Genomic DNA, 288,358 nt, shown 5'->3' with positions numbered 1-288,358 from the left:
ACCTTTTAAAATTTATGTTTTGGTTATATAAATATTGTTCCCTGCTGAGTCAAATGATAGTCAAATGTGCTGTTATTACTTTTCTTGCATTACTTGTTAAGTTTCAGAGAGTCAATATTTGCCTTTTTTTAAGTTAGTATATTATTTTGCTTATTGTATTATTTGTATATGGTTAATTTCTCCTAAAATTTTTAACAGAATTATAATACTTATCTCAATACTCTTCTCCCACATTGCCAAAATAAATCAAGTCAAACCAAAATGATTTTCTACCATAAATCCTTTGGGTCCTCTGCTTTCTTGTGAAATCTAATCTGGTTGCTGTTAGGCCTTTTACTGTTATCTTGGAGTTTTTGTTTGCCTTTCTCCTATGACAAAGTTGTGTCTTTCTGTTTCTTGGTTAACTTTTTCTACTGTAGTGGAATAATAGTACCAGTACTTTATCAAGAATAAGTCCATAGAAGATAATTCACTGAAAACTTGTATGTTTGAAAATGCCTTTATTTTCACATGAACAGAGAGTCATAGATTTGTAAGTTGAAATTATTTTCATCAAATGTCATGTGTTAAGTACTTAGTAGATTTTTCTAATCATTTGACTAATGTCCTTCAGTTCCGGGGATTTTCTTGTATTATATCTCTATTTTCTCTGTTTTTTGTTGTTGTTGTTGTTTTGTTTTGTTTTCTTTTCTTTTTAGAACTCTTCCATCATCTTGATGTTGGATGCCTTGAAAATTTGTCTAATTTTCTTTCACTTCCCAATGTTCATTGTCTTTTTATACTGCTTTCCTAAAGACTTACTCGATTTTATCTTTCAAACCTTTTATTATATCCTTAATCTTGTTTTTAATTCCAAGATCTCCTTTTTATTCCCTGATCTTTTTTTTTTTTTTTTTAATAACATCCTGTTCTTGTTTTATGGAAGCAATCACTTCTTTGTCTTGCTGGTATTATCGATTAGCTCCTGTTTTCTTGTTTTCTGAGTTGTCACTATTTCTTCATAGTTCACTATGTATTTGTTTGTTTGACCCTAGTATTACATTAATTAATTCTCTCCTCAAATGTCTAGAGATTATTAGTTCTTCACTCATCTTTAGCAGTGTGTTACCAAGAAGTTGATTGGGAGCTCTGCCTGAATGGAAAGAGTAAAATTTAGTGAAACTAGCCTGTTGTGGTGGTGGTGGTGGTGGTGGAGGTGGTTGGAAATCTCAACATCTGTGCAACCTAAATGTCAGGTTAGGTTTGTATCTGGAACCTCTGAATTCTGAGCCTCTGCTGGAACCTCTGAATCCTGAGCCTCTGAAATACTTCTCATTATCTTCCCCCATAGGCATTTGTGTTTCTACTCTGCATTCTGCTGAGTCCATTATTACCTGTCCACCTGCTTTCCACCTTCTAAAAATCTGCTGAAATCTTCACTGTTATTTCTTCTCCCTCACTCTCTGCCTTATGAGTCTATAAGTTTTATATGCCTGTCCTTATAGTTGAGGAGAGGTTGGTATTTACTACCTGTTTTTAGCTCATCATGTTTAACTGTGTGTATATATATCATTTCTTATTAAGTATTCAAGAGGGTCCAGAATTTACAGGAACATCCATATAATTTTCATCTCCAGAAAATATTAAACTAAAGAATCTTTACTATCTGTGAAGATGTTGAAGTCTTTATCACCAGGCAAATTCAGTGTACAGTGCTGTAACTAGTAGTAGCAACAACTCCATGTCCGCTTGCCCAGAAGCAGGTTTTCAATAGAGGAAAATAATTGCTAACCTACACCATCTTTTAAGTGCATAAATCACTTCAACATTTCCAAAGGACAACTTAGAAATATATAAGGAGAGAATTAGGGACGCCTGCATGGCTCAGCTATTGAGAATCTGCCTTTGGCTCAGGGTGTGATCCTGGTGTTCCAGGATTGAGTCCTGCAACAGGCTCCCTGCAGGGAACCTGTTCTCCCTCTGCCAATGTCTCTGCCTTCTATGTCTCTCATGAATAAATAAATAAAATAAAATAAAAAATAAAAAAGAAGAGATTTAGAAAAACATACCTTCTGATACTAATTACATTTACAGAAATGCATCTAGAAATATCTCAGCATATCTGCCTAGTCAAGGAACATTCAGCGGCAGGTCAAGTGAAAGCAGATCACAAGAAATATCCCAGAACACAACTGTTTAAAAGATGTCTTAGTTTCACTGAGCTGTACTATGATTTTTCTTTCTCTGTGACTATTTCTGTTTTCTTTTTCTTTTTTTTTTTTTAAGATTGTATTTATTTATTCATGAGAGACACAGAGAGAGAGAGAGAGAGAGAGAGAGAACAGGGACACAGGCAGAGGGAGAAGCAGGCTTCATGCAAGGAGCCCAATGTGGGATTCAAACCCAGGACTCCAGGATCACACTCTGGGACAAAGGCAATTGCTAAACCACTGAGCCACCCAGGGATCCTACTACCTCTGTTTTCTTATAGTCACATCAATACTTTCCCAAAATGACATTATCAATCTTGGATCTATGGGATCATTTAGTTTGATTCCTAAGAATACTCAGTTTCCTTGACTGAATTCTATTTCCTGGGAGACTGACTGGCCTGGTCAAGTGAGTTTTTCTAGTTAGTACCCAATAGGGAGTTAATTAGTACATTAAAAGTGCTTCTTCTCAGACTACTAGAGTTTGTCCAAATGTAGATAGTCTTGGCAACACTCATGGAGTGAGGAACCAAACAGAAAATCCTAGAAACCTCAAACTCAGGCTCTTTTTTTTTTTTTTTTTTAGTGTCTGGACTGGGGATGGAAGAGAAACATGTCAGCATTCAAAGACTTACTTTATGACCAGAGGGAGAAAAATAATGTATTTACCTTGCATTTTCACATAAATACATTTTATATTATGAGCAGGTCTGCTGGAGGTTTCATTTCACTCGGCCTGGATATAGCCACCACAATATATAAAATAAATAAGTGAGAAGAATATGTAGAATGAAGTACTCAACACTGATAAATGTAACAGATACTCAGCCTCCACATGGACAAGAAAAGTGAGTTGGAGAAACTGTAATATGTGGGAGAAACTGCTATTCAGTTGTAGATGACTATATTTTTGCAGAAATATTTATTTAGTTCTTTATTTTCTGTTTTTTAGAAGAGGTCAGAAGTCAGATTCTTATGTGACATTTCTGGATTTTGACATGTTGGCAAATTATCAAGATTTTTTTTTCAATGGGAACAATTTATAACCACTGGGATTCTGAGACTCTATGACTCCTCAGTTCCTCAGACTTTAGTTTTGAAGGATGTTTTCCTGCCCACAGCCTGAACAAAGCTGCATCAACACGAGGTTGATCCTGATTCTTTTTAGATTTTAGACTTCATGGTCAATACTTACTGCTGGATGATTATTTGCAAGATAAAGGGGTGGTGTGGATGACAGTGGGTAATGCATGCTACCTAGACAAGCTTACATCTGTCACCTCTACATTTTGGCTTCACTGCTTTAATCCCATTTGTTGGTCTCCCTTTTCCTCCACTGAAGAATAAGCTTCATGAATGCAGGAGATTTGCACATACAAACAACAACAACAAAAGATTTTTTTAAAACACTGTGTTAATTAAACAAATCAGGCCTTTTTACAGCTAATTTGTGAATCTATCTACACATACCCTAATATATATATACAAAAAGACAAACACCTTACACAATTGGTTACGGATTTTAATTATTCCCCCAGGCCAAAACCCGATACATCAAGAATGAGGAATTTAGTCTCATATGCCAATTTTCCACAAAATGACAGTATGTTATAATAGGAAAGAATACTGGGAACCTTCATTATTTTCTGCATGAGATAAAATTATCTCATCTTATTCAAAGTCTTATAGACAATAAATTATACATGTGTAATTATTTTTGGATTTCTTTGACAGGTTGTAAGATTCCTTAAATTCTAAGATATAAGTCATGGCTAGGTATCATGTCTCCACAGGTTTTTGAGGTAATTCTTATTTTAGTCCAGACAGTAATTTATCAAAAAGCTTTATTTAAATTCCTTTCATAAAACCAAACAAAATTTTTTCAATACACCATCTAGAAGGTTTTATGTAACTAAAACATTTAACAGTAGTGGGATTATTCTGTATTAGTAATATCAACTTTACTTTTTATGAACTATTGGGCAAGGCACCCACTTTTAACCACCCATTTCACTATGAAACTGGTAAAATGCTATATTTATTTCAGGGTGCATCTGCCCAGGTAATTTTCAAATTCCAATTCTGAATATTGTGGCCAGATTTTATTTTATTTCTTTATTTTATTTATTTATTTTTAGCTCTTTTGACTTCACACATTGAAATTTATGGTGCATTTCACAGTGCTCCCTGCTGTGGGCCTCATCAGGTCCTGGCTGCCAGGCCACTAGGAAACAAGAAATGAATGCTGGAAAGCCCTGTGGCTGTTCTTAACTAAAGAACTGCAAACATGACCAAAGTTCCCTGCAAATCCTCCTAGATTGTCAGAAGAAAAATGGCAACAAGCTGTAGCCATTCAATGAAGCAATATTTTCCTTATTACTTGTAAAGTCTTTTATTTAGCTTCAACAGTATCATTTTTGAAATGATTTTGTGACTGGGGGCAATACTTGGGTAGCCATCTGTTCTCTCAGATTAGCTGTCAGATGAGTAGAGTGTTTTTAGTCAATGTTTTCAAATTACTTTAAAATACCAACAAATTCAATATTTGTTCATGACACTAATGAGGAAAATTTTCATGTTTTCATCCCAAACAAAAAGTTGGAATTTCCAATCATGTTATGTTCTTTCCATCATCACTGGTGCAAATGGGTAGTTTCTGATGTCTTTTAAAAAAGAAAGAAAAGGAAAAAAGAAAATTGAAAGGTGGCCAAAATGTCAAGATGGATTTGGTATACCAGAGCTATCTTTGCACTTACCATTTTAAAAGTAAATCTTTAATTTGGGGATTTCTGCCTACCTACCATTACAAGCCCCTTCGGGGCAATGATCTATCAAGTTCTGACTGTCTCAAACTGTTTGTGCCCAATTCCACATCGATCAAGCACACTTGCTGCACCTTCAACCAGAGAGCCAAGAAACAATAATTTTCAATTAAGAAACCAGAAGAAGACTTGGGGATTTGATTTATGGTGCATGACTAATTATCAAATAGCCAGCCTAATGAAAATTAAGCTGCTGGTTACAACAAAGATTTAACTTCATTTTCTTGAAGAGATACTGATATGATCCAGAATGTAATTTATTGAAGTAGTATGATGCATTTTAAAAGTCATAGACATGTAAATGAGATAATTATCATTTTTAAACGACAAGACTAATTATTTATATTATGATGAATTTTATATTTAGAGTACATATACACCTGAAATAAAGGATTATCTTTGCTTACCACAATGATTTTCACTTCCTTCTTATGCTACTGGTAGATTTAAAAATGTTGCATACAGTGTAAGGATTGAAGAATCTTTTTCAAAAAAAAGAAAGTTAAAATTTAATAGCTTTCTTTTTTTGAAAATTCCTTGGTGAAAATTATTTAGAATCAGTAAATTAATGAAAATTTTAAAACCATGTAAAATATGGTCAAGTGGATGTATAAGATCATATGCATATTTTGTGTTAACTATAGGTTTTGCTTGTATTGTTAAAAACAGACTTACAAATACAAATGCCTAAAATCATAAATATGCTACAATGTAATTACATTAAATTATCATGTGTGATGTTCTTTGCCACTTTAACGTTGGCCTTATTTACAAGTAGTCAACTTTCCACACTATTTTTCCTCTACCACACCTCACACGTTTTCCTGTGCAACCATTACTGACTACCCAAACAATCACATTTATTTCTTGCCAATCTTCCTTCACTCACATTAGTATATTTATAAACTTCCTCAAAGTCCACATCTCCAAATTCTGCTATTTTTCAATCCAATCTTAGATGTCACATCCTCCATGACATGAGTAAAAATTGTCCCTTCATCTTTTCACCCCATCCTGAAAGGGTATCTTTCTTCTTTGAAATCCCATAGATTCTCATGGTCATCAATCAAATTAGTGGTTCTCAGTCCTGAGTGCTATGGTGAGGACATGTAACATTGTATTTCTGATTTGGGTGTTGAGTAATGGGTGTTTTCAGGTCATGAAAATGTATCAAGCTGCATACTTATGTGCAGTCTTCTAGATGCATACATTATAAGAAACATTTACAAATATCAATGCAGTGATTCCATCCCATACCAATTAACTCAGAATCTCTGAGGATGGAGGTTTGGGCATTGGTATTTTTTTTAAGTTCCCTACATGACTAACATTCAGCTAGCTGTTTAGAACCACTAACCTAGACAGTGTCTTAAGAAGTTTCTCTTCCTTTCCCAAGGAGTAGTTCCCACTGAGATAACCACAAATGAATGGGCAACCAAAACTGTAGGACTCCTAACAATATACATTTTACAAAAGTGTTTATGTTTGACCATTTCCCAGGTAATGTACTTATGCATTATAATCACTATATGTTTCAGAGTTGGAACTATTCTTGGAAATACTCATTTCTAAAATGTCATCATTTCAATGGGGTTGATATTATTGTAGTATTTCTAATTTTATACATCTTATTATGGCCTTATAGAAATAACATCCTCCCCTCTGACATGTGCTTCTTTTGATCAGGAATGGTTCACTTTTTTAAATAAATATTCATCATACTATTATTTCAACACTGGTCAACAATTTAAAAGAAAAGTGAGAGGGAGAAAGAATCAGGTAAGAAAAAGACTAGTTTTGTGTCTTTATGTTTAATTATGTCATTTAAGATGGTAAAGGTATGAAAAATAATTTTTTAACTGTATAAATCATGAGATTTCAATGATCAGAAAGTCCTTTTGAAATAGCTCATCTTTGGTAAAACTTATTTTTCAGCTATCCTCTATATTGCCCTTAAATTTATTCATACAGGTAGTATTAATATGTTTCTGTTGGAATAAAGCACTTAATGACAACCCTCCAATATGTTCACATTCCACCGTATGTCAAGATCTGTCTTTCTAAAGTAGGAATCAAATCCCACCTCTACCCTATTTCACAATCTTTACCATGGACCAATCTTCTTGGTACTCAAATTGAGATTTGGGGGCTGCAGCATGGCTGGGAGCCTATTCGGAAAGGTGAAATTTCAGGCCTCACCTCAGAACCATTGAGTCAAAATTTGCATTTTATTATTATTTTTTAAAGATTTTACTTATTAATTTGAGAGAGAGAGAGGCAGGAGAGAGGGAGAGAGAGTATGAGGGGGAGAAATGGCAGAGGGAGAGGGACAGTGAGAAGCAGATTCCACACTGATCAAGAGGCCTGACTCCAGGATCCTGGGATCTTGACCTGAGGCGAAGGCAGATGCTTTCAGACTGAGCCACTCAAGTGCCCTCATAATCTGCATCATAATAAGATTTCCAAAGTGCACACCCAAATTTAGAAGCACTTTTCTTAACCTTTATCTGTCTACCATCTTCTATCATCCTCTTCCAGCTAATCCTTCATATTCAATTTACTTCCCTAGCTATGCTGGCTGATTTAGAGTTCCTGGAAGAAACCAGCATTTTCTTGTATTTGCTTGTGTTGTTTACTCTGTCTGGGCTGTGTTCCCATTAGAATCACCTGGTAACTCATCTGGTGAATTCCTCAATTCAGCTTATTCTCCTCCTCTTTGAAGAAAGACCTGCCTAACTCTTCAAGTGCAGTTAGGGTCTTTTTCTTCTTATTTACAAGACTCCAATTTAAGAGTTATCAAACTATTATAAAGTGTCTGCCTTTCTTCTTTTCTTTAGACTGGACTCCTTTAGAGCAGGAATTGCATCGTGTTAAATCCTACAGTGCTATCTAACAATGTTTTAGACATGAAAAAATAAGTCAGTAAATGCTTTATGAGTGTTAGACAAAAGGCCTAGTTAAGGTCATTTTTGAGGACAAAGTGTCGCAAATGTTCCTTTTATAAAGGTGTACTTGAAAATCACACATTTAAAAGCACTTTATTGTAATTATTTGATTCTTCTATTTGTGGTGGAATAAGACTTACATAGATTTATAGAGTTAGGATGTCTTGGGATATAATCTAATCTTATATTCATTCTCAAAGAAGATGATCCAAGGTGATTAATTAATTTCTCCTATAACCAAAAAAAAAAAAAAAAAAGGATGTATATTTACAAATCTGTTTACCTCCTCTTTATCTTCTGGTATATGTTTGTACACAAAGGATGCTTAACAAATAATTTCTAAATAAGAGAATAAACTAATTAACACGTTTAGTATTTTTAATGACAGCCCTCACTGATATATTAAGTAAGATATAAAAAATATTTAGCACAATGTTGGTATAAAGTAAACGATCCATAAGATGTATCCTCTTTCTCTCAGCCTCTTTCCGGTTTAACTTAAATCTTTCATGCTGCCATTAAATCCTCATTTTCTGTGGTTAGTGCTTAAATAAATAAAGTTAAAAATCTGAAAATAATAGCTAAACTTCATTTTTGTTAAAAGGTAACAGAGCATCCAAAAAAAGAAAAATCCACTTGTTTTATTTCCTTTGTCAAACACTGATGAAAATACCAAAGCAGAGCTTGTTGTTGTTCTTTTATTTTTATGAATATAGAAAGAGAACTTTTATAATATAATATTAAATAATATATATCTGAAGAAGGAAACCCTAAGGTGGGTGCACAGCACATATGCATAAAATTTCAACTTGCTGTATCTTGTGTTCTATTTTTGCAGGAGTCCTTGATTCCTACAAGAGAATGGATGGCAAGAGTTAATGCTTTGGTGGGCTAATAGTGTAAGATATTTGATCAAAGTTTCCTTTCAGGATCAAACCAAACAATCCCAAAGAATCAAGTCCCTACATGGCTTGAATGAGTATCAATTGTACAACAAGGTAAAATGAGAACTGCCTGCCATATTGTTTTCATTATCTAGATTTCTAAAGACTGTCTTTGAGAAAAGCATGGAATATTTTATGGGTTTTCTGGTTCTAATGCTGTGCTTCTATTTAAACTTTTATGTCCTAAGTCAATTATTTCTCTTTGTTAATGCTTTCTTAATGAAACAATATGGATACCATCCAATAAGTCACAAATTGGGGAAAGCAAGACACAACTATCTGTGTTTGTAGTGTTTACGTGGATAATAGCCTTACTTGTAAAACCTAAAACATTTTTTTAAAAAGTTCTAAGCAAGAGTAAAGGTGAAATCAAGTCATTAGATTAAATAAACATTTCTTAAGACACAAAAAGCATGAAGTATTAAAAAAAGGATAAAGTGTATTTCATGAACATTGATTTAAAATTTAAAATTTCTGGGTGCCTGGGTGACTCAGTGGTTCAAAGTGTCTGCCTTTGGCTCAGTCACGATCCTGGAGTCCCAGAATTGAGTCACGCATCAGACTCCCCACGGGAAGCTTGTTTCTTCCTCTGCCTGTGTCTCTGCCTCTCTCTCCGTGTGTATCTCATGAATAAATAAATAAAATCTTTTTTTAAAAAATTTTAAAATTTCTGCCTTTTGAGGACACCTGGGTGGCTCAGTTGGTTAAGTGTCTGCCTTCAGCTCAGATGGTGATCCTGAGGTGCTGGGATCGAGCCTCATATTGGGCTCCCTGCTCAGCAAGAAGTCTGCTTCTCTGCCTTCCTCTGCCCCTCCCTCCACTCATGGTCCTTCTCTGTCTCTCTCAAATAAATAAATAAAATCTTAAAAAAGCCCACAAAACCCTTCTGCCTTTTGAAAGATGTTCTTATAAAAGGAAAAGATAAGCAATAGACTAGAAGATATATAGATACATTTGTGTGTATGTATGCTAAAAATCATTGAGACACCTAAAAAGAGAAAATTTTACTGTATGTAAATCTTATGTTAATAAACTTGACTTAAAAGGCTAATGATTAGTTGTTATATATTTGGAGCATATCTAGATGATGCTATCATAGCTACATATCACTTTTACAGATTAAGTTCTACATGAACTAGAGTGGTTATTTCTGTATTTCAGTAACTGATTTGGTTATTTTAATAAAAATAATAAAAAGAATCACAAAAACTTCTCTATGCACATTCTGTAATCCCAGAAGGAACTCAATATATATTTTAACATGCTATTGGATGGAAATCTTTCCTGAATTGCCACTAAAATTCTCAGGCTAAAAGAAAAATGGAAGCTCAGAAACTAAAGTGTATCACCAAGTACATTCCCAAAGAACTTTTTTTTTTAAGATTTTATGAATTTATTCATGAGAGACAGAGAGAGAGAGAGAGAGAGAGAGAGAGAGAGAGAGGCAGAGACACAGGCAGTGGGAGAAGCAGGCTCCATGCAGGGCACCCGACACGGGACTCGATCCTGGGTCTCCAGGATCACGCCCCGGGCCAAAGGAGGTGCTAAACTGCTGAGCCACCCAAGCTGCCTCCCACAGAACTTTCCAAGTGAAGACAGAATTCTTGGCCACTCCTACCATTACCACACCATAACAAAAATTAAAATAATAATGATAATAATAAAGTGAGAGGAATCAAGGAAAATCATTACAGTGATGGCACCTCTTCTCCTTTCACCTAGAGCCGGATGAGAAGAATTCTAAGAATAAAACTTAAAGATTCTCAGAGAAGTCCCACACCTCATTTCTCATTTGAATTTTTCTTTATAAGGCATACTAGCATGGCTGCCCTCAACACCTACTGGAGTAAAGAGAAAAGAAAATTGGACAGACATGGCAAAATAATTTGTACCCCACTGACTGACTTGGCAGGGCTGTGTGAGTTTCCCGTAGGTCAAATGGACTGTAGGAAACAACTGAATTGCACCATTTTGCCATTCCTTCTGGAGATGGCTTCTTCTAGAAGAGGAAAGCTCAGGAGCTAAAGACTGTGAGTGCACTGCCTTGAGAAGAAGTTGCATTGGTCAGTGAAGGAAGTGGTCACACCAGAGGAATCATTCAAGTTCAGAAACTGTGCAGTAGGGAGAACTTCCTGCATGGGATCCAAGTGAACTCATCCATAACCATCCAGAAGTCATCCAAAATTAGGAGAGGATAGTTAAGTAAAGAGCATTTTGCTTCTCTTTCTCTATCCCACCTTCCTACCACTGCACACAGGTGGGTTGAGGGCAGGGGTGCAGAGAAGAGCCCAGAAAGGGAAGCAGAATAGAAAAAAAAGTTAGATCTCCCTCATTGGCATACCTCCCTCGGGACAAGAGCTGTTCTACTGGTAGGAGAGAGTAAAGCCTGAAATAAATTTGAAATCTAAATTGTACTCTAGACTGTACTGGATCAAATTTTGAAAGTGACTGGAAAGCTATAAGTTCAAACTGAAGTATTGGTAAAAACCAGAAAAGTTAAACTCAAAAGTATGTTTAAAGGCCTTGATAGAAAAAAAGAAACATTCTGTTCAAATGAGGCATTCCACTGAGGAAAAATTAATTTATAATTTTCATCAAATAAGTACGTGTCCACATTGAAGAATGGATTTCAGTGGCTTGAAGTATAATCCCAAGGACAGTAATGGAGCACTCTTTAGAAAGGTCATGTCATAAATGATGGTGATGGCACAAAGAGCAATATTGTGCAAATTAATATGAACATCAACAGTTTTGAACCAAAAAATGATTCAGTAGTCTACAGTTAAGTGTAAAGAAGTTTCAAGAATACTTTAATCAATGTTTCGCTCTTTTCTGTTTATGAGTGCACAAAAAGGATACATGATATTTTTAAAACCATGAATAGATCTAAAAGAGTTCTTTACATAGTTCAAAAATTAGAACATAAACAATAATAAATCACAGTCATCATTTAATTAACCTAAGCATATATAATCGGTTGTCTTATAATTGATGGCATATTAGGTTTAATAAACTAGAGTAAATTCTGGGATGTGAACATAAATATTATATCCAATTTCTGAGTCCCATTCTTAAAAAAGAAACTGATAATCCTTCACTCTTGTTCCACTTTTCTATTCCTTTTCTACACTACTAGTGTGTGCTGCTGGTGAGCTCTGACCATGCAGATGGGAGTAATACCTCAAAGGATACCAGAATAATAATAAAGCAGAAATCTGGGTCCCCAGAGGATTCCATACAACAAAACCACCAACCTGGTCTAGGCATTTTTCTATCTCTAGACTGTTAGATAAAAAGGAAACAAATTTCTGTCACATTAAGTCAGGTATTTCTATCATATTAAAACCATCTATCTATTATAGCTACTGAATCTGTACACGGGTATTGCAATAAGCAGCAATTTAAACTAACATTTATTATATTTATTATTTTTAGACACCATATTAAATGTGATTTATTTATCCTGGGAACCCTAAAGGAAGGTATTATTATTTTCATCCCCATTTTTAGAGTTAAGAATATGGACACTTGCAGAGATTAAGTAACTGCCCAAAGTCATACATAAAATGGAAGAATTTTCCACCCACAAAAATGGACTCCAGAACCCTTGCCCTTCTTCACTGTGATATTACAGTTCCCAACTAACACACAGCTCCCTGAAGCACGTTATACTAGTGCAAAGTTTTGATATGATACATTCATACATTTGTAGCTCTATAGATCAATAGTTGCATCCAAATAATAAATAAATTATCATAATTTCAACTTAACATAACCATGATATTGAATGATTAATCCTAAGAAATAGCACAAAATATATGAACTAAGGCAGTATTATCTAAAATTAGCAAGAACAAGAACAACAACAAAAAACAATATCCAACATCAGGAAAATGGTTAAAGAAAATTAAGCAACACAAACTCAACAAAGTGTTTTTGAAACAAGCTGAAGTATAAGTATAAACATTATGCTGGTCTTTCAACATTTACAACAGAATGCTATGTGGAAAAAGCAGGTTACAAAGAAGGAGGAAAAAAAATCTAACATTTATTAAGCATTTACTATGTGCCAGACATTAAATATTTTTTATAAAACATTACTTTATTTAATCATTACCTTGACAATGAATGGAGAAGATGATTACCCTTTCCCTCACCCCATTTTCCAAATGAAGGAGCTTAGGTTAGGAGAATTTTTGCTACAGATCATGCAACTAGAAAGAAATTGTGTGGGAATTTTCACCAAGGTCCACAACATATTCTTTTCTATTATTCCATACTGCTTCTCAAAATGGAATGCATGTATCAATTAAACTACAGAATAATATGATCATTAATAAGACATGAACTTTAAAAACATGAAAAAATGACAACAATAAGCTGAGGTGATAGGGTTCTTTTCTCTTTTGGGTGGGGCATTTTTTTCTTAATGGCCAAAAATATACATGGTGTCCATAATTGCATACAGTGCATATTCTTACTTGAGCCTCTTCACTTTTTAAGTATGCATTGCTCTTACTTGACGTGTAGAGATATAACATTACTTTAAAGGTAGCACACCATAAAACTGGGCATGGCTTTTTGAGGGCAGTGGAAAATTGGTTCCTCAGTCATCTCTAGAAAAAAAGATCCAAGTGTGATAAAAAATGAATTTTGGAAGCCAACACAGTATAGCTTTTCAGTAAAACCGACTGCATCCCATATTTACTCATGATCTTTTCCATATCTGCTTCTTGCCCACTGTTACCTTCCTCAGGTAGAGCATCACCATCTATCAGTCATACAAGTCATCTGCGACACTTCCCTCTCTCCAACCCATACTCTCTACATCAATTCCTCTGAAATTTACATCTTGAGAGCCCCTAAATTCATCTATTTGTTTCTCCACCAAGATGTCTTCACTTCTCACCTGAACTATAACAAATAACCTAGTTGATCTTATTCCATCCACTCTTGACCTCTTCAAGTCTGTCCTCCATTCTGTCCTCCACTACAGCCGGAGTTATTTTAAGTGCTAACCTTATCATGTCAATGCATGCTTCAACTATCTAAATAGTTTCCTATCAATCTCAAAATAGAATTCAGGTCTACAAGGCCCTGAGGAATCCCTACTCCCCTCCCCCTTTCACTTCCTTTTAGCAGTCCAGCTTACTTCCCATTTCTCACCTGTGCTGTACTCCCTCAGAAAGTCTTGGCAGATGATGTTTCCTCAACCAAACATTTGCTTCTCTATCTTACTCCATCCTTTCCCAATGTTAACACCTACTTATTCTTTACATCTCATTCCAATTACCCTTTCTATGGGAAGCCATTTCTGATCCTACATAATGGCAGGTCTTCTTATTTTCCACTTGCATAGTGTAATATGCAATTCCTTCTAGAACTCAAAGAATAAACTTTTATATTTATTCATGTAATTATTTAATTAATATCTAACTCTTCTAGGAAATTGTAGCCCTGAATAAGGTAAGTCTCTTACCTATTTTTGCTCATGTTATACATCCAGAACCTAGCACTGGGCCTGATAAATGGCAGACATTCAATAAATACTTCTCATCAGTTGTCCCTAACAACCACAGCAGAACATGAAATTCTTTTGTCTTCAACCTCTTTGGCTCCAGAAACATAAGATCAAGGTCCTTTCTGCATAATACTGTAAGTCAGTGAAATTTGCTTTTCCATCCACTTGTTTCCCTTTCTGGCCCTTTCTTCCCCTCTGTTGTATCCTCTGCCCTCCATATGCCCAGTGTCTTTTTTTATTTCCAACTCCTTACAAGATTTTCAGTTGGTGGTCCCTGGTTGGGTCAGTCAGTAGTGCATGTGACTCTTAATTTTGGGGTCATAAGTTTGAGCCCCACATTGGGGATAGAGTTTGCTTTAAAAAAAAAAAGACTTTCATTTAATTAATTAACAAATACTGTAAGACCCTGATACACTCAAAACACTGTATTAAATATTAGGAATAGAGAAATGTATAATGGCAACTTCCATTAAGATATAAGAATGACATAAGAATTGGTGATAACTATTGCATACCTAACATGTTCCAATCATCGTTATTTTTGATATCCATAAAGGTGGACAAGATGTGAAGCATAGTACTTCCCATGAGTGAACAAGAAGTTAAAGGCCAAAGCTTCAGCAGCAAACCCATCTTATTCTTTACAGTTCCCCACTGCCTACTAATAACTTCATTTTGAGGTTACCCAACACAGAAAAAGAGGGAATAGAACAGAAACGTGTTAAAGGCCAGTTGTAGTTCAGGCCAGACTCTCTGCCCTGCTTAGAGGGAGACCACAAGAGAATCCGTCAGAAAGCATCTTGAAGGCATTTGATTAATGCCACTGTCTGAATTGTGTTTTTGAGGACTACAGATTGTCATGCAGTGTGTTAGTTTCCTACCTTGAGCTGACATTGTGGTATAAGAATAAAGCAAGCATTGGAATGACTCAGTGTTAAAGGGCTGCTGCGTCTCATTTCATGAATCCAATGACTGAGTTTTGTTTGCCTTTGCAGAGCCTTGATCATGACAGAGACGCAGCAGCAAAACTAGGGTCACCGGGAGAAGAGTCTTCTTCTAGTTCCACTGATTATCTCCAATGGATACTATAACTCTGAAAGGAGGTGACATTATGTCCATTATAGATAAGGAAACTGCCTCCCAGGTTATCCAACATATGAGCGATAATTCTAACTTTGTTCTCTCAGTCTTGAAAGCCCATGTCCTTTCCACTGTATGGTGTCATAGTGGGAAGCAGTAAGGAACATCTAAAATCTTCAGATCTAGGCCTGTAGATTTTAGGGGACAAGGAAGTGTTCCTCTGACAGGGTCTTTGGGGAAGGCAGCATGGGGCTCTGTACGAAGAATGTTCTTGAGCAAAGATGCCAGTTGCAGAAACAGCAAATTGAACAGCTTAACTGAACTAATAACTGTGTGCAGGAAAGAGGTGCTGAAAATTTATACTGGAGCTGAAATGTAACAGATTCCAGAAGATAGAACCAGAGTTATCATGCTTTGTCTCCTTCAGTTCAGATGGGACTTTCCTAATTAACCTATGTAGGAACACTCTACTAAAGCCTTGCCACTAAAATTTGACATTACAATATCCCATTGCTGGGCTACCTATACTCTGAATTTTGGCTATTTTAAATTACTACTGGTTTTCATTAACTTCTTTTCTACATGAAAATCAACTTTCCCATTATATTTTGAAAATTAATTACATCATAATAAAAAGTTCTGAGCAAAGGTTGCAATCTTCAGTGGCCAGGCCATTAATATATATGTGCGAAGGATACAGAGACAACTAAAAGAGAGTGGCAAACTAGAAAATACATTTCCCATCTAAGGCATTCAAACTCAAACTTTTGATAAACATGGCATTTACCTGTTTGGCTTACAAGCTACCTGGATGCAAAATCTATATTTATATAAATATAATAATATTTTCTAACATTACTAAGGGTATATTATGCATTATTCTAACGGCTTTACATTTATTAATTCATTTAAGCTCACAAAACCCTTATGAATTGGGGAAGTGTGAATCATTCTTACTTTACAGATGAAAACACTGAGGTGCAGAGATATTATGTTACTTACTCAAGGTCACTAAGATTAGAGCCAACATTTGAACCTAGACCCTCTCGCTTCAGTACATATGGTCTTAAGCACCACAGCATATCCTGGACCTTGTAGGATGCTGGTCATGACTATAAAATTTTAGGATCAAATGCTGAATGTTTTTGCAAGAGAACATTCTATAAAAGTAAACCTTATAGAAAGTTTCCTAACCCTGGTTTTAGATCATTAATGATCCATTACATGCATCTGGCAGTCCTGGTGGCAGAAATATATTTGGGGCAGGCATTACCAGTGTCCACCATGCAGTGTGTTCTCAGGTGACATTCTTGCTTAAACACTCCATCTGTTTAAAAAAAAAAAAAAGAAGAAGTATCCTCATAAGGCTGTATCTATCTCAAAGTCCTTGTTAGTATTAGCTGTGGAAAAAAATACGTGAAATATTTAGCACAGTCCTACCACATAGCAAAGGCCCAATAATGTTAACTATTGGTGATTACTATTGATATGAAACCTACTGCCCTTCACCTTCTTGAACTGCCATCTGAACTGCCTTTGCCTTTAGCAACTATTGAAAGTGACTTGCATTTAAAAAATCATAATTACATGAATTATATCTTTGTTGACAGCCCTTCTGTTAGTAGATTATGGTAATGCAGACTTGAAAACACATTCTAGATATGTTAGACACAACAACTGATTAAATGTTCTAGACCTCACAAATTGGCTTAGACATATTTATCAGATATTCTCTATCATCAAATGCAAAAAAAAACCTCTTCATTTATCTCATACATACAATACAGTAATCAACACATTCCTAGAAACCTTCTGTATAGAAAATGTTTTGGGGGCCTTCATCCTGACATGCTATTTTCCAGTAGGGATTTTATCAGGGTTTCGATAAATATTTCAGCCAGTCACAGGCCTTTAGAATTGTCTTGAAAGTATTCTTTGCAAAAAGGTATTTAGGTCCTTGAGGCCAAAAGGCTACAGTGTAACTTCTCTGTATTTGCATATATTCCTTATTCCTCCTAGTCAAGGGATAAATATTATCTTAAATGTTACCTTCCTTATGAAATAAATTAAAATGTGTTATAAATAAAAAATTAGGAAAATCTACACTTTAAATATGAAAGCATAATCACAGAAGGCTGATCTATTGTATGATTTTTTTTTCAATTTACAGTACTAAGTTTTGTATTAAAAAGATATGGAGATCTACTTTCACAACATAATTTGAAACACAGAGAAAAAAGTGTTACATGCTGAGCAATGAAATTGAATTTTTTTTTTTTTTTTGACTCTTGAAGGAGACCTATCCATTTCGTTCAGGTCTTCCATATTTTTAAGTTAAAAAAATAGAAATCTACAAAATATTTTGGTGAAATCTGTAGAACTCTGCAGGGGTCCAGGATGTAAAGTGACATTTCTTTCCTACATTGCATGAATAACTCATCTACCAGCCCCATATTCATTTAGTTCCAATGAAATAATAACAGAGAGACGTGTATAAAAGTAATTCTTTGCTGCAATCTCTCATGCTTGTTTAAGAATTATTAATAAAAACCTAGATATGTCAAGTATAGAAGACTAGAAATTTATACAGTTGTTTGGCTTGTGCTAAGCATTTAAAGGGACTTTATGTTGGGGAAAACTACTCTCTTACAGAACAGGTGGCCAGGAGAAGGCAACTTCATCAATGAAAAATTGGCCTGAATAGAAATTCTGGCCTTAAAAACACCCAAAAAACCCCCACACAATCAGTGTCATTGACAGATGTCATCAGAAACACTGTTGTTTGGGATATAATTCAATAAATAGTCAATAGAATTACACTACTGGAATATTTGTCCTATGTCCAATCAACAGAAATCCTTAGGAACTCAAACATGGAACATAAAACTTAAAAATGTACCAAGATATTCTTTTTCCATTGAGACTTTCTGTACCCTATTGTCTAAGATTATTCAAGAACTAGCTTTTTCCACAATGTTCTCTAATCACTTTGCATCTTTTTGGCTCTGTGAATCTGACCATCACCAGCAGACGCCCACTGTTTCACTGTGAGACTCCATTATTCTCTTATAAATACTTATATATGTGAACACCATGATTTTAATATCCAGGAAAAAGTTTAAGTTAAATTATATGGAAGGGCAAAGTTCTGGAAAAAGAGCAACCCTTACCACCATTTTTTAATGTTTTTTCTACAAGCTTAATGGATCCTCCTCAGGGCTTCAGTGATCCTTCTGCTTCCCCAGGCCCTCTTCTGGAGTACCCAATCTACCTCTTTTCTTCTACAGATCTTCCCTTGTTCTGGACCTTTATTACATCCCTTTCACATTCTGTTCTGATCAACATCCTTCAAAGTTACCCCTTGAACTATAACCATTTGGATATTTTTAATTCATTCACAAATCATTGATCTCATGTCTCCCACAACAAAGTGATTAGTCTTCATAAGTTATCTCACCAATAACATTTAAGGATAGTCAAGTTCATAACCCAAATAATAAGTTTCTAACGGTGAAACGTCAGATATTGATAAGAGTAAGAGAGCAAGATATATTGGAGCAAAAAGTCTTCTTGACTCTTGCAAATAATCAACTAGAGCTATAAAATCTAGCTATATTTATGACTGCCTTAAAGAAACTCAGCTTCAGGGACACCTGGGTGGCTCAGTGGTTAAGCATCTGCCTTCAGCTCAGGGCGTGATCCTAGTCCTGGGATCGAGTCCCACATCAGGCTCTCTGCATGGAGCCTGCTTCTCCCTCTGCCTCTCTTTCTGTGTGTCTCTCATGAATAAATAAATAAAATCTTAAAAAAAAAAGAAGAAGAAGAAACTCAGCTGTATTGAGGTATTACATACTATTAAATTTATTCATTTTGTGTAAAATCCAATGCTTTGAGTCAATTTACAGAGCTATACAACCATTACCCACAATCCAATATTCATGGCAAGATTATTCATAATAGCCAGAAGAGTGAGAACAAGTCAAATGCCCATCAACAAGCAAATGAACAAAGAAGCAAACAGCATCTGGCCTTTTTAATGAAATCACTGCAAGTTTCATGAAATCTTAAATCTGATGAATATTATTTATTTTTTTATTCTTGGATTTGGAAAAAAAAATAGTTTAAACTGCTTGCAATTCTCCTAATTCAGAGTGAAAAGTTTGTACTTTAAGAAAAAGAAAGTTGGAATGTTGAATGTCACTGAAAAGTAGATAATTTTACCATCTACATTTCTACCAGTTCCTTTTACAGAATGAATGTATTTCTGTATTATGTAAATAAGATGCTTTATTCTTTCAATAAGTACCATTTTGGTTGCCCAGAATAAGGCTTCAGAAAGTTGATTTCTTCCAGAGCCATGTCATAATGGTTCCAAAAATACACGACCCTTCTATTTGGTCATCCAATTATTTTCTAGGGAGAACTCTATTTATGCTTTGAAAATTTAAATGATTCATAGCTGGCAAAGAAAGAGATGATGGAAATAAATGTAGCTCTGGAAAATCATTTTGTGTGTCTTATAGGATCAAATTCTAATAAATTACCGTAACTTGAGTACTACTGGTCTCACTTTGGGAAAATCCTGTTCACCAAAATCTGACCAAATTCTGGCTAGAAAGAAAGCTTTTATTGGATGCAATCTGGGCCTTTCCATTAGAAAGAAATGAAGATTACAAAGACTGCAGTTGTTATATACGCCACTTCCTTCACATCCAAAAATATAGGTCAGAGAGCTTATATTAAGAAGGAAAAACCCCAGAAAACACTTCTACCTTGAAATGGAATGTCTTATGTTTCCTTTCTCCTGACTGAAAACCAGATGAATCAAAAACTGAGTTTAATGTTATTTATATTCTTCATTATTAATTTTAAATTTCAAAAATTCTCCTGTTTGTATATAGATGTTGTTTGTTATGTTTATCAAGATTAAGCAAAAGAAAGACTACACTAATTGGGAAATTACACTTACCCAGTTTAAAGCATGGTATCTAGTTTACCTCTCTAAAAGGTCTATTTGATTAAATATTTGTAGTAGAGACTCGACCAGTATTTGCAAAAATGGTTCTGTCCCTACCTAATGTTGATTAGTATTTCATTAGAAATTATATTACTAAAACTGTGATTTAAAGAAAATTTCATCTGTACTTTGCTAATATATACTATCTCCATATGAATATACCAAAAGAAAAATGTTTTTTAAAGATTTTATTTATTTACTCATTCATGAGAGACAGAGAAAGAAAGAGAGAGAGAGAGAGAAGAGAGAGAGAGGGAGAGATGGAGACACAGGCCACAGGCAGAGGGAGAAGCAGGCTCCATGCAGGGAGCCTGACATGGGGCTTGATCCCAGGTTTCCGGGATCAGGTCCTAGGCTGAAGGCTGCACTAAACCGCTGAGCTACCTGGGCTGCCCTTAACATTATGTCTATAAGGTGAAACAAACAAACAAACAAAAAATGTGGCTTCTCTCAAAATTTAATGCCTGGTAGTTAATCCATCCCCTTTGTCATTTATATCAAGAAATTGCCACAAATATGTCAGAATTCACTAATCACTTTTGGAGACCAAGTTGTTCAATCTCAGGTCCCAGTGTCTCCCAGGTCCATAATTTTATAGAAGTCAGAGTAAAGAGACCAGTAAGACTCCTGGAAGTCTCACCATCCCTGCATCATCCATTTGTAGAGAAGGTTTACAGATGCACCATGACTGGAGCTCAAGACACAGTTCATTTATCCTTCTCCTAGCAGCTGATTACATAGACGTATGTGACAATCAATATTCATGCCCTCCGCTCCTTCCTGAGGGAGAGACATGAATTTTCACTGGCTAATTTTCATTAGCCATCACTGTCTAATTTACCAGAGAGCATGAGGAATGAAATCAAAGATTGACCTAGACTATGACCAATTTATGTCAGACAAGCAAATTATGATAAAACTGTGCCTCTTGTTGAAAGAACAGAAGTATTTATTATTTGGAATGCTTTTAAATTGCATTGTTATATTTTTCAACATCACAGGATGATTCCTCTTAATAAATCTTTTCCTTGGTATGAGTTAATAGAAAATAAATGTCTTGGTCTCTGCCCTGGAACTCCGGAAGCCTTGTAATTTTCTACATGACAGGAGTGTCTTTTGTTCTTTTGTGGCAACTCTTGGTGAGCTTCTGGATGGTTCCTGGATAGGAGCTGGTCACCGGAAGGTCCAAGCCAAGATTAGGAACTTGGTATTTTCAGCCCTAACTCCCATTGTCTTGAGATGGGAGAGAACTGAAAATGGAGTTAATGATCAATCATGCCTACATGATGGGGCCTCCTTAAAATCCCAAAAGTAGAATGTTTGGAGAGCTTCCAGTTAGGGTGACATACCCCAACTCCATGGGAACAGGAGGAGCTTCTGTGCTTGGGACCCTTCCAGAATCTCCCCCCACCTGCCCCATCATGTATATTTTGTCTGGCTGTTCATCTATAATCTTTATGGTGTCCTTTAATCAACTGGTAAACATACGCAAGTGTTTTCTTGAGTTATGTAAGCCACTCTAGCAAATAAGTTTGAACCTGAGGAAAGAGTCATTGGAACCTCCTATCTATTTAACTGGTTGGTCAGAAGCACAGGGGACAACCTGGACTTGTGACTGGCTTCTAAATCTGAGGGGTCAGTCTTTGGGACTGAGCCCTTTCCCTATGAGATCTGATGCTAATCTCTGGGTACAGAGTGTCAGAACTGAGTTTAATTGTAGGATATCCAGCTGCTGTCTGAGACTTACTTGTTGTTGTGGGGAAAACCCACACTTCAGAAGGGAACTGTGCTGTGTGAGTGTGATAGTGGCATGAAAGTAAGGGAAACATATAGGAGAGAAAGATACAGAAGGTGGAAAACCGAGTTTTTCTTTTTTACTTAGTGTCTGTCAAAATAATATTCACCTGATTTTGGAGGCAAACGGTAGAGAACACTTTACCTTTAGATCTTTGAGTAACACTGTTCAAAAAATGCTGCAATATCATCAAAACCCTTTCAAAGTACTCTTGAATTAGCCCAATAATTGGTAGGAAAAAAAAGACAATCATGATATGAAAAAAAAAAGTGTTGCTGTAAATGTCTATTGGATGTTATTTCGATCTCTATGTTCCTAGTATATTCTGCTAATACTTTGGAATCATTTTATTTTTGGTAGCAATGTTAGGTGTTATAAGAGACAAACTCTCTGTTATATTAAATTGCCTGTGCTCATGTCCTTCACTTGGCCTCAAAATACAACATGTTCTTTCTCTAAAGAATAATAACTCAAAAGTTTTTCCAAATAATCACTTTTTAAGGATATTTTGGTAAACATAAATTCACATTAAAAAGTGTAGAGAAACAGAATTACAGAATTTTTACTGTAACATCCTATAACTTGTGTATATATTGTGTATAGGAATCAGTATTTCTGAAGAAGCTTGTTTTACCTTTTTTTGTGATCTTTATACCATTTTCCCTTTTCACACTAAAAGTTATTTTCATACAGTGGGAAATATGATTGTGATTCCCTATCATTTGGATGGTTCCTTAAATTATATTTCTCATAACAGTGTTAAGTTTTGGGGGGCACCAGGGTGGCTCAGTCAGTTAAGCGTCCAACTCTTATTTTTGGTTCAGATCATGATCTTGGGGTTGTGAGATCGAGCCCCAAGTCAAGCTCCCTGCTATCCACTCATTATTCACAGAAATACTTATTGAGCATCATTTGTGCATAAGAAACTATGCTGAATGTTGGACAGGACACAAAGATAAAACATTCTCCTTGCCTAAAAAAAAAAAAAAGCTTAAAATCTCTTAAGGGGTAAGTCAGTGCTCAGATAAATTCCAAACAAAGTGATTTGTGACATATATTGCCATGAGTGGGATAAATCAGAGCCTCAAGAGTTCAGAGGGGAACTATCATTGTTTCTGGAAGAGAATATTGAGGCTTACATTTGTCTCTGTAAGCTCCTATAAGGATGGGATTTATGTTCAAATTAACAGTATTATCTAACCAATTAAGTGATGAGAATATAAATGGAAAAAAATAAACTCAAAGATCACTTAAGTACAGATGCCTAGGGACGCCTGAGTATTTCAGTAGGTTAAGCATCTGCCTAAGTTTCAGGTCATGATCTCAGAGTTCCAGGATAAAGCCCCACGTTGGGCTCCCTGCTCAGTGAGGAGTTTGCCTCTCCCTCTCCCTCTGCCTCTGCCTCTCCTCCCGCTCATGCTCTCTCTCACTCTTTCTCAAATAAATAAATAAAATCTTAAAAAAAAAAAAAGAAATACAAATGCCTATTCAGTTTCCAAACTTCAAAGATCAGAGGTTTTATAATTTTCACTTATACTCAGTCCTAACATAGGCAAATATACACCAACAAAGTCCTCACAATGCCTGGCGGATTTCAATTCCTGGAACGTGAATCCACAACAGGAATTTCTGCACAAGTGGAAAACACCTGGGCAGTATCCTAAAACAGCCTTCTCGGGATCCCTGGGTGGCACAGCGGTTTGGCGCCTGCCTTTGGCCCAGGGCGCGATCCTGGAGACCCGGGATCGAATCCCACGTCGGGCTCCCGGTGCATGGAGCCTGCTTCTCCCTCTGCCTATGTCTCTGCCTCTCTCTCTCTCTCTGTGGGACTATCATTAAAAAAAAAAAGACAACAATGCCAATAAAAGGAAATTTAAAAATAAATAAATAAATAAATAAATAAATAAATAAATAAAACAGCCTTCTCCTCTGTGTTAGACTGTCCTTATTCCCAACTTATCTCTAGAGAACTCATTTTGTGTTTATTTAATTGCTGTTGTCATCTTCCCTAACCTGCTTTCTTAAATCCCCTTACATTCTATCCTAAAAATCAGTGACCAAACAGAATAGATTAAAATTCTACTAAGAGCTTCTGTGCCCACTAGAAATAAATGAGAATCATTATAAAACTGTTACTTATACTTTTGAAAACTGCATTTGCATTTCAACTCCTACAGGAATTCTCATATAAAGACAAAAATGTTTATTTATGCTATTTTTATAATATTAAAATGCTTTCCAATAAGTATGGAATGATAAGAAAGTAATTCAATTATTGTGCTACATGCATGTCTAAAAGAATGAGATAAATCTATATATGGTGACGTGGAAAGATCTTCAAGACTAGAGAAATATGTATATTTGGTGGAGCCATATGTTTCTGTACATATGAATAGAAAAGCTTGTATGACACTTATCAGCCATTTAACATTGCTTTTCTGCAGTGAGCAGAGTGGGATTGAGAGAAAGGGTAAATAAACAGTGCTTTATTTTTGCTTTAATATTTGTGTATTGTTTGACCATTATACATCAAGCATGTATTCATTGTGTCGTATTTCATAAACTCATATAAAGGACTTATTTTGGAAGAAGATTTTTAATTCACAAATATAAGTTACAATTTACTGTTTGCGGACTAAGAGACCATGTATATTCTCAACAGATTAAAACAGTAAAAAAAAATATTGGTAAAAAAAAATATTTTTTTAAAGATTTTTATTTATTTATTCATGAGAAACAGAGAGAGAGGCAGAGACACAGGCAGAGGGAGAAGCAGGCTCCCTGTGGGGAGACTGACATGGGACTTGGTCCCAGAACCCCAGGATCACGACTTGGGCCGAAGGCAGGTGCTTAACCGCTCAGCCACCCAGGCATCCCAGTAAAAAAAAAAAAAATATTCATTAATTTACAGAAAGCTTGAAAGAATTTCATAGCAAAATTGCCTTGTCACTCTAAAGCTTTCTAATTCTGTTTCTAAAGAAAAAATTCCAGTATGCATTGAGTTCAGGAATGCAGAATAGTGATTGAAGTGGAGTCAGGTTAATTGGAAAGATCTGGATTCATTTTAAAAAGGTAAGTACGTGTTAGAAAATTACTCCTTTAACAGTTTACAAATTCTTCTGAACATAAAAAAATTGATCAAAAGCTTATCTCATTGAGAAGCCAGGATGTAGGTGAAAGAGGTGTAGAAAAAGGAGAATGAAAAATAGTACCAAAGAAAATGACTGATATCTGGAGGTTTTAACACTTCTGGCAGTCTGATTTAGGTACAATCCTTAGTAGATTTTTTTTTTAAGATTTTATTTATTTATTCACGAGAGACACACACAGAGAGAGGCAGAGATATAGGCAGAGGGAGAAGCAGGCTCCATGCAGGGAGCCTAATGCGGGACTCAATCCCAGGACCCTGGGATCATGACCTGAGCCAAAGGCAGATGCTCAACTATGGAGCCACACGGGTGCCCCTCCTTAGTAGATACTAATTGACTTGAGCTGTTGAGTCAAAAGGGATAGAGAGGAGAGGTATTTATTCTTATTGAGGGGACGTCTTGACTGTAGAGATGCTAGTGGCACTAACACAATCCTCTTACTGGTGATTATAGTTTAGTAGTAGCATTTCAGACCCAACCCAAGAAAGCTAAGTACTGACTGGCACACAACAGCAAGCACCAGGCAAAATGGAAGATGAGGCAGGTTTCTAAAGAAATCATTCATAGTCAACAAGTTCATTGGTCACAGTAAAAATCCTGGAGAACCAAGGAAAGATTTTATGAACTGGCACTTACTTTGAGTAAGTTTGCTATCCCAGATGGAGATCAAAGGAGAAAAATTGATGGTGTCTGAGTTCCTTATTTCTTCAGATCTTCTACTCTCTTATGATCAAACACTGTCTATTGAGCAGTTATTTGATTATCATTTTTACTTTAATAAAGATATATTACTGAAAAGAACATGCATGTCTTTTTTATCAACTGATTTCTACATCTTATCCATCGGTTTGGAGGGTATAAATCACGAGGATATGGGACATAATATTGCACCACCATTACCTAAGGGTCATTGCCTTAACTTCTAGACAAGACTCTTAGAGAAGCAAACCTATCTCCAGGGTCAGCCAATCTTGAAGATCTATGTGCTCAGTCATCCATGTGACAGTCATATGGCTGCTATATAACCACTACCAATGCATGGCCTGAATGATTCCCAGCAATAAAGTAGTAAGCCCAGTATCGGGGTCATTCTCATCTTTTGTTTGGTGCCTTTGCAACCAGTATATGCTTCGCTCCATTCAATAGTGTTGCTGTTAACACACACACACATATCACTACTGATAAGGCTTTAGGGAAGTTAAGATTAGCCTCTACAAGAATGTGCAATGGGAAAAAGACAGTCTCTTCAACAAATGGTATTGGGAAATCTGGATAGTTACATGTAAAGGAAAACCACTTTCTTACATCATACACAAAAATAAACTCAAAATGAATTAAGGGCCTAAATGTAAGACCCGAAATCATTAAAATACTAGAAAGGAGCACAAGCAATAATTTCTCTGACATTGGCCATAGCAACATTTTTCTAGATATGTCTCCTGGGGCAAGGGAAACAAAAGCAAAAACTATTGAGGCTACATCAAAATAAAAAGCTCTGCACAGCAAAGGAAACAATCAACAAAACTAAAAGACAACCCATTGAATGGGAGAAGATATTTGCAAATGACATATCTAATAAGGGCTAGTATCCAAAATAAATAAAGAACTTACACAACTCAACACCAAAAGAGCAAATAATCCAGTTTAAAAATGGGCAGAAGATATAAACAGACATTTCTCCAAAGAAAGCATCCAGATGGCCAACAGTCATATGAAAAGATGGTCATCATCACTCATCATCAGGCAAATGCAAATCAAAACTACATTGAGATATCATCTCACACTTGTCAGAATGACTAAAATCAAAAACACAAGAAACACATATTAGTGAGGATTAGAGAAAAAGTAACCCTCTTGCACTGTTGGTGGGAATGCAAACTGGTGCAGACAGTTTGGAAAATAGTATGGAGGTTCCTCAAAAAATTTTTAAAAAGAGAACTACCCCATGATCCAGTAATTGTACTACTGAGAATTTATCCAAAGAATACAAAAACACTAATTTGAAAGGATATATATATATATATAATGGAATATTATCCATCTGTAAAAATGAGAATGAAATCTTGTCATCTGCAACATGAATGGAGCTAGAGAGTATAATGCTAAGCAAAAGTGAGTCAGAGAAAGACAAATACCATATGATTTTACTCATATGTGAAATTTAAGAAACAAAACAAAGGAACAAAGGAAAAAAGAGAGAGAAACCAAAAAACAGATTCTTAACTATAGAGAATAAACTGATGGGTACCAAAGGGGGGAAACAGGTGAAGGGGATTAAGAGTACACTTATCTTGATGAGTACTGAGTAATGTATAGAATGTTTGAATCACTATATTGTACACCTAAAACTAATATGACATTGTATGTGAACTATACTGGAATTAAAATTTTTAAACACTAAATTAAAAAAAAAGATTAGCCTCTAAAAACCTGAGAATACCCACACCTGCTTGTCTGGCTAATTCAATTAAATTTTTATCAACATTATGGCACGTGGTATGAGAGATAGGGTTTATAAAAAGTTTCTGCTATTTTATCACAATTTGGAATGGAAATTATACATAAGATCTATCACAGATATCCAATTCAACCCAATTTTGATCACTTAATGGCACGGTATGGCAGGGGAAAGGGAGCTGATGCAAGGCAAGGCTCTTGCTATTTTGTCACTATTTCAAATGGAAATTATACTCAAGATTCATCACAAATAACCAGATTTTTTAATAAAAATAAGGCGAGAGGATTTAAATGTAAATTTCTAAAGCTAACGTGGTTTTTCTTTAAGAAAGGTGAAAGAAAGCAGCTACCTGCTGCAATCAAATGACCCATAAATGAAGAGATCAGATAGCAGTACTATGAAATGAAACAAATCCCTTTGCAGTACTAAGGGAGAAGAAAATTAAAAGTTTGGTACTTCTTTTATGCGAACCTTTAGCGCACAAGCGATTGTGAACTATTATAAACACAAACCTGGAAGAAACAAACATATAAACCACCATGTAAAAGTACAGTTTGGGACTATGAATCAATCTATCTTTGAAATAATACGCACATAAATTCAGTTTAACAAATGTCATAGCCATACAAGGATTTTTTTTTGTTATTTTGAATATTTTTCTAGACTTGTAAAACAATTTTGCCTATGTTATAGGCATTATCTCCAAGGGGGGGGGGGGGACTTTTCCTGCTCCAACAATACCAGTTTGAATCTTCATTGAATAAAATATTACAGTATTTTTTAAAAGATTAGAAGCGAGAAGAACCACTCTCTCAGTCTCTCTTCAGTGAACTCCAGATTTTAAACCATGGCCACAAACCATATGAATCTGTAATTCACAAAAGAAGCTCATGAGGAAAAAAAAAAATTTTTAAGGCTGCTTCCACGCTAGTTCAGTGAGCCTGTTATCTAACAAAACTTCCAGAGAACATAGCCTGTTTCACAAAAGTTACAGTTGTAAAGATGATTTGTGGAAAATAGTCTTAACCTTTCCACTGTGCAAACAGACTCCAAAGTGCAGTAAGAATACCTCAAAACGTAGGATTAGGATGTAGTTATACAGAAAAGCTCCATGACATGCTTCTATTGCATAGAACATTTCAGCCAGACTTCAGAATGAGTAAGTTGCCAGGTTGTTTGTGTTTGCTTAAGAAAAAAACAAAAACAAAAACAACAGTTTAGGAAAATCATAACTTTTAAACTCATCTGTATGAAAAATAAAATTTTACCATCTGTTTTTCACTTAATTTACACTCAATCAAAAAAATTAAGTTTCCAGTCAGCAAAGGAGATGAGAATCTTTTAAAATAAATATATAAGACATTATATTTGCAACCTGGTGGAGGAAGAAAAGCGTTTCGATCAGCAAGTATGACCTGCCCTAACAGTTTTCTTTTCTTACACTTCAAAAGAATACAATGCATTATTTCTTCATATGAATTTAAAAAGAAAATCAAAAAAGAAAAAAGAAAAAAGGAAAAGAAAATCAACTCACTCTTAAATAGTCATTTGTCTTATTTTAGCCTTCGTTATCTGAATTGACAAGCAAAAATTTACGTACCCCAATTTGTACATATATTTTAAAAAAAGAGAAAAACTTCCATATTCCATCTGTAATGTGTAGTAAAATAAGAAAACAACAACAAAACCTTTAATGAATGATTAAGCACTGAATATCCACATAGCATCAGAAGAAATATCCTGACTTATACATGGCATAAAGTAGAAAAATTAATATGACACAGGGATAACACTTTTGTAAAAATATTTTTTCTGTTTCTTAAGATCCCATGTGATGTTGCAGTTGCTATAGTAACTGGATTTTTGTTCAGCGGGAAAATACTTAGGTACAGAATACTTACATTTACTCACCAAACACTCAGTGAAAATTGTACCAAATGGAAGTGATGTATTAATATTCCCCGGGGGATAAGCAGTTCTTGCCCCTTGATTTTAAAATTATCATCAAATAATTCTATCAAGCATGTTTTTTTCACATAAATATTATTGTTCGTAATAAACTTCATCATGTAATAAACAAAAATGGCTGAGCTAGAGAGAATTTTTAACTTCTCATTTTAGTAGTTTGTATGGAGAACGACATGCTAAAAAGATTAATTACTTTAATCAATTGCGAACCATTAAATAAAAACTGTACAAACATTTTTCAGTTTTAATTTCAGTTTTAAACACCCCATGGGCTGGTTTCTACCCTCCCCGATAACAAGTCTTACAAACCTCCTCAATGGCACATACATTGAGTAAATACCTCAACACACTACATTTGCCAACAAAGTTCTAAAATCAACTCTGTAAATGTCATGATCCTTAATGCCATTGTAGTATAAATGAAGAGCGCTCCTTGAGTCCATTTGGCCAGGCTCGTGAGCGTACTTTGTTTCCCCAAGAGAAGAAAGAAGAGTAGTAAACCATTTTTGCAGAATGTCATTCTCCCACAACAGTTTATGAAAGAAACATCTGTGACAAGAATCTCTAATGCTTTCCTCAAAGCCACAGCTGACAGTAAAAGAGCATTGCTAAAAGTGGCAAATCAATCCCATTCCGCCCTTCCCAGAGCATGACACCTAATTTGCTATGTATCACATGTATTTTCCTCACATGTGCTGAGACTGTGACATTGACGTGGTGGCTTTCATCCAAGCCTCAGCTGAATAAACACTTGGGCCATACAGTGGGCAAACTGGCATCCTTAAAAAGTCTTCTGTCCCGGGCAAGTTAACTTCACCTCAGGGAAGCATTTTTCTAAGTTTTCGTTTGAAATTTGGGTACATAGATGGAATCTCTGAACACTGTTTGGAAAACCTTAAATCACCTGATACACATAGAGCACATTCTGTGTTTTTCTGAACCGGTTTTCTGTAATGTAATTTTTATGTGACTACCTGAAAACATGCAAATCCAACAGACACAAACAAGTAACAGCACAGATTTCTTATCAAATTATTCCATTGCAGTATGTGTGTTTTTTTTAAAGTGTAAGACATAATCACATTATGTACATCTGAAACATGTACCATTGCTTTTTTTTTTAGTTAACATTTTACTGATGTATAAAATACATCCTGAAACATTCGTAGGTCTTAACTGTGCAGCTTGAAGCAAAGTGAACACAATTGTGATCAAGTGCAGGACCTTATCTGAACCTAAGAAGCCTTCATTATACCTCCCTGGAACATATACGATTGCCTTTAAATTTGACACTAGGATCTTTAACCAATAGGAAAACTCCATTTAAACGATATCAAGCAAATAATTAAAGTTCTGGTAAACAATATGGACAGCATCAAGGCCCCTGCAGTTAATGAGGATACCTTTTGTCTGTGGGGCTGCAGACAATTCCTTTTTTATCCTTCAACAATCAAGGAAATCACCAATTACCATTACCCCTAAATTATGCCAATTTTTTTAATCCATTGAAGTTTTAGAAAAATAGAGGGGTGATAAAAGAATACAGGGTGTATGCCATCTTTGCCTTGAGTTATTTTCATTATTCTATTCCTCTTTCTTTCAAAAAACTCTAATGTAAATTCCTTTTTTCAATTTGAATTATACTTAACAAGAGAGAATACATATACTATAATTTTCCCTGTCTCTCAGATTTCTCTTCAATATAATTCTCAAAGCAAAAAAAAAAAAGAAAAAAAGTTGCTTCTTAAAAATCTAAAATTAATGTAGAGCAAATGTCTTCCATCATCCTCATCCCACAGGGTCACTTAGGTGCTCTGTGGCAGCAAGGACCTGGTTTGGGCCCATGACCATATGAAGCAGTTCAAATCCCTCTTCAGTAGCCCTCCTCTCCATCACAGACTAGAATTTTAGTAGCCCAGCCAATACCTGAAGGTAAATTTTACAACTTACCTCAAGAGCTCAGTATGTTCACAGCTAAACACTCCCTAACTTGGTAAACCCCAAAAGCCCAAACCTCCTGGTCGTCGTTAGCCATGCCTTTTGTCCATTCTTACATACAAATGAGCAGCAAGTGTTTTCAATTCTACCTCCAAAATGTCTTTTAAATCTGTCCCTTTCTGCCCATTCCCATGCCACTGAAGCTCTTACTCTTTTCTGAACATGCCATTGCTCCTGTCATTTCATTTTTGGAATGATTTCTCCCTCTTTCGTCTTGTAAATGTGTCCTCAGACTTCAAAGCCCATCTTGAAATGGTTCCTCCCCCAGGTGCCATCCTTCCCCCCGCCCATGCCCAAGGCAGAACCAGTCCTTCCCTTTTTTTTTTTCATAGCATGTGTCACCTTGTATAATCACACCCTCCTTTATGTCCTCAAGTGGAACAGGAACACCTTGGGCTGAAACCAGGTTTCTTCATCTTTATATTTCCGGTGCTGAGTATATCACCTGGCATATTATGTGCACTAAACAAGCAAGGAAAGAATGAAAGAATAAAAGAACAAAATATAAAATATAATAATAAGATAACTAAAAATAAAATTTTAAAAAAGTAAAATATGCTCTGCCTGAAAAACATGGAACATTCAGCAGATTATTTGGAGCAAACCACAATCTGTCTGGGTTGACTTTCTTATTTCAAAATTGGACGGGATATAATGTGGATTTAAGAGAAGGGTCACTGCAAAAGTGAAGCTTAGTCTCACCAGCAGCATCCAAGAAATACCACAAATGCAGAGTCATCAGGGCTGGGAGCAACATGGGGCAAGGGATGGAAGATGAGATAATTACTAAAGAACAGCCAAAGCTCTGGAGTCAGTGTCCCACTCAGAAGACGCAATACAGTGTTTGCTCTCTCAAGAGATGAAGCATCTATTACACAGTAGAAAGGAACAACTCATAGCAGTTTTAAAAATGAAATACCCCTTTGAAAAATGAAAGAAGTGAATGAGTTGGATTAAATCATGTCTCATATTTGACAATTTGCTTTCATAAGAAAAAATCTTAGAAAATACTCATGCTTCACATATGCCACACTGTTTGTTTTATTGTTGACCTGGAGAGCTCTCTTTGTATTATAAGTGGCCCTAGAAAGTAATGTGATGATGCAATGTAGTGAAACTTTAACTTACTACCGTACACATGTGTCTTGGAACGTCCTATGTCAAGGTAATATGTCTAAAGATGCACATTAGACATGATGGTATAATTGTATTTGAATGATCTCATACAAATATGTTTGAAAGAGATTTGTTATCCATACAACAAAACAAACAAAAAATGTCAGAGTTAAAAGGTCAGAGAATTTTTGCGACTGTGTTCTGGAGCTCTTCTCCACCCAGGGCATTTAAAGTTTAAAAAGATCATAAGACTTCTGGGATGCCTGGGCAGCTCAATGGTTGAGTGTCTGCCTTTGGCCCAGGTCATGATCCCAGAGTCCCGGGATCGAGTCCTGCATCGGGCTCCCCACAGGGAGCCTGTTTCTCTCTCTGCCTATGTCTCTGCCTCTCTCTCTGTGTGTATCTCATGAATAAATAAATAAAATCTTTGAAAAAAAAAAAAACACACTCATCAATGCAAACCCAACCTGAGGTGTCTTTTCAGGACCACTTCTGAGATGCAGATGAATTTCTAGACCTGTTTCACAGAAACAGGATGCAGAATGACTAGTTTGCATTCAAGCAATATATTTATATTAAATTTAGGAGATTCATGGTTTCTAAATTCCACATATGTGTCCACATTTAAAAACCTCTAGTATAGGGGTGCCTGAGTGGCTCAGTCAACTAACCCTCTGATTCTTGGTTTCACTTCAAGTCATGTTCTCAGAGTCATGGAATTGAGCCCCAGCCAGAGCCCAAAGTTGGGCTCAACACTCAGAGGAGAGTCTGCTTAGGAATCTAGTGCTCTTTCTGCCCCTCCCCCTTCACTCACTCACTCACTCACTAACTCACTCACATGCTCACGCTCTGTCTCTCTCTCTCAAAAAATAAATAGATAAATAAAATTAAAACCCTAGTATAAAAAGAAAACCCTGTATAAATGACTTCAAAATAGCTTTCAGCAATTATTGCATGATTCTGTACATGAAATGAAATTTCAACCTCTGTTCAAAGAAGAAAGTGTTGCCTAGAAACCTTTTTCTTAAAGTTAAATATGCCCTATCTTCTCTGGAATGTTTCCTTTTATAAAAAATCAGAAAGGTGGGTGTTATACTATATGTTGGCAAATTGATTTAAAAAAATTTTTTTAAATAAATAAATAAAATAAAAATAAAAATGAGCAGAGTAGTAAAATAAAAAAAAATCTAGAAAGTGTTTGATCCTTGATGTCTTTCTAGCTCCAAGATTTAGTGACTTGTGAAGTATAACTCTAAGGACCTACCACAGAATCAGCATGTATAAAGCATTAAGTCAAAAGCTCCTGAACAGCAAAGACCACTTCTTGTTCATTCGACAAAAACTTATTGAGCATCTAATCTGGGTCAGGCATGTTCTAGATACTGAGAATACATTAAGTAATAGTAGTAAACAAAAGAGCCAAAAATCCCTCACAATATGTTGGAAGGTAGAGAAGAGGGAAGGTAAGCAATGAATAACATTACTAAAATGTATCATTTGTTAGATAATGATAGCAGCTAAGGAAAATAAAATAAAGCTGATAAGGGTGATATGAAATCACAAGAGCTAAGTGTAAACACCCAAAGGACAAGAACATACCATTTCTGCAAAGGTAGATGAAATAATTCAAGCTTTCTTGCTGATGACATCTAAAAGGGCAGAAATAAAATTTTAAAACGTGGTCTTAAAAACATCAGGTTAGAGAATGAAGAATTTTCAGGCCAAAATATAGGAGACCATGAGACCCCAGAGATGTAAGTCTAGGAAAGGAATTCTAGAATAAGATACAGTGATCTTGGGCCACACATTATTTCCATAAGTAATTAAAGATATTACAGGAAGATATGACAAGTACCTTAGCGGCAATAAATTTGAAGATGCCAATGGCATGAGATAAGTTCTAGAAAAGTTTGGAAAGAATCTGATTTGTTTAAGAAATCAAGTTTGTCCATAAAACAGACTCTTAACTACAGAGAACAAACTGAGGGTTGATGGTGGGAGGTGAGTGGAGGATGGACTAGATGGGGGAAGGGGATCAAGGAGGACACTTGCTGTGATGAGCACTGAGTGTTGTATGTAGGTGATGAATCACTAAATTCTGTGCTTGAAACTACTATTACACTATAAGTTAACTAACTGGAATTTAAATAAAAACTAAAAAAAGAAAAAAAATCAAATTTGTGACTATAATTTACCCACAAAGAAAATTCAGATCTAGATGGCTTTACTGTTAAATTCTATCATATATTCAAGGCAGAGGTAATTCTAAACTTATAAACCTCTTCCAAGAGTAGAAAAACACACTTCATAACTCATTTTATGAGCCTAGCAAAACCTAGACAAGGATAGCACAAGAAAGAAAAATTAAAGGCTATTTTCACTGATTTACATAACTGGAAAAGCCCTACGCAAACTATAAGCAAACTCAAACCAAAATTATGAAAAAAAATGATAATGTATCAGGAATGCACGGTTGATTTAACAGTATATATTCAATGTAATTTACCACATAAAAAGATGAAAGAATAACAATTATGCAATCATCTGAATAGATATAGAAAATACATTTGGTGAAATTTATATCATAAAGAAAAAAAGCAACTTTTAGGCGGCCAAAATAGAAGAAAAATTAGAAATACTGGAAAAGAATATCTATAAAAAACCTACAGCAAACATTAAGTGGTGAAACATTACAAATTTTCACTTTCAATTGGGGAACAAAAAAAAAATATCTACCACACTTCTATTCAACATTTTATTTAAAAACAAAACAAAACAAAACAAAAAAACATTTAATTTTAATTATGTCGTAACCAGTGCAGTATTACAAAAAAAAAAAAAGTACTGGTGTAAAAATTGAAAAGAAACAAATAAGACTATCATTGTTCTAAGATACTATGATTATTTACACAGAAGTCCAACAGAATTGATACAAAATTATTATAATTAAGAGATTTTGTAAATTTACTGAATAAAAAATTAATGCCTAAAATCAACACATTTGGGATCCCTGGGCGGCTCAGCGGTTTAGTGCGCCTACCTTTGGCCCAGAGCATGACCTTGGAGACCCGGGATCGAGTCCCACATTGGGTTCCCTGCATGGGGCCTGCTTCTCCCTCTGCCTGTGTCTCTGCCTCTCTCTCTGTGTCTCTCATGAATAAATAAATTAAAAATAAAATAAAATAAAATAAACGCATTTTAATATTTCAGCCACAAGTAGTTTAACTAGTGTTTTTATAGTATAAATAACACCCTACTTACAGGATTTAGGTAATTGCTCCTACTAAAATTCCTTCCTAAACAACAGCAATATCAGACTTCTGCACTAACAATAAATTAATAAAACTAGAAAACAATGATTTTTAAATCATGTATGCATAGTTTATACCTGATATGTGCAACAAATTAATATTACAGTTTTAAGTTGATGACCTACATATAATGCTTAGATCTATTATATTAAATATGTAATATTTAAAATACATTTAAAAAAATGGAAATCTGGGCACCCTGGGTGGCTAAGTCAATTGAGCATCCTGCCTTCAACTCAGGTCATGATATCAGAGTCCTAGGATGGGGCCCCATATAGGGCGCCCTCTCTCTCCTGTCCCCCCCCCCCCACCCGCCCCCTGCTCATGCTCTATCTCTCTCTCAAATGAATGAAATCTTTAAAAAAAAAAATGGAAATCCTTCTATTTGCAACAACATGCATGAACCTGGAGGGCATTTTGCTGAGTTTGAAATAAGCCAGACAGAGAAAGGAAAACTGCATGGTATCACTTATATGAGAATTAAAAAAAAAAAAAAAAAAAGTCAAACTCATAGAAACAGAGTAGAGTGATGGCTACCAGGGTTTGGGGGATAGAGGAAATGCAATGTTGGTCAAGGGTACAAAGGTTTAAGATGGGTAAGTTCTGAGGATCAAATGTATGGCTTGGTGACTACAGTTAATATTGTATTGTATACTTGAAATTGGCTAAGAGAGTAAATCTCAAGCTTTCTTGTTAAAAAAAAATAAGTAACTGGGGCAGCCCAGGTCGCTCTGGGCTTAGCACTGCCTTCAGCCCAGGGCGTGATTCTGGGGACCCGGGATCTAGTCCCACGTCGAGCTCCCTGCATGGAGCCTGCTTCTCCCTCTGCCTATGTCTCTGCCTCATTCTCTCTCTCTCTCTCTCTCTCTCTCTGTGTCTCTCATGAATAAATAAATAAAATCTTTAAAAAAAAAGAAGTAACTGTGTGAGGTGAAATAAGTGTTCAGTAACTTCCTAGAGATTATCATTTCACAGTGTATATAAATCATCATTATGTTGACTATTTTAGATATATTACAAGGTATTTGTCAATTATCCTCAATGAGGCTGGAAAAATAAAATATGTATTTTTCAGATTGAATAGAGTCTCTAAATAATGTTAATTCATGTAAGATAACTCACCTAAAATTTTTCTAAGGATGTCTATCTTTATATTGATTTCAACAATTTGAATTGCAAAACTGCAGTTCACAAAATGCAGAACCAGAATGCAAAATATGGAGTTTCCATTTTCTTAGAGACATTTAATGTGTAAATAAATGGTTGCATCAGCCTTAAATCTGAAAAGTTCTATAAAGCAAAAGAAGATGAGGTAACAGTTCAGCTAAAAAAAAAATAATAATAAAAGGAAAAGACACCATTTTAAGGGATAAAAAAATAGACATCAGAACACATGCATATTTACATTACATAATCCATATGCTATCTAATATACTTAAAATGGGTGCTCTCCATAGCAACCAGTAAATCAAATGATACATGAGATGACTGTGAAGTGTAACATTTGTCTTTCTTACAGTAAAATTGATTATATAGTGAACACAACAGATAATGAAATTCTATCATTTTAACCTAAATCTATGTAGCATAATAGATTTTTTAAATATGAATTTTCCAGGCAGTAGTTTATTGATATCAATATTATTTTTCTCTATATTTCTCCCCTTTTTTTTTAGCTTGCCACTTTTGCTGTGATGATTTAAAATGAAGGTTAGCAAAACTAGCATCAGTGAGATTTGAGTGTGTTAGACAGAATAACAGCCCCCAAAGATGTCCATGTCTAGTTCCTGGAGCCTGTGGAGGTGTTACCTTACACAGCCAAGAGGACTTTGCAGATATATTTAAGGATATAGACATTGAGATGGAGGGACTATCCTGGATTATTTTAGTGAACCCAATTTAATCATATGAATCCTTAAAAGCAGAAAATCTTTCCCAGGTGAGGTCAGAAAGAGATAAGATGACAGAAGAAGACTCAGAGTGATGATACATTGCCTTTCATGATGAAGAAAGGGAACACAAGTCAAGGGATGCATGTGGTTTCTAGAAACTGAAAAAACTAAGGAAATTGAGTCTCCATAAAAGAGGACAGACACACTGATACCTTGATTTTAGCCCAGCAAGACCCTTTAAGACTTCTGATCTACAGCATTATAAAATAGTAAGTTTTGTGTATTGTTTCAGCCACTAAGTTATGGCTTTGTTGTAGTTTGTTATATAACATCAGTGTGGGGATCCCTGGGTGGCGCAGCGGTTTGGCGCCTGCCTTTGGCCCAGGGCGCGATCCTGGAGACCCGGGATCGAATCCCACATCAGGCTCCCGGTGCATGGAGCCTGCTTCTCCCTCTGCCTATGTCTCTCTCTCTCTCTCTCTCTCTCTCTCTCTCTGTGACTATCATAAATAAATTTAAAAAAAAAAAAAAAAAAAGAAAGACATATAACATCAGTGTGGCTAATAAATTAGGTGTGACATTGGTGACTATGAAAGATAAAACCGGGTGTCCCTGGGTGGCTTAGTGGTTTAGCACCTGCCTTCGGCCCAGGGTGTGATCCGGGAGTCCCGGGATCGAGTCCCACGTCGGGCTCCCGGCATGGAGCCTGCTTCTCCCTCTGCCTGTGCCTCTGCCTCTCTCTCTATGTCTATCATAAATAAATGAATAAATCTTTAAAAAAAAAAAAAAGAAAGATAGAAACCAGTTAGAAGAAGAGAAAGGAAGAGTCCCACACTCCCTCACCCTTACTGCATAGAATGTAATTTGACATGACCAAGGAAAGCACATGTCTCTTCAAAATGGTGGTGGGCCCAATCATAGAATTAGTAGATTACCATCAGCATCCAAGAGCCCTGGGAATATTCAAAGGGATTCGTGAAACTTTGTGTCCTCTGACAGGATCTATTTTATGCCACACTGCGCTTCTCTCAACTGAATAAACTACACCGAATCATAATTAAATGTGAAAACAAGCCAAAGCCTGCATATCTTCCTTAAATGGACTACCAGCTCAGTTAAACAGAAAATTTATTTTTCCAAAGACATTTTTTTGGGTGTGAATTTGTATGTATATATTTGCATATATTTTTAATACTAGGAAAAACCTTTCCTCCAAAAAAATTTTTTTTTTCTGAAGGGCCTTACCCAGAATGGCTATGAGAAGAAGGAAGGCATGGGAGATAAGCGGTTTCACATTCATTATCTCATTTTTGCATGAAGTGAGTTGTAAGTAAAGACATTTGCTTTTCTAAAGCAAAGCATGCAGTAAGTGTTTAACAGATTTTATGGATAATACTGGACAAAACTCTTTTTTTTCTCAGAATTATATAAGCATGACTTGCATTCTGAAACATCATTTTAAACAGGAGCACGCAAGTGCTAGTTTAACAAAATATGTTCTCTGTAAACTGATGGAATTGTGTCTTCAAAACAAATAATAATGTGTTTATTTATACAATTTTTATATTTCCCTTTACAATAAAAGGAATCCTATTTGGTTTCCTTTGTTGGTTTTCAACACTTTGTAGATACATACTATTCCATCCCAATAATTATCAAAGTGTGGCCCAAGCACCCCTGGAGTCCCTAAGATCCTTTTAGGGGTCAAAGAAATCCTCCTTTTCCCACTGACATATCCATGTGAAACCAGATTTTCTTCAAGTACTTCGCCTAAACAAAATACCTCAACAGACTGAATGCAAAAGCAGACTTGACAACCTATTTCTTCAGTTTTGACAGACATAAAAGAATTTGCAAAAAGGTAAAACAATGACACCATTCCCACTAATTATTTTTAAAATTTTGGGTAATATAGTTATCTCCAAGAGTGTTGTTTATTTCCATAATTTCCATATGTAATAGTTTATTAATATTATTTTAAAATAAATTGATACCATATGATTTCACTCCTATGTGGAATTAAAAAAAAAAAAAAACCTAAAAAAATAAATAAATAAAAAGCAGAATCAGAGAACAAGCTTATGGTTGCCAGAGGGAAGGGTACTGGCAAAATGGGTGAAGGGACAAGGGAAATACAGCTTTCCAGTTATGAAATGAATGTCATGGGAATAAAAGGGATGGGGCAGGGAATATAATCAATGATATTATAATAATATTGTATGCTGATAGGTGGTAGTCACACTTGCAGTGAGTATATATGACACATGGAGAAGTTAAATCACTGTGTTGTACACCTTAATGTACATGGCATGTCAATTATACTCAAATAAAAATAAATAAATAATAAATAAATAAATGAAATGAAATGAATCAATATGAAAATATGTCTTAAACTTCTCAGTGTTAATTTCTAGTATGATAAGCATTGATATGTAGGATCTACAGAAACAAAAAATTCTGGAGTCCTCAATTATTTTCACGAGTATAAAGGGGTTCTGAATCCAAAAGCTTGAAAGCTACTACTTCACTTGAATAGTCCTTATTCTTACAATCTTGCCTTCATTTCCTTTTTTTTTTTAATTTTATTTATTTATGATAGTCACAGAGAGAGAGAGAGAGAGGCAGAGACACAGGCAGAGGGAGAAGCAGGCTCCATGCACTGGGAGCCCGATGTGGGATTCGATCCCGGGTCTCCAGGATCGCGCCCTGGGCCAAAGGCAGGCGCTAAACTGCTGCACCACCCAGGGATCCCTCTTGCCTTCATTTCCATTGCCATTCTTACCTTCAGTACTCCAAGGTACACACTCTGCGATTCCACTCAGTTCCCTGTCTTTCCAGACCTAACTAATTCTCTTTAATCATTTATAACCTATGGCCCTTGTCATCAAAGAAGTAGAGTCTGGTTGGGGAAAATAAACATTGTTCCAAATAACTGACATGAAAAGAAGATAATAAGTATCTCAAGAAACATGCAAAGAATGTGTTTGTGGTAGAGATGGAGAGCTATCTATACAATGTCTATGCTCCTCTTCCTCTTGAATCAGACTCCAGTTTTACACTGGCTCACAGTGTTCTCAGCCATCCTTGGAGTTAGGTATGGCTTTGTTACTAAGTTCACTTGCAGCTGCTGTGGCCATTGGACATTCTGAGGAATGAAAGCCAAAGTCATTGAGTAAAAGGCCTTGGCAAACTCTTGATAGGGGCACATTCCTTTTGTCATTTCCTTTCTGTTTTCTGCTGCCTGAAACTGGAGCCAAATGGTTAGTGCTCCAAAACACACTCTAGATAATGAGAGAATCTAAGATGGATTCTAGGAAGGACCAGAAAAATCAAAGGAATCTGAGTTGTTGATGATTGTGGTATCATAAAAAATAACTATCTATTTTGCTTGGGCTATGGCAGAGGGAAGGGAGATTTCCATTATATAGGGTTGAATCTGATCCTAAATGATATGATGCTCTTGAAAATTCAGAAAAAAATATGGACTGCTCCACTGGGAGTTTTTGGTAGCATTTGAGCCAAATCTTGAAGAATGAACAGGATTTTATCATGTGGTCAGTGCCAGAGAAATCCACGAAGAAGAAGATTTCAAAGGAGTTATTTTCACAGTAGAACACATTTAACAGAAAGAAACACAGCAGCTCCTTCCTTTGACTTTGCATACCCCCTTCTCAATTAAAAGGCAATGCCTTTTTTTTTTCGTCTCCCCTAAGACCTAGTTCAAAATCAGCTCCCTCATAATGGCCTTCCCTCTCAACACTCACTTGTACTCCTACAGCACCAAATGTCCACTCATAAATGGCAATCTTGCACCATTTGCTCTTCAAAAAATTTTTTTCATGGCTTGTCTCATAATATAGTTAATAGGTTTTCTGATGTCAGAGAGTGAGCTTTAAATCCCTAATTACTTTCATAGTCTTGGCACATCTTACAAGTCAATCATGAAAATGAATAATTTTCAACCCTCCTCAAAATATCTTAATAGAATGGTCTGGCTTGGCTTGTATGCTGAGCATTTGGTTAGACAGATAAATACATAAGTAGCAATTCTATAGGGTCTAATAGCTTACAAAAGTTTTCATATCCATTGTTTTACATTATTTCATAATAACTTTTTGAAATGGATATTATCCATGCACTTTTTTAATTCAACAAAATATATTTTGCTTTTACTGTTACCCGGGGCTTAAGGTCTACTGGGGAAATAGTACTAAGTATGTATATAATTACAATACAATGGAGAGTTACTAATAGAGAAGCCAGGAGAAGACACCAGGAGACTTAGGGACAGAAGAGGTAGCAGCTTTCTGTTGGGGTGGATGTGGGAACTCCAAAGAGCAAGTGGTAGTTGAATCAAGCTGTAAAAAAGTACTTGGAAAGTCACAAAGAAAGGGCACTACAGACACACCAAAGCATGTGTAAAGCACACAGACCTGAGACAACATGGCTCATTTGAGGAATAGCAAATAATTTAGTGTAGCTGAAGGGCAGAGGAAGTGTGGAGGGAGTTTAAAGTGAGAGGGGAGAGCTAGCCAGAGGCTGAAAATGAAAGGCATTGTGTACCAGCTGGATGGAGCATTTCTGTTGCATCTTGCAGGCAGAAGAGGTGCTAAAGAATTGGAGGCAAGGGAGCTCACCCATAGGATTCACAGTTTGGGAAGTTAATTCTGAATGCAGTGTCACAAATTATCCAGGTAAACGACAATAAAAAATTCATGAGAAGTTATGACACATAACAGAGCAAAGTAGTGTTGAGTTTCCAAGCACAGACGCATGTGATTCTGCAGCTGATTTTGCACATTAAAAATTGTACTGAGGTGTTAGCAAAACAATTAAATGCAGCAATGTACATAAGAATTTTCAAGATTTCAGAACTGTATTCCTGCCTCTCAAAAAAGAAAGAGAGAGGGAGAGACTCTGATTCACAAAACGCCCATATCTACTAACAAATCATGTATGTTTCCTGGTCTTTCATATTTTTAGATTGACTTGTTTATTTGTCTTTAACACCCCTTCTTTAAAAGCGAGAATCAACTATTTACAATCTTCACTTACAAGCTGACAAAAAAGTGAAAAATTATATTTTTCTTCCTCAATTGCTCTCTTCATATTTCTTCTTTCAAAATATAAAAATGACACTTGTATCAATTTCAAATGCCATCAATAGTGCTTACTTTAGGCAGCAACAACATTAATCAAATAGAAAAGAATATCTTACTTTTTTTAATCCATAAGTATTCAAAGGTATTTTACAACTTTTTACCCATAAAAGTAGCTTACTGCATCATGAGAATTTATACAAGACTGGATAAAATGAATTAACTGTCTAAGTAAACCAGTGAGGCAAGGTAGAGCTTAGGTATTTTCTTTGCCAACAACTGTTTCTATACTAACACACTAATGTACTTTTTGGGAAAATGCCAAAGATGATACTATAGACCTTTTTTTTCCTCTGCCCATATGTTTCTCAAAAAATAAAAAAAGTTACACTATTAACATGTAGAATAAGTCTCTTTGCCTCACAGAAATGAAGACAAGTCCATATAGTTGTGATACTATGAGTTTTTGAGAAACTTGAGGATGATTTTTAGCCAATTGTGACTTGGGGAAGTTACTTGACCCCATGAAGCCTGTTGTGTAACAGCAAAGTGAGGATAATATATACTAAGGACTAAATAATATATTCTATATTAAGTGTTTAGCAGTGCCTGCCATAGACTGAGTATTCAATAGAATTATTATTATTATTATTATTATTATTATTTTTATTTGTTATAGAAATGCTTTACTTGTTTTTCTTCTGTCTGCTGAAAAAAGAGGACTTTCCTGGGGGGAGAAATTCCACTTACCACAAAACTGCTGTCAATCCATCATTTCTTTTATCAATATTGTTTTTAAAGGCATGCTATGTCATAGTAGTGAAGAAATCTACTACCCTAAAATCCCAGCACTGGTTTTTGTGCAAATTTGTAACTTTAAGCTCCAAAGTCAGTTTAGGGTGAACTTAGATTGTAAATACCCACTGGATTATAAGCAAATCATCTCTCACAGACACACACAAAAAGATTCTATACTCTAAGCTTTGGGGAAAAAACATGGAAAATAGAAGAGAATATTAAAAAAAACAAGAATTTAGGGAAAAATTCTATAAAGAAATGATATTTCTAAATATGTATGCACTTAATTATATAACCTCAAAAAAAGACAAATATTGAGTCCCAACAGAAGGAACTAATCTGTATTTATAGTGGGAGATTGTGATATAGCTCTCTTAGTTGTTGATAGAATAAACAGAAAAAATAAGTAAGGCCATAGATTTTAAAATATAATTAACAAAATGGACCTATGGACATTATACCCTACAATTATATCATGCATATTTTTTCAAGTACACATTTGGAAAATTGACTACATGTACTGTACCATAAAGTACATGTCAACAAATAAAGGATTCAAATCACAGAGAAAATTGGAAAGGAACATGAGGTAAATTCTGGGATTTCAACATTGTTTTATAGCTTACCCTGGGTGATAGCAACATGAACAATTACTTTATAATTTTTTGTTAAGCTATATAGCTATGTTTTATTCACTTTTTTGTATGTCATTAACATTTCACAGTATTTTGAAGTACATCTGAACCATATAAAATATGCTATCTGACCTCAATGCATTTATATAAAAAATCAATCAGAAACCTGTAACTAGAAAATTTCCCATATCTGAAATTAAAGAATATATTCTAAACATCACATGAGCCAAATAAACATCATAAAAGAAGTTAGAAAATATGTTGAACTGTGTAGCCACAAGTGTTATATAGCAAAACTCACAGGATGAATCTGAAGGAGTACGCAAAATGTTCAAAGAAATGCATATGATAAAAAAGAGAAATGTTGAAAGTTAATGAACTTAATAACACCTATGTAAAATGGTTACAAAAACTATCAAAAGATAAAATCAAAGAAATATGAAGAAGGAAATGAAGATAAATGTAAAAATTGATAAAATGTTTTTAAAGCATGAAATAGAGGGGCATCTGGGTGCCTCAGTTGGTTAAGTGTTCCACTTTTGATTTTGGCTCAAGTCATGATCTCAGGGTTGTAAAATCAAGCCCTATGTAGGCTCCACGTTCAGTGGAGAATCTGCTTGAGATTCTTTCCCTCTGCCCCCCCCTTATTTCAAACAAAAAAATAATTTTTTTTAAATAAAATGAAATGAGGAGGATCTCTGGGTGGCTCAGCGGTTTGGCTCCTGCCTTTGGCCCAGGGCACGATCTTGGAGTCCTAGGATCGAGTCCTGCATCGGGCTCCCAGCATGGAGCCTGCTTCTCCCTTTACCTGTGTCTCTGCCTCTCTCTCTCTCCCTGTCCTGTGTCTATAATAAATAAATAAATAAATAAATAAATCTATCTTTAAAAAATAAATAAATAAATAAATAAATAAATAAATAAATAAATAAATGAAATAAAATGAACACAAAATAGAGAAGACCAAGAAAACTAAAGTTATATGTTTGAAGAGACAAATCCTGTGGTAAAACTGATCAAGAGAGAGTGAGGGAGAGAAGGAGGGAGGGAGAGGGAAAGAACATGAGGAATGAATAGGACAAATCACTGCAGACATGAAACTGATAAAAAGGAGATAATGGAACAAATTTATAAATTCCTAGAAAAAGTGTATTTTTTTAAGGATTTTATTTATTTATTCATGAGAGAGAGAGAGGCAGAGACACAGGCAGAGGCAGAGATGCAGGCTCCACACCTGGAGCCCGAGGCGGACTCGATCCGGGACTCTAGAATCGTGCCCTGGCCAAAAACAGGCGCTAAACTGCTGAGCCACCCAGGGATCCCCACAAAAGTGTGTCTTTGAGATGCCTGAGTGGTTCAGTTAGTTAAGCATCTGACTCTTGGTTTTGGCTCAGGTTGGGATCTCAGGGTGGTGAGATGAAGGCCTGTGTTAGGCTCCACGCTCAGCACTGAGTCTGCTTAGGATTCTTTCCCCCTCCTTCTCCCTCATCCTCTGCTCGTCTTTGCTCACATATGCTCTCTCTCTCTCTCTAAAATGAATAAGTAAATAAAATCTTTTTTTTAAAGTGCATCTTTAACAAAATATGACTCAAGAAGAAGTGGAAAACCTAAATAATCTTCTAAAAATTGAAGTAAGTGTAAAACTCTTCCCAAAAGGAAAACTACAGACCCAGATGGCATTATGAATGAGTTTATCAATCAATCACTGAAGAAACAACTCTATACTGTTATGAACATAACTGTGCATACCTCCTCCCAAATTTCATATGTTGAAGCCCTACCCTTCCCCAATATGATGATGGAGACCTTGAGAGGTTTAGATTTAGATGAGGTTATGAGTGGGACCCTAAGGATGAGAGTATATGTTCTGAATTATGATGTCTTTGTTCACCAAAGAAGCTCTCTCTCCCTTCCCGTACCCTCACTCGCTCTCTCTCCCTCTTTCTCTCTCTTGAGGACACAGTGAGAAGACAGCCATCTACAAGCCAGGAAGAGAATTCTCACTGTAATACAAACATACTGCAACTTGATCTCAGATACACAACCTTAAGAATTGTGAGAAAATACATTTCTGTTGCTTAAGCCACAAGTCTATGGTGTTTTGTTTTGTTTTTTTTTATGGCAGCTTGAGCAGACTAAGATGAAGACTTGCACAATTTTTTTCAGAGAATAGAGGAAAATGTTATACTCTTATAATCAATTTAATATCAAATCTGAAGGATGGCATGAGAAAGGAAAAATTAAAAGTCAGTTTCAAGTCTTACTTTGAATACAAAATGTTTTTTTAAAAGAAAGGTATCAAAACTGGCTAAAATTCATGCCCCTTAATGGCCAAATAATTTGACTTGCTATTTGCTTAAATGAAGCCATTTAAATGAGCATCAACGATTACTGAAATGATGTTAAAAAAGATTACCAAGCCAAATCCATTACTATACAAAGAGGATAATATATCATTGCCGACTGTATTTTATCCCATTAAGAAATGTTGGCTTAACATTTTAAAAAATCAGTAAATGTAATTCACCGCTATATCAAGTTTAAAAATGGAGTAAACAAAAAAATAATAAAATAATAAAAAATAAAAATAGAGTAAACATGTTATTAGCTCAATAAATGCAGAGAAAGCACTGATAAAATTAAGAATCCATTGATGATAAGAATTTGTACTACACCTGATAAGGGTACTTAAAACACCTACAGCAAACATTATATTAAATGATAAAGCTTTGAAACCTTTCTCTTCAGTTGAAGAAAAAGGTAAAAATGTCTGCTGTCAGAATATCTATTTAATATTATAAAGGAGAGCTTAGCCCAGAGTACAGCAAGGGAAGAAAATAGTGAGGTTCAGTCCTGAAAGGAAAGAAATCAAATTGTCATTATTAACAGATGACAAAATTAAATGTATAGAGAATCCGAAATATTCTATAGGTTAATTATTGAGTTAATTAAAGAGTTTAGAAATATTGTTAGATTTAAATCAATATACAGAAATCAATTTAATTTTTATATAATAGCAATATATAGAGATAAATAAAATACATAAACATTTTATTTAAAACAGAATAAAAATACCAAGTATCTAGAATTAAATCACATAAAAGTTGTATAAATCACATAAAAGTTCCCTCTATAGGGAAAATTACAAAAATATATACATATTAAACTTTTGAGATACAATAAAGAAATTTTAAATAGAATGATATACCATAAAATGTCCTTTTTAATAATGATGAAAATAGTCTAACATATATATATGAAACACTTCATTAAAAGTTGCTCAAAATTGGATATCCATATTGGAAAAAAAAATAAAATTGAACCCATGAGCCACACTATACATGAAAATAAGTCCTAAGTGGTTTAAAAAGTTGAACAACAAAATTAAAAGATATTTAAAGGATAATATAAGAGAATACCTTTATGACCTCAAGGTAGGAAATAATTTCTTAAAACACATAACGCCTTAGCTATAAAGGATAAAATTAATAAATTTGACTTCATTAAAATGAGTTTTTCATCCTTACCAAAAACATCAAGACAAACCCAGTTAAGAAATGGACAGGAGACACGAATAGAGACTTTTCTAAAGAAGATATCCAGATGGCTTACAGACACATGAAAAGATGCTCAACATCAACTATCATCAGGGAAATACACATCAAAACCATGATGAGATACCACCTCTCACATGTCAGAATGGCAAAAATTAACAACCTAAGAAACAGCAGGTGTTGGCAAGGATGCAGAGAAAGGGGAACCCTCTGGCACTGTTGGTGGGAATGCAAACTGGTGCAGCCACTCTGGAGAATGCTTTGGAGATTCCTCAAAAAGTTAAAAATAGAACTGCCCTAGGATCCAGCAATTGCACTACTAGGTACATACCCAAGGATAAAAAAAATACAGTTTTGAAGGGGTTACATGCACCCTGATGATTATAGAAGCATAACAACAATAGCCAAATTATGGAGAGAGCCCAAATGTCCATTGACTGATGAATGGATAAGAAGACATGGTGCATATTATAGTGGAATATTACTGAGCCATAAAAAAGAATGAAATCTTGCCATTTGCAATAATGTGGATGGAGCTAGATTGTATTATGCTGAATGAAATAATCCAGTCAGAGAAAGACAAATACCCTATGATCTCACTCATATGTGGAATTTAAGAAAGAAAACAAATGAACATATGGTAAGAGGAAAAAGAAAAAAGAGAGAGCGAAGGAAACAAGCCATAAGAAACTCTTAACAATACAGAACAAACTGAAAGTTGATGGAAGGAGGTGGGTGGGGAATGATCTAGATGAATGATGAGTATGAAATAGGGCACTGGTTGTGATGAGCACTGGGTGTTGTATGTAAGTGATGAATCACCGAGTTCTACTCCAGAAACCAATATTGCATTGTATGTTAACTAAAATTTAAATATATTTTTAAAAACCCACAAAAACAAAAACCTCAAGACAGTGAAAAAACATTCAGAGTGGGAGAGGATATTTGCAACAATTAAGAGAAAAATGTTTAGAATTCTACATATCAATACAGAAAAAAACCACAATTCTTTTAAAGGAGTAAGAGGCAACAGGTACTCCTCAGAAGAAAAAAGTCCTGGGACGCCTGGGTGGCTCAGTGGTTGAGTGTCTGCCTCTGGCTCAGGGCATGATTCTGGAGTCCTGGGATCAAGTCTCACATCGGGCTCCCTGCGAGGAGTCTGCCTCTCCCTCTGCCTGTGTCTCTGCCTCTCTCTCTGTGTCTCTCATGAATAAATAAATAAAAATTTTTTAAAAAAGAAAAAAGTTCTGATATACAATAAAAATATGCAAAGGAGCGCAATCACATTAAAAGTTTTGGAAATGTCAGTTAAAACTTCAATGAGATACAACTACATGCTCTCTCCTCGCTCTCAAATAAATAAATAAATAAATAAAATCTTTAAAAAAATCTTTAACACTAAAAGAATTTTCAGTATCTGGGAACATTCATATACTATGATGGGAGTTTAAAATAGTATATCAAATCAAAAATCAGTTTACTATATCTACTCAAGTTTAAGATACTATATCATATGAGCTAGAAATTTTTATTCCTCTACTCTACTTATTAGGGAAACTAAAGTCATCATGTATCAAAAGCATATGCAAGAATGTTCACATTAGCAATATTCTTAATAGCTAAATACTAGAAATAAAGATTCCTCAACAGTATAATGGGTAAGAAAAATGCATTATGAAATACCATATAGCAATAAAAATAAATGAACTAGAGCAGTTCACCATACCATGAATGAATTCATAAACATAATATTGAGCAAAAGAAGCAAAATACAAGGGTTCTATTTATTTTGACAGAGGTTATAGTTATATATTTGCTCAATAATTATTCATTAAATATATGTAACTATTGAATGCACTTTTCTGAAATCATGTTACATTTTGTCATAAAAATATTAAAAGAAAGAAGAAAAGGGAAAGAAAAAAAGAGAAAGTCAAGAAATCAGATCCAATATGTGCAACACAGCATAAAGCTTATAAGGTACATAGAAAAATATTCCAGTACCCTTATAAAGGTATTTACAGTTCAAAATGCAATTTTAGGAGCTAGATACACTTACAAATATTTGGTTTTCAATATTTATTATAGATAAATATTTAGTTTCCTTTTTCCATTCAAGGTTTTCTTTTTAAGATTTTATTTATTTATTTGAGGTGGAGGGAGAGCACAGAGGGAGAGTGAGAGGGGGAAGCAAGCAGACTCCCCACTGAGTAGAGAGCCCAATATTGGGACTCAATGCCAGGAACGTGAAATCATAATGAGAGCTGAAGGTAGACACTTAACCAACTGAGCCACCCACGCGTCCCTTTTTGCCATTCAAGTTGATGTAAAATCTAAAGCGTATTGGATGAATCCCTGAAACAACCAAATATAAATATTTATGGATTCAAATAAATGTTGAGCACTTAATATTGTGTGATGAATTGTACCATATTCTGGCGATACAGAGAGGCAAAGCATGAGCCCTGTCTTTAAGAACTTTACAGTCTATTAGGGGAAATGGGCAAGAAAAATGATAACAATAATAATATATTTTAAAAGGCAGATGTTTGGGGATAATAATTCAAAAGATTGCTGGATGGAAAAGATGCCTGGTAAATGCCTAGTTCTTGAAGACTTAACTTTTCAATATTGCAAATTATATGTGAGGGAGAGAGAGAATAAGAAATTCTCCATATTCCTATGTTAATATTATTTTATGCATGTAACATACATATCTCAGTAACTATAAGGCAGTTATTATTTTATACGCAAAAAAAAACCTTAGTTCAGAGAGATAATTATACTATCTAGCTCAAGGTAATATAGCCAGTTAATGGTGAACATAAGAGTTAAACACAAATTTGTGTGACACCAAAGTTTACATACATGCATATAAGTCAGAAAATGAAACTGTGTAACTAATAGCTCATTAATTTTTATTCTAATAGGACTAGATAACAACTGACAAAGAAATTGGTATATACACACACAATAACAATTTCACAAGGAAAAACACCCGAGAAGAAATTACATGATGGAATATTTACAATTAAAAGGAGTAAAAAAATTAAAAAATAAAAAAATAAAAGGAGTATGAGATGGGGCACCTGGGTGGCTCACTTGGTTGAGTAACCAACTCTTGATCTAAACCCAGGTCTTGATTTCATAGTTGTTAGTATAAGCCCCATGTTGGTCTCCATACTGGGCATGGAGCCTAGCCCCACCAACCCCCACCCCTCCAAAAATATGGGACTTCTACTTCAGTTAATGGTAGAGTAATTTGGAATCACTGTGCCACTAAAAATAAATAAAAAACTAGAATTTCATATCTTATAAATATTTTAAAACTTTAACATCTTTTAAAAGTACTAAAGAACAAACAATATTTTGTAAGTAATATTCAAAAAGGTAATTCTGGCCTTGGGATTGTTCTCACCTTATAAAATTCTTGCCAATCCTGAAGAGGTAGGAAATCAGCTGAGCTTCTCTTTTGGTGACACTTAGGACAAGAGACAATATTGAGAGTCCAAGATTCACAATGGTGAACATTTTGACAAACTAACTTTCACTTAGATGGGGGGGGACTCAGAGAGCTGCATTCTAGGAGTCACATTTGAAGTAAGCCAGTTCTAAATGGAGAGCTTCCCATCTTCAAGTTGTTTCTGCATCACAGAATATATCAAACTCCAAATTTGGATTGAAGTGGTCATGAATGGCTAGTGCTTCCATGTGCCAGAAAAAGGCAAAGAACATCCTCTTTGGAGGAAGACATCAACCACAAACATATACTACAAATACAGGCATACTTTCAGAGATATTTTGGGTTTGGTTCCAGACCATTGCAATAAAGCAAATATTGCAACACAGTGAATCAATTTTTTGATTACCCAATGCATATCAAAGTTATATTTATGTTATAATCTATCAAGTGTGCAATGATATTATGTCCAGAAAAATCAACATAATACCTTATTAAAAAATATTTTACTGCTAAGCAAAGGCTAACCATCATCTGAATTTTCAGCAAGTTGTAATCACTGATCACAGATCACCATAACAAATAAAATAATAACTGAAGAGTTTGAAATAATGAAAGGCTTAAAAGAAAAAATTATGATAATTATCAAAATGTGACAGAGAGATGTGAAATGAACAAATGCTATTGGGAAATTGGTGTCAATGGACTTAATAAAAAGTTACCACAAACCTTCAATTTGTAAAAACAACAAAAATGCAATACATGCAAAGCACAATAAAGTAAAGCACAATGAAACAGTATGACTGTAGTTTTTCAAACACAATGACCAACATAAAATTGAAGATAATTAGACACATCTGAAGACATAAAAGCATATGGTATTTGGCAAGCATAACTACTATCCTTGTCATTTCTAAAACTAAAAGAATTCAATGGAAAAAAGCACACGGGTAGATCGTAAATCTTGCTGGTAGCTTGACTGTCAAAGAAAATCATGAAGAATATCTTCCAAGGCCTTCAGACAGATTTTCATCTTCTGTCAATTCAGCTTAATTAACCTTGTGTTAATTCAATTCATTCAAATTACATGTCAATTAATGAACAGAGTTTTTAACAAATCATTGATTTTTTTTTTTTTTTTGGCTAGTTAACTAACAAATGCCAATCAGAATAAGCACTGATATATAGTCTTTAAGTTCTTAAATTTCTTATATCATTTCACTCATATGACAATTAACTTCCTTCCAACTCAAAAGTCTGTTTATATTGGCCTGTTGCTTTAGTCTTATTATGAAAGCCTCTATGTCACCCTATCTTCATGCAAAACTAGTAGTCAGTCTTTTCACCAAGGATCTACACTAAGCAGTTCAACCTTTTTGGATAGAAGTGCTATGGTATAATTAGAATAAGATATATATGAACACAGAAATAATTAGTAAAAACCCCAAGTGGAAAGAACTTGGAGAATAATTTTAGCAACAAAATATGATACATTTTCCATATAGTGCAGAAATAATAAAATGTAGATTTACTCAGTAGTTTCATTACCTCATATGTAACCATTTACTTTGAATTGATTCATTTTTTATTTTGAAGTAGAATTTCTCTTCAATGGAGTTGCCATTCAAAAAAACGACATAAGATCTAGAGTTTACTAATTATTATTTTTCAAAAAAATTTAACACTAATTATTTGTCTAACATAGATAAATACAGAACCATTTGTTTACTCATGAAACTTTTATTGTCTGCAACATAGGAGTGAATCTCTCCATATTGTATGATACCTACTGTAATGCTGCATTGTTGGTTTCATTTATAAATAACATGAATTTGTTTAAGAAAAATTTCTGAAAAATTGTGATTCTACTTTCTGCTGTTTTTATTTATTTATTTTTTTACAAGATAGTGAGTGTTTAATTTGGTGGTTTGCAAAGATGTAACAGCTTAAAGATCCTGAGCTCAAAAACAGGAAAAACCCATCACAATTTCCATATTGTTGCAAGGTATACATAGTATTATGAGCCTTGTTATTAAAACTAGACTTTTATTGGGCCAGTTGATCAGGAACAAGTCCTATTTATAACTTTCTTTAGCATATAACCATCCTTCAAGGCTAAATTCAATACTTTAACAATGTGAAATATTTATCCTTTTATTTATCAAAACTAAATTCTCAAGATAAAAGAAAGAATAAGCAAATTAGATAATAAAATATAGTACCTTACTTTCATTATGAGAACCTTTCCTAGAGATATTGTGGTAATGAAAAGAATAATGAATCAATATTACATTAGGAAATTAGACAAAATAATAAACTAAATTTTTTAAAAGGTCTGGTTGTAGTCTACTAGTGCCCCATAATACAATAGAATACTATCTATGTTTAAATCATTACCTAAACAAATGCCACATAAGTCATAAATTTTTCAATCTCCCTTCTGTATCATTTGGGAGATGAAATTAAATTTTTAAACCCCATAGAAATTTTACAAATAAAATAGCTTACCTCATCATCTCCATGGACACACTGGGGTTGGTGAGGGTGATGAAAGCACATGAACAAGTATCTTAATTTTGGTGAAATTTACTTTCATCTAATACAGAAAATAAAGTTTATATAGCTCCAATATTTAAGAAGGATTTGTTTCACAAAATTAAAATTTGGGTGTGTTTTGTGGATTTTTAAACATGTGCTCATTGTCCAGTTCAAACAGAAAAGTATAACAAAGAATATTAAACAGTACCTGGAATCCCATTACCAAGGAAGAGTTACCAAAAATTTTTGAGAACATGATTCTAACATCTCTCAATACTTACAAATATAATTTGTAACAGGCTTAATCTAAATGCTACATTTTAATATACATAATTTGCTCAAAAACATTTTATAGAGAGCTTCTCTTATATGAATACACCATAATCTATTTGACCAACATTATTATTTAAGCTATTTGCCAGCAATTATAATATTTATATTCCTATATTTAAATCATCTTTGTACACTTGTCCAGTCACTTCCTGAGAATAAATTTCACCAACTAAATTTATTGGATCAAAAGCTGAACAAAAATTCACCCTTTAACAAAAGTTAAATTTTGATATAGTTTGTCAAAGAAGTTGTTGTAATTTATATGTTCTGCAGCTCTGAAGAGTACTTATTTTGCATTACTTTTGCTAATACTAGATTTTTAAAATATCTATCTTAAATGGGTTTTTTTTCCTAAACTAGCAGTCAAAATTTTTTATTACTTTGTTTTCTTTTATAGAAAGGTTGAACATCTTTTCATATTGCCCATCTGCCTGTCTTCTCCCGAAGTCTTAAAATGAATCCTTAATGCAAACTTTGCCTAGGCAATTCTGAAATTTAATTTTAAAAAGTCCTATAGAAGTGGTACACAAGGGGAATCCCTAGCTGGCTCAGGGGTTTGGCGCCTGCCTTCAGGCCCAGAGTGTGATCCTGGAGTCCCAGGATCGAGTCCCATGTCAGGCTCCTTGCATGGAACCTGCTTCTCCCTGTGCCTGTGTCTCTGCCTCTCTTTCTCTCTCTCTCTCTCTCTCTCTCTCTTTCTGTCTCTCATGAATAAATGAATAAGATCCTTAAAAGAAATGATAAAAAACGAAGTGGTACACAAATCTTGTCTTAATAGAACAGCACAGCTAACAAAGCAGTAAAACATACGCCTAACCATAGTTTCACCTGATTACCCTATAAACTCTGTTTTGAATCAGTTACTTACAAATTAGCTTATTTTATTCGCACTTCTTCACCACTAACTTGACAGGCAATTTTTAAAGAGAAGAAATGTGTGACTCTATTTTCAACTTTTTTTAAGTATTTCACAATCGAAGGCATCCCCCTCAGTATTTCTATAAAGGTTTTTGACTACATTTTCCTTTACAATGCCATAGAGCTATTGCTTGTCTATGCTTCCCACTTCATGAGTAATATTAATAGCCAAATTGTCACTTGCCGAGTCCCTAAAGCCAGAGTTACATCTTTTCATCTACCTCAAGCTGGAGTCAGACACCAAGAAGAGATCTATTATTTCCAGGCCATCTGGGTGATCTTTAGCACCGCCCACCCTCACTTAGCAATGTGCACTCCTTAGGGATGCTAATGAACCTATTTCCTCCATAGGGCAAATGTTCTCTTGCTTCAAGATCTGAAGTGACACTGTACCAGCCACACTTCAGACAAGGTCCTGATACTTCCTGGATATCTCCTACCTAGCCAATAGCTAGAATTTTTATATCTGTTAAAGGGTAGTCACTATTCATAGTTAGGGTTTTTGAACTACAAACATGCATTTTAGTTTCAACCACTTAAAAATAATTCTGCCCCCTTGATGGGATGAGCACAGGGTGTTACACTATATGTTGGCAAATTGAATTTAAATGAAATACTTAAAAAGTAATAATAAAACTCTGCCTCATCTGAGGAAGGGAACAAAGAGAGAGCATCCTCACTGAGGCAGAGCTCTGCACAACGTCAGTCACTGTGTCTCTCTCTTTCTAACCCCAGACAGAAGAAGCAAGACTCAGCTTCTCCATATTTCCAAAGATATTGCTTCTGGAAAGCCCTGAGAAAATCGGAATTCACAGAAGAAAATCCCATTCGCCTGCCATTGTTGTTTGTGTCATTACCTTAAGGCTCTAGCCCTGGGCTTAATTGCCTCCTGGGGTTCCTTTGTTATAGGGGGAAAGAAACCATGTAGAATAGTCTACTCTCTTTCCAAAATCCCATTTTAACTGGAACATGCTGGTTTTAACAGACATCTTTTTTTTCTGAAACACAGTAAATATCTATTCCAAAGTTTGCCTCCCATTCACTTCCCCTGTGAAAAGTGAGATAAAAAGATTCACTACATCATATGCATTCTGTCAAAATTTTATTTTTAAAGTACAGTTTCTATTCTCCAAGTCTCTAATTTTTTTTCATTTTTTTCTACTTATTTATATTGAGGTAAACTATCTGTCTTGGTTGCATTTATTTTCAACCTGAAATTCAATTTCATTACAATTAAGGAATGTATAATTTGAAATTTTATTCTATTTTTTTTTTCTCATAGCCAGGAAATGGAAATTCTATGTGGAAAAAAGTTGGAAAATAAAGTTGTGAATAACTACTCTAACCTCACGTCAGAAATAAACATTTAAAAATTAATTACTTAACTGAAATAAAATTTAAAAATCCATTAACTTGAGTTCTTCATTGAATTCTCTATCTACTTCATGAGAAATGTTGCTCTAGAGAAGAGGGAAAAGAATCGTTTCTTCATAATATGAAGACAGGCCTAATTTCTGAGTTCTTCTAAGAACATGAATGTTCATTTTGACTTCATAGAATGCTATACTGTGTCTGTTTATTCATGTGGCTTAGTTTAATTGCTAATTCAGTGTTGTTTCTTAGGTACTTAAAATTCAGTAATGAAGACTCACATAATGAAGTATTATGTAGACTAATTAATGAGTATATAATGCCACATAAAGTTATTGCAAATGCCAACTGTTATCATCATACATGTCAGACTTAATTTTGCCTCTGAATCCACTGAAGCAGAGTACCTAATTCTATATTCACTACTTCATTTAGTAGCAATGGCCCACAACTCTAGACTAGCTTCTCAGCATAGGAACCTTCTTGTTAGCAGAAAATTAGAGACACAAGCTGGAATTTGAAAAAGGAAAATCATATATTTAATTTAAATAATAGTTCTCTCATTTACTAGCTCTCCGTTCTTGCCTAACCCCTTTGAAACTGAGTGTCACAAGTTTTAAAATGAGAATAGTAATATTCTCCTATTCAACAAATATTGCCTAAATATATGTCATGTTCCAACAACAGTGGACACAACACAACCCATGCCTCAAGAGTGTGTTAAGTGTCATGATAAAGACATGGACCAGCTTTTACAGAAGCATTTTAAAGGGTCAACCCGTAACCCTGTGGAGAAACAAAGAGATTTATGAAGAAACAGGGATTTATAGAGAAACTGATATGATGCCTAGGATATACTGGATACTAAGAAATAGTCGTTCATCCTTTTCTTAAAAAAGAGCTATGTAATGTTACCTAGAAAAATGACACTACATATCAAATATTGAATGTGTCTAAATTCAGATGGTAGGGTAGCCATTATAGTGATTCCTTAAAGGAGAGATTCACCTTCTTTATCATTGATAACTCTTTTATGCCTCTTTAATTTAGAACAAGAGAAAAATTTTCAAACTGTTTAAAATGGTTACCTCTCAGGTATAGGAACAGTGAAGAATTTAATTTCACACTTTACACATTTAATATTCTTGGCTTTTCTGGTAACAGCTATGGTATCGTTATACTATTGTAAAAATTATGCTAAAATAAAAATAGTATAAAATTTACCATCTTAATCATTTTTAAATGTACAGTTCAATAGTGTTAAGTATATTCACATTGCTGTACGCTCTATTTCCAGATCACTTTTCATTTGCAAAACTGAGACTCTACTCAATAAACAACTCCCCGTATGCCCCTCTGCCATTTATTTTCTATTCTATTTCTATGAGTTTGACTACTCCAGAAATCTTATATAAGCAAAATCACACAGTATATGTCTTTTTGTAACTGGCTTTTTTTACTTAGCATAATGTCCTAAAACTTCAACCACATAACACGTGTCAGAATTCTCTTTCATCTTAAAAAAAAAAAAAAAAAAAAAAAAAGGAGGATTTTCTTCCATCTTTTTTAATAGGGATAACTTTTTCTTTCATTTTTAGCTTTTTAATAAAAAATGTATATACTTAAGATGTACATGATGATTTGATATACATGTATATACAGCAAAGTGATTACTATAGTCAACCTAATTAACGTATCTTCTCCTCAGTTACTTTTTTGTGTGTGTGATCAGGGTACCCAAAATCTCCTCTCAGCAAATTTCCTAAAGCCAGAGTTATTATGATTAACTATAACTATTATTAACTATAGTCATCATGCTATACATTAGATCTCTAGGGTTATTTATTCATCCTATATAACTGTGTATCCTTTGACCAATCTCCAATTCCCCAAACTTCCCACCACTAATAATCACCATTCTATTCTCTGCACCTATGTATTTGACTTTTTTAGATTCCACATATCAACAAAACCATGCATTTTTTTTCTTTCTGTGTCTGGCTTATTTCACTAAGAACAATATTCTCCAGGTTCATGCATGTTGTTGCAAAAAACAGAATCTCCTTTTTCAAGGCTAAATAGTATTCATTTATATATATATGTATGTGTGTGTATAATTTTATATATGTGCACATATATATAAATTTATATGTGAGTATATATGTATATACATTTCTTTATCAATTCATCTGTTGAAAGACTTCAGTTATTTCTATTTCTATATATTGGCTCTTAGGACTAATGCTACAAGAAAACATGGGAGCACAGATATCTCTTCAAGGTACTGATTTCATTTCCATTGGGCGTATACACAGAAGAGGAGGTACTGGATCATATGATAGTTCTACTTTTAGTTTTCTGATGGACCTCTATACTTTTTAACAATAGCTGCACCTATGTACACTCCCACCAACAATGTGCAAGGGTTCTCTTTTCTCCACACCCATGCCAACACTTATTATCTCTTGTCTTTTTGATAACAGTCATCCCAATGGATGTGAGGTAATATTTCATTGTGGTTTTGTGTTTATTTGATGATTAGTGATGATGAGCACCTTCTCATATCTCTGTTGGCCAATTATATGTCTTCTTTGGAAGAATTTCCTTTCTTTTAAAGGTTGAATCATATTCCACTTATTTATTATAAGTATGTAATAATAATCAATAATATCATAAGACCTAGCAATTCTGCTTCTAAGTATTTCCCCGAGGGAAAAAAAATGTATATATCCTTAAAACACCATTATAGGAATGTTAAGAAGAATTAAAAATAATAAAATTGGGCTAGAAAGAGAGATAGGATTGGCATGTGCTACTTTTCATCTATCATAATGGAAAGACAATTGATGTCTTAAGTTGGTAAATAAAGAAATTAGAGGTATCTGCATATTATTTGGTACTCACGGAGCTGAATAACAGAAGAATCTAAACAGAAGCACTTAAAAATGTTGCCTCTGGAAATTGAAGGCAGAAAAGGGTGGGACAGAAGACAGGTATTTTTTTTTTTGATTGTGTGTTCTTTATTATTTGAATATTTTTTTATTCAGCCAATATATTACCTTGATTAAGAATGTTAAAATCAAAAAAAAAAAAAAAAAACAAAAAAAAAAAAAAAAAAAAAAAAAAAAAAAAAAAAAAAAAAGAATGTTAAAATCAAGAAAATTTAATATATTTCCCAAAATTAATATCTAATTATATAACTTTTCCAAACTGAATCTCATCAGTAGACCAAATTTGAAAAAATATATATGTGTACATATATATAAATTTATATGTGTGTGTATACGTATATATACATTTCTTAAGTAATCCTTATACCCAACACAGGGCTTGGCCTCACAATCCTGAGATCAATAGTCACAGACTCCACTGGCAGAGCCAACCAGGCACCCCAAGGATATATTTTTTAAATGATAAATAAAATTATATACAGTGAGTTTTCAGCTGCACCTGAGATATAAATTAGAAGTCATAATTATTTATGAGTGTGCCTATGTACTTAACTTGTACTAGGCACCATACAGTGGAGCAATTGCAGAGTCAGAGGTAATCCCTTCAAGAAGCTCACTTTTTGGAAAAAAGAATATTTTAGGCAAATATAAGAATACTTGCTGAGCAACATTCTCAACCAAGGTGACTAATGTCAAGGAAGAACAAACTTCCTCTTAACCTGGAAGGATAAGTGAGGCAAGTTTCTTTCCCCAACAAAACAAGCCAAGACCAGAAGAGAAGGAAAATGGGTTCCAGGTGAGAATGCTCTAAGGGAGTTTTATATGACACAAAGGAAAGCAGAACACATTTATTTTCCTTTCCTCCCAGCTGTTCTAATGGCAAAAAGTGCTGCTGTCCTACCCATATACATCTGCTTGCAGACTGGCATCTGCAGATGATTGCCTCCAGGTGTTTGCCTGAAGGAAGATCCTGAAAGTCAATGCAAGCTGGAAGCCTGGCCTCCAGGAGCAGATGCTGGACTGCAGGTTTCTGCAGACTTCTGCAGATATATTTTGAGAAATAAAGTTGAGATCAAGTTCTGATCTCAGGGATGGCATAAATGAAGAATTTGAGAGATTACGTATAAGACATTTTTTATTTACAGCTTTAGTACTTTTTTTAAAAATAAAGCTTCTGTGTGATTCATGGATAAAAACCTTGGGTTCTATTTCTCCTCTAACAGAAAACAGTCTGCCACTTATGCCAGACATTTTCTATTTGCCATGACAAACTGGTCTAGATACTACGAACTGAGATTCCAAAGGGGCAAAATCCACATAAAATGAAGCAACTGTGGCGAACTCGAAGACTGTGGTTAGTGATAAGGAGCACTACAATGTATTTTCCATTAGAGACTTGCTCTTTTAGTTTAAAAAGAAGAAACATACTATCAAAAACTAAGAAAAAGAATCCAAATGGCATATTCACAAAAGTCTGAGTCAGCTTACTTCTTAAAAACTATTTCTTCAAAGACTACTCTTAAAATGGCATGGGTTAAGCTGGTGAGAATAAAGCTAATACATTATTAAATTTTCTACCAAATAGAGATGAATGATATTTATTTGTGCATCCTGGTTGTCCCCATGAGGATATTTTCTACTGCCTTTCTATTGTGTCACATGTTCTAGTAGAGTTAATTAATCAAAAATCACAGTAGTGGTCAAATTCTTACTTTTTTTCAGAATATTAATTATAAGTCTGTATACTCATTGCCACACACTGCTTTTAAAAAAATATAGCGAACTATCACAAAAGAATAAAGATGTGTTTCTGCTTTTATACTTATTCCTTAATGAGCTTTAGAAAGGTTTGATATTAAGGTCCAGATATTATTTATTCCTTCATTTATTTATTTGCTACTTGTTGCATATGAATTTTGCTAGTAGTAGCAGGAAAGAAAATTCAAAACAAAACAGATACTGATCTTGACCTCAGAAATCTTAGGATCTGAGTAGGAACAATAATAAAATAATATAAATAAATAAAATTTATAACCACAATGTAAGCAAGAGTACAAATAAGAGAGGTTCTGATTCTGATGAAGCACTAAGGGATAGAGAACTAGAGATGTTACCTCTAGCTAGAAGAAGCCACATATTTCATAGAGAAAGAAGCATTCAGATTGGGTCTTGCAGATGGGTAGGATTTCAGGAGATGAATGTGACAGAAAATAACATAATAGGCAGAAGGAAAAGCTTGATATGTGTTTCTATGCTTTACTTTGCTTTTTTTTTTTTTTTTTTTTTTTTTTTGCAAAATACCCAAAATAAGCAGAAAGAGTAGGGTAAAACTATTATGTAATTAACCACTGGTAAAAAGAAATTCACATAAATGTCCTTTTATTTTTTTTTGAGCTTTTATATTTGAGTTTATTCTTCATTTAACTTTTAAAACACTACTATAGTTGAATATTAAAACAAAAACAATAGCAAGTAGTGAGCTATGATTATAGTCCTTCACTCATCCACTACTGCATATAAAATGCCAGCAGCAGTGTTATTCACCGGCCCCGTTAAGAGGTCTGACACTGAACACCATCCCTAGGATGATGTTCATCATCCTCATATGCTTCCCCATTGTAATGGAGCCCTCTCTCCTGATTGGGATCAAAGTCCACAAGTTCTACCTGGTCCATTTCATCAGTCTCTTCTACTTCCTTCCTCTCAGGTAGGAGTTTTTCCAGCAAAGAAAGTTTTTCAGGAGAGAAAAAGCCGTTCTCGGGGAAGTTTACCTTAAATTCGATGATTAGGCGACCCTTCTCATATGGTCTACGATACATTGGCATGCCTTCATTTAGCACACACTTGATATCCCCATGCTTGACAATCTGACCTGGATGAGAGGTGATGACGATGGTTCGGTTGTCAAGAGTAGATACTGGCTTTTGAAAGCCACACAGGGCTTCAACCAGCTATATATCCATACACATGAAAAGATCTTCTCCTCATCGAGTAAAAACATCATGGTCCTTCTGATCTAAAACAATGATAATATCTCCTGGTTCCAGTCCTGGTTCTTGGTCTCCCTCACCATGGAATGTTATCTTCTGGCCATCTTTCATGCCTTTGTCAATATGCACTTCTAGAATCTTCGAACTATCTTCCTTCCGTTGCAGCTTTTACATCTATCTTTAGGACTGATCTGTTCCCCATGGCCCTGACACTCCATGCACACAGATTGAATTTGCCGAACTATTCCAGGTCCTATCTGATGAATTCTTATTTGCATTCCAGTACCTCGGCAATTGGGAACATTCGACTGCTCCTTTCTTACCACCTCGGCCTTCACATTTATCGCAAATCACATTCTTTTGCAGAGCTAGTTTTCTTGTTGCGCCATTATAGAGATCTTCTAAGGTTACTGAGAGCTGATGTACAACATTTTTACCTCTCCGTTCTCTCTGCATCCTGCCTCCTCCTCCAAAAAACATATCAAAGATGTCCATGGGGGAGCCAAAACCACCACCAGCTCCACCTTCTTTAATTGCCTGTTCTCCTCCTTTGTCATATAATTCCCTTTTCTTTGCATCAGAGAGCACTTCATAAGCTTGAGAAATCTGTTTAAACTTCTCTCCTTCATTTGGATTCTTATCAGGGTAGTACTTCAAGGCCAGTTTTCTGTAAGCCTTTTTCAATTCCTCCTGGGTGGCATTGGGTTTGACCCCCAAAACATCATAGTAAGTGGTTTCTTTCACCATTTTCTACAGCCGGTGAGAGGGCCGAAGCCGGTGTGGGGGAACGGGAAGGAGCGCGTTGCTGGGCGCAGCTCGGGCAGCCGCCGCTCCTTCGCGTCTCACCGAGCGTTCTGGAAAGTTCCGCCATAAATGTCCTTTAAATGTCCAATTTGGTTCATTAAAAATGTGCAATATAAAAATAAATAAATAAAAAGAAAAATGTGCAATACGCTTATATGCAGCATTAGATTAGAGCTAACACAGTAAGACAAGAAGAAAGAAGTGTAAGAATTTTTACACTTGTTAGTCATTATTCATGTGTGATAATGATTTTCTAACAAGAAAATGCAAGAGTAGCTACAGACCAACATACACAAATGAATGATATACGTTACAGTAGCAAAAACTATCAGTAGATATAACAGGAGTTGGAGTAGTGCTAATAAATCAAGTATAGTAAGTACTATATTCTAGACATGTATTACCTCAATCACTCTTCACAACAACCCTACCGAAGTAGTGCTGCTAATTCTTCCCAAATTAGAGGTAAGTAAATTGAGACACACCTAATATGTGGTAGAGCTAGGATTTAAACTCAAGCTCTTGGATCCAGAATCCAGACTTCGTAACCCCTATCTATTCTACACTAGGAAAAAATCCCATTAAGAATACCAGTATAATCAATAAAGTTGTTAGAAATAAATCTATCAAGATGAGGCTACAAAAAATCATCAAATTTTAAGTAAGGACATAAAGAAGTCTTTAAAAACTGGAGTGATATATAATGTTCAGAGTTAAAAGACTCAATAGCAAGATGCAATTTTCTCCATTATTGATTTATAGATTCAATGCAAATCCGATTAAAATACTAACAAGTTTTAATTTAATAGGTTTATCCTAATATTCATATGAAAGAGAAAATGGCCAAGAATGGCCAATACAAAAAGGTAGAACTTGCTCCAGTACATATTGAGACATAATATAATAATACATTAATTAAAATGATGTGGCTTTGTATACAATCAATAGATAGTGAAATGGGACTGAGAAGCCAGACACAACCCCACACATATATGGGAATTTGGCATGTGACATTACAGTGCGATAAATAAAGCATATTCTCCTCAAGAAAAGGGCCAGGGACATTGGTTATTCATATAGGATAAAGTAAAATAAGATCTCGAAAGCACTCGATACACCAAAATAAATTACAGACAGAAAAGACTTAAATGCACACGTTGCATGAAAAAAGAAAATATGTCAAAAATTTTATGACCTGTATGACCTCTCATGATATGCAAAGTTTAAGTAAAATAAAAATATATCAGAAAAAATTAATAAATGTGTCTGCTTTAAAATTAAAATACCTGTACAGCAAAGGCACTATAAACATGTATAGAGAAATCAAATAAGAAGAGGATATAGACAATATATATAACTCTGGGGTTCTTTGGTTGAAAAATAGACAAAGGATATGAATAAGCAGTTCACTGAAGAAAAACTTCACAAGGCAGATAAACCTATATTACTTTGCTCAGTCTTACTAGAAATCAGAGAAATGCAAATATAAATTAAAAGTACAGTGAGATAGTATTTAATACACTTTAAATTTAGATGTAGATTCAGATGCAAATTTAAAACCAGATACAGGATACATAGAGTACAGTATATTTATGTAAATGTTAAGCATGAAAACAATACACTCTTTTAGATTATATCTTGAAATGTATTTGAAAATATGAAAAGGAAGTGTACATACCAATATCAGGACAGTGATTGCCTATGGAGGCAAAGGAGATTGGAGAAAATAAAGGAAGTTTACTTATATTGACTTATTTCAAGATTTTGTTTTTAAATAATCTCTACGTCTGACACAGGGCTCGAACTCACAACCTGAGATCAAGAGTTGCATGCCTCACTGACTGAACTAACCAGGCATCCCAAAAATTTTAAGTACTTTTAAAAGGGTACTTGGGTGGCTCAGGCGGTTAAGCATCTGCCTTCGACTCAGGTCCTGGTTCCAAGGTCCTGGAATGGAGCCCTACATCAGACTCCCTGCTTAGTAGGGAGTCTGCGTCTGTCTCTTCCCTCCACCTCTCCTCTGTGACTCTCCCCTCTGCTTGTGTTCTGGCATACTTTCTCTCTTTCAAATAAATCAATAAAATCTTCTTTAAAAATCAAGGATTTTTAAAAATGATTTGAAGCAAATGGCAAACTGTCCACCTCTCTTACATGCACAGGTTGGCTACATGCATGTTCGTTACACTATTTCCATACTGTTCTGTAGCTTTGAAAACACAATATTTTTTAAACTTCAGTGATGATTTTCTAAAACCACTGTATTTCAGTTTTTTTCATATAGTCTAATGAATGTACTGGCTACTTCAGATGAGTCAGTCCAGGGAACATAAAGAATGAAAAACAATCTCTACCCTCAAGAATTCACAGTGTGGTTAGAGAGTTATACATGTGAAGAAAAAAAAGACAATTAGGCAGCAGGAAGTTCCCACAGGTAATAAAAACAGGAGTTAGCTTAATTTATATTACCTATATCTTTTCTCTACTTGTCTTTAAATGACTTAATGGAACCATATTTATCTGTTATCTCTCTCCTCCACCTAACTCCATAATTCTAAATACTCTCTGCCTCTTTTTGTATCTACAGGCTAATTGCTGACTCTTTTTGAAAGTCTGATACCATTGGGCACAATGTCCACATTATTTTTCTGCACTCACATTTTTGTTCGACTGGGCCAAACCAGACTCACTAGGAGCAAGACAGATGATTTGCAAAATAGTGAGTCATTTCCATGTGTATGAGCAATAAGGGATTACTTTTTATAATTCAACAGTAGTCTCATTCTCCAACTAAAATGATAAATGATAGCCACCATACTTCAAAGCAGCACTTCAGTTATTCATTGGCCATTCCCTTTTAAAGTAAGCTCAAAATGGAGACAAATATTTTTAAAGACAACCTAATGTGCATTTGTAGAATACATCGAATTATACTGGAGAAGGGGGCAAATAAATTATTAGAAGAATTTTGCAAAAATATTTTACTTTTCCAAGTGTGAGTGGGTGTTTGTAAGCATAATGAATTCCAGAGAAAATTTCTAGAAAGAAAGAAAAAAGAAAGAAAGACGAGAGAAAGAAAAGTAGAAAGAAAAGAAAGAAAAACTAAAAAGAGAGAATTCATGACAGCTGAACTAAGAACACTGAACATTTAGAAATAGATGTGGACATTTCTTACAAAAGTTTGGGGTCTAAATAAATAGATCTCTTGCATTATGGCTTTTGAGATTGCTTCTCAGAAACTGAAGTTATTTTTGGAAATCATGGTACTGTGGAACAGGATATATACGGTGTTTTGTTGTTGTTGTTGACAGTATCTAATAACCAAAATATGCTTCAATACGGAGTAAGTCTATTGCCTTGAATTTTAAGATACGTTTCTAAGAGTTTGGGCTCCAAGAAACTACATATTGATGTTTCTAGAGTGCAAAATAGATCTAGGAATTTAAAACTACTGTACAATGCAAATCATATACTAAGTTCACTAAACCACAGCTTTCACAAATTATTAGAATTTCTAAGAAAAAAATCTGAGGATATATTTTAAATGTTAACACTGGCTAGAATTTGTACCAGGCTTTTGGTAAGAAGTTACCATTACTAAAAAAAAATAAAATTAAAAAAATTTAAAAAAAAGAAGTTACCATTACTAAAATTTCTCTGTAACTACATTTATGGCAATACGAGAGGTATTCCAAAAGCTGAGATAGAAAGGTAGTTAAGTGATAAACTTAGAAACTGATTCCTGGTGTTTGACCTCTCAAATTAGAAGAGACCATGAAATATTGAAAAAAATACATAATACTCCCATATTCACAAAGAAGTGAACACTGTTAGGACCCCTTCCCTCCCTCACTTCTTGTTGCAGTGTGTCACAAAACAACAAACAATCCATCATGTTCCTCAAAGACAAAAAAATCAAGACACTGCCTCAATTTTTATTTGTCTTCTGCCTATGTGAAACATGATTTCTCTACTTTTTTTTCTTCCTGGATCTCCGCTTTTTGACCAAAAAAGAAAAAAAACCTACTTGGGAAAATGGTAAAATCTATAAAAGAAAATGTATGCTCGTTAAATAAATACTAAGGAAAAAAAGATAATATAATTTCTACATGAAAAAATTCCTAACATTTCACATTCCAGGTAAATTTCATAAAATTTTTCACAAAGAACCAATTTTACACAATAGTTAAATTTTTCAAAAGATTTTGTTTTACAACTATAGAATCTTTTTTGGATTTTTAATCATGTGACTATGGGATTTGATGTAATGCAATGTTTCTCAACGTTGACACTCTTGAATCTTTGGGCTGTATGGTTTTTTGTTGCCTTGGGGTCCACTCTTTTTTGTTTTTTTATTTTTTTTTTATTTATTTATTCATGAGAGACACACAGAGAGAGAGAGGCAGAGACACAGGCAGAGGGAGAAGAAGTCCCGACATGGGACTCAATCCTGGGTCTCCAGGATCACTCCCTGGGCTGAAGACAGTGCTAAACCGCTGAGCCACCCGGGATGCCCATGGGGTCCACTCTTTTTTGCCAAGCAACCTAAAATCCAGGAAGGAAAAAAATAGATAGAAAGGAATACCTAGTGAGTTTATGTAAGAGTACAACAGGAAGGCAAGTGGGTGATCCTGTTGAGTAGATCCCTAGCTACTTCCCCTTGATGCTAGTAGCATCTCCCATTCCTCCACACACACCACCCTCCATTGTAAGAAGTGATATATGTCTCCCAACATTGCCAAATGTCCACTGAGGAGCAAAACCACCCCTAGTTGAGAATCTCTGAAGCAATGCTTTGTCAAGGATAGGGAAGTAACAAATATTTATTGTGTGCCTATCGTATATAAAGCTGTGAATAATGAGCTATTAAATTGTGAAAAATGTTGTGTTTGCTTTTAAAGAATTTATGATGCAGTTACAAAATTTATTCACATTACCATCTAAAGAGTAGAAGATTATAAATACAGAGTCAAAACTACATATGTAATATATATGCATATATAGACATATATGTATAAAAATACCACATATATACATACATGTATATAGTTGACCAACATATTATTGAGTTGAGCCCAGTTCTGCAAGTTAATTTTTTTTTCAGTTCTGCAAATTTAAAAGTGAAAGGAACTGCAATGGAGGAATCAAGAAGGGCTTTATGGAATAGTTCAATTTCAGCTGCATCTTCAAGATGGGTTTGGAGATAAAACACTGGGTATAAAACTTTTGGCCCATCTCTGTAAAGGAATGGGTAAGGTGATTCTAGAAAGAAGGATTGTTTAGAAATAATTGGAGAGGCACCTGTGTAGCTCAGCTGGTTAAGTATCCGACTCTTGATTTTGGCTCAGGTCATGATCTCAGGGTTGTGAGGTTGAGCCCCATGTTGGGGTATGGAGTCTGCTTGAGACTCTCTCTCTTTCCTCTCCCTCTGCCCATACCCACCTCTAAAAATTAAATAACTGGATAAAAATAATTGGAAAAATGATTGTCTTTCCATTTTTAAAAAGAATTCATGCTTAATTCATTTGGGAAATAAGAAATATTTCTCAAAATGACTGACATTTATTTATCTTTCAAATTTTAATCATACAGTGTTTAAAGAGTCTGAGATAATTTGTGATTTAAAAATTTTAAGCTGTAGAGTTTTGGACTTAGCAGAAAGCAGTCTAACAAATCAGTATGTTGGCTAGGTATCAACATAGAATATAGTGTAGTCTCTGATAGTTTGGTTTTTATTTCACATAGGTAGAACTCAAAACACAGATCAAACTTTTTAAAAAATATTTTTTTAATTAAAAAAATTTTTTATTTATTTATGATAGTCACACAGAGAGAGAGAGAGAGAGAGAGAGAGAAGCAGAGACATAGGCAGGCTATGCATCGGGAGCCCGATGAGAAGCAGGCTCCATGCATCGGGAGCCCTGATGTGGGATTCGATCCCGGGTCTCCAGGATCGCGCCCCAGGCCAAAGGCAGGTGCCAAACCGCTGCACCACCCAGGGATCCCTAAAAAATATTTTTAAGTAAGCTCTACACCTGATTATGGGGCTGGAATTCATGAACCCAAGATCAACAGTCACATGCTTTACCAACTGAACCATCCAGGTGCCCCTACACACATCAATTCTTTTCTTTTTCTTTTTTTCTTTCTTTTTTTTTTTTGTAGATGAATTTAGAAATAAGCATTAAAAAAACAGAAAGGTTAGGATAATATTATCTAGTAAATTTTGTCAAGTTTTAATAAATTTTAATAGATTTACCCCTTCTATTTGCATCTTCTACCCTTTCCCTTTATTGCATTTTCAACGAACTTCAAAATATGCTACAATTTTTCTTTTAAATTTGCAGATATACTAAAGCAGGCTTTGTTTTGTCTAGAATAGTTAGGTAACTCAAAAAGTTTATATTTAAAAGAAAAGACTGAGATTACTAATAACATCTTCATCTGTTTTAAAGGACCAACAGACAAAATGGAAAAAATAGTATATTTGAATTTAAATCTTATATAGTTGGATTCACATATATAAAATGATGCATTATAGACTATAAATATTGGGAACATTCTTATCATCTCATTCTCTCAATTTTAATAGGGCAGAAACAACTGCAGAAAGGGGGCAAATTATGTCTGTCCTTGCTAAATGCAAAATATCTATTAAAGAGTTGGCAGTAAGCAATAATTTTGATCAATTTACATAATAAATTCAGAGGGAGATTGGAACATGCTGACAAGCATTATCCCAATCTTATAAAATTGGATTTATGGTTCTATGTTTATTTTTTATTTGAGAATAGTTTTCCTCAAAAGCTAGGGGATAGTACAATAACCTTAGCAAGTCCAGTTCATATCTGTGACTTCAAATACTAGTTACATGGAATGTTTGACAAAAATTTATTCAAAAACACAACTAACATTTTATAATAGGCTGTAGAATGAAGGAGTGGATTGAACGCATTACCATACATTTTTCAATAACTAAGAATTTGCCATTATTGCCAATGAAATTTTAAACTTCAGAATAAGTGACTATAATTGCATAGATACAATTATTAATTGTATCTAATAATTGTATCCATGCAATTATTATAGTACTAATTATTTATTCAGAGAATTTTATATTAATTTCGCTGTCTCCTAGTTTGTTTTTAATGAGCAAAACAATCTCTCCAAGATTAAGAGAGTTTTGGGTATTTGATACCACACTCATTGATTCTCAGTTATTATTTTCTAATTATAACTGGAAATTCCAAACAATTGTGCTAGACATGTATAAAATGTTTCATGTAAAATGCTGTCTTACTGTTGCATCTTTATTCAACATCAACTTCCAGATGGGAACTATTTTTCATGGTTCATAAAGCCAAATCCAGCTGCTACATTTGGACCTACATAAGGAATCCACATTTTATTGCCTTCTCAGTGCGTATAAAACAATTGCTGTTGTTTCTTTAGCCGTGGTGCAACTCACTCTTCTCAGTGCAAATGAGATATCTGAAAAGAACTTTTAATGTCTTTATAGTTGATTACTTAGCAGTGCTATGCGTAATAGGATCCTAGTTTTACAACATTTTCTAGATATCTAAGCTAGCTTAAACAAAAACAATCTTCAATGGTAACCATAGATTGAGCGAATTACCAAAAGTGTTCATACAATTTCCTATTAAAACCCACAATGGTTATTAAATACTTCTGTAATCTTAGCTTTATTAAGAGACAGGAAGGGCACAGTTTCCTTTCCCTCCTCACTCAGCTAATCTGGTTCTTTGATGGTCATGCGTTTGGAATAACCATGGGGTTTCCACCAGAGCGTAGTCTTCTCACAGCTAAATGGAATTAACCCCGTCAAGCCTAAAAATAAAAAGAAAGAAAGAAAGAAGAAAGAAAGAAAGAAGAAAGAAAGAAAGAAAGAAAGAAAGAAAGAAGAAAGAAAGAAAGAAAGAAAGAAAGAAAGAAGACACAGAGAGAAAGGAAGAAAGAGAAAAAGAAAGAAAGAGAAAAGTATTCATTTCATTGTTAGAATAGAAATACATTTGGAACTTTATTATGAGTGAGTGGCAGTTGTATTAAAATACAGTGAATCTGTGCTCAGGACATTTTTGGTAGGGCCACCAATGACAAAGAAACATCAATTTCAGATAATGAATTCCTCAGTGTGCAAAATTACCCATGCTATGCTTACTATCTATAGATGTCAAATGTTTGGTACCTTCTCAATTATGTTCATTAAATACTTTTTAGATTCTGAATTAACATCCGCTACTCTTTTTAGCCAAAAGACCTAAAATCCCAGAAAGAAAAAAAAAAAGATGGAAAAGTGAGTTAATGTAAGAGTATGACAGGGAGGCAAGTTTTCTATGAATTGGGAAGCACAGACTATAGTAAACCGCTGGATAATCCCCATCCTGCTGAGCGGTTGCCCCAGAGGTCTGATACAGCGCCAAAGCCTCTTTCGCATACTGAAACAAAGCTTATTTCAAGCCGAATTCGGCTCCTCACGCCACCATACTGCTCCCTGACAACCTCCAGTTGCACTGCCTCTGTATTTTTGTTTCCTGCTGTTTATATTTACTTGTTCCCAAAGCCACAATAACTACAAAAACAAATACTTGTCATGCAATGCTTTGTATCGATGCAGGTAAAGTGCTCTGCTCCTTTTTTTACTTGTACATAGCTTGTGCAAATAGGTTTTTAATATATTCTGAGATTAATTTGGTAATTATAAACCAGTTTAGAAACACTCGTTAAACAACAGGTCATACAGTCACCATTTCTATTCCAGAATAATTCTGTTTTGACCCTTGAGCAAAGATGAGCAAATGTGTATTCAAAAAGAAATGTATTTGAATCGTCCACTTCCTTTGCCTTGTCAGGCACCAATTGATATTCTGTTTGGATTTTTACTGCAATCTTTTTGACCTTTGGCAAGGGATTGTGCTGACTTATCTGATTTAAATGTTTGCAACAAGCTTTTAAGTTATTTTTTTTTTAAATTGGGCTAAATAGAATGTAGGTGATTTCAGGAAGCTATTTCTATTTTTAAGTCAATTCTATTCATTCTTCATAAAAATAGGATTATACCCATTGTGGCTGCATAAATACATAGCCTGTAGAAGTGTTTGTAGTTTCTCTAGTACAAGAATGTCACTGAAATCCTCTAATGTAATCCGACAGAGGTAACAGAGTACCTTTTTATAAAAGGAAAACAAATAAAGAAGATTAACTTAAATGTAATCATATGTAAAATTCAAAAATGAGAAAGCGGACTTTAAGCTTTTTATTATTTAAAGTTAATATAAGCACTAAGGATAACTGGGTGGTGAATGTATTACATATTATTTTAAAACTCTGTATTCAAAAGAAACTTTGGAAAGCAAAACGAAAATAATATTCCTTCTATTAAGTAAGGTATAGATTCCTTTAGGGTTCATCTACCTACTTTTAATTAGATAGATTTTTTTTAAACTAGAAAACATATATTGTGAATTAAGCAGAGAATATCACGTCACAATGTTAGTTCAAGACTACCACACAGGTACAAGCTTTGAGAATCTATCTAGTTACTGGATACACATGCCTCTTTTTTCTTTTTAGATATTTCTCCTTTCTTTTTTTCTCCTTTATTTAGGGTATCTCTCAAATCCAGTATAGGTTGACATAAATTTAAAAATGTACGATGTTCCTTTCTAGAAGTGAATGTTCAGTCCCGGAGACCCAAGATAAAAAGAAACATACATGATAATTAAAACAATATCGTAATGCACATTTTTAGACTCGATTGTGCTAGGAAACCACAAGTTTAAGTTCAGATTCTCTCTTTTCTAACCTAGCATGGACAGCTTCATTTCTAGTATTATAAGAGAGTCCCAAACGCCAATATGAAAAGTGGAAACTATTGAGAGACAAGTTGTGAATTTCTCTTGGGTGTGAATTTTTAGCCCAAAAGAATGTGAAAATATAAATAGGCAGGGTACTATATTGTCATCCCATTTCATTAGGTATATAGCTTTAACCAACATATTTGGCCACTACTTATTTTATTTACATGACTAATGTTTGTTAATTCTGGAAAGATTACAACAACCAGGAGATCTTTATTAAGTCACAGTTTTAGTAATTCCTTCTTAAATGTTTTAAGGCACAAAGTGAATGTTTTACTAATTTCAAGTGGAAATGGCAATCAGGGCAAAAGAATGAAAAATAAGTCAGCTAATAGACTAAAAGTGATCTCAGGGGCAACTGGGTGGCTCACTTGGTTGACCGGTTGAGTGTCTGACTCTTGATTTCACCTCAGGTCGTGATCTCATGGGTCCTGAGATCTAGCCCTCCCCCCAGGGAGGAGTGATCCTTGGGGAGTCTGCTTGAGATTCTCTCTCTCCCTCTCCCCCTCCTGTGCCCCCTCCCGTGTGTGCATGTGCACATGCACTCTCTCTCTCTCTCTCATAAATAAAATAAATCTTAAAAAAAGTGAACCCACACTTAGAAAAATGACAGAAAACTTGTTAAAGAATTATTATGCCTCTAGAACATATTTGCAGTTGTACTATATTATTCACATGAACATTTACAACAATGCTCTTCCATTTTCTGTACTCCTCTTTTAGTACCAAAGGGGGAAAATACTGTGGGCCGGGAGTAGACCAATTGTTCTCAAGCAGGGTCAATTTTGCCCCCCAGAAGACGTTTGGCAATGTATGGAGACACTTTTGGTCATCACCAAGAGGGGATGAGGTGCTACTGGCATCTGGTAGAAGCTGCTAAACATCCTATGGTATGCAGGACGATCCTCCACAATATGGAATTATCCTGTCCAAACGTCAATAACATCAAGGCTGAAGACTAAAACAAAACAAACAAAAACAAGACAAAACAAAAGGATGCTCAATTGAGATTTTCTTTTCCTATTGTTTATCCCTCCTTCCTGGAGCAAAATTAATAAAATACATAATAAAACAATTGTCATCATAATCACCTTCCTGGTTTTATTGATGTCTTTAATTTTCCCTTTAAAATAATTTTTCAAAGTTCCAAAGCTGTTCTCGCAGATATAGATTTTTTTTGGAGTGTTGTCTTTTTCTCCTGGTACTTTAAATCTCAGGTGCTACTTTTTTCGTCCCTCCTCAGGATCAGACCCTCTAGAAGCAAAACCAGAATTTTTCTGGGCCTAGCCCATGGAATAATCTGTACTTTCAAAACAAGAGAAGGAAAAAAGAGAAGCCAGGAGCCACAGTCCCTTATCCCTAGAAACTGGTAAAGTAGCTTTACAAGGATGTCCCCAATGGAATTGAGCAAGTAAGATGAAAATGTGGTAGAAAATTCTAAACTGCCTATGAACTTCGTTTTCTCTCATTTAAAAATGAAGACAGGAAACACAATAATCTTCCAGCCTCACATTTCCCAAAATATATTCCTTAACAATAGCTCTCTCAGAAAAAGGACTCAGTGGTCAAATAATATTAGCAAACATACTACTGCCATCCTTGGAGGTCCTCAGTACACATTAATATACTAAAGATTCTGAGCAGCAGTTCAATAAAATCTTTATTTTGGAGTTATAATTAATCTAGTGTTTCTGAAAGTTGACCAGAGTAATATTTTCATTGTGGTAGGTTTTATTACCTACTTTGCACCTGTTAACATTTGGGAAGCACTACCCAGGTTTTCTAATGTAGAATAAAATCGTTCCCTTTCATCTCATCTTAAAGAGCATATATGCTTGCATATTTATGTACGTCATAAAACGCAATCTTTTTAAGATAGTAAAGAATAATTCTGAATGTTCAAAAGCTACCTAGCTAATGCTGCATGCACTAATTACTAAAGATGTTCAAGAAGTTAAAAATCCATCAGGTAATACAAAACACTCTCCAGTTAAAAACATTCTTTCCAGCCAAAGCCAGATAGACTTTCAAAAGCCACCTCATTTTGTGCTCACATTAGCCTGTTCAAAGAACATACAAACCTAAATGACCAAAATTCTTTTTTCAGTTAATATTTCTGTCAATGAAGTGATTTTATCGCTGGACGGCATGTAGACTTTAAATATTGCATATTCATAAACAATATGTGTTTACTCTTTTCATTCTTGAAAAATTAATCTCATTTCTCTATCATTCTTAAAGTCTATATTACATGTATCAATCTGATCTGCTTCTGAGTGAAAATAAGAGTTAGTAGAGTAATAACAACAAAGAGCATGGAAATGCATCCAGAACTGCCCCACCTGCTTTACATGTAGTCTTTCCCTCCCAACAACCCCAAGCAGTGAGCACAATTATTATTCCCATTTGAGAGCCAAGACTCAAGCTAACGGCACAATATTAACTATGATGATAGATATCAGTGGAATAAGCATTTTACATTTAGCAAACCCTTTACAAACATCATCCCCTTTGTTTCTTATAAAAGCCATATCTGGAAGGTAGGTATTACTCCTCTAGTTTTCCATATGTAGAAATGGAGGAAAATAAGTAACTCGCCCAAGATCACAAAGCCAGAAGATGAATCCAGAAGGAACACTATCCGGGCCGTTTCTGTAAGTGATGCTGCTGCGGCCTTGCGGGTCTTCTGGGAAGCTCTTCAGGCTGCTCCCAGCACTCTTGGGGGGCAGCTGGGAAGCACTCGCTAAGCTCCGAGCTGCTCGTCCTTTGTGGTTTAGCTTGGCTAAGACATGAGAAGAGACAGTTGAGAATAACAATTATTTGGATGCCTGGAAATACACAGCAGGTAAAACTGACCTGTACAAATAATATATTTATTAAGTAGAATAAGGTCCTCCCGCATTTCTAGCTGCAGTTTCCTTGCATAAATTAACTTTGCTTAACCTTCTTCCAGTGTTCACTGCTATTTAGCAATGTGTCATTTCTGTGCAGCTGTAATAATAATAGCAGTAGTAAAAAGAATAATGAGGGGAAAGGAAAATAAGGAAATAGATATAAAAATGTTAAATATTTTCCATTGATTTTATATTAAAACAACAATAATATTTGCCTGCTTAATTTCTGGAAGATGTCTTTTCAATAATTAGCTTCCTGGACCTGGTACAGGCTGCAATAAAAAGAAATAGATAGCTTTGTTTCTTTTTTTTATAGTTTTAGCATTTTGTATAAGAAGCATTGCAAAATGCTGAAGGAGCTCTAATGGATTTTATTTTTCTTACCTTAGACTAATTTCTCATAGAAAGTTATACCGGAAAAATATAACATATATTGGTTTACTTCTTGAGCTGCCTCCTCCTATAAGTAATATTTTGTTGCCTTAAATATTATACCTACTTATATAACTTAGAAAATAAGATGCTTATTTCTAAACCTGAACAGAGTAAACTGATTCAAAACGCAAAATTTTGGGATCCCTGGGTAGCTCAATAGCTTAGTGCCTGCCTTCGGCCCAGGGTGTGATCCTGGAGTCCTGGGATCGAGTCCCACATCAGGCTCCCTGCATGGAGCCTGCTTCTCCCTCTGCCTGTCTCTCTCTCTCTCTCTCTCTCTCTTCTCTTTGTGTGTCTCTCATGAATAAATAAATAAAATCTTAAAAAAAAACCACAAAATTTTCCTATCTCTATATAAACTGGTCAAGAATATTTTAAATTCCAGCACCTACTTGCATTCTGAACTCCACCTGCCAATGTGCTCAACTCCTTGCATATGTATTTATCATAACTGTTGTATAAATTGTTCTTATCATTGATAAAATGAGAAAATCCTCAGTAGTCTCTCAACTTTGGCTGAATTATTTTCTGAGGTAACAGTAACAAGACTAATAGAAACCATTTAGCTAATGTTTACTTTGTGCTAGGCACTTGGTTAATTTCATTCAATTCTCACAATTCCATTAGAAAATGTATTATCATGATTATTATTAATATCATTATTACTATTAATGAAGAAGCTGAGGCTCTGGTCATGCAGCCAGCAGAGATGGAACCAGGAAGGATAGCCAAGCATCTCAACCTCAGAGCTAGAGTTTTTAACCACTATGTCATTACACCCAGGAAGCACCAAGCAAGGCCTTGACCTTGGCATTTTCTTCATTTACATTTTCCTCTTCATGCTGTCAGAGCAGATCAGTTTGCCAAGGAAGTTTTAGAACTCACCAGACTTCCTGGAAGAACTTCAGACTAAAGATGCCTCGAGACCATGCCATATCAAACCTAGCTCCCCAGAGTCATTCCAGTTTAAAGCTACATCCTAGAGCTTCCCAGGAGCTGTCTTATGGGGGAAGGAAACCATTAGTCAGTCACCTGAACATCTGTAACATTGAACAGCTATTTCAAGAGCCAAAGATTTGCCCAGTACGTTTTAGGCCCTCTCTTGGGAACAGAAGGTCACCCCACTGGTTTATAAAGTTGAAAACAAGCTCTTAGTCAAGTGATGGATGTAGCATCATTGCACAAGATGTTTCCTGAGTAATGTCATCCTGTTCTTGGATACCTTAAAATAAATTCTGGGACTCAGGCTAGCAAGCAATCTGAATAATGACGATATGCATGCTGAACAGCAAAAGTTTTTGAGGTGAGTTGAATATATATCCTAAGGTCATAAACTGGAAACTTTCTTCATGGAAATGGAGGGAAGGAAGGAAGGAAGGAAGGAAGGAAGGAAGGAAGGAAGGAAGGAAGGAAGGAAGGAAGGAAGGAAGGAAGGGAGGGAAGGAGGGAGGAAGGGGGAGGGAAAAGAGGGAGGAAAGAAATAGTCATTTGAAAAACTTTAAAAACTCAAGTCTCATGATCCTACTATAGAGTCAGCTTGTATTTTTGCTATTTCTCACACAAGTTGGAAATTTTGTCTAGTCCTGACACATTCCTGGGGTGCATAATATGTAAATGTGACCCATGAGATGAAGTGCACTACCAGATAATAAATGTGACTTGTTTTTTTTTTAAGATGACATTTTCGTGATTTATGTGAATCTGTTTTAACGCATTTATAGAAGCTTTGTAAATCTAATTTAGATACATGAACTGAATTTTTACTTTTATATGATGCCACTATTAGAAAAGTATATTTTTCTCATAACTAAATAAAATGTGTACGAGAGTGTAAAATAAAGGTGTGTGTTTTCTACACACAGTTTCTATTCTTTTATATGCTATAAAACTCTGTAAGCTTGTGTGTTGGCCCATATTCAACATACACGAAGGTGTATGTCTGAAATATATGTAATTAAATGTTTGTATGTTAAATTAAAATTTCTAAATAAAATAGAAGGGGTATTATTTAATCAAATTTAATTATCATAGTTTTAGAAAGTAAAATATACCTCTCTGGAGTATCCTTTACATGATAGGTAAAGGATGATTTTTTTAAATCATTTTTTTAATTAATTAACATGGCCTAAATTCATTTTTTCTTACATCATGTTTAAGTGTCAGAAAATATCTGGTCACTAAGTTGAACATGATCTCAGAAACTTAAAATTACTGCCTCTTTCTCCCCTTTCCATGTACTAAGAATCAGGATGCCTATTATGACACAAACAGAGTTTTCATAAATGGGGCTTTTAATTCTTGTTGAGAAAATACAGCTATTATTCTAAAAAAATTTAATACCTGATTTTATACTTTAAATCCTCATTAATAAAAAAGTAAGTTATTTTTAGAGGCTAACAATTTATTTGTTTTTAAAGTTAAATATCAAACATCTAAGAAAACCCCCTAGGTAGACCTAAACAGTGTGAGTCCGGGAGAGAAATATGAAAGGCACGCAGCAAAGCGAGTTCACAAGGGGCCTAAGAGGCCAGAGTCAGGAGTGTGGATTTTTATTCTAAATACAGGCAGAGGCCATAGAATGGTCTCCATTTTTTTAAGTCATGTTTATTGAGATATAATTTACCTCATGTATATATAATTTGGGGTAGTAGCTCCTCATAGACTCTAGTACCCATGTACAATTCTCAGAGTCCAAGGGAGGCACTTTATGAGGATGAGTTTATTCCCTTAATTTTCTCTAAAGGACACTTAACGCATTCTATGGAATTGGGTCTCCCAATTATATACATATAAAAACATGTATATGTATATGTATATAATTATTATAAGCAACAAATATAATTATTACATATAATAAATTTTATTACATCCATATATGTGATGGTTATATAACATCGTTACAAATGTAATGAAATTCACCCTTTTCATGTACATAACAGTCTGATGATTATAGACAAATATGTAAAGTTGTATAACTACCACAACCAAGAAATAGAGGTCCCTCCTATCCTCTACCCCCTAGCAACCACTGATCCCATCACATCTTTGTCCCCATAGTTCTTCCAGGATGTCATTTAATGGAATCATGTAGCCTTTTGTGTCTTGCTTCTTTCACTTAGCATAATGCCTTTGAGATGCATCCACGTTGTTATGTGTATCAGTTGTTCATTATTGCTGAAAGAATTCCATTGTATGAATGCACTATTTGTTTATCCATTCACTGGTTGATGAACATTTGGGTTGTTTCCAGTTTGGGCCATTATGAATAAAGCTATAGAAGCTTTTAAAGGAGTGACATGATCTGACAAAAACTTATAAAAAAAAATCTTTCTGGCTCCTGTACAAAGAATACATTTTAGTAGGAGGCCAGAGGCAGGAAAGCAGCACAGTAGTCCAGGTGACAGAAGAAGGTACTGGCTCAAGTGGAGATATAGAGAAATCAATAGAATCACAATACTTACTTTGAAAGCACAGTGTAGAACATTTGCAATAATGAAAGAGTGGGAAAAATCAAAGATGTCTCCATAGATTTTGTCCGGAGCAACTAGATTATTGTGCACCTCTTATTTTCCAATTACCTACCTCCCTATCACTTTATCACCTAACAACTCCGTGGGTATCAGATGGTGAAATTAAATTTGGGACATTAAAATTTGAAAACAAAATTTTCTATGAAGTCAACTATCTATCATCCAGTCCATAAAAAGAGATCTTTTGTGATAGACATGTAACTTCTAGAATCTTGTACTGAGTCTCTACACTATCTTTCAACAAAACATTTATTTTCTCTTCAGAGTTACAAATGCAATTCTAAGATAGGATCAAATAGTTTGGGGGATTTTAAAGCCTTGTCACGCTCCCATTTTTGGTCTCAATATTAATTTTTTTAAGATTTTATCTAAATGGGGGATCCCTGGGTGGCGCAGCGGTTTGGCGCCTGCCTTTGGCCCAGGGCGCGATCCTGGAGACCCGGGATCGAATCCCACGTCGGGCTCCCGGTGCATGGAGCCTGCTTCTCCCTCTGCCTGTGTCTCTGCCTCTCTCTCTCTCTCTCTGTGTGTGACTATCATAAATAAATAAAAATAAAAATAAATAAAAAAAAAAGATTTTATCTAAATGTATTTGAGAGTTAGAGCGAAAGAGAGCAAGCATGGGGGAGAGGGAGAAGCAGACTCCTCACTGAGCAGGGAGCCCAACGTAGGGCTCCATCCAAGGTCCCTGGGATCATGACCTGAGCCAAAGGCAGATGCTTAACCGGCTGAGCCACACAGACACCTGGTTTCAATATTAACTGAAGAAAAATATTAGAACTGTGAGAGCCTTGCTTACACTGGGATGCCTGAGGAATCACGTCATCTTGAGAGAGATGATTCCCAAGGTAACTCCAATTCCATAAAATGAACTAAGTGTCCCCATAGAAAGACTAAGAGATAAAACACATCCTTATAAAGTGCCTCCCTTTAACTCTGAGAATTGCACACTTGTACTGCGCAGTCTATGAGGAGCTTCTGCCTAAAATCTTCTAATTAATAGTTTATGGACTGGATTATTTTTACCCTGTACTCAGGGTACAAGGTAAGTTGGAAGTTGAATGCATTAAACAGAGAAACACTTTTGGTTTTTCTAATATCTGATACACATAACGAGGCAAAAGTAAGATTGTTTTCTCAAGTCACCTACATTTATATATATAGATCAGCTCTTCACTTTTTGCTGCATATAATAGACTCTGTGTGCTTAAATTCTTAGAAAGCATTTGGGTGAGTTCTACTTTCTCTGTACCTAGAGACATATAAACATAAAATAAATTACCAGCAGTGAGGACCGACCTTTGCCTCCGTCATCCCATGGGGAGATAAAAATACCCTTTTACTTAATTTTGAACCTATTTTTATATTTCTGAAAGGACTTAATTCTAAAGATTCATATTTCTCCTGATTTTCAGGTTACAGATTTTTTGTCTGCGCCTCTTTCTGCCTTTTTCTATATTAACAAAAGAATCCATAAATTGAAAAGTGTGTGGTGATATTTGGTGAGCCTTCATAGCTTCACAGTGTGGGAGCCTCTTTTTCAGTTACAGAGTGTATGTATGCGAATGATGTATTAGAACATACACATTTATCAGTCAATATTATGATTTGCTGTGTGAACATATATAAATGTGTGAATATCAGTGATCATTAGCATCAGATTCATAAAATATTTATTTAGCTGCTTATTTTGTGGATTACAGACCTACGTCAGACTTTTAAAATGAACACTATTGCTCAGAACTAGAGTGCTGAAATACATTAATTCTTATAATAGAAATAAAACTTCACTAAGCTTTTGGAATAAAAAAAAATAATAGCCAGTATTTGTTTACTGTTTTTCCCTGTTCTTGACATTGGTTTTTAAAGCCAATGGGCCTAAAAATCTTAGGCCCTTCTATGTTATGTGACAATGTTATGCTTTGTTAATTTTTTAAAATTTTTTTAATCTTTTTTTTAAGATTTTATTTATTCATTCCTGAGAGACACAGAGAGAGAGGCAGAGACACAGGCAGAGGGAGAAGCAGGCTCCATGCAGGAAGCCTGATGTGGGACTCAATCCCGGGACCCCGGGACCACGCCCTGAACTGAAGGCAGATGCCCAACCGCGGAATCACCCAGGCATACCAATTTTTGTATTTCTTAACAAGCATTTAGTGGGCGCCTACATTGTACCACACACCGTATTAAGCATTGGGAGCACATAAACATGAAATGGCCCTGTCCTCCAAACCAAAGTTCATTTTTTAGTAAGGAGACTACCATAATGACTATAAATTGGTTCAAATTTGATAGTATCCAATAACTTTACAAATATCTACACACAATGATGAGTTTATATGTACACATAAACACTCACACGTGTTTATACCATCCCAAACTTTACCAAGATACATATCCCTTTCCTCACCAAATATTCAAAAGACTATCCCACCAAAACCAAACCAAATCTAACCAAAACAAAACAGAAGACTATCCCACTACCATTTAACAACACATGTATTTATATATATATATGAGAACACACACATATGTACATGTATATACATATATACACATATATATATGCAATACATACATAATGTGCATGTATATACATCAGCCATTTTATAACATTTTAATTTGGAATTGTATACTATTTTTATTACATACCATGCATTTCATAAATATAACTCAGCACACACATATTTTAAACTACGACAAGCATGATGACTTCAGGCATTTTCTCATTCTGAGTTTCAATTACTTGTCTGTATAATGGGTATATAATACCTGCCTTATTAGAGGGTAATTATCAGGATTTGCTAAGACAGTGTAGCTAGTGGTCACTAGCTGACATTAGAGCAGCATAAATGGTAGTTATTTCCACCAGCAGCAGTGCTGTTGTCATTGCTAATCAAAACTCGGTGGCCGTGTTTGTTGCCAACAATGAGCACAAGTCAGCCAGCCGGGGGGCTGGAATTCGGACTTCAGCTCTGCCACCTAACCACAATATTTTACTCTCAGAATATCACTATATAAGTGAAATTTCCTATGTAACATTTCGGAACATTCTCATTTGAACTACAGTAGAATCCCTTTACCGCACACTTATCTTAAAACACATTTGATTTGCTTCTAGACTTGTTGTGGGGCCCTGGAAATACAAAGATACACTAAACAAAGGCTTCTATCAAAGAGTAAAACCCTGAAAGGAAAATACATTGGTAGACAACTAATGACAATGCAAGGCAGGGTGTACTCTAAGAGAAATATGTACAAGTTATTATGACAAGGAAAGAAGTGACAATGTTTGAAGAAAAATGATTAGGAAAGGTTCTATAGGGCTTTATATCCAAACCTTTGTAATAAATCATTTTGTAATATTGATTTATTGTGTTCTGTATGTTACATTTGGGAGAAAAATATATGTCCTATATATATATCCTACACATGGGCATAGATCTTTCTAAAAGCTTCGTGCCTTCCCGTATGAGTAAGGAAGATTTTTCTCCATCTTGTGCTAGACATTGTGCAAGGTGGCTAGAGATGCAAAGGCATATTAAGAAATACATGGGTATATTAATGCAGCTAGCATAAGTGCTTACTGATAAACATGAAAACTTTCTCAGTGAAGCCTTCTGGACCAATCGAAGTGTACCAGCCACTACTCTCTAATTAGCCCACACTATGTTCTTCATAAAACTTAACACTGAACTGAAATTACATATTTATATTCTTAGTTTTTCTTCCCCCCTCCCTCCTGGCTTTCCCTCTCTCTCTCTTTCCTTCTTTCTTTCCCTGCGTGTTTTCCAAACTAGAATGTAAACCTGAGGAAGCCAGGAACTTCTCATACTTCCCTGCAGTGTCTTCAGTGCTGAGAATCCTTCCTGACACCCATGAAATTGGTACTAAGTGGGTAAGCAATGAATGCACGCAGAAATACATACATGTGTTAGCCCCATAATCCCACAAGCACTAGCCTTATTCTTACCAGCCATTAAAGTTTTGAGTTTATTGGGTTTCCAAGAAAACTTGTGAATTAGGTTGCCAAGTATAAATGACTCAAAAATACATAACCGCGTGAGTTTCATCAATTCTACTGACAAACATAAATGAATCTTGTCTCCTGTTCATCATATCGCTCACATGCATTTTTTCTATCTGTAAAAATAGGTGTATTATTAAAGCTACAGCAAATACATCAATGGTTTATGAAACTTGCACATGGGTATGAGAATATTTCTTAAACTTTACCTCACAACTAAATACCTGAATTGATGTTTTGTTTAGTGGCGGAAAAAATCCAGCTGAACTGATACTATAATCGCATATTTACTCATATCTTAATTATACTGCAATAATATCAAAGCCTATAACACAACTAGAATGTTTATCATGTCTCTGGTTTAGCTACATTTTTTTCTCACCCAGCCCCCAGGAAAATATTCATGAGGTAAAACTGGCAATACAAAAATAATTATTTGAAAAACATTATATGAGGTGAGTTGTTGCTTCTCTACTGGATGCCAGTTTAAATTGAGCTAATTTGTTTTACCAGTAGCTTAAGAAAACCCCAGCACAGCGGCATGACAATTATATCCAGGTGCAAGGACTTAATTCAACAAATTCTAGGTGGATCCTTCCAGTCTGCACGGTGGGCCCCATTCTCAGCTGTGGCTAAGAACAGATGCCTTGAAAAGCCTCTGTAAACATGATCCAGTCAGTCTTTGAATAGAGATGTTGAAATGTTTCCAAAAAGAAAAAAATTGACTGTGATAGTCTTATGACCATAATTCCAACGTACACATCATTGAAGAAAATGACATGGTAGGAATTATTTTACATATGTGAACAAAATAGAAACGCAATTTATTCCTCTGGATTATTCTTTTCATATACGAGGTATATATACATTTAAGATTATAAATTTTCCATGTAGATTTTAAGAGAATTTATATCTATAACTATATATATATAAATTTAAACCACTAACACCAACATACACATTGTAGATGGTTTCTGAAAGGACTTTAGTGATGCTCAAGACTAGAAAAGTGGGGAATGTCAAGCAAGGAAAATGAGCCTCTGAAGGATAAATATGCTTGCCCAAGTTCACAGAGCAGCTTATCTAGAGACAAGACTATGGTGTAATGGCCCATAACCTCTCTTTTTTAAATTCATTATTTTTTAATTAAATAAATTTCAGGCTCTTGCCTTATTAACTTTTTAAATAACTTTCTTTAAATTATATTGAGGAGACTAAACAAAAGCCTTTCATGATTTCAGGACTAGAAATAAATAGCCAAGTAATGAATATTTTATTTTTCTAACATACTTTCTATAATAGTTATCTCAGAATCTGTTGTTTTTTCACTAATTACTAAGTTAGAATAGGAAACAATTTCTAGCTTCATATTGTAGCAAACTGCCTTTTTTAAATTAATGTGCAGACATGCACTAGGTTTGGATATATTTAAACTTTAGTGTTAATTATTAATACGGTAAGACTAGCAGGTAGATATTCTCTATGTGCATCTCCATAACCTTCAGTTTGCCAATGTTGCTAGGTCTAAATATATTAACAGATGACTACCAAGATTATTCCAAATTATATCATAAGAGATAGTTATTTTAGCTACTTTGTCATTTCTCATTTTAGCCCAACTAGGAGTTTTCTATCAGTTTTTTAAAACAAATTTTTCTTTAAAACTTCTGATAATGTCCACATTATTTTTATTGTAAAATATAATATTTTTACTATATTTTTATTATTAAAATAAAGCCACAAAGCTTATTTTATTAAAAATAAACTGTAAACATTAACAATACTAATTAGAGGTAAGCCAGACAATTTGAATTAAACCATTAGGTAGTGCTTATTCAGATGTAATGTGAATAGTCTGGACATTTTGAAAAACATCCAAATGGGACGCAAATAAAAAACTGTCAAAAATCTAAACCAAGTTCAGTCAGGCGTAAAAGACCAGTTCCCATGAACTGAAAGAAAAATTAAAAGCAGTCAGAGGTCCTGAAAAAACCTTAAAGCTAGATAACAACTTTTCTCATCATTTGCTAGTGGATCCTAAAGAAGATTTAATAGATAGACGGAAATCTCCAGGGCAGAGATTTTAGATAATTTTAGATAATAATCTAACAATTTATATCCTCATTATGCCCAATTTCCTCATATGTTAAAAAAAGCAATTTGGATGTGATATTCAACTTAAAACAGCAAGATCACAATTCCACCAAGGCATCCCTATCCAAATAATAAACCTTAACTCAAAGAATCAAGCCTTAATTGCTTCATTGTAAAACATTTAAGTTGTCACAGAGGAAGCCAACTTCCTATTTGAGGGAGAAAAGATACTCGACACTGGAAATAATTTAAAACAAAATAGCAACCAACATACAAAACATTCAAAAGCAAAGAAAGATATGTTGACAATCATTTTTTTCTTTCAACAAATATTTCTTGAATTTTAATACATGCTAAGAGTCAAGGTACAGAAAGACATAAAAACTCAAGTCTGATCTTGCAGGAATGCAAATTTTCATAAAAATCAAAACACTATTATAAACAAAATCATTATACTTCATTAAATATTTTAATTAACAATAATTTAAATATAGTTTTAATTTTTTGGAAAATAGTGTGTACATTTAAGCTAGGTTATCTAGGTTTAGATGCTAGTGTCATTTATTTTTTACTCAGGCAAACAAAAATTTTTTATTCTATTTCATAGCCTAAATATTTGATCAGGCCTGAGAATCAAAAATGAGAATATTTGACACATCATCTGAACTCCAAATAATTAAGATCACCTGAAAAAGTTTGTAAGATGTTTTCACACAAGAATGTAATCAGAGATAAGAGAAATAGTTCCCAATTTCCTAGGATCCTTGTTACAAAACTTACAGAACATTAAAGCTAATGAGTGACCTTGGAGATGATCAAGTACAAAGCTCCCATTTCTCAGGTCAGAAAACCAAGGCCCAAAGACAATGAGTGACTTGCCAGCTAATTAGTGACACAGACTTAGGACTCCAATCTCTTGTAACCCAGTCTGGTGAACCCCAACATTGTACTATGCTAATCCTCAGCTAAAGTTTATTGTTATTTTTCCACATGTAAAATATATATATTGAAGTTGTTGGTAGCATAAAGAAAGAGGAGTTTCAAACTGCTCAGTTTTACAAAAATCAAATTGTATTGTGTGAAAACTGCATGAAAATCTACCACCACCCTCTATCCCAACATAGAGTGGACTGTGTTTTATGAAAACTACTCTTTATCTTGATAAATCCGTGAAATAAATGAAGTTTGAATATTAAAGAGTATTGAAATTGTTAAAAATGGTAAGTGACCCAGAATTTCTTAAGCATAGAGAAGTGACAAGAAGCAATTGGGGGAAAAAATCTCTAGAGAAGAAAGAAGGAAATACTGTGGTGTAGAAAATTATTTTAATGGGAGCATCTCTCTGCTAGCTAGACGGGATGCTACCCAATTCATGAATCCCTTAATAAAGCCAATTAGATATTTTTTAAAAATGACTTTAACTTCTTGAAGTCATTGAAAATTATGTTGCCCATGTTAAGATAAATGTGCTACAAATACCTAAAAGTCATACCTAAGAGTAAACACGGTATGTATCCTATTCTTCACACCTTTACCTCTGTATCCCACTGGGTGAAACTGCAATGTTAGCAAAAATAAAAGTCTCTTGTAACTTATATGAAACTAATGGAGATTATGATAAAACATAGAGTATCATCTCTCTATTGAGTTGTTAATATGATTTTTAGCACAGTTTAATAATACAGTTTAATTTTAGCTTCAAAGAACATTGTTTTTAATTTCAATTTTTTTCTGCTTATACTTTACAATAGATAATTACAAGTGTAATCATTATTGGTCATTGGCCATTAATTTGTTTCAGCGTATGTACCTCAGTGGGCAGTAATTACTGCACAGCCTTCAATAAGATATCATTAACAAAATGAGAAGACCACAGAAAATATGTTAATTACTGTAAGTGCTCCATTGGTTCCTCCCTGGAATAAACAAGTCTAACAATTAAGATCACACTTACTTTTTGCCAGATTATATTATGCAGTGCAAAAAGAAGAGGAAAAAGGCATTGCTACATAATTTGAAGAAAAGATATTTGGGGGAATTAATATTACTTCCCTTTAAATTCAAAGCAGCAAATCTAATGACCCAAAGATAGAAAGCAGCTCTTGCACCAAGCAGCAATTTCATAAAAGCTCATTGTTAATAATGAAGGAAAAAAATTAATTGACTACTGTATCCTATTACAATGAGAAAAATATCACAAAATTATGTAAATGTTTTTAATATTTTTAAACGAATGTAGAGGAAGTTAAATTGATTTCCTATTAGTCCATGTATAAATAGGCTGCGGCATGTTTTAAAGGCTCCAATTAAGAACTTACAATATACCAAACTCACTTAGATGATAATTGGTTTTGGTGGCCAGGGTAGAGTCCAAGTATTTCTTAGCATGGTATTTACAGCATGTTCTAACCTGAAACGCATAATCAAACTGTCTGTCCCATTCAATTCTCTTTGGCTCTTAATCTTCATTCTTCCAGTTCATCATTCAGAACTTTCTAAGCATGTAAGTCTTTTCTAAGCATTTGTTTTGTGCATCTTCAGATGTACATATATACATATGTATGTTTCCCATTGCTGTTCAATTAGGCCTTCTCTGCAACCAGGTTTGCCGTGCATCTCAGATCCAAACCCCGCAGCTGTTCCTGCCTTTCTTTTATTGTCCTAAGCAAGGCACATCTCATTTCACCCTCATTCTTCCGCAGTATCAGGCCTTTCCAATCTCCCTTCCAACTGCTCCAGCTGTACCTTTTACAGCCCAGCTGTTGGGAGCCCTTTACAGAGACCCTCCCTCTTCCTGACCTCAGGCAACTCCAACCCTCAATTGCTGATTTTCTAGTCTTTTCTGACGTTCTTTCAGGCCAGTTCAAGTCCTTCAAATCTCCCTTGACCTATAAGCTATGTCAAGTGTGTTTGGATTTGATTGCAATCACTTCTAAAATTGTAAGATCGATTACAAACAATTAAAACTTCTCACTCAGCATCATAATCATTAATATTTATGCAGTATAAATTTTTCCTAAGTGTAGGATGTGTATGCTTTAAAGATTTGCAAATAGTATTGTCTAGAATAGCAACACCAATAATAACTGAAGTCAAAAGATGACAAGCTAAATGGACCACCATAGCTCATGACAGACTGCCTTCCATTACTCTTTAGAGTACTTACTAGGAAACTTGAACAGCTAGGTGTTTCTCCTTGAATGATCTGAAGAGTCTTTTAGCAATAGTGGTAACTCAGAGGCTTTCAAAACTAACAAATTACCAACTGCTTCAAAATACAACTAGCATCAATGCAAATATAAAACAATCTGATCTCTGATCTCCTTCAGGACTCTTTCTTATGTTCCAGGATAACCCAGGATTTCCCTCTATATGAATACTTATTGTTTTGAATTGTGGTTCCTTGTTTACTAGCTTGTCTCCTCCAGTAGATTATCAAATTTTAAGGACAATGGACTATGTATCTCATACCTCACATGTGCTTGATTAATTAATTGAGTACATGGCCTCAGATAATAAAAAAAAAAAGTTTTGAAAGTAACAAAGTAGTTGTGACACAAGTTTAGACTTTAAGAATTTCTATATACTTTAAAAAGAATGTGGATTCATTTTTCATATGATTTATTTGTTTGTTGTTTATGTTTCTACTCCAGGCATATATGCCTATTAGTTTTGAAAACGATTATTCTTTGAATTTTGACATGCTCGCTTTGGCAGCACATATATTCTTTGAACTTTGACAGGGCCATTCTGAGTATTTAGAGAGTAGAGTATCCACCTGAAAAATTTCAGATTTCTATACAACATACATAAATTTATCTGTTCATAGAAGTACTTATACATCATGGTGCACATATACATACTAACAACTCAGATATCTAATAACAAAGATGATAGTTTCTATTTTGTGGAAATATTTCTATAGATGCTACATCTCAGGAAGACACAAATTCTTATTTTCGCTAAGTATTTATCTTACAATAGAAAAACAAGAATTGAATTAATGAATTTTGTAATAAATTATTTCTATTTAACATATATAAACAAACATGGCAACAAATCTAAATCTAGAAGTCCATAACTTTAAAATAAAGGTTAAACCCAAATATAATTTTAAATAACAGAAAGAAAGATACTTATCATTTAAATAAAATCAATCTATATGGTTTCAGAGTATATCCAGATATTACATATTTTTTCAAACATTATACTTTTGTTTTGTAATATTTTATTTATTTATTCATGAGAGATACACACAGAAAGAGAAAGGGAGAGAGGCAGAGACACAGGCATAGGTAGAAGCAGGCTCCACACAGAGAGCTCGACGTGGGACTCGATCCCAGGACTCCAGGAACAGGTCCTGGGCGGAAGGCAGGCGCTAAACCACTGAGCCACCCAGGGATCCCAAACATTATACTTTTAACTGAGTGTATAACGATCATTAGCAACTTGGAAAATGATTGTCAAAATAATAAGTAAAAGAAAACTCACAAGATGCCTTAAATCTTATACCTCTTTAAAAGTATTATTAATGCTTAAAATTAAATTTAAAATTTAAGTTTGACTTTGGCTACTGCTGGCCATGGGAATTCATAACTTGCAATGACAATAGTTATGTAATTCTATATCCTTTTTCTCAAGAAATGCATGAAGCCAAAGTTGAGGCATGATTCTGTCTCTCCATTCATTCCCTAGATTTGTTCTCCCTTCACCTAATGTGACTTGTGCTCACCAGTACCCAGAAATCATTCTTAACTCATTATCACAATATTTTTTAAGAATACATTTAAATACCTTATTTATTTCATTTGAATTAGTTATAGAATTTTAAGAAACACCCTACGTCTTCTTCCTCTAGCCACAGTAAAAACCAAGCTTCAGTTACTGAAATGGAGAGAGGCAGGAAATTGAAGCTCTCTTTTAGTGTCAAACATATAGAATGAAGTACTATTCCCAACAAAAACAACCTCAATTAATTTTCTTGATTTTCCTACAGCACAAGCCAATCACTTAGTAGAACTTGATGACCAGTTCTTTAATATACCCTAAAATAAAAAGGATCTTGGAAATACAATTTCAACTCCCATCTACAGACCCCATTACCCAAGAGAAAAATGTTATCAATTGGCACATTCATTGCTGGTGGGAATATAAATCTCTGGAGGCAATTTAGCAAAGTGTCAAGTCTTTTTTGTTGTCATTGTTTAAAATACATACCCTTTGACCCAGAAATTCTACTTCCGGGAATTTTTTAAGGAAATAATCAGGTTTGTATGCAAAAGCACAAGCATGATATTAGGCATAGTATTGCAAATATTCTTGAAAACTGGTATGAACCAAAATGTTCAACAAGAAATTGACTTAAAAAGTACAAAATTGCAGTGTAATCAAATAATGATGATATTAACAACAAGAAATGAAGTTTGAGGTGTATTGCTAGGTAAGCAAACAGACAATAATCAGAATGTATAGGATATGAGCCTGTTAATATACGCATTTGCCATGGCAAAGGAGACAATGTACACAGGGAACTTTCTTCCTCTCCAGCACTTCTTAGTGTAAGCAGAAATGCTGGTTCAATATTTTGTGGTCTGCAATTTACAAACATCTCACTGGTCACCCTCTCTCTCCACCTTGGCTGGAGGTTGGTGGCCAGGAATCTTCAGTAGGAAGGTTAACGATGGGTTAACGATGGCACTTCTCTGAGTGACTGCATGGAGCAGAGCACGAGGGAGCACTGCCTTCCCTCCCTCCCACCCCCCCCACCACCACTGTTGGCAATCCCCTCCAGAGTGAGAAAGTATTGTGTTAAGCCACTAATAATTTAGAGGTATCTGTTTCAGCAGCTGTGATATCCTAATACTTTTCATAGAAAGAGTAAAAAAAAAAACCATATATATCAAAATATTAATAGTAATAGTGATTACTTTTTTATATTATCTCTTTCTTGCTTTAATGCCAATTTTGTAATAAATATTTTTTAAGAAAAGAAAATGTTTGGGGCAGCCCAGGTGGCTCAGCGGTTTAGTGCCACCTTCAGCCCAGGGCCAGATCCTGGAGACCTAGGATCGAGTCCCACATCAGGCTCCCTGCATGGAGCCTGCTTTTCCCTCTGCCTATATCTCTGCCTCTCTCTCTGTGTCTCTCATGAATAAATAAATAAAATCTTAAAAAAAAAAAAAAAGAAAATGTTTGGTAGTGCAAACCTCACAAATGGGATTTTTGACCCTGAAAGGTATGATTTCTACTTATAGAAAAATAAGTGCCTGTCTTTCATTACTATAATAGGTTTATGCAATATAAGGTAAGTATCAAATTTCACTAATGTCTCCTAAATTGTGTGATGTTCAGTTGTGATCATATTCTTCAGAAAATAATTTAAGCATAATATATAATCAGTTGCTTTACAGGGGCATTTTTCTTTGGTTTATGTCTTTAAGAAAAGCCACAAATTATCCTCTTTACTGTTGCTAATATGAAGCAAGCTCTACTACGAGTCCATTTCCACCCCTCCAGTCCTGAACAAATTAAATACCATCCTGCTGTATCTCTCCGACATCTCTACACTTGACTGGATCATCTTGACTAAACATGTCAGACCTGACAAATTTAGCTCTTAGAATGACTTTAACTCAGTTTTCAAGCCCTCTGACATACCAGTCAAAACTCTGTTAATGTGATTTACAGTTAAATTAAACATAAAAACATCATTAAAATAATGATAAAAGGTTAAGGCCTCGAGCTACAAATGCAGAGAAGAGAAGGCCATGCTGTGCTCTGTAGCTCAGTGAGCCTCGCTCCACCAGTTTGGCCTGGGCTGGGTGGCTCAGAGGGCCTTCTGTCAGGGGCAACCCAGTGAGAGCCAAACACCCATTTTAGTATTTCAGAACACTTAAGAGTCTGGGCATAAAAACATCTAAAACTTGCTGTGATCTGTAAAAAGCAAAACAAAACACTGCACTTTTTGTCTGATTCATACTTTGCATTAGCACAAGGCTTTTACATTTTACTTATTTTTATACCCACTTTACAGATAAGGAAAGTGCACCTTGGTTCAGGTCAATGTCACAAGCTTATAGAGGACAAGGATGCAACCCTTTCGCCTCTACCACCATAATCCATCTCAGGCAGCCTTTTCCATTGTTTGCCTTCTCTTTCTTCCATTAAAGTCCTTGCCAGTAAAATAAATCACACAAATCTGAGTTCTTGTCCATGTAGATGCCTCCTGAGAACTTTTCCCCTCCTCCTTCCCTCGTCTGTACAGTTCCATATGCAGATTGACTTAAATTGTTTCTCTTCAGAGATTTTTCTACATTTACTGGGCTGGATTCTTATCATTAAAAATCTTTCATCTCCATAGGATTGTCTACAAGCCATAATATTATCTTTGACCAGACTGTGAGCCCTCAGAGACAGAACATGTGCCATATGCAGCCTGATTTCCCCAGATTGTAACATAATTCTTAGCTCATTATAAATCCTCAAAAATAAATATATGAATGAATGACAGAAACTACACTATTTTTAAAGATATATGAAATGAAATTCACAATTTCTGAATGACTTGTTGTAGTAGATCTCAACTTTTCTGGTTCTGTTAAAATAGTCATTTCAGTGTCTCCCTACTTACCAAGAACATCTCTCCTACCCCAGCTTTGTCTAGCCAGCAATTTAATTGAAGCCCATAATTATAGCAAAGCTGAGACTAAAAATATTTTCCTTTATAAAATGTCCCAAGACATTTTTTTTCCTGCAGCTACATGTATAGCTTACTAAAGATACTTCAGTCATTCATTCTTTCTAAAATTATTTACTGAACATCCACTAAGTTGTAGGAACATGGGTTTAAATGATGTATCTGATCCAGTTTCTGTAGTCAAACAAGTCAGAGACTAGTTATGAACAAAGACAAAATGCTACAGAAAACTGCAACTCTTACGTGGCGGAGAAATGCAGGGAATATTAAGAGGGCACTCAGAGATGTGCTGAATGGAATTAAGGACATCAAGGTAGCCTTTCTAGAGGAGGCAACCCTTGATCTGAGCCTTAATAATAAGCTTGTGTTAGACAAAGAAGGAGCTGAAGTTCCAAGCACAGAAGAGATGATATGCAAAGCCACAGAGATGAGAGGGGGAAAAAAAAAAAGAATGAATATGTGTGAAGAATAATAGGATCTTCATTATTAATGGAACATAAAAATATGAACAGAAAGACTTAAAAGAGGAGACAGGTAAGGGAGGAAAGGAGGTAGCAGGCAAGGGATCACTGTTTACTGTGTTAGAGTTTAGTCTGTGACCTCAAAGAATTATTACACACACTCAAATCTATTTTTGACACCAAGATTTATCATTTAAAAAGTATACACTAGGGGATCCCTGGGTGGCTCAGCGGTTTGGTGCCTGTCTTTGGCCCAGGGCGTGATCCTGGAGACCCGGGATCGAGTCCCACATCGGACTCCCTGCGTGGAGCCTGCTTCCCCTCTGCCTGTGTCTCTGCCTCTCTCTCTCTGTGTGTACTCATGAATGAATAAATAAAACCTTTTAAAAAAAAAAAAAGTACACTGCCTAGCCTATCAGGATTTAATTATTTTATATCTGGTATTAAAATAGTGAAACAATCTTGGTAGGGAATATGGACCCCATCATTTAGATCTTCTCCTAGGTCCCTGGTTTCCTTTCTAGGAAGAAATAAGGTACTGCTTAGATCCTTTATAAAGGTAACTGCTGTAGCTAAAGGATTATTTCCTCGATCCTGTTGGTCCTGTTTGTGCTCTGTCACTTGGCCCCTGCTTCCTCTCACTCCCACTGTCGTTGTTTCTCTTCTGTTCTTTATCAACAATTTTTCCTTTGATGCCATTTCCACAAAGAGGCATAGTAACCATCTCCTGAAATTGTTTCCTAAGCCAACAACATAGGATGGTGTTGGGTCAGAATACAGCTCTCTACCGACCATCTTTACACATCCAGCCAGATCTTTTTCACTTGTCATGTTGGCACTCATAAAACACATCTGGGACCTCAGGCTGCCCTGAATCTTGAAAGAGTAGGGCATAAACCAAATTTTGGAATCCTCTGTTGATAATAATCCATTCAATATAGCACCTGGAGTGTTTTTTTATTAGAGAGAGTAAGTGCTGTGCTAAGCGGCAGTGATGCAGTTTGATGGAGCTGCCCCTGGAATGTAATAAAGAGCAGGGGACATGCTCCTCAGAGTGTGTTCTTGAATTAAAAGCCAATGGTTTAAGAGTTCACTGGAGAACCCAGACAGGGGGAGATGCTTACTCCACTGCTGTTGGCGACACTGAGCATATCATTAGTCTATTCTAGTTAGCTATTTACTTCCAGGTGCAACTCATACACACACACTCACACACACACACACACACACACACACACATATAGGCACAAAACTTTATATTGTTTGGTTCTGGCTAACTTCGAAAACACAGTCAAGCCTATGTGCTCCTTCAGTAGTGAAAATGAAGTTTTACTGCTAATGGGTTCAAAATATAAGACCCATGCACCTGGACGCTGTGTGCTTTGCAACTTCCATTTTTCCTTAGTTTACCCTTTGGAGATTTAATACAAAATCCTGCCTTTTCTGTTTGAAAATTATAGTTATTGGGTAAGATCTGAATTTTTATTAATTTTTTGCAACTATTAATTTTTATTAATTTTTTTGCAACTACTATTAAAATAAGTATCTAAATAGAGATTCTTCTTATCATTTTTACATGAAATTCATAGTCTTACTGCTTACTTTCTCAAAGTGAGGGAAAATCCAAGCGTATTTTAATTTAAACTAGTGAATTGTTTTGACAACAAATACTAAATTCTAGGTTGAGATGACATAATTCAATCATGCTTTATTTGTCAATAGGAAGGATTCCAGTGGTCACTTCTTTCATAGTTTCTTTAGTAACTTAAGGCTAAAACTTCAAATTTTGAAAAAAATATTGATTTTATTATTTCTTCCACATTTGTGCAAAAGAATATTTAGCAAAAATAAGTATAAACAACTTGATTATGCTGGCTGTCTCTCAATAATTAAAATGACTTTTTTTCCATAAAGGATTGACATGTACACTAAGTTATTCATCACATAAAATGAAATTCTGTTTTATAAGCATATATTGACTAATATTTCCCTATCATAGTCAGGATCTTATTTTGAAAGTTTCTCAGTTATATGCCTTACTGCAGACCTTTTTTCATTGAAAGGTATTGAAATAACCGTGAAATAAGCTTTTAAATAATAGTGGTATCAACTATTGATACAAACTATAATATACATTTATGATAAAAGAAAACCTCAAAAGCATAAATTTGCAAACATAAAAAATGATTAGATGTTTTTCTAAGGACTAAACCTCAATTCATAATTATCAAAAGAATTAAATGCTTTAGATACCTCTGCATCACCTAGACAACATAGTTCAATTTCTCCTGATGCAGTCTGACATGGCACAACTACTAAAACCTAATCCAAGTCAAATCCTATTTTAATTGATTAAAATAAATGGATATTTTCAGAGATCAAAAAAGCAATATCTGTGTTATAGCTTCTATCCTTATTTTCCACTTAGTGATGATAAATGTTTATGATATGACAAAGTGATACATTTGTCTGCACTATTGGAGAACTTCCATGATTTGTAGAAAAGTTCTGTTTTTAATTAAAGTGTATTACACAACATTGGAATTTTTCTTCTTTATTATGCCAAGGAAGCATATGGAAATTTGAACTCTAAGATGTTACTGATTTATTCTGATGTTAGAGCATTTTGCTCCCATGTAAACATATCCTGTGACATGAATATCAATAGCTTTGTGCCCTAGAAAAGTCCATTATTATAGGTAGCATATGGTTTAGACACCTAAGCCATGAGGAATGTGAGAAAACCCAGTTTGCCAACCAAGTTATTTTAAATATTTTGTGCACCCCTAAGTTACAGACAGAGATAATTACTATATCTATATTTTTAAGTAGCCAGCTCAACTATAATCTCTTCCTTGTTTTGCATTTATTTTTTCAGCAGCTGAGTTAAAGTCTTCCTACAATATCTATAGACAAAGACCAAATATTGTGGACCTGCATGTGTTAATAATATATCCTTTCCTAATTCAATCTCTCATAATTGCAGAAAATTTCTACTTTCACAAATGACACCGATTGTATCTTTTACTTTATGCATTAAAGAACTCTGAAAGTGAGCCACAAAAGATTGATTTTTATGACTTTTCAAAGGGATTTGGATTCTTCTGAATTATAAAATGCTGAGTATAGTTTCCAAATACTAAATTTAGACTAACCCTAAATTTGTATTAAAAACATAATTTAAAAGAGTAGAATATTAATTTCAATCTTATATAAGCTTTTTTTCTAAAAGGAGAATAATTTATGCATACAGTAACTCATTGATTTTAATGTTTCCCAAACATACCTGATTCATAAGAATTACTTTAGTAGATTATTAAAATAGAGATTCAAGGACACAGGGCTTCAGGTGGATTTTATAATCTGAACGTTTCAGAAAGTTTACAATGGAGACAAGGGACTGGATTGATATGTGTAATACACTTTCTTCCAGTTTTAGTGTTCTATGCTCTATGAGTTGACTAAAAAACTGCAAATTCATTCCTTGAATACAGAAACATGTAGATGTAGATATAAATATAGGAACTGGCATAGACATAGATATAATAATAGAATTATTTTGGTGACAGATACAAAAACAGATACACAGATAGGTACAGTTGACCCTTAAATATACAGGCTTGAAACGTACAGGTCCACTTATAAGTGGATTTTTTTTCAATAAATATGTTTGTGAAACTTTTGGTGATTCCTACCAATATGAAAAAAAAATCACAGACAAACCCCAAAGACTAGAAATGTTTAATGTAATGTTTACAATACTGATTATAAGTATGACTGTAACACTATATGCCATAAAAATCTTACAATAATCTGTTCATTACTGTATAAGCTAAGTTACCATAGAGCAATCATATTGCTGCTTCTTCATTATCAATGTATGAATCATTCATTATACTTGTAAATACTTATGAATTTCCTTTTTTACATTATCTTTTCATTTTTGAGGTCTAGTGGTAATAGTACATATAATATATAACATGTATAATATGTAACATTATAGTGTTTGGTATCATATAAGACAATAGTGATGTAAGTACTGACATGATTCATCTTATAAACGGATGACCTAAACTTGCAGTTTTGATAAAATACAGTACAATAAATGTATTTTCTCTTCCCTATGATTTTCTTCATAACATTTCTTACTTAATGCTTACTTTATTGTAAGTGTATTATACTTATAACATAAAAAATATCTGTTAATTGATTGTTTATGTTATTGGTAAGGTTTCCAGTCAACAGTAGGCTACTAGTAGGTAAGTTTCTGAAGAGTCAAAAGTTATATGAAGATTTTTCACTGCATGGTGGTCAACACCCTTAACCTGCATGTTGTTCATGGGTTTACTGTGGATAAATTAATAGTTCTAAATAAATATCATTACAGAGAACCTTTTTAAACTAATTCCATGAAGTTATCAATTGGAGCTCACTGTCCTTTTCCAACAGATGTATATTTAAAATGTATTGGGTGGAGAGAACAAATGCAAATTAGCCACTGAAACTGTTCTCTACATATATTATATTAATTGCATATCTACTCAACAGTCTTTTTGACTAAAGATATAGAAGCAGATTGTATGTGTTTATATAGATTTTTTGTTGCTACATGTCTAAAGCTAACTACAAGGCAACTTTGGATTTAGCAAACTTAATTTTTTTAAAAGCACTATTAGCAGCTTTCGCCTGTATTGTTCAGAAAATCCTGGAGTAATAAAACTGGAGAATGATTAGATCTAAAAATTAACTTGAGGCACTATTCTGTATTTCTAAAATTATCTTACTCTTAAAGGCTGTCTGCATCAGCCTCCTAAGAGTTGTCTGAATAAATAATTCTCAAATTTTAATGGGTATACAAGTCACCTGCAAATCTTGTTAAACTGAAAATTGATTTAGTAAATGGATGATGGAGTCTAAGCATATTCATTTCTAACCAGTTGTCAGATTATGCGAAAGCATACAACTTTCCATTAGCAAGGCCCTAAACAGTAGCAACAAAGGTAAACATTCCAGATATATCTCCTAAAACTTTTTTTAAAGATCTTATTTATTCACTTGAGAGAGAGATAGAGAGTACACAAGTAGAGGGAGAGGGAGAAGCAGACTCCTCACTGAGCGTAAAGCCTGACACATGGAGCTGGATCCCAGGATCCTGGGATCATGACCTGAACCGAAGGCAGATGTTTAACCCACTGAGCCACCCAGGTGCCCCTGATCTAAAACTTTTTATGCAATTTAGGAGAAAGATACCACTGAAGGAAATTTATCTTGAAACCATGTGTAACACCTCCTTGTAAGAAAACAGTGACTAGAGCTAAAAAATTTCATTTGTTTTAGAGAATTACAAAAGGAACCCAGATTGGGGTGTGCTTTGTTGTTCATTTGTTTGTTTGGTTTGTCTTTCATATATTCATCTCTACTGATCAGTAGAACTTTTCTCACTTTACAGAGTTATCATTAACATCATCAGCAAGAATATATATTTATTATATGGCTACTGCGTACAAATCATTAGGACCTATAGACACACAAAGAAACATCTTCAATAGTATAATTTCACTATATAATTTACTATTGTACTCCAAATAATTCCAAAAAATCATTTGAAAAACATGCAATAAAATAAGGAGCAAAATTAATAAGAAATGGGTATGAAGTGAAATAATGTAGAAAACAAAGATGAGGCCAATAATAACATCCAGTATTAATGGAATTCATACAGTAAGCTCTAATGTTAATGCTATAAGTGGACCTATATTTGGATCAGAGTCTGACCTTTAAAGCAAGAAGAGAATCCAATCACACACAAAGTTTATAGGCAGTTTACTTTAATAAAGCGTTCTGTGGAACTGATACCTGACAGAAATTTGTTTGGCGTGGCTTCATTAATTAAGAAGTCTCCATAATACCATGGAAGAGTCTACATCTTCAACAATGTTTCTTCAAAAAAAAATAAAAAAAAAAAATAAAAAAAAAAACAATGTTTCTTCAGTTAACGCTACTGAATATACTACCAAACATAAAGAGGAAACATGCCTATAAAAGCTTATACGTTGGGAAAACCAAACTTCACATTTGGACCAAAGGTTATATAACAATAAAAAATCTGTGCTGTTATTTATTAGAATCAGTTAAGATATATCTGTGCCATATTTGTAACAATTTTAGTCACTGAATATGAGAGGTGCATATAATTTGTATTAAAATTTTAGTGAAAAATAAAATAAAATAAAATTTTAGTGAAATGTCAAAGAATATATAAAAATTTTAAACTGAAAAGTTTCTAAATGGTATAATGAGAGTGAAATGACCCAAAAATATATAGACACTGGTAGATTGAAACAGAGCAAATTCTCTCCAAGGAAGAAATAAATTCCCCTTCCACCTCTTCCTCCTTAGGTATTCCCAGGCTCTCTCTTCCCCTCCAATGGTCAAATGTATCAATAGAATTTTCTATTATTCTCCCCATTACTTCACTTCCTCCTCACTCCTCAACCATCTCAAATCTGGTTTCCACACATCATCACATAGAAATCGCTTTCATAAGATTTTCCATTATCAATTTTCTAATTGCAGAATGTCACTTTGAAAGTTACTTATCTTCTATGTAAATGATAGGAAAAATATCACTGGAGCAAAAAAATAAGACCAATTAGAACTAAAGAGAAGCTAATGAAAATACTGACTCCTAGTTGGGAAAAAAAAAGTACTATATATATTTACATGCTAAAATCCTATGATCCTATTATTACTAAAATACAGAGTAGGCGCAGAATAGCTTAACAAAAGGCAAAAGCCACAGAACAGCTTATGAAATGTAAAATTCACATGACAACATAATTATATATTAATAAAAGTTAGTACATTATATATTAACTTTATAAAAATGCCTAAACAAAATCATCACATAATAAAGGCATAAGTAAACATTGTATTTATTTTTATCTATACTTATGCAAAGGAAACTTATTCTTTTTCTTTGATTATTTAATCACACTTTATTTCTTTCATGTGTGTCAAATTCACTTTTAAAAAACTATTTTTCCTGTCTCAGAAAAGTCATGTATGGACATGTACCCTCATTTTTACTATTACAGCAATCCTCCAAGCCCCAAAATCTCAAAGCTAAGTATCCTGAAAAAATAAAATTGTTTATAAGACAATTTTATTTCCAGTGCCTGGGTGGCTCAGTTGGTTAAGCCTCCAACTCTTGATTTCTGCCTAGGTCATGATCTCAGGATTATGAGATTGAGCCCCACGTTGAGTTCTGCACTGGGTGTGGAGCCTGCTTAAGACTCTATCTCCTTCTCTTTCTTCCCCTCCCTTCCACTCCCCCTCACACCCTCTCTTTCTCTAAAATTTAAAAAAAAATTATTAAAACAACTTTCTTTTCACATGCTAATAATGCTAATAATTAAGTAAATACCAACTCAGAACTTCTTAAGTCTAAGACCTGAATCTTCTCTGGGAAATACTAAGACAAATAAAACCTGTTTGCTCTCCTCAAGGTACGAATGGAGAGAAAACTGTAAGAACTATCAGAGGAGAATAAAGAGGTAGAGTGGAGGGATAGTTCAAAACCATCTGCCAACATATCAGAGAAGACAGAGCTAAAACCAGGTAATTAGGCTAAACAGGGTTTCTCTACAGGGCAGTGTTGGCACTTGGGATCAGAAAATTCTTTGTTGCTGGGGGCTGTGGTGTGCATTATAGAACGTGTGGTAGCATCCCTGACCTCTACCTACTAGACGCCAGTAGTAATCCCTCGACTCCCTGGTTGTGACAATTAAAAATGTCTCCAGGCATTGCCAAACATTACTTGGAGGGCAAATCTGACCCCAATTAAGTACCACTGGGCTAGAGACAGATTGGGGGTGGGAGGTATTCTGAAATGGTAGACCGAATCTGAGCATAATTCAAAAAATTATATAGTCAAAGTTGTGAGAGTAATAATGAGAATGAAGATAAAGAGACTTCATTGATTAAATCATTCAAGGATGAGGAAACAAACATTTGTACCAAGTATTGTTAGATTCTTTGTATATAAGATCTAATATATATCTCTCACAAAAAAATCTTTGAAGTGGAAATCATTATTCCTGTTTCACAGATTTAGGAGCTATATCTGTTGATAATGTTATAACTTTCAGCATTCACAATGGCCAGTAATGGTAAACAATAACAAAAACCTCCCAACAAAAACAGAAAAAGCCCAGGACTAGATGGCTTCCCAGGTGAATTCTTTTTTTTTTTTTTTTTTTTTTAAGATTTTATTTATTTATTTGAGAGAGAGCACAAGCAGAGGGAGTGGGTAGAGGGAGACAGAGAAGCAGACTCCCCATTGAGCTCAATCCCAGGATCTTGAGATCATGTCCTGAGCTGAAAGCAGATGCTTAACTGATTGAGCCACCCAGGTGCCGCCACCCCCCCCTCCCCCACCAACAGCAGGTGAATTCTATCAAACATTTAAAGGAGAATTAGTACCAATCCTTCCTAAATTCTTTCAAAAAATTGAAGGGAAAGAACACTTTTAAACTCATTTAATAAAACCAATATTACTCCCACTCCAAAGCCAAGTAAGGACACAGAACAGCAAAAATTACAGGTCAATATCCCTGATTAACCTACATGTAAAAATGAACAAAATACTGACAAGATAAATTCAATAGTGCATAAAAAGAGATAATTCACCATGATCAAATGGGATTTATCCCTGGGATACAATGACAGTTCAACACATGCAAATCAATAAATGTGAAACACCACATTAATAGAATGAAGGATAAAATCATATGATGATCTCAATCAATGCAAAAAAAAAGCATTTGACAAAATTCAACATTCTTTCATGATGAAAACTTTCAACAAATTAAGTTTAGAGCTCTCACCCCATTTAGTCAACACAATACTGGAAGTCCTAGCTAGAGCAATTAGACAAGAAAAAGAAATAAGGTGTCCAGTAAGAAAGGAAGAAGTAAAGTTGTCTATTTACCAATAATGTATCTTACACATAAGAAATGCTAAATACTCCACCAGAACTAATAAACAAATTCAGTAAAGTTGCAGGACATAAAATCAGCATACAAAAATCCATAGTTTTTCTATACATTAAAAATGAACCATTCACAAAAGGAATTAAGAAAATAATCCACTTACAATAGCATTAAAATATATTTAGGAATAAATTTAACTAAGGAAGTGAAAGATTTATATACTGTAAATTATAAGACATGAAAGAAAATGAAGAAGACAGAAATAAATGGAAAGATACCTCATGTTCTTAGATTGAAAGAATTAATATTGTGAAAATGCCCATACTACTCAAAGCTACCTACAAATTCAATGCAATTCCTATCACAATTCCAATGGCATTTTACAAAAATTAAAAAAAAAACTTAAAATTCGTAAGGAACCACAAAAGATGCTGGCTAGCCAAAGCAACCTTAAGAAAGAAAAACAAAGCTGGAGGCATCATACTGCCTGATTTCAAACTTAGATTACAAAAGTATAGTAATTGAAACACTGTGGTACTGGCATAAAAACAGACACATATATAAATGGAATAGGATTGAAAGTCCAGAAATAAATCCACACATATATCATAGTTAATGTATCACAAGGGTTCCAAGGGTACACAATATGTAAAAGACTGTCTGTTCAATAAATGGTGTTGGGAAAACTGAATATCCACATGCAAAAGAGTAAAATTGGATGTTTAACTTATACAATATATGAAAGTCAAATAAAAAAGGATTAAAGACTTAAATGTAAGCCCTGAAACCATAAAATTCCTAGGAGAAAACATAGGGAAAATCTTAACATTCATCTTGGCAAGGCTTTTTTTTTTTTTTTTTGAATATGTCACCAAAAGCACACACAACAAAAGAAAAATAAACAAGTGAGATTTTATCAAACAAAAAATTTTCTGTCCAACAAAGGAAACAATCAACAAAATGAAAAAGCAAATCTATGGAATGGGAGAAAATATCTGCAAATCATATGTCTGATAAGGGGTTAATATCCAAAACAAATAAAGGTCTTCAAAAACTTAATAACAAAAACATAAATAAATAATCCAATTTAAAAAGGGGCAAAAAACTGACTAGACATTTTCCCAAGGAAGACACACAACATCCAACAGATAGTAGTAGGTTGTGGTAGTATCATACTTTTTCTTTTTTCTGTGATGTGATATTGCTAAATCATTAAGAGTACTTTAAAATACACATAAATTATTTAAACATAGTTTTCTTTTTTTTTCCCTTTAATATCTCCACACATTGATGCCACAGTCAAATTCCATGTATGATAGATCTTACTAGTGCTCCTCCCTTTCCTGGTCTTGCAGGAGAATTAAGCTTCCTTGTCCCTTTGAATTTTTTATAACCACATGGCATGATTCAGCAAATGATTGTAATGGCAAATTTTGAAGGCTAATATTGAAATGAAGGTATAAGATAATAGAGACTCTATCAGCCTGGGCCCCTGAGTGATTCTGAGCATACCCCTAGCCCACCAACCCACATTGGTACGTAGAGATACAAATCTTTTAAACTGTTGAGATTTAGAGATTATCTGTTACTGTAGCATAACCTAATCTATCCTGCCTGTGACCATAGCCAAATATGTATAATTAGAAAATTTTACATTTTAGGCTAAAATTATGTATTAGTTATTCTACAACTAAGAAATTTCAGAGATATCAAAAATCCTGAGGACCTCAAGAGGGTTAAAAGGTCTTGTCAAACTCACAAAGTAATACATTTCAAGGATAGCAATCCTAATTTCCTTACTATTAATAAAATCAAATAAAGCAAGACCTGGCTTTTAATGAATTGATAGTATAGGCAATCAATGTGTCTCATTTTGAATGAAAGCTCACAAGTCCATAGATGTTAGTAGAGTCTTGTCTTCCATCTGTTACTAACACTAGGAATTAATAGCTGGGAATTGAGTTGTTTAGCAATAAAAATAAGACATGAGTAGTGGTTAGAGAAGCCTAAAGACACCTTAAGAGAGATAGTGATCAAGTATTTTTCATATCAGTAGAGTACTGAGAATTAGAAACTGGGTGAAAATTAAAACCTTTTCATTTTGACCCCATTTTAATGTGGCATAGCAATTTTCTTGACATCTAGTTACAATTAGATTGTAGTTTGCTGATAATTCTCTTAGTTTATAAATGAGACCAGATTATTCAAGATATTCCTAAAATAATGTCAACCTCAATCCATTCCTATCTGCTTTCTTGAACATAGAAGAGAAGCGTGGGTTGGTATGCCAGTAATGATACATAATTCACAAGCTGCAATATCAGTGCGATTGCCTGTGCCTAGTGTGTTGTCAATGGAACACAAGGTTAATCATACATTAGAATAGATTCCTGTATAGTTTCAAGAATAAAAGCTTTAATATCTTGGATGGTTTCATGTTTAAAATGTCACTGTCTTAATATAAAACATTCTGGAGATTTTTCATTTTCTTTGAGCCTTTTTTATTTTTTATCAAATTAATTATATATTGTGCCATTATTTGTTGTTTACTAGTCTGTGAGCCGGAAAAGTCAGAGGCTCTGTTTACATTTATATTAATGCTTGTAATACCCCATGGTGCCTAACACATAGTCTGTACTCAAAAAGCACTAGATGAGTTTAATTAGATTCTTTATCTTCAACATGGTCGTTCCCCCTAGTATCTTTACCTAGACTTCAAATCCTCTTCTCTCAAAGGACACATTGTACAGCACACAATGTCTCTTGAAGAGAGCATAAGAAGATAAAAGGTAGAAGAAGGATTAAATTCTGTTCTCTTTACAAGAGTCTTTACTCTTATTTATTGACAGGAATTGAGATGGTTGACATGAATAACATGCAAAATACACCTAATAAATTAGAGGAAAAAAAGTAAATATTCTATCTAGAAACATTATATGATTCATATGTCAAAATATCCAATTTAACTCTGAGCTTTGTATAGCCAGTGCAGAAAAGAAACTTGTAAAGGTGTATAGTTCTATTAATTGAAAGTAGAAAGCATATTAATTCCTTACAAAAGAAAATTCTAACACTTATGCTCTAAATTCTAAAAGACATTCTCCTATGGGATTTAGTCTGAAGCCCCTGAGAAAGAAATGGACCAAATGTTGCTGCTTCTTGTGATGCCTTCCAATTAAATCTACAGGCAGGAAGAATAATTCCACCAGGTCTAAGTTAATAGAAATAGATTGTATTGCCATTCTGTCTTCAAACTGGGTATCCACAAAAGTTGATGGAGGACAAGCCCTTGGACTAATGTCACTCAAAAAAATTACTTCTCACACTCAACTTCAGATGAAGGATAGCACATGGGAGAGATCACAGGCTTCCAGATTTGACAATCTGTTTCCTCTTGGACAACTTCTTTCATTTCCCTGAGCTTCAGTTTCCTTAGCAGAAATACACAAGTGAGGAATAAAAATCTGACACATGCCTTGGCAAAGGCTTAACTTGCTCCAGAAAAATAAAGAGGGACCTTGGATTTTAGATGGGCAAGCAAAACTATTACAATTCTTATGAGGCCTGAAAAGGCTATCCAAGATGTTTTTTTCCACGGAAGGTCCACCTACCAACCAATGGAAGAGAAGCAAAGCCAGATCTTCCCTCGGGGAACAACTGGTGTTCACCTTCAGTAATTAGATAAGTATTCAAGTGAGATCCCATATTTTCACACCATAGACTTGTCTAATATCAACCTGGGAATTATACGAATCAGAGTCTTTCTGTTGTCCACAGAGAAAAAACTCAGCACCACTTCCAAGGCTTGGATGATTCTGAGCTGCTTAGCTTTTCCATGAGCATGCCAGAGTTAGTTAGCTACAAATGTATGCCCAGATCACTGAACACATGAACTAGATATATAAAGACATTTAGTATTCACTACACTAATTTCAAGGGCATGTCTTTGTCAGATAATGAGTTTCACTTTTCCTAGTCAATCTTGAGTTAATCTTGCTGGCAATAAATTCTATAGTTATTCACTTCGTGGAACCATCAAAGCAGGTCATCAGACTGTGGAAGGATACCTTTTTCATCGTCCATGTGATACAAAGTTAGTTCATGTGAAAATACTTGCATATACATTAAACAAAAGTAAAACAAAAAAATTATCAGATTTTCTACCACTTGATATTATTATATGATCTTTAAGTCATGGAATTGCATTCCTTCCAGACATGAGAAGTATGGATCACAACAAATCGAGCGATATCACTGATCTCATGCAAAACTCTTGTCATAAAATAATGTTTCTTATAACCACTCCAAATTCTATCATTTCTCCATTGGTGCAGAAGATTCTTCTAAAAGACCTCACAATTTTTCTTCTATTCAGTATGACTCAATTAAATGTGTTTAATAACACTCTGTTTCAGAATAGATCCAATATCACAAGAAATGCAAGTAAGAAGCCAAGAAGGCCACATTTTTTACATGTTGATATCAGTTTTATACTTATTCTTTTTTTATTAGTTTTCCTGTTTTGCCTTCTATGCATATTTTAATCTGAAATTACTCTCACTTCTAATTCTTTTGCTCTATTACTACCACACCACCTACCTCACCCCACCCCCAGAAAAAAAAAAAAAAAAAAAAAAAAAAACCTTCGGTAGAATAAATGGTCCAAATATCCCAAGGGAAATCTTTGCCATTTTAGTCCATGTATAGGAAAAAATGTATATCATCTGCTCGTGGCTCAGTAGCCTGTGAACTATGTGTTGGTAGCTTAGTCCTGTTGGTAGTGGCAAAAATAATCACGCTTTGTATTTATGTAATACCTTTCTTCTGTGGACCTTGCAGGATATTATGTGTCTCGCATGACTAATCTTCATAACATCCCATATTTATGGGAATCTAATGAAGTAAGGACAATATTTTAACCTGAAAGATCATGAAGTGGGCAAAATTGATTAAAAAAAAAAAAGATGCTAAACACTGCTGATCTTGTTAAGGGCATATGGAAATGTTGTGGGGCCAGACTCTCATTCCCCGTCACACTATATGCACCATTTTCCATAAACGAATCTTTTTTTTTCAATCTAGACAGAGAGCCATGACTGAAAGCTGAAAAGAAGAAAGATTCAGTGACTAAGCAGCAGAGTGGAACCTCAGGGCCTCTGCGTTTTCTTTTTAATTCTGTTCCTAATTTGTGATGTGACCCTAAGAAACCTTTTGCCCCCTTTAAGCCTTAATTGTTTTACTTACAAAATAGTATTGTGAAAGCATGTTGCTCTGCATCCTGGCTCTGGCTTCCAACACTCTATCTTTTGTAGTGTCCTTTAATTAATTTGTTCATCTATTCAACAAATGTATATTGAGCATCTTCCATGTTTAAGGCAATGGGGAAGTTGCTTTGGGACTCTAAAGGAAATTAAGACATTCTCTGGAGCTTAAAAAATAGAAGCAGGAGCTTTTACATGTATGAAAATATATAATAAACTACTGTATGTTATGTCATTGAATGATGCAAATAATATAGTAACCAAGTTCTGGAAATTTGCTTCTGGCAGGCTGGGTTAACAGAAAGAGCGCAGAACAAGAAGGAAAACCTCATCTGTAGATCAGCCACCTAGCTCTCTGAAAAATGGACAAAATAGCAGTGTGCAATCTCACAAGGTTGTTGTGATAGGGAAACAAAATTCTGTAGAAGAAAGCACATTGTAAATGTAAAGGGCTTTTTTGTGGGGTGGTTGGTTTTTATTGTAACTAAAGAAATCAGAAAATACTTCAGGAGAATATCTCAACTGAGACATAATATTCTAAACAGAGAGAATGGTATAATCTAGAGCATAGAGCAGGAAACACGTTAAGAGAACTAAAAAAATGAAAAGATCAAAAGTCATAATAAGGAGAACGAATACCTTTAGAAAGTAAAAGGTGATGGAAGAAGTGAAGGAGTGGAAGATATGAAATCAAGGAAATGATGATGATAAGACTTATTAGTTTAAGGTATTCAGTTGTTCAAAATGTTGGAATGATCTGAAGGAGGACCGTGGTTGATCCATGGCTGAAATTGAGCTGATGATTTAACTCAACAAAATTGAAGTGATTCAGGAAATTTTAGTCCATTTTTGCATGTGGTGAGTTCAAAGAGAGATAAGAATGCAGAATGGAGAAGAAAGTCCTCAACCCTCTGCAGATCTCATCACAGTAGTGAGACATGGTGATGAAAGCCAATAAATGGTAAAAACGAGGGAGAAGTTAAGTCACAATGAATTGTAAGAAATAATAGAAAAGATTGAAGATATATAAAACTCCATAGTTTGCTTATAGTGAGACTCTGTTTAGGGTTCTCCTAATATAACATTCTTCAGCAAGTAGCTCCAATCTCATTAATCTACAATCATTAAAGGTCAAGATCCAAGCCATGTCTACATGGCATCCTCCATATCCCAGACTCAGGATAGTGCAGCTGGGAGCCATACCCTGGTCTGTGATCAATGACTTTCCTGTCAGGACACCTTGCCAATATCCCCCTTTCTCCTCTCCTTCTCACAACACACACTCAGATATCTACTTCTTTTTTTTGTTTGTTTTTGTTTTCAAGTAAACACTACACCCAATGTGGGGCTCGAACTCACGACTGGAGATCAAGAGTAGCATGCTCCACCAACTGAGTTAGCCAGGCACCCTTCACATATCCACTATGAGTAAGTCACAAGTAGATCAAACTCAGGGAAAATTTAGGATTTCTAGCTCTTAAGGTCAAAACTAGGTGCAAATTACTAGACTAGTATCTACCACGGCATATACACATATGTGTATTTATACAATGCTAAAGTTAATGTTCAATCATTTATCCATGTTGCATTAATATATAATAGCAATTGGTAAATATAATTCATAAGTTCTGGGTAAATTCAGAGTCACAAGATTACCTCATTTCCACAATTATGAAATATTCCTTGCAGATTTCAAATCATTGCAAACTAATATAGATCACCATGAATTCAGTTCTTGTGTCTAAATTGATGAAAACTAGTGTAATACATGGTTTACATTGAATAAAACATTTAAAATATTTTTTTAAGTACACATGATTAACAAATGAACTAGGAATGAGAGATACTTTCTTTTAGTTTATTCCCCATTTTGTTTTTCACCTTTGACCTAGTTTTTCTTTCTTCTTTTGATAACTGGTTTGCCTTTGATCAACAAGAGTGAATGTTCAATGATCAGAATACAAGTCTTACTTCAAAGATCAGAACAGTTTCTTGATGGCCAGTCTTATGAGTAATTCAGTATTAACTGGTATAGTTAGCCAGAGAAAGTGGCTATAAATATTTCTTGTATATATTTTTTCTTACGAAAAGAAAAATTACTTTAAAATATGCATCTAACTATAAGTAGACCTCTTACAGACTATCAAAATATAAGTGCAATGATGATCATATGTCATTCAGAGTGAACAGACTTCTTCAGTGTTTCTATGATCTAATTTCTAAACTAGGCAATGTCTTACTCTCAAAAGCATTCCCATATAAAGTAATACCCTTATTAATATGGTTTAATTTTTCTAAAATTTTCATCTTTTTTCTGAAATATCAAACTGATATGGTTTCTAATTATTTATATAAATCTCTCATGCTAAGTTTTCTTATAGTTGGCTCTGAACTAATCACTAAATAAAAAGACAAGTCTTAACAAGCTAATATCTATTTATAAACTTATTTAGTGATAAATAAGCCTCCTTAAAACAACTCCAAAGAAGCAGATACAATAGCCCCTCCATAATAGGCAGATAAATTAATCCCTGCATGTCAATTCAGTTTAAAAATTGCTTGCATGTATTTTAATTCATTTAATCTTCACAGCATCCCAGTAAATTGAATTTGCAAACAATTTTATTATCCCTATTCTCAGATGAGGAAACTAAGCCTCAGTTAAATAAATTACTTGCTCAAGTTTATATAAATAATAAATATCAGAAACTAGAATTCATGTCTTCAAAGAACACCATTTTGATACAAAATGAACACTAGGGAGAGAACCCTGATGATTTGTCACTTCAAAAAGCATTTCATTGCAATGAAATGAAATATGAAAAAGAAATAAGAGATATAGAATTAGAAAGAAAAACTGTCATTTACAAACAAAATTATTGCTTACATAGAAAATATAAGTAAGGGCCACCTGGGTGGCTCAGTTGGTTGAGCGTCTGCCTTTGGCTCAGGTCATGATCCCAGGGTCCTGGGATCAAGCCCTGTATTGGGCTCCCTGCTCTTTGGGCAGTCTGCTTCTCCCTCTCCCTCTGCCCCTCCCTTTGATTGTTTTCTCTCTCTCCCTCTCAAATAAATAAAATCTTTTAAAAAAATAAGTAAATTTACAGATAAGCTTTTGAAAGAAATGACTTTATCAAAGAGGCTGGGTAAGACAATGTTCCTATAAGCAATCAACATTTTAAAAATATATAAAACATTTATTGAAATAGTATTTAAAAATCATATTTACAACAAAACTTAAAGTACCTAAAAATAGAGTAACAAAAATACACAAGAACTGCATATGAAAATCATAAAACATCATTAAAGCCATTAAAAGAAGACTCATAAATAATATTCTCTCTACCCTAAGAGTTGTCATTTTAATTGGAAAACCCTGAAATATAAATGTTAGTGACATTTTCAAATAAAAAAAAAATGACAACGTTATAATATATGACCAAGGAAGACTTTATCGTTTTGACATTTTTGCCTAACATTTTAATACTGAAACCACCAAAATAAAGAAATAAATAAATGATTGCTTAAATGTTAATATCATTTTAAAATGGCCAGTAGGGGTGCCTAGATGGCTCAGATGGTTAAGCCTTCGACTTTTGAGTTCAGCTCAGGTCATTATCTCAGGGTTCTGAGATCGAGCCCCATGTGTGGCTCTGCACTGGGTGTGGAGTCTGCTTGGGGTTCTCTTTCTCTCTCCCCTTCTCTCTGCCCCCCTGTCTCATAATGAAAAAGAAAGAAGAAAGAAGAAAGAAAGAAAAGAGAAAGAAAGAAAGAAAGAAAGAAATAAGAAAGAAAGAAAGAAAGAAAGAAAGAAAGAAAGAAGAAAGGAAGGAAGGAAGGAAGGAAGGAAGGAAGGAAGGAAGGAAGGAAGGAAGGAAGAAAGAAAGAAAGAAAGAAAGAAAGAAGAAGAAAGGAAAGGAAGGAAAGGAAAGGAAGGAAGGAAGGAGGAAGGAAGGAAGGAAGGAAATAGCAAGAAAGAAAGAAGAAAGAAAGAAAGAAGAAAGAAAGAAAAAAAGAAAGAGTAGAAAGAAAGAAACAGAAGAAGGAAAAGAAGAAGAAAGAGAACGAAAGAAAGAAAGAAGAAAGAAAGAAAGAAAGAAAGAAAGAAGACAGAAAGAAGAAAAAGAAAGAGAAAGAAAGAAAGAAAGAAAAGAAAGAAAGAAAGAAAGAAAGGAACGAAAGAAAGCAAAGAGAGAGAGAGGGAGGGAGGGAGGGAGGGGGAGGGAGGAAGGAAGGAAGGAAGGAAGGAAGGAAGGAAGGAAGGAAGGAAGGAAGAAAGAAAAAAGAAAGAAAGAAAGAAAGAAAGAAAGAAAGAAAGAAGAAAGAAAGAAAGAAAGAAAAATCAAATTAAAAAGACTGAGCTCTCCATATGTAGAGGATAATATGGAAAAACTGGAATTCTCATGTACTACTGGTGGGAATGCAAAGTTGTTAAACAGTCTGGTAATTTCTTAAAAAGTTAAATTTACACTGTAATGTGATCCAACCATTTCACTCCTAGATCTTTGCCCAAGAGAAAAGAGAGCATATGTTCATACAGAAAATTTTACATGCATGTTCATACCAGCTTTCTTTGTTATAGCCAAACACTAGAGCAACCTAAATTTCTACCACCAGGAGAATAGATGAGCAAATTGTGGTACATACATACAATCAAGCACTGCAATAAAAAGGCATAGACTTTTTATAAGCACAAAACAAAGCATAAATTTCAAATAATTGTGCTGAAGGGATCCCTGGGTGGCGCAGCGGTTTGGCGCCTGCCTTTGGCCCAGGGCACGATCCTGGGGACCCGGGATCGAGTCCCACGTCGGGCTCCCGGTGCATGGAGCCTGCTTCTCCCTCTGCCTTTGTCTCTGCCGCTCTCTCTCTCTGTGTGACTATCATAAATAAATAAAAAAAATTAAAAAAAAATAATAATAATTGTGCTGAAAGAACCTAGACCAAAAAGAATATATATACCATACAATTCCATTTATATAAAACTCAGGAAAATACAAGTTAATCTAATCTATAACGACAAAAAAAAACAGATCAGTGGCTGCCTAGGGGGCAGGAGAAAGAGACGACAGGGTGACAGGGGGTCTTACATAAAGATATGAAAACTGTGAAGTTATGGATATTGGGTTTCACGTGTATATACAAATGTCAAACTTACTAAGTTGTACACTTTTAGAATGTATGGTTTATTGTATTTCAAGTGTACATTAATAAAACTTTTTTTAAGTGATAAGGAGATCAGAATAGTTTTAGCAGAGAGTAAATTTCTAACCTACAACATTCAGAACACTACAAACTTATTTTATCAATTATTTACACAAAAATAGTTTCCTTATATACAAGATATTTGTGTTGGGACGACTGGATGGCTCAGCGGTTGAGCGTCTGCCTTCCCCTCAGAGCGTGATCCTGGTCCTGGCTGGGATCGAGTCCCACATCCGGCTCCCTGCGAGGAGTCTGCTTCTCCCTCTGCCTGTGTCTCTGCCTCTCTCTGTGTATCTCTTATGAATAAATAAATAAAATATTTAAAAAATAAACAAGATATTTGTGTCACGCATTCCTAAAGGAATAAATCTACAGACTTTATTATGATAGGCCACTGAGTTTGGCCAGTAAGAGACTTTAATTTCACACATTACAGTCTTTTAATCTAATCTTTTGTGAAACTATTGAGATTCAAAAACTGAAGTTTGTTATCACCCTCTTACGTTGATTTGAATGGAATTTTAAAATATAGAGTTAAATCCAGTGCTGAATAATTATGTGAACCCGTGCAAATTTCTTCAACTTTCTAAGACTCCATTTGCTCATCTGTAAAACAGAAATAAGTATTCACCTCTTTCCTGGTTGTCATTGTAAAGAGACTTTATATCTGTATGGTATGTGTACAATAGGTACAAAATAAATGGTTATTACTATTATATAACATTATGAGATAAACAAATCTCATTGAAGACTTTGATAATTTTTCTTGTCTCTTTCTAACCAATGGATCCAATTATGGGTTTTCACACATAAAAGTATAAAGTACACATATGCATCTATGTACACATATGCATTTCATTTGCTTAGCAAGTATTTATTAAACCCCTATAGAACTGTATGGCAACCATGAATTTTCACCATATTTGTATGTTCAATTTCACAGTAATAGCCAGTCCTTTAAGAATTCTAGCCATTGAATCTGATCTTCACAATAATTATTATCTAAATATTCTTCCATAATTACTGTTTATTTAAATTTCAAAGCATTCTTTAAAGATTGGTAAAATTAGAATACAATACATATAATGAAAATTGTGTATGTGTGTTCAAAAAAGAAAATTCAACAAAATGTTGAATTTCTATTTATTTGATGACTGAACAATTACTCAACTGTTTTTTCTTACTTTACTATAATGTCAAGACTTTTTGAGAGTATGTTTCATCTTTAAAGTGGGGTTTAAAATAGATATTTAAAGATTTTAAAATAAATCTTAAAGATAAAGATTTTAAAATAAATCTTAAATAATGAATAAAATATTTACTGCCTAAATTTGGCAGTGTCCACAAATCTACATTTAGAAACGTCACTTGGATTCTCACTCCTGCTCATCCCCTCGTCACACTATATGCACCAACTTTCATAAGTAAATCTGTCTTTCAGTCTAAAGGAGAACCATGACTGAAGGCTGAATAGAGGAAAGATTCGGTGACTAAGCAACAGACTGGAACCTCAGTGCCTGTGAATTTCATTCTAAATTCTGTCCCTAATTTGCGATGTACCCTAAGGAATTTCTCAGCCAGGTTCTGCCTTTCCTACTTGGCTTGTAAAATGGTGGCATCCACAGTTACTCTTCCCTCTGACTGGGCCTGGTCTCTGAGCAAGCATCATATATATAATTAAGCCCTGTATTGGTTGTTCACAGTGATTCCTAGGAGAGATCATATTTTCCCACTCAGATCTGGTCATGCAAATATGTAAATACGGCAAATAGCTACCCTTTCAGACTGACAAATAAGTTGATCAGTATCACATTATCATTTGGTTTTCATTAGGAAAGAGTCCAAGATTGGTTGACTCATCTTCACACCACTCTCTATATCCCACAGGGATCTGACAGTAGTAATGAGCCCAAGTACATTTCCATCAACAATTAGAACGAGCTGACCTTATCTCCTTATCCCTTAAGCATCTTAAAACTTGAGGAAAATGAAAAGTAGATTTTCCTCCAAGAAAATGAAATATCCTACCTTGGAAGCGAGGAACTTTATTTCACATGTTTCATAACCACCTACCAGATGTCTAACGAAACTTTATTTAAAGATGATAGAAATTAATACAGCCTGAACTTAGAGATCTTAAATTAAAATTTTAGGATCATTCATGCTATATCACCTCTTCAATCTTTATGGCAGGTTGAAATTCAGATATTCACTTTACACAGTACTAAGAAATTTCTCCCAAACTTCAGACCCTGACATTGAGGAATAAATATGCAAAATTCCAAGAAAGTCATATCAGAAAGAGAGACAGAACATAAAGACTCCTAACTCTGGGAAACGAACTAGGGGTGGTGGAAGGGGAGGAGGGCGGGGGGTGGGGGTGAATGGGTGATGGACACTGAGGGGGGCACTTGACGGGATGAGCACTGGGTGTTGTTCTGTATGTTGGTAAATTGAACACCAATAAAAAAATAAATTCATTAAAAAAAAATAGAAACCAAAAAAAAAAAAAAAAAAGTCATGTAGGGCAACCATAGCTGCTGCTTGCCTGAAAATGAATAAGATGGCAGTGACTAGAAATCAAGGCCCATCCTCTGGCTATCAGGCATGTCATTCCAGTGGTGGTTGAGGGTAGGGTGGACCATGATAGTGGCAGAGCCCAAGAATGACAGAGCCCTTGCAGAAGAATAGTTTTTTAATACTTTGACAAAATCAGGGGATCTCTGGATGGCTCAGTGGTTTGGCGCCTGCCTTCGGCCCAGGGCTTGATCCTGGAGTCCCAGGATCAAGTCCCACGTCGGGCTCCCTGCATGGAGCCTGCTTCTTCCTCTGCCTGTGTCTCTGCCTCTCTCTCTCTCTCTCTCTCTGTGTGTGTGTCTCTCATGAATAAATAAATAAATAATCTTTAAAAAAATACTTTGACAAAATCAGATCTGACTTAGGGGGCTATATCCCCTATATTGTAGCAATAACATCACTAATAAGGGGACATTAATTACATTATTAATTCTTTCCATTAGGAAAGTAAGATATACTGGTCCAGAATTAGCAGAAACCTTTCAGGAACTTTTGGTAGAATGGTGTCATATTAACAGCTGCCCAGTCTCTCAGTAGGGTGCATGTTTATAATTTTTTTTTACTCATATCTTGGCCCATGGTTCCACATTTCAATTCCTGAGAGACTACAGATTTTTCACTGATTGTCATCTAGTGATATTACCACATTTAGTTAGCAAATATGTTCTGGAGAATTCTGAATTTACTATTCTTTCAGGCGGCATCCAGCTATCAGTTTGAAAACAGAATTCAGGAATTTCTAATTTACAATGATATCTAGAAATGAGTCACTCATACAGGCTTTCCCTACTTCCTATTAAAATGTAGGAAAAAAGAAAAACCAAATCCCATACCACAACTAAAAATTGAGACCAAATAAAACATCTAATATACAAAATTAGGGTGAAGAATCCATGAACTATTAAAGAAATAGAGCTGTATTGATTTTTTTTAACAATCAAGACTTCCTCTCAATAAACATAGACTGTTTTATTTTTTAAGATTTTATTTATTTATTTGAAAGACAGCATGAGCAGGGGCCGGGGGTAATAGGAGTAGAAGGAGAGGGAGAAGCAGACTCTCTGTTGAGCAGGGAGCCAGACCGGGGCTTGATCCCAGAACCCTGAAATCATGACCTGAGCCCAGTGAAGGAAAGACTGAACCAAATGAGCCATCCAGTTGCCCCAAATATTGACTACTTTTTTAAAAAAGGAAAAAATACTGACTATTCTCTAACTTAAGACACACAACTTAAAGCATCCTAGAAGCCACGTATTGAATTCTTTACTGTAGCGGTTTAAGATGCTGCATTTTTAATTAGCCAGAAAACTATTTTATATGCAAACATGCACAGAAATTCCTCTCCAACTCCACTCCCCCAAATTTGCATACTATATCCATTCATAGACCATGTGGAATGATGAGCAATGGCAAGCTGCATCCTCAGATGTCTGTAAGCCTAAATAAACTAGGCAGTAGTGTGAGCTGGGATTGGTAGTTTTTTTACACATTCCATTAGCTCAGGGTATTAAAATCAAATCGGAGAAGGATAGGAAGGCACCTTAAAGAAAGAAGAATTAGGGATCCCTGGGTGGCGCAGCGGTTTGGCGCCTGCCTTTGGCCCAGGGCGCGATCCTGGAGACCCGGGATCGAATTCCATGTCGGGCTCCCGGTGCATGGAGCCTGCTTCTCCCTCTGCCTGTGTCTCTGCCTCTCTCTCTCTCTCTCTGTGACTATCATGAATAAATAAATAAAATCTTTAAAAAAAAAAAAAAAAAAAAGAAAGAAGAATTATATAAAGAAAAACTCCTCCTAGAAATTTGAATAGAATGCCAACTTGCCTTCTGATTTGAGATCTGAAAAAAAAAAAAAAAAGTCATCTACCATTCTCACAGATAAGAGGAGGGCCAGGGCTATTACTGTTAAAAATTCTGAAGTGTAATTGGATCTGCCTCATTAATAGACAAATGCATGTAAAAATTCAACCTGATGTCTCTCAAAAAATATAGAATAAGGGAAAGATAGAAATAATTCTAAAAACTATTTACTCATTTATACAACAAATATTTCTTAACCTGTTCTATGTAACTAACACTCAGAGACACTAGACATAGAAGGGAAAATAAATGACATAAGAGCACTCTACACTAAATTTAAAATCAAATAGGCAGGCAAATATTAATAAAAGATTACACATATCTTAAAACTGTTATAAACATAAAGGTATGGAAGGACACAGAAAGTTATATTACAGTATTCAAGACAAATTTTATAAAATTTCTTGAATTTTCATGTATGTAAATACATTTTTTCTGTATTTTAATGTAATCCAAGTATAAAATATAATGTAAAAAAGAAACAGAAACAGAAGATTGAAATAGAGAACAAAGCAGAAAAAGAGGACAATATGTACAATACGGACCAAATGCAAAGAAATTAAAGATGTAATGTCAAAATAAAAATCCATACTGGAGAGTGAACAAAACCAAATAACTGAGCAAATGAAATCACTAATATGTGGAACAAAATAAAGAAATCCCTTCTACAATAAACAGGATATGGACAGATAGATGAAAATGATAAAATGAGCACTACAGTTTCGGAAAGCACAGAACAGAGAAGTAACACATGAATAACCTGAATTTCTAAAAATGAGACTACAGAAAATAGAAGTGAAAAATAGTCCAAAAATGGGGAAGGGGTTGGAAGTGTATGGAATATTCTAAACTGCAAAAAGTCTTGTGTAACTAACATCAAACATGGTGGGGAAAGATTAAACCAAAAAGATTAAACCAAAGCTTTTCCCTAAGATTAAGGAGAAAGCAAGGACGCCTGTTTTTACCATTTCTATTCAACATAGTCCTGGAAATTCTAGTCAGAGCAATTAGGAAAGAAAAAGAAATAAAAGGCATCCAAATTGGAAAGAAAGAAGTAAAATTATATCTATTCACAGAGAGCATGTTCTTATATGCAGAAAAAACTAACAAATACACACACACACACACACACTCACAAATTCAGTTAGAGCAAATAAACTAATTCAGCAAAGATGCAGGATAAAAACCATACACACAAATCTCCACTGTATTTCTATTCACGTACAATGAATAATCTAAAAAGAAAATTAAGAAAATAATTTGCAAAAACATAAAAAAGATAGAAATAAATGTAGCCAAGGAGGCATAAGACTCTACTGTAAACTACAAATATTGCTGAAAGAAAGTAAAGAAGACCTAAATGGAAAGGTATCCTAGGTTCACAGATTGGAAGGCTTAAATTTACAGAATGAAAATACTATCCAAAGCAATACACAGATTTAATGTAATCTTAATCAAAATCCCAACAGTGTTTTTGCAGAAATGGAAAAGCCCGTTTTATGGGATGCCTGGGTGGCTCAGCGGTCGAGCATCTGCCTTCGCCTCAGGCTGTGATCCTAGAGTCCCCAGATCAAGTCCCACATAGGGCTCCCTGCATGGAGCCTGCTTCTCCCTCTGCCTGTGTCTCTGCCTCTCCCTGTGTGTGTCTCTCATGAATAAATAAAATCTTTTTTTAAAAAAAGTAAAAGCCCATTTTAAAATTTATATAGAATTTCAAGAGATCCACAACAGCTAAAACAGTCACACACACACACACACACACACACACACACACACAAAAACAATTTGAAGAACTCACATTTCCTGGTTTCAAAACTTACTATAATCTACAGTAATCAAAAGAATGTAGTACTGAAGGGTAGACATATAGATCAATGGAATAGAATTGAAAGCCTAGAAAAAAACTCTTCACATTTCTTAATTGATTTGAACAGGGGTGCCAAGATAATTCAATAGAGAAATAATAGTCTTTTCAACAAATGGTGCTGGGAAAACTGATATACTCATTCAAAAGAATAAAGTTGGATCCTTACTTTAAATAACATACAAAAACTAACTCAAAATAGGCCAAAAACCTAAATTTAAGAGCAAAAACTATAGTGTCTTGGAAGAAAATATAGGGCCAAATCTTAATGATCTTGGATTTGGCAGTAGTTCCTTAAGTGTGACCAAAGCACAAAAACAACTACTATGTAAAATGGATTGCCTTAAAGTTAAAATTCTGGAGGGATCCCTGGGTGGTTCAGCAGTTTAGCACCTGCCTTTGCCCCAAGGTGTGATCCTGGAGTCTCAGGATCGAGTCCTGCATCAGGGTCCCTGCATGGAGCCTGCTTCTACCTCTTCCTGTGTCTCTGCCTCATTCTCTCTCTCTCTCTCTCTCTCTCTCTCTCTCTCTCTCTCTCTCTCTCTCTCCTCTTTCTCTCTCTGTGTCTCTCATGAATAAATAAATAAAATATTTAAAAATAAAATTATGTAAATAAAATTAAAATTTTTGTGTATTAAAAGACACTATCAAAAAAGGGAAAAAATAACCCACAGAATGGAAAAAAATATTTACAAATCATATACCCAAAATATATATAAAGAACTCTTACAACTCAACAACAAAAGGCCAGTCAGATTTAAAAATGGGCAAAAAAGGGGCACATGGCTGCCTCAGTCAGAAGAGCATGAGACTCTTGATCTCAGGGTTGTGAGTTCAAGTCCCTCGTCGGGTATAGAGACTACTAAAAATAAGTAAATAAATAAATAAAATTTTAAAAGAGAGAGAGAGAAAAAAGACACAGGTTCTCTAAATCTAAATGTGTGGAATAATACTAAAAAAATTATAAAAATGGGCAAAGACCTAGAATAGACATTTATCCAAAGCAGAAATACAAATGCTCAACATGATTAGTCATTAAAGAAATGTAAATTAAAACCACAATGAAATACCATTTTATACTCATTAGAATGGCTATTATCAATAAATTGAAAATATCTCTTTTGTCCCCCATTTGTTTTTTTAAAGGGTCCCTTCTTCCTGGCTTTTCCTCGAAGACTTCTCTTCACTTCAGCTCCCTCAAGCAGGGACTGTGTTTTCTCCCACTACTCCCTACTAGGCAAGGAGTTGGAATACATGCCTTTTTTTTTCCTCCCCATTATCACTTCCAAACCATCCTTCCTTCCTCACTCCTCCCTAAAATCTTACTGCTCGCTGTGGGTCATCTGTCAGGCCCACACTATTCCTCATTTTTCTATTGTAATTCCTGAGTCATGGCTACTCTCTGAGACATAACCATTATAAATCTTGGTGGTTTCACTATCCAGTTAGATGAGTCTTCTCATATCCGTCCTCTGTTTCTTAATCTCATCTTCCAATGATGCCATCTACTTTATTTCAGCCGTTCACTCCATCTATCACACCCTAAACATGCATTATCCAATATAGTAGGCACCAGCCACATGTGCTACTGAGCTCTTGAAATGTGGTTAGTGTGACTGACAGACTGAAATTTAAATTTTATTTAACATTATTTAATTTAATAAAATATTTTTAAAAGAAATGTGATATAGTTACTGAAAAACTTTTAAGAATATTTGGATCAATTTGAATATGTAAATTGACTTTTTTTCAATTGGATAAGTCCTAAAATCTAGCTACCTGTCAAGTATCTCTGATAAAAATTTAATTTCTTAGTTGAGATGTACTATAAACATAAAATATAGGGGCACCTGGACAGCTCAGTCAGTTAAGTGTCTGACTCTTGATTCAGCTCAAGTCATGATCTCAGCATCATGAGATCATGAAATTTCTCTCCCCATGCCTTCTCCCCACTCATGTTCTCTCACTCTCTTTTTCTAAAAAAAAAAAAAAAAAGAAAGAAAGAAAGAAAGAAAGAAAGAAGAAAGATTAAAAGTAAAATAAAAAAGAAAGAAGAAAAGAGTATAAAATATACACCAGATTCCAAAGACCTAGGGTAAAAAAAAAAAAAAAAGAGGATGTAATATATTTTAATAATTTTTATATAATTACATGTTAAAATAATAATATTTTGGATACATTTGTTTAAATAAAATATATTACTAACATATTAACATTAATTTTGTCTCTTTACTTTTTATGTGGCTACTAGAAATTTTAAAATTACATTTGCAGCTTGCAAATTTCTGTTGGATAGCATTATCCTAGACCTGGTCTTTACCAATAACAGCACCATGATACCAATTCCAAAGGTCCTACTCCTTGATAATGAACTTTCTTTCCACCTAATACCCCAACTCCAATAATTATTGAACCCACCAAGACATTCAATCCATTGATGGTACCATTTTACACTATCCCTCCTCCAGGTCAGCAGTTCCCTTTTGATCAACTTAAACTCCATGTTCCATTGCTATAAATGAATGAATGAAAAATGTAACAAAAGACATGTAGCAATAAAACATTTATAGTTAATTTTTATTGTGTTCTCTAAGTGTTTTCCATTATTTTATTTTTTTAATCTCTCAACAATTCCAGTAGGTAGTTAATTTTACTTCTATTTTCTCCATAAGGAAACAGAGATTTTTAGAGTTTAACTTACCCCAAATCTAGAAATAGTGGTGGTAGAGCTTAGACTCTAACCAGGACTAGAGATGTTCTTAATCACTACCTTCTAGTTCCACTTCACATGCTACTAAATCATGACAGAAAAGGGAGATAGATGAAGCTTGCTCTATTGAAGCAACTGCTGCATCAGAGGCCTGTAGGTTTGTCCTCTGCCTGAATTTGTCCCACTCTTTTGATCCCTGTCTCCTGTCTCTGACTCTGACAGATGATTTCATATATATATATATATGAAGTCATGTATATATGATTCAAAACTATGCTTAGATACCTTCACAACCCATTCTCCATAATCTATTCCTTCCATTAGCCCCAGAAGTTATTAATTTACTTATAAATTCAACAAATTTACTGAGGATCTCTGTACCAGGCACTGCTATAGGTGCTGGTAATAGAGATATAAACTGAACCAGAGGTCAGCAAACTGTAAAAGATCGGATAGTAAATATTTTAGGTTTTTCGAGCCAAGGGGCAAAATCAATAATATCATACTTACAAAATAAAAAACAAATATCCTCAACTTTTATTGATGAAGTTAAAATATGATTAAAAAATAAGTACAATTTTTTTCATAATACAGGCCTCTTAATGAGAAGAATAAAATCCTTTTTCTAGAAAGTATAACACTGTTTGATTTAGATTCAAAGTTAGCATTCCTATATTCAAACCCATTGCAAATATTCATCTGTACACTCTAAGCTGAAGCAATAACAAAAGGGCAGGCCAGAAATGGCTGTACTGTGCCAACCACTGAACTGAACATAAAAAAATTCCTTGTTTACATGAGGCTTATATTCTCATAGAGGGGTAGGGGGTATAAGCAATAAACAAATGTAATATGCCAGACGTGGTAAATGCGATAAAGACCAATGAAGCAGGGGATCCCTGGGTGGCTCAGTGGTTTTGTGCCTGCCTTTGGCCCGGGTGATCTTGGAGTCCTGGGATCAAGTCCCCACATCAGGCTCCCTGCATGGACCCTGCTTTTCCCTCTGCCTGTGTCTTTGCCTTTTCTCTCTGTGTCTCTCATGAATAAATAAATAAAATCTTTAAAAAAAAAAAAAAAAGACCAATGAAGCAGGGAGAGAGGAATGAGGGTGACTAATGAAAGATGGCAGAAGCAATAATTTTATGTCAGACAAGCCTTCCTTGGCTGAAACAGAGCCCTGAGGAAAGCAAGTTAGTAAGCCATGGAAGAAACTGAGGCAAGAGGAGGACCCTTGTGAAGGCTCCTGAGTAGATGTATGCGTAGTCTGGGATGGTGGTGGGAAATAAAGAGGTGGTTTGGATTACAGAAGTCCTTGTCAGTCCAGAGTGAAATGTAACATCATGGCAGGGTGGCAGGAAGGGAAGAGAACTGGATGAAAACTCGGGGTTAAAAACATAAATGAGACCAGATACAGCTTAATCACTTACTCGCCATTCTCGCCAAAGGGGATCATGCATACATGTGGCAATTTTGAATCACTCCTTCTCTCCCTCTCTATTTACTTATTTTTTATTTTTTATTGAGTGAACAGTGAATATTTTGTGAGCATAGGCTCTGAGAAACTTAAAAATAATATCATTTAAATTAATTCCACAAATACATATGGACAACTGTAATATGTCTAGAAACTTTCCAGTTATTGTGAAAGAAATAAAAGAAACACAAGGCAAGGCCTTATAATCACAGTAGAGAGTCAGGAGATTCATAAACAATGGGTGACATCCTTTTCTGGGGGAACCTCCTGATGTGTGTATAGAGTCTTTAAGTAAGTGACCCCCTTCCACCTTAGAAGTCCAGTGAGGAAGAGTATCCCTCTCCCTGCCCCTGTCCTTGCACTTGACTTAGATTCCCTAATCAGAAACACGACCTCACACTTGAGACTTCAAATCCTGAACAAGTGATTCAACAATACATAGATTCGACAATATATTTAACAGTATATGGGGAATCCAAATTTCCCTGTAGCATAAAGAGAACTGAAAAGGGACTATTCCTTCAGTTTTATATTTGCTGTGGTGTAAGCTGCCTAACCTTTGTTTTTTGTTCACTTTCCAGCCTGGTTTTCAGCCTTTCCATGATTCTGTGAATCTCTGATTGTCATCTAGATAGCCAGAGTCCATTTCTATCGCTGATGACCAAGAAGTCTGTAATGTCAATAAGGGAAGGCAGGACAATTTGGACAATCCAGAGGACTACGGCTATTACAAGTACAATCAATGCAAATGTATACAAAACACTGAACTGCACACTTAAAAGAGATTATGATAGTAATCTTTATGTTATATGTATTTTATCAAAAAAGGGAAAAAGAGTGCAGGAGGAAACTTTTGGTTTTGATGGTGTATGCATGTATCAACATCAAATTGTATACTGAAATATGTGCAGTTTAAGTAGATTAGGTCTCAATCTGTTTACAAAATAAATATTAAAAACTTGTCACTTTCTTATCATTTTATGCCTATTAAAAAAGAAATAGTGCAAGTCTTCACTAAAGAAGTAAAATTTATATTGACCCTTGAGAGCTAAACAGAAATTAAATGGGGGCACCTGGGTGGTGTGGTAAGTTAAGCTTTGGACTCTTGGTTTTGGCTCAGGTCCTGATCTCAGGGTCATGAGATTAAGCCCATGTGGGGCTCCACGCTCAGTGTAGAGGCTGCTTAAGATTCTCTCTTCCTCTCCCCCTGCCCTTCTCACCCCCTGCACTCTCTCTCAGATAAATAAATAAATATTTTTTTAAAAATAAAAGAAATTAAATTATCTCCTATCCCTCCATAGAGTTTTAAAAAGGAAATTTAAAGAAAAGAATTCCAAACAAAACATTACTAGGTAAGTAGGAAGATATGGCTGTACCTAATAGGTATCGGGGGATGAAATAAAGTAGTGTTAAGGAGTCATGAGGGCAATGATATTGAATGGTTATGGAAATGTTAGCTTTTGGAAACTTTGTCAAAAAGAGGATTGGGTACTTGAATTTCTATGCAAGGACAAAGAAGATGGTGAGTAGGAATCAATACCTTGCTTATAAAATTATAAAAATGGACTACATCTGCCATTTAGAACCTTCAATAGTTATTTTTTTAAGATTTTATTTATTTATTCATGGCAGAGAGAGAGAGAAAGAGAGAGAGAGAGAGAGAAGTAGGCTCCATGCAGGGAACCCAACGTGGGACTCGATCCCGGGTCTCCAGGATCACACCCCAGGCGAAGGTGGCACTAAACCGCTGAGCCACCGGGGCGGCCCCAATAGTTATTTAATTTGTGTATTCCTATGAATTATTATTCTTTCTATGATATATCCTATAAATTGCTTTGCTGAGTATCTTTTCCAATCTTCTTCTAATGTGCCTTTGTGTGCTATGAAGGCTAGAAAGTTACAAACTGAACTTCTCAGACTCCCTTGCAGTTAGCTTTCCAGATATCATGGTCTGCCATCAAATGTATTCATGCAGGACTAGAATTTGGATCTGAAGTAGATGGGAGAGAAGTGACATGAGACATCCATTCTGCTAGTGGAAATTGGGGCAGAGACAGCATGGAGCCAGGAGCCTTCATGGCAGCTTCCCAGGTAAACATGGTCATGGCAACATCAGCAGCTCTCTTGGCAGCCCATTTCAGGAGTGTGGCTCTTATAGGTGTCCCTGGAAACTCAACTTAGAGTCTGTTTCTTCAGCCCTCCCAAAGATTCAGCAAGCCATTTAATGCTCTGTAATAAATCTTGTTTGCTGAAACTAGCTCACTGGGTTCTGTTCTCCGAAACTAACCCTGACAAATATTTGTTCTAACTGTACTAGTTTGGAAAAAACGATCATGCTATACTTCGTTAATGAATAGCATGTGTAGGTACAAAAACACAGTAACATACATCTTTCCTTTCAAAATTGTGAAATATTGAAATTCACCACATTCTTATCATACCCAATGTCTCTCTGTACTCTTAACAAAAGAAAGATCCTATTTATCTATATCTTATTTGGTAGAGAATATCAGTGTTAAAGGAATAAGTATAATGCATATATCCATTTTGGCATTTCAAAAATATTTTTCTTGATTAATTAGAGAAGTACAAAGTAACTAATTCTGATCTGGAAACATTTATTTGGCAGAACTGTCAATTTTATTCAAGATGCTCTTTAATGTATTCTACCAAAATTAACTGTTGTAATAACAAGAAAATTCTATGATGCTATTATGTACGATGAGGTGTTTTTTTTTTTTGTTGTTGTTGTTGTTGTTGTTATGCAGCCTATTTAGAGAGTTCACTCAGAGGCTTAAAGGGATTTTTTCCAATGGGAAAAGTGAAACAGATCCCTCGATGGCTCATAGTAAATTTATCACTTGTTTTATCAAAAAGTAATTTGTTTTTAATAAAAACATTTCACTAGTTGACAAGTGAAATAATAAAGCTTTTTGGTTGTTGTAATTTTTTCTAAAAGTAGAAGTGTGTGTGTGTGTGTGTACGTCCAGGACCTGAAAACTACTGGTTTATCCTCTAACATAATGTAAGTATTGGGTATGTGAGTATGCTGGTATGCATACCATTATTAGGAAAGCATGAAAAACTGATTTTAGTATGCTTTTGCTCTTAGCAGCAGGATATAATCATTTTTTAACAGAAATTATGAAATTGCACATTAGCATACTATGTACATTTCAAATTATAAGGCTACATGTGTATATATATATATCGCTAGTGGATGCATTAGAAAATCTTTACTACTACATGTTCCTATTTTTTACTTATTTAAATCAATAGCTAAACAAATTATAATAAGGTCATACCAGTGTTTCTCTATCTAGTCATGTCAACATTTAAGTATTTAACACATATTTCTATTGGTTTACATGTTAAGTATCTTATTTGTCTTGAAATATTATGCTTTTTAGAACAGTTTTTGGAAAGTACACCAGTGCATGTCGAAGAGATGAAACCTTAGAAACAAAATGGTAAACCGAAGTGAAACAAAAAGCCAGTTTGATGAAAGTTATTTATGAGGTACCTACTACTTCCGCTGCATTGACTTAGATTTATGATTATAGAAAAGCTCACCTAATGAGCACAACAAAGAATGACCAAGGGAAGAAAAACATTACTTCTAAATCTGAGACACACTCTAAGCCGGTTTAGTTTTTCATACAATGAGCTATGCATCTGAACCTCAGGGCCACTTCCAAGTGCCCACAGGGAAGAGGAACAAAATGCAATCATTCAGACCCTAAATATCTAATGGTACGACCCTCTTATAAAACCCTTTTTTATTCTGAAGGTGAGTCTGCTTCCTGGAATTTATGCTGAAATGCAATTTGGAGTTCTTAAAAACATTATCTCCTTAACTTAAACATTTTGCATTTGCATGAGACACCAGGGAATATGAAATGATGCACTAATTGAAACATGACTTAATAAGCAGTCCATGAAACCAGGAGAGCCCCTGAACTGTAATCCCAGCTTGGATACCACTTGCTGTGTTTCTTTGGTTTAATTGAATAATACACCAGAATTTTAGTTCCCCCATTTGTTGAAAGAAATAAACAGTGAAGCTACCAGTCACTGAAAAATTGAATAAATTAAATAGTTAATTTTGTGCCCTTTTGTAAGGATGAATTATATATGTAGAGTCATGTTTGCTACAAATAGAGCTTGCTGCCTAAAAGGCCTCTTCTACAGTGGAAAAGTCTACCAAAATCTATAGAGTATGTCTTGATTGCTGATTATTGATTTATCAAACTCAATTTTGGTATCTTTATTTGAGTACTATGCTAATTGGTAATTCAACAAATTAGAATGGCATGAGCCATTAAGAAGAAAGAAGCAAATCTATTTGTACTGACAGGAAAAAATCCCCAAATCTATTGCTAAGTGAGAAATAGCAAGGTACAAGGCCAAGTATAGAGTATTCTATTAATTGTGCTTAAAAAGAGCTGAGAAAAAGAGGGAGGCAGGGAGGGGAGAGAAAGAGGAAGTGGGAGAGGGAGAGGAAGAATGATTCTAATCCAGCCACAAGGTGATGAGTTTTTCTGAGTGCCTAATATCACTTTTATCTCATCCTCAGATGATTAGTGCGTATATATGTTATGACTATCACCTCTAGGATCTCGTTTAGGCGTTTCACATAGAAAGCAAAAAGAGTTATACTCAAAATTAGTAAAGGTTGTATAAACAATTTTTTTAAGTAGTTCTGGAATTGCAAGTCAGCAAAACCCTGAACCAGTAAGGAAAGGATTAAATAAAATGCATTATAACCACTTGGCTGAAATATTGTGTAACTAATAAAAATTAGTTTTAAAACTATGCAGTAATAAATAAAAATATTTAACAGTAGAAAGTTAAATGAAGGGGCGCCTGAGTGGCTCAATCTGTTAAGTGTCTGACTTTGGCTCAGGTCATGTTCTCAGGGTCCTGGGATTGAGCCCCTTGTTGGGCTCTGTGCTCAGCGGGGAGTCCTTCTCCTTCTGCCCCTCTCTGCATTTGTGTTCTCTCTCTCTCTCTCTCTCTCTGTGTGTCTCTCTCTCTTTTTCCTTCCCTCAAATAAATAAATAAAATCTCTTTTAAAAAACTTAAATGAAAAATGAAGTATCCACTAAGTCTGAACATATGTATTCTCTATGATCCAACAATTCCACTCCAAGGTATATAGCCAACGAAGGATGTGTACATATATATTCACTAAAAGACATGGACAAGAATTTTCCTAGCAACACTACCTGCAATCACCAAAAACTATTTATTTACTCACTCTACTATGGATGGACAAGAGAAACGTCCTTCAGCACCATCACATTTACTTCTTATTGTGGTTATTTTCACAGGAGATATTTTATTGCCAACCTCCAAAGCAAAGAATAAGGAATTAGAAATCATATCAGTTGGGACTAATATAGAATAATAATAGATAACCACTTAAAAGTAGCATGATACTTAAAAGACTGGCATACAGCTGGACACTGCAGTTTCCTGACTGCCCACTTGGCCAGCTGCAATGGGCTGCATCTCCATTGTCTGTAAGTGGAGGCAGAAGCATGCCAGCACACAAGGCAGCGTGTCTTTTCCCAGTATATCATGCACAGCTCTCTGCCACACTCTGGGAAACAACCCTTCAATGAGATAGCAGCCTTTAGCTCCAGACATTAGTTGTGCCACCAGGAGCCAAGAGCTATCAGCAATAGCAGGGGAAAGTGAGGTGGAAAGCCCTGGCTAGAGACAGCACTGGCAGGACAGGGAGAAAGATGACCGTAGGAACAGCAGGAGCCAGAGATGGCAGCAGGAGCCACAAGAAGAGATGCCATGAGCTGCTCACTTGGTATAATGACTGCCCCAAGGTGAATGCATAAAAGCAACAAATCATGACATCTCGTTATAAGCTGGCTGTGGTGTCAGCCCTCAGTCAGCATGACTGACTGACAAGGCTAAAAATAAAACCAATAGAACCAATAGTAAGGATCCTGATTCTTGGTCTCTGACACCTCAGGGTGGTAACTGCTTCAAGATGGGACAGCTACAGCCTTTGCCAGCCTCAATTACTCCGAGTAATAAAGTGTCACTTAACAACTAGCTTAGTTTGAAGATTCCAGCAGTAACTACTTCCAAATAAAAACCCTGCCTCGTGTTTTTTGTTTTTTTTTTTATCTCAACACCACAACTGGTAAAAGAGCAGACTAGCTAAAGGGCATCAGAAACACCATCAGAAAACGTTTGGAAGCCCTCGAACAGATACCCAAGCAGTTTCTCTCCCATCAGAAGGTAGGGTAGGGGCTTCTTTCTAGAAGACAATTTATGGAAAGCGACTAATACGCCTGTTGTTTACAAAACATCATCTGTTCCTCCTTTAGGAATATCATAATTATTCAATTTTTTCACAGAAAGCTCTCTGTGACCTCTCAATACACAAATAATAAAGCTTAGCTTAGGAACCTGGATCAGTTCTAGGATAAAGGTTGCTGTGCTTCATATTCAGGGAGTGAAATAAGAACAAATTACATATTTAAATTCAACTGATGTTAAAAAGAATTGCTTGTCCAAGCATTAAACATATTATGAGATTTAAATCACCATTACCCACAAAATAATCTCTTTGGAAATTAACCCAAGGCTGCAAATTTAGGTTGAAATTATTTAACAAGAGAGAATCCTATAAAATACTATATTCTTTCAAGGACAGGTTTTCAGAATTATATACTAATAGCCTGAAACTTAAGTAATTTTTTCAGTATCTTTCTATTCTTTCATTCAACAAATACAGCTGAGGACTCCTCCTTAAAAAAAAAAAAAAAAGTGCTAGCACTAAAAAAAGGATTAAAAAAAATCAACTGAGGGATCCCTGGGTGGTGCAGCGGTTTGATGCCTGCCTTTGGCCCAGGGCGCGATCCTGGAGACCCGGGATCGAATCCCACGTCAGGCTCCCAGTGCATGGAGCCTGCTTCTCCCTCTGCCTATGTCTCTGCCTCTCTCTCTCTCTATGTGACTATCATAAATAAATAAAAATTAAAGAAAAATCAACTGAAAGCAAAGTCTCCATGACTTTTCATTAAAGATTTGTTTATTTATTTATTTATTTATTTATTTATTTATTTATTTATTTTAGATGGGGGCTGGGGGGGACAAAGGGAGAGAATCCTTGATAAGACCCCTGCTGAGCACAGAGCCCAACGCAGGGCTCAATCCCAGGATCCTGAGATCATGACCTGAGCCGAAATTGAGTTGGATGCTTAACCGAGTGAGCCACCCAGGTGCCCCAAAGTCTCCATGACTTTATAATATAATAGGGAAATTGACACATATCATAATTACAATTCAAGAGAATACAAGATTCTATTATTGAATGACTTCTATGGGCCTGACCCCTTGTACCAAGTGCCAAGTATATACCAATATTCTGGATTCTGGGAGCACATAGTATATTGGAAAAGGCAGTTATACAAGCAAATAAGTTACAAAACAATACGATAAAGGCTAAAGCAGGAGTACATAAAATGCTCTATTCTATAAAAGCATTGAGGGAAAAAAACTAAAAAAAATAAATTAAAAAATAAAATAATAAAATAAATTTTTAAAAAAAGCATTGAGGAGAAAATGGCTAATCGAGGCAGCCAAGGATATCAGAGGGGATTGATTACTTCTGGCACCTGGCAGTTATATTGGGTTTTGTGGGACGGGCAGGATTTCACTAGGGGGAAAATGAAATTGATGATGAAGAGGATATTCCAAGCAAAATGAACAGAAGAGACAAATAAGGCACAAATGTGAGAAGTCAAGGGGTTTGATAGGCACTAGGATCCACTTTTTATTTATTGTCCGGACATTATTTAGTAGTACCCCCTAACACTCAAAAGCGCTATCTTTTGAACATTGCAGTACATGGTCAAAATAATGGAAGAGCATATCTCAGTTCAGTACTACTCCAATCTTAGGCATATTAGGGAAGATGGATAAGAATAAAGGAGCATATTAAGGAATCAAGATTTTTTTCAACTTGTAGGCAATGAGGAGACATCAGAAATGTCTAACTGAGGATATATCGGAATAGGTACCTTTTAAAGATAACAGTAGTTGGCTCTTTAGAGACTGGACTGGGTTGTAGGGCGTGAATAGAGTGTCTGACATTATAGGACTGAACTAAGGTATTAATGAAGAAGAAAATCCAGGTCCAGGTAAAATGAACAGGACCTTAAAGACTGATCAACAAAGGAAGACACCAGGACAGCCTCTTTTCTCAATACCCACTGAAGCTGTTTTTAAACCTTTACTGTGTCCTTCAAGTCCCCAACCATGTGCGCCAGACCCCAAGTGATAATCTAGGAACATGTCCACTAAGTCTCCTGGCTCTAACTTCGAAATTTCTTCCACCTCTCTCTTGTATCTTCAGTGTCCCTCCCCATCTACATAAACTTATGAATATATGCATTTCTCTATCAATTAAAAAAAAAAAAGCTTTTGTTTAAGGCTCTTTCCAGCTGTCTCATGCCTATCATCTCTGTAGTCTTGTAAGAGTGGTTTACATTCACCATCCCCAGCCTTCTATTGTCTCTCCTCTTAAGCAAATTTTAAAAACCACAAAAATAACTAATATGGACTGAGTGCTTACTAGGCTTCAGGCACAAGACTTTGCATGCTCTGTCTTATCAATCTTCTCACCAAAAACTCATAGTGTAGTTACCATTACTCAGAAAATGAGGTTCACAGAGGTCATCAAAGAGAGCTACTCTATGGAGAACATCAGCCAAAGAGGCCTCAGTCATCACCTGTATATTGGTGACTCCTAATATAAATAATTCCAGAACTGTCCCTTCCCACCTGAGCTCCAGATAGCTCATTTGAACCCTCTACACAGCATTTCCAATTGAACAATCTGGGAAAAACCCAAACTCCATATGCATAAAACTGACTTTTTTCCTCCCTTCAATCACTTCCTGCAAAAAATCTTCTGGAAGTCTATACTAGGTACTTGAGAGTAACTCTTGGTCCTTCTCCATCTTCTTTCCTCCTTTAACCACCACACTATCAACTGTTTACCATGCCCCATGAGATGCATCTCCGAAATCTCTTGCTTATTCATGCCTTCCTTCCCCTACACTGCCCAAATCTAGCCCCATGTCACCTCCTGATGACAGCATTACAGTAGCCACATGCTTCAATCTCTCACCTGTTCCATTCCTCCTCGACACACCAAATACAACCATCATGCCTACACAGATGGCTACATCTGTAGATGTCTTACACAGCTCTGATCATCCTCGTACGTAAAACCTTTATGGGCTCAAAGCTTAGCTCAAATGTCAGCTCCTTTTCCAACTGTGCTCCCTGCACAAAGGAGAGTTAGTCATCACTACCTTCAGAGTTTTCCCATCATACTTCATGCTAGAGCAATCCTTATCCCGTTTATGGTGTATAGCCGTGTGTGTTGTGTTTCTCCTCTCTCAGCTATGACTGTGTGTGCCTTGATGACAAGGATCTGGACTTCTTCAGCCTTGCAGACCCAGCATCTAGCCTAGCGCTTAGCACGCATGTTAAATAAATGTTTGGCTAATTCATTGATTTAGAAATGGCTGGATGATAACCATACAGTGTCGTGTCCATGTGCAGAAACAAGCTTTAATCATCTTTCTTTCCAAATATAAGGGTACTCATGAAGAATTTTACTACAGAACTCTCACTAGGAGGAAAAAGTAGTGAAAAAACAGTACCAGTATTTCTAGCCTGAAGCAGAAGGTGCCAAATCTCATGGAAACTTTATTACAAGCTTAATTTTCAGACAGGCTTGTCTTCTGCAAAGGTGTAGAGGTCAGATAACTAGCCGATTAACTTCTCCATGCACTTCCATTTTGAAGACTTATCTGGACGTTTCTAAGGTTTTTCTTCCCATCTCCTTTGCTTTATCCTTCACACCCTCATCATTGAGAATGTTAATAGCCTTTAAAGAAATCAATATCCTGCCATCGGGCTCTCACAAGGAGTGCAGTGCAGGTCTGGCAGGTGAGTCATTATAGCACTGGTTATGGGAACAGCTGCGAACCTTTCCCAGGGACATCAGCTGGTATGCAAAAGGGCAGAATGTGGCCTTAAGATGAAACTGAATGCAAAGTCAAAATTAATTTAACTTATATTTTATTTATGATTCAATGAATTAATAATCAAGGATATTTGCATGGGCAAGTTTTTTAAGCAGTAGAGTATCCTTTGATTGAATTAGTATTTCCCTTCAAAAGACATTTTAAATATTAGTATAATAGAGCATATTGGAGTGAAACCCAAAAATCCACTTGTGAAAATTCTTTATAACTTATGCAGGTATTACCAATCCAAATTAGTGAGTAGGTAGCAAGTGATGACATCCTAACTTATATAGGCTAAAGCCATCACCTATTTTCCTTTTAGGGAATTTTTTTTTTTCTTTTAGGGAATTTTCTTGTAGTAAAATTATGTAAGAAAGATGAGATTTATTGGTCTAACAGCTTCTGAGCTAAATCATTATCCTTCAGCATTATTTTTTAAATTATGCCCAAAAAGCCGATTAAAGTAAGAATCTACTTAGGTTCAAGAGTGATAAAGAAAGTAGGCATAAACGCTATTTAAATATCAGGAAACTGAAGCATATCCAACTGGTTCTTTATTTCTCCAAAGATGTAACTATTTCTGCATTCCTGGTTGAAATGTGTACACCTAGATCTTCCCTCTGAAATTGTTTTCATAGACATTCATATGGAGAAATAAATGATGGCACTTGAGGCCTTTATATTTATATCACACTGATAACGTAATTCTGCAATGTATTTTTACTTAATCCTTTTTGTGGTTAAGAATAGCAGAGTGGGGCCCCTGGGTGGCTCAGTTGCCTTTGCCTCAAGTTGTGATCCCCAGGGTCCTGGGATCCAGTCCTGCATCAGGCTCCTCGCAGGGAGCCTGCTTCTCCTTCTGCCTATGTCTCTGCCTCTCTGTCTCTCATGAATAAGTAAATAAAATCTAAAAGAAAAAAGAAACAAAAAAGAACAGCATAGAGTCAAATCCCAACTCTGCCCCTTTATCATCTATGTGACCTCAGACAAGTTACTTAACCTCCTCTCTGCCTCAATTTTCCCATCTGGCTGATAAAATAATATTACCTCTCTCACAGTGTTTTGTGAGGTTTAAATGCAAAACCTTTAGGTACATGGTATAAACTCTCTGTGTGCTGGCTCACTCTTATCAGGTGCTATTGTTTTCCTTATTTTTCTTAATTTCTGAATATTATTCCAAATTCTGGAATCTTTGGGGATCTCCTCCATCTCATAATTTTAAATAGCATTCACATGCAGCTCTCAAATGCATGTCTCTGAGCTGTACCTCACCACTAAATTCTGACTCCCATCCCTAGCAGGATGTCTTATAGACATCTCAGAGCTAACGTATCAAAATCTGTCCTCCTGACCTTCCCCCAGCCTAGCAAGTCCTCCTATTCTCCTTCTAGCTGATCAGGGTAAAGCCCTTGAAATCCTCTCAGTCTCTCTCCCTCCATATCCTTTCAATCAGGAAATTCTGATGGCCCTGTCTTCTCTACATACATATCCAAACTCTTCTCACTACATCAACGGCCCTAACTCTGGTCACAGCTAGTGATTATAGATGATTATAATAGCCTCTAGACTGATTTCCCTGCTTCCACCCTTGCCTCCTTTAATCGGTTCTCCACAGCATTAGGGAGATTCTATTAAAACATAGAGCAGATCTGGGATGTCTGGGTGGCTCTGTTGGTTAAGCATCTCTTAGTTTCAGCTCAGGTCATGATCTCAGGGTCCCAAGATCAAGCCCTGCATTGGCTTCACACTATGGAGCCTGCTTAAGATTCTCCCCCACCCCCTGGGTCCCTCCTCACACTCTCTCTCTCTCTTTCTAAAATACATTAATAAATAAATGAAATATTTTTTTAAAAAATATAGCAGACCATCTCACTCTTCTACCTAAATCCTGCCATGGCTCCCCATCATTCAGAGTCAAAGGCAGAGTCCTCACAACAGCCACAGGCCCTACCTACAAAATCATCCCCACTTCTGACCTCACTTCCTATTAGTCTTTCTTTAAGCGTTCTCTTCCATGAGAGTTGCATGGCCTCTTGCTATTCCGTGAACCGTCAGACATGTTGTCACTGGAGGGTTTTTGCACTTATTAGAACCCTAACTAGATGCTTTTACCAAAATATCCACATGGCTCCCTGCTTCACATTCTTCAAGTATTGTTCAAATGTGACCTTGTCATTGAAGCCTCTCTGATCACACTATTTAAAATTACAAACCATCCCTCCCATGTCCCAACTCTGACCCCTGACTTCCTATCTCATTCCTTGCTTTCTTTTTCTCCGTGACACTTCTTGCAATCTTTCCCAATACTTTAGCTTTCCTATTTGTGTTTCTTGCCTATCTCTCCCTGCTGTAATATAAGCTCCATGGAGGTAAATATTTTTGTCTGTTTGTTTGTTCAACGCCTCATCTCTAGTGCCTATGATAGTACCTGGCACATGATAACTATTCATGAACATCAATAATAATGAGAGTCAGTAAATATTTGGTAAATAGGGGCACCTGAGTGGCTCGGTCAGTTAAGCGTCTGTCTTAAGCACAGGTCGTGTTATGGGTCCCAGGATCAAGTGCCATGTTGTGCTCCCTGCTTAGTTGGGAGTCTGCTTCTCCCTCTCTCTCTGCTCTTCCCCACTGCTCATGCTCTCACCCTCTCTCTTTGAAATAAATAGATAAAAATCTTTTTAAAAATATTTGAGAGGTGCCTGGGTGGCTCAGTTGGTTCGGCATCTGCCTTTGGTTCAGGTCATGATCTCAGGGTCCTGGGATTAAGCCCCACATTAGGCTTCCTGCTCAGTGGGGAAACTGCTTCTCCTTCTCCTTCTGCCCTTCCCCTTGCTCATGTGCTCTCTCTCTTTCAATTAAATAAATAAAATCTTAAAAATAGATTAAATTAAAAATAAATAAAATATTTGGTAAATGAATAAGCCAAAGCCCTATGATTTGTTTACCCATTTCCTTGATGTGTGACATTTAAATTGACTTCTGTAATGTGAACATCTGTGCGTGTCTTCCTAGAGCAGATACTAAACAGTGGAAATGCAGGGTGAAATATTTGTACAAAGTCATCTTAAAATGTACTGCCCACTTGCCCTCCAAAAGAACTGAATTAACTTATATTTCTAAGAATAGCATGTAAAAGTTCAAAGCATTCAAAACCACCTCAAATATTTGTATCTTTTAATCTATAGTTCTTCTTGCTTAGAATATCCTCTGTCTTCAACTCCCATTCTCTCCCTGGTGAAATTCTATCCATCCTTTAAAACCTGACTCAACTGCCATAGTGAAAAGGTAAGCAATCCCCTCTGAATTACCTGGCTGGCTCAATTAGCCATTATGAAGTGTGCTTTTATGGCATACTTTTATATACCTCTACTTTAATCTTCATCATGTTGTTTTGTAATTTGTATATCTGGCATTTGCACTATACAATGTGCCTCCAGAACCTAGAATATTAGTCTGTCCTTAGATACTGGTGGAATGTAGGCAGACAGAAGTCCCTCAATCAATACAAGAATATATTTCCTGGGATAATGTGGATTCTTGGTCCTCTCCTCCAGAGATTTTGATTGAATAGCCCCAAAGGAGGGTCCAGGAATCTGAATATTTATTCAGCACCTCCAGTGATTCAACTTAATCCATCCTCCAAGCATACCTTGAGGAATTCAGTTATTAAGAAACACTAGGGAAAGTATACTAGGATCAAGCGTTATAGAATTATATCCTGATGTACTACCCACCAGTCTTATATATGTGTAGTTATAAAGTCACTTTTTACCCACTTTATTAGAGTGCAATTGACATATAAAAAGCTATGCATATTAAATATATACAACTTGATGAGTTTGGAGAAAAGTATACACCCATGAAACTGTAACCACAATCAATGCCATAAACACATCCATCACCTCCAAATGTTTCTTCCAGCCCTATTTTGTTGTTGGTAAAAATCTCGATATTATTAGGTATCTTCCCCAAAGCTCATGAATATCACGAACTGATATCTTCCCCAAAGCTCATCAATAATAATCAATTGATTCAGTAAACTGTTTATGAGAATAAAGAATTTACTGGCTACAATTCACCCCCCTTAAAAATCAAAGAACTCAAAATAAAGTTTCGCATTGTTTTAGTGCTGTTTCAACTTAGTGAAATATGAGCCAGAAGAGTTAATGTACCTTGTAAATGGAAGGAAACAGGAGCATAGGGGAGGAGAGGATATTATCTAACACCCACACACACCAGACACACAGAATAGCTAGAACAGATATTCTTATCATTACCCATTTTATAGAGATGAAAACCAAGGTTTAGAGTAGTTGAGTAATTCACTCACATACATTTCTCTTACTAACTGGTAGAATTTAGATTTTTAACCCAGGTCTTTCTGGCTTTAAAATTGATGCTTTTTTCCATTATACGACATTTCACCCATATACTGCAAAGAAAATATAGCTGAATGTGTAAAAAAAAATTGATTTGCGTCTCTTGTGATGAATTACCTAACACTACCATTTAACAGTTGTGTAATCTTCTACTTGTCCTTTCTTCTCTTTGGGCTTTAGCTTCAGATGAGGGTAATGGATGGAAAAAAAAAAAAATAGTGCTGACCAAAGGAAATCTATAGGAGCAAGACAAGCACACAGTAGCAGTCAGGAGATACCAAGGATGGTGACTCCTTTTGCCACTCTGCAGTGCCCCCAGATGAAGACTATGATGGATAATGTCTCTCTAGAATGAGTAAACAGAGTGGTGCTCAGAATGAGAGCTATATTCGGTTTTGGTATTAATAAACATAAACAAAATGTCTAAGACCCATTTTGAAGTACCTAGTTCCAAATCTCAGCCCCACCACTGTACTAGCTATATGAAATCTGACAAAGCATTTAATCTCTCTCAGCCTCAGTATTCCATCCACCCAATGGGGATGATGATGGCAGTACCTTTCTCATGGGAGGATTAAATGAGAAAGTAAACCTACCATACAACAAATCTCAGTTGTTATTACCTATTTTTATTATGCCACAGTATAATCAAGTAGTCAATAGAGGCAACTAAAATTTCCATTCACTCACAAATAGAAATAAAATCCAATATGCTTAGGTGCCAGGAGCCAAGCCAGCACAGTGTGTGTGCTCTATCTTGACGCCTATAAGAACCTAGAAGTTTAACTTAAGGTTCCAATTTGTGTTTATCCAATGTTGCATAAATATTATCTAAATAAAATTCTCAGGGAACTAGCAGCTTTGGATTTTAGGTGATGAAAATGATTGTGATTTTCTTTTCCAGGTCTGGAAACTATTACATGTTTTATCTACTTTGAGCAACAGTGTATGTAATATTCTACTTGTCTGTTTAACAAGATCACTTATTTAATATTATAATTATTCTCTACTTTTTATTCTCCTTGTAATAATATATATAAGAGTACTTTTTATATCAGTGCATTAAGATAGTGTAAGCGGGGTGTCTGACTGGCTCAGTTAGTGGAATATGCAACTCTTCATCTTAGGGTTGTGAATTCAAGCCCCACATTGGGAATAGCAATTACTAAAAATAATTTTTAAATAAAAATATTTTAAAAATATAACATAAGCAATTATGGCTTATAATGAATTGTATTTATTTTCATATGAAAAGATCTTATGACATGCTCATGGTAGAACCAAAGCTTATGTTATTAAAAGAAACACAAAGATATATATGTACACTGATATATTTTTAATAAAGATACAAGAAAAATGTATAATGCCATATTTTAAACAAGTGTAAGCAATTTTATAATATTTGATATTATTGAATGTCCATATTATGCATTATGTTGTAAAGTCTGTGTTCAATCTTCATACAAAACTAAAATTTTCTTTCTGGTAAAATCTATTCCACATCAGAAGACATGACTATGAAAAAAAAAAAAAAGAAGACATGACTATGTAATGGAATTAAAACATTATTTGATCTGGTTAATTTTTCTAAAGATTTATTTATTTATTTGATATATTGAGAAAGAAAGAGACAGCACACACGGGGAAGGGGCAGAGGGAGAGGGTGAGAGAATCTCCAACAGACACCATGCTGAGCACAGAGCCCATCACGGAGCTCAACACAGGGTTCGAGCTCACAACCCTGAGATCATGTCCTGAGCCAAATCAAGAGTAGATGCATAACTGACAGAGCCACTCAGGCTCCCCTGCTCTGGTTAATTTTAATGTACATATGCTCTATGTATACAATACTTTGTGGAGCAAAGGAAATTGTTATTTAACTAAGGTTTGAGAAAGCATGTAGACACATATTTATTCCCACACAAAAAGTTGGAGGGAAGATGATGTGAGAAACAAAGACAAAGGAAAAATTAAATTTCTTTATTTATAGTCCATTGACAAGTTCTTGAAAGAGGCAGAGTGACAGTCCTCTAGGGACTCAACTGCTTCAATGTTAATACTTCGCTAAGGGCAAAAGGCAATCTTAGCCTGATACCCAGGATCCTGTGAGTCTACTTTAACATACAAAAATTCCTTTGGAAACATCCTTTATCTCTACCTCCCAAGATAAATGTTGGCAATCATCCCCCAAGCATGTGACCCACCAATATACATTGGAAGGGTCTCATGCCTAAGATGTTATTAGACAGGACATGGCCAACAAGCACATGAGAAAATGTTCTGCATCACTTGCCATCAGGGAAATACAAATCAAAACCACAATGAGATACCACCTCACACCAGTGAAAAGGGGAAACATTAACAAGGCAGGAAACAACAAATGTTGGAGAGGATATGGAGAAAGGGGAACCCTCTTACACTGTTGCTGGGAATGTGAACTGGGGCAGCCACTCTGGAAAACTGTGTGGAGGTTCCTCAAAGAGTTAAAAATAGACCTGCCCTATGACCCAGCAATTGCACTGTTGGGGATTTACCCCAAAGATACAGATGCAATGAAACGCCGGGACACCTGCACCCCGATGTTTCTAGCAGCAATGGCCACAATAGCCAAACTGTGGAAGGAGCCTCGGTGTCCATCGAAAGATGAATGGATAAAGAAGATGTGGTCTATGTATACAATGGAATATTACTCAGCCATTAGAAATGACAAATACCCACCATTTGCTTCAACGTGGATGGAACTGGAGGGTATTATGCTGAGTGAAATGAGTCAGTCGGAGAAGGACAAACATTATATGTTCTCATTTATTTGGAGAATATAAATAATGGTGAAAGGGAATAGAAGGGAAGGGAGAAGAAATGGGTAGGAAATATCAGAAAGGGAGACAGAACATAAAGACTCCTAATTCTGGGAAACGAACTAGGGGTGGTGGAAGGGGAGGAGGGTGGGGGTGGGGGTGAATGGGTGACGGGCACTGAGGAGGGCACTTGACGGGATGAGCACTGGGTGTTATTCTGTATGGTGGCAAATTGAACACCAATAAAAAATAAATTTACTATTTTAAAAAAAGATGTTATTAGACAGTAATAAATGACTTTTCCCTAACAATAGCTAGCCCCCTTAAGGTGCTGGAAACCTTGCTTCCAAGGTTCCTTAGAGACTTAACCCTATCCCTAACCCCCTCCCAACTTGAAAGTATAGAATGTGCCATTCTTCATTACCCCAGTGCAGCTCTTTCTGTCCCCAAATGGCTTTTAATTAAGTCAAGGAAATAATATCAAATGGTATGAAGTAAGTAATCTTGTTGGAATACCAATAATGTAAAATAAGTTGCCTGAAATCTATAAACCATGGAAGGCCCCCAAAGTGTCTTACATCAACTTCAGAAGCAAGTTTGTTTACTACGAAGTATGTGTAAGAGCGCTCAAATAATTCAAATTTAAAACTTCTTATTTTAATTTCCAAACTTTCTTGTGAAAAGTAATTGAAAAGGGTAAACTTTTCACACTATTAGCTACTACTAATTACAGATTACTTTTATCCACCACCTTAAAATACTTTGAAAAATGGATGAAAGCAATTCAAGACTTAGTTCATTTATTTTGTCTAACTTTATTTTTCATCCTATCAATGTTCTTTCACTTAACTTTCTACCTATAAGGTATTATAATAAAGTAACTTCATATTCAAACGCTTGATCGTTTTGTAAATAGCAAATGTCTCAGTTGTCACTTTAGAGGACAAATGTGGTATCAAATTAAATTTTTTATACTTATTTTCTTATAAGACTCAAACTTATATTTCGGGGACTTTTATTCAAAATCACTACTGCTGAATTGCAAAATGTTGTCTTTGTCCTTAAGACCATGACAGAGAACTTTATCTGCATTCAAATTGCCTACTGGTTTGTGGTATTTCAATAATAAAACAGCAGGATTGAAGGCTCATGATGAGAAATCTGACTAATTACCTGTTAGATGATAGATGGTTGTAACTAGGCAGTGCCAGTCACTGAAAACAAAACACTTCGAGATATCAATCAGCTTCCTGACAAATCCAATTTCCCTCACATTCAGCGGACAATAAATGGGAATTTTACCTCTACATCTACAGAGTACAGAGTTTTAACTTTAAAATATGCGTAATGATATTTTAATAAAGTACAGGTTTTTTAATAAGTTAGTATTTAAATACCTGACATATTCATATTTCAATCTCACAGCTTTTAAATAGATAGATGGTGGAAATAATTAACATTGTAAATCTGTATTGTATTCCATTGAGGAGGGCAAGGTGTACTTAATAGTAGTTTTCCTATTTTCTTTCTGCATTTACGTTTAACTCAAATTATTCACAACAACTCTAATGGCTGTATTCACTCTCTTCATTTTTTTTTAATTTTGTGGTAAATGAGTTGGATGTACATTCTACATGAGATTCAAAAAGCAGAATGCCCAATTAACACTGCCACATATCAGCATGTGGGCAGAGTTAAAGCAAAGAGGGATTGAAGCATGGAAATTGAATGTAGGCCCAGAGTAACGCCTCTTTCTCCCTTATAAGGAGTGATTACATAGTCAATATTTGAAATTTATGATTAACCCTAATAAGTTATGACCTTCAATATCCAATTTTGTTATTAAAAACAAGAAAATTAAAGGTGAAGAAAGGAAGAGAGACTGTTTGCTTCCTATTTATTGAAGAAAATTGAATTTGTACTCAAAGATCAAAAAGATTAATAATATATGGTCTAAAACCAGGCGCTTCCAAATGTTGTTAGTGAGAAGGTAAGTTGATACAGCTTCATTGGAGGATTACTTGACAATGACTATCAAAATATAAATGATTAGACATAGTAATTCACTTTAAGGATGTCTCTAATAATTATCCTCATGTATCTCTTTGAATGTTCACTGTAGCACCATCTTTAACTTTTTTATTTATTTATTTATTTATTTATTTATTTTTAAAGATTTTATTTCTTTATTCATGAGAGACACATAGAGAGAGGCAGAGACACAGGCAGAGGGAGAAGCAGGCTCAATGCAGGGAGCCTGATGTGGGACCTGATCCGGGGACTCCAGGATCACACCCTGGGCCAAAGGCAGACGCTCAACTGCTGAGCCACCCAGGTGTCCCCATGTTTAATTTTTTAAAAAAACATTTTTTTTAATGGGAAAAAACGTAAGGTCCCTTCATAGGGGATGGGTTCAATAAAGTATTTGTACCCATACAATAAAACATTATGTAACCAAATATAATCTTTAGAAAGGATGAAGTAGATCTGTATGTGCTGTTTTGGAACAACATTCAAGACACATTTTAAGTGAAAATAAGCCAGAAACACCTGAGCTTTTTAAAAGAATTTAGATTAAAGGGTATAAATACAAATACATATGTTTGATCAGTAATAGAAAATTTATGGAGGGATACATAAAGTGCTAGCTATGGCTGCCTTTGGGAAGGGAGTCTAGAGACCTCAAAGGACGAAATACTCTTGCATACTCCTAATTTTTTTGAAATTGTATCATGCTCTTTTATACCCTTTCCAATAATAAAGAAATGAAAAAAGAGAAAAAAGGAAGGAAGGAAATACATGCACACAGATGGGTCTGTTTGACTGTAAAGACTACTCCTCTATAGCTGCTTCACAGTCAAAAACTTGAGGAGAGGTGATTAAATTTTTTTAAGCAGCCTAAATTCTGCATGTTCCTGACACAACCATGAGAACAGAAACAAAAGATGTGGCCTGAGTTGATACTAATGAGCTGAACTTGACCATGACCATCCCCTGAGGCTGACTGCTTGGCTGTGACCTAGTCTGTGACTAAGAACTGTGATTGAGTGTTTGAGGACTACAGTATCTAATCCCAGCCACCTGGGAGAATGAAAGGTCACTCTGGCAGTGAAGCACTTCAAGCTCACACTTTGTCTACCAACCAGGCAAAGGGGATTTACAAGGACTAGAGAACTTAAAAAAGTTGGAAAAGATGGAAACTCCTATCCAACTGATCCTATTCCTGAATACTACGAAGATATTGGAGTGAGATACCTATCCTTCCAGGGCAATTAAACACATGTTAGTGCACACACACACACATACACACACCATGTTTTGTCCTCTCGTGCCCTCTTTGCAAGATGGGAATTAGATACCTGCAAAAAGTCAAAGAAAACCTAGAAACAACACAATATCTTATCAGAGCTAACACTATCAATAGAAGGGATGCATTTTCAAACAAGGCATGATATATTTGACTGGAAATCTCTACCACTGTGAAGGCATTACCATCCTAAGTACAAAATCAGGAGTCTAAGGTACAAAAAACATGGTAAAAAACTGAAGTAGAGATGTGCCTTATATAAGGACAGGCCACCTTGGAATGATAAGGCACAGAAAGCAGAGATGGACTTCAATAGAAAAGAAGAGGAGATTTAAAGCAAAATATTTACTTGTTTCTTAGGGAGAGAGAGAGGTGGGAAAGGGAGAGAAAATCTTAAGCAGGCTCATGACCAGTGCAGAGCCCTATGTGAGGCTCAATTTCACAACCCTGAGATCATGACCCAGGCCAAAATCAGGAGCAAAAAGACAGACTCATAGTAGAGAACGGAGAAAGAAAGACTACAAAGAAGCCAAGGTATTGGGAAAAAGTAAGGACAACTTTAAACAAAATGGGTTATAATCTCAATGGCTGATGGTAGACTGTACTTAAACAATACAGATGTGAAAGACATAAGAAATTATGAATGAAACAATATGAAATCTGGAATTTTCTTCAAAATAATATAGGAATAGGGAGCAGGGGAGGGTATGGAAGAAACATGTGGCCCATTAGTTGATAAGTGCTAAAACTGGATGATGGCTCCATGGAGGTTTATGATAATATTTGTCTAGTTTTTGTATGTATTTAAAACGCAGCATGATAGATTTTATAAAAGGAAACAAACTAAACAATAAGTGAGGGGTGCCTGGGTGGGTGGCTCAGTCAGTTAGACATCTAACTCTTGATTTAGCTCAGGTCTTGATCTCGGGTAATGAATTCAGGCCTCATACTGGGCTTCATCCTGGGTGTGGAGCCTACTTAAAAAAAATAGGGGTGTCTGGGTGGCTCAATCAGTTAAGTGTCTATCTTCAGCTTAGGTCATAATCCCAGGATCGATCCTGGGATCAAGCTCTGCATCAGGCTCCCTGCTCAGCTTCTCCCCCTCTTCTCCGTTTGTGCTATCTTGGTCCCTATATCTGTCTCTCTCTCAAATAAATAAAGAAAATATTTAAAAAATAATAATAATAAGTGAAGGGCACCTTGTTGACTCAGCCAGAAGAGGAAGAAACCCTTGATCTCATGGTTGTGAGTTCAAGTTCTATGTTGGGTGTGGAGCCTACTTAAAAAAGAAAAAAAGAAGAAGGGGGATGCCTGGGTGGCTCAGTGGTTGAGTGTCTGCCTTTGGCTCAGGTGGATCCTGGAGTCCTGGGATCCAGTCCTGCATTGGGCTTCTTGCAGGGAGCCTGCTTCTCCCTCTGCCTATGCCTCTGCCTCTCTCTCTCTCTCGGTCTCTCATGAATAAGTAAATAAAATCTTTTTTAAAAAAGGAAGAGGAAGAGGAATAAGTAAAAAAATGAGGTATGGGGACAAAAGAGACACTTGAGTTGCCCATATAATGTTGGATATGAAAAGAGGTGGCATTAATAATTATAAGAGCTGGGATCCCTGGGTGGCGCAGCGGTTTGGCGCCTGCCTTTGGCCCAGGGCGCGATCCTGGAGACCCGGGATCGAATCCCACGTCAGGCTCCCGGTGCATGGAGCCTGCTTCTCCCTCTGCCTGTGTCTCTGCCTCTCTCTCTCTCTCTATGTGACTATCATAAATAAATAAAATTAAAAAAATAATAATAATAATAATTATAAGAGCTACGGGTCTAAGCTAGTACTGTCTTGGGCAGTCCGGGATATATGATCACTCTACTTTTAACCAGCATATTTCAAATATCAGGCTAATATGATTTAAAATCTGCTACAAAAACAAGAGAGAACAACTTGTAACTGCGAACATTCAGATCATTAGCAATCATATTTTTTTTTTAAGTCTCTGTCCCAAAGCATTGCTTAACCACTGATCCTTCTGGACCAGAAGTTGCAAACTGGTGGCCTGAGGTTGGATCCAGCCTGCAGATGTGTTTGCTTTGGCCTGCAATGTATGGAGTTACAGATTGCTTTTCTTAAAGCTTTTAGTACACTGCCTGTATTTCCAAGCTGAAAGATGTCATGTTAAAATCCAGATTTCTATCTTCTCTTGAAAAATTTGAGGAGTGTTAAGACAAGGCAGACATTCTCATGAGGCAAAAAGTCCACCCCAGTCCTCATTTTGCCCTAGTGATTTCTAACTCTGAGCTATCTTGCTTGATTTCTTCTTTGGCTCCTACAGATACTTGACTTTCCAACTTTTGAACTAGATCAAGCTCCCTTCATTAAAACAATGAGAATGAGCTTGTGTGCAAAAGCCATCATTCTATAAGCAACTGAAAATACAAATCAACAAACCTAGACAATTAATCTGGAAATTCCTGAAGTTTTGTAGAGTTTAAAAAAAAAAAAAATTTTGAGTAGGCTCCATGCCCAGCACAGAGCCCAGTACAGGACCGGAACTCAAGACCCTGAGATCAAGACCTGAGCTGAGATCAAGAGTCAGCTCAAGCTGAACTAACTAAGCCACCCAGGTGCTCTGAGATTTATAGACTTTTCAATTAGCCCAACAGAAGAAGCTAATTCTATTTAGAAAATTCCACTTTAACTTTTCTTCATTTCAGATCATTTCCTATTTCCCAAAGTAATTTAGCCTGAACTATGTGAGTAGGACTCCCAGAAATTCTCTTACTAAAAAAGACAATAGCCAATCTACAGCCCACTAGCGAAATGCAGTTACAGTACCCAGCCCAATGACTTGCCCACCCTATTTCTTTCAGCAAGCCCGGAACATCACTGGGTGTGTGATTATTAGCAAATCTTCATTAATTACAAGCCTTGTAAACAGCTGTGCAATGTGGGAGGATGGGAAGAAACAGCTCCTGTCTTCATAAGAGAGAATTGGAACTAAAAGAGGTTTCTAGGTACAAAGAATTCCAAAACAGGATGAGTTGTTTTGAGAGTAAAGAGAATAGGATCAGAAAGCAAGAATGTTCACCCTAAAGATTGGTACCGAAACAACTAAAAAAGCTTCCACTCTTTATCACAAAGAATAATGGAGAGCTATAGTTGGTTTCAAAATCCACTTATACAGACTTACATGTTTTGAAAAAAGTATCGCTGGTAAAATTATCTATGGCCTATGCTGCTGTCTCTCGTAGGACAGAGAACCATTTGCCTGCTTAGTGTTGGCCCTAATCCAAGGAAGAGAGTTATCAGAGAACTTGAGGGACTTTATTTCCTACTGATTTCTGTTATGAAATCCTCACTGCAGCCAGATTTATGCCAACTCTTGTCCCTACATGGTTTGGCCTCTTCTACTGGATTTCCACTGAACATTTCATCTATATTAGTGTTTTAGGATAGAGATCATTGATATTCTTGGTACCAGAACAGAAGAGTTAAGACTTATTTAGAGAACCATCTTAAACACTTCGTGGTCATTCATAAAATTAAAAATTATGCAGTGATTAGAAGAAAAGAGCCAGAACTATAAAAAAAAATAGCATGAATCCTTAGCACATATTGCTCCATAAAAAAAGTTGCTAAATACATAATATTATCATTTCGTTCATCCTATATACCCATTATCTCCAAATCCTCTCCTCCTATTGTCTTCTTCAAACTCACTTCAAAGAGATCATTATCTCTACCATCACAAGCCCCAACTGTTCACGTCAAATCACTAATACCCTCTGATATTGAATTTATTGAATTAAATGGTCACTTCTCTGTCCCCATCTCACTTGACCTGCCATTATATTTGACACAGCTGATCACTCCTTCCTTCTTTCTTTTTTTTTTTCTCTGAAAGACTTTATTTATTTATTCATGAGATACACAGAGAGAGAGAGAGGCAGAGACATAAGCAGAGGGAGAAGTAGGTTCCCTGTGGGGAGCCCAATGCAAGACTCGATCTCAGGACCCTGGGATCATGACCCCAAGCCCAAGGCAAAAGCTCTTGCACTGAGCCACCCAGGTGCCCCTCACTCCTTCTTTCTTGAAACGTTTTCTTCACATGGCTTCTAGGATACCACCTCTTCTAGTGTCCTCTTCACTCCCTGTTTCTCTTTCTCCTTTGGTAGTTCTTCCATATTTCTATGACTTCTAAATTTTGGAGAGGCCAAGACTTGAGCCTCATATCTCTTCTCTGCTTTCTTTACCTTCAATTTTGTGGTGGTCTCATCCCGTCTCAAAGCTTTAAATACTATCACTATGCTGCTTACTCCAATCCAACTACCTGCTTAGCCACTCAGCACAAATGTCTAAAGGTGTATCAAACCTAACATTCCCAAAACTGAATTCTTGATTTCCACCACTCCAACACATACACCCTAAAACCTTCCCCTTCCACAGTCTTCTTTATCACAGTTCATGACATGTGCATCTATCTTTCCAGTTATTCAAAGTCAAACTTGCTGTCAACCTTGAGTTCTCTTTTTCTCACATCAACATCTAACCCAGAAGAAACCTCTGTTGGTTCTACCTTCAGAATTAATCCAGAATCTTGATTACTCTCCACTTTCTCTGCTACTCTTTTTCCAAGTCACTACGATCTCTTGCCTGAATCATAGTGATAGCCTAACATCTGACTGCTGCCAGCCTCCTTCAGTCTAGTCAACTCAGAAACCATAATGATCTACTCAAAATATGTCAGATCAAGTTACTTTGCTCAAAACCTTACAGAGTCTTCTATCTCACAGAGAATCAAAGTAAAGGCCTTAAACTTATTAATAAGAACCTGAGTGATGGGAGGTCCCTGGGTGGCTCAGCAGTTTAGTGCCTGCCTTTGGCCCAGGACATGATCCTAGAGTCCTGGGATGGAGTCCCACATTGGACTCCCTGCATGGAGCCTGCTTCTCCCTCTGCCTGTGTCTCTGCCTCTCTCTCTCTCTTCTGTGTCTCTCATGAATAAATAAATAAAATCTTAAAAAAGAAAAAAAAACACCTTAGTGAGTAGTCCCAACTCCTCTCCATCTCCCAGAATCCCTTAGTTAATCTGACATCTCCTACTCTTGTCCCCCTTCTTCATTCTACTTCAGACTCACAGAATTTTTTCATGTTCTTTGAACATGCAATCACCTGCTGTTCCCTATGCTTATGTCTTTTCTCTACATGGCTTCTTACAAATTTTGGCTCGAATGTCACCTTTTCCTGACCACTTATTTCCTACTATCTTCAAGATCTACTACTCTGCATGGCACTCATGATCTTCCCAAGTACCATATAACACACTTATTTAACTACCCTTATGTCTATCTGCCTCCTCTGGAAGGTAAATTCCATGAGGGCAACAATTTTTGTTCGTTTAATTCAATGTCTGGTGCATTCAATTACTATTTGTTAAATGGAGAAATGAATTTATATAATATTATATATTTTCTATGGAATGTGTGTATATGTCTATACCTCTAAACCACATTTAGCTCTAGGGAGAGTACTGAGTAGGGAGAGGGTAAATGGAATCATGATTGGTGTGGGTGGAAGAGGTTATCAAAATGGCACCTTATTCTTATTAAGTATCATTTCAAATTTTTAAATGTGATAGAGTCATTATTTTTATATAATGGGGGATTGATTATTTGTTAATTATAACATATTATAACATATACACAACATACTGTGTAGCCCCTACCTCCTGCTCCCCTCCTCCAGCTACAGCTGATTTGACCAGTTTATATATCTAATGTAAAACAGGAAAATCAAATTATCTCTCCTAGGAAATTGAAATTGGTCATTGTGAGACTAAGCCAGTCAGAGGACTGTGAAAATTGGAACTAGGTAGGCCACGTGAAATTTGGGACCAATGTCAAGCAATACCATATGTAAAATGAATTTTGAGAGAGAAAGATACCGTAACTAAGGAAAGAGAGCTTATGCAAAAAAGAGAAACAGGAGACTAGATGGCCCAGATATATAGAGACAGAGATGCAAGTGGCCTCTACTTTTCAGTGTCCATGTTCTTTCCTATCAATAAACATCATTTAAAATGAACTACTTTAAATAGAATTCTATTCTCTGTGATGTTTGTATCTTGACTTAAAGATCAATATTTTTTCCATAGTACGAATTAAGACAATATCCCAACATTGGAAACATTATAAAATATAAGAAAATATTCTCAATGGTGAATCCACTGCTTTTAATTAAAAAGCATGAGAAGGCTAAGACCAAGACTGATTCTTAACTTTGCAGGATTACTCAAATCCATATTAATTTGTGTACTTTCATTATTTAATTTTAAGTTTCATCACTCTTAAGGCTATTCTTTAAAATTTATTCAGCAAAAACTCCTTAATCCTGCCATACATTCCCATCAATTAAAACAGCTGTTTTCATTCTGGATATTCCAAATTCTTGGTGAGAAGAGTTTCATGTAATATACTACTAATAATAAAGCACATAAATCTATGATTTTTTTCCTTTTTTATAAACTTGAAAAGTTATTGTTCCTTACATTCCCATATGCATTCACTAGTGGAAGAGAAAACAGTGGGGTTACAGGTAGACTAGCATGAGTCACACATTAACATCAGCCTGTTTCACTATGTCCCAACATATAATTTGAAATATCCAAAAGGAGTAGGTGACACAAGTGTGAGCCTCCTATCACACCAGTCACTGACCCAGAAGGTCATCCACAATAAAAGCATCTATTGCATTGTTCCATCTCACTTAGTATTATGTCATTTATTATTTTCTGATATTTTTTGTTTCTTTGTTTGTCTTTATTTTTCACTAGAATATGGTTCCATGGGTGCTAGAATCCAAGATGTCTGTTTTGTTCCTCACCATTTCCCTAGCACTTTAGAGTATTTTTGCACCTGGCACAAAACAGGCACTCAGCAAATACTTGTGGGAAAGAATAAAGGAACAGTTTAATTATCATACCAAACTAATTCCCACTCCAGCACCTTTAGACTTTGTCTTTCCTTAGCCAGAATCCCCTTCCTCTTGTTCTTCTCAAGACTGTTTCCTTCACATCATTTAGGTCTCAGTTCAAATGTCAGCTCCTCAGAAAGGCCACTGATTACACTAACCTCTCCACCACTCAAGGCCTCCCTATCACACTATACTGGTTTAGTTTAAGCATAGCCCCTATGACTCTGAAGTTCCCTTTTGTATGTACTCCTTCCATGTTAACTGTCACTGCCCCCTCCCCCCACTAGAATGTAAGTTCCATGAGGAACTTCGACTTACCACTGCATCACCAGAACTTAGAAGAGAGCCTGGGACTCAGAAGGCATTCAATAAATATTTGTTAAATAAATGAATGAAAGGTTGAAAACTGCAGTTTCATTTTCTTTTAAAGATTTTATTTATTGATTTGAGAGAGAGAGAAGAGAGCATGAACAGGGGAAGGGGCAGAGGGAGAGGGAGAAACAGGCTCCCCGTTGAGCAAAAGGCTTGATGCAGGCTCTATCCAGGGCCCTGGGACCACGACCAGATCTGAAGGCAGATGCTTAACTGACTGAGCCACCCGGGTGCCCCGAAAATTGCAGTTTTAAAATATATGCCCACACATGATATCACTGTGCTTCAGTATTAGGCAACAGACAACAAACTAAATTGCTATATGTGTAAATACTTTTTGAACAATTAAAATTTCACATTGAAAAAAATAAAATAAAATAAAATAATAAAATAAAATAAAATAAATAAAATAAAATAAAAATAAAATAAAATAAAATTTCACATTGCATCTAGATAAAAGATTGACAAATTATATTTCTAGGTGTATTTAGAATCCTGGTTGGATGCAAGTTGCTTATAATCAGTAGCTTGTTCAACTTGGACTATCCTTACTTACCAGTTTCCAAGAGAGAAAATCTTTCTATCTTTCCTCACATAGACTAGAAAAGGAAATTGCCAAGAAGACTTCACCACAATTAAACTACAACTATTCAGGGGATCCCTGGATGGCTCAGCGGTTAAGCATCTGCCTTTGGACCAGGGCATAGGCCTGGAGTCCCAGGATGAAGTCCCACATGGGCTGCCTTCATGGAGCCTGCTTCTCTCTCTGCCTGTGTCTCTGCCTCTCTCTGTGTATGTCTTTCGTGAACAAATAAATAAAAATTAAAAAAAAAAAACTACAACTATTCAGATTTGGCAAATGTATGCCACTGTCCAATGTATTTGTGTATACAAACAGACACAATTCCTAAAGGAAGAAAATGTTCAATTCCAAATAACCAACCAAAAAAATAACCCAAAACAAATAAAACAAACAAACAAAAAATCTTGCATGTTTTGCTTGAATTTAGTTCCACTTTGTAACAGATTCAGATCTAAGAGGTGGAGGAGAGGAGAATCCCTCCTCTGGGGCCGAAAAATCACAGTTAAAATCATCTCAAGCCATCGGTTACTGCATTGATCCATAATAGGCAGACTGGAATTCTTAATTATGGAGACATTCACCACTAAGCCAATTCTTTGTTTTGTTTTTTTTTTTTTTTTTACGATAGTTACACACATACAGAGAGAGAGAGAGAGAGAGAGGCAGAGACATAGGCAGAGGGAGAAGCAGGCTCCATGCACCGGGAGCCCGATGTGGGATTCGATCCCAGGTCTCCAGGATCGCGCCCTGAGCCAAAGGCAGTCGCTAAACCACTGCGCCACCCAGGGATCCCACTAAGCCAATTCTATATTATGCCCTGCAGTCCTCCCTCTACACTACCATTGCCAACCAATAGGTGGGCACCTGTGAGATCTCCCTTACACTCATCACTTTCTGGAAAATCTTATCTAATTAACTTCATTCAGTCAACCATTAGGACAGACAGTCAAAACAGATAAAAATGCTTACCCTCATGAAGTTTATGTTCTAACTACATCCCATTTAAAGATAGGTAAAAATAAATAAAAATAAAGATAGATTAAAAATGAAATGATGAATAGCAGATTTTTGATAAAGATGAATATATAGAGTCATAGATTCACCAATAGATACAATGGTTGGTATGTAAACACATAGTTATCCTATATCTCTCAGGGCACTCAGAATTATATCACTAAGAAGTATGTTTGGGATATAAATCAGATATGTTGCTTTTGAATTGTTTTCCTGTAACATTATGTGTGCATGCTATCCTCATTATGGGCTTCCCCTGAGCAGAAAATGTGTTCTTCATTTTCTTTGTACTATGTTCAGGGGGCAAGTTGTACAGTGCCCCCAAATAGACTATGAGTTCATTAACTGAGTGTTTGTTGAATAATACATTACATTTATAAGGTACTTTTTAACTTTTTAAAAGGGACTTCCAAGCACATTATCATTATTAATATCATGTACATATTCTTACTCTAATGCTAGATCAAGAAGACAGCGATTACAGTAAGGATAATAGTCATAACACAAGAAGTATGTTTGAGACCACCAGCCTTGTTTGCTAAGAATCTGTCCAAGGTTGTTGTTGTTGTTTTCTTTTAGTTTTTTGAATCTCTGTGAAAGTCCAGACTCTAGAAATCACAGGCACCAAGGAGGTTTTAAATCTCCAGCAGGAGAAGCAGGAGCAAGAAAACAAACTTTGGGCCCAGAGAAAAATTCAAATCCAAGGGCACAATCTAGGGTGTTAGTCAATGACTTTTAAACTTCACTTTGTTAAAGTGTAGATTCCTGATGAACACCCGTTTAACCCATAGTTTCTCATTCCTTAGATATGAAGTTAGGGCCAGGAATATGAATTTGTATAAACATCCCTCAAATGATTCTGATCCATGTCCTCTGAGACGCACTGGTCCAAAGAGAGCTTACCTGACTGCAAAGGCTGGGCTGGGGATGGCTAGTCAGTTCAACGAATGGCTTCCAAAGCTGGGCTTGGTACCAGAGGTCTGTTACAACAGGCATAACACAGTGATAAGAAGTGCTTGCACAAGAACCACGGCTGCTAAAGCTGTATGGACCAGGCTCTAGCCTCAGGGAGGAAGGAACTAGAATGGCTTCTAATGCCCTAATCTCATGGTACTGTCTAGGCTGGTTTGTATCCTTGGGGAGATTTGGGTCCCAGGCAGGAAAATCTAGCATAGTCAGAACATAGAAGAAAACTATGACAGAATGACAATCCGTGGGCAGGACAGGCTGAGAGGAAGATAATTTTGCACTTTGAAGGGCTTACTCATCCCCATCCCCAGTATTCTAGATCTGGCTAGAAAATGGAGAAGGGAAACATAAGCTAATACTGGAGGCCCACTATAAAAATTCAAATCTGAAAATCATAATTCAATCCAGCTTCTATAAGGAATGACATTATGAGGATGCTGTGCTTTCTACCTCCATCAGAGATGACCCAAAAATGAAGTGTGAAGGGCAGATGTGTTATGGAAGGACAAAGAATGAGGCAGGAGTTAACCCGGAACTTCAAGAGTCTATATTTCGCACTAGAAAGATAGATGGCATAGCATTATGCTATACCAAGAGTCTCATTTTAAAATCTATAGCTATCATTATTTTTCCCCACACACTAAGAGAGGCTCTACTATAATCAATGCACAAAACAACAACAGGTAGAAAGTAACAAACAGATCTTTCCACTGATGTTGGAACATCCTGACAAACATTCAAGTAACTCCAAGTTTAAATTATTAACTTACATCTTTGCTGGCAAGGTGCTATGAATTGATACCTAGTATATAGGGGTATATGGAAAAATATTAGCATTTATTTAAACCAAAGGGAGCATTTTTACATATGTAAAAGCCAACATTGAAAGAGGTTCATTGGCTTCTCCAAGTACACACTTGGGCAGTCAAGGATGAAGGAAGCAAACTTTTGCCTTTTTAATTTTAAAGTCCAAACAATTTCATTCTGCCTTCTGATTTATCTGCAGATAGATAGATAGATAGACAGACAGACAGATAGATAGATAATAGGTAGATAGATAGATAAACAGACACTTTAGTGGAGTTCTTCCTGACTTTTTATCTTTTTCTTTTTGCTAGTTTATTAAGAAAAAAATAAATATATACAGAAATAGAGAAAATATTAGTCTCAAGTACCCATTACCCTGCAATAAAAGTCTTGGTTTGTATAATCTCTCATACCCACCCCTCATCCAAGGTTATTTGAAGCAAATTCCAGATATAATATCATTTCATCCATAAATAGTTTAGCATAGACTCTAAAACAGCTCTCTTTTGAAAAATCAACAGAACATATGGTTTCATATAACTTAATGAGATAAGGAAACAATACATTTAAATCACAGTGCATAAATTCATATTTTTATTATATCAATAATTAAGGGATTGCCTTCAGTGGTATAAAGCTGAAACTCGTTGCATTTAAGTGATAGTTTTTCAAGTACAGTGATTTTTCCATACCAGTACAAGTTCATATGATTTTTTTTTCATAAAAGGAATTCCTAGTCATCACATTTTCCCCAAATCAGAAACTTTTGAGTGAATTATTCCCACTCCATTATGAGTACTAGACTCTGGAAATTGTGAGATTTCCCACTTGAGGCTTCCCTCGTCATTGATTATGATGATAATCAACTGAATTATTCTTTTTCTCTTGATAACTACAGAGCTCTTGATTCCAGTGGCTAATAAAGGCTCTGGTATTGGAAGCAAAACTGTTAAAAGGATCGAGAACAGCAACCCAAAGCTCACACTCAAAGCTCAAACAGTGTTTCAGAAAAACATACTAGTTGCCTTGAAAGAGACACTCTGCTTTGTAGCAAACATTAACTACGTATTAGTTAGGTAACAAATATTTGCATATTAAATAATATTATGTCTAAGATGTGCTTCAAAATAATCTTGGGGGAGAACAGTGGATGGAAATACAAACTGAATTGACTATAAGTTGATAAATGCTCAAGTTGAGTGACAGAGATTTATTAAATTGTTCTATTTTAGTGTATGTTTGAAATTGCTCAAAATAAAAACTCTTTATAAAAATGATAAGAAATACGTGAAAATGACAAAACAACGTCCTCAAACACACTTTTTGCAACCCCTCCTGCCTGAATCAACTCACCCAAACAGCTAGCAAGTACAAATCAAACTGCTCTGGGTTGTGCCACTTTCCAATTGACCCAAAGAACAGCAACAAAGAAAAAAACAAAGCAGGAATCTGAATAATATATAAACTGACCAGTTATTTCTAATTCTTTGATTGGTTATCAGTTAGTCCTACTTAGAGCTTCTAAAGTACTTAAATGCAGCCTTTTTCAGAAAACATGAATTATTCCTCGGTTTCATAGGGTGACTATTAAATGTTATAAAGTGGATATAAAATTTCCTTGGAAAATACTGCCAGAGAATCATGTCAGTCTTAGGGAAAGGGAAAACATATGGCTTAATATTTCAGAACAAACAGAAAATTCATGAAAAATTAGCCATATGCTGACACCTTTATAGTAAATATTTTCAAAAAGGAATAAAAATGAACAAAAGAACCATAATAAAAATAAGAAAAAGATTTATTTGTTAGTGACATGGGAATCTGTACTTAGATCAAACAAATAATAGTAAAGAGAGAAATCCTGTGTAATTCTGCAAAATGGAAACATCGTGGTAAGCAGAAGTGTCCCCTTTTGAGATATTTGCCTGGAGTTGTCAGAACTTGGTCTCTGCTTGGTCTGACCCACATCAACCATTAAAATGGACACCCTGGTTGCTGAAAAGCTCTGACCAGTCCTAGAGCCCAGCATTCACAAAGCTTAAGCCCATCAAGGGAGCCCAGGCTAGCTGACTACAGATGGGCACTTGGACAAAACTTCCCCCAAAAGACAAAGGCCTGGCAAGGATTCAGGCAGCGAGCTCACAACACCACCTCCACCATCCTGAGAAAGGTCTTTTGATAATTCCATATTACCTTAGGTTCCAGAGCAAGGGAGAGAAGAGAATAGGGAGAAGTAAAAGGGAGAAAGAGAGCAAAAGAGGGCATGAAGGAAAGAGATGGAAAAATCCGTGATACGATATTTTCTGATCGTCTAAATCAGCAAGTGACATCTTATATCTTCTGAAGAAAATCAGAAAGTTAAACATTCTGCAATCAAGTTTTGTTTATGCCTCTCTTATAACAAATACCCTATTTTTTACTTTATATTTTGACTAACTGTATATGTCTCTCGTACTATATTCCTGGATGGAAGAAAGCAAATGAAATTTATTTTTGAAATGCCATAGTCTCCATAACAGTAGCTATACTTCTCTTTAATGTTTGTCGGGTTAATTAATTAATCAATCAATTGGTCTAGTCAAGTGCAGTTAGCTGATAGGTAAGCAACAAGCAACAGCTGCAGAACCTGTGGATTGAATAATATACTCAATATATTTAGCTCTTCACACTGAACTATCGAGGAGAGTGTGCAGGGGCATTGTGTTTTTTTCCTCTTATTCGTGTTACTTTGCATAGTGAGATTTGTATAGCCTTCAGTTCATTAATACATATAGCAAGCATATTTTACATCTATTTGCATATGACCAGAACTTAGTTTACATTTCCCAAATTCACACCCTGAAACAATCGAATTTAATAGTGTTTCCATCTCCTAAGCACCTTCTGCCCCTGGTTTTTGAAAATATTCTTTGTAGTTCATGTAAACAAAACACTGGAAATGTATTTTATTTCCTTTTCAAATTAAGAAAGAGAAAAAGATAGGTTCCCTGTATCCTTCCTTGTTTTATGGAATGCATATTTCTGAAACAGGACTCTCAGAAAAGAAAACCTTAACAATGAGGTTTTATAATTAGTTGTTAGTTTATTTCATTTATATCCAAATCAGTTAAGAAGCTTTCTCTGATTTAATTTTTTGTCACAGATAGAATTCTACCTTTAAAAGTTTTTTTTTAAATACATAAGCAAGATTAAGTGAAATCACTGCCTTGAGGACTATATAAAAATTTAGTGAGCATCTTGTCTAGGGCATTGATTTCACAAGTGAAAAAGCTAAAGTAAGAGCCAAGAATATTAACTGACTTTACGAGGTCAGCAAATGAAATCATGATTGAAGCAGCACAAAAATCACATAACCTCCATAGATACTGTCTAAATTGTACAAATCACTCATTTGAAGATGTACACATACACACATAATGACCTTGAAATGTGGCCCTTCGATTCAATTATTGCCTTACATCTGTAAATATTTATTGATTCAGGAGCTATAATAATATTAGCTGACTTTTTAAAAATCTAATGAATATCCTAGGGTTTTTCCCAGCCAGGGTGTTGTATACATAGTCTGGAATATATCTTAGGCCTATAAATTTCAGCCTGTTGTACCAAAAATAGCAGAGCTCTCTGGAAAGATTTATAGTATATAAAAGTAGTAGTACGTAAGATGAAAATAGCACCAAAGTTGTTAAATACCAATTAACTGTTGTCCTCAACTCTAAATCCTTTTTATTCCAGCTCACACACATTTTTGGAATTTTAAATACAAGTCTAGATATAACAAACCATAAAAGTAGGTAATAATCTTTAAAGAAAAAAACTGTTAGACCTTGGACCTCTGTTTGTTTTTATTTCCCCAAGTGAGGTTTCTTTTCATTTTTCTTTTTGTGTGCAGGCATCTCTTTTCTAATATGTTTAACACATAATTCTTGGAAATTTTTATTGATCCACGCTTGTGGAATTTCGTACACTTACTACTGTGAGTGTTCAAACTTTTTTAAATTCTCCTTTGTGAAGATTTTACTACTGCAAATTTATTTATAAGTTGTATAAGAAGGAGCTCCATTTTCACTCATATTTTACAAAATAATTATTGCACACTTCTGAGGAATCTGTTTATATCTGTTAAATGTTTACCATATAATTATTGGTTAAAAATAAAATACTAATTTGTGAATAAAAGATCACCATCACAGTTCTGAACCAAAAGCTGCCTGCAAGCTCTAAAACTTCCAAAAGAAAACTTAAAGTTCAGTCAGTTGTTTTTCTGTCTGTGAAACACTAAGCAAATTACCTGCCTTCAAAGTACTTGTCGGGATATTTCTACCTCCTATAGGTAGAACTACAGAGACTTTTCATTCTGGCCCTGTGGATACTGGCAAATACATTTTATATTCATATGTATGAAGAATATTCTATATTTTTGACAGACGCTACTTACTAGTTTTATGCGGTGATACATGTGAGCTTTATTTTTATGTGCAGAAGCTTTCAAACATCTAATTCAACAGGAGAATTTCAAAAAAGTTATTTATGACAAATAAGATATATTCAAGAAATTTAAATTTATGGATTATTGGTCCCCCTTATATAAATATTGTCTTAAATCGAATGAATTTTTAATTTAATTCTAATATCACTCTGTTCTTTTTCCAGAAAATCACCTCACATCACCTGTGGAATTCCGTCATATATGGCATGAGGTGGTTTTTTTTTTTTTTTTTTTTTTTTTTTTTCCTTTTGTGGAGAAGAGCCCAAGAGAGAATTCGCACCACAATGACCCTGCTGTGCCCTATGTTTATTCGGCAGTAATCCTCAGGGGAAAGATTTTGAAAATGTATTAGAGCTAGAACCAAGAATTGGTGTTATTTTGAAGAATTTAGTACTGCTTAAAATTCTATTTTAAATCAGATATTATACGTGTAACTCCTTTAAAAACAAAAGAGAAAAAAAAAAAAGAAAAGCTGCGTTTGATGTTACAAATGAAAGGTTTTGTTCCTGATACCAGAGTGCACTATTCATTTATCTTGGCCCTATCGGTGTCGGTGGAGGTTTTTTCCCCTCCTTTTTGCTCAACAACAACAATAATAGTATCAGATCTTGGACTCAGAATCTGACCAAATGGAAAGGATGGTGTGAACGTCCTAGACTCAGCTTTATGAGGCAATGCCCATACGCACACCCACCCCTTTGGTTGATAGGAGATGACTAAGCTCCTCAAGCTCGAATCTACAGGGAAGTTGTAGCCATGCAGTTCCCACAAGAACAAATATTGGCGCTTCCACCAAGAATCCCCCAAACCGGTTACAAAGTGAGGAGCTCAAATCTACAAAAGGGTGGACCCAGGGAGCAGATGAGAACGCAGGAGGGTGCGAAGGCAGTAACTAGGCTTTGAGAAACCCAAACATTTACTGTCTGTATATATATACAGAGACATAGAATAGAGAGAGACCTAGACATACAGAGAGAGAGACATATATATAGAGAGAGACAATAGTAAGACTTTATGGGTACACGTCGCCCCTGCCTGAATACTAATAGCCTAAGCTTTCTTTGCAACATTTACCGTCTAATAATTAATGATGCCCGCACCGGGCGCCTGGTGGCCAGGGCTGGGGTTCGGGCGACCGGGAGCCCCTGACGTCAGCAGCAGCACGGCCTGCGTCAGGTCCCCGGGGTGGCCCCGATGGAGGCCAAGGGGGCTTTGGGGTGGGAGCCCGGGGCAGCGCTCGCTGCAACCCCAGAGGAGCGAAAGGGGCTTCCCTCCAGCCAGCCAGAAAGTCCCGTCGCAGCAGAACCTCCGCGATCGGTGGCTCCGGGGCGTTGCGGGTACCCCCGACCCGCGAGCGCTCCTGCAGGCCCGCACCCCTGCGCAGGCGTCCCGGGCTAGACGAGGGCAGAGAAGGGGGCCAAAGAGACCAAGAGCAAGTCTGCAAGCAGCGATCGCTACCCCCCCCCCCTTACACTCTTGCAAGAGTCAACGTTACTCTGTTTCCACCGACTCCCCAAAGTGGACCTTAAACAATGAAACAGACGCGGCGCTTCTACCTCCGCTTGACACAACTTGCAAGGTGGTGACCCCGGGGCGCTTCCCGCCCGGGCCCCGGGAGCTGTGGCCGCAGCCCGGGCCAGGAGGGTGCTGGGACCCGCCGCTGGGGCAAAGTGAAATCGACCTCGCTGCTAACTGGCCACAATGTTTCCTTTCTCCTTTCTCTCGCAGCCTTTCCCTTCCCTCCCCATTCTCTTAACTCTTAGACCTCCTTTTGCAACCCTCCCAAGCCTGAGGGGTTCTCAAGTATTCGGAAAGGTGTGATTTTTCCTAAGAGGCCAGGACGTCTACCGTCTCGAAAAGGGTTCGCTCGGCGCAGTGGTCCTGGTCCTGAGAGTCGGAAACCCAGAGTTTGGCGAGCCATCGGCCTGTGCGTGGGACGCATCTACAGAACTCTTTCTGGAGCAAATCCTGGGGCTCTCCTAGGCCCTGTCTGGATTTCTCCTACGTAGTCTCTCCTGGAGAATGACTTCTCTCCACCGCCCCCCCCCCCCCGGCCCCCAGATTTCTTATTTTTAAACTATCATTTTTTTTTCTTTTTTAATGAGAGTCAGTGCCCTTCTCGTTTAATTTTCCCATCTTTTTTCCATCTACACTCAGAGGACACAGGGGAATGCAGATAGAGCCTCCCCGAGCAAAGAGAGGAGGCCAAAAACGGTTTCGTGTACGTTTCCGCCTGAAATAAATTCGGGTCCCGGGAACCGCCCCCGCGCAGACCCAGCAAAACCCGGCGGCGGAAGCCAGCGCCCAGGTGCAGACAACTGCCTTTGCCCCTGCGATGCTCGCCGCAGGACAGCAGCGTGAGGAAGTCGGCCGGGAGAGGGTCTGGAGGCAGGGAGCAAGAACACCATTTCGCTTCGTCCTCCCCCTTGCACGCTCAGAGTGGCTGGGAACTTCCACAAGGGCGAATTTCCCCCCTCCTCCCCTTTTAGCGGGCTCTGCTCTTGGGGGAAAGAAAAGCAAAGGATTATCTGGCCCTGTCCCCCCCCCCCCTTTTTTAACTTAGAGCTTCAAAGTCAACTTCCATAAAATGACACCTTTCCTGAGTCAGTTAATAAATACCGCGGGAACCACCGCACCCTCCAAGTGGCCGCAGCCAAGTCCCCTAATCCAGCCCCATCCGTGCGGCCCGGGGAGCTGCGGGTTCGGCCGCGGGCGCTCCAGGCCAGCGTCCTGGTGGCCAGCCTGCTCTCCCTTTCTGGGCTCCAAAGTCTGGAGACAGATTGAACCAAATCAAATGGAGGGACGCACCAACTTTGAAACGGTTTTAAAATCTGTGACTCTTTCCTCCTTGAGTGCCCCGCAGCCTGGCGGATATAAGTTGTCATCCTCTAGTGTCTCCATCGGGTAAACCGGTAACTTAAAAAAATCTATGAATCTCAAAGAGGAGTCCTTGCCATCACTGTGCCACTGCCTTCACTGGCTCGCCTGGTGTCAGGATTTAGCACAACAGAATTCATTAAAACGAATGATTAGCCCTATTTATAAGCATTTCCTCAAAGTGGCGACTTGGAAGATTTCAGGAATTATTCAAGGAAGGCTTTGGGGGTTTATGCTGTTCGGGTTTTTTTTTTTTTTTTTTTTTTCTAAGGAGCTAGGAATGTGTCTTTTTCTGGGTGTCCTTCACTGCCCTTTTCAGGCAGCGATTGGCCCTTCTGACATTTGGTTAAGCCTCGGGACTTAAAAAGATCATTTCCTCGTACACTAATTTGAGCAAAATCTGGATTCAGAGTGTGGGTTTACACGCCCAGCTCGAATGTCTAATGTATCAAATCCTCGTTAACGAACGGCCCGCTCCGTGGCCGTGTCAGCCAAAGGTCAGCCCCGTGCAACAGGGCAGCGCGGTTCAAAAGCACTCTTCCAGAGCCCTGCCTACCCCTCCCCCCAAAAAATCCATCTTTCACATTTCAATAAGCGAGCACACGGAGTTCCAACAAGCAATAGCAAGGCTGTCGGGCTTTCTTTTCCTCCTTTCTTCACGGTAGTGACATGCAAACGACAGTGTCCTAAGGCAACTACTGAAAAATTAAGTTTATTTATTTATTATTATTATTGGGGGGGGCGGAGCGGGGGAGGGGTAAGGGAGCCGGGTTAGTGGACAAGGTAATTGTCGAAACGTCCTCCAGAGGCACGTATATTTGAGAAGCGTGACTTAGAAATCTTCACTCAAAATAGCACCAACCTCGGCGGAGACTTCACAGCCTTCAAATGGAAACCATGAGTAAACTTTGTTGCAGACCTTAAGGGATTAGAAACTGCTTTGGGGGAAAGGGACGGCTCTCCTCCCCGGCTACTATCCCAACACACGCACGCACACACATGCACACACGCACATGCACACACGCACATGCACACGCACACACTTTAGAGACCAGCGGAAAGCTCCCGCTGCAGTGGTAGCTCTTGGAGTCCACGGGGACAAAGAGGATCCAGGAGGGCCAGGCTGGACCCTTGTCGCTCCCGCCTCGCTGGGGAGCCCCGCGACCTTCCTGACTACCTTGGGGTCCCCGGCGGCGGTCACGCACAGCAGCCGCAGCGGCCCGAGGGGCGCGGCTGCTCCGAGTCAGTCCAAGTTCTCGGCGCGCGCCTCGGGCCACGCGCGTGCACGAAGCCGCGAGCCGGGTCAGCTCGGGAGGCGGCGGGCGGGGTGGAGGGAGAACGCGACTTACCCAGGCTGGGCTCTAGATTGCGGGCAGGGTTGGCAGCAGGCGCAAGCCGGGCAGATTAGTCCGTCCTGCCGGAGACGGGCTATGGGGGCAGGGGCGAGGCGCGGGGAGGGGCAGGGGAGCGCCTGTCTGGCTTGGGGTCCATCTTGGCCCCGGCCCGCTCCCCCGCCGTCGCCTCCGCAGACTAAACTCGGACTGACCCGGGGGAGGCCGCGGAGCCCGCCTCGCCTCCACCAGGCCGGAGCCTGCGGGCCTCCGGGGCTCTGGCGCCGACCCGGGGGCGCGGTGGGGGTGGGGGTGGGGTGGGGGTGGGGGAGGCGCCCCCACTCCCCGGCCGGGCACAGAGCAACCACGTCCCAGCACGGACGCTGGCGGCCAAGCCGAGCAGCCGGGCGAGTCCGTCGCGCCGCCGGCCGCTGGCTCGCAGACCCCGGCCCGCTCCCGCCCCCGCCCCTCCCTTCCGCCAAGCCCCTCGCCAAATGAAAAGGGTTCTTTGGGCCCTGGCCTTTTGGGGAGGAACGCAGGAACCCACGCTGGGGTTGAGCTTTCTGCTCAGAGCGAGGCCCCACACAGGTCTTCATCCTAAGCTTGGAGCCCGTGGACGCTAGGTCGCCCCCCCCCCACCCCAACACGCGACACATTCGAACACAAAAGGACCCAAATCGCCAAGGGGTTCTTGTGCGCTGGCTCTTATGGCGAGGGTGGTGGTGGGGGGCGGGGGTCGATCAAGGGATTCTGCGCTCTGGACCAGACGCTGGGCTCTCTGGCCTCTCGGACGGCAGACAAGAGAACCCTCCAGCTCCAGCTCCAGCTCGTTAGGCCAAGCCCCGGAGTGTGGGGGTGAGGGGCTGCTGCCAGGCTGCTGTGGGTCCAGGTCCCTGCGGCTCCTCTCCAGCTCCGAGACCTAGAGCCTGGGAAAGACGGAAGGCCTTGTCCCGGCGGGAACCTTTCCAGAACCACTGGGCCGCACCCTTACGCTGAAGGCTTGCAGAGTGGTGGTGTCAGATGAGATGATGCTGTGACCCCCGGTCAGACCTGGGAGGGTGTCGCTGACCCTGGGTTCCGCTGCACTGACACTAGGCCTCTCCCGTGGGCAGTGGGGGGAACCAGAGGGATGGGTGTCATTCAGTTAGAAGTAAAATCCAGAGGGGGATTGGAACCTGCGGGGAGGGGGGGGGCATTATCTGATGACACAGGACCTAGGATTTTGACTAAAACCCCCAAAGACAGAACTCTATATAGAGGCCGGTCTGAAAAGAGAATGATCCGGGGACCCTCCATCACTCCTCCCCTTTGTTTACAAGTTGGTCACTCCACCAGACAGGTTATGCGCTCGCCCTGGAACTGTCAATACATGGGCCACAAAATATCACGCCACGTGAAGGACCCCCAAGAATGTCACCAGCGCCTGGACTCCTGATCTCTGTCACCAAATCCTGCACTTTCGCGGTCGGCCAGGGCAGTTACTCGGCCGACCCGGTTTGAGTTTAACAGAAGTTCAGCAGCCCCTAGGCATGCGAGCTGACAAGGGTTACTTGGGAAGAGTCCATGATAACCTTAGAGCAAGCTGGTGCTGGCCCCCAAATGGGGAAGTAGTGGCTAGGGACACGGTGGGGGGGGGGGGCGGGGGGAGGAACCAGGAGAGCCGAAAGGAAAAAGGAGGGCGAGACAGACAGACGGGGGGACATTCAGGCCTATATCTGGTCAGAGAGAGTGGGCGCCAGGAAAACCTCCGCTGCCCGCTTCTCTCCGCCCCTCATCTCAGACCTGGGCTCTGCCTAGGGGCCAGGTGCGCGGAGGGTACTCTTCCCCTAGGCTCTAAGGGCCGTGATGGTACAGGGTGCCAGCTGGCGGCCTGGGAGGGGCCAGGCCAGGGGGCTTCGCATGGGCCTGGCCCGGGGCTGGGGCTAGCGCACGTCGCAGGCCGCGACCCTCGGGGGAAGGGAGGCTCTGCTCGCCGGCTCCGCTCGCGGTTCCGAGGCTGCGAGCACGGGCTGGAGCCTGTGCTGCCTGCCTGGCTTTGTGAACTCACTTAAACCGGCGCGGTTTGAAAACAAACACGTGCAGCGTCCTCGCCGCACTATTTTGGCAGCCCGGCCAGCGGCTTTCACAGGCCCGAGCCTCTGAGAGGTTCCCCAGCAGCCCGCGTGGGCAAAGGCGCCTCCTGCATATTCATCAGCACGTGGAACCGCGGGCCGCGGGCCGCGCATGCGCACTGCCCGCCCCGCCGCAGCCCGGGCCCGCGGCAGCGGCTTGCAGAGCGCCGTGCGGGGCTGCGGGGTGGCGCCCCGGGCCCCTGGGACGCTGAGCGCCCGGCCTTCGGTGGGGGTGCTTTGGGGAAGTCTTCCTGTTTCGCCACCACCCCCCCCCCGTCCCGCCACACACGTCCACCCCAAAAGCCCGTGTTTATATATTTTCAGGCAATTCTCCAGGACAAAAATCTCCCTTGATGCATAGACTCCCCCAACCCTATCCTTCCTCCTCTTGGCTTTACCCTCCTCCACAACTCCGTTTTCTTTGCGGGGACACTAGGATTTGCCCGGATAGACAGAAATGTTTTAAAAAGGAATGAGGATGTGAGCTGCTCTCGCCCTCTTTGCGTCCGTATGTTTTCTGTAGCTTAATGGGAATTGTCACACAAAGGATAGATCTGCTAAGGTATCTGGCCTTCAAACGCCTGGCGGGTGTGTTCTGTTTCCTAAAGATACGATTCCCATATGTGTATATCCACGTTGATAGTTGATTCTTGTGTATGCTATAGGTGAACAGATCACTAAGTTTCACAACCGAATTTCCCTGCATATACTAGAGATGCCCCGCAACCCTCAGAGGCAAACAAAATACTGTGGACAGTTGACAGTCTTTATGTCTCTAGCATCTTCATGGCCAAATACTGTCATTTCCATACTAGATGGTTAAATCCTATTTTTTTTTTTTATTCTTGAAAAACCCACCTCCAGTATAGCATCAATTGGAAACTTCATACTGTTCCTGCTCCTTGCTTTAAGGTGGAAATCAAGGTTAGGAACTAATGCCAGAATTCAACTTGCATGGTAAAAATAGTCTCTGGTTTGGCTTGATCTTGTTTCCTCTTGCTCAAGGAGAGCCTCTGGAGCAACCAGTCTTGTGTAGATCAATGGAGAATATTGCCCATTCTCTGTGTATTTTACACCATTGTATTTGCAATAAACTTTGAAGAGAAGACTCAAATGACAGAAAAGACATATCATAGGAGATTACTAACACTTCTCTTATTTCTTGCCCCAAACTAGTGATTGCCACTCAAAAAAAAAAAAAATAGATTGCTGTATAGTTACCCTTATAAAGTACTACTTTCTTTATCTAACCAATTTGAATGGGCACATATTACTGATGGTGAATGAGATGGTAAAAAGCTGAGAGAGAGTACCATGGGTAATGTGAGCCTTTAGTGGTTAACTGGCATGGGTGGTATACACCTTTTCATTACCACTCTATTTTCAAGAATTCTAAAACCAGAGTGATATCAACTGTGACCATTTTTATGAAAACAACACTTTTCTAATAGGAACACACGGTTCTAAGAACTACACTTGATGCTAGGAGGAGACGAGAACTTTGTACCTAGAGAGGAGAAAATAAATTTGTAATTAGTATTTCACGTCAAAAAAAAAAAGAAATCTGAATTGAGACTGTCTGAAATCTGATGGTTTCATATCTAGTGCACAAGTAATCAAAAGCATAAGCTCAGTGTCCTTCTTTGGAGTTTGCCAGACCATGCACTGTTACTCCCCAAACCATCTTAAACTGATGCTGCTCTTTAAGGACAAGGGCCTTCTCAAAGCTGCTTCCTGGAAAGAAGTATGTTTAGGTACTAACCATACCAGCACTGATTCAAAGGGGTCCAACACTACTTACTATATCTTGGCCTCAAAAAGGGGATGTCTGGAAGGTTTCAGAACTATGGAGTGTAGTTCTGTGGCCAGCCCTTTAAAAGTTCTGAGAAAACTTCACAATCAACAAATAAAAACATCTAAATGCCAGGCCCATCACCAAAGAAGGTTAGTGCTATTTTCATTGTCAGCTAAAGCAAAAAAAAAAAAAAAAAAAAAAAATGATAAGCATATGGGCCAATTGAAAGGTTACATCTTTCTTTTGGAGGTGGTTTGCTTCTTAAAGGTTAACTTGAATGCTTGACTTTAAAAAATCAAAATCATCAGCTGCAAATGCTTAAAGCAGTTGGGGGTAGCTTTTGAAGAAGAAAACAAAGGATCTGAAATGTTTGAAAATTACTTAACCCCCATATAAATGGTGCTTGTATATTTATATGCTTACTCTGTAAATGTACACACACACATACCACAACTCATTTCTCTTCATTTCTCAAATATGATTGCTTGTACTTAGGCATTTTTTGTTGACACAATATAACTTTTTAATAACTTCTCAGCTGTTTTAATCATTTCATAGTATCCAGAATACAATGCAGTGGAAATATGAATCAGGATGGCTTTCTGCCTAAACCAAAATCCACAGCTACACACAGAAACCAGCCATTTGCAGCATCTTCAGCTCCTGCTAAATAGAGTCTAACAATATATCTCGCTGTTCACATTCATGTATTTCAAAACCTAATAGCCCATGAAGAAAAGTATGAAGAATACATCTCAAGAAGCAGACATTAAAGGTACCAGCAAAATAATAGACTACATTTAAGTTTGAAGCATTATTTTAAGCGACCTACATCATTAATGACTTTTTCTTTGTGGTGGGTGTTGGAGAAGAGAATGCATAAGGGCCATTGGCATAAATACTGGCTTCTACTGTAAAAGTTCCTTTCCTATGAGTGAGATTATTCACAGACACACACAGTATTCCTCAAAATTTTTAAAAAATTATTTGGCCTTCAAAGCCAAAAAAAAAAATAATGTCTTAAATGTGAAATAGTTTTGAAGTAAATATTTACTCCTAAAATTTATATTTAAAATATCCTACTTAAATCATGTATCATAGTATACTTAACTATTATACAATGACATTAAAGTGAAAAAAAAATCACCAGAAACCTAACAAATAATAACACATTTATATTTCCAAATTTGAAGTAAACTGCTTTTAAGAATGGTCCAAAAAATGCACTGATTTACTATCTTCTTAAATGTACTTACAAAGTTAAAAAGCAGTGTTGTGATTATTATGATTATTATTGTTATCATAAATACTCATATCAGGATCCCAGATATTCTGATGTCTATGGGAAAGGGAAGGATTATTAATTGAGGTGTTTATCTTTCTTTCCCAGAGAGATGGAACTATCTTTATTCCTCTATTTTTTAAAAAAAATATTGGACCTAATGTCTAGTGCCAATTCAAATACGACACTGTTAATCAATCTGAAACCTCCTAAGCCAACTGGGGCCAGCCTTTGGTCTCACAAATTTTAGGAGCTAGCAGAATTTCTTGTTTAGGTTTTCAACTTCCTTAAATCTTGCCAAACCTTGCAAGGTGGCGCTCTTTTCATGAAAGGTTGATATTTACTCTTGTAATCACAATAGTATTTTTTAAAAAGTTAAACACCACCATCTCCAGTTTTTCATGTGCTACATAAAGTGCAGACAACCCCCTCCTTCACCAATAAAACTTTGTTGGCCAAAAGTGACAAATACAAATGGCAAGATATAAAAAGACATGTCAACAAAGGTTTTTTAAAGAGAATTTAACATTGTGATTTTGTAATTGGTCAATGTTATATTCTGAAAAATTAATGTCTCTTTGAAATGGATGTGAGTATCTTAAGGGGGGGGGGTCTCATACTTTTGCAAGGTTTCCCCTCTTACTTTCCTTCTCAAAGTCAAAATGGCCTATGATTTCCTGAACCCACACAGTATATTGAAAAAGCAAGTCCAGGTTCGTCCATGTCCACAGTGAGGTCAGTTTCTGCCTCCTGCTCTGACACTTGCACACCCTTGCAGCTACAGCCAAGGCCCTGATTTGTGATCTCCCCTACGTTGTCTGCTTAATGGGGCGATCATGCAAGCTACAACCAGAGACAAAGAAGCTCGCGTTCCTACCAGCGCAGCTAACTTCGAAGGAGCAGCATAGCTTGCAAATCTATCAAACTAAACTGCAAGAAAGACAATCTGATTTAGAGAAAAGGCGTTCTGCTACAGTCATTAAGCACAAGTAATTTAGATTTTTTATATTGTCTCCTCATTTACAAATTTACTGTATCAACGCCAGCCAATGGAACGAATTTCTTAAGTAAATGAGAAATAAATAAAAGAGATAGAAAGATAATCAAATTACATAAAATAATTCTCTTCCCTAGATGAATTTTTGAAAGAACTAATAACAGTGGCAAAATTATAGGAATAATAACATATCATAGGAAGTAATTAATTTAAATTAGCATCACGTTTGAAGAAATATAAGTAAAACGCTTTATGGACGTTTACTTTTGTACAAAGAAGGAAGGTCTGTAAAAGCATGCATCAACATCCTGAAATTAGTTATGGCCATAAATGGTTTAATTGAAGACAGCAATTTAAAATATGATATTGTAAATCTGCAACTCAGTTTCAGCCGGGGGAATTTAATTTGGGGGGCAGAGGAACCCTGTGCTTCAAGTTCATTTGCAACACTGCAGAGTGAGCCCCTGAGCTTCTGACAATTCACCTACATTAATATTGATGTCGCCTGTGCAATCTATTTCTGTTATTTTTATGGTTGTTATTCTACGTCTGCAAAGGTCATTTAAATTATACAGCGGCCGAAAATTTGTTTCATAAATTTTGATATAAATACTAATTACACCCTCTCGGAGAGCCAGCAGGGTAGCGTTCATTTATCACGTTTATACGACCTGCGATGACAGAAAGGGAAGGCGATTGAGAGTGGAAAGCTTTCCTCGAGACCCACTAAAGCTGGCCGAAGAGGCAGCAGGTTGCTGGGGGTGAAGAAGAAATTCCTACCACAATCACTGAGATTTAAGAATCTTTAATAAGGTACGAAAGGTTACCAAACAGTTCTGGAAACTAAAGTGTACATACGAGTTTTTCTAGCCATAAATATTGAATAGCTGTAACATGAATAAACCGGCCCTTTACATGCGGATAAATATGGAAACTAGGAATTATATACATTATGTGGTTGTATCTTTTGCCAAAAGCAACGGACAGTTATAGTTTATATCTTTTTTAATATCACTTTACATAAACAAATGGAACAGTTTGACACGCAGATCCAGGCTCGTACTATACGAATTCTTGACAGGACGTGAAACAACATTTTACTGCACTAAAGTACTTAGACTTTGGGACGAGAAATGTTTGCACTTTATACAAAAAAAAAAAAAAAAAAAGTCACATTAATACCAATAATATTCTGTTAGGTCGACGTGGAGACTGTAATCGTACAAAGTAATTCACATTTTGGTACACATTTACTAGAACATTCTTGCCATTCAGTACAAACAGTTGGCTTTCGGCCGCCCACCCCCCTCCCCCTCCCCCGCCCGCCCGGCCCCTCCCCCCTCCCCCAATGCAAAGACCACAACGCCACGAACCCACCCGCCCGCTCCAACCGAGATATAACTATTTACAGAATCCAACAGTACAGTTTTAAGCTAATAATTCTGTATTTACAAGAATGCAAAGTAAAACAAAAACAAACAAACAAAACGGAAGCCCAGAGAGCCTGTTCGATTCCGACGAGAAACTGGCCCTCGGTCGGGGTTGGCAGCACTCGGTCGGGCGGCCGCCTTCTCCTCGACCACCCTCCCGCCCCTTGGCTACCAGACTTTTGCCAAAAAAAATAAAAATAAAAAAAATAAAAAAGAAAGAAAAAAAAAACAAGAAAGAAAAAGAAATAGAAAAAAAGGAAAGAAAGGAAGAGGAAAAAAAAGGGGGGGGAAATTAAAGGTTTGGGGCTTTCTTTCTCTTACTCGGTCCTGGGTCTATTGGCAGGTTTAAAAAAAAAAAAAATAGGACTGCGGTGTCTGGGCGGGGGGGTAGGGGGGCTGCTTGATTCGCAGGGTTCATTCAGTAATATTTGTGTGTACGTGTGTGTTCAGTCTCTTAAATAGGGTTTTTGTTCGGTGTTTTGTTTCTGATTTTAAACGTACCATTCATTAAAATTGGAAGAGAGCGCGCTGTGGCCGGCTGTGTGGTGGACTGCGGAGGAGGAGGGCGACAGGGAGCTGGTGGTCGGGTTGTCTGTGGAGGGAGACACGATGGTAGGCGGCGTGGACGACTCGTAGCCGGAGCTGGCGGCGGGCGAAGGCTGCGAGCCCTGCGAGGAGGATTCGTGGACCTGCGGGGATAAAGCGGCGTTTTTACCGAGATAGAGACCCCGCGCGGCGGCGGCCTAGGTCGGGGCCAGGCGCGGCGCCGAGGCCCCTTGAACTCCGGGGGGGCCGGGCCCGCGGGACTTGGGCGAGGGGGTCCCCCTCCGCCCTGCAAGGGCGGCGCGCCAGGGGGGACGGCGCCCCCGGGACTCACAAAAGAAAAATCGACCCGGGAAAGGGAGCTGGGGCGGAGGCTGGGTTTGGGGCGGCAGCCCGCGAGGGTGCCCCGGGCCGCCGGCGGCCTCTGCTCGCGCAGCTGCGGTCAAGCAGACGCTCTGCCGACGCCGCCCGCTCCAGTGGCCGCAGCCCCGGCCGAGCCAACCCGCCGGGACCGGCCGCGGCTCCCCACCTGGGGCCCAGTTCGGTCGCGGCCTCTGTCGGGTGCGCACTCCTTTTTTTTTTTTTTTTTTTTTTTACTTTTATTATTAAACGGTAAACTTGGAACACCCTAGTTTGGAACGCCCTCGCCCCCCTCTGCAGCCCCCGCCCCCTCGGCCCAGCAGCACGCAGCACGGTGCAGCCGCTCCCGGCCTGTCTGCCTCCGCCAGCTCCTTGCACCACCCGGGCTGGCACTCGCCGCCCGACCCCGGCCGAAGAGCCGAGCGGGTCCTGGCTCGGGGCGGGCGGCGAGACCGCGGCGATTACCTTCATGTGTTTGCGCAGCGAGCTGGGGTGCGTGTAGGACTTGTCGCACATCTTGCAAAGATAGGGCTTGTCGCTCGTGTGCACGTGCATGTGCTTCTTGCGGTCGCTGCTATTGGCAAAGCGTCGGTCGCAGCCTTCGAACTCGCACTTGAAGGGCTTCTCCCCTGGTGCGAAAGGCAAGAAAGAGAGAAGTCTGATTGCAACAGATCCTGCGGCTGTTTTTAAGTTCTTTAAATCGTGGGGGGTGGGGGAGTGGGGAAATCAAAACAGAATTAAAAAGGCTGCAGCTCAGTTAGTACTTTGCGAGTTCAAGAACCCGGGTCTTCAACAAAGTCTTATACCTGCGGTGGAATTTTAAATATCTGAACTATTTTAACTCGTAATCCAATTGGATCTAAATGATGATGATGATTATTATTATTATTATTATTATTATTATTATTATCAGCGGTGGTAGTTTTTCTAGATCCCAGAGTGGCAGCCTTCCTGGCTGCTGGTTTTTCTGCCCGCGGCTATCACAGACCACTTCGGGCGGCTTCTACCTAGCCCTTGCTTTCTAATTTTCACTTTGCGAGCAGATTCTCCTGCTGTTTTGCTCTTCTCTCCTCCCCCTACCCCCTCCCCGACGCTCCGCACCCCCCTCGTCGCCTCCTCCACCCCACCCCACCCCCTACACACACACACACACACACACACACACTCACATTTTATAAGGTAATCTGGGCCGAGAGCTCGGCGCTGCAAATCCTTCCCTCACCCTGGCATTAAACCCCAAAGTTCCAAACGCGGTTCACAGCAATCACCCAGGCCAACCGGAGCAGGGAAGCAAACAGGACTCCCGGCCTTGCTGGCGCTCGGGGCCCCGGAACGGCCTACCCGACGCAGACCACAGCCTTGAGCTCGCGCGAACTTTTCTCTTAACTGTTCCCGGCCGGCCTCTTTTTCTTTTTAAAGGCCAGTGGAAGGTATCTGGTGTTTCGAAAACTATCTCACTGCATCTAACTGACAAAAAGAGACTTCTCAGCCTTCCATCGACTCTCCTAACTCTTCAAGCTTCCTCAAAAAACCAGTCACTACTCAAATTGGGCTCTTTAAATATGCATAAGCCTCCAAAAGCCTCCTCGGGCGCAACTTACTTGCTTTCAATACTCCCCCGGCCCTCCCCCCCCCCCCCCCCCGGCCCTTTTTCGGTTTTTGTTTCTTTCTCTGCGCCTCCACGCTATCTCCTCCGATTTCCTTAGTGCCTTCATTTGCAAACGTCTTCACTAAGGTGCCTAGCGAGAGAGGTGGGCCAGAAGCAAATGTTTAGATTTGTCTGCAGCTGGAGCGGCTGGCGCCTCCGCCGCCGCCGCCGGGAACCGGCCACTTCTCCTGGCTTCGCGCTCACCGAGGACTCCACAAAGCTACGTTTGTCTCTCTGCTCTCCCAGCCTTTCTTCCTTTCTTTCTTTTTTCTCCAGTCCTCATTAAAATAATCTATATTCCCAGATACGTCTTGGAATGTCCGATCTTCTCTACACCTCTTCATAATTTCAAGCCTCAAACTAAAATACAGCGCACACTTTTCACTGCCTGCCTGCTGGAACCTGACGCCCCAGACCCAACCGCGGCCCGGTTTGTGCGCCCCGGCCCGCTGACTTGTGCATTTCGGGTCCCAGGCCCAGGATGCGGGGGGGGTGGGGGGGGGTGCGGGGTGGGGGAGGAGGGGGGTGCGGGGGTTCGAGAACAGCGGTTTCATACCTGTGTGCGTCCTTTTGTGGATCTTTAAGTTCTCGGAACGCGCGAAGACCTTGCCGCAGCCAGGAAAGGGGCAGGGGAAGGGCTTCTCGCCCGTGTGCACGCGGATGTGGTTGACCAGTTTGTATTTGGCTTTGAAGGGCTTGCCCTCGCGCGGACACTCCTCCCAGAAGCAGATGTGGTTACTCTGCTCGGGTCCGCCGACGTGCTCCACGGTGACGTGCGTGACCAGCTCGTGCATGGTGCTGAAAGTTTTGTTGCACGACTTTTTGGGGTTGGCCAGCTGCTCGGGCTCGATCCACTTGCAGATGAGCTCCTGCTTGATGGGCTGGCGCATGTAGCGGAAGAAGGCGCCGGCGCCGTGATGCGCGGCCATGTTCACGTTCATGGGCCCGTAACCGTGCAGCTGCGGCGCCGCGTAATGCTCCGAGCGCGGGCTGGTCACCTGGCCGTACTGTTCGGGCCGCGGGTACATGTCCCCGGAGAAGCCGAGCCTCATCTGCCCGTTGACCACGTTGGGCGACGCGTGGCCCGCCGCCTGCTCGTGAAGGCCGGGGAAGAGGAGGTGGCCCGCGGCGTCCGTGTGGCCGTGCGGGCCCCCGAAGCCTCCGGCCGAGGCCGCGAACAGGCTGTGCTGAGCGCTGGCGGCCGCCGCCGCGTCGCCGAAGCCCCGGTTGCGGAACAGAAAGTCCCGCGTGGAGTTGAAGGCTGCGCTCGAATAGGAGCCGACGTGGCCCGGGTGGTGGTGGTGGCCCAGGGCCGCGGCAGCCGCGTAGCCGGGCGCCTGCGACGTGAAGGCCGTCTGGCCGGCGGAGGCCAGCTCGTGCGAGCTGGGGTTGAGCTTGAAGGCGCCCATGCCGTCGGCGAACGGGTTGATGCCCAGGCCCACGTCGCGCTCGGCCACGTCGCCCGCCGAGTGGTGGCGGGACGCGCCGAAGGTGGTCACGCCGATCGCGGGGTACTGGGGGCCGGCGTCCAGGAGCATCGTGGCTGCTCGGGGCGAGCCCCGGCCTCCCCCGCCCCCCCCACCCTCGCCCGCCGAGGAGGGAAAATCAGGAGGAGGAGGAGGAGGAGGAGGAGGAGGAGGAGGAACGGGAGGCGGAGGAAGAGGAAGAAGAAGAAGAGGAGGGAGGAGGAGTCGACCCACCTCGCGGAGTCCTAGCCCGCAGGCAGCGGCGCCACGCGCCGGGACGCCCGCCCGAGCGAGCGCGGGGAAGCCGGACGGCCTCGGGCCGCGAGCGAGGCGGGCTCCGGCGCCCGCCAAGCAGACCCCGCCGGCCGGGTGCGCACTTTCTCGCCGCTCAGTCTCTGCCGAGAGGACCTTGCGTCAAGGCTGCCCAGGGAAAGGCGTGGAGCATCTCAGCCCCCCAAAAAAAAACTTCCTCCCGGATTTGTAGCATAGAGGAATGTGAGCGCCGCAGCCGCGACTGCTCGCCCTTTCTCCGCCTCGCGCGCCGCACGCCCCTCCTTCCTTACTTCTCCACCAGCCCCTCGCCCTTTCTTTTCTCTCTCTCTCTCCCTCTCTCTCTCTCCTCTCTCTCTCCTTTCTCTCCAGCTCGCCTTCTCGCTCCTTCACTCTGCTTTTTCCCCCTCTGCTTTTTTGCGGAAAAAAAAAAAAAAAAAAAAAAAAGAAAGAAAGAAGGTGGGGGGGAGGGAAAAAAAGAAAGAAAGAAAAAGCCAAAGAAAAGGCGCAAATCATGCACAATATTGTCTTTTGCGGTTTATCTTCCTGGGGAGAAACTTTCACCTCCTCAGCCGGGCGGTGAGCGCGAGACTGATAGCAGCAATCATTCCTGCAGATAAATGAATTGAAAGGACGACACCGTCCCCCCCTTGATGAATGGGAGCAGGGGGAGGCGTCACGTGCTGCCGACGCGGGCGCCCATTGGTGTGTCCGCGCTCCCCCCGCCCGCGGCCGCCGCGCCAACGGAGGGCGCGCCGAGGCGCCGCGCGCCGCTCATTGGCCCGCCCGCCTCATCAATCCCAGGTATTGTAAAGCGCTTGACAACCCCTTTTGACAAACAGGGCTGCCAGGAGTAGCAACTTTTTTTTTTCCTTTTTTTTTTTTTTTTTTTTTTTTTTTAGCCAAATTTTTTCCCTCTCCTCATGGAAAAAAATGTTTTGCCACGATTCCTTTTCCTTCTCGCAGCCACACACACTCTTTCTTCTCATCCCTCTCTCGCTCCCATTCCCTCTTCCTCGCCCACTCCCTCTCGCTCCCTATTTCCATCTCTACCATCTCTCTCTCCTTTTTTTTTTTTTTTTTTTTTCCCTCCCTCTCTCTCTCTCTCTATCTTGTCCTTCATCAGACCTGCACTTAGCTGAGCCATTTAGCTACTCGGGGCGTTCTCCGAAGAGTAGGAGGTGGGGATGGGGCTGGTAAACACAGGCACTTGCAGAATGTCCCGATTCAGCAACTTTCTTTTCTTTCTTCTCCCCTTTCCCCCCACCCCTTCAAGGGCAGCCAAGGAGGCTTTTGTTATTTGCTCCTTTTGAAGTTTGCTTCTCCCTTGCCTCGTCCCCCTCCTGTTCATAATTTAAGATCTCGGTAGCACACGGGCACTCCGCTATCTATTTACAAGAAATGTGATTTCGCAGGGTAAGCGGTTGCCTCGATTCTCTCACTTTTATCGAATCAATCAGGCTCCCTGCGCCCCCCCTTCCCCTCCCCCTCCCCCGAAAATAAGCACAGGTGGATGTGAGCTCTTAACTTTCCAGGTTGTTAAGGTGGCATTTTTTTTGTGTGTGTGGCAAATTGGAAACATTGTTGCCCCTTTGGGGTTTTTCCCCCCCCCTCTCCTGTGTTCTTCTTCTTTTTTCTTCCTTTTCCCTAGTCTCCCCGGTCTGCCCCCCGCTAACCCCCTCCCTCTGCACCCCTGTTCCCAACCCAGGCCCCTTTCATTCAGGTAAAACTGTAAATTTCCCAACGCGCCATTGTTCTTCAATACTGCCCAAAGCTCTCTAGAAATCCCCGAATACTTTTTTGGTATTTAAATCCCCGATAGATAGGACCAATGTAAATTTTGTGACATTCAAACCTTTTCTGGTTCACAAATCAGTCACCCTTGTCACAGTTATTGAAATTCCGCAACTCGCCACACCAGGACGGTGGAAAAAGCGGGCGCGGTCTTTGTTGCCGACCAGGCTTTTGATCGCCAGAGAAAATTTACTTACCTTCAGATGAGTGAGCAGAAAAAGAAATAACACTCCCTTTGATTTAGTTAGGAAAATGCAGACATTTGGATTCAGTGCAAACATACAACACTCGCTTGTTTTCGCGATGCGGCCCTCGATTAACCTGTCTTTGCCCAGCGCAAAGTCTATTCAACAACTGCGCGTAGTTGCTTTTTGTCCCGTCCACAAAGAGCCATTGACTATATATTAAAATGATTGTTGAAAGGTAGAGGAGTATGGCACTTAAAAGCAGGAAAAAAAAAAATCCCTGTGACTCAATCAATTAAGGCGAGCAACATTTATGCATTTCAAAAAATGCACGCAGATGCGGGGGGTTGGGGGATGAAGGTTGCATTTCTCGCAGCTCTGTTTAAAACCCAACAGCCCGGGCCGAGGGTTTAGCTGAAGCGTCTGCATATTCATTAGGTCTAATTATTTTCTAGTAAGGAAAACACAAAAAGCCAAGAGTCGGAATCCTTCAATTTGCCCTTTGTTTCTAACTTCATTTGGCTTCTTTGCAGCTGAATCAGAGCCCTAAACTCTTCTCAGACAAAGAAACCTCAACTCATCCTTTCACTGGCGGCCCCGTTAGGAAACTCACCAGTGCCCCGGGAAGAGGAAAATGAAAATGAATATTTTTTTGCCCAGTCGCCCGCGCTGACCGCACGGGTGGAGAAAGGCAGGGTCAGCGTCGGCCTCTCCTTGCCTTTTTAATTTTCTGGTCTTTTCATCGACTAGATTCTCGCTTGGTGTTGGCGAGCTGAGTTGCCCTTTCCCTGGGCTCTCCGGGCTCAAAACTCGCCTCCTGTATCTGGGATGGTTTCCCGGTGGCTGAAGGGACCTGGCCAGCATTTGCGCTTATTGTGCTGGGAAATAGAAATTTGAGAAAGAAAAAAAAAATCATATGTTCTGCCTCCAGCAACAAGTCTGAGTGTAGCAGCCCAGCATTCCCCGCCAACTTTGAGTGGAACCGGGATGGGGAACGGAAGGAAAGGTCTAGGATGTGAGGGGTGGTTTCTCAAAACAAAAAATACAAAACAAAAAAAAAACACCCCCCCAAAAAAAAAACTATTGTAGAGTTTGTTCAAAAAGATATATCAGAACTATACAGTCTTTTCTGCTGCCTACAAAGGGGAGTTGAATCTTGCCTCCACTGCAGTTGTAAAAATCTTATTTGCAAGGAGAAGTTTTCTCTAGAGGCTGCAGTGCTCTCACTAGGGAGAACAAATATTGAACCCACCTCGCCTGCCGTTCAAAAAAAAAAAAAAAAAACAAGGGAGGGGACCTGAGGGGGAATGGTAGCTGTTGGGAGGGGGAGAGGGAAAGTAATTCTTCAAAAAAGAAAAGTCAGTCTTCTCTCTCCAGTCCGTGGAAAATCCAAGGGGGACGTTGACAAGAGGGTATTTTTAGGAAACGCTTCCAAATATACAGGGTAAGAGTGAATGTGAGAAAAAAAAAAAAAGTTGTGGGTTGTAGAAGTTATCAAGTGGGATTTGCGGCGCTCTCTGCAGGAAACGCAAGCGGCTCCAGTTCAAAGCCACATGCACCAACGTGACATATAAGCCATTAAAATATCATCCTGACGGCTCATTTCTGCTTCATCATACATTCCCTAACTGCTTCCCGAAAGCTGGAAAAGGAGAAATGAAGGATGACCGCCTCGCTGGAACCACAAAAGAGAGGCTTGGAGGGGTTTGTGGTTCCCCCTCGGCCACCCCAAAGTGATGTGCAGAAATGAGGCGATCCCGGCAACAGGTGGAGCAGGGTAAGTGCCTGAGTCCAGGGGGCAGATAGACGGGGACCTGTGCCGCCAGCTGCTGGGGAGCAAGCGCCCTTAGCGGGGCCACTGGCACCCAAACCCCACTGGGGAAAGAGGCCCAGCTAGACTTTCTCCCCATCCCCTCCCTCATTAGCCCCCCAACCGTAAGTATAGGCCCCACCCCATTGACACTGAGGGGAGGAGGGGGCCCCTCCGCGGAGGGGCAGCGCTGGGGATGAGTCCATCTTTTCTTCCCAGGGAGGGGGGGCAAGGAGGACGCATGGGGCTCCCACTGGCACCCGGACCAAGGGCAGCTTGTTGCCCACCCGCCTTTTCTCCCCTCCTTGTAAACTGCCTGGGTGCCCCACCGTGGGCACAAGAAGGGGAGTCGTGGCCGAGAGCTTCCTTTGCTCCAAGTGAGCAGGACCCTCGCCAGGAGAGGGGCCCTGCAGGCAGCTGCCCTGCCCTGCCCTTGCGAGGATGGCCGGGAGGGACTCGGCGTCCCCCTTCCAGGGTCGCTGGAGCTAAGTTAGCCAGGCTGGAAGCAAGATGATGGGACTTCTCCGCCCCAACCTGACGGCATCTGCCGACCGGGTTGGCCTCGCGGCCCGGATCCTCGCCCTCGCGCATCCCGGTCCTGCCTCGGGAAGTTGACCGCTGGGATCCGCTCTCTGCGCGCGGCCGGCCAGGGTTCGGGACTCGCTTGCTTGCTTGCTTGCTTCCGAAAGCGAACCAGGGCTACGATGAGCTCTCTGGGGAGCAGGCCGCAGCCGCCTAGGATTCTGGGCACTACCTTAGACATCCAGGGACACAGGAAATTAGGGGCAAGTGAGGCGGGAACAGAGCTGGGCTGTGAAAGAAAGCTAGGATTGCCTCAAAGGCTTGACCGGAAAGTTTGGGGTTGATGAATGAGGTTGGCTGTCCGTGGGGACTGCTGGGAGCCAGCGAGGTCTTAAGAACGGTGAAGGGGCGTTGAGGGGCTGCACGGCGGCCGGCACCGTCTGCAGGAGGCTCTCTTTGGATTCCAAGGTCATATTTCTACCCCCTTTCGGACAGCATGGGCCTCCGAGCCACCCAAAGCGAGGCACCAACTGCCCTTCCTCAATCTAGCTGCGGGCAGGTGGGGGTGGGGGGGGGTGTTCAAAGGGAAGGTTAAATGTCGGGGCTGATCCTTCAGGCGACCCACTAATGCAGACTCGACTCTGAGCACACGGAGGTCACCCGGGCCGTCAGCCCAGAGCCGGGAAACGGGAGCTCCTTCCTCTAGGGAACAGAAGAATGAGAAAAGACCATCACACAACCCAGGCTTGCTGCCCAACTCCCGGGAGCTCCAGGGCCCGATGGAGGGGAGTCAGGGAGATGCCGGTGCAGCTGGCAGCAGCAGGCCGCGGGCAGAATCGGGAGCCTTTTCGGGTTTTGCTTGGGAGCTCCCAGGCTGGCTGAAGCGCCCCTGCTCTGCACCCGCCCCAGCTGAGCTGTGGCTGAGAGGCCAGCATGCCTTTGCCTGAGCGCCTGCGGGTTAATCAGTGTGGAGCAGCGTGGATGGCTCCGGGACTGAAATCTCTGGCTTGCAAAGCAGGCTGTAGGTGACCTCTGACCTTGGGCAGGCCTGCCCCATCTAGCGAGACCCCACAACGTACAGCCTTGGTGTTCCCCCAAAGAAAAACGGTGCCTTTTGTGTGTACCCACGGGCCCACCTGCTTGGCTCTCCCCCAGAAAGATCAATTATCTCATTGGCTGGCACCCTTTCCTCTTCTCGAGATGTGAGGAGGAAGGTAGATTCCAATAAGCCTCCAGGTTGTGCTGCTGACTCCTGATTAAGTGGCCACGGGAGTGTGGAGTGTGTGGAGACAAATCAGGAGCAGTCATTTGAGGAGAACCTAGCCAAGCATTTTCAGAGCTTTTGTATCTCTGGGTTGGCGGGGATCTCAAGTCCAGGGGCCCAGGGATTGCCCCCATAGTCTTTCACCCCTCCTTCAAGTGAGATCACTGGTTTGCCAAATGGACTCAGAGTTTGAAGCAAAGGAGAAGATCTTTACCCTGGTTCCCTACACTAGCCTGGTGATGGAGCTACTACAGAGAAGCTTAAGGTGCCAGTTGCCAGCCCAAAGTCTAGCCTGTGCAGCATTTTTTGGCATGCGTGTGGGTTTGTAATGCACAAAAGACTGCCAGGATCTGGGGGTAGAAGTGACCCAGGCCTCTTAAGGGGGGAGGGACTTGGGCAGCATTGTGCGTGGACTCGGGCTCTCTAGGGAAACTCACACCCATTTCCCTCTGAGGCAAGAAAGTAAATTCTATTAGTTCCAACCAACCAGGACTTTTCCTGTGCCAGACATCCTGCCATGAGGAAATTTTAGAGCGAGGATGCCCAGCATGCCACCCTTCTGTAGGAATGTGAAGTTGGGCCTCCTTTCTTTCCTGATTTGTGCAGGAAGGAGCTTATTACTTTTGGGGACAGAAGCCTTTTGGTTAAAAAAGAATTGAAAATAAATAAAACCCTCTGGGAAAAGGTGAGTCTATCCCCCACTCGCACTCCTCAGGCTTGGACCTAGAAAAGAAGGGAGAGGGAAGGGTGAAAACACACAAGCTAGTTCAAGCCCAGTTTGGGGATTGAGGGAGAGAGAAAGAGATCTTTGAGCATAGAGAATTGGAAAGCCTTTGAGATAGCAGAGCCCCATTTGGATTTGGCCTGTGGTTCAACAAGTTAAACAATCGCTTGTTCTGTGGGCTGGAGTGTCAAGACGGGCAGACGTCCTCATTGACAGAGGGCGTGCTGTGTTTGTCCAGCCTGAGACCTTTTCAATGACTGTTTGTCTTTCTAGGCCAAATTGAGAGTTGGGGCTGGGTGGATCGCCTCTGTTTGGCTGTTCCACTGTCTTTAGCATTGCCTGACAGATTGCAAAGGTCCCCAGGATGGGTTTCAGGCTTTAGGATAGCCAATGGCTTGGTAGCATTAACCACAAAGCGAATTTGATAAGGAATGCAAAATAACAGGGGGATTGGGAGCTATTTCTGACATTCCTAACTAAGAAATGGAGACAACCAGGACCAAATGATACGAATAATACTTTTTTTTTTCTATTCTGGTGAATTTTATATTAACTTTAAAAAATCAACCAATGATGATTTCCAAATGGGCTTGGGAGCGAAGCCATGGGATGGTAAGGGTTCCCATACCACCATGAGCAAGATCTACAAATTTACAAAGGAATTTCTCTCTTCTCAATCCCAATTCTTGTACCTCAATTTTTAACTTGCCAACATCCCAGAGGACACCCAGGCCTCCCGATTACATTTTACTAAACTCAGTAAACTTAAAGAAAATAATGGGAATTTCTCATACAATAAATTCAAATTCTAGAAGTTAGAGGTGTTTGAATGCTGAGTGGCGCTTAAATTCTATCTGCAAAGGAAATTAACACGAGTTTCACCAAAAAAAAAAAAAAATCGAGCAGGGAAATGATTTTTAATATTTTTATTACAAAGCTTATATCATTTTGCAATAAATATGGGTAGTTCCCAGCAGATCCTTTCTTTCACTTTTAAATTTGAAAATGGTCTAGGAAGGACTAACATTCTTCAGACCAACACTGATACATTCAAGGCACACAATCTTGCCATACAAACATGGATGAAATTGTTTGACTTAGTGACTGCCCCTCTTTTCTTCCCAAACAGGCTCAAAGTCAGAAAATGAGATACAAGACTTCCTTGGTGATGAGGAAAAGATTGCGGCTTTACCGAAACTCCCTGAAAGAGTCTAGTAAGTTAAAATCCTCTTTCGAATATTGGTTTGCTGAAGTTATTATTTTTTAAGTGGGAAGATTTGTTTTGTCTTTTGATTATGTTGGGTTGTGAGCTTGGAGGTGTTTCTTGAGTTCCAATGAAACTGAGAACAACACCTTGGTGTTTGATGCATTTGCACACAAATCAGCGACACAACGTCCCACCAGCAGCCAGCTAATCCCCCTCAATGCCTACTCATCTGGACATTCTAGAATTAATATTTGACGACTCTCTCATTGAAACAACAACCCCTGACCTTCTGCAGTTCCACTGTCACATTATTCTATGACATATTCATCTTGAATTCATTTCCAGACGATTTGATTGGAATGAGGTTTGACATGTATTGGCTTCCATGAAAGGAGCAGACTTTGATCTTGGTGATGGGGTTTACATGATATGCATCATCTTTACCAGGGACACCAGCCTTCTGCAATGTGGCGGCAACTACGTTCCCACAATGTGGTGTCTGAACAGGGAGTGACTGACAGCCGCTCTGTCAGGAATACCTTCATTGTGAAGAATTTAATTTAATATTCCATTTAGAATAAGCATATGATTTAGGGTTGGGTGCTTTCCCTTCCAGGCGCTTCTAGTTTCCCTCATTTCAACTATACCACCAGCTGATGGTTGCCTCCAAGGTATTCCCTAGTTGGAAGGAAAAGAAACATTCTTAACAAAAGTTAAATGGACAACTCAGGAAATGGCTTTCTTCTATGATTTTGGGATAATTTGATGACAGGGTTCTCAAGAGAGATGTGCTTATTATGTAAATTCAGTTGTTTTAATTCCTCAGTGCTGTTCTGGAAGATCCTTTGACCATGTTTCTTAATCTTTTGTTGAAAAGATATTTAGCAGAACTGTTGCTTGGAAATTAAATTTTGTCCAAGTATATTTTCTTTCATACTCAGTTCCCTTCACGATGATTAGGCCCAAAGTTCCATAGCAGAGGAGAGGAATAGCTCCCTTTATCTCCAGAATCCTAGATCTCATCTCCTTTGTACACTTTGGGCTAGGACATACGGTGGGCTCCTGGTGCTTAAGTTATTTATTTGTCTTTTTCATAAGACTGGAGACAACCTCTCACCACAGGAATCTGAAGTCTGTCTGTGAATAGCCTATAAAGAGACTTTTCCCTTGTTTTGGGTGGTAACCTGACTAGAAACAGGGAAGAAATGGTTGAACAAGTGACAGCAGATCTAGACACAGACCATTCAGACAACAAGGCTTGTTTTGGGTCAGGCTCTGTGCAGTGGCCCTCAGCTCCTGGGATCCTGCTCTATGCATAACCTGCAACAGATAATCATCATTTAGCATTGCTTAAAAGATCAAAGTGGAAAAATAGCCCAGCTATTGATCCGAAACCTCCCCTATTTCTTTCTTTCCAAAGGAAAGAGGTCAGACATCCCCCTATTGGAGCCAGGATAGGGAGGAGCTCTGGCAGATGTCATATTTCTATACAACAGGACTAAAAAAATCACTTTGGTATATGCTGTTGCTTTGACCAGGCTGAGGGAACAAAGGTGCCTAGGTCAGGTTTCTGGGCACTGGATGGATGTTTGGCATCTGGTGGTGGAATCTGTTCCAAACAGGTCCCTACAAAAGCCTCCAGTGCTTCTTTGACTTCTGCTGAAGATCTCTGGGCTGCAGAATGTCTCTCTCTCTCTCTCTTTTTTTTTTTTTTTCCTGCAAATCCAGCGGGAAAGTGAATTCAACAATGCTCTACCCCCCCCCAGCATGGTTAGAAATAGAATGCTCCAGCCAAGCATTTGGTATTGGGAGTCAGGGTGCTGAGACAACCTTCTGAAAGAGAGGAACACCACTTTTCAGCCTGCCCTATCAAGTCAATGAAATCTGGATTCCTTGCCACCTGGCACTGGAAGACTCAAAGAAACAGCTCTGAAAACTAAAATATGCCTCCCTGCCATCAGTGTCCGCCTGTCCTCTACAGTTACTTGTGTACTGCTTTGGGGCTTCTTTCAGAGATATGCCTTGAAGACCCTTATGTAATCACCCAGAGTTCCTGGTCTTTAAGTATTAGTGGGTAAATGGATTCTTTTTTTTTTTTTTCTTTCCTCTCCCTGTCTCTGTCCCTGGGAAAATGTCCCTCTGGGAGAATTCCTGGCCTCATTTCTGTGTTTAGCCAACGTGTGAACCATGTGGCTCCAAGGAACTTGTAAGGGTCTGGCAGCCTTAGTGACCTGCAGGTCAAGTAACCTCTGGCTACTCAAGAAGTATCTACCCAGGATGGTCCATATGTTTTTAGTGCTTCAAGAGAATGCTGCATCTGGGAAGGAGCTCCATGGGGCCAGGTTACTGTCGGCAAATTTGGCTGAATCAGATACATCTGCCCTTTCACTGTTGGCACAAAAAGCCACACACATGTTCAAAGTGTTTCAAGGGTAAAGTTAGTACAGTGTGCAGCGTATTAACATCCTAAAGTATAAAACCTCTGCTTCTTATCCCTAAAGTCTACAGAGTCACTGCTTAGAACTCAGGGGTCCACAAACTTGGAAGGGGGAAATTGCCCCTCTATTTTCACCACCTTCTAATGGAAAGTTACAATTTTCTTCTCATACATGTGTTGTTAACAAAAACAGGACTGTTAGAGTTCACTGACACCACAAGGCTTCCAAAAGGGTCCATAGACTAAACCTAAATACCGGCGGCGTTCTCTGCTGTTATTCAAAGCTTTTGATGCAGGTGAGGTCACAGTGTGTATATTAAGGGGTCCATTTTTATGCAAATCAGATTTAATGAAAGCGTAAATGGATGCCGAGTTTGACAAACATCCTAAACAGTAGCTTATAGATCACATAGGTTCAGGTGGAAAGGAAAATATTTTTATTGCTGGACTACTGCAGAAGTATCCCTGCACTTAGGCCTGAATGCTACAGGAGGAGTTGGCTAAGCTTCATGTTGAGAGATAGTTGGGAGAAACAGCTGGGCAAGGGTTCCCAGGGAGGGACACACTCCTTTTGAGTTTAGGGGGTTTATATTTTTTCTGGTTTTGTTTTTTTGTTCGTGTGTGTTTGTTCATTTGTCTTTAGGAGCCCCTAGTGGGTTCAGCTCAGACTTGCCTAGGCAACTGCAACATTCAACAGACACTTGGGGGGGAGGGCGGCCTTGAAACCACTCTGAGACCCAGCCTGGCCATCACTTTGAAGAAGGGAAAACAGGGCAGAGGACAGGAGAGGAGGCTTCTGTGAGCAGAAAGGTAAATCCCAGAAAATGAGAGTATGGGAGAAGGTAAAAGCCAGGAAGGAGACAAATCCTCAAAGTCTAGTCTCAACACTAAGTAGAAGTCCTTGGTTTCCAGAGCAGAAGGGATTTGGCTGTCAAAAGCTCTCCTTCAACTTTTTCTTTTGTCTTCTTTCTTTCTTTCTTTCTTTCTTTCTTTCTTTCTTTCTTTCTTTCTTTCTTTCTTTCAATGCTAACGCAGCATCTATTGGTTGCGTTGCTTAAGCTCTTCCGGCCAGCCAGAGGAGCAGAAAGACCTGGACTTGTCAAAGCCGAGGGAAATTGTGGAAGTTAATCCCTCGCTAAAATGCACCCGAGCAGGGAACAAAGCATTAAATGAAGAAAGTCTCAAAGAATCTGCCAACCATTATAAATAAGTTAATTATTTTAAAAAATTTAAAAGAAACCCCCTTTTACTGCCTAGGAAATGTATAAGAATAGTTCTTGGTGCTGGGAATGGGTGGGGCAGCTCAATCAACTCCGAGTCAGAGTTCCTTGCAATCTGTCCAAACTTCTCACCTCTGCTAGGGATACAGGGTCTTTTACTCAATCCTTAAAACTTCTCTTAAAAATCCAAACCTTTCTTTGCTTTGGAGTCGCTTTCTATGGCCTCTAGGGAGGCCCAAGTACTTAAGTTGGCATTTTTGGCTGCAGAGAGCAAGGCAGGCGTCAGGGCGAGCAGCCCTTTAAATCGCCAAGCTGTGCAGCCGGCCCTAGCCGGTCGGAGGCACAAACAAAGGACCCCCCCACCCCCGCCCACCTCCGTTTGTGCACCGCTAGACCAGGCCCAAACTGAAAGGTTTGTTTTGTTATGTTTTTTTTTTTTTTTTCCCCGCCGGCCGACCCCCACCCCAAAACGGTGGAACCTCAGCCCGGGAGGGCGTCCCGGGACAGCAGGCCATGGTGGGGCCGCAGTCCCTCGCACAGCCTGGGTGGGGGACCTTGGCGTCCCCTCTCCCCAGAGCCCTGAAGGCTGGCGAGGAGAGAGGCAGAGGCTCCGGCCACAGGCAACAAGTGGTGAGAGCTGAGTGGAAGTGATCCCAGGGCCCTTTCCCAGAGGCTCCGTTTGGCTGCAGGGTACGGAGCTCAAGACCGTGACTCGGGGAGACCCCGGGGTGGGGGAGGGCCTGTTTCCCCCTGCGGCCTGCCCCTCGCCTTTGTTTCTTTGGCCAACGGGCCGGCGAGGCGGAGTGATTTGTGGCGGAGAAGATTCTTAGCCCCTCTCCGGAGGGTGGCTTGGGTTCGAGGCCAGCCTCTCTCAGGTCGTCACCACCTCTGGCTCGGGTCTGGCCCGGATTCCTGGGTTCACGCGTCTCCGAGGGCGGCTGGCCCTTGGGGAGGGGGGGGGGCGCTGGCAAGGCCAAATGGAAAGAATAGAGTGGGGAGTGGGGAAAGGGAAAGAAAGAATAAAGAATCCAAGGAAATGAGAGGAGAGAGAGTTGAATGGCGCACACACACAAAATTCGGCGAAAGCGAGAAAATCCAGCTCAAGGGCTGCTAGCCCAGGGTTCCTCCAGTCCAGGTCGGAGAGTCTGCAGCCCCTGGGAGCAGGCCCCCGCCTCCTGCGGCTCGTGGGCCGCGCCGCCCGAGCAGGCCTCCACCCCGCGCCCCGCGCTGCCCCTCGGCCCCGGCGCGGCTGCATCTGCCCAGCTGATAACCCGAGCCCTCGGCGTCCGGCGCAACACCCCCTCCCCGAAGTCGCGGCGCAAGAAGACGCAGCCCGGCCCCGCTCGCTTCCCGGAGCAGCGAGGCCGAGCCGCTCCACTCGGCTTTCGAGAAAGGAGGGGGAGGGGGCTCGAGAGGAGAGAAAAGAATCCGTGCCCGGGTCAGAGCGCATGAGCAGTAGGAGCGGAGACGCTGGGGGTAGGGTGGGGCGGGGCGGGGCGGGGTGGGGTGAGGCGCGGGAGCAGGAGGGACTGTGTGTGTGTCTGTGTGTGTATCCGCGTGCGGCGGGACCTGTCATTGCTGACGTCGGGCCCGGCTGCGGGCCAATAGGCGACCTGGGTGATTGTTCCTCTCCGCGGGCCCGGGCCGCGGCCCCGAAGCTCTATTCACTTCCTCACGCGTCCCGCTGCTACCTCACTAGTGCACGGGGTTTCAAGTAGGCATTAGAGACCGGGGGAGGGGGGGACGGACAACCCGAAACTTGAGGGAATCAAAAAAAAAAAAAAAAACTTTGCATAAGTTGTTTTGTTTTGTTTTTGTTTTTTGGTGGTGGGTCTTTCCCCTCCCCGCCGTCAGGTGACTGGTGTGAGCGGCCTGACCTAGGGAGGTCCGGGGAGCCCGGACGGGTGCCTGCAGGCCGCGCTCCCCCAGCCGAGCCGGGCGCTTAAATTCGTATTCGTGACCCGGGCGCTCCCGCACCACCGGCCCCTAAGACATCACCGCTTGCCTCACCTCCACCCCCCTGCGGGGCTCCGCGACCCCGAGCGCCCCAGGGAGCTGGCTTCCAAAGCACGCTGGGGGCGCAGGTCGGATCCCTCCGGAGCAGAGCCCAAGGCCCCCCAGAAATCCACAGACTCGGCCCTGCGCACCCCGCTGCCCCTTCCACCTGCCCCGCAGCCTCGGTCCGTCGCCCGCTCGCGGAGCCGCAGGGGGCTCTGCCGAACGGCCGCGCAGCCGGCCGGCAGCGGAGGCGCTTGGCTCCGCGCTGGCCACGCGGTTCGCTGCCGCCTCTGTCTGGCTCCCGGTCCCGGTGCTGACGGCAGAGGCCGTGGTGTGGCTGGGCTGGGCCTGCCCCCCGGGGCCTGGTGGAATGCTCAGCCCACGCCGCCTGTCCTCACGCGCGCTATTTGTCTCGACAACAGGTAGCAGCTCCGGACACCATGGCCCCCAGCTTGCTGCCGCCTCCAGCCCCTCGGTGTTCCCGGGCCTTCAAGAGCAGCCGCCCCAGGCCTCCCCCAGTGGCACTTTGAACGGACTCCTGCGTCTGGGGCTCCCTGGAGACATGTACGCGCGACCTGAACCCTTTGCGCCGGGACCCGTGGCCCGCAGCGACGCCCTGGCAGCTGCCGCGGCCCTGCACGGCTACGGGGGCATGAACCTGACCGTGAACCTCGCCGCGCCCCACGGTCCCGGCGCCTTCTTCCGCTACATGCGCCAGCCCATCAAACAGGAGCTCATCTGCAAGTGGCTGGCAGCGGATAGCCCCCGCCCCCGCGCCTCTGCTCCAAAACTTTCAGCACCATGCACGAGCTGGTCACGCACGTCACCGTGGAACACGTCGGCGGCCCGGAGCAGGCCAACCACATCTGCTTCTGGGAGGAGTGTCCGCGCCAGGGCAAGCCCTTTAAAGCCAAATACAAACTTGTAAATCATATCCGCGTGCACACGGGCGAGAAGCCCTTCCCCTGTCCTTTCCCGGGGTGTGGGAAGGTCTTTGCTAGATCAGAAAATCTCAAAATACACAAAAGAACTCACACAGGTCAGTATTCGGCACTGTCTGTCTCGTGCGGACCCTCTGGGGGAAGCAGGCGGCCTCTTCTGGGCCCTCGGGGCTGGATTTCCTCAAGTTCCATCTGGGAGGAGGGGGGGATATCTCGGTGTTTCCAGGAGCCAAGTCCATAAAATATTAATTACGCCCTTCTATTAGAGTCACAGAAGTTTCCTGAGGCTTTGTGTGGGGAGGATAGTGCGGGATTTCTGCTCTCGGGGAGGAGGAGAGTGTGAACGAACGTGCTTGGGTGTCTGCGTGTGCAAATGTGTATACCCTGATCATCCAGTTTGATTTTCAGGTTTTAAAACGGCACTGTTCCCCCCCAAAGTCGTAATATATGCGACCATCTAATTTTCCTGGTCTTCTTGGAATCCTGGGTGAAAGTACTCTTCCAGGGGAGGGCTTGACAACCTGGCCACCACCTGAACTGAGGGGTCATCAGGCCCTTTGTGCCTTCTTTAGGATTTAGGGTCTCGTGGGATAACTTTGCTCTCGTTTCTGGAGCCTTGGTGACCTGACACTTGGGACTTTTGACAAACCCTTTTGCTTTAGCAGAGACCCAAGGAGACTCATCTGCCTTAAATGTCATTTACCGAGCTGTTAAGTGAAATGGGGACATGTGTCAACCACATCTGTTAGTTCTAGTTAACAGAAAGAAAAGGAGCCCGCTCAAGAGCATGCAAAGTTGAACTCCTCTGGCCAGAAGCATCTCTAATTAATGCAATTGCAAGGAGAAAGTTTTCACACTTCCCAGAACAGCCTGTGAAGTTACATTAATTAGTTTAGCAGTCGACGTTTGTACTCTCCCTAGCTAGGGTTTCCTGCCCAAACTCCCTGGAAGTTTAAGAAGTCAACATCTCTCCTCCCCTACTTTGGGGATAGGAGAAGGGGGCTAGTAGGGAGAGGAGAAGAGAAGTTCCAGCTTGGTGCCTTACTTCTCTTACTCTCTTGGCGCTCTACCTTACTCACCTCTATTCTTAGTGGAAATATCAGCAAGTGGTAGAGTCAAAAGACTCCCCCAGGCTGGCGCTACCACAGAAAGAAATTTGCAAATCCCGTTCTCTCCCCCAAACCCTGCAATCTCTCCGGGAAGGTCCCTGGCCAGGACACTGGCACAGGCGAAGTCCAGACCAAACTCCACTCTTGGTCTCCCACTTTATTTCCGTGGCATATCTAGACACGCAGTCTTCCCCGAACTGTTTCCAATATCCTCCCCCCACCCCCTCAAGCATTTGTTCCCCCTTCCCGCCCTCAGGGTTTTATCCCGGGGGAGGGGAGGAGAAGGGAGGCCCTGATCACCTCCCACAGGCTCGCTGCTCCAGGAGCTGACGGCCTGTACTGCGAAGATAGACGCGCAGTCCTGAGCCAGAGAAGGAACTCATTTTTAATGACAGGGGTTTTTTAAACAAACAAACTTTTACTGCTCTTTGCCGGCCTACTGTTTGAAGTCCATGAAGCAGAAAATGGTTAAATTCTTAGTGCAATCGACCTACAGCAGAGAAGCAAGTTCAGTGCGCCCGTGCTGGCTCAGGTTTGCGTCTATTCAGGACAGAATTGCAAGTGCGTCCTTTCCACTGGCAGTCCTGATTCATTATCGCTGGAGTTTAAAAAAAAAAAAAATCGACTGAGCCTCGCCTGCTCCGGCTTTTCCTTCAAACCCCCCTCCTAAGTAATGAAAAGAGAGACAGAGAAAAACAAAAACAAGACAAAAAAAAAAAAAAAAACCAAAATGTTTCTCAAATGGCAATAGACCTCACTACAAATTATTCATGAAGACAGTTCTCGATTCAACAGGAAAATAATTGCCTTTTCAAATATTAATGGCGTTTCATTTCCTCGAGTCGCGGAAGCGGCGAACAGGAGCCGATTCCTCAGGAGCTGAGATTTCCCGGATCGGAATCCGGGGCCGGGCCTCGCACGCAGCTGCCCCCGGCCCCGCCGAAGGGGCTCCCTCGGCGCCAGCGCCCGCAATCCCGGAACAATGGGGCGGCCGCGAGGGGGACGCGGGCCCCGCCGCCTGCCCCCCTTCCCGAGGCCCCCGGCTGGGGGCTCGCCCCACCTTCCCCGGCGGTGTAGACGGGGGCCGGGGCGCTGACGCTCGGTAACCCGGCGCAGCCACAAGTGCCAGAAAATGGCGCGACCGGACTGCGCCGCAGCTCCCGAACTTTGTCAGGCGAGCTTGGCGCAGGGCCGGGGAGGAGGCCTCTCCGGGCCGCTGAGCCTCTGGGAGGAGACTCCGCGCCCTCCAGGACTTAGCCCCAGGCCCAGGCCGCTGCGGACGGGCCGCGGGGCCCTGGCCCAACCCTGCCTCTCCCCACCCACCCATCCACCCACCCGGGGCGCAGCGCCCGACCCGGTGGGCAGGGAGGGGGCGGGAGGCAGCGTTTGGGGGGTGGGGTGGGGTGGGGGCGCGGCGTTAGGCGAGGAGTCCGGGGAGCAGCAGCTGGGGAGAGGCCGGGAGGGCGCGGGTGGGGGGCGGGGGCGCGGCCTCACCTGGCATCCCCGGGGCCTCCGAACTTCCAGGCTGCCTGGATCACCTTCAGTGCCCTGCTTTTCCCCTCTGCTCCCGGTCTGGGATGAAATCATTGTTTCAGTTTTACGGGAATGTCCAACGAGGTGCTCGCAAGTGGGATAAGTGTGTGGGGAATACTTGGGGAGGGGGGTGGTGGTGGTGGCACTCAACCTCACATTCTATTCCTCCTCTGCGCTCTCAGTAAATCTTGTTTTCTTTTGCAGGCCCTGAATTGCATGGTTCTTGTAAATGATCTTAGAAAGAAAAGAAGGAAGGGAGGAAGAAAAAGTTTTAGTTTTTGGCAGCTGCCCACAGGGATCAGAGGGGAGAAAACAAGGGGGCCAACAGGGACACTGGTGTTTTCTGCAGCTTTCTTGTTTTTGTTTTTAATAAAATGGTGCCGGTGTGCCGAGAAATGGCAGATGCCAGCACCGCCCCGTGTCGCACTGCACTAGCGGTAGTCCTGCAGGGGCAGGACGCAGCGACGGTCGGTGCCAGAACCCTGGGCTCCCCATCCGCAGCTGCACGGAGGCGAGGGCTGTGCGCAAAACTCTGACTCCGCCTGAGCTTCAGCTCGGCGCAGGAACAGGGGCTTTGTTTGTTCAAACCTGTCCCAAAGCACCCGTCTTTCCTGGAAGCGGCGGGAGAAGCGACCACAAAGGCAACAGTCCTCCGGCCATGCCGCTCTTTCTTAGCCGGACGCCCGGTAGCCTTCCTCTCAACCTAGGGCGCCCAGTGGCATCCGTCGGTGTAAGACGCCTAGACACTGCCTCCCCACCTTTCCATCGGCAGCTCCGGCGGGAACCTGGGCTTCTGGGTGCTTGGGGTCCTTCCACCCCCACACTGCAGCGAAGCCAGCCGCCGGCGAGCTCGGGGCTCGGGGCTCGGGGCTCGGGCTCGGCTCGTCCTGGCCAGTGCTTCCGCCCGACCGCGCGCTCGCGCCTCGCCGCGGCTCTCCGGGGCCCCGCACGGCGGATCCGAGCCCCGCGCGCCTCTACGCGGCCGCCCGCTCGTGCTCCGGGCCCGGCCGCCTCTCGGCAGCTGCGCTCCCCGCGGAGCCGCGGAGCTCGGGAGCGCGATTGCGCGCGAGGCCTCGGATCGCGCCGGGCGCGGGCCGACCCCGCGGCGCCCGCCTCCCGGCTCCGGCCTGCGAGGCCCGGGCGCCGGCCTGCCCGGCCTGGGAGGCGACCGCACCTCTGCGCTCAGCGCGGGCCGGGGGAGCCGGCTGCCCGCCGCGGCGTCTCCGGGAGGCCGCCGGGGATACTATCGCCGGCGCGCGGAACTGGAGGGACCCCGGACGGTTTCGGCAAGATTCGAGGGATGCTGCTAAATGTTTGCCCTCAGGGGGTCGGAGGGAAGGGGGAGGGGGCTCCGCTTCCCGTAAAAAAAAAAATCGCGTCTGAAGTGAATCACTGCTCAGAGGACCTTTCCCTGCAGCACGAACGCACATGACGCACACGCCGCGTGTGCATCGGGGGCGCATCTTGAAACCATTCCACCGCCTCGGCGTTTACACAAAACCTACTTTAGGGAACAATTTTGGCCGTGGTGGGGTGTGTGTGCGCGCGCGCGTGTGCGAGTGTGTGCACGCGCGCGAGGCGACGGCAGAGAGACGCGTGGCTAGAACCAGCAACTTTCAATGGAGCCGACGCCAGCTCCTCGGTCAGCTCCCTTCCCGGGCAGGGGGGCGTCTGGCTCCTAGTGGAGGAAATTTGGAGGAAAACAACCAGAGTGGGTCAGGACGGAAACTCGACTAAGATGGAGTCCTTGTCGCTCCTCCCCCGCGCCCTCCCCCTCCCCCCTCCCCCCCTCCCCCCTCCCCCCCCCCCCGGGCCCGGCGGGAGAGGGGGAGGGGAGGCGGCGCGCCGGAGGCCGATCGGGGCGCGCTCGGGGCGGGAGCAGGGGGTGCTGGTGCTGAGACCCGAAAGGCAAGGGGTTCCGGAAAACCTTCTGTGCGTCTCTAACCCCCCCCCCCAAAAAAAAAGAAAGAAAAGAAATTGCTTAGGGCGGTGAGGCCCCGCCGGGGCCACGACCCGCGTACACTAATGTCTCTGCGTTGCCTCCACCAGGGGAGAAGCCCTTCAGGTGCGAGTTCGAGGGCTGCGAGCGGCGCTTCGCCAACAGCAGCGACCGCAAGAAGCACTCGCACGTGCACACGAGCGACAAGCCCTACACGTGCAAAGTGCGCGGCTGCGACAAGTGCTACACGCACCCCAGCTCGCTGCGTAAGCACATGAAGGTGCACGGGCGCTCCCCGCCGCCGCCCAGCTCCGGCTACGACTCGGCCACGCCGTCCACCCTCGTGTCGCCCTCGTCGGACCTCGGCCGCGAGCCCGCGGCGGCCTCCTCGGCGGCGGCGGTGGCGCGCGGCGCCGACCTGAGCGAATGGTACGTGTGTCAGGGCGCCGGCCCCGCCGCGGCTGCCCCCGCCGCGCCCCCGGGCCCCGGGCCGCCACCTGGCCCCGCCGCCGCCGCCGCCGCCGCCGCCGCCGCCGTTAGGGTCGCCGCTGCGGTGGCCGCTTCCGGTCCCCTGACTGCTCGGCTAGGCGGGGTTACTGAGGCCTGACGACAGGGCGAGGGAGGGAGGGAGGCAACCCCTGAAGGGTCGAGCTCCTTTAAGGTGCTGATATAATGCCCCTCATTTTAACATGCAAACGTGGTTCCCACATTGATTGTACAATCACGCCCAGCACCCTCCCCCCACCCCCCACCCACACACAGCCGCCCTCGTGACTGGGGAGCATGGCACCAGTGTTTGGGTAGAGAAGGTACAGCCAGAGACAGGCAGAAGGACAGAAAAATACACATTAGGAGAGTTTCTGTGCAAACTTGGCAGCTGCAGACGGTGACATTAAGGCCACAAAATCCTCTCCTGGTTCACAGAATGAGAACTGTTTTCCTCGAGGCCTGGGCAGCTCGGTTGCCCCCCTACTCCTTTCCGAGCCCCCATTCGCAGCCCCCTCCGGAGTTCTGATGGCAGAAGGTGGCAGAGGGGATTCCTGAGCCCTGGTCTTGCCTCTTTCCTTCCACCTTGCCTCCCTACATTTCCCCCTCTTTCAGCTATCCTTTGAAACAATGCATAAGTCCCAGATCCTAAATTTTCCAACTATTGATACAAAGGAGATAAAAGGGAAAGGGCTTTAAGCACCTAACGTCCAGCATCACATGCCACTCTCCCACAGACTGGCCCAAGCACACAGATATATCGGTCTGCCTGTCTGTCTGCCACGTAAGCGTTATATGCTTGGGGTAGGGTGTGAGTCCTAACAACAGAAAATGCAGACAAAAGAGCGCTGGAGGGGCTCCAGGATTCTATACTCTGAAGCCTCCCGGTACCAATTACCCCATCCCTCCCACCACCCTCCACCCCTTATAGAGGCGCTGCCTGTGGAATCTTGTGGGTGCTTGGCCCTGGGGGTGCAGAATGGGCCAATGACGTCACTGAGCCAAGGCCTCCACAGTGAAGGGATCTGGCCTAGGCAACAGTGTCTGGATGGATCACGTCAATTCTGTGATGATCTTTGTAAAAAAATCTCAGGATTGTTGGTCTTCTTTCTAAAAAGCTGCCTGTGTGTGTGGTGGGGAGTAGACGAGAGAGATGAACTACAGTAATAAATGTTTTAGAGGCAAACACCCAACGGATCTAGATAGAATGTGTATTCGAGATACTGGGTACCAAGTCCCCAGATAAAGAACCAGATATTGGGGGCAGAGGAGAGGAAAGTCTTTGCAACTGTTGCCAAGCAGGGGAGACATCGGCCTGTTTCCCAGTCTCCTACCCTCTGCAGGGAGGATGGGGCTGCCCCCAAATCCTTACTAACATGAGGGTGGAGGACAGAAAGATAAAGAAGAGTGAAAAAGCTTGAGTAGGCCTATCCCAATCCCTTAAGAATTTAGCCATACGTAGGGCTGTGGTAGTCCCACCTATGGGGAGCCACCAAGACTGGCCAACAAACAAGTCCTGGTCCTGCCACTCTGCTGGATTTTCTTCCACACTCTCCTCTTCGGATACTATTAGACAATTCTCACTCCTGCCCTGCAGCCCCACCCTTTCATCAGATAAATAATGTCCTAACTGTAGTGGGGTTGTTTTCGTTACCCCTAATAAAACCCAGAATCGGTCGGAACACATCCTTGGTGTATACATTCTTGTGGAAGTGGGACTGCAATCCCCTCCCCCAGCCCCCTCGCCGTACAATAGCGTCCAGAGGCCGCCTGGCCAAGGGCCGCGGTCTGCAGCAAACAACCGGTTCCCATCGGGAAACACCCGCCCCACCGCAAGGTGCAGAGGGCATCTGAGGAACTTGCTGCTTCTGACGTTGAAAAATTCTCCCCTCTCCAAATAGGACTCATTTCTTCCTCTTCTCTTCCAGGCCCCGGTTTGCCTTCCACTCCAACCGCAAAATAGTGAAATAAAATAAAAATGCTTGGTCGGCCACTAATAGCCTTTAATTTTTCATTTGCTTGTTACAGATGTCCACCGCGTTGCTCGCAAGGTAATCTCGCCCAACGCAGCTGAGCGCCCGCATCTAGCGCCTGCGACATCAAAGGGTCCGCGCACAAAGCAATGTTTCTTCGCCACGGTGCATCTTCATGGTAAGTTAGGATTTCTATGGCAATGGGCAAGTTGCACTGAAATCCTGAAAGGCCGAGCCTGGAGCCCGTCCAGGCTTTTCATTAAGGACATAATATTTACGTCTAACAGGCCTTTTTTCTTGTGTATACAAGTATATATTTTTGTTTGACGCGGACTAAATCATTTTCATTTAATTTCCGGTAAACAAAACCCACGCGAATGGGCACTTGTTCCCGATCATAATAAAAATGGATAATAATGTGAGGGAAGAAAAGGGCCGCTTGAATCGCCGCTCAGCCCCCTTTGTTTCTGCTTTCTGCGGTGATCAGAGGGCGCATTTGGGTTTGATGGCGAGTTTCTAAAGGCGAGGAAATGGTTTGTAAGAGGGGAAAGAAAAGGAGAAAGGTCTAATCAAGCTCGGGTTGTTCAAAGAGTCGGGTTTTGGGGTTGAAAGTGTGAGTTTGACGGTGCATCAGCATGCCGCGTTAGGCTCGCCATGGAAATGCGCGCGGGGAGCGGCCGCTTCAAAGGCGGCACACTTCACTGCAGACACTCTATTAAGATACATTTGCGCTGACCTTTGCTTTCACGCCATTTAATACTGTCACTGCGTTCTCCAGTATATACTTCCTCTTTGGGACCAGCCTCGCCCGCGTTTAGGGGTTCACCCTGCACTCCTCTGGGGAGGAGGGGTCGCTTTGGTGCCTGGGCCGCATTCAGGAAAGGGTGAGCCGGACTCCACACGTCCTGACTGCGCCCCAAAGAAGCTCCAGGGTCAAGAGTAAATAACTTTAGGCAATCTCAGAAGCTTAACAAATGAGCATCCCCAGCTGGATTTTGTGCAAAGCATCTCTGCAATTTGAGCAGAGTGGAGGCCTGAATTTGAAAGGGACTTGTGGAGAGGGCACCCTGGATGAGTCTGGGGAGTTCAGAGTGTGCCTTTGGGACATTTCCACTCTGGCCCCCAGAACAGCCCATTCTGCTCCTCCATCCCAGAAGTCTCTTGAAGCCCCCCACACTTGTTTCTCCCTAGCATGGGGCATAGGTTACCCCCTCAGGCCTACTCTGGCCCTGGGCATGAACTCAAGAGCCCAAGGCCAAGGGGATAGGGAAGATGGCAGGAAAGTTAGAAGTCCATGTTCCCTTAATTGTCTTGTTGTTTATTTTATCCAAGTACCCCAGTGAATAGGGGAAAAATAAACACGGTGAAAAAAAAAATCAAACAGTAGAGTCTTCTTTAGTGCCAGTCCTTGTGGTTGAATAAAAAGGATGGTCCGCTTTCTATTGAGCTGAGAAATCTTTGAAGTGGGAGTTATTATCTGAGACATTCCTGCTTGTCGTCCTAACAACGCTGATGAAACGTAAAAGGTTCTTTGTCAGCGATTTGTTCTCCTCTCTGTCAAACTCCCTCTGCCCGGTTAGTTTCAAACCGTTTCTAAAGAGATAAAATCAAACTTCTTAAAAAAAAAAAATACATGCACACTACACCAACTGATAACTTTGGGACTGAGTCCTCCTAAGGAAAAAACAAAAGCAGCACAGAGACATCAGGTCCAAGGTCTGTGGAGGTGCGCAGATGTTGAGGGGCCCTTTGCACTGGCTCTGGGACGTGGGGGAAAGAATGCAGAGAAGGTGTAGGCCAAGGGTACACACCCCAAGAACACACTGTGTGTCTGCTTCTCTCTGCACTGGCCTGCACTCTCATCAGCCCCAGTCAGGTTACTTGGATGAACCTCCTTTGGGGACTCCTTAAACTCCCAATATTCTTGCCAAGGATCCTTGGAACCTAAGGCTGCAGCCAAGCAATTGTTAATATTTTCTGCTCCTTCAGAGACAATCTGTCCTAAAAATAGACCCATTGTGTATTTCTTCCCACTAGCAGCAAGCAATCAACAAGCCCTCTCTGCCATTAATAGAAAGTAGAGTGGCTTGAGGGAGAGCCATTTTTATAATTTCCTGTTTTCTTCAGAATTTTGGCAGTTGAAGTTCAGAAAGTTCAGTTTACAAGATAGTGTCCCCAAAGTGCATGCAAATACCCTCCTCCCATCCACATATGCAGTTTTCATTTAATATTGTGCCCTGGGAAGTAAATTTCACCCTGTCCGGCCTTCCCCCAACTTCCCGACGTGGTTTTAAAGGTGGTTTAAATAAACAAGGATGTACCGGCCTCCCCACTCTGTGTGTGCTGAATCAATGATTTGTAAAGAAGTTTCCCCAAGCTGTAACCCATGCTGTTATTATAGTTGCTGCAAAATGTTGTCTCTTATATTGATTTTTATTTGTTTACTGGAGGTCCCCATATGTTTGTTTATATTGCTAATTTATGGGAAAATGTAATGATTGCAATGAATGTGAATTATACAGACAGGCAAATGTTTTGTAATCATAAATTCACACACATACACACAAAGCTTGACTGAAACCTTAGACTATTTGGTACATCTCCACCCACACTGTTTGTGATTTATCAGCTCTCCTTTTAGATCCTTAAATTATGAACTAACCTGAAAGGAAAAAAAAAAGTTGTTATGTATTTGATTGAAAGTGATTGTTCAATGAAAAGCATAGTTGAAAGCTGTGGCTTTAATCTTGCTGTAAATATGTACAAATGAATTAAAATCTGTGATTCTCTTTCCCTCCAAAGAGCGTCGTGTACATGGAGCTCCGTTTTGCTATTTTCTTTGGTAATAAATGTTGTGATGTTTCCCTTCCTCTTTTGAATTCGAGTGTCCTGTTATTGCTTCATCTCCCAGGGAAAGATGTGGGGCCCTCCTGAAGCCTCCAGTCCCTTTGCTGGCCTTCCCTCCCGGTTTTACAGAAACACGTCTGGAGCCAGGTTGTTCAGGGTAGCAACACGCAGGGACCCAGTAAAGCGGCCATTGTGAAGGAGGCCACCCTGGCTCCCAATTTCACCCCAGTAACACTGACACTCAACAACCAATTTACATTGGGGGGGGGGGTAGGTAAACCGAGGCTCTCACTGTCTTCCCACTGCTCAGGCGCGGTGCCCCCTCTCACAAACCACCTTTGACTTCCCAGGCAAAAGCCTCTTTCCTAGTTGTGGGGAGGAAATACAGGGAAAGCAAAAAGAGAGGGTGAGCTGGCTTCAGGAAGCCCAGCCTCTGCCCATGGGTCCCTCGGCACAGCTGCCCGCAGGAGTCTTCCCCCCTGGATCCCGCCCCCTCCTGCAGGAGCGGGTGCTCAGCCCTGAGGCGCCCTTCAGGGGGCGCGAAAGGCCCAGCCAGCAGACTGCAGGCCTCAGCCCCCCCGGACCCTTCCCTGCGCCCCGACTGGGATGCTCAGTGGGGTTTGGCATCGGGTGCAGAAGGCCTTCTTGGTCCTGCCACCTAGAGAGATTATTTCAGGTGCATCAGAACCTCTGGAACCGCCAGCGCCTTCCTGCCACCTCCAGGGCGCTCGGTGGGCCGCCAGGGCTCGGGCGCCCCCCGCGCCCCCCGCGCCCCCGCGCCCCCAGGGTGCGGGCGCCGCGGCCTCTCCCAACCCGCGCGCGCGCCTGGGTCGGGCCGGGGCCCCCGCTGCGCTAATAAGCGGGAGGGTGGCGGCTCTTAGGGTTGGGGGCCTAGGTCCCCCGAGAAGCAGCAGGCCTGCGGGGGCTGGATGGAAGGCCCCGAGCCGCCCGCGTCGCCCGGAGCCTCCGAGGAGGGCTGCCGGGGCGTCGGTGCTGCGCCGCGCGCCCCCTCCCGTCCCGCGCGAGGAAGGGCCCCCCTCCTGCGGCCCGGGGCCAGCCGGCGGGGCCTCCCGAGCCCGCCTCCCCGAGAGGGCCTCATCGGAGCTCTTCCGGGGACGCGCTGGCGGCGCTGGGGCGCCCCTGGGGGTGCGGGGGAACGGCCGGCTCCCCGCCTTCGAGGACCGCCCCGGGCCCGGGGAAGTCGAGGCAGGCCACAGTGCGCGGAGGGAGGGAAGGCTGCCCGTGCACCCCGTGCCCCTCGGGCTCTGGGACATGCCCGCGCCCCTGACGCTCGGGAAGCTCAGGCTTCCTTCCAAGAAAACCTTTTTTTTTTTTTGCAGAAAGTTGAATGGTGTGACTTTTGGCGCGTGGGGTTGGATTCACCGGTCCCCAAGTGCCCCCGGGGCTAGCCTCACCCTAGGGACACACGCATGCATCCTATGGGGGTTCCGCGCTTCCCACTGCGGAGTGCAGCGCCAGGGAGCGGTTTGGGGGTGTCTTGGCCTGCCGGTGACTCCCACCCAGCCTTTCCTCCCGGCCGTCCACGAGCCAGGGCACCAGGGAAAAACCTCCTGCGCGGTGGGAAGGGAGCCTTGGCCAGGAGCCAGCCTCTCAGGCTTGACCACCTTCGGGGCTCTGCCCCCGGATAAGTGATGACACCGCCTCGCGCTGCGGTTTCCTCATCCGCTAAAGTGGGACTTAACCTCCCTCCCAAACTTCTTCCCAGCGTTAAATACGACGACCTTTGAAGCATTTAGCATTGACATGTTATGTGCCTGTTGTTACTGTTATTATTGCTTCTACGACTCCGACTTTATCAGACACGTCCCCTAGTTCCTCCCAGAATCAGATTCTTCAGACCTTACTAGAAAATGTGGTACCATGGGGTGGGAGGGAGGCTCAAGCTCCAGAGCGGGGTGCACCTTTTCGGGCACCCCCCAGGCTAGATGTGGATTCGCCATCCCTGAGAGTTCCAGAGCCTGATGCTGCAGGCCACTAAGATAGAGACGTAATTTATTTCTAAAAGGCCCAAGAAAAATGAGAAGGGATCAGTTTATTTCCGTGCGGAGTGGAAGCAGAAGAAACCGATTCATCTTAATGTCACCCCCTTGACTTGTTAAGACCATGGCACTACAGTAAACTCTATGGCCTGCCCTGCCCAGAGGTCGATTTATTTTTGTCATAAGTGTCTGCAGCCAGCCTGAGGTAGGTGGTGGGTTTTTGGAGGCCTGGGTGTAAAGGGAGAGAATGTGCAAGTGGGGAATAAGGGTGACCCAGGACAGAGCATGTGAACAAAAGTCACACAAAAGATGCTTTTCCAGGAAGGCATCAGAAGGCGGTTTTTTGTTCTCTTTTGTTTAGATTTTTATTTTTAAATAATCTCTACACCCAAGGTGGGACTCAAACTCATATCCCCCAAATCAGGAGTTGCACGCTGTAACTAGGGAGTCACCCAGGTGCCCCAGATCCCTTTTTTTTTTTTTTTAATAATGATAGTCTTCTCGTACTGAATTTTCATTCTGGGAAAATTAATAACATCTTGGTCCTCAAGTGACCATAGTAGTATGTTCCACTTGTCACCAGCTTCCTGTCTGGGCATCAGAACAGCACTGCTTTTTCACCTGAATATCTTCAATGAGGAAAATGATGGAGAGTCTTCTAGGAACTTGATTAAGTTCAGATCCCAAAACCATTTGGGAAAAAGAAACTCATTAGACAATAAGGAGAGGTCTTGGCGGTTGCCTCTGAATCTTCCAGTAGCCTTACAAATGTCCAAAACAGCTGCATAGAAAAAAAGAGAAAGAAAAAAATTACCTCAGGATGCAAGTTAATCAAATGTAAATATGACCAGGGAGATGGATTTGAAACTTGTCTTGCATTTTTGGCTTCTTTAGATCCAGTGAGACTCTATATGAGCCAACATTCAGGGCAAGAATATTGATCAATTCAAAACAAGTCAGGCAGGGCTGTACATGGTTCTGAACCTCATAATGAATGGGCAACCTTGGGAAATGTTTGCAGAGGGAAGAAACCAAAATTGGGTAAATCTGTATAGTTTTGGCTGTACCATGCAGTTGTAGAATAATGGCACAAGGAAGGGGTAAAAAAAAAAAAAAACCACCAGCAATATTATCGGATGATTTATGCAAAGTATCAGAAGGATGACCCAGTTTTTTTCTTGTTTGTGGCTGACGGTTGGCCCATGCAACATCAGATTAGCCAGATGAAGATAGTGTTCCTTGCCAGAACTGGGGAGAAAATGCAGACAGCTCAAGCTCCTTGGCTTCAGCCACTGCAAGGGTTTGCTCAGGGTTTAATGGAGGTCTCTAGCTTTTGCACTCATCATATTCAGTAAGTGTTAAAAAAAAAAAAAACGCACCCAGCATATTAGCGAAAAGTGTTTTGCCTGAAATGTGCGTATTTCGAAATCCTGAATAATAGGCGTCTGCCCCTGAAAGTTTGCTTATTTATTTCCTTTGAGAGAAATGAAGAGGGTTGCCTAATACATGATGCACATAAGCGGTTCTCAATCACACTCCAGCAACTTTCACCTGAGAAAATTTAAGTGTTTCAAACATGCTATAAAAATTTTCCCCTACGTTTTCTGCGGTGCATTTAGGAAGCAAGGACTCCATAGTCAAATGCTTTCTATCATTCAAAAAAACCTGCCAATTAAAAAAAAAAAAACTGTTGTAGAAAAACAGAGCTTCCTTTAAGTGTGAAATATCATTTCATTGTAAAAAGTTAAAAAAGGAGCGGTAATCCAACTTCCGGATACTGTTCTGAATTATTTCACCAGACCCTTTTAAAAGGGGATTAGCAGGGCTTTGGGAGCAAAATCCTTCTGTTTTATTCAATCTCTGATTTTATGTTATAATTACGGGTTGTAAAGACTCTGGAATTAGTATGCAGGCACCGTCAGGACACGATGCAGGTGCTATTCTAATGGTTCAGCTTTTTAATTAAGAAAAGAGGTAAGAAAATTGAATCATAAAAACACTTTTGTGAGAGCTGAGAACATTGAAGCGACTGCATGAATAAAGCCTTTATACCTTCCCCTGACAGGTCAGCTACCAAGGCACTGACTTACGACCTTTTCAGGGCCAGACAATAGTTAACAGCTTTCTCACCTTGTCCCCACCAAACCTTCTCTCCTAGGACAGATCTTATGGAAATTGCTTTAAGTAGCTTGACTTCCACAAAAAAAGAAAAAATTGCAGTTGGGACAGATACATGTCCATATTGAAAGGCCTATTCGTAGGTTCCAACCACAGATGTCTGTCTTGTTCTCTGGATCCCTTCTCATGAGTGGGGGAGGGGGTGTACAGGAGGCACACATAGTTTATGGGGGAATGGAACCTGTCCTGAAACACCCACATAGACAGAAGCAGGACCAAGGCCAATGTAGACGCCTCCCTCAATTACTGGGAAAACACAACAGAAAGAGAGGCAGAGGCTGCAAGTCCTTCTGCACTTCTCTGAAATGGACTCTTCTTTAGAGGGAGAGATTTGAGCTTGAAAGCAATGCTCTTCTTGAAGGCATCCTGTCAGTGACTGTGTCTTAGTGCTTTGTAAGTTCCTTCAGCTCTCCAGTCACCCCCAGATGAGCATCTGTGAGTAAAACTGTTCTTGCTCATGAGACACCAACACAACTCCCCCAGCTCTCCCCCAGAGTGATGCTGGAGAGCCTCAGACCTTGAGGCACTCGGGCCCTGGAGCCCCCATGATTCTCCTATCCTAGGCTTTGCCAAAGCCCAGAGCCTGGATCTGAACTCTCAGGGAAGCCCCCACTCTGTCTTCCTTGGGCTCCAGTAAAACTCCACCCATCACTCCTCCGTCCACCCCCTCTGAATCTGGGGACCTGGTCCAGGACCAGCAACCCAGGCCATGCCCTTTCTGAGGAGGCCGGGCTCGCCTGGGCCCAGCCTAGGACAATGCGAGTATTAGGATATCAGCCGCCCTCGCAATGATCACGCGTTCAACGATTTTGTTTTCACGGCTGAGGGGGCTTTTTTCCAATGTAAATCAAGCGCTTTAGTTATTAAGGCCGAACACTAATCTCCAACAACCTTGACATAATGTGGCCGGGCGCGCCGGCCCACTTCGCACCTGCAGTCTGAATAGGGCGCCTTGTCAATGGGGGACACGCTTGTTGCCCCGGCTTGCAAAGGAGGGGAGTGAATAAGTCAAGCTTTGTGAATGCCCATGCGCGCTCTCCCTCCCGCCTTTGATCACGGAAAATGTCTTCTAATTTGTCCCTTTTTCATTGTAACAACGTTTTCAAGGCTCTTTCTATTTTTTTTCCGAACCACATTTTTATAAAGAACATAAATCGCCCCCCAAAACAAAAGGGGCGCGCCCCGGCCAACTGGCGCCATCCCGCTTCAGTGTCTTGAGGCCCTGGAAAGTTTGTTGCTTCTTGAAGCTGGTCTCCCAGCAAACACTACCTCGAAGGCCCCCAGAGTCTGCAGCTCCAAATCCTGACTTCTGGAAGGAGGGTGGGTAACTGGCTGTGGGAGAGGAATGTCGAGGGTACTCTATTTGGGGGGACAGGAGAGAGATCCGGCCTAGGGTAGGGATCAGAAGGGTTTTGGAGCTAAGATTCATATGGGCAAGACCCAGGAACAGATGTGTCCCTAGAGGATGTTATGCCACTTCTTGGCCTCTCCTGAACTCAGCAGGCAGTTCCTGGACCCCGTGGAAGTGGAAATGGGTTAGCCACCTTTTATTACACAAGGCAGGTGTAGGTGCTCCCAGCACTCTAAGCAACAGCTTCTCTCCTCTCATCACCCTACTCCTGTAATCAGCAGTGGTCCTGAGTTCTCCACAGAACCGGGTAATTGGGGGATATCTGGAAAGGCTACCTGCCCAGAGACACGCCCCCAGGTCTTCTGTGGGAAGCCGGAGCCACTTCTCCCCATTAAAAACCCTACAAGAAAACAGAATCAATGCCATTTATTCAGGGCCATGAAGCAACTTCTTTGTGGAATGTGGATTTTATCTGGGATTGCAATTCACTCAAAGTCTTTCTCCGTGAACACAGGCATTAATGACGCTGATGTCTCATTTGGTGGGATATTAATTATCCAGTTACAAATCAATGAGCAACCTCTGCTTCTCCCCCAACTCTACTCCCCACATTAAGTTTGGATTTCCAAATGTTTGGGGGAACTTCTTGCCGGAAACATTTTTATCCTAGAGTTTTAACTTTATTCCTTCTCCTAGATTAAATAATTTTTCTTGAGGCAGGCTGAGACTTTTTTTTTTCTTTTTTTCCCCCGTTAGTCATTACTTCAGTGCAGGCTTGGGGTAAGAAAACTAACATAACCCACTAATACAGTTTAAAACACTTTGATGTCTTGCCAAGAAACACTTCCTTCAAGAGAGAAGTCAACATTTGTTTTTCACATTAAATGGCGTTTAGTTGCCAGTGGAAAAAAAAATAATTCTAAGGACCACTTTTTAATTCGATGGATAACAACCGCAGGGGTCTAAAAGAAAATAACGACGATAGCTATAGACACAAATAACTAAATTACCAAAACGTTAGTATATCTCCCGGCTTCATTAATATGTAACAGACTCCCCAGTTAATCTCCAAAAGCTAGTGTTCCCCCTGTAAAATAGCACTCTGGGACGAATTGTACATGAGATCAATCACTGCTAATGCAGGAAGGTTTACTGCAGGAAAGGGGGAAAAAAAAAGCTATTTACACCTTCAAATAGAAGCTTTTCAGATTTAAGTGTAAGAGCCATACATCACCAAGAATAAATGATTATGAATTGGTAAACGCGCCCTCCAGCGATTAGCTATGCGACGCTATTTATCATTTCTTGGGTGGTGATGGTGGTGGAGGTTTTTTTTTTCTTCTTCTCCTTTGGCTTCTTTTTAAAATCATCTGACTGTTCGGGAAGAAAAGCTTGACAAGCAGAGGAGAAGGGGGGAAAAACACCGCGGGAAAGTTTGTTTTTGCATATACTCCAAGTCATCAAAACATGGCCATGCAGATAGAAACAGGGTCAGATGTGGAGAGCGGAATAGAAAACAATGCAGCCCTTTCATTGTTTCATTTATTAGGAGATCATTTGCCTATTGACGTTGACACATCAGCAGGTGTATTTTTTTTCTCTCCATTCCCTCTCTTTACTGATCCCCTCCCTCATTATATTTCCTCTCTTTAGTCCACGCATTCAGGAAGTTCACTATCAGTGCATTCACTTATTTATTTATGTATTTATTTATGTATTTATTTATTTATTTATTATTTATTTATTTAGGAACTTTTCTCTGTGTGCGTGCGGGGCGCCGCAAGCCTGCGCTGGTGTGCGTGGCAGCGAGCCTGCGCAGGGCTAGGGCGGGAGCCCGCGCAGCCACAGTTGTCCCGGGAAACGGTGCTCCTGCCAAGGCATGGGGTCAGGGACTCCTGGGGACCCCGCTTGCTGTTTGCAACACAAAAGCATATGCAGCCCCTAAACATTCCAGGAGAGACAAAGGCTGCAGCCGAGGGCTGACTTAACCCTGGTTAAAAGTAACCCGGAGCCCACCTCCTCGGCCCAGGCCGGCTCTGGAGGCCCCGGGGGAGGCTCGGGGACCCGGCCTTGGGGCCAGGGGCGCCCGGGCTTAGGCACCCGCCGGGGCTGGGACCCGAGATCGCCGTGGGGGGTGCGGCGGGGTGGCGAATCCCAGCGTCGGGGGGCGGGGGGCGAGCGGGCCCCCTGGGCTGCGGGCTGCTCCGCGGCGATGCCGACGACCTCGGGGACCCTGGGCGGCCGCGCGAGCTCCACCTGAGGACGGTGGAAGCCTTAGCGCTGTGGACGGTTCCAGAACCAAAGGTGTAGCAGGAGGCAGGGGAGGGGAAGGCTCACCTGCCCACTGCTCCGAGGCGAGGAGACCACATTAGGCAACGGCCCACCCTTCATAGCTGGATGGGACTCCAGAAGCCCTCTGCAAGGGCCACAGCCCTTCTTCATCCTTTTAGGGGTGTTGGGTGTTTGAACTGGGGAGGAGAGGAAGCTTTGGGGGCCAGTTACTGTGGGTTAGTAGGACCTCCAACTGAAAGAGAAGGCCAGGACCCAGTTATTGCATGCACTCGGTGACCCACAAATTCGGATTTGAGTGGTGTCAAGAGCCCTTTTCTTTAGGTTGGGGAGATTTTAGGATGGCTGGTAGGGGAGTTCTGGCTTTATGTCTATCAGAGCAGGTGACACTCCTAAGGGCTCTTTCAACCAGACATACAGTGGGCCTTGAGATGGTCTCAAAGTTGTGGAAGAAACCCAGGACATGCCCTCCACAGACAGGAAAAGGGCTCTCATTTCAGACTTAGTTTATGGTTTGCTTTTCAAGTTGAATATTTACAAAGTGTTGTTTGTTACCTGTGCATCCCAAAGGAAGAAAGATCCCACCTCCTCACCGGAGAAGAGTTGATAAAAATAATAGTTGGAGGCTGGACCTAGAGTATCTAAACATGCCTTCCCAATTTTAAAATATATTATGGAGTTATTACAAAATAAATTGATGTATAGGGAGTGCGGAGAGAAATGAAGTGTCGCTCATTTTTATTTCACGCTCTATTGTGTAAAATTTTCTTCCCTTTCCCCCAACGGAATCTTCTCTTGTTTTGATAGCTTATGACAGGCTCCTGTAGAAAATCTTCTTGAAGAATCAGTTCAGACATACTGACCTTCAGGGAATGGATTTCTCTGTTACTTTTCAAAGCTGGTACAGTTCTGTGCTTTGGGAAAGAGAAATAGAGAGAAGGAATGAGCTCAGAAGTTTGAAAGAGGAAACGTGTATTCCTCTTGTATCTCCCTCCCAAGAAACCTTTAATATTTTGCACCTAAATTTGATCCCAGGAAGGAAAAAATTGTTGACAATAAACCCTGTGAAATAAGCAAATTGTCATCATGAAGATTTAATTTTGCAACTCCAGCAAAGCATATTATTCCTTTAGTTTCTATTGTTCTTCAAGATGTTATTCTTAATTTTAAAATTTAATGCCATTATTTTCTTCTGTACAACCTATTTTTGAAATAAAAGATTCCCTTTATGATATGTTTTTCAATAGTGAGTCTCTAAAGATCTATAATATTATTATTTATCTGAATTTTGTAGCTCTGAGGGCTGTATACACGATGTAATTGCTTTAACATGTTTTCATAAATTACATTCAGAAATGTGTCATAGTAAATTACCTTTGTAATAAAATGTAAAAAATGCAAATGGCTGTTGTCTTTATTACGTTTTAAACCATTGGTTTATCTACACTATTTCACTTGTCACTTGCACAATATGTTGGCTAAAGGGGCGGCACAGTTTGATAACAGAGAGCTGGGTCCTGTGTGTAATCTTGCAGGCACGTACAGTTTGGGTCATTTCCTCATCTCCCGCAGAAAAGACATTATCCCGCTCATATTTACATACTTTTCAATATTTGTCAAACAATCATAAATTATAAATTAATGAAATGTTCGACAGTCTTCAGAGATCAGACTAATGAAGACATTTACCTTTTTGGTGATTTTGAGTCTCATCTTTGTAAGTTTAATGACATTTTGACGCTCACGCTTTATTAGGCTTTATTAGATTTGTCCTTCACTCCCGCTGTCATTCAGATGTCTCTGCAGAAACATCACCTGCTTCAGGTACAAGAACAAATCAACTTCGACCAGGAAACCTTCAAAACAGGGGCTCTACAACCTTAGTTTTAAGAATTAATGTTGACTTGTGTCTAAAAGACCACTAAGAAATTTTTACAATGATTTTTTTTTTTGATGAGAATGCTGTTACATTTATTTTGCTAGGAAGCAATAACACGGACACTCAGACGGAAGTGCAGCTCAGATATACTATAATTTCAAAGTGATTTACAGCAGCAGAATCAGGAATGAGGGAAAGCAGCTCTGATCTTGGATTCATCTTTTGGGATTTTGTGAAATTTCCTTTTGATTGAAGATGGATGCAGTTTGTAAACCCTCTCTTGAGTTCAGAGGAAAGGGTCTCATTTGGAACTTGGTTTCAATCAGGGGATGGGCACCATCTCACCCAGCTGTGGTCCCAGGCAAGCAAAGGACTCCTCCCAAACACCACCACCCACTGGATGCTTCATTGACCCTTCAAGCTCAGAGGGAACCGCAGTCGTGCGCCTGCTTAGCCCAGGACAGGAAAGGAATGGCGTAAGTGCCAAGTGTCCGTGAGGTTGACACATTTCCCTGGAAGATGTTGACTCCCCATGCTCTCATGATGATTGATGGCCACAGGGCTTTTTAATAAAATTATAGGTGATGAATTTAATTCAATCCAGAGAGGTCAAGCGACCAGCCTTGACTTAAGATTCAAATAGTAAATCACGTGGAATAAATGCACATCATCCCCACCCATCCCCAGCCGCGGGTGGAAGTGAGCTGGGGCTTTGGCGCCATCTTACTCTAAACAAAGGGCAGGGAGCCCGGGAAGTCAGGATGTCAATGTCTCTGTCATCAGGTTGGGTAATTTTATTAGCTCTCTTGCAAATTTTATCAACTCGTGTTAGTACACACCACCCCGCAGCGCCACCAGCCGCCTGACTTCCCTTAGCCTGGCCCACGAGGGGCATGCATGCTTTGTGGAGGTGAGAGAAGGTGCTGGAATGAGGGAGAGCTCAGCTCTCCCATGATTATCTGGAGTAGAAAGAGGGGTGTTTGTGAGTGAGAGGGAGAGAGAGAGAGAGAGAGAGAGAGAGAGAGAGGGAGAGAGAGAGAGAGAGAGAGGGAGAGAGAGAGAGAGAGAGAAGCCAACAAGAGACAATTTTAGAGGTGGGCGCCCAGCTGCAAGCCTTTGCCTCCTCCTGGGCCAACTGAGCTTCCAGCAAAGGCACGAGGCGTTCGCTGTGGAAAGGGGGGAGCAGGGCCCCCCAGGAAGTGCACGGACTTGTAGGTTAGCCTTTGCCCCTTTATAAAATATATATCAGGAATAAAACGGCAGCCCATTAGAGGCCACAATCAGAACCCATAAAAATGTTGGGAGCGACTTCGAAATATCTCCAAATACTACTTTTTTAAGACACAACGGAGAGTTATTAAGCGGCTTCTTGGTGAAGCAGCGAGCATGGCTTCCGCAATCATCAAAAATTGATATGTACCGCTAGTAAAGTAATTATGCGCCATCCTGAGGATAAGGGAGCGGGCAATTGTTAATCCACTTGCACACCCGTTGACTTGCAGCATCAAGCTGCAAATAGCTTAATTAAGTCATACACGTGGACTATAACCATATTGCTCCATTGCATTATGCACACTATATCTCAATTTATTGGGACAATTAATGCGAAAGCTCCACCTCGGGCGGGTTCGCCATCCACCCCGTGCCCAAGTTCCATTCGATCGACGCTCTCCTAGAAAGCCAGAACCAACCCAGAAAGCCAAGAACAAATGAGAATTAAGGAGAGAGAGAGAGAGAGAGAGAGAGAGATCCTACTGGGGATGGGGGGTGGGTAGGATTTGTGAGCAAACTTTGGCCCATCGAGTTGTTAGAACGGGGTGTCATAAACGGCAAACTGAATGCCTTGGACAGACCATCATTCATTATGTCTTAGCTGGTCACCTATTCAAGTGGGAAGAGTCCCCAATAGTTTTTATAATAATTGTAAAGCACGAAGCAAAAAAAAAAAAAAAAAAACCATTTATTGATCATGAGAAATCTTCAGCCCTGGAGGTCAGGGGTCTGTTGGAACAGTTATGCAAACCCACTCCATCCCCACAAACATCTACTGGCTACAAGCAGTTTGGTTCTCTGAGTTCAAACTACAGAAATCTTCAGGTTACACCAAATCGATACCCACCCCTCCACTCCTTAACAAACGACCGAGACACAAACTTCTGACAGGGTAGCCCCCTCTCTCCTATTTCCACTTTTGAAGGTATAGAAATATTCAAGGTGATTCGGGACTGGAAATGCTGTCACCTGTGTGGGAAGGAGCCTTGGCAGCAGGGAGGAGCCGACAGAGAGGGAGGCGACTGGACAGTGGGTCCAGCTTCCCCCACAGGTGCAAGAGTCTGAGAGCCCCTGTCAGAGTTGGACGTCAGGTGCCCCCCTCCGTTCAGGTGGCACAGGACCTGCAGCCCCTGCACCTGGGATGCCAGGCAGTGCACTAATTTGAGTCTGAGCAGCGAGCTCCCCAGGTGAGACATAAATTGACAGGAGGTCTGGTCCTCATTGGCCCCGCAGACACGGCGGAGCCCAGGAACAATCTTTCCACACTTCAAACCTCACGAAGAAGTGGGAGACCCCAAGTGGCGGACCCAAAGGGCCTCTCCTGTATGTGCCACTAAAGGCCGGCTGATGTGGGCTGGCCCCACATCCTGTGGGCTCTTGCATGTTTGCCCCAAAAGATGGGGCCATGACTTTGATAGCGTGAATCAGAGGTGCGTCTTGGATTCCAAGCTACTGCTGTGCCTCCTTTCTCCCAGAGTCCGGGAGAACTGAGGGCTGCGATTTCCACGGGGACCACCCCCCACCCCGCACCCCTTGCAGGTCTGCTGGGAAGCAGGAGGGTGTTTCCTCCTGGCATCCTCTGTGAGGAAATAAAAATACACATAAGCGGGGGAAACCCGAGGTGTGAACCTGGAGTGTGCCGGGCTGACGCTCTCAGCCTCCCTGGCAGCTTTTTTCTAGTGTCTTCTCCAGGTTGTTTTTCCTTCACTTCCAGAAAGGTAGACAAGCATCACCTCGACTTTTCCAAAAGATCTTCTCCAACTCAGCTTTGGAGGTTTCTTCCCTAGGGTCCATGCGCCTTTAGGGGAGGAGGGCTGGGGATGCTCCAGGTCTTCCCGCGGATACCTGGGCTTCTGCAGCTCGCTCTGGAAAAGGAACGGGGTGACCGGGCGCCCAGTGAGCAGGGTTGGCTGGGGCCGGGGGGAGTTGGTGTCATCCTGGGATCGTCCAGGTCTCTGTCTGACTCCAAAGGTCCGGGACTGTGCACTTTTGGATCTGCAGAGCCAGCAGAGTGAGGATGTGGGTCCAGAGAACCACTTATGGGGAGCTCCTGCTTTGAGGTACCCTCCAGGGCAAAGCCTGTGTCAGCACTTCTAGGAAAAAGCAACAGTAGCAGTAATACCAACACGTAGCTATTTCTCGTGCACTTTCTATAACCGTTTTGCACGCGCAGTCCTATTTAAAGCAAACGAACAAGCAAAAGAAAACACCATTTGACACAGATTCTATTTTTGTGCCCATTTTAGAGATGAGAAAACAGAGTTGGAGTAGTTTAAAGGACTTTGTTCAGGGTCCCTCAGCCAGGAAGTGGCCCAGCGGGTACTTGGAGCAGCTTGCCGCCCAGGGGCCACAATTCTTCCTTGGGTTGCCTCTCCTCTTGGGGAAGTCTGGGGCAGTTCAGACCCTGCCTTCCCTCCCTTGGCAGGACGGGCTCTGGGAAGTCCGTTCATTTCTAGTGCCAATCCTTGCTCTCCAGGATCCTGTCTTCTTTCCCACTGATGCCCCCAAATCCCCTGCAACTGGGGTGTGTGTGTGTGTGTATCTTCCAGGTTTAAACCTGGGTGGGTGGGGTCCAAAATCTCCAAATCCTTCTGAAAATCTGCCCCTTCACCACATCCAGTTCTTGGACCAGTAGTAGAGCAGCAGTCAGGCTAGGGTGGAGTCTATCCGGAGGCCTTCCTGGAGGTGGTGGCCAAACTCGTTAACCTGACTAAATCTTGTCTGGGCTGATGGTGAGGGATAGGATCCCGGGTGGCTTCAGGTCCTCCCTCCCCGTCTAGAAAGGAAGAGGTCCAGGTGCTGTGATCATTTATTCCTTCTTCTTCTCCTCCCCACCTCCTATTTCTCTGCTTAAACCAACATCTTAACTCCAAGACTGTGGCTCAAAAAGGATGCACGTTAATTTCACAATTTCCATCCCAAAGTGGGGATGGACCCCCTGTTGCCACCCCAATCTGTGCCTCTTTGACCCCTAAGAAAGGGACCCCAGAGAAATGTGCGGAGAACACAACTGCTCTGTGTGTTGGGAGAGGGGGGAGCCAAACTTCTGATTTTCCGCGGTGGCAGGGGGTGGGGAGAGGAGTAAGGCAGGTGGGGTGAGCAGGTAGCCCTCAAGTCCAAAACTCCAGGCTGTCCCTTGCCTTCAAGGGCCGTGGCCTTTGAACCAGGATCCGGGCAGGGCCCGCAAGGAGCCGGCCTACCGCCTTCACAGCCCGCTTCGCCCTGTGCCCCGCGCAAAAGAGTTTAACTCTTTTATCAGAGGGGAAATTGAAAAGTGACTTCTGCAAATCCCAAGTCGGGGGGCTCAGCAGCAACTTCTGGGGTGGGAAGAGAGGTGGGGGCCGAAAAGGGAGGTGGGGAAAAAAAAGAGCAGGGGGGAAATCCATTGAAAAAAAAAATAAAGATACACGCGGGATTAAATAAGCTAAGCAGCTCAGCCGGCGGAATTCTAGATCTGGGTTTTGAAACCAAGAGGGTCCCTCTACCTTTGGCCATCTGGCTGTTTTAAGCCCTGCCCCATGCTGTATGATTTTAGCTGAAAATCTCTTCCGTTGCAGCTTCTCTTTTATTGAATTCATCAAAAGCAAACTTTCCCTGAGTTTTTTTTTTTTTTTTTTTAAGACGGCTAAAATAATACGCCGACCACTGTGACATTCTCCGCGCCCAGGCCATTTTTCATAACGCCGCGGATCCGCTTTTGTGCCTCGGAGGCGACTAAACAGATGAATAACGAGCAAAGTCTCCCGAAAGTAAGCTAGCAGCTTTTCTCAGCTCTAAAAAAGTTAACTGAAATGAGAGGTGCACGTAAAAACCCAACACCCAAAGATGGGGGGCCACACTTTTATGACTCTGCATGACAACGACGTCTTTTTAAAAGCAAACTAACTCCCACACCCGCGCACACGCGCGCGCGCACACACCCGCGCACACACACACACACACACACTCACACGCACGCACGCACCAGCACACTTGCTCACACAAACTACACAAACTTTAAGCCTTGCGAAGCTGCCCAGGTGGTGTTTTTGGCAATTTCGGTAAAGACAGAGTGAAAGAAGAAGGTTCTGAGGCAGGTTCTAGCTGGCAAGGATGGGAGAAGGGCAAAAACGCGGTTTTATCTATTATTTTAGTTTTAGATGTTGTTTTGTTTTGCTAGATTTTTTTTTTTCTTTCTTTCTTTCTTTTTAACCGCAGCTAGTAGGCAGGTTGTTTTCTGGCAAGAGGCAAGGAATGGCTGCAGCACTCAAGGAAGAATCAAAGTGTTAAAGGACGCTCAAAATGTAGTGTTGTGGCAGGTCGGGGTAAGTTACTTTTTTTTTTTTTTTTCCCCTTCCCCTCCTGTTTGCTCTTTGGTTTTGGAACGCAGTAAAAACGCACTTCGAGTAGAGTTTTCCTGTTGTTGTTGTTGTTTTTTTTGGGGGTGGGGTGGGGTGGAGAGTAACTCCAGGCTCCCTCCTGGGGTGGCCGCCTCCTGCGACCCTGCTCTGGTTTTGCAAGGGCTTTGCTGGGAGGTGCTTTCCCGCCGAGCCCCGTGGTGCCCGCGCAGGGGCCAGCGAGTCCCGCGCGCTCCAGCCGCTCCCGCCGCAGAGGCAACAAGTCCCCGACCGCAGCCCGGGGCCCGCCGCTCGCCAGGTCCTGGGAACGGATCTTGCACGTGTAAACTACTTGCTTGTGGACGCGCACAGCTGCGACCCTCGGGTTTATGGGGGGGGGGGGCGGAATAAAAAACCTCGTGCCTTAAATGGACGGTTTAGAAAAACTCAGCCATTGGTTCTCGCCAGATGATTATTGATGCAAAGTAAACCCTAGGGTTGGAGCGCGCGCGCGTTTGTTTAACCCTAAAAAGTATTCCGCATCCGAGTTGCTCAAGTTGACGTCCACTCGAAATCGTTTGCTATGTTTTGTCCCCCCCACCCCACCGCCAGGGGCTAAGAAAAATAACTAGGCGTCATCTGTGGGAGATGGGTGTAGACCTAGTAGTCCCCGGGGAGCAACGCCCCAGCCCCGTGCGCGCTAACTTGCAGGAAAAGTGGCCCCAAAGAGACTCGACAGGCGGCTCCGTGCACGCGCGCACACGTTTCCACGGACGTGTGTCACGGGTGCGTGGTGGTGCTGCATGCACTTGGCTGCGGGCACCGGCCCGGGGCTCTGGGATTCGGTCCCCGGGGTGGCTGCTGCTGCTGCTCTGCGGTGCATGTTCCATAAACGCGGCTATTGAGGCGCCCGGGCCGAGGGGTGGTTCGCTGGCAGCGCCAGACAGCGACCCGCGAACGTCTGCCGCGAGCCCAGATTTTATGGATTCTCACGGTCTCCCCTACCCGGGAGTGTGGCATAGACACGTGCTGCGCCAGAAGGATGGGGCAGGGCGGACCCCGATGCGCGCCCGGGAGAAATGCACCGGGCGGCCGCGGAGGATGCACGCGGGGCCGAGGGGGGATCCGAGGCGATTTTGGTTCGTTAGCAGGCGCGACTCCCCGAGCCTGGGTCTGGCGGGGCCCGAGCATATAAAATGCAACTTTTGCCCCATTGGTTCGCTAGGTGAATTAGCGCATACTGGGACTGAACAGTCCTTGACCTTTGCCTTTATGTTTGCGCAAATGTTTGCCTAAAACACAATCGGCCTTGACAAGGGAGCATGCTACCGTGTGACACTGCCTATTCACCAGATAGATGTTCCCTGCCACACACGACCCAGAGCAGCCTTTTTAAATGGCTTAGGTATTTGTACAAACCGTATAAATTAATGTCGGATGATTGCTAGTTGCTAGTTAAATACAAGACAATTTAGATGTGGGATACACATCTCTCTTTAGTCTTTCTTTCTTTTTCTTTTTTTTTTCCCCTCCTCTTTTACAAAAGTCGATAAGATGACCAGGAAACAAACAAACAAACAAAAAATGATAGTGGAGAAAAGTTTATGTTTAGGGAAGGCAATAGATTCCTGTTTGATAAAATGGGCACAAAAACGTAATTCCCTCACACATGACTTTTCCCACCAAGATGGGGAGTGAATGAAGCAAGAGAGAGGAACAGTGGGGAAAACTGAAGGACAAATGCTCAGGACAATTAGTAATGGGGAGGGGGGTTTGGGGAAGTGAACCCGAAGATCCTGCAGGATTTATTGTTCCTGGAGGAGCCATGAGAGTCAAGAGGCTCTCAGGACTCTGGGAACCCCGTGGGACTGGGGAAGTTTTACCGATTCCTGAGCTTTATGGTTTTGAATACTTCCCCCAATAAAACTAAATACTTTAGCAGGAGGGGAAAACATCTTGTAAAAATCTAGAATTGGTTTAAACCTCCTTTTTAACCGCCACATTGTAGGTTTGCAATGATTTAGAGACCTAGGCTGCCTTTCCCTGAACTTTGACATAGGGGAAAAAAAATGAATTTCCCTCGGCTGTGGTTTCTAGCTGGGTTCAGAATTTTCCACATTCCTTTCATTACCAGCAAGATGGCAAGACCTCACTGATTTCCAGGGCTTAATTTCTGGGGTGGATAGGACGGCAGAGACAGGGATTACAAAATTAAGCAAAACAGGGACAGTTGCAGTATTCCTTTAGGGAGTGTCATTCCTTTGGGAGAGAGGAGTATTTACTTTCTTCGTTCCAAGAGGATGCAGTTGACCAGGAGAGTACCAACGCAGGCCACAACCTGGGGATACGGATTTGAATGTCTGAGAGTCTCTGCGGTTTCTCCAAACATTGGCCAAGTTGCTTTCAGGCTTCCTTTAACTATCTGCAGGTGGTGGGCCATCACTTCTCCCTTGGAAGCCCTTTCTCTTGTTCCCTGGGCAGAATTTACCTTCTCTCTGGTGGGCTTTGGGTCAGAGCAGGGGGAAGTTTGTTAAAAAAAAAAACAAAAAACAAACAACAACAACAACAAAAAACACAAAAACAGAATTCTATGTGTCCCACATAGAATTTTGGCGATGCATGAAATTAGCAGAAAGGTATAAACGACAGCAGAATGCAAAAGACAAAAGATAAATTTAAGAACAAGTACCTTGCAAAAAAAAAAAAAGAAAAAAGAAAGAAAGAAAGAAAGAAAAAAAGAACAAGTACCTTGCAGGGAACTGTAACACAGAGAGGCTTGCAAGAAGAGTAAACATAAGTGATATGGAAAATAATTCCGGAGACTATTTCTAGGTAAAATACCCCCCCTACGAATTTCTTAATTAACAGATCAGATTTGTTAGTTTACCCTCATTATTTAATTAATAATGTGTCAGAAGTGAACCATTTCAGAAACAGTTCTGTAGAATTGACAGAGTGTGAATGGTAGTCTACATAGTTTTGGCTTTTGGTTTATAAAAGCAGGCAACTGGATATGCGTAGAAACCATATTTCAGTTCTCAGAGGATATTTGCTCATTTTCTTAAACTTGTAATCATTTTAACTATTTAAAAAAATAGTTTCATATTAAGATAGAGTGGCTCTTCTCTCTGCTCCTCATCCAATCTTTTAGAGGATTTAGGAATTAAAGATTTATAGAAATGCACACTTTAGAGCTCTATTATCTGAGATGTTCTACAGTGACACGGAGAAAGCAAGGCAGTAATATGTTTCTAGCCTTTAGCAATATGTTTCTAGCTATCTTGTGGCTGTGCCTGTGGTACATGAAATTTGTTCAGACTTCTGGGTGAATTGGGACCTAGAATTTATAATCGGTGATGATTAATATAAGCAATTTAGGTTCAAGCTAGTTGTAAAAATCAGTTTACGAACTCCAGAAGTTTCCAGGTTTGCTTACTTTGAAATAGATACATGTTTAATAAAGCACATCAAGTTAGAAAAAAATCAACATCTTAGATAAAATATAGTTCACATATGTCCTAGGTATCAACTATTCAAGTATTTAGTCCACATATTCATTTAGTTATTCAGTTATAATGAATCAAATTGAAGATGAGAGATGATCAGCTCAATTAATTTATGATAGACATCTAGAAATTGTGCATATTTCTGGACAAAGCTGATATACCATTAAATATTTATATTGTGAAATCTGTAGGTGGTTTTATCTAGCAGTGCTCAGGAGGACATATAGTAATTAATTGATACAAATAAAGACATAGTATAACTGCCAAAACTGCTCTTATTTAAATGAGTATCACAACTTTAATGGAGAAGAAAGGAATTTTCTTTTATTATTTTTGGAAATGATTAGGCTTCTACAATAATATTACTTTCCTTAGGAAAAAAAAATAAAAGGTATAAAAAAATCTTAGTTTATAACTACATTTGAAAAATTAAGGTAACTGATTTATTCTTATGAGTTGAGCATTTGAGAAAATCCCTGCTGAAAATCATTTCCATATGAAATTAACATTCATTAAAGGTAAAATGATTGCATTACCTGACACTGAAACTGTAAAATCTTTTAGATGACTCTGTAGTATATGCTAACCGCTACGTTAATAATCTTTCTGGCTTGATTGTGAAATGTCATCTGCCAGGATCTGTGAAACTTTCTATTTTACTGTGCATTGAAATTAAGCTGAAGAAGTAAATTTAGATTTCAGGTGCTGGAGACCCTGGCCTCTCCTCCCATTCTATCTCCTTGAAGGCACATCTTTCCCTCTAATTTACGTGGACACAGCTTATATTGTTTTAAAAATCCTCATCAATTACTTGCTACTAAATTCCATTCTGCTTTGCACATGAAAACTTACAGATGGCTTGGAGGTATGTGAATTTAGCTATTAATTGCCAAACTTGACTTGAAATAGCCCAAATTTGTGCATGTGAACAGCCAGGCCTTGCTAGAGTTGAAGCTCAGAGACCAGACTTACCCTACTGGTGACAAATCTAGGTTTTCTTGGTACAGAGAAAGAAAGAATCCTTCTTACCTCCATTTTGATTCACAATCTCTGATCACATAAATTATGCTCTGATTTCCAATGCCTAGTGCATCCAAAATCAGGCCCTAATTACCTAATACTAGCAAAGACAATGGGGATTCTAGGGGGAATACTTAACAGGGCTTGGATTCCAGAGGGCATTTGGAAGGGGCCAAGCCAAACTTTACCCAGGGAGTGAGATTTAAGATCTTTTTCTTATGGCTGGTCAGGGAAAAATCTCGGATTTCCAGAAAGGCCCTCCATCCTCTGTTTTAAAAGTTGGGAATTCAGAATTCAAAGAGGAGGGAGCGGTGAAGGCATTAGAGGGGAGGGCAGGGCCCAGGAAAGTGCCCACACCTGAGAGGTGTGGAAACCACATTCTCACCTGACAAATCCAGGAGTCCCTTAGTTTGATAAGAGGGCGTAGCCAAGCGCTAGTGTTAATCAGTCACTTGCAGAAGCCGATCCCCACAGAGAGCGCCAGCGTGGCAGGTACTCAGAGTGTTTGCAGGGTTGGGGTCTCATTCTCTGATTTATTTGAAAGCAGGCTGGTGGGGGAGCAAGGGGCCAGGAGTAAGGTTTTCCCAGCTCCTGATTCTGTCGCTCATATTTATCTGATCACTATTCATTTTTTAAAAGATTTTATTTATTTATTCATGAGAGAGAGAGAGAGAGAAAGAGAGAGAGAGGCAGAGACCCAGGCAGAGGGAGAAGCAGGCTCCCTGCGGGGATCCCGATGTGAGACTTGATCCCAGGACCCCGGGATCCCGTGCTGAGCTGAAGGCAGACGCTCAACCACTGAGCCACCCAGGTGTCCCTGATTACTATTCATGCTTATTCCCGGCCTTTCCATTGCAGCTTGGGAGATGTTGGAGCAGGGTGCACCTTACCCGCTCTGCTCTCCCCACTCGCCTTCTCCCATCTCCCCTATGCCTCCCACCCTGTCACCCTTTCCGACTCCTTCAGCCCTTCACAAATCCCCTCTCCCTCCTTCTCAATCCTTCCTATCCCTTCCTCCCCTTCTCTCCTTCCCCCTCTGCTACTCCCACACAAACCCACAAGCCCCTCAGATCTTCTCAACCCTCATTACTTCTCTCACTTCTCTTAGACCCCTTACCACCTCCCATCTCTTTAGCTCATGCCCCTTTGTGTCCTGTGCACCCTGTCCCAGCCCTCTGTCACCTGTGCCTCTCCCCCAACCTTTCACATCAGCCACTCTCTTCATCCTCCACGCTCTGCCCAGGCCCCTAGCATATCCCCATTTTTTACACCCACAATATTCGCATCTGTCACACTCCTCACACGTACTCCACACTCACACTCGTACTCTCACTCATGCACACAAGCCACCCCCTCAAACTACCTTTTGTCCAGTGGCATTTGAACTCCTCTCTGTTTTGAATGACTTAACCTCCAGCATCTTCCTCCCTCCACTGCTTCCTTCTATACCTGGGGGTCAGTATCTCCCTGTCTCCCATTCTGGACTTCTCTCTGAGGGAGGGAACTTGGCTGATTTCCCTTCAGGTTTTTCACCCCTGAGGGCTCAGCCACCTCAGTGATGGGGCTGGACCTGCAGCAGATCAGAGCAGAACCTCTGATTGGACTTCTGTGCTAGGAGTCCTCAGCTTCAGACAGCTTTTCCTTGATTCCCTTTCCAGTTTGTCTCTAGACTGCAAGAACACAGACTTCTAAGTATACAATTTCCATCAGCAGGTGGGTGGTTGGGGTTCTTAAATTGGTGGTTTTTCAGTCTGATCGAGCTTCAGAATCACCCAGAGCCTGTTAATAAAAATAAATAGATAAATAAATAAATAAATAAATAAATAAATAAATAAAACCATAGATTGCTGGGCCCACTCCCAGAGTTTCTGACTTAGTAGACTTGAGGTAGGACCTGAAAATTTGCATTTCTAACAAGTTTCTGGGTGATACTGAAGCTGCTGTTCTGGGACCACATGTTGAGGGAATTTAAATGATATCTCAGCAATAGGAAGTGCTCTTGTTGTATAGTTATGAGACGGGGCAGGGGTTCCAAAGAACATAGAAGTTCAAGAGCCGAATGATGCTGGCTGGATGGGAATGGTGCCCTAAAAATTTCTCAAGCCAGATGACACTCTGGAAGTGTACATTTGTTCTGATGAGTGATTAATTTCTCAGAAAATGGCCAAATCCTCTTCATGGTGAGGACTTTCATGAGAGGAAGGGAGAAAAATAAGAGGTTGTGTCCAGGACATGTCTTCCTAAGCCCTCATTGACCATTTTCAATGAAGCTAATGGTGATTAGAACTAGGAGTAATTGAACCTTGGGTCACTGAAAGTGCTGGTCGGTCTCTCTGGGTAAGGTTTATTGTTTATGAATCTTTGTGTGTGTGTGTGTGTGTGTGTGTGTGTGTGTGTGTGTGTTAGGGGGCTTGCTGACTACCTTTGTGGTTAGGCTTCCTTTTAAATGAACCAGAGGGCTCCAGCCTTACAGAAACACCTTTTCTACCTGGGTAGTGGTTACCATGGTGACTTCCTTTTCCCTCTCCATCTGCTTGTGAAGAGGCCTCACAGACTTCTCCCTTCAGTCCTTCTTGAAGGCTGGAAAGTAGCCCAGAAACTTTTGGCCAGTTCGTGTTATGCCTTTTCAGTGGTCTAGGAAGTGGTTTTCTTAATGTATTTAGAACTGCAAAGATATGTGTATAAAGGAGGGAAAACAAAAAAATTGAAATCCTTCAAATTCAACTTGTGTGTGTCTATGTGATATGCAGTTAGAGAACACATACTATAAGCAGTCATGATGCTAAACTGTAGTTTATTTCATATTTGAGTTTATTTGATAATACAAATCTCAAATTCTGGTTCCCTAGGCCAAGAATATCTATACCTTTGTCTCTCAGCTGATTTTGCCAGCAGTTTTCATTCTCATTTTCTCTAGGTTTAATGACCAAGGCAGAAATTTCTAGTCTGCTTTTGAAGGATTGGGTCTAGGGATTAGAGTTTTGAGGTCTTAGACAGAGTGTGTACAATATTTCCATGTTTACAAATTCATAGCAGCAGTTCAATATCCCAAATTTTCCCCTCCTTTCTCCTCACATTACAAATAATCATGCTAAGATGCATTAGAAAAAAAACATAATTGCATTAACAGTTTCTCTTATTATCTTGCTATTAAAAATAAGAATTAGATTAAAAAGCTAAAATTTGGGGCAGCCTGGAGGGCTCAGCAGTTTATTGCCGCCTTCGGCCCAGGGCCTGATCCTGGAGACCTGGGATCGAGTCCCATGTCGGGCTCCCTGCATGGAACCTGCTTCTCCCTCTGCCAGTCTCTGCCTCTCTCTCTCTGTCTCTCTCTCTTTGTGTATGTCTCTCATGAATAAATAAATAAAATCTTTTTTAAAAAGCTAAAATTATGTTCATTCCTAGCTTTTCTCTCAGTTTTTAAAAAAGTAAACATAATTTTGTCAAATATCCATTTGCTAGCATGTTTTCTGTTATTTTTTTCCTAGCCAAAAAGGTTATAGACATTGTTAAAATATTTCAAGAGATCATCAGCATACCAGCTCCTTGAAAAATGTTGGGATAGACATCACAGTACCCAGACAATCCAGTTGTCAAATTTTAAAGGTTTCAAGTTGGTCTTCTTTCCTTTCTTCCACTTAAGATTTCTGTATATTATTCCCTTTTTCAAATTGGAGCCTTTATCCAATTTTATATCAAATTGGAGCTTTTTTAAAAAAAGATATATATATATATATATATATATATATGGAGAGAGAGAGAGAGAGAGAGAGAGAGGCAGAGAGGCAGAGACACAGGCAGAGGGAGAAGCAGGCTCCATGCCGGGAGCCCAATGTGGGACTCGATGTGGGACTCGATCCTGGGACTCCAGGATCTCGCCCTGGGCCAAAGGCAGACACCAAACCGCTGAGCCACCCAGGGATCCCCAAATTAGAGCTTTTTCATATGGAAAAGCCGGAGGTTGTCAAAGGAATTGGATACTTAAGGTTGAATCTAAACCGAGTAAATTTCTGAAGTCTATAAAATCCATTTATTAGCTTGAAATTGAGATGAATGTAATGCAAATCTGTGTTTTCTGCTATCAAAATAGAAAACTCAATGGGACAAAATCAATCTATAAGCCTGTTGTTTGCATATTAGACTTGATGTAACCAGTTCAGTTAAAATTGCTACTATATTTAAGTTGTGGGCGATGAATGTATTATCTAAAGAAATGGTCCTCCAAGTACCTTCAACCAAGATTGATGATCTTACAATGGCCTTGGTTTTGGGAAAATGGCCCATGTATGTTTTGGCTCAGAGACGGTCTCACCAGAAATAATTTTGGCAAATGACTCATAACTATAACGATGATAATATTAATGTTACTGTCACTTGTAGGGGGGGACCCCTGAATTCAGTGTCTGTTTACAGATCGTTTGGCATTTTCCTCCAACCATCTAGTCATACTATATGGCAAAGTGTGGCTTGTTGGTTGTTTCTTTGTTTTTTATTGAGGCATAATTGACATATATTATAGTTTCAGGTGTACAACAGAAGGATTTGGTATTTGTATACCCTGTGAGATGATCACTGCAATAAGTCTAGTTACCACCTGTCACCACACAAAGTCACACATTTTTTTTTTTTCTTGTAATGAGGACTTTTAAGATTTACTCTCAGTAAATCACAAGTATGCAATAGGATATTGTTTCTTATATGGGTTAACCCCTCCCTCCCTTAGGGTTAACCCCCTCTCCTGCCCCCTAGTGGAGGGCTTGGCAGTGCACCAGCATCTGGGACAACCAGCGATTATTTATTGATCACCTGCTGTGTGCCAAGCACTGTAGGGGAAGCCGAAGCGTGTCCAGATTTGGGCAGAGTCCAATGCTACACGGGGGCTTTGTAAGATGACTTAAGATTGAGCAGATATCGTAGCGCCAAGTCCTCGTGGCTCCTCACCTGGAGGCCTTTCCGGGACCCTGATGTCCCTCATCTTGCACTCGGAGCCTGACTGGAGGCATCCCTGGCTCCCAGGAGGCCCCGCAGCCAATTTGGGATGGAGAATCTGGCCACTCCTCGGCAGGCCTGGATTTGCCTTCTCTTGTATAGAGCTGTCCAGTCTGACCTGTAGTTACAACCAATCCTGGATCAGCATTGTCGGACGTGGCTTCCACCACACTCTGTTTGAAGAGGCCCATTTTGTGCCGTGGCAGCCACAACAAAACCCAACTTTCCTCTGTGACTTTGTTCTTTTGATTTTTAATAGATCAAAGACCCGGAGGGAGGAAGGAAAAGCAGGGGAGGAGGTGGGGGGGGGGCAAGCGAGGGGGTAGGGATTGTTGTCGTGTCAAGATACAGCGCCCATTTGAGGCCACTAGCCCCATTAGAAGGAAAAAGTGCACGGAAAAGGGCGAGGAACCTGCACTTGGCGCGGCATTGTTTGGGGGATTCGAGCTGCGGCCGCCCCGGCCTCCGCCACACAGTACCGTCTCCATGGCAACGCAACCTGCTGCTGCCACCGCCAAAGTTGAAGACGCTTGAAAGGGCTTGAAGGGACCAGAAGCACAACCCTATTTCGGTTCCCCGAGAACAACGGGGAGAAAATGAAGCAGAGAGAGAAAGGAAGAAGAAAGGAAGGAGAGGAGGAAGAGGGGGAGGAGGAGGAGGAGGAGGAGGAAGAGGAGAGGGTGGGATGGGGGAGGGAGGGGAGAGAGGCAGAGAGAGGGAGAGGGAGACAGAATGAGAATGAATATGAATGAATATGAATGAATGAGAGAGGGAGGGAAAGAGAAGAGAGAATATGGGGGGGGGGGAAGGGGGAGGGAGAGGGAAGGCGGAGAGAAACCCCACCCCAGGCCCATGAATGCTGGCATTGTCCCTTCTTTTCTGAATCTGATTTACCATATCATAACCCCCAGGAAGAAGAAAACATCAATATCCCGAAGGAATGGAGATGTTTCTATGGAAAACCTAGGAATTTTAGTCCATAACAGATCTGGTGTTAAACAAAAAAAAAAACAAAAAAAACCAAAACAAAACAAAAAAAATCAAAGAGATGAAAGGCTGAGCTCCCTGGAGTATCGATGCGTCTCTGAATTAAAGATGGACGAGGCCGACTACAAAGTACTTTTTCTTCTTTATTCAGTCCTCTGTTTCCATTTCAAGGGAGGCGCTGGCCTCGTCATATCTGGACTAGACCGTCATTTTGAACAATGTTAGGAAGGGGAATAAAAAGAGGAGTGGGGGGCACTAGCAGCTCGGCTTCCTCTGCCCCAGCCAGGTTTCCAACTATCTCCTCAAGCAAGTCTTAGCGCAGGTGTCAGGCCGGCCCTCCTCATAGAGGAAGCTCCTGGAAAAACCCACCCCCACCCTCAGTCCTACGGGGGCACTTAGGAAAACTGAGATGTGCTGAAATCCGGGGAAGAGAAGGGGTGTTCAGGGCTGGCTCGACAAATTAAGCTCAGGACGTGCTCAAAGGAAACAGTTTCAGCACCAGGAGGATGTGGCAGGATCTTCAGGCCTAGATGTGGACTGGGATGGGGTTTAGGTCACCCCGGATCTTGGGGTAGCCACACGGCTGTCCTGGCAGCTTTTCCAAGACAGTGGCCCCCCAAGAGGGAGACATTGTGGGAGAGACCCAGTCAAGTGAGGCATCTCCTTGCCTGCTGGCCCCTAAATTTGCACATCTAAGAAACAAATTCTCAATGTTTTTTAGATACTTCTGGCAAGAAAGACTAGCTGACTTCCACTTTTTCAATCTAAGGCAAGCTGAGAAGTCAGGGATTGTGATTACTAGGTGTGTCCGTAGAAGATCATGGAAAGGACTAGACCAGTAGCAGTCCCAGATGAATGACCTCTTCACGTGCACAAAGAGAATTCTCTGCCCTGGCATGCAACGTGTTGTGTGGGTCTGTGTTGGCGGTGTGAGCAGGCTTTGGGAAGAAGGGCTGTTCTCGCTTGCACAGTGGCCTGTGGGCCTGCTGTCTGGCTTCTTCTGGACATTGAGGCTGGAAAATTAAAACAGTAAAATTTTACAAGCCAGAGACTCTCTGCTTCCTCCGGAAAGAAGCCACAATAATCAGTCAGGCGGTCTGGACCGTGTATGGGGAGCCAAGCCTCCAGAGGCCTCAGCCCTTTGCCCCACAAGTCTTCCCCTTCCAGTTCTCCAAAGCTAAGGCCAGCATATGAATATTACGGAAGTCAATTAAGTTGTTTGCAAACACACACAGGCCAGTGTGGACCACGGAGGGGTGAAAGCGGGTTCCCAGGGTGGGATCAGCATCTGTACCGGCCTCCAGCAGACCTGGGGTCAGGCCCGACACTAAGTAAACAGTGCCTCGGCTGAGGGTCTCCTTTGTGGCAGCTGCAGCTGTCCAGCTGCCCATTGTCCTTCCGGGGCTGGAGACTCCATTGCTGCCCCTGCACCAACTCCGTGCACAAACAGACCAGGGCGGGCTACCCAGACCCCCACCCACGGGGGCCCTGCCTCACCGGGGCCCCAGGCCACCAGGCTTTCTTTCCTGTCTCCCCTCCAGCAGCCCAGCAGCATCTCCAGGCATTTTTTTCCTCCTTAACTAACAGTGCAGGTGCAAAGAAGTCCAGACTCTGGGGGACGGTGGGAAGAATGAGGATGGGAGGAGAACTATCACCACAAAACAAAAGAATAGGAGGTTGAAAATCACAATAAAACTGGAAGCAAGAATGATCTTGTTAAACAGGAATTCTTCGTTTATCCCAAGTTATCTGTCTTGGGATAAATTGGAAAAGTTGCCTTTCTTGGAGAAGTTGGTGTGTTCCATACAGAAGATAGGTAACAGAGGACCCCTGAGCTAGTGGGTGTATGGGGGGTGGTCTTGGTTCACTCAGGGGCCCTGATGGAAATTGCCCCAAGGGTTCAACGGCCTGGACTGAGTTTCTCCTACTCTAAATTCCAACACTCTCCCTCTCCCACAGCACCTGCCCCATCCCCTCTCCGACAAGGGTGGGGATCAGTACTGCTACCCCTGGGAGCAGTAGGGGTATGTAATGTCATGATGGATCATTGAGTTTTAGACTGGTTTTTGTTGGATTCAGACTCTCCGAGAACTGGGACTTCAATCTGTTCCACAGAGTGGGAGCTCACTGGGGTGAAATGACTTTGCCCTCCTGAAATCTGGAGCTGTAGGAGGTCGACAGGCCAAGGGGAAGTTTGCAAAGCAGGTAGGAGATGAAGTAATGGGAATGGCTCCTGAGATGAGGCCTCTTACCGCTTCCAGACCCATCTCCACCCAAACAAACTCTTCATGTTCCATGGCTCCTATTTCAGAAGAATTTGTGGGACACATTTCCCTGAATTGCGGCCTGAGCAGCCAAGTGCAAGGCTTGTCCAGCTGCCTCGGGTCTGCCTTTCAGGCCCTCACTGTGTCCAACATCAACAGAGTGGTTCAGATCCTCAGAGAGCCAAGCTTGAGCAGCCTCAAAGCACAGTGGTGCCCCAGTTCAGCGCTGTGGCTAAATGGCACTTGCCAAAGAGTCAGCCACTTGCCTCCTAGCTCTGGGAAAGAAAAAAAAAATAGTGGGCTGCTCTTGGCACCAATTTCCTCATTATCCTCATTCTCCATTAGAGAAAAAAAAAAAAGTCTTAAATTCCATTTTGATTAACAACTGTCTGCCAGACATTGGAGAGTAAGACCTTTTTATCTGGTTTAGGTGGCTTGTGTCTTAATCCCTTTATTTCTCGAAATCCTGAATTTAGAAAGTTGGAGGTAAAAATCATACCACAAAAAAAAAAAAAATTTTAAAATGCAATTAAGATGTTGCTGCTGAAAAAAACAAAACAAAACAAAAAACAAAACAAAACATCCCAGGGCCTGACTGAATCAAAAGTCTTTGACTCAGACTCAAGGGTTTCAGTGACTCAGGTTTGTGCCATTTCTCCATCAATGGTCAGGAAGTTGGATTGTTTTTGATTAAAAAAAAAAAAAGACCCAGAGAATAGCTAAGGGGTAATTGAATGAAGGCCAGAGTCCTGAGTAGCAGAAGCTTCAATTCCTGCCAGACAAATGTGAGAGAAATCGTTTGGGGTCCTGACTCCTCTAAGCTTAATCGTCAAAACTCAATGAAGAAGAAACACAGATGAGTTTTAGGCATTCTGACCTGGGCCCTGGTCCCTTGCTGGTGTCATTTGCTGTGGGAAGAGGGGAGGGAGGGCGGTGGTGGTGGGGACCTGGAACCAAATGTCTAGGAAGTCTGTTTTCTGGTTTTCCTAACCAGGAAAACTGTAGGAATCAAAAAGAAAAGTTTTGCATCAACGCAGAAGCTTCTGGTCCCGACCACTTTGGGAAGGGGATGTGGCAACCGTGTTTTTTTTTTTTTTTTTTTTTTTTTCTTGTTAGTTCAGGTTTCCCTGGGCAGACTGCACGGGGACCAGCAGCAGCCTCCCAATGCGGCCTGGAGTGGAGAAGCTTTTTTTTGCAGTTATTATTATTATTATTATTATTTTTTTTCTAGAACCACCATCCGCCAGTTGCAGGGGCCCGCTTCCGTGCAGTTTTTGTTCGGTGAGACATTTGCCGAGGACAAATCCGATGGCAAACCGTTCCTGGGGCGGCTGTCCCCGTGGCTCGGACCGCGGGCGCTCGGGGGCGCGCGGAGCCCAGGAGCCTGCAAGCGGCGCGGGCAGCTCAGCCGCAGCTTTGCAAACGCTGCGCTTTGCCTCTGCGTTGGACGCGAGCCGGCCCTGCTCGCGGGGCTCCCCCAAGAGTAGCAGAGCATGTGGGAAAATATTGGGTAACTTTGCCACATCCCCGACGAATAAACAGGGCAATTAAAATGACGCAGATGCTGGTGTTGGATTCCTCGGTTTCTATGATCATTAAAGGCAGCGACTTAAGGAAAAAAAAAAAAAAACTTAATTAAGACTAATGATGGAGCTTTTCTTCTGGTGAATAGATGGCGCGTTAAACCAATTAGACACATTCATCAAATTCTTTCCACCAAGTTTTGTTTTTGTTTTTGTTTTTTGTTTTTGTTTTTATAGACATTTATGCTAGGTTCTCAATACAGCGCAGAAAGTCGCAAACCCTTAACCGCCCAGCGCGGGGGCGGGTGGGGGAGGCGGCGGACCTGGGCTTAGGGAAAGCATCCCCCCCCCCCTCCACCCGGGTCGCTTCCAGAAGGCTGGCACCTGAGGGTTCGCGCTGGGCTCTTCCCAGTGCGGCACCAGTCCCCTTCTCACTCAGCTTCTTTTGCAAAGAAGTCGCTCAAAATTAACGAAATTTCCAGCAAGTCCCTCCCAGGGGTATAGAACAGCGCCTGGAAAAGGCCAGAATTAAGAACCCTAAGGGTGGAAATCGAATAACAGCAAAAATAATCTCGGGGCTCCCTGTCCCTTGCCCCGGAGGCTCCTGCGGGGGGCGCGGGGCGGCGGCGAGGGGGGCTCGCCCTGCCTGGCCCCTCGCGGCCTGGCTGCCCCTCGGCCGCCCGAGCAGACTTAGGCGGAATCTCCCTGGAGCTCCGATCCTCTCCAACCGAGGGTCGTGGACACTGAGCTTCTGGGGAGTGTTGGGGTAGCCTGAGCGCCTGGGGCCTCCTCTGAAATAGGAGTTCCATCTGTGGGGGCGCCCCCCCCATCCCCGACCTCTGCTGCCTGAACAGGGACTTCTTCCCATCCCCGTGCGAGTGGTACTAGTGTGAGCAGGTGGGCAGGAAAGGCAAGCCACTCTGGGTGCCCCATCCCACCCCCCGCAGCCGCAGGTTGTCACCAACAGGTAAAAAGGGAGAGAGGAAGGCGGCCCCAAAGCAGATCCGGCATCTAGTGTCCAGCATTCCACGTACACCCATAGGTGTAACATAAGTCTGTGTGTGTGTGTGTGGGGGGCACATATATATTCGCTTTATATCTACATATTTCCATATCTCCATGTCTCACCTAATATGTACCATTGTGTTTGATGAATATGGACATGCACTATCATTTTATTTTCACACATCACAAGAGCAATTAACCGGTGTGTTTGTATTAGTTGGTGTATGTTGTATATTAGGATGGGTATCTGTGTATATGGCGACAAATACTGTATTAGGTGTGTAATGCCATTTTAGAGAGAGGACAATAGAATTGTGTCTGAGGACCAAATATTTTATAGGAAGCATATTATTATATGTTAGGTTCTATATGCTAGGCTGGGGATACGTGGTTATTTTAGAGTGTATATTTACAATTTTGGACAGTGCAGAGAGGAACCCTTTGAACTCCAGCTCTAGCAGGAGCCAACCCTGGCTGGCCAGGGCCACAAGTAGTGCCATTTCTAACCTTTGCTCTTGAGCATCACTCTTGCATCATCTCCATTATCTTGATATAACTAAGGAAAGAATAACAATATGTAGACAAAACACTAGGATTTTATTCTCACCTCCACCCTCACCCCCCACCCCCGGGCTGGGTGTGCCCCATTCGCCTCAAAGCTGTCTTTTTCTTTCTTTTTTGGTGGTGGTGGTGGTGGTGGTGTTGGGGGGGTGTTTGAGTGTGATTCAGCACAGGGGAACTTTCCCCACACCTGGTGACTTTTTAGGGCCAAACTCCGAGTCCTCGGAGGTTCTGAGACACAGGGCAAAGAGAGGGAGCAAAAGGCATGACTCAGCTCTGCTCCGGCCACCAGTCAGTATGGGAGTGGAATGGGTGGAATAGATTCCAGGGTGACAGCCAGCATTTGGACTCTTGGGCATGTGAGCACAGTTCCCAGGTGGAACTGTCTTTCGAGCCAGCTGTTCCTGAGTGCGAGACTGTGACACCAGGTTGCAGTGAGGAGGGGAGCAGGAGAGAGGAAAGTTCGCAAAACTCCGATTTGCAAGAGGACACACTTTTTGAACTCGCCACGCAGATGGTGCAAATCCTCCTGCAGTCATTTTTCAGCTCATCCGGAAGCTGCTCTCTAAGCGAAGCCCCAAAGTAAATAAACACCCCCCTCCCTTCTCAAAGTCATGCCTTTAAAGCTACCACCGTCGGCTTAATTACGCTTGAATTATGCAAGGAGCTCCGCGGAGGATGGAACTTTAGACAAATAATTGCGCCATTGTGCGCGCGGCCGACCCTGCGCGGCCTCCCCGGTTCCGTCCCTGGTGCTGGGGAGGCGGCGGGGCTCGCAGCATCCCTCCCCCCCACCCGCAGCCGGGGGCCAAGCCTGAGACTCCTGCCTAATTAACCTACTTCTCCACCCCGTGGATGTCAAGATTTTAGGGGAAAAAAAAAAAAGGTTGGGGCAGGGAAAAAGGGGGCACCCAGGGCTCCCCCCACCCCCTCCCGCGGGTGGAAGCAAAGTTACTTTGCCAAGTCTTGTTGATTCCTTGAAAGCTTTTGCACTTAAGGCAAAAAACCTTGAGCTGTCCAGGGAATTAATTGGAAAAGGGACTTTGGGGGGAGCTCGAAGAAGAGGAACGTTTTGGGATGGGATTGCCTTCTGTGTCTCAGTAGTGATGCAGGAAATCGTCGCGGCCAAAACAGGCTCTCAAACTTGGGGAATAAATGGGGGAAAATGTGAAGATCTCCATAATCTCTTGATGAGTAATTAATTTTCTCAATGACTGCAGTTGATCTCAGATATAATTTCCCGGGTAGCAAAGAGTTAGGGATTTTAACTCAGAAAGAGTATCCTCTCCTGTTAAGTTTGGTGAGGATTACTCTGCGGGTCAGGAAGCTTGGATTATTTAGGATGTTCTACTTATCGATTTCCCATTCAAAACCAAATAATTCATTTCCATTTACTTTGATTTGGATAGAACTGCCAGTTGTAGGAGTCATCTATTTGGATCATGTTCTCAAAAGACAGAGAGAGAGACAGAGAGAGAGAGAGAGAGAGAGAGAGAGAAATCCGTCTGTAATGACTTCCAGACCTCTTGAGTTCATATGGGAACTCTACTAAATTGATTGAATAACACACTATTTGGCTTACCAAGTCTTAATATTTTCTTACACAAGCAAAATTCACAATCTACTAGACTTCTGTAAAGGTAATTTTGGAAGAAAGTATATAGGCTTTGAAATTTACAGAAGCTGAGGGCCGAATGAGCATTAGAACAGAAAACTAAGTCATTTCAGATTGTTAAAAAGGTTCTCTTTTAAAAAATATAGATGCTTTGCTATTCAATTAGTTGATCCCCTCCAGCTTTAGAAACTCCACAGGACTCTAGCTAAAGGTGTGCACAAACATTTTCCCAAAGGGCTGTTGTATATTTATTTATTCATGGAGCCCAAGGCAACCTGTGTTTTATAAGCAGAGATAGCGATGGGATGAGGGGCTGAAGGAGGTAAAATGTTTCTGAAGTGAGTTCCTGAGAAGCAAGTTCCTGAATGGTGTTCTTTCTTTAGGAAAGTGATTTTTCAGCACACATATGTTGCAGAGAAAATAGAGTGGATGACTTGCGTTAATGGGTTAAGAATCCCACAATTAACTGTCTCTGCATTTCTCAGTAACCGTTTTATTATACACAAACACAGATATATGCCTGCGTGTGCAAACATAGAGACAAACAAAAAAATATGCCCAGAAAAATAAGTCATAAATACAAACATGAAAACAGAGGTGGTGGGGGCAGAATCAGCGTAGGCGACATAGAATTAGCGAAGATAAGAGCTGTAAGGTCTGTGACTTTAAGAAATGCTAATTTATGTAATTCCACCTGGCTGAAGGCATAGCCATTCTTGGGTAGCCCCTGATAGGGTAGCCCCTGATAGGGTGAGCACAAGGCCTTATAATGTGTGCTTTCTCTAGAGTAAGATTAAAATGGGGAAAATGGTTCTGATCTCACATTTAATAAGCACTTAGAATTCTAGAAGACTTGGCAGGAGCTCTTTATTTTGAGTCTATAGAATAAAACATTAGCATTGATTGACCATTACTCTTCCCCAAACTTTTCTGTAGAGTCTCCTCTTTATCTCAAATTCCTTCAAATTTTTATGAGAAATCTCTGATCATCTGCATAAACCCCGACGTTTTTATACCCCACTCCTTGATTATCACTTAAAAATTAAGATATATTCATCTCAAATGAATGATCTAATTCCTAGAACCATACAGCGATTTAAATATATTTTTCAAAAAATATATTTTTCTATTGCTATCAGTTAAATACCTCTGAATTTCCCCCCACAACTCTCCTTTAATAGAAAAGGCTAATTTTTAGTTACCTCTAAGAATCTTTGTAGCATATTTCTTTGATTAAAAGTCGTTTTTATTCTCAGTTAGTTGTTATGCCGTTTCCCGAACACTATAAATATCTGTAGCTCCTGAAATATCATGAAGTTCTGGTCTGCAATTAGTCAGAGACCCAGGTTTATATTATTGTTACATATTCAAACAAGTGAGTAAAACTATTATTTGGCTATTATTAGAGATGATTTTCTAACAATTAAATAAATCCATTAGATCTATTTTTTCCTATCTACTGAAAAATACTTTGCTTGCAATGGCTTAATACACCTTTTCTTTTAGCTTAAATATCCTCTTTCTCTTATGAAGATTTCAAGGCAAGATCATAGCACAGCCATTGAAATGAAGGATGATAAAGAAAATTAAGTTTCCTAAATATGCGTGATTTTGCTGTGTGGTTGGTCAGATTGTAAGAAAATACATACTATTGCTTAAGCTTATTGGTGGACCAAGAAAATACTTCAGTCAAGTTTTAGTATCTAGTATGCTTAGGAATGAGGATGAGAGTTAATTACAATTTCTTTCCCAAAGGAAAAATTTCTCTATAATATTTGTTGTTTTCAATATCAACAAACCTTATATTGGAAATATGGTTGTATGACCTTAATCGACTAAGGTAGAAGAATACAGTTTATATGATCATCTTATTTCATGAAGTATGAATGTGAATTAAAATAATTATTCAACTGGTCAATATATTTTAAAACATTGGCTTTATATATGTATTTGTATATTCACACATACAACACATATATATATACCCCCCAATGCAAGGATTGAAGCAGATTTATGAGTTAAAAACCTTTTAAAAAGGTTGTTCATTTATACAAGGGTAAAGATACCTGTAATGGGATAGTCTTTAAATTTTTTTTTTTTTAGCCAATGTAACAAATGATAGTTAACTGTTTGCTATGGAATAAGATTGATAATATGCCACCTTCTCTAATGATCATGTTATATTTCAAATTTTAGATATTCTATCCTGTTAAATAAGCTTCTGCAAGAGAGCCTTAATTTAGACACTGGTTGAGTCACACCTTTAATATGCTGGCATTTATTAAAAAGCATAATATTATATAGCAGCTGACTAGAAATAGTTTTTATGTGTATGCTATTATAAATGCAGAAAATATTTATTCACAATCGTATCTTTATAGCAAGTTCTTCAGTATTTTCCTACCCTAATCACTCATTATATCTTTAAAACAGCGTGGGTTTTGGTATAACACAACTATAGAATAAAAATAGGAAAGCAGTTTATTCATATTGGCTGCAGTGATATTTACCTCACACTGGACACATTATATTTTGGAGTTGGAGCTGATATTCCAGAACATGTTGTGCCAACCTGCATTGAAATGCTCTGTTGAAAAACGGAGGGTGTAGCCAGCCTAAGTGCGTCCCTAGGTGCAGGCGGACTTTTATGGCTGCCTGTTTGTTTTTCAGGTGGGGATTTTTACCACCTTGGTCATGATGAACCTGATACACCTTCTTTGTGTACGGTGTCTGAAAGAACACTCAGGGGCCCTTTTAGTTCTAAAAGAGCAAATGTCCTCCCAATTTTCTATAATGTTGAGAATTCAAAACAGTGATTTCATATATGGAATTATTCTTTTCTTTTAAAAAAATATTATTTTTGAAGTTTCCAGTGTAATGATTCAACAATTCTATAAATAACTCGGACCTCATAACAAGTATACTCTTATTCCCTTTAATCTATTTTACCCATCCCTCACCTTCCTCCCCTCTGGCCAACCCCAAGTCTGTTCTGATCAGCTTTGTACACACACACACACACACACACACACACACACACATGAACTCAAAAGAATGTTTTTATACCCCTAGAGAGCATCACTGTTAGAGAATTAATACTCTCTTTTTTTAAATAAAGATTTTATTTATTTATTCATGAGACACACACACACACACACACACACACACACACACACACACACAGAAGCAGAGAAACAGGCAGAGGGAGAAGCAGGCTCTATCCCAGGACTCTAGGATCACGCCTTGGGCAGAAGGCAGGCACTAAACCCTGAGCCACCTAGGGATCCCCGAGAATTAATACTTTCATGATTTTATCTTTTTTATAGTGAAATAAGCATTGAGAGAACTTTTATAAAACTAACATCGCCTGAAAGAATTTGAAGGGATCCATTTACCTTCAGGGATCTAATGAGAGAAAGGTGAGCATGAAACCTGGCTAAAACGAAATATGAGAGTCTAGAGAATTTTTCATCATTTAGATAACTTCGGGAGTAAAATATAGTATAAGAGAGGCTTGTATTTGGTGGAGATCCAAATATCACATCAAATCCTTCATTGTACAGGTGAAAAAAAATGAGGCTTATGGAAATGAACTGATTCTAAATCAACATAACTGGTCAGACTTGGGCCTTCTGGTCTCCATCCAGCTTTTATTTATGGGAGACTGTAATCTCTTTGAAAAGCAGATCTGTGCCTCTCACAACTTTGTGATATCTGTGCACGCTTTAGAACAAAAAGCTCTCAATGAAAACAGTGAAATTAAAGTCCTGTGTGTGGACTGGATTTCTTAAAGATGGCAAGACAGATCATTCACTAGAACCCTATTTTATTCTGAAAACCCTGGAAGTAGGGTGCAGTAGGGATGATATGGTAATACACTGTTTCAGTGGACTCTTATTTGAGAGAAAAGGAGGCCTCCAGTCCTTGGTCCATTGAACGTTGTGATTCCAAGACTGAAATACGTGATGTGATATAGACATCTAGATAAAAACCTTTAGAAGCTGTAAGAACCAAGATTAGTGCCAGAATATGAATGTGGGTAGGACTTGCACAACTACAGTATACACACAGCAGGTAGAAATCTGAAAGCATAATTTAGCATAGAATAAATTATCCAAATACTATCTGCTTAGTAGTATATAACTTAAAATATATACTTCATTATTACTTTATTTCTCTCCATTTCATTTAGGGAGCAAAGTGCTCTTTAGTGGCCTAGAAAAACTACGTTGATTGCCTTGTGTTTGATTTTAATTTAATTTGTAATAATTGGCCAAATTAGTAAAATTTTGCCTTTAAAAAATGAAATATTCATCCTATTATAACTTTTTTTGTTTTTTAAAGATTTTTTTATTTATTTACTCATGAGAGACAGAGAGAGAGAGAGAGAGAGAGAGAGGCAGAGACACAAGGCAGAGGGAGAAGCAGGCTCCATGCAGGGGGCCCAATGTGAGACTTGATCCTGGGTCTCCAGGATCACACCCTGGACTGAAGGTGGTGCTAAACCACTAAGCCACCAGGGCTGCCCCTATTACAACTTTTTAAACTGAAAAAGGTAAATGTCCTCAAATTAAGTCATTTCCCTAGGAAAATATTGGGAAAATTAAGTCATTTCCCTAGGAAAATATTGGGAGAAAATAATATTTGATCAATTAACTACACAAAAGGCTTTGAATATTGCAAGATTTACAGTAGCTCTGGGGAAATGATTTTTTTAAAGTTTGTATTTATTTATTTGAGAGAGAGCACACAAGTAGGCAGATGGGTAGAGGGAGAGGTACAAGCAGACTCCTGCGCTGAGCAGGGAGCCCAATACAGGCTTGATCCCAGGACACCAAGATTATGACCTGAGCTGAAGTTAGATGCTTAACCGATTGTGTCACCCAGGCACTCCGATCTGGGGAAATGATTTGCTGTCTCTGAAATAAGTAAATGCTGATAATTTTGAAGATTTGACAGTCTAGTCATGCTTTTATGAACCAACAAAATATATCTGGAGTATATAGTTTGAGTTGGGAAAATGCTGTTTCTTCTTGCCCATCAGGCAGTTAGGCATTTGTTGACACCTGCCTTATATAATCTAAATTTGTTGCTGCATTCTGAAGGCTGGAAATTTGGGAAGATAATTGCTTTATTGCTCAAGAATGTCTTCTTTATTAGCTTGAGAATTAGTGTGGCTTTCTTAATACCCATCCTAGAATGGGGATATTGACATTAATACTTGTATTGGGGCTTACATGATATTTTGGGGATTGGGGATATCACTTATCCTGCTTGGGTGTTCCTGGGTCACCAGCTGGCTTCATCCTCCTTTTCCCCCCTATGATTCTTTTCTACAGTAAAAAATCTTTCTAATTGGGGGCATGATAGTGCCACAGTCTAGATACTTTTCCAGGGTATTTTTTGTTACTGGGAGAAGATAGCTCTATTGTTCTTAGCATATTTTAATTGGGATTTTTTCTTTCTTTCTGAGCACTACAGAGTTAAGCTGGGTTTATAAAATCAGTGAAAGATAGTAGTTCCACTATATAATGGCACAGAGAAGCAAGTATTTTCGAATTTTCCAAGAAGCAGATTGACTTAATTTTATTTGGATGTGAGGATAAAGCATCAGAATTCAGGATGTGATGATGATGATTATTATTTTAGAGAGGAGAGAGAGAGAGAAGCAGAGGGAGAATCTTAAGCAGGCTCTATGCCCAGCATAGAGCCCTCTGCAAAACTCCATCTCAGAACCCCGAGATTATGACCTGAACCAAAATCAAGAGTCAGACACTTAACCGACTGAGCCACCCAGGCACCCCAGGAAGGGATTGTTTCTTTCTGTCTATGATAAACAACGGCGCCTTCCAGAGAAGTTTTTTACTTTTTAAAAAATATTTTATTTATTTATTTATTTATTTATTTATTTATTTAGAGAGAGAGAGAGAGAGAATGAGTAGTGGGGAGGTGCAGAGAGAGAAGAGAGAAGCAGACTCTGCTGAGCAGGGAGCCTGATGTGGAGTTAAGCTTCGTTTTTGCAAAAAATTAAAAAAGATATTTCGGGGTACCTGGGCAGCTTAGTGGTTGAGGGTCTGCCTTCGGGTCAGAGTGTGATCCTGGGGTCTTGGGATCGAGTCCCACATCGGGCTTCCTCTGTGGAGCCTGCTTCTCCCTCTGCTTATGTCTTGGCCTCTCTCTGTGTCTCTTATGAATAAATAAATAAATAAAATCGTAAAAAAAAGATACTTCAGTTCCAAGGACCTGCTCTTGGGGAAAAAAGGCCGGTTCAGGATGCAGAACACCATCTAATCTGAATGTATGAATTCCTCATCCCTTCAACTCTACTTCGTTCCACATACATCTCCAATCATATAGAGTTTATGTCAAACCTATAGTGAATGATTAAAAAATAATTCAATCCTCAACATACTCATAAGGAATGCCTATCCCTTTTTAAAAATGTCCTTGTTATGAAGTTGTTCAGTTATTTGTGTTGCTGTTGTCAGCACTATCACACGCTTACTCCAGAAGCGTGTGCAGAGTTCTTCATCACAGTAGGTTGGGCAAAACATTCCCTCTGAAAGGATGGGGCAAAGCATATGTCTCCATCTGACTACTGTCCTTGCCTCTTAGGCTCTCACAAATGCAGTGCTTTATTTTCTCTAGAAAAGATACTGGAGGCGCCTGGGTAACTAAGTTGGTTGAATCTGCCTTTGGCTGGGGGGGCGAGGGGGTGATCCTGGGGTCTTGGGGCCTGGGGATTGAGCCTGGCATCAGGTTCTCTGCTCAGCAGGGAGCCTGCCTCTCCCTCTCCCTCTGCTTACTTTCATCAAAAGAAATAATATTAATAAGTTAATAAAATTAAACAGAATTATACTAAATTCAACGTTATTATTTAATCTTTGATTTTTTAAAAGATTTTGTTTATTCATGAGAGACACAGAGGGAGAGGCAGAGAGACAGGCAGAGGGAGAAGCAGGCTCCATGCAGGGAGCCCATGTGGGACCCGATCCCAGGACCCCGTGATCAGGCCCTGAGCTGAAGGCAGATGCTCAACCGCTGAGCCACCCAGGCGTCCCTACATAAGATATCTGATTTAATTGTCACTCACATGTACCTCATGCAAGAGGTGTCCTCTTCATTTATAAAGAAAGTTGAGTCTCAAAGAATTGAAGAAACTTGCCCAGAACGTTCAAGAGAGTGATCATATAATTTCTCATCCAGAGACGCTTTTGAACATGAAAGCAGGTACTAGGGATAGTTATGCCCAGACAGCAGGTGTAAGAAGAACTTTCCACAGACACACCAGGACACAGGTTATCCACTCAGTATGTAAGTGACTCCATCAGGATTCCACCCTAAGGTTGTCTGGAGAGCTGCTGCAAGCATCTTGTGACCATGAGGGGAGTGTGACCATGAGCTGAGGGTGAACAGAGAGGAAGGAAAGAAAGAAGTTAGTCCTTTGATGGCCATGTCGATCCATTCCATCTTCCATCTTCATGATAGGGAGAGAATAAGTATGTTTATGGTTTAAGTATTTTTTTTTTTGTTATTCCATTACTTGAGGCTGAATACAGTTTGAAAGAAGGAAAGACAGTAAGTAATACAAGCAGTGGCACTGAGGTGTGACCTTGCTAAGCTAAGGGGAGGGCAGGACACTTTGAGAGATCACTTAGGATGATCTGATCTGATGCCATGCTAGTGCATATACGTGTGTGTGGAGGGGAGATGGTTGATGATAGATTCCTGGAGGAAAAGACATTTAAATAGTAACTTGGACATTGAAATGAATTTTGGTTACCTATATCTTTGTATTTGGAAACAGTAAGTTTTCTCTCCCAAGAACTTTGACCTCAGTAATTTACAAGGGCTTTGCTTGACAATTTTGACAGGCAAAGAATATTAAACTGAGTTGCTAGGATCAAAGTGATTCAGGGATTCAACTTGCAAAAGTCACCTGACAGTATTGGGTTTATTTGATTTCTGTTTTTGTTTTTACTGGTTTGTGTCAATTTTCATCCAAGTTTGGTGGCATGAAGTGTTACAGCGCTAGTTATTTTTGGCTTCGATTTTTCCTCTTTTGTTGAGCTGGGGGTAAAAAGAAAGGAAGACCTCTGAATTCATGAGTGCTTTGTTAAAAAGAAGAAATATACTGAACAATTCAGAATGACACAAACAATGACAATTGTAGAAGACCACCTGTTCCATGATAGTTAGTCCTCAGAGATTTTAAACACGCTTTCTTCCCAGCCTTAATTGCCTCAGGATGAGGCAATTCTGTGTATCTGTTCAGAACCATTAATAACCTACTTCACCTGATTGCAGCAAGTGTTTTTTTTTTTTCTTTCAGATTTGTCAAATGGTAAGTGCAAGGACTTTATGCACTGATAAACAACAAAATTGACCAAATTTAGCAGTAGGTCTCAGCAAAAGGCAATTTCTTCTTTCATCTTCCATCTAATTTGACAACTAATGGTTTTTGAAAATCTAAAGCTGGATGATTTCTCCAGCACACGTGCTAGATTTTGATTAGATTAAATATGATCTGCTTCTGCTTTGTTCTTTAGAATTGTTCTCTGGTTGTCTTCCCCCCATGTTTACGAGATTTGATACAGACTCCCAGATTGCCGTCTCTTTGCCTGGTGAAGATGGTATCCTGTTCATCTATTCTCTTTCTTTGAGTGTTCATAGTATTTCCCGTTTGATTTGTGTGACTTTGAGCAAGTCATTTAACCTCTCTGTGCTTCAGATTTATTATTATTTGTGAAATAAGAGTGAAGAAGCTAAAGGGACAATGGGATATGTTTTTTGAGCTTAGAAAATCATCAGGTCTGCAAAAATTCTGGAATTAGCACACATAGACTATTTACTTTGCATTCCACTCATTTTCAAAGCTCTTCCTTCAAGGGCGGAGGGCTCACTGCTATGGCTCTAAGCCCCAGCATTTTATGCATGTGGTGTTCATTTTAGAATGATTTAAAGAACAACTTTAAAAGGGAGAAGTAAGTACAGAATAATAACCTAAAGTGGTTTTTGTTTGGAGAAAACGGTGTGCTTTGTGATGATGCTGTGGGAGTGTGGGGATGAGCTTTGTGGGCTGATGAAAAAAATGCACTTAAGTCCAGGGGCACTTCTTGTGTCATGCCTTGTATATTAGATGCACACAGCTGTGTCCCTCCACTGCAGTGTACTTGGAGACTTAAGAGCTGGACCTCTTGTACCCTTGGCAGGAGGTAGGGCTTCAAAAATATTTAATTTAAAATATAGAATCCTAAAAATCTGGTCTTTGTAAATGAAAAGGAAGTGACACAAACCGTAGCTACTTAAGTGGCAAAATGAAAGCAAAAGCACAGTTAGAAGGCGTAGAAATGTGAAAATGTGCCGAGGAAATATAGGGAAGCCCACAAAGTGTGATAGTTTAGGAGAAAAGAATTTAGATGTTGAAAAAAAAAATTGAGTTGTTCTTAAGAGATTCCAAAGTTAATACTGAAAGTCCACTTTAAAGATATACAAAAGCCAGGAAAATTACTGGAAAATCATTTGGAGCAAAACCATATATATAGAAAAAGGCTGAAGTTTTCTAATTCAACCTTTTATGATTTTCCAGACTCAATGTAATCTATTTCTGCTCTAACACTTGCTGACTTGTAACCATGTGCAAGCTATAATCCCTTCTTTTTGACTCAGTTTTTCTCATAAGCAAAATAGGGAAAATAATAGTGTCTATCTCCAAAGGTCTTTGGAATGAGAATGAAATGGGGCTACACCTGAAAAGAGTATAATAGAGAACATTCACATAAGATTAGCTGATATTATTAGGTATTATTATAATCACCAGTACAATTATTATTGTCATCATGGAGAGATGTTTTGAGAGCATGGACTTTGGAACCAGATTGCCTGGCTTTGAATCCTGGCTCTGTCACTTGCTCCTTGTGGGTCTTTGGTCAAATTACTTAAATCTCTAGGTTTCAGTTTCCTCATCCATAAAGTGGGAAGAAGAGTACTTTCTTCATGGAGTGTTTCATGTACATGAAATGAACTAATGTACATAAAGAGTTTGTAACTGTACCTGGCTTACTGTGACATTATGATGATTATTTTTCTGGCCTCATCTTATCCCTCTCTACCATCAGCCACACTGACTGTGACATTCTGTTTCTCCTGTGCATCAAGAGCTTATGCTTCCGGTTCTTTGTCCTTGTCACCTCTTCAGCCAGGCCTTCTTCCCTGATCACTCTGTTTTTCTCCCCACCCACAGGTACTCTCTAGGTCAATTCCTGTCTCAGGTTTGTCCCAGCATTTTCTAACTGATGTTGTTTTTTGTATGTTTTTGTGTATGTTATGTGTATTGCTTCCCTGTTTATTACCTGACTCTCCCCCTCTTACAGAATGTAGTCTACATGCTTGATTTGCTACTGAGTCCCAGCACCTAGGTTAACACCTGGCTGATAGTAGGCACTCAAAAATAGTTGTCACATGAATGGGTGCAACTGTGATAGAGTGATCTGGAGATCAGTGAGTGGTCCTTGAAGACAGTCTAGAATAGGGCTGCTCAAAATGTGGTCCACGTTGGGCCCAGTGTTGGTGATGATACACTCTGTCCAAACAAGGATACTTAGAGAATGAGGGGTTCTGTTAGTAATCATGTCAGGACTGCAAGCACTAACTGGGATAACCCACAGTAAACCTTATCCGTGAACTGGCTGCATTAGAACTACAAATGGGAGGATGGACTCACAAAAATGCAGATTCCTGGGCCTCACTCCAGCCCCACAGCGTCAGGATCTTTATTTTAGGAAGTGCCCTGTGTGATTCTGAAATCTGAGAAACAAGCCAGAGTTTGAGAACCCGGGGCTGGGGATTAGAACATCCTCCTTTGAGGGTTTTGTCCTCAACCCAGGAGGCTTCCCTAAAGGTGTTAAATACTTAACACTGTTGTGTGGGGGCTGCAGTGGCTGCTGTGTGGGAGCCAAGTGCTCATTAGCACTTGTATAGGAACCTCTGCCTGTTCTTGAGAGTTAATTTCTTGGCAAACAATGAGAGTCTTCATAAAGCACTTCTGCAGAGTGAGGACAAATTTGGGGTAATGTAGTGCAAATTGTAGGAAGTGAGTACATTAGCACGAAAGAGATTTAATAAGCCTGGAAAAGAGATTTAGTATGTCTGGCAAAAAGATGTAAATTTGGGGGAAACAAGGTGAATATGGTAACAAAAATAAAGGCCAATCACTTATGGTTGAACCCCTTCTTTTGTGAAAAAAACTAATGCTTCTGAGAGAATATGTCAGAGTCTGTAGATCATACCAACACCTGTAAAATATGAAATGTTTTGTGGATTTTTGCTACATGTATCTTTGCATTGATGGCATAGACAGTCTTTTCTGGTAATGGGTAATGGCAAAGTAAATAAAGCCTTTACTGCCCTCTGATTTTCTAATTTCTCACTTCTATCAAGAATTTTCTTATTTGTCCATTTCATCTTCCTGTAACGGGAGTGACCTACTAATTGCCCTTTTGGGTTTCCCTCATGGCATCACAAATCTTATCTCTTTTCCATCCTTTTTTATTTTTATTTATTTATTTATTTATTTTCCATCCTTTTTTAAACATTTTCAAATTCACTCCACTTTTGATCATCCCTGACACAGAGGGTTAATGTATGAATTTATACCTTGATCAATTTAAAACCTTACAGATAGGTATAGTCTTGTTTTTTTTTTTTTTTTTTTTTTTTTTTTTTTTTTTTTTTTTTTAATAGCCTTCTGGGAACAAACAGCAAGTCTTCATTTAGACTCCACTCTTTGTTAAATAGGTCATTAAACAAAAATCATTAAATCATAGAGATAGCGTTTTATATAGAGTCATGTGTAAGAGACAGGTGTCATTCACATACCTTGGTTTGTATCATTTCCCATGGAGTAAAAAGAAATAGATGGAGAAGGTGTTCTTGTGAGGTCTTCATTTAAAATAATATGAAAAATAAGAATTCACCCGTAGGCATGTTAAAACAAAATCTAAAAGTGCATCTTCCTCTCACTGATTACTTTCAGTTTGTATATTTTATTTCTCACTATGTGAACCTAGCCATGGGATTTGGCAACCACTCCAAGAATCTGAATTTTAAAGATCCGAGGTAAGAGGTTGTAGTCATAGCTATTTCCAATTCCAGGAATGAAAATGCTGTGTGTGGAGTTCATGGAAACAGTGCTTATGATTATTTATATGTTAACCGTGCCATAATAATTGAAAGACAAATCCCAGTATCATTAGAAATCAGGTGTCTGTGACTTTAAAAGTTTTTGGCTCGTGGCCAGCCTTTCACCAGCATGCTGGCCACTTTGGGTAGCATTGGCAACTTCTTTCGCAGGTTTTCCAGTTGATGCGGTTTCAAACAGCAGGAGGGTGATGTCTCTGTATTCAGAACACCTAACAATGCCTGTGCAAAACAGATTCCTGACTCCTTAAGCTTGCCTGGAAAGATTGTTTCTCTGAAATCTCCTCTAGAGACATGGAGCTATCTTAATTACTTCTAACATTAGCTGAGTATTTAAAATATTACATATTACAGTTTCTAACTAGCTGTGTTTCAGGGCCTCCTCTATCCAAATAAATAAGCATCAGTGTGCTCAGATAATCCATTATATCGTGGCATTTGTCAAAAACAACTTCAAGTAGAAAAATAAACTGTTTCTCAGTGAAACATTAGCCTCCTAATGGTGGACATGTTTGTTCTGGGAATCAATAGCTTCAATCTAATAATTTCTATAGTTTTGAGAGCCAAGCTGTTGTCAGGATGCTGGTTCTAGTTGAGGGAAGTTGCTTTTATTTTGTAACATGGATCTCTCACCCTCTCTCCTGATCACCTTCGAATGTACTGTAGTCAACTGTGATTGCCTTCAGGTTTTGGTTTTGGAACTGTGGTCTGGGGGGAGGGTGTTGGAAGTGTGACTTTTGCCATAATTCAAAGAGCATACTTGAAGGTGCTGTAGGATGCTGGCTGTGATCTTTCCAGAGTTGGAGCAGAAAAATACACGTTTAATAAAATCGGATTGAACACCACGTTTTTTTTTGTAATCCTTGTGGCTATCATTAAGTACTTATTTTTTTGCATAAGTTTTCCTCTTGGATACAACTGGAGTTTAATTTTTAGTATGATATTAAAATTATATATAAACCAATAATTTCTTATTAATGAGTACATTTCTATGAACTTTTGGACAAGAATAATATGATAAGATTTAGGATTTTTGTCCTGATTCCAGGTTAGATAATTACAAATCACTCTGCACGAATGTTCTTTTATTAATGATTATGATTTCTCCCTTCCACCCATTTCCATTTCTAAAATTGGGAAGAAATTACTTAAAATTCTTATGTTTTATGGTTTGGATATCAAGGCCATGTAAAAATAAGAGTTGTTACATCTAAAATTTTTTAAACATACTAAAGGAGTATTATATCTGCTTGATTCATGATTTTGTTATCAAATGGCATATACAGATTGCATTTAATTCCTAAAATATTTCCCATTTCTTTTTTCTGACTCACCAAGGGAAAATAATCAAAATAATAGCCACAACGAATAACTTTTTATAAATTCCATTCCTGGTTAGCTCTTTCTACTCTGAAAGCAATACGACAAAATAGAATAATTAAGATGATGGGAATTTAAGATTCATTTCATAAGAATTCCAAATTCTCCAAGTTTTATATTTAAAATGCTATTTCTTCAAGTAGGATAGATCATGACTTTTTTGGCTTTTTTATTTAAACATATATTTTGACCCATTTATAATTTAAAAACATATAATCTGAAATAATATATTTTCCACTCATGTGTGTACAGTTTCTGTTCTTACAACTGATTTGCTCTGGTCAATCAAAAAAGAAATTCAGAATCATGCATTAGAGTTATCTGATTATTCAAACTTTCCTAGAATAGTGTAAAGGCAATTTAGAAAATAATGGAATATACGTTGTTTACTCTGCGTAGAGTGCTAGAAATAATGAGAGTTTCAGAAAATAATATCAACACATTAGATATTCAAGAGACTGGAGATGCAATACTAGGAAAAATATAATGCAAAAAACCACAACCACAAAGATGTAGGGGATAATGAAGAGCAATTTAGACAAAGGACATTAGCTGTAGTGTTGATTGTGGCAAAAATAACAAAGCAAAAACCATGACTTTTGGCCCTTTGTTGGAAAAAAAGTTAGGGGCAACTGAAATATTTGGAACATATGTAATTGAAAGAAATAAAAATTCCTTCATGAAAATTGGAAAAATGAGTACAGGGCTACAGGCACCAACTACAAGGAGATAATGAGGGCTACATGGGAGTCGAATGCAAATATAATGAATTTTAAAGCAATGATGCTTTTTATTTGTATTAACTTTTATCAGTTAGCTTTTTCTAAAATAGCAGGCTTTGTATAGCAGGAAAGATACTTTATGTTGTAATATCTTATGCTATAATTGGATAAGGATCAAATAGATTTTTAAATTAGCTAACTTCTGTTCAGGGCATGTACTAAATACCTCCATATGTACATTTGAGCTGGAAAGAAAAGCTCCCACTTAAATTTAGAGCTTTTAAAAACTATAAATTCTATAAATTATAAGCCAAAAAGTAGCTTAAAACAGTTTCAGAGAGGAAGAGAGAGAAAGACATACATTTTACTCTAATGGACCATATAGCATCACTCAATTTTAAAATTTAGATTTGACACAAGTGACGGGGAGGGAGGTTGTTAGGCTGATATGAACTACACCAAGAGGAGAGAGATTCTTAGGGGTAAGAAAAACAAAAGCGAAGAACGTCCTGACTAAGAAAAGCGAAGAAGGAAAAGAAGAAGAAAAAAAGCAAAACAAAACAAGACAGAGATGGGAAAAGCTCAAAAAATGTTAAGCACAGCCAACATTGAACAAATTGTTTCCTTAATTGGAATCAGCATCTCCATCCTATTACACCTATGGTATGCAGTATTCTGATATTCAGTGGAGAATAAATGGAAGGAATGAACGTGGTCATTTACGCTACGAGGCATCTACAGGCGTCTTGGCACTGTTTGGGCTCTTTCACCCTTCCCCATCAGTCTGTGAGAAATAGGCAAACTGGGTCATGTTACCTCTGTCCGCACATCTGCACAGTGTCCAGTGTCTTGTTAGGATCCAGCTGTATTTAGCTATTAGAACATGAAAAACTCCTATTAAGGTTCTTAAACTTGTAATTAGAACCAGATTGTCTGGAGAACACTCTAATGGCTCTGTAGAAAATGGCCCTCAACTTCCACTTACTCAATATGAAATCAAATGTTGCAATTAATTGTAGACTGTGCCAGGGCAACCCTTTCTCTGACCACATTCCAGGTTCTTGAATGGGAAATGGGTATACATGTCTGATGGTGACTGAGTTGTGCCTTCTGCTCTCTCAAATCAGCTATCGTCCTATCCCTTTGATTCCTTTGGTCCTCATCTGCTCATTTACAGTTTTCGAGAACAGGTATTATAGCCTTGCACCCCTGTAGACTAATGTTCAGTGAGTTTGTTACTCCCACTGAAAATCATTACAAGTTTGGATCCTCTTCTTTCCTTTGTTGAATGGGTTTGTTCTTACAGAATGTCTCTGTCATGCAGTTGTCACTTTGAGTGTCCACTACTCTGCTGCTGCTTGTCCATGCTGCTCCAGCTTCTCCTGCCTGGGTTTCACAGCAAGTTGGGCCAGTCTTTCGGTGCTCATCTCTATTTGGTGACCTATGGTGTACCTTCTCTTCACTCAGCATTTCACCATGGTTGGAGAAGTGGAGGCTCTTAAATCATGAGGGGAGGATTGCAAACTCTATGATCATTTCCTTTTAAGAAGGGTGGGTGTCTGGGGTGCTGGGCCGGCTCAGTCGGTAGAGCATGTGACTCTTGATCTCTGGGTCATGAGTTCGAGCTCCACCTTGGGGGTACAGTATAGTCGAAAAAAATGTTAAAAAAAAGAAGGGTAGTTCTCAGGCCATCTGGCTGACCAGGAGGCTAGTTGTTTCTTACTCTGATTTCATTGGTGTATATCTCTTCCTTAGGATATTGAAGCTAGAAAAGTCTAATTGCCTGCAGGACTACTTAGAGGTTATGTCTGTTTCCCTCACCCAAATAAACCAAATAAGAACTACTTCAGTGGTGTTTTTGTATACTATGTGACCTAGGGTAAAGTTCTTAGCCCCTCTGTGCCTCAAATATATGGACGTGTTTGTAGTACTTGGGTAATGATTCTGTAAGACATGGGTAATTATTTCTACTTATTGCACAAAGTTGAAATGAGTTGTGCAAGGATGAGCACAGATACAGATACACCATATCTGTAAATTTCTCTACAATATTTGGCATACAGCAAGTGGCATGGAAGTTTTGCTATTTTTATTATTATTCTCTCAAGAGTAGATTTGTAAATACAAGAGGGCACATATGCCTGCTGGATTGTAGGTCTAAAGGAAGACATTTCAATTATTCCATGATCATAACATTTATATCTAAGAGCAATAAACTTAAATTAGTTGCACAGCAATATATTTTATAATGATATTTTTAGGCTGTGAAATATGCTTCCCCTTCCCCTGAAATAATAACTGAAATAATGTGGCTTGAATTTATTCTTCACCCAGGACTGTAGAAGGGCGAAGGGGGGGTGTGCTACTTTTTTGAGGAGGGAATGCGCTACTTTGATTATTATATTTGGGGGGTAAACACTTCACAAAATGGCCTGCACTAGATTTCAGATTCTTAACAGATATTGCCAATTTCAACAGTGTATCTCTTCAAAAGGGAATCCTTACTCACAGTGAATCACAGAATTGTAATCCTGTGATGAACACATGAGTAGGCTTTATATGCTCATATGATAGTTTATCATTTATATGATCATATGATCATATTATAATTTATATGCTCATATGATAAAATATGAGAGAGAGAAGTGTTGAAAGGTATTAACCAAGATTTTTGATACCATGTGAATTAGATGACACTTTCAAAATTTGAAATATTTTGAAGAGAAGTGACAAAAGAGTTCAAGTTTCACCCGAAGCATAGTTTTTGGACTTTATGAAACAATTAACAGATTTCTTCCTAACTACCCAAATTGTGGGTGGTAGGGATGGTAGGAGAGAAACTATACAAGTTTTGCTTTTTGCAAAAATATGCCTTCAGAGAAAAATAATAATTTTTATTGTCAGATCATGAAACCGTGAGACTCCTCTGATGTGACACTTTGTAGAATAATATATTTATGTTTTTCAAGGATTGGTGTTGTTGTATGCATTTCTAACTTATTAGAGGAGTAAAAGGTGGGGATCCTGGGGTGACTTAGCGGTTTAGCGCCTGCCTTTGGCCCAGGGCGTGATCCTGGAGATCTGAGATCGAGTCCCATGTCAGGCTCCTAGCATGGAACCTGCTTCTCCCTCTGCCTGTGTCTCTGCCTGCCTCTCTTTCTCTCTTTCTCTCTCTGTGTCTTTCATGAATGAATAAATAAATAAAATCTTAAAAAAAAGAGAACTAAAGGGTATTTTGTTGGTTTTGTTTGACACGGAACCTATTGAGCTATAAATGCTAGTTATAGTTTGATATGTTCACTATGTTATATTGTTTTGTATATTCCCTTTTAGATATTTAAAAGCTTTAAGATATCTTACATGATAAAGAAGTATTAGATATATACTCGGTCTACACTTATTTTCTTAGACATGACACATTTAGAATTTAAGGTATCTGGTGTGTCAATCTTTCTATAAATTATTTAGAGAGAAATAATAAGTTAGAGGCATTTTTTGAGGCTTCACAGTGTCAAAATGGCTTTATAACATGCAATTAAGCCTAAATATTTCCAATGAGAAGGCCGAGGTTGTTTCCTTTGTTGTATCAGTATTATTTTCAGACAACAGAAGACATCGTTTCATTAATTTCTTTCCTTCTTTTCTTCCTTCCTGCCTCCTTTCCTCCTTTCCTTGCCTTTCCTACTACCCCTCCCTCCCTTTCGTCTTTCTCCCCCCAACCCTCTCTTCCTTCCTTTCAATCTTCTTTCCTTTCAACCTTCCTTCCAGGCTCCCTCCCTTCCTTCCTTCCTTCCTTCCTTCCTTCCTTCCTTCCTTCCTTCCTTCCTTCCTTCCTTCCTTCCTTCCCTCCCCCCTCCCTCTCTCCTTCCTTCTCCTTCTCTTCCCCCCCTTCTTCTTTGGCAATGATCTGTAGCTGTTCAAAAGGATGGCATGATTTTAGCCTTTAAACAGTTTAAAATAATACAACCAGCATGGGTCTGTGTACAGGCACTTGGGAAAGAGCTGTTGCATAACAGCTAATAATACAACCACTCAGGTAGATAGAGTGAAATATCTAGGGTTTTTATTATAGAAAAAAAAGTTGCTAGTGAAATATAAATCTATAAATATTTGTAATAGTCTCCCAAATAAATGTCTCTCTATAAGAGTACATCACTGTAGTCTAAAATATCCAGGAATAGGGACGCCTGGGTGGCTCAGCCATTTAGCGCCGCCGCCTTGGGCCCAGGGTGTGATCCCGGAGACTCGGGATCGAGTCCCACGTCGGGCTTTCTGCATGGAGCCTGCTTCTCCCTCTGCCTGTGTCTCTGCCTCTCTCTCTCTCTCTGTGTCTCTCATGAATAAATAAATAAATAAAATCTTTAAAATAAAATTTCCAGGAATTTTTGTTTTGTTTTGTTTTAGGGGACATGCTTTCATCTGATAAGAAAGAGTTATTATATTTTATAGTTTTGTCATATTGCAAATATTATGGAATATAAAAGCAATTCCACATGACACAGTTTAAAATTAAACCTCTGTTAGATTTTCTTAGTAATGAAGCAATTTCTATAACATGAGACCAATTAAATAATTTTGTTTTGAAATAGCTAATGAATGAAAGGACTAATTACCAAGTAATTACCCTGTATTATTTGATTACTACCTAAATAATGTAGATACAATTTTCCAATGGATTGTAGTTTTATTTTTACCTGATAAAATGAAAATAGATTGAGGTAATCTAACATCATCTATCTAATATAGCTAGAAATTGCCTTCCAGGGCTACTGAAAGATATTATTTCCTTGCCTTTTTCATCTCATGAGCACCATAGGAAAAGTCTAGGTATGTGATTACATCTAATTTGATCTCAACAAAGAATAAATCATTAATTTGTCCGAAGGTGTGGAGAAGGATTGGCTGCATTTATTCTGCAACTAGTATTCCTAGAATTTGGTTTTAGGAGCATTGATGTTGGAAAGTGGGATATTAAAGAGAAGACAGTGTAAATAATCTTTTAGCCAAAGGTAAAGTGAAAAGTGGAGAACCAAAGATTCAGTAAATACATGTCTCTACCTTTTAAATACTTCTGAAAGTGTATTGAGTACATAGTAGTTAAACATGGCACATTTACTACTAAATCTGATGTATTTATATGAAAGGACTAAGATAGTATTATTCTAATATAAGAAAAAAATACTGGCCCATGTGAAATTTATACAACAAATCCATTTATAATATCAGGTCAATTACATGTTTCTCTTACAAATCAAAGCAAAATGCATATTCCACTTTTTTTTATTGTACGTAAGTGTTCTAGAGCATCATCAATATTACCTTTATTGGGTGTAGAAATTGTTTGCTATTAAACTGTGCTTTAGTTTGCAAACTAAAACGTGTGCCACAGTACCACATAAAAGGCTGGCTGGCTGTCATTAAAAGACATCAAAGGAAAGCCTCCCTGAAGTCTTTAAGTTTTATGGCAGGTGCCTCATAGAGAATGTCAGGTCATCTTGGGAAACTAGAAGAAGACTCCATCTAAACTCAATTGTCTTTGGTCTCTTTCATCTGTTTGGGAAGGTAGGCATTCTGGGTTAGAAAGAGTTTTGTGGTGATTGGAATATTGGACATCAAGCCTCTCTGATTTCAGCTGCTCTCAGCATGGAGGCTGCAGTCATGGTCTCTTCTGATGGACACATCTGGGGAACAGAAAAATGATCCTTATGATAATGTCATCGAGTTCCTATGAAATGCAGAGGGATAAGCCTCTTTTTTGGCTCTTCTCAGGACACAAACGGGGGCATATTTGGTATGCATAGGCGATTCAGTATGACTTTGGAAAGGGACCATTTCCAAATTTGAAAGCACTACTCTCATTCGTTTAGTATGGGCTGGGATAATTTCTACAGAACAGAATAACGGGATTTCTATTTAAACAAAGTAATACAATAAATCCAGCCTTTTTTCTGGTTAAGCCTACTCATATAATTATTTCCTTAATGAGATATTACAAAAACCTATATGGAGAATAATATCTTTACAATCAAATTAGGGAACAACTGATGGCTAATTTTTAGCAGATTAGAAAAATGCATGTATTACACATGAAAACAAACACTTATGGTCTTAGATGTTTTTACGATTTGCTTTCCAGCCACATCTGCACCATCTCAGGGTACATTAATTTAATTTTGCTTAACAAGTATATCTTTTATGTTGTTATAAGCCTAAAACATCTCTTGGCTAGTTGTTTCGACTTTATTAGGACCAAACAAAATTTCCACAAGAGCATAAATTACTGTGAGCTCTGGAGGCTTATTTATTTATTTTGGCCTAAGAATTAATATATTTAACGAATACAGTTTAAACCATTTTGTACTGCTTTGATCATTCACTTACATGTCATTAAGTAGTCTAAGCATTTTATTATGAAAGGGCTCTGTTTACAAATTAGACCAAAGAACACGTTTCACACTGAAGAACAGCATATATATTGTATTTTATTTCAGATGCACATGACACAACCTTAATATTAGAGCCAGATGATTAAAAGAACATTACCTGAGCCATGAGAGTCACTGAATGAGCTATGCTAAATTGGTTGTTTTCTGTTTTGTGATTAATTGTGCTTCTAAACCATATTTTAGTGTGCTTTGTTTTTCTGTCCCTAGTCATCCCATATTATTAAAGAGAAATTCTGCATATCTCTCCTGGAGTCCAATTAAGGATTTGCATCATGACTAGATTTTTCACTTTAATTACTGTATATAAAGTAGGTTTTGACTTATTTCCATATTTATCAAACTATGCAGAAGAAGCAAAATTCATCAAATAAACAGATATCTGTGGCTATAATTGCAGCCTGCATCGAGCATGTAGGAAGAAAATATGAGGGTCCAAATTTCATTATGTAGAACATAATAAACATCTGAATAATTAAACTGTGTGTAAATCATAGGCTTGGCAGTAGTAAGAATAGGAGAGACACCTTCATTTGATCCAAAAAATATTTTAAATATAATTCTGAAAATACATCCTGAACATTAGACAAACAATGAGTTGAAAAAAACTTGCATCTCTTATCAGGTGAAAAATATAACATTGGAAATGTACATTCAAAAATTGTTTTTTAATTAGTTGTAATACATGATGAGCTTTCTGTGTACATGGATTGCCAGGAAAAGTCCTTTTTTTCTTGCAAATCAGAGAATAAAACCAAAAGGAAGTTAATATTAGCAAATTATTTTGATGATTTTTCTTTGTACTTAAACTGTAAGTAATTAACATTAGAGAAGTGACCCATCAATTTCTAGGGACTAAGAAAACACTCTTGCTTTCTAAATATGTACAGTTTAAAGGTCTAAATAATCATCTACTTAAAAATGTTTAGCCATACTTTGTGCTTGTGTTTTAAATAATATGTAGCTAAATAAATATAACAAGTGTTGCTTTATTATAGTAAACATTTAAAGATGGGAAGTATATGGATATTATGACCAAGATGCTAAAAACTTGGAAACCCAAAATTTTTCATTTTAAACATGATTTTTAAACTTCCAAGGCATTCAAAAAATATTTCAAGTGATTTTTCCTTTGGTTATTGAATTGCAAAACTTAAAGTGTCTCTAGTGTCACAAATGAATTGGGTTTATTAATTTCAAAACTTTCAAAACGACATTTTTAATTTAAATTTTTACCATAGTTAAGCTCCTGACAAGGAAAGTTTAATTCTAGTTATTGTAAGCTTGCTAAGGGCTTTGAATTAATTTATCTTGTAAGCCCTGCTGTGAATGTAGCTGGTTACTTTTGAATTAGATATTAAGGACAGATAAAGTGATGAACCTGCTTGGCTTCTACTATATGAAGATTCATCATATTTTGATTTCCACCAGCTCCCAGTAGTGAGGACGTCTAGAAAATAGGATCTGCTTAATGTTGTCTGAAATCACTCATTTCTCTCTTGCAATTGGTACAGAAATTTTCTTTTCACTTTTAAATATGTCACAAAATGCGAAAATGTGCCTTTTAAAAGGTAGCTACAGCAAATCGTATCAAGGTCACTATGCAATAGCCCAACTAAATAACTTGGGTGTGTTCCAATATCCAATGCATGGGGACAGTGAATATACAAAATTCGTTATGGAGGTGCAATATGTAAGGTTTTTCTTCTGGGGGGAAATGAGGAAATAGGTTTGTATTCACTCAGATAATGAGTTACTGTGTATCTCTTTGTACTAAGAATTCTGATAAGTGTCTGAATACTTTTCTTGATCCATTTTAATGTTTCAGCTGGCCTTTCTGGGCAGACTTGCTATTCTCTTAAGATTTATATGCAGGTAACTATTGAACAGTAAACACAAAATCACAATGGACTGTATGTGAACACATGAAAAGTGACTGATAGAATTGAATAAAATCAGTAACTGGAGGTCTAATGGCTTCTCCCAGCAATAATTAGTTGTTTGGCTTAAAACTGTTTTCTTTTTTGAATATTTTATTTACTTATTTATTCATGAGAGACACAGAGAGAAAGAGGTAGACATAGGCAGAGGAAGAAGCAGGCTCCATGCAGGAAGCCCGAGGCAGGACTCGATCCCGGGACTCCGGGATCATGCCCTGATCTAAAGGCAGACACTCAACCATTGAGCCACTCAGGTGTCCCAAAAACTGTTTTTAAAATCCATATCTATGGATAAAATCATTTAGATGATCGTCATATAAAAAATGTTATGTCAACAAACCAGGAGCAAAAGTTTCAAAGTGTTTGTCTGCTAGGGGGTGCAAATATTGCTAAAATATTAAAGCAGGTAATTAGAAAGATAGAATTTATAAATTTCAATGGTGCAAGTTACAGTTTTGTATTCTAAATAGAGAACACTTAAGTGTAACATTCTATGAGCCAAATATTCACCTTAAGGCTGAAAGCAATTTTCAATAGTATTAATTTTCTAGAATGAACAAAAACTGATCATCATCATGATGAACTGACATCATATTTCATGGATGATTTTTTAAATATCCACACTGGTTTTGACTAGAGTGATAATGTTAAATGAATAATGTAGGAATTTAGGAATAATAGGTATTTTTTGAAGAAAGATTTAGTTTTAATTTACAAAATAGATTTCCTTTGTATAATACCCAGTGTAGAATCATGACCATAGATTGTTTTCCCTCCTCAAAAAGAGAATGTGGTACTCAAAAGGAATATCTGTAGGTTTCTTCTTAAAGGAAGCGTCTGCTGGTATCTAGAATTTTTCTTAGCTCGAACAATATGTTTCATTTTGTTTATTTTTCCTCTTCCCTAATCAAACCTAAGGCTTCCACTGTAGAGAGAAATGTTGTTTAAAAGAGAGATTGTTGGGCTTTACCCTAGATCCACTGATTTAGAATCTGAGGGATTGAGACCTGGAAATTTGCATTATAAACAATATCCTGAGCAGTGCTGTGCTAATAAATGTTTAACAACTTGCTCCATGAAAAGTAGTGTGCTGTAAACTTTATTGATGTAGCATATACAGTGCATAACTTAAAAATAATTAAATACACAATATTCTTTTTTGGTAAATTCCATATAGCCAATTGATTCCTACAAAAAAATTTCCTTAATTTTTGCTGAACTATTTTATTTGTAGTCAAACTATGGTTGTAACTGATGAATGAATATGGTTCCAGCATGAATGTTGGTTGACATTTTTCTTTATGGAAAAACAAAAATAAACAAATGAAGAATATATTGGAGGAGGGCCTGGGTGGCTCAAATGGTTAAGCATCTGCCTTTGGCTCAAGTCATGATCCCAGGGTGCTAGGATTGAACCCAGAGTCAGGCTCCCTGCTCAGTGGAGAGTCTACTTCTCCCTCTCCTCCTACCCCTCCCCTCTGCTTGTGATTTGTCTCTCGAATAAATAAATATATAAAATCTTAGAAAAAAAAAGAATATATTGGAACTCACTTATTAGTCAATAATGTCAGTAACTTCTTTGTTGAATATAGGGTATATAGTTTCAAATACTGAAAGGATGTTTCTTCAATTTTATGCATTATTCACAATATAATGGTTAGAGACATGTCATGTACTTTTAAGTGTAATCTGCATTAGACAGAATAGATAACACAATCAACAAAATATAAAGTCTGTGTTGTGGCATTTTTCAAATTTTGTGGTGTAAACACGCCTACCTTGCCAATTTCAAGCTATCAAGGTGATACACTTGAAGCAAGGTTGGAAAGGGATGCCCAGTAGTATAGAATGATATATTTGGTTTTTTAAATTTTTTAATTTTTAATTTTTAAATTTTTAAATTTTTATTTATTTATGATAGTCACACAGAGAGAGAGAGAGGCAGAGACACAGGCAGAGGGAGAAGCAGGCTCCATGCACTGGGAGCCCGACGTGGGATTCGATCCCTGGTCTCCAGGATCGCGCCCTGGGCCAAAGGCAGGCGCCAAACCGCTGCGCCACCCAGGGATCCCTTTTTATTATTTTTTTAAATTATTTTTTAGAATGATATATTTGTATCGTCAATATGACAAATGTAAATGACCTGAAGAGCAAGTTCCATCATATAATATGGTAAATAAGTAGGAAGTGATGAGGTTTTAGTGTTACCTTTATTTTGCAGATAATTTATTTAGATAATTTAAATACATTTAAGATAATTTATATTTTAAAAAATAATTTAATTTTTAAAAATATTTTATTTTGTAAGTAACCTCTACACCCAACATGGGGCTCGAACTCACAACCTGAAGATCAAATGTATGCTCCACTGACTGAATCAGCCAGATGCCCTTAAAGTGTAACTTAACTTTTAATAGTGATTATGTTTAACAATTGACTCCTAAAATTCCTTAAGATTTAACATTTCAAAAATTAATATAATTATTATAATTAGAAATTTCTCCAGACAATAGATTTAGAGACAGATTATTTTTCTAATGGATTGAACACAGTTTATATACATAAACGTGGCAGGTTGTTCTGTATGTGTATCAACATAAAATCACAAAGTATAAAGTGTCCTCAAGGCACTTAGTTTTATGCTAATGATGGTAGGAAATGCAGAAATGAAAGATATGCTTTTTTAAAAGAACTTTAGATTTTCATAATATATTTGTATGAAAATGTTAAGATAATATAGTGATGACTGCAAAATGAAATGTTAAAGTATGAAGGCAGACCAATATCTCTGTGACAACTATAAATTAGTAGGGAAGGTGTCTTGGAACTTAACTGGGAACCTGAGAAATGGGTAGTCAAACCTAGACACTGGCTTCATCTTATAGAGGAAGGCAGACCATAACAAGCAACAAAAATGAGAACAACAACAACAAAAAATGAGCAGAACAAGCACAAAATCCAGAAGTTTTTACCAGTCCTTCTCTTTAGGTTTCAGTGGTATAATCTACCCCATGTATAGTTCGAGGGTGTTAGGATTTTACTACTATCTGTTCACAGGGTCCTTAATCCTAGTCTGTTGGGGTGCATCCTCCACATCCTTCCTGTGATCTGTTCCCTCAAGGTCTTCCACTTCTCAATCCTTTAACATCTTTGATTTTCCCTCGCACTGCCTTTCTTCCCCCTGTGAAAGTTGGTCTACTTCTGCCCCTTCAAGTTCTGTTGGTCAACAAACACTAAGTGCTACAGGGTCAGCAAAAGGTTAATTGGTTCCTCATTGGTCGGTTTAACAACACATTTTCTTGAACTGTGTAGTGTAGTCAAGTTCAGAGGTGAAGCCAGAGGGAGGCTACGCTTCTATGTGAGTGCACTTTCACACAAAAGTGGAGACATTCTCACAGAACGTAGATAAAGCAAGTCTTAATGAAATGACCCATCATCCAAGAGAGGAAAGGGGAGAGTCCTGATTCCTAGGAAGAAAGGTTAAGGGTCATGGTTTCTCAGCACTCTATGTAGGGCTTATCACCCTGAGGAAGGAGGGTGTGTGTGTCAGGCATTGCTCTGATGGCCACATAGTTTCACAAAAATGGGTCCTTGCTCAACTGGCCAGAGAAGACACAATAGTGTCTTAATACTCATCTTTCAGTTTATCATAATTTCATGTTTCCCTTGTTACTTTTACTATGTAAGCATTGTTCACTCTTAAACCAAGTAGTGTTCTATGATTACATTTTTAAAATTTATTTTTTATTTTATTTTAAAAAATATTTTATTTATTTATTCATGAGAGACATAGAGAGAAGAGGCAGAGATATAGGCAGAGGGAGAAGCAGGCTCCAGGTAGGGAGCCTGATATGGGACTCAATCCCAGGACCCTGGGATCATGATCTGAGCTGAAGGCAGACGCTCAACCACTGAGTCACCCAGGCATCCCCACATTCTTTAATTATGTAACTTTTTCCCCGTGGAATTAATAATTGTCTTACTTTTTAATTTTTTAAAATAATTTATTTTATTTTTTATTTTTTTAATAGTTTATTTTAAAAGAAGATTTTATTTGTTTATATATTTGAGTGAGAGAGTGCAAGCAGAGGGAGGAGCAGAGAGAGAGAGGGACAAGCAGACTCTGTGCTGAGTGGGGAGGAGGAGTTGAGGCCCATTCTACAACCCTGAAATTATGACCTGAGCTGAAATCATCCTGCACGATCCTGCCCATATTTTACTTTTTGATTTGCTTAATTTCTTAGCACTTCCAGTCAAATAGCCTTCCCAGGCTGTACAAAATCTCCCTAAAACGCTTCCCATTAAGTAACTTCTCATTTCTGTTTGGGTTATCTGTTTTTGAATTTCAGGTTTACTTCAATCTTGAATCATATCCCCATTTTCGTAAAACACAATCTCTATTATCTTCTTGAGTCAAGGTCCAAAGGAATGAATATATTTGGAAATTTGCATGTGTGAAGATGCTTTTGTTTTATTCTCATGCTTTATCATTAGTTAGAATGGATGTAGGACTCTGGCTGGAAATCTTTTGATACGTACAGACTCTAATTTGTGACTTTTATTTTAAAAAAAACATTTAAATCTTAATATTGTTACTCATAATATTTAACAATGTGCAACTTATTATTTTTAAATTTATGTATTAAGTAATGTAGTGAAAAGCGCCCTCAAATTCACTATGTCCAAAATAGAACTTCTTTTCTTCCTGCTCCACTTCCGGTTTTCTCGTTCTTGATGAATGGTATTACCAGTTATCTAATTATACTTGTTAGAAACATAACCCCCATATGCAATTTGTCATTAATTACCTCAATGTTCCTTCTGATGTATTTCTCCAGTGCATCCATCTCTCTTCCTCTTACCTGTAGCAAATTATTCTAAGACACCATTCCATTTCACTCTCCAACCCAAATTTCCTAACTGATCTTTTTATATACACTATTGTCCTCTTATACACTACACCTCGATTGATCCTTTGGAAATACATATCTGGTAATGTCCAATTCCTACTTAAAATTAGCCTTCGGTGCATTTCCATTAGTCAAATTCCTCCCAGTAGATAAAGACCAAGATCTTGAGCAAAGCTTACCAGACCTTCCATGACCTATATCTTTAGCTTCATTTAGTAACACAATTCCATGCCATATCACCATTGTTTTGGTTACTCTTCTTTATCATTTCCCAATCAGCCCAAGGGTCTTTGCATATGTTCTGTTGTAGGGAACACTCCTTAATCTCTCTTCAGTCTCTCCCCCTACCTTATCTCTATATTTTAGTTCTACTCACTTCCTCAGGGCACCTTACCCAACCTCCTATTTAAAATTTCCATCAAAAATTGTTTTCATCATAAATTACAACTGCAATTTTTGTACCTTTGTGTCATTACTTAATATCTGGCTTCTTAATTACACTATTAATTACACTCCATAAAGATAAGAACCTTGCCTATCTTCATTCATCAGTGTATTCCTTGCATTTTACATATGCCAGACACATAGTATGCTATAATTAAATATTTGTTGAATGAATGAGTGCTTTTTCCCTTGCCTTCTCTTCCTTTCCTTTCCCTTCTCCTTCTTTGTTTGTTTGTTTCTTTTTCTTTAACTCTTGCTCTTTTTGGGGAGGTGGTCATGAATGATAAACTGATTTTATTTGGCTTAATCAAGAAAACAAGCCAATCAAGAGCAATAAAGTAATTATTCAAAAATATTTTAATATAAATACAATACAAATATTTTAAATAAAAAATGTTTAAAAATTTCTTTGAGTTTCCAGTTAATAAAATGGTTATAATTACAGTAGACATTGTAATAAAAATGTTTAATTTTGAAGTATATTTATTTGGAAGTTTACAGTCCAGAATATATCAGGCTCATAAAAAAAAGGAAATTAAGGATATTATGAAGTTTAACTTGGCAGCATTTAAAAATTTCAAGATATTCAAGTTATTTTGCTTAAGGACAGTAACTTCAGCAAAGAATGATTCATATATTGTATGAGATCATTTCATACTTCCTATTTCCTAATGAGATTTTTGTTCAGCTTAATTTAGAAAACCATCTATTTAACTTATAGTTTCATAAAGGATTTGTTATAGATGTATATAGGTACACCTTAGCTTTCTACTTGAGAACTACAGATAGCAGAATGTAGTATGCTTGAAAATAATAATGATAGTATTATTTTGAGTGTTTTCTCAAGGGACCACACTTAGAATTGAGAAGGCAATTTTTTTTTGTATTTCCACTCACATTTTTATTTATGACTATTTTATTCTTTCATCTTTAAAAACCCGATTTCCCTTTTATTGGATAATAGTTTTCCAAATTAGAGTATGGATTGTGCTACGTACGTCCCCAAAAGGGAAATTTGTGAATTTTAGATAAATGTCACGTATTTTTGTTTAATTATCTCAAAATATATAATACAGCAGGGGTGAATGACAGCTGCATGAGGATGTATATATTCAAGAATCCTCTCGCTGGTTTTTGGCAGAGCTTGCTGTAGTTCCAGTCTCTTTGTTTACCATGTGCAAAAGACTGGATCAACTTTCAAACACTTTATTATGGTTTAATGGGGGAATCATTAGTAGATGAGTTTAACAGACCCAAATGCTAGACACTCAGTGGTTTATTTTTCAAGATTAAAATAATGTCTGTTTCTAACCTTCAGTAGTTTAAAGCAAATTTGCATACAGCTGTATCCAGTTAAGTGCCTTTCAGACTTCTTGTTACATTAAGAATGTACAAGCATTAAGAGTGCTTGTAATACAATTGACTTTAGGCTGAATTTTACATTAATGGCCCCCTTTGTTATTTAGCTGGCATTAAAGGCTTAAGTACAAGAAAATCCATGTACAAAGCATATCATTTTTATTTTAATTTAAGCTCCCAAGAAATTTCGTGACTAAAACATCCGTTATGCCATTTGGAATAATTTTTTTTTTCCCTAAAGCTCTTTGTAGCAAGAGACAAATGTTACCAGAATCTTGAAATGCATAGTTACCTCAGGATTGCTGGGTGAATTGATAAAGACTACAGTGATACAAATTGGAACCACAATGGCCAGGGGACACAAAGCTGATGGGGTTTGGGCCTCTCTTAGGATGCTGTTAGGAAAAGGGCCATTAACACTGGCAAATAGGAAAAAAGGCTGTGAGTAGGATGCTAACAAGTATAGCATGGGAGCTGGTGCAGACTCTGCCAGAACAGGAAGTGATTTCAACCAATCTGTAAGGGGAATCCTTTGGACAATCTTTCTTCAACAAATGCCTAGAAATTATGCTATTTATATGACATCGGCTTGCTTATTAATATCTTTAATAGGAACTGTTCAATGTTAATAAAATTTCTTTCTCTAGAAATTTTGGGTTATCCTAGGTATGTGAATTTTATCGCTCCCTTTAATGCTACAACTCTGTAAAATACCCTAGTCTGCACTTGATTCTATTCATCAAAAATTAGGCCATTACTATGCACAAGGCACTAGGCCAGGAGCTTTACTATCTTACTATGTGAGAAATGCATTGAATATAATTGTGCATTTCTTTGATGACCTGGGATCTTGTAGTGCCTCCTATACTCTCCATTCTGAATATTTATTCTCATTGAAAATCAGTTCAGAAATGGATGTCAGTGGTTAAGGATTCTGCACTGAACTCTATGACTACTCTGGAAATATATACCTTTGTGTTTGAAACTTTATTCCTTTTTAGTTGCTGCTTTTTCTTAGCAGTTAAGTGCTGAGAAAAATTTGGTTAATGAGGAAACTGGATATTTTGATTAATTAAGGGAAGTTGAGTTTCAAATAATTGAGTCTTTATCACAAACTCATCCTTTCTATATGTCTTTGGTTATTCTTTAAAAGAGTGCTTCTTGAGATGAATCTACCTGATATAATATGTAAAGTGACTTTTCAATGCCTAATGAATGAAAGATGAGAAAGACAGGAGGGAAGAGATGGAAGTTTGTGATTCTATCTGCTGACTGGGAATGGTATACTACTGAACTACTGCTGAACAGTAAATCCACTGGGTGCAAATGAATATCTGAAGAATCTGATCAGAGAAAACATCTGATTGAACAACTACACATAACCAGGACCTCCCACTAGTTGGGTGGAAAATGGCAACTTGGGAAGTAAGCTATGCTCAGAGATCCTCGTGCTAGAAGTGTGGGAGGATGACACTTACCTTGGAAAATATTCCAGAAGGGCTGGATAGCAAGATGTAATCACAAGAATTAAGATAACCATTCACTCCCCATACTTAGATACAACATCAGGGCCAGATCTGAGGTAGAAACCAACATCTGGACTTGCAGAGTTCCAAGATTGCAGAGGACGAACAGAAAAGGCATATGAATGATCTTGGTCAGCGGATACCGGCAAGTGGAGAGCTCATGCCTTGTCTGTCTGATGAAGTGGTTATCTATTGTCTTCATATGGAAAGGCAGACCCAGTATGACTGGATCTTACAATTTTTAAAGAGGTATCAAAATTTTACTATCCTGAATTTTAAATATTGTAATTAATGTACATTAGAAAACCAGAAAGTAGGTCAAAAAATTAATGGGCCAGATATAAGAGTTTTTCATATTTATGCTATATTCTTAACATGACCTATGAAGCCCTTACTTTTCCTTGTCTCCCACTGTGCTACTCCTTCATCATTCCACACTAGTAGCACTTGCCTTTCTTAAGTTCTTCAAATGATTCTGCTTCAGTGGTGCTATTCAATCATCCTTTTTGTTTGGTTATTTCTCATTCATCCCTGAGATGTCAGCAAAAATGTCACCTCTCAGGAAAATTATTCCTAACAACCCCCAGTCCTCTAAAATTTGGCAAAGGTTTCTCTCTTAGGACTTTGGACTTTTTGTTTATCATTCTACACGGTTAGTATTTGTTATCTTGGGGGGCAGGCAGTGAGAGAATCCAGATATTTGTTTCTTGTCTACTTCCCCATTGAACTACAGGCATCACAAGTTTGGGGGCTTGTCTGTTTTGTTGAATGCTGTTTCTCCAGAACTTACATAGTGCCAATATAGGACCCCAGAATGTATTTACTGAACAAATCAACTAACTGTGCCACCTGGTACAGCAGAACTAAGGGCACATGAGATCTCTCCGTGGTCCTGAAAACTATTTGTGACAAGACAGGGCCACTTGTTTAAAATATTTTAAGCAGAAGAATGTATGACACTAGCAGCTACTAATAACAACTGGCCAGGAAAAGGGAAAAGTTGACAAAAGAAAAAACTAATACCAAGAACTAGCATTTACTGAGACTCTTCTATATATATGGTTCTTGGCTTTATGTACATAATCATATTAAATCCCCACAACAACCCAGTAACATAGATATTTTTGCCCTCACTTTGTAGACGAGGGAACCAAAGCATAGAGAGATTAAATTGTTTTCAGAAGTTCCAATTTTCAGAAGTGACTGAGGTGGCATTCCAATAGTAGCTTGTTGGCTCTAAAGTTCATTTTGTTAACATAGAATATGAGGTCATGAGGGTTGATGGAACTTAAATGCTTCTTGTCCAAACAGAGGATTAGTTTTCTAAACTCATGTAAGGGCTAAACCTCTGTATGTGATAAATGGGCCAATCATCCCAAGGTAGGATTAAAAAGGTAGCAAAGTTTGTGAATCAACCATGATACAGAATATTTAGGAAACAATCAACAAGACTTGCTTTTTCAGAATTATAGCTTCCTTGCAGTAAATAATGAACACATTACATTAGTTACTGAATGCAAAGGATATTGTTTATTATCTTCAGAAGTCACATTTTGTCAAAGTATAATCCTGAGAAGAAAAGATAATGATCAATTTCATGATTGTAGATTTTTCTTTAGGTTGAAGAGCACCTGGAACTGTGCAAGGGGTATGTTCTGTATCGTAACAATCTTAATTTTCCGAATTACCTCCCCAAATCAATTTACTCTGGAACTGGGGATATTACTTATAAAGGATACTCACAATACTAAACATTTATTTGTACTCACAGTGTTTGAAAAGAGATTTAGCTGTGTGCAAGGAACTCCTTTGGTACGCTTCTGATGTAGCCTTTGATGAATGGATTCAGGTGCAAGACCACTAAGGAAACACAGAGGAAAAGAAGAGGGAGAAAGGAACATGATGGTCCCCAATTCAAGTTCAAAGTGTTGCCTGGGAAGTAACCCATGGACATGGGGGGACCCTACAGTGACACCCACTGTGGAGGTGCAGAAGCAGGAGACAGATGTTTATGCTTAATGCCCAGTACATGTAGCATCACTCCTGGTTTGTTCAGATGTTGTAGGTAAGCATCCCTGGTGGTTATCCTCTAATATATTCTTTTTCCCCTTTGGCAACTTCCACCTCAATGCATCTTATCTTTACTCTCCTCCAACTGCAATTTTACAGACTGCAGAAGAATAGGAGCTCTAGGTGCTGACTACTGCTGGAAGTGGGAGAATCATAGAGTTCATGGGGTACTTGATAGTATCCAACTCTGGCAGACACACTTAAATTTTTTTTTAAAGTCTCTAGTAATGAGGTAATGATAAGCTTCCTTCTTTTATTACACAATGAGACCCTTCAGATTCACTTTTGAACATCTATGAAGTTGTTCTTGTTACTTGTTTTAGAACGTACACACCATTTAGCCCTCAGAGTATCAATAAAACAACCACTAAACCTGTTGATATATTTAAAATTTGCAGAAATAACAGTTTGTGTCTCATTAAGTACTCATTTAATTTTGCAGTTTTTACTTAATTTCTTTTCTATGAAAAATGACAACAATGTAAGCATTATAGACAGGATATTATGGTCTGGAAGTTGGCAATCTAACAAGTTGTTTTTATTTTTTTATTTTTTATTTTTTTATTTTTTAACAAGTTGTTTTTAATTTTATGGCATAGAAGGTGAAGAATATAGTATAATACCTCATGCTCCTTTCTGCTTCCTTCAACCTGTCCAATGTAAGAGATATGGTATACTTTTCAGCCGGTTGCTTTTCAGGAATAGGGTTTGATGGGAAAATGAGATGTGATTTCAAAAGTTACCCTTCTAAAGATGGCACATTCACAAAGAGCTGGAGTGAAGTTAAGGTAAGGATGGGGCTTTAGAAGTAAGGGCATTAGATCAACAAGCAATGCTGGCTTTAACAAACTAAAATTTGTCATCCTTCTGTGATTTAGACCTGCTATAAATAGAAACTGTTTAAAAGGTGTTATTTAGTAGTTTCCATTATGCAGCTGTCTATTTAAATCATTTAATTTTGGCATCTAATCCAACTCCTAGTCTCCATCAGAGACAAATAAGAAACCATATGTGAAGGCATCTGTGGAAATCTTCCTTTTATTTATGACAACATTAAAGTAAGACTCTGATGTCAGTTACTTAACAATAATAGACGTTCCTTTGCACCTATAGTGCTGGGTTACTTGGGCATATCCCTCAGTGGTATCTTATACCTACTGCTGTTTGCTTCATTATATACAGATGCACAGCAGTGGAGACAGTAATAGTCTTTCTTAATTAAATAAAGCTAAATGTTAATTAGTCCAAAAAATTGATTTATTTTTAGTGCACTGAAACTTTTCATACTGGGCCTTTTGCTTTTAAAGAACAGGTTGTATTCTCATTTAGAACTTTACGTTTTCCCCCTTTATTTTGGGTTTGTATTTGGAGTCTTGTGGTGGGCTCTAATCGTCATAGAGAAATTATAGGTCTACAGATGTTTTCAAGATGTTCCTCTGTCAGTAGCAGATTATCCCCTGTAGCAAAATCTCATTAAAGTGCAATTTACAGAGCTCTGCTGATGTTGCCATCAACCAAAATTAAAGGCATTAATTTTTCAAAGTTCACAGAAGTCCTTACATAAATGATGTAGCAGTTTGCAAGAACAATTTACAGAAGTGTTATTTGCAGAATTAACCTACATTAACAGAACAAATGTTGTAAGGGTGGAAGAAAGGGCTGGGCAGTGAAATTGCAGCTGTTCCCATTTTATATTAGGTGCTTGATGTAAAGAAGTGTTGAAATGTAACAATGACTGCTTGCTGGGTGAAAAGTTGAGAAGGGAAAACAAGAATTTGAACGACCTCGCTAAAGAGTTAAGTTCATAATAGAGTGATCACCAGTTGGGGACACCCAGTGAGACCTTAAATTCTACTTTGAAACATCTGTAGTCAATATCTTTTAAAATATTCTCATTTAGAGAATGAGTTTATGTAGCTCATGTTGCGAGTATTTCTCTCCAATAAACTGCCAAATGTTTGAGAATTTATTATCTGTACCTCAACATCCTAACTAACTTATGTGCATAGTGGTGGTTGTGGCCCAAGATAGTAAGGTATGTCTTTCTCCTGGTAGAGGGATGTACTTTTCCCTATCATTATGGCATTTCTTATGCATGTGCCCATTTTTCTCTAACAGAATCTCTACCACTGAATTTAAAACATCATAGTTGAAACTTCAAAAGGATTAGAAATTTCAGAGATTAAAACAGAAAAAAAAAAACGACTTTCCTTTGAAGTAGTAACTATTTTCCTAACCCATTTGTCTCAGAACAGAGGGTACAGTTTTTAAAACTCATTAATCTTTACAAGTCTTTTTCCTTTCATTACATTAGTTATTTCAGCCTGGATTTGAATCTCATTGTATAAATGAGAGGGCTCATCAATCACACCTGGTCTCAGCCATGCTTTCTCTGTAAGGCTTATGCTTTCCTGAGATACCAAAGATGACCTTTCTTTATTTCAGGAAGTCTCGGTGATGCTTGGTGGTTAAAGCTAACTGTTGGGATGTTATCTGTGCTGGTGCAAGGTTGGTTTTGACAAGTGGCATCAATGGCAAACACAAGCTGTTTCGGTTTAGTAGTCAGCCATTGACTGAAATTATTTCCTAGTGAACAGGTATGCATACCATACAGTCACCCCACAAATGCTCTTACGGCCATATCAATTTTTGTGATTTGACTTGTTTCGTGCATGCCAGGCTGAACTTGATTTGTCTTAATTTTTTTCTAGAGGCATATCAGGTTTGATTACTCTGATTTTCTTTTTCCTGTGAACATCAGTAAATTCATGGTCTTTTATCAGGAAATTCACCTTTTGATGAGTTACTCTGATGAGTGTGTCTTTACCAAATCTTAAAAAAAAAATTCATCAAAGAGCACTATTATAAAATCTTAAAAACATAATTGAACACAGTGTGAAAAATCAGGACACTGGGAGAAATTTGAAAAAGAACACATTTGCTTTTGGTGGGTACAAAATTTAGGGATTTGCTTATAAACTCTTGGAAAGTTTCCTATCTGAAAATGATAGTTCCTCATGGGACCAGGTGAAATACATGTCCACTGGCCTTTCTGTTGAGGTTTGCAAAGAGGATATCAATTATGTTCCAGAATGATGGGGCCATCTGTTAAACAGGGGCTGATTTCAAATCACCAAATATTGGTAGGAACATTAAGCCTTGCTAATTTGCATAGTATCATTATCTCTAATACAAAAAATACATTTGGGAAAAAGTGAGTATTCTCTGGTCCATTCAAGTATGAAGATATCCACTTGGGTACAGTGCAAACCCTATAATATTTACAGTGGGTAAAGTCTACAGATATTACTCATATATGCCTTGACATAGTGAAGGCAGCGATTGTCACTTTATTATCTTTTAGACAATAAACGTGAGAAACAAACACAGATGGACTATGGATTTGATTGAAAGCCCTAAGTCCTGTCAAAAATATTCTTGAATTTCACTCTAATTTTTCCTTTGTTGTATATCCTTTACTTTGTTTCAGTAATTTACAAATACAGGGTAGATGATTTATTTTTTGTAATATTGGTGAGATAAGTAATTTGCTCATTTAGATAAGGTTTTTATACTTCACTTAAGGTGACTAGCCTACGGAAATATTGGCTGAATAATTTATTTTCATTTATATTTGATGATAAATTTTCCTTACTCATACAGGACCTCATTTAAAGAAATAATTAGCCAATAGTAAAAATAAGGAATCTGACACAATAGTATATGCATATATTTATATTTACATATCTAAAGCATAATAATAATTATATAGCATCAACATTTGTAATATCTAAACAAAATTTTAGATATTAGTTTTATGAATGATTTGAGAAAAATTACATATAATAATAATGATCCATAAAACAAATGTCTTTTTTTTAAAGGATTTAATTAATTAATTTATTTTTAGAAAGAGAGAGTTCATGAGCTTGGGTGGGGGAGCAGATGGAGAGGGATAAACAGACTTCGCACTCAGTGCGGAGCCCTGTCCCACGACCCTGAGATCATGACCTGAACCAAAATCAAGAGTTGGACACTCGGCTGACTGAGCCACCTAGACGCCCCAACAAATGTCTTTTTTTTTTTTTAAAGTTCCTATTAACAAAGAAAACATTGCGAAAAGACTTACACTTTCATTGAATAATATTGGATGTTACATTTGTAATATTACTAAACATTGATTACAGCCTTTGTTCTTCTGTTCTCAAGTGAAGAAAGGGTGTTTTTGCATTTGCTTTGTCAAAAGTGAATTCCACTTCAAATAACAGATTCTGGAGGCTCTATATTTAAGCAAAGTTCATTTGAACTCAATCTGGACCCAACTCACGATTCCTGGAGTTAAGTAATAATTTGGGCAATTGTTAATCTTTGCAAATGTGCCGTGTGACCCATGGATTTTCCTCACGTGGGCAGCTTGTACAGTAACTCAGCTGCTTTGCTGCTGGTCTGACCTGGCAACATCTAACCTTGGTCCTTCTTACCTTGAGTTGATCATTAACAAGCTTCCTCCCAGATACTTAAGTTCTCACCAGCTGTTCTGTCCCCTGTCCTCTTTAAAAGCATCTTCCTTCCAGACTTTATTCTTGAATATATGACTTTGAGACAATGGACTTAGTGATGAAGGGGATTCAATATGTATTTCTTTTGCCAAATGTGGTCAGAAAAGTGGGTAAATCTACTAGTCTCTATTCAGAGAATCCCAGGAAAAGCTTGTTTGTAAACTTGATATCTGGAATGAATTCAACATATTCCTTATGTTTAATTTTGGTCAGAGAATTAATGATGGAAATAGCCATCTAAAGTTTTAAAATTAGAAAGTTGGTAAAGTTGGTTTTTAATTATATTGATTTCTCCTCCAACGTCTCATCCTCAACCACAAGTAACAGTTCATAATTCCTTGATCCAAATGAAGGCCAGTGTTTAGAAAACCATTATTTTTCATGTCAGTTAAATCAGTGAATGTTTGTGTCAAGCACCATGCTACAATGGTCGTATCTGGAAGGTAGTAAGGTTCTTCTTTTTCAAAAAAGGGGAAACAGACATGTGTACAGCCAGAAATCAAGCAAAATCAAGAACACCTGCAAGAGAGATGGAGCAAAGTACTTTGGGAGTGTGGAGGAGGTACTCTCTGCAGCAAGTGGTGGCAAATGAGGTAGCGCTAGATGAGAGCACAGAATTTCATTAGGAGGAATATCAAAATGGCAGGAACTACAATAAAGAGGCATAAAGGTACATGATGACTTTTATAGGATTACTGATAATGAGCCTTGAAATTAATTATTATAAAACCATGAGTACATATATATGTAATATAGTACATATATAAAACATAAAATATACTTCGAGGCATTTGACCAAGGCTAAAAATTCATTTTTAAAAAAAAATATTTTATTTATTTATTCATGAGAGACAGAGAGAGAGAGAGAGAGAGAGAGAGAGACAGGCAGAGGGAGAAGCAGGCTCCTTGCAGGGAGCCCAACATGGGACTTGATCCCAGGTGTCCAGGATCACACCCCAGGCCAAAGGCAGCACTAAACCGCTGGGCCACTGGGGCTGCCCATTTTTATGCATTTTTCCTTCCCCAAATACTTTCTTGTTTTATTTTATATGGGTATGCAAAATGATCAAGCATTCAACCTTTTGTGCTGTCAAAAATAATATTAATCAGCTAGTGCCTTTGAGTTTTTATAACTTTCCTTGTTTTCTGTTTAGTGTTATCTATAAAAATTTTACTGATAAAGATTATATTGGTCATAATAAGCATTAGTTGATCTTATTCATACATTAATATTCAGATACGTATGAGAAAGAAACAGAGAATTATATTCTTGGACATAGCAAACTATTTTGTTATATGTTGAGAATATTAAACATTAAATTGACTAATCATAAAAATTGAAATCAAAATGTCCTACACATTTATTAGAAATTTGGACTTTTACAGTTATTTGACCTTTTAAATACAGCAAAATTTAAGTTTGTATGATATTTAAGGATTTCTAAAGAATAATCTATTGCAAGAAAATTACCTAATATATAAAATTAAAACTGTTGTCACCTTGAATATATTTTAAAAACTGAATGTTATTTTGGAAACTATTAATATTTTTAGGGATATACGGCCAGGAAAACTTTTAGGCAAAGTATCTCTTTCGAGATATGAAAGTTGTTTAACGTGCTTTGTTGTATCTATAAGCTTTCGAACAGTAAGTATTTTTATAGAAAACTTTTAGATTTGACAAATAATGAAGGCATAATATACTCTATGCTGGTTACTTCAGGTTGAACAACCTTTTTCTTTCTATATGGTGCTGATGAATATAGACACTTTCCCCTTATTTCTAAGAAGGTCTTTTGAAATACAAATTTAGGAGGTTTTTCTGGTCATAACGTACAAAAGCAAATATTTTTCTCCAGTTAATTTAACTTTTAGATACAGTAAAAAGCATGCTTGATAGTGATTTAGCAATTTAATTACCATAGCTTATCATAAAACAATAGTAAACCATGCAGTCATTTTGTTGCTTCCCCTGAAGCTGGAACAAGATGATCAGAAGGAATGAACATGCTTTGTACATAAATATATAACATTAATAATTACAATACTTTTTTTGCTAGTTTTAAATTTAATTTTCTTTTAATTTATTTCATCATATTAATGTGGACAAAAGTAAAAATGTATCAAGTAATGACAACTAGAGGATATTTATCTGAAACATTGTGAGCTGACTATAGTCAGAATGGGGATGAGCTTGGGCTCTGGTGTGGGGCAGTTTGTTTTCAAACCCAATTCTGTTTTTACTAGCTGTGTGACTAGGGGCAAGCCACTTACTCTAAATCTCAGTTTTCTGTGTTGTGAAATGGGTATAATAATAGAACTTACCTCATAGGGATTGTATAATGATTAAAGTAAGATGACACATGTAAAGAACTTAGCACATTGTCTGGTGTTTGGTAAATATTCATACAAGTTTTAATGAATATTGATATCAATAATATAATAATAAATGGAATTAATAATATTAATGGTAAAACGTGTTAAAGTAATATGAAAAACAAAGCTAGTTTCAAAGTAGTATAAAGACTACATAAGTCATGTTAAATAGACTAGGTCACATTCTTCTTGTAGATATTGTAATCCCTGAAAACGTATTATTTAATAAACATGAGTGAAATATAATTAATTAGAATATAGTAAAAAGAGGGACGCCTGGGTGGCTCAGTGGTTGAGCATCTGCCTTTGGCTCAGGCCCGTGATCCCAGAGTTCTGGTTTCGAGTCCCACATCAGGCTCCCCTTGAGGAACCTGTTTCTCCCTCTTATCTATGTCTCTGCCTCTCTCTCTGTATCTCTCATGAATAAATAAATAAATCCTTAAAAAAAAGAGAATATAGTAAAAGGAAATTCAAGTTGAGAAAAATTTATTGCACAACAAAAATGGAAGTTTTATTAACACTAACTTGTATTTTAAGATTGCCTTATCTGTCAGAATTCTTTGCTTCCTATAGTTCTTGTAAAATTGGAATTGTCCTGTCAATAAGTAGCATGGTAGGCTCTTCACTACCATAGAGGAAGCATTCCAGTCTTTAGATGTGTATATAACAACACTGGATGTCATGAGTAAAGAAATTTATAAGATAGCCACATGCCATTTTAAAAGGATAATCCAGGGACACCTGGGTGGCTCAGCGGTTGAGCATCTGCCTTTGGCTCAGGTGGTGATCCTGGGGTCCTGGGATGGAGTCCCCACATCAGGCTCCCTGAGGGGAGCCTGCTTCTCCCTCTGCCTGTGTCTCTGCCTCTCTCTCTGTGTCTCTCATGAATAAATAGATAAACTCTTAAAAAAAAAATAAAAGAAAAATCCATCTCTGTATCTTTGCATCTATATATCTAGTTTTTAAAGAGTATGCTGATCATATATATGGAATACTTGGACATATTTATATCATATATCTATACTATGATCCGGATACATATATTTATCTGGATTTATGTATATCATAACGGTGTGTATATATATGGGTCATATATGTATATTTATATATACCTGAATCATAAATATATATGGATAATATCTCTATATATGTCTATTCTTTTTTTTTTAGATTTTATTTATTTATTCATGAAAGACACAGAGAGAGAGAGAGAGAGGCAGAGACACAGGCAGAGGGAGAAGCAGGCTCCATGCAAGGAGCCCGATGTGGGACTTGATCCTGGATCTCTAGGATCAGACCCTGGGCTGAAGGTGGCGCTAAACCGCTGAGCCACCCGGGCTGCCCTGTGTCTATTCTTTAAAGTCCAGGTTTATAGATATCTGGATCTCTCTCCATATATGACCAGATGCATATCTACATCTATGTTTATTTCTATGTCTCTAGATCTACATCCAGATGTATGTATATCTGTAGATATAGATATCTCTATCTATAGATATATTGATTAATCTGGATCATATAACTATAGATACTTATATATATTCTTTAAAATCCATATAGATATATATCCATATTTTGTACAGAATCAGATAATATGTGTGTGTGTATGTGTACGCACACAGTTTTATTTCAGCCTTTCTCCCACCCCCACGCCAGTGTTGCTAATAGTAACTCTTCTGCCTAATGACCAATGCATGGCTTTTGTGAGCTCTGCTTTCATTCAGCTGGGGTGAGTGCCCAGGCAGAATGAACTTAAGGAATGCTTCACGCTTCCTCCACTTTGTGCTTTTCCCCCCTTTTTCCCTTTCCATCACTTCTGTTTTGCTTTCCTCCCATCCTTTCTTTTTAGCCACCCATTTTTTTTTTTCGATGAGGGAAGATGCAACTTTGCATGTTTCCTGCTTGCAATTGTTGCTACCTGTTTTACTAGAAAGTAAATTGTTAGGAGGTTAGTGCCCCACATAACAAATGAGGGTGTGACCCCTCTTGATTCACTTGATTCACCAATTCCCTTCCAGAATTGTATGGGATGAGAAATTGGTCAGTAACGGTCTTGCCGGCACTCTGCATAGTATGACTATTGTGTGGAAACAACAATAGAACCTCATTGAGTGCCTGACTCTCTGTGCCTGGTATCATGCTAAACACTTCATAGCATTATGTCATTTTATGCACTTAAGTCCATATGGTATGTAGTGTTCTCTCCTTTTTATAAATGAGAAATCTGAGGTTTTACAGAAGTTGAAGACTTAGCGGTGGTGTTGGAAGAGGCATCAAATTTGAACCCATGTCTAACTCCAAAGTCCATGTCTATAACCACTAGGCTTGTTGCCTCAGTTTTGTTTTATTTAAAAGTCTATGCTTTCCTATATAATAACTATGGTATTGGGATAGGTGAAATATGGAGCTTTAGCTTATGAGAAACAGATGTTGGAGGTACATGACCAAATGTTGACTGGAAGACTCATTTCCCCCCACATTTTTCTTCAGTGAGATATCACTTGGGAGAAAAAAAAAAAGCTTTTTCTCTTTGTTTCACTTGAGAACATTGTGAAGATTTAAAAGACAGAATATATTTGTGACAAAAGGATTTATGATAGAGAAGGCAACTGGTTTTCAGAAAATTTAGGTTACAAATTAGTAATAATGATAATAATGATCCAGTGCCTTTCCTCTAAGTAGACTCAGATGATTTATAAAATGTGAAGGAAAACATAATTTTACTCTTACCCCAACCAGAGAGAACAGACTCAGCAACAGTGTGAACTTGCTAGAGCCATGCTTTCTATACAGCCCTGGAATATTTGAGAGCTTTGTGTTGCCTGTGTTAAAACTGATTTAATAATTAACTGATTCAGTAATAAAAATCTAGGTTCTTGTTCCACATTGAGAAAAATACTAATTGAATAAATAAAAATAATATTTTAAAAATTTTCATTTATCTGGTCTTTGTAGAAATTAAAATGTACTGTTCTATTTGTTAGAAAGCTATCGAACCACATGTCTATACTGGCTTAATTTGAATTTATATGGATGCAATAATACACGCATGCATTTGAGTGTAGAAATTTTTATTACTGGAATAAATCTGTTAGCTTTCAGACAAAAAGAGTTTTGTTTCGAGAACTGTTTGAATTTCTTCCCTGCACTTTTTAGCCTGACTGGTGCCTCTGAATAAAAATAATGACTAATTACTGTGAAATCCTGTTCAAATGATAGGATTTCTGGGAAAAGAATTACCAGATTATTTTACATATCCTAGCCATTTGTAAATTGTTTTGTGTGATCCCTCCAGAGGAATGACATATTTGCTCGGCAATTTATTACAAAAATTTGGACAAGGTTTTAGTCTTAATCTTTGAGATGACCTCTAGGTCTATCTTGGCTTTGCCTTACATTAGGACATGTATATGTGAAGTTTGTAGAGGACCATGGGAAGCTATAATCCCATTCTGGCGTAGAGAGAGTCTTCACCCCACATCTGCATGCAGGTGACTCCAGGCCATATAGGAAATTCCCAAAGATCCGAAGGTGTCACAGAAGGAGCCCAAATTATATTCATGTGCCTTCTCTTTACCACCCAACATTTATATCTTTTCCAATTCATGCACACACTCTCAGCTTTTAAAATCTTTTCTGTAAATAGGATTTATGGAAACACTTGGGTACTAGCAGAATCCTAATTCAACTCCTAGGGTTCTTTACCCCTTAAAGAGACGAAGTTAGCTTTCCTTATAGCTGCCAAAACAACATTTCCAGTTTCACAATTCCTGAGTCATATACTACATGTGCCAATATGAGGCGGTAGGTGAGTTGAAAAAAAAAAAAAAACAAACAAAAGCCTGGACTGCAGATTTAAATTCTAGTTTTGTCTATATTCTTGACAAGCCTGGTGACCTTGAGTGAGTCATTGAACTCAGTTCAGTGATGTCTTAGTTTTCCTTCTGTTATAATAGATAGAATTTCAGAGGTGGAAAGAAGTCTTGGATTAGAACAAAGGTCCTAGACTCAAGTGTCTGGACTGAGGAGCCATAGGTGACCTATGAAGTGGGCCTGATGTCACATAATAGAATGTGATGAGGACTACACTCTACTGGAGTTACAATGCCTAATCTAGGAGAGGTTGCAGCTCAGAGTTAATGTTACATGAGAATCTGCCCAAGTTTCACTAACCTTTATATTTATTATACATACATTTTTTATATGTGTAATATGTTTATATATTATATATTTAAGTAGGATACATGCCCAATGTGGGGCTTGAACTCATGACACTGAGATAAAAAATTGTATGCTCTCCTGACTGAGCCCGGCGTCTCTGATCTTTATGTTATTTAAGAGATATAAATCCTCAGTCACTTACTCTCAGCTGCCTTTAGCTGCAGTAGGGGTCTCCACAGTGCTCATGAGGTAGGTGCTCAGTATAGATGGCTCTGTGGCTCTGGAAAGGGCTTTTGAGGACATTTTTTGATTTTCTTCATCTGGTTTTTGGGAGCTTTGAGTATTGAATCATGTTTCCATTAGATTTTGATTAGTTGTGCCAGGAGACAAGAAATTTCCAGGACTGTTTTTTTTTTTTTTTCCTACTGAAATTCTGTGCAACTCTTTCTGATTTAGCAACATATCCAACAAGTGAACCGATAGCAAAGAGCGTGCCAGATGAGTGATGTACAAATCTTCCAGTTGCAGGAATGGCATTGCAAAGAGGACTGTCTAGTAGCAGGCACCTGGAGAATGACACCCTTGTAAATTAGCTGGGAAAAGGGGCTTTGAAAAAAAAATCAATCTAAAGCTATTTCAGTGAAGACCTTCAGAAAATACAAGATAGATGGATGGAAATCTCTGTCTTACATGCAAAGAGGCACTACAGCAGTGTCTTGAAAAGTCCTGCTCTGGGATTTTAGCTTTCCTCATCAGTAAAATGGACATTACAATAGCAGTACTAATGCCTCCCTCACCAGAATGGTGAGGCTATGATAAATGGGATAGTACATAAAAAGGGCCTGTGGCAAGAGCATGAAAGAAATGTCAGCTCTTTATACCTGTTCCCCACCCCATCTCTGAGTAGCCTGAGCTCTACTTGTACAGCCCGAGGTCATATTAAGACAGTGTTTGCTTTGTGCAGATGCCTCAAAAATATATGTTGAAAATATAGACATGTATACATGATGACTATATACTGATTAATATCCATGATGATTAGTAAATTAGTAGATTGGGCTTGTGTTAACGTTGTTGTTTCCTGTCTAGTGTTTTGTTGGTTTAAGCTGAAGATTGTTGTCAGTACTCTGCTTATCAAAATAGTGCTGATTAAATTATTTTAAATTCACTTATGTATTATATGTGAATATACAAATTAAGTTATATCATATTATTAAATATCAATATATTAACATTGTAAGTGCCCATCCATCATTAGTAAAGGTCAGTTAAATAATAAAACATTAGGTTCAAAACTTAAACGTCAGCAGAGGCAAAATCTTTTAATTTGTGGCAATTATCTGGTTCATTGACCGTCGCTGTGACGTGTGTCATTATATATATGTATGTATATGTATACACACACATACAAGGTAGGGCCTAGAGAAGACAATTTATTATTATTTTTTATTTACTCTTCACTGTAACTTGCACAGTGAAAAATAAAGCCAATGAAGTAGTTGCCCTGCATCTGGATTACCAAAACATTAAAAAAACATGATAAAACATACATACAAGATATGCTATTTGCTTTAGAAGAGCAAAGAGGATTATTCTTATCATGGAAGATGTGGTAGCATTGTTAATTTTAACCATCAGAGGTGTAGCAATCACCTCTGAATACTGAAGTATTTAATATGGTATATTAAAGTCAGTTGCTTTAAGTGCTATTGACTCCAATTTTGAATTTTGAATAGTTTGAATAGCCCATTTTTTAATGCAAGTAGTATAGAGTAGCTTGTAAACAACTTTTGTGGGTTTTGCAAATGTGGGTTCATTTACTTCTGAATTAGTCTTATATTAAGACTTTAGAATACAGTCCTGTTAGTAATCAACTTTTCATTATCAAAACTACATCAGTATCCTTTGTGCAGCACAAAAACGAAACAGTAATTTAGATTTTTCTGTTAGTCGATTGATTGATTTTTTTTTTTTTAAATAAGTAGTTCCTGAGCCAAGTTAGGAACATAACTGAGTACCAAGAAGCAGATACAATACTGCACACACATGCCACTTTAATTCCTCTTATTTTAGTGTAATACTTAAAGGCTTTACCACAACTGATTGCTCCTCTTCATGACTATCTTTCTGTAAATTTAGTGGCTCCACATTCCACTCTGTTATTATCCAAGTATGGGAATAAATCTATTTTTGCAATAGCATTAAATATAAGGCAATTATTTTCTGGCATAATTTAATTTGCATTTCACATTTTGTAAAAATTTCCATCAATTATATCTTTCCAGTACAATAGTTTCTAGTTCAAGAGAACAGTACAATTAGAGAAAGGACTTTATAAACTATATATGAGGCCACCTTTATTTTACATACAGGGATAAAGTAATGTGTATTTGACAAATGAAATTGGCTTGGAAATTGAGTCCTTTGGAAATGTTTGCCAATGTTTTAGACTGCTGATCTATGTTAAAAAGGGAATAAAGTCATGCTTGTAATGGAATATTTTGAGAAGTTGATCTTTACTGTAAACTAATTTATTTAGTGTCACCTATAAAATATGTGATTAGCAATAAATTTTTGCTTTTGCTGGACTGCAATCTCCATGACCATAGTAGGGACCATTTGGCATCCTTCCCATGGCACACCCAGCCCTGCCTGCTTGGGATCTCTCTTCCCTCAGCAGCCTCATCTCCTGCCTGTTCTTCTCAGTAACTGCACTCTGGTCACAATGACATTCTTCAGCTCCTGAAACTCAACTTTGCTTCTTTCTATCTCAGAGCTGTAGCTAACTCTTCCTCATCCAAATCAGATCCCAGGATAGGATGAATTTTCCCTCTCACATGGCTCTCATCATAACTGTCTTCTTCCCTTGTAGGAATGTGAGTGTAGTGGGTAATGGCTATATTGCATTGTGGGTGGAGTATCCTGCATGTAGCACAAGACAGTATAAGTTTGTTGAATGAATGAATGAATCCCCTAACATTTAGCACAATGAATTCTTGCAAAGTCATACGCCAAATAAAGTTATTTCATGGAAATATTGTTTCTGAATTTTTTCCAGCTCTAAAACTCAAGCTCTTTTATTTATATTTATGTGCTCGCTCTGAGCTCTTGGAGGACACAGTTATATTTTTTTAAAGATTTATTTATTTATTTTCAGAGAAAGAGAGAGAGAGAGTGACTCGGGGGAGGGACAGAAGGAGAGAATCTGAAGCGGACTCGTTGCTGAACACAGAGTGGGGCTCCAACCCAGGATCCTGGGATTATAACCTGAGCCAAAATCAAGAGTCCGAGGCTTAACGGACTAAGCCACTCAGGCACCCCTAGAGGACATAGTTAAATGGTCAGGTGCAAATGCTACATTTGTCATTTGCTAGCTGCATGAATTTGAGCAAATTAAACTTTTAAAGTCTTTTTAAGACGGAGAGGATAATGTTCTACTCCTAGTGTTGTGGGGTCGAGGCTTACTTGAGATAAATACTAAATATTTGTTAGCCTTTTTCTTTGGCTTTGCATTAGGATATCTATTACCAGTCAGAGTGGCTGCAATATCCGAAGCCAGATTTGCTTCTTCTGTGGTGTTAGACTTTCTTCAGAAATGGCATTTCTGTATCTCATTGTAAAGCATTCGTAGGAAGGCCTCATGAAGTTGTTGAAGGTGAAGCATGGGACTATGCTTTTGTGGCCTCAGTTACTAAGCAGTTGTGCGACATGAGCAGAGTAATTATAACCCTTCTAGGTTTTCTAGTTGGCTTTAAAAAGAAATGCCTTGAATCAAATAATGTCAGGATAGAAATTTTATGATTGCAGCTCAAATGCCATGTATACATATATATATATATATTTTCATAAGCTCATCGTATGGATAGAAATTTGGAATAGAATCCAGTAATGAACTTGTCACACCAACGGTGTCTCTTTCCTCTTCTCTCTTAACCTATAAAAAGCCTCATTTGTAGAAAACACTTTTAAATACTAAGGACATTTTTGAAATTACCTAATGTAGTCCTCAACGCTGGCTGCTTGTTCCCCACATGACAGGAAATGGCCTTCTCAGCCATTCTGTTTCTTTTTTGTTGTTTGAATATGGATATGTATAAATGGTGAACAATGGCACATTTAGCCTAGAAGCAAAGGGAGATGTTCACAACCAGAAGTGGCATTCGATACAGAAAGGGGGGGGGGTGTACCCACACAAATACGCAAAGGAAGGCAACTAATGAATAAAACATCTTTTTAGAAGTGCAGAAAAGTCAGTTGCACCATGTTAAAGCTGTTGCCAGGCAACATATCTTTTCACAATAAACTCTGGTGAGTCAGATAACTCATGGAGACACTGAATTGGCAAATGTAACTGCTCTCAGGCAACTTCTACAGGGTAGAGAATGCTCACAATCCTTTGCACAACATCAGGAATGCATCTCTTCTTGTAACAACTTCTTCTTTGAACCACACCATTTGTTTTTGTCTCTTCATGGGAATTCCCAGTCTTTCTGTCTGAATTGCTCTTTATCTTGCAGGCAGCCAGGATGAACATGCAGATCAGGAACACATTCTTCACGGTCTAAGGCTGGGAGAATGCAGGCATCCCACCTTAGGTGGGGAATGTGCAACTTCTGCAGGGGAGTTTATAAATCCGAACTGTTTGAGCTATGAGAAATCCATGTTGGTGCAAGAGAAAACTGAAACCAGACCAAACCCAACGCCCTGCACGTTTATTTATGAAATCAATTTAATGATCGAGGGAAAATCCCCCCAAACTTGGCCATCAGGAAGCACACCGGACACATCAGGAATAGTGATTGTCTTTTTGAGGATGGAATGAGATGACCTCAGGACCACCCACCCTTGTATTAGCAGAGCAGACTGAAAAAGCAGATTTTCGAACAGTAACTTGCTGTCTGATATTCCTGGCAGAAATACAAAAACATACTTCCGTCTCAAATTTATGGCACCATAATGTATTCCCTCTAAGCTTTCCAGATCGTTCCCATTGCCAAATGTGACCAAAGCATAATCACAGCGACTAAACAAATTAAATGTTCAGTTAAAGACAAGCTCCCAAAAAATGAGTAAGGGAAAGAAAAGCCCCCAGATTGGTCATAAATTAATGCCACGTCAGGTTTCTCAGTCAGTGAGCTCACAGCTAGGCCCTTTGAGGGCTGCTATCGTGCCATGTGATGACGTAGGGAGAGTTTTGTCTCCTACAGGATGGGACTGCATGGCACACGCTCTTTCTCGTCTCAAATCTTGCTTTATTTGCAATATGCAGCAACAATGGCCAGCTTTTAAAAATAATTTTAGGTTGTTTTTATTTCATACTTTAAAGTACATCTCGTTTTGGGGGGGATAGCAAGACAAATAGCATGACAAATTATTTTGTTACCTTAAGATCAATAAACTTTCAATATTGGGCATGTTTATTGAATGGGATTACACGTCTTTATTGTGGAAATTCCCTCCTTCACATGTTAAGTGTTAACATTTAAAAATGTACTTTTGAATACTTCACTCTTCTCCCATTGTCCACTTTTTGTGGGTGTACTAATTTTCAAAATTTGATTGTGTTAAATAATATGACCATTTCTGTTTTCGGGGAAAAAGAATTTAGCCTAAAAGGTTGAAAGCTGGAGAAAAAAAAGCCTCTTTTATAAATTTGTACAAATTTGGCAGTTGGGTATGGCCCTTAGAATTATATATCCCAATTATTTTGTTATAGTTGCAGAAATCAAAACTCTGCAATATGAAATGACTTGCTTAAGTTAATCAGTCTAATTTGTTAGCTGACTCGGAAATTGGGCTCTTAGATTTTGCAATACTTTCTTATATATTATTTCTGACTATTTCTTGTAATGAAATATGGTAAGACTTTGAAACACAAATGAAAGAGTATTATCTTCATAATTTAGACAGGACAGAAAGAAAACTGCAATGCCAAATATAGGAATCTATATTTCACAATATTTTTCCTTATTTATTTTAAAAATCAAAATGTATTTAAGAGAACTTTATCTAAATGTGTGTCTTGAATATAAAAATACAGGTGAACAAATATAAAAGTATAGGTCAAGTACTTATATTGCATAGCTATTTGCATAGCCATTATTCACTCTAATAAGAATGGCTATACCTTAAAAAGAATTTTCTTCTTTTCTTTTTTAGAAATGTAAAAAAGGGGGAGGCCTGGGTAGCTCAGTGGTGAAGTGCCTGCCTTTGGCTCAGGGCATGATCCCAGAGTCCCGGGATCGAGTCCTGCATCGGGCTCCTTGCATGGAGCCTGCTTCTCCCTCTGCCTGTCTCTCTGTGTGTCTCTCATGAATAAATAAATAAAGATATTTTTTAAAAAATGTAAAGAGGAAGCAAGTTATAGGTCACTTAACAAAGACTTGAAATACTCTTAGTGACTGATGTGTATCGGTTGGTGACCGAAGAAATATAGTGGATTAAAATTGATCATCTAATTCTACAAATTCATGTGGATTTTTCCTAGAATAACTATTATCACCTTATTATATACCTCAAAGATTATACTATGTAGCAGGTGAAGTAGTCATATTAATGATTTAAACTTGGACAAAGTACTAAGCTTATTCACCCATGAGATAGAGATAGTAATACCATAAACATTCACACAGGGGCAAAATGAAATCACAGATAGGAAACTACTGTCAATTATAAAGCACCATACAAACATAAGGAAGTATATTTCTTATATATGAATATCAGGAACCAAAGGACAAGGTTCAATTTTCCTTGTTTTGGGCAAGTGATTAGCAGGGCATTAGTGTAGCAAAGAGATATTCTAAGACAGCAAACCTTTATGACTACCTAGTGCTTGAAGCTCTGAGAAAAATACATCTGGCTCCTAGTTTCTTCTTGTAGGCCTGTAAAAGTTTTCCATACTTTGTCACAGTTTAAAAATAAAAGATTTAAAATGTGTATTCTGAACAGCCTTAAATTTTTACTACAAATTATTTTACAATGGAAATAATAATTAATGTTGTTGCAGAAATTCATATCAAGTTATAATAATTTCAGCCTATCGTTCGTAACTGCATGTTTCTCCTATTGCTTTAACGCTAATTTAGGCCACATTATATACAAAATTAAATCTTACTTTTATAGCTACACCCTTGGGGTTCAATGAAAAGGCTTTATGAGCTAGAAATTAAAAGTACTGGTTGAAAATACTATTACATTATACCAGCGATTATTAAGGCAATTTACAAAGTTAGTGCTAAAACTATGCACATTTTTCATTGTTAGCCCTCATATATTTAGTAAGCCCATGGGACTGTTTGGTATATAACTTGGCAAATAAAATCAATTGAAAAGTAAATAGCAAATCAATGGCATTTATCACAAAAGAAAATTACACTATACCAACAGCAACATTTATTAAACCCAATATTGTTATGAATTAACCCTTTATTTATTTACTTTTTATGAATGGACACATTTATACTAAATGAATCCCGGAAGACATTTGGGTGCTGCATTCTTCAACTACAAATGAATGATTGATTTTAACCTGGCAATTTCTTCTTTCACTATGGGAAGAAAAATGGTGAAATTTATGAAAGTATACTTTTCATAAAATATACTCTTGACTTTTTAAGACTCTCATAGTTTCTCCTCAAAAGTAGCTGAGTTGTGGATATATATTTATGTCTGGAAGCCTGGTGGACCTCAGACACATTTTAAATATTTTTCACAATTTAGAAAGAAGTATTAAATAGATGAGTAAATTTAAGCTAGATAATACACAGATAAATTATTCTTTTCAAAGACTTGAAAAAACTAGTAATATGTGAATCACTATAATATATGCATGCATATGTAAAGATATGACTCTATCATCTTTAACATTGCATGTAAAAGTGGTTTACAGTTATTCCACATGACTCTGTAAGTCCCTATGGTAAAAACCCCAGGACACTTGAAGACATTCCTGAGTTTATTTTATTAAGTGCATCATGAACTTTTGGGTGGTACACAATGTTATGGTATTGGTGGTACACAATGTTATGATGAAAAAACTTCTCTATTAAGAAAATGATATTTGAACTTCTCTGGCTTCTCCTCTTCACTATGGTTGATACTTTTGAACCTGTAACTATATTGCAGAATATATTGCAGGCTGTGGTAACTATATTGCAGAATAATAAAAATAAAGTTGTCTCCAGAGTATGTCTACCATCAGGGTTAGGAAGAAGCAGGGGATAATTTTAGGATCTAAAAGAAGTAGCTAGAAAGGGTGGAGTGAAGACGTTGTGCCTATTTCTAAGTCAGTAGAAGCCATTTTTTTTTGTGAGAACATGATACTCATCAGGCCAAAGTAGGGGTAACAAATCCAAATATCTGCATGCATGCACCTGGCACTGTTGTAAATCCTGCCAAATCTAAGACCACAGGAAATGGTGGACTTGTGATGAACCAGCCAGCAAGGGCATGCCTGCTTAGGTACAAGCACACTGAGGAATTTAAAGACCACTGTGAGGCCCAAGTCAACCCTTCTGGAGGCTGAATTTACCCAGTGGGGTTGGTTATCATTTAGTAGCCTCTGAAAATTTGGCATTACTCTCTGTGTGTGTGTGTGTGTGTGTGTGTGTGTGAGAAAGAGAGAGAGAGAGAGAGAAGAGGGGAAGGGGCACCGTCTACACTGACAGTTATACTAGATTCAGAGACTGATGTGTTACAAACAGTAACACATAAAGCTTGAAAAAACAGAAATCTACCACATAAAGCTTGTGGATACTTTGAGTAAATTATTCAAAATAAATAAATAAAACCTAAAATACTGATACGTATTTGCCTTGGTGAGGGCAAAATAAAGCATATAAATGATAAATTAGTGGATTACTCAAAATTTCTATCATCTTACTAGGACAATTTCTATTTTATCCAAAATACAAAGAAAATGGATTTGTGACTGTTTACTTGGAAGAGCTGAAAACTGTTTCTTAGTGGATTTCCATATTTATAACTCCAGCAAATAATTAATGTAACTAATTTGACTGCATGAAAAGTAATTCAATTTTATGATGTCTACAACAATTAAATTTATCAGGGCCCATAAATTATGAGAATAGAATAAAGCATAATAATGTGGAATTTCAACTCTCTAAAATGTTCCTATGGAAGAGGACTCATTTTTATATATCAATTCATAGAAATATTTTGTAATTTTAAAATAAGCCCTATCAGTTCTTAGCTTAAGAACAGAAATTTGAATATTACCTTTGGACAGTTCTACATAATGCTAATAATATGTTATTTATTTAAAATGTTCTGACTATTCCTGGAACCATTCACTTAAAGCCATTAATCTGGGAAGTTGCTTGTTCTCAAGAAGTAAGACCGGAGATCAAAGCGCTATATTTATGATAAAAAAGCAGATAGCCATAGAATTAACATTTAATTCCCTAAACAATTATTGTATCCCTAAACAATTAGCTCACATGCTTTTCTGGTGTCTCTAAATGAATGATTTTAAAATATGACTAATAAGTAAATGGGGGGAAAGACTACATTACTTAGGAATTTTATTAGGCTGTCAATTTAAATACTCATTCCTCAGGCAAAGTGCAACTTCACATTTAAATAAATGTATATTAAACACTTTAAATTGATAGCACCAACTCTTCCCTGGGGTATGAATCATTTAGATTTTTCTAGTATACTGTTGTAAAGCACAACATTACATTATACTACATTAATCTAGTATATTAATATCTTTGATTATAAATTCACCATTAAGAGGTAAAAATGTGCGGCTGCTATGTTTAATAAAGAGGTTAAAAACTGCTAGACCAAGTAGCAAAATTATTATTTTTTCTATCTACCTAGAAAAATATCATTATTTCAACATTAACTGTATCAATTATTTTAAAGCCAATTATTAAAATAACCCTCAAATTTGGTCCGTTAAAAATGGACTTTAATGCGTAGATCATTAGCCAATTAAATTTAATCATTTACACACCCCAGAATTCACTATCAAAATGCATGCGATTTTGTTCTCTACCCTTAGTGTTTTAGGATATAAACTATTTCATCTTATTGTTACAACAGATCATTTTTGGATGTATCAGAAAATCAAATTATAAGAGAAAGTTGAAATGAGATATTCAATCAGACATATTGTTCTTTTCCGTTGAAAGGCCAGATTTTGAAATTTCGAATTAAACTGAACTGATTTGTTGGTTTTAAAGCTTGTCTGACACTAACATATTTTAAATTGATAAGAATAGTACAGCACCAAACCATTCCTGGGGTGCTGGAATACATTTAAAATTTTAATAACGGTGAGCTCTTTACCACAAGCCAGATAATACCTATATATTGCTAACTGAGGAAGAACAAATATGGAAATAGCATTTAAAGATAAATGAATTCTATAACTGGAAGCAAATTATTTAATTTTAACAATTACTGTGTTTAAGATAGAAGAAAATTGCATTGTTTATTTAAAATGTTAATGGGTCATTTTCTGCTTGACCTTTTAAGAATCTGGGAGAGTGAATATTTAAAATGGGTTTGAAGATTGCTTATCTACTACTTTACCTCGATTATTTGTAATCAATAGCTTATTAAAATTAGGTTAAGTAAAAGAATCACAGGTAAAGAAATTACTGATAAAATGCTCACAAATATTTGTAGTGAGTTAAATTCCACCAACTTTATTTCTGTAGACTTTCATGTTCATAAATCTATAATGGTTCACCAAAGTCTACTAAGTGTTTACTTCATGTCTGACAGATAACCAAACCTTCATTAATTAAATATATCTACCCAAGTTGGTTTTTTAAAGACATACCAATGAATTCAAATTAGTTTGTGAAATGTTAGGCAAATCAAATTTGGATTCCTCCTACTTTCAATATCCACTTGTCTAGATTCTTCCCACCTGCTGTCATGTGTTAATTTTTTTTTTAAAGCTTCATCTATTTGCAAAAAAAGAAAGAAATTGGTATTGTCTTGTGTTGTTTCATCCTTAAAGCGAAACCATTTGCAAGAAAATTATAGGTCCCTAGTGTTGAGCTTCTTTGCATATTAATTTTGTT

The 288,358-nt window shown here is 39.1% G+C and overlaps 2 protein-coding genes, 3 long non-coding RNA genes and 1 pseudogene across 6 annotated transcripts; 1 reads left to right on the top strand and 5 right to left on the bottom strand.

The window, feature by feature from the left end:
- Nucleotides 1–62,236: 62,236 nt before the first annotated feature.
- On the bottom strand, nucleotides 62,237–63,729 carry LOC112661152 (dnaJ homolog subfamily A member 1-like; annotated as a pseudogene).
- An 11,441-nt stretch (nucleotides 63,730–75,170) lies between these two features.
- Nucleotides 75,171–164,794, bottom strand: LOC125753413 (uncharacterized). The gene is made up of 2 exons (XR_007405171.1): nucleotides 164,580–164,794; nucleotides 75,171–76,310 (listed from the first exon to the last, which is right to left on the bottom strand). It is a non-coding gene; the product is annotated as an uncharacterized LOC125753413 (long non-coding RNA).
- Nucleotides 164,795–172,095: 7,301 nt separating this feature from the next.
- Nucleotides 172,096–177,097, bottom strand: ZIC1 (Zic family member 1). Its single transcript, XM_025449016.3, has 3 exons — nucleotides 175,284–177,097; nucleotides 173,545–173,708; nucleotides 172,096–172,865 (listed from the first exon to the last, which is right to left on the bottom strand). Exons 1-3 carry the CDS (start codon nucleotides 176,263–176,265, stop codon nucleotides 172,668–172,670), a joined length of 1,344 nt encoding a protein of 447 aa, XP_025304801.1. The 5' UTR covers nucleotides 176,266–177,097; the 3' UTR covers nucleotides 172,096–172,667.
- Nucleotides 177,098–181,421: 4,324 nt separating this feature from the next.
- Nucleotides 181,422–200,484, top strand: ZIC4 (Zic family member 4). Its single transcript, XM_025448983.3, is given in 7 exon segments — nucleotides 181,422–182,691; nucleotides 182,694–182,723; nucleotides 183,892–183,976; nucleotides 190,047–190,385; nucleotides 190,388–190,663; nucleotides 195,257–195,575; nucleotides 197,661–200,484. Coding segments are annotated over 7 exon segments (1,164 nt in total). The 5' UTR covers nucleotides 181,422–182,577; the 3' UTR covers nucleotides 197,662–200,484.
- LOC112661112 (uncharacterized) lies at nucleotides 192,041–194,083 on the bottom strand. 2 transcript variants are annotated; one of them, XR_004808692.2, is made up of 3 exons: nucleotides 193,966–194,083; nucleotides 193,169–193,441; nucleotides 192,041–192,272 (listed from the first exon to the last, which is right to left on the bottom strand). It is a non-coding gene; the product is annotated as an uncharacterized LOC112661112 (long non-coding RNA). The 2 variants fall into 2 exon arrangements; XR_003137437.3 differs by having other exon boundaries at nucleotides 193,169–194,054.
- Nucleotides 200,485–220,935: 20,451 nt separating the features above from the next.
- LOC112661105 (uncharacterized) lies at nucleotides 220,936–225,732 on the bottom strand. Its single transcript, XR_003137431.3, has 3 exons — nucleotides 225,070–225,732; nucleotides 222,752–222,928; nucleotides 220,936–222,042 (listed from the first exon to the last, which is right to left on the bottom strand). It is a non-coding gene; the product is annotated as an uncharacterized LOC112661105 (long non-coding RNA).
- Nucleotides 225,733–288,358: the final 62,626 nt, after the last annotated feature.

Source organism: Canis lupus, chromosome 23 (genome assembly GCF_003254725.2).
Source record: "Canis lupus dingo isolate Sandy chromosome 23, ASM325472v2, whole genome shotgun sequence".
Classification (NCBI taxonomy): Eukaryota; Metazoa; Chordata; class Mammalia; order Carnivora; family Canidae; genus Canis; species Canis lupus.
This window is presented reverse-complemented; position numbering and strand designations above follow the sequence as displayed.

Bases quoted from the DNA above. Each gene is read 5' to 3' on its own strand.
- ZIC1 (XM_025449016.3), bottom strand. From the start codon at position 176,265: ATGCTCCTGGACGCCGGCCCCCAGTACCCCGCGATCGGCGTGACCACC. The intron at 173,709-175,283 runs GTATGAAACCGC...CTTTCGCACCAG, and splicing joins CCACAAAAGGACGCACACAG to GGGAGAAGCCCTTCAAGTGC. The intron at 172,866-173,544 runs GTAATCGCCGCG...TTATCCCCGCAG, and splicing joins CGCTGCGCAAACACATGAAG to GTCCACGAATCCTCCTCGCA.